Genomic DNA, 279,891 nt, shown 5'->3' with positions numbered 1-279,891 from the left:
AATCCCAGGGCTCCAGGCTAACCTTTTACTGGGAGCACAGTGGTACCCAAATTTTAGGAGGGAGGGGCGCACACCCAAGTGGGAACATGAACATTTCCTCTCGCATTTGAACTTTATCGTTTGCCCCCCCCTTGGGTCTAGGACGCGGCCAAAGTCTGCAGCGGCTTTGTGGAGCGAGGACACGGGGAAGTTCGCTTCTCCGCCGTGGCTCTCTGTCGCTGTTAAACTGTGGACCTCCGTCAGACGCCACGTATCTGCATCTGAGGCCGGGCGTTTGCACCCCCACTCTCCCATCCGGCACAATCCCAGCACCGCAACACTTCAGTGTTGGGCTTGCACACGGTATTCCCTGGCTGGGATCAATGCAGGAAAACGAGGGAATCCCAAATCCCATTGCTGTGTTCGAGTACTGGTCTCTACGCTTTTATGCTTCAATGCCCTTAAGAGTACAAATGAGTGTTGTAGTCATGACACAACCAAACTGTTTTAGATGCCTTATGCTGCTGAATAGTAGGATGGCGTTCCTACAGCCGTGTGTACTTTCAAGCTGATGTTCCTACAGCCCATGTGTACTTTGAAGCTGACGTTCCTACAGCCCATGTGTACTTTGAAGCTGATGTTCCTACAGCCCGTGTGTACTTTGAAGCTGATGTTCCTACAGCCCATGTGTACTTTGAAGCTGATGTTCCTACAGCCCGTGTGTACTTTGAAGCTGACGTTCCTACAGCCCATGTGTACTTTGAAGCTGATGGTCTTCACACAGCTTCAGCTTCAGTCGCTTCAGGGTTTGTTTTTTGAAGAATTTAAAGTGCAATGTGTTTGCTTTACTTTGCACAGTAGACTAGTGTTGTTGACATTGATCACCCACCCGTTAGCTTAGCTTAGCATAGCTGCTTTTCCTCATGCTAACCATGAGTAAGCTGTGGTAGATCATTCAACTTGTTGTGCTAAATAAACGAGTCAACGTAACATCTTTGTAGTCTCATTCAGGATCCGAGGCAAAGACCATCACGGTCACAGGTGGAACTCAGGTAGTGCTCAAAGGTGCCATGCGGTTGCAACCATTTGGCCAATGGGGGGGGGGGTACCTTTTATAGTGTACTTTCAAGCCAATGCTTCCTGTCAAGGTGTTCCTTCATGTCCCATCAATTGAAAAGATGTTTGGGGATGATGAAATCATTTTTAATGATAACACATGTTGCCATGGAGCAAAAGTTGTAATAGATGATCATTTTTTAAATGAAAATGTTTTCCAATCCATATTCATGTATTCATGCCAGACATTGTGTGATGTGACCAGACATTAGTTTGAAGGACGAGCGAACGCCAGAATCGAACATCTGCTGACCATTTTTGACCTCCATCCTTCCGGTGAGGCGTGAAATAACAGGACACTTGCTCCATTGGCCCCGCCCCCCCACGCACAGATTCCTGCGTGCGCGTCTCCGCCTCCACAAGCGCGTGTCCGCAGCGTTGTCGACTGAGGACGCGGTCAGCCTCGCGCGCGCTCCCTGCGTAGGACAACCATCATTATTTTCACGGTGCTTTCGCCTCTCATCGTCGGGGAGGAATCTCAACCACAACCGGGCGTGTGTGTATGTGAGCGTGGGAGGGAATTCCACCATTCACGCGTGGAGCAGCAGGATAACGGTGTAGTGGACACACACGCGTGGGGAGCACTGACAAGCGTCCCACTCACGGAACGGCCTGTCCGGCGATGGCGAGCCAGGCTTCGGATAGCGACGTCTGGCCTGCGTCGGTGGAGGCCGGCCACCCGGAGTCGGACGGCCACCCGGAGTCGGACGGCCACCCGGAACCGGACGGCCACCCGGAGCCGGCCCGCCACCCGGAGCCAGCCTGCCTGGAGGCACAGAAGTGGATCGAGGTAAGACGAGCCTCCACAGCCAGCGTGGATATAAATACGCCACCGTCACCTGTTGTGGTGGCCATTGGTGTGTCGGGTTACAACACTGAAAAGTTTGACCGAGGACTCGAACCGCACACGGATCCCACGCACCGCTAGAAACATCCACGCACGTAAACTGGAACGCCCACTTCATTGTTGTTGCCATGGTGATAAAACCGGGCCAACTCTCCAGCAAGAGATGCTGTATCCCACCGATGTTAGACGATGATGGGACGAGATTAGCGTGTGTGTGTAGTATAATCCTCCTGGATTGCAGTTATATATATATATAAAACAGCAGTTATGGCCTATTTTTCATAACTTTATTTCTTTATTTAACTAGCTTAGCTGCTGCTGCTAGCACGTAGCTGGGTGGTCTGTTTGGACTAGTACTCCTGCGACTAGACTACAGCCCATAATATTAAGATGAACACAAATGGTTATTTTATCAAGTCAAACAAGTAATATTTAAAGTATTTTATTGCCTAATACAAAGTTTAGTGGGCAATCTCTCCAAAGTGGAACATACTACATGCATTGGGTGTTTGCTAGCTTCACCTTTGACCTCAGCCGTGGCGGCCATCTTGGTGAGGTAGTGAGTCCAACTAGCTTGACTGTTGAAGAAGCAACCCTTTTTGTTGCCCATATATATTATTGGGATATTAATATTAATCTGAGCACGCTCAGATTAGTCATCCCATCGTTGGCATCGTGGAGACGACCACGGAGGCCAACGTCAGGCCAACATTTCTACAACTTTATTCTCCTTCGTTTAGGACTTTTTCTTGGAAATTCACCACTTTATTCAGTTCCAACTTTTTCTCATGAATTTATGACTTTTTTCTATTAAATTGATGAGTTTTTTCTCGTAATTTTACAACTTTATTCTTGTACCTTTCCAAGTTTTTTCTCTCAAATGTAGGACTTTATTGCGGTAATTGTAAGGATGTCTTTTCTTGTTTTGTCCTTCTGTTACGCCCGCCTTTTCTCTTCTACTTGTGGCGAACGACTCCTGCAAATGTTGTGTTTTTATGATTTGTCTTATGACTTTTGGCATCATCGTTAAGAAAACAGCATAAAGCACGTGTCGGCTCAGCCGTACGGGCATAAGTATTTGGACAGCGGAGTCCCAAAGCCGTAGCCTGTCTGTCCCAATACTAAAAAGCGCTTCGTCCTGCGTTGGTTTGCCAAATGTTGCTGATTTCCTGTCAGGCTGTGAAGGAAACAGCAGCGGCGTGCGTACGTGGGGTCTAAAACCAGGCGGGTGCTGCCTGTCACGTGTTTCCCTCCGGGTTGTTGAGACGCCCAGATGTCGCCCGTCGGGTGTGGCGTCTAAAACCAAGGTCGGCCGTTGCCGTGTCACGTGTTTCCCTCCGGGTTGTTGAGGCGTCCAGATGTCGCCCGTCGGCCGTGGCGTCCTGTCTGCTTCTTCTTCCTGGTGTCTGCCATGCTTCCATCTGCTGCTTGGCTTCCTAAAGGTTGGACTCCTAAAATATTTACAACACGCTCATGCATAATTTAGCCGGCCCAACAAAGGAACGAGGAGGACCGTGGGGTGGACATCCCAGAATTTGTTGCACCAAGGAAATCCAAACATGGTCATGTGACATACGGAGATCTGCTGTGTCGTGGTTTGCTGCAAGTCCAGGGGGTCCATATTCCATCTCCTGGAGAGCAGGATTGCATTCTTACGACCGAGCGTTAGGCCACGTGTTCGCCAACTTTCCAGAATCAAGTTGTATTTAGGAGGAAAAAAGTAGTACATTTCGTGAATAACGTTAGAAATTTACAAGGAAAAGTGGTCAACTTTTGAGAAAAATCCTTGGGAATTTATGAATTTGTTTCAGGAATAAAGTCGGAAATTTACTAGAACTACGCTTAGATGGAAGTGGCTGCAGGAAAAAGTGGAGAATACGCTGTGGATTGATGGAATGATGGATTGACTGATGATGATGATGATGATGATGATGGTTTCCCCTTGGCAGGCGGTGACAGGGAAGAGTTTTGGAGCCAAGGACTTCCGCGGCGCCTTGGAGAACGGCATCCTGTTATGCGAGTAAGACGTGACATCAGCGCTGTGATCCATTATGATCCTTATGATCCATGCTGGTCCCCCCCCCCCCCCCCCCCTAGGCTACTCAGTGCCATCAGACCAGGCCTGGTCAAGAAGATCAACCGACTGCCCACCCCCATAGCCGGCCTGGTAAGGACACGCCCACATCTCAGTAAACAGTCATGAGAACCAATCAGAAGTTATCAGCACTAGAAATATCATAAAGTGGGAGGGGCTGACGCCCGTCCGGGTGGGCTGCACCCCCCCCTTTCCAGTCTTCACCCCCCCACCACCACCATAAAATGGTGATTGACGGAGGAGGAATCCAAAAGAACGTAGACATTTCTACCAAGAATGGTTTGGTCCAGGAATGGATGCGTGATACATCTTTGGTGTCTTCTGCAGGACAATCTGTCCGTCTTCCTGCGGGGCTGCCAGGAGTTGGGCCTGAAGGGCTCGCAGCTCTTTGACCCGGGTGACCTGCAGGACACGTCCATGAGAGCCAACCTCAAGTAAACCAGCTGACTATTCAGGTTTTAAGGACCTTCTCTAACTGGCTTCCTCTTCCCACCAGGGACTCCGACTGCAGCCGCAAGCTGAAAAACGTGAGTCTTTTTCCCCAGGAAGCTCCCGCCCCTGGTGACCTTGTGGTGACCTTGTGGTGTCTCCCAGGTGCTGAACACCATGTTCTGGCTGGGCAAAGCCGCCAGCGGTTGCGCCTCGTACAGCGGACCAACGCTCCACCTGAAGGAGTTTGAAGGACTGCTGGCACAAATGAAGGTGGTGAGTACATGGAGGACAGAAGGAGGACAGAAGGAGGACAGATGGAGGACAGAAGGAGGACAGATGGAGGACAGATGGAGGACAGAAGGTGGACAGAAGGTGGACAGAAGGTGGACAGATGGAGGACAGATGGAGGACAGATGGAGGACAGAAGGAGGACAGAAGGAGGACAGAAGGAGGACAGAAGGAGGACAGAAGGAGGACAGATAGAGGACAGGCCAGATGGAGGACAGAAGGAGGAGAGATGGAGGACAGGACAGGACAGATGGAGGACAGAAGGAGGAGAGATGGAGGACAGGACAGGACAGATGGAGGACAGAAGGAGGAGAGATGGAGGACAGGACAGATGGAGGACAGTATCATTTTTCATAGTATCGTTTTCATAGCTCAACACTTATATAAAGACTTAGCAGTATTATGCTAGGTGTTAGCGTGTATTACCGATGTAAATATGTAGATACAATAGACGTAGGAGTACTACAGTAATATTTATGGTGTAAATGTCAACATCGGGCATCTATGGTGCTCTCCGATTGTTCCTCCAGCTGTATCCATGTTCATTCCTGACCGCATCCGTGTGCGTCCGTGCAGGACAGCGAGGAGTCGGGAGACGGTTCCCAGAAGCGCAGCGTACGAGACAGCGGCTACGACTGCTGGGACTCGGAGCGCAGCGAGTCGCTCTCACCGCCGAGGCACACGCGAGACGACTCGCTGGACAGGTCAGACATGTTGTTACCATGGCGACCCTGGACTCGGACTTGCCCTTAAGCAAGGCACGCAGAGCAACTTCATGCTCTGTCTCCTTTCTGCGGCCATTTCTATCATCCGACTGTTTGTCTGTTTTTGCCAGTCTGGACTCTTTCGGCTCTCGCTCGCAACACAGCCCTTCGCCTGACGTGGTCAACCGAGCCCACGCTGACGGTTTGTTCTTTCCCTGATTTGGAATTTCCGTTGTGTGTCGGTTTGGAAGTGCTGAGTCATCCTCCGTCAAGCAGGAAGTAAAGAACGGCTTCTGGTCTCATGCAGGACGAGGCGGCGACGTGGAGGTCGACGGCGGCAGGAAGCCGGACGTGCAGAAGGACGACATGTCGGCCAGACGGAGCGCCGGCAGCGAATCACGGAGCTCCGTTCCCTTCAACCAGTTCCTTCCCAACCGGAGCAACGCCAGCTCCTACGTGCTAACCCCGCGGCGGAAAGCGCAGGCAGAGGACGGAGAGCAGCGCAGGTAAGGACGACGCGAGGCGTTCACTGTCTCAGCTTCCCCCTGACGCTACACCGCCCCCCAAACAGTCACGCCCCTCCCGGGCTGGCCGGGGGCAAAAAGACGGTCACCTGGGCGCCGGACGACAGCGGCGGCAGGCAGACACAGGAGGAGGAGGAGCTAGCCAAGTCGGAACAGGCGAGGCTGCGGAAGTTGGAGAACGCGGGAATTCAAGTTCTGCCTGCTGCCCTTCGTTACGGAAGGTCAGAGAGGAAGTGCTTGGACCTCGGACCAGTATTTTGGTAGCCGTGCTGGTCACGAACCCCCAACTCACACCAGACGCCTGCACTGACGCCTCTAATGTGGATTCCGCTTTTAAATCGCCGAACGATACGCGTCTGGTGTGAATTTGGTGTAAACCTTGTTGGCGTCGTGCTCGCTCACTAACGGCTGTGTGAAGTCTTCCTCACTAGCGAGCGTTTGTGGAAACACTTGGAAGTTGGACCTTGGTCACTAACCAGATGCTGTGTGGATGGATGGTGGTACTAGCATAGCACCAACTATAGAGGCCTAGTCCACCAAGGAGATGCTGTGTGGATGGATGGTGGTACTAGCATAGCACCAACCATGGAAGCCTAGTCCACTAAGGAGATGCTGGGTGGATGGATGGTGGTACTAGCATAGCACCAACCATGGAAGCCTAGTCCACCAAGGAGATGCTGGGTGGATGGATGGTGGTACTAGCATAGCACCAACCATGGAAGCCTAGTCCACCAAGGAGATGTTCAGTGGATGGATGGTGGTACTAGCATAGCACCAACTATAGAGGCCTAGTCCACCAAGGAGATGCTGGGTGGATGGATGGTGGTACTAGCATAGCACCAACCATGGAAGCCTAGTCCACTAAGGAGATGTTGGGTGGATGGATGGTGGTACTAGCATAGCACCAACCATGGAAGCCTAGTCCACCAAGGAGATGCTGGGTGGATGGATGGTGGTACTAGCATAGCACCAACCATGGAAGCCTAGTCCACTAAGGAGATGCTGTGTGGATGGATGGTGGTACTAGCATAGCACCAACTATAGAGGCCTAGTCCACTAAGGAGATGCTGGGTGGATGGATGGTGGTACTAGCATAGCACCAACTATAGAGGCCTAGTCCACCAAGGAGATGCTGGGTGGATGGATGGTGGTACTAGCATAGCACCAACTATAGAGGCCTAGTCCACCAAGGAGATGCTGGGTGGATGGATGGTGGTACTAGCATAGCACCAACCATGGAAGCCTAGTCCACTAAGGAGATGTTGGGTGGATGGATGGTGGTACTAGCATAGCACCAACCATGGAAGCCTAGTCCACTAAGGAGATGCTGTGTGGATGGATGGTGGTACTAGCATAGCACCAACTATAGAGGCCTAGTCCACTAAGGAGATGCTGGGTGGATGGATGGTGGTACTAGCATAGCACCAACTATAGAGGCCTAGTCCACCAAGGAGATGCTGGGTGGATGGATGGTGGTACTAGCATAGCACCAACTATAGAGGCCTAGTCCACCAAGGAGATGCTGGGTGGATGGATGGTGGTACTAGCATAGCACCAACCATGGAAGCCTAGTCCACTAAGGAGATGTTGGGTGGATGGATGGTGGTACTAGCATAGCACCAACCATGGAAGCCTAGTCCACCAAGGAGATGCTGGGTGGATGGATGGTGGTACTAGCATAGCTCCAACTATAGAGGCCTAGTCCACTAAGGAGATGCTGGGTGGATGGATGGTGGTACTAGCATAGCACCAACCATGGAAGCCTAGTCCACCAAGGAGATGCTGGGTGGATGGATGGTGGTACTAGCATAGCACCAACCATGGAAGCCTAGTCCACCAAGGAGATGTTCAGTGGATGGATGGTGGTACTAGCATAGCACCAACCATGGAAGCCTAGTCCACCAAGGAGATGTTGGGTGGATGGATGGTGGTACTAGCATAGCACCAACCATGGAAGCCTAGTCCACTAAGGAGTGTCTACCTGAGTTCTGGATGTCCCATCGGTGTTGTGCTCGGACCTGGTTCCCCCCAGGCTGTTTTGGAAAATGGTGCTTGTGTTGTTCTCTGATCTACTTTAGCTAGGGTAACTAGCCGTGCTATGCTAGGACCGGGGTCGGCAACCCGATGTGAAAGTTTGGCATGGTTGAACAGGAGAACCCAGCGTGGATTTGAACGTTTGGGAAGCGATGCACATTCCGTTTGGTTTTGTGGGCGGACTGCGACTAACGAGCTTGTGTGTCCAACTAAATCCGTGCACGTCGCTGCCGGCCGTGGACTTCCAAGCATCTCGGAAATGACTGTTATCCCATCTGACCCGACCCAGCTCCTCCTCCTCCTCCTCCTCCTCACCTTCCCCCGCCAAGGAGCAGCCCCAGAGATCAGCGTCCCCAAATATCATCCTCCGCCGCCATAATGACTTCCTGAGCTCTCACAAAAACGCTTGGGACTCTGACGACGACGAGGAAGACGGGGCGGAGGGGCGGAAGGTTCCGGATGTTAGAAGAGACGACCTGGCGTCCCGGCGGGCTCCTCGCGGGCCCACGGCGCCCCGGGTGCCTCAGTTTGTGCCGCCGGCGTGCAGCAGCAAAGACCGGGAACGCTGGGAAGGCATCAGGCGCTCTTCCCAACAAACCAGGTCAGGACCACGGGATTCCCCACACCTCACTTTGGGAATATTGCTTGCTCCGACATGAAATACCTTTCACGTTCTCACATGACACCCCACCAAGTGTGGCACGGTGTGTGGGGGGTGGGGCAGCCCTGGGGGGTCGGTGTGTGTGTGTGTGTCTTCCCCTCCATTCCTTCCAGACTATTTCTTCTAACAATTCCTTTTTCTTCGACGGTGATTGGACAGCGAGGCGGAGCAAATCCCTGACATCATAACGTGCAAAGACTCCGCCCCTCGCCACCGGGACAAGGAGGAAGAGGAGGATGAGAGGGGGAAGGACGAGGCCGAGGAGGGAGGCGAGGGAACGGTCAAAGCCACGCCCGATAAGCTGACGGACGACCTAGCTCTTAGGCGGGTTCATGCTAGGCCACGCCCCCTTCACCGGGACGGTGGACCAATGAGCTTGGCGTCCGCCGCCATGAGCCAAGCGGACATGCGGAAGTGGGAGAGGCTGAGGATGAGTGAACACAGGTGCCCCCCCCCCCCACACACTCAATGACGCGTGTGTGTGTGTGTGTGTGTGTGTGTGCGTGTGTGCGTGCGTGTGTTCGTGTGTGCGTGTGCGTGTGTGTGTCCCATTACCAGTAGGCGTGTCTTCTTCCGATGGGGAACCCTATAGATTCTTTAAAGCTAGCCCAATCCAGTCAGGTACTCAACATAGAACCGTACATTGTAGTCTAGCCCTGGTGGCCACATTGTCCTCTATTACCAGGACATGGTCAACCTCCAACCTATTTGGATTCAGTTGATCTGTTCCAGGGTCAAACTGTGACCCTCCTAGAGGCTTTTAGCTATCAGCCAGTGAAGCGTGTAGCGCTGTTGGTTTTGGCAGCCATTTTATTTGTAGTTTTGTAGTCCTAGGCTGGGTTCTACTTCTACTACATGAGTAGCAATCCGCTGAAGAGACGGGGTGTGTTCATACTCGGTGCGGCCCCTGCTCCCCAACGGTGGGGGGCAGTGTATGGAACACGTCTACCACCGTGCTGGAATAGAAGAAGTCTGCACTCAACGTCCAACATGGCGACACTCCCGCCTTGCCCGTCTGCTCCCTGAGGAAGAGGAGTGGTGTTGCATGGATTCGCCACTCTGGTCCCAAGGTGGCCATACGGTCCTGTTTGATTCCCCAGGCCAGCACAAAAATGTCAGAGCGATGGGTGGACTACATGAAAAGGAAGGTTTGGAGAGCCAAAGAAGAAGCTGGGTGGGTGCAGGTTGTAGAAGATAGAGAAAGCCATGTGTGGTCCTAAGACAAAGGGCCCACAGTGAGCATCATAGGTCCACTTCAGAACTAGGGAAATGTCTAGAAATATGATGTTGGATCTTAGCAAGCGGCGAGTCATATCCAGCGTATGGAACTAGATCCAGATGAAGACCGCCAGTAAGGAAAATAGAGTTTTTATTAATAACCACTGGACTAATATTGATATCATATCCCATTGCTGATGCTATGTTTCCATGGCCGAGGAATGTGAATAGGAAGACTGAATTCTGTAAATCCCGCTACGGGGGAACAATGGTGGATGGCTTAGGTCTGTGCTCTCTGGTGGTTTTCCAGTCCAGCTAACTGGTTTTCTTGTATCGTTTTATTCCATCAAGAGCAGCTAAGACGGATGTTGACGGGAACGTCCTACATTCCTTTTCCTTCATCATGGCCTGCATGGAACGCTGCTTGTGTTCACATTTTTGGGGGTCTGCAACAGGAATTGGATTGACATTGAACATTTGCTTTGGTTAGAGTCGGACGTCTGGGAGGGACCAGTGGACATGAAAACACGCCCCCTAGTGGCTGCCTATTGCATCATACAGCAGCTTTAAATCTCCCTTTCTCCAGATGACTTATTCTTACCTTATTCTGTACTTCACTGCAGGCTCAATGGGAATGTGGCCGGCGATGTGTGTGTGTGTGTGTGCGTGTGCATGTGCGTGCATGTGCGAGTGTGTGTGTGTGCGTGTGTGTGAGAAGAGAGAAAAGGAGGCTATTGTGTAGTTTTTGTGTTGGGGTGCTGACGTCGTTAGCTAGCACAGAGGAGGTTTTGTTTGTGTGCCTAAAAAAGGAAGTCGCATGAAAGACTGGGATTGGCTGGCCACCAGTCCAGGGTGGACCCCGCCTCTCGCCCCAAGACAGCTGGGATAGGCTCCAGCACCCTCGCGGCCCTCGTGAGAATAAGCGTTAGAAAATGAACAAAGCCAGATCTTGTGTACTTCTTCTACTTCCTGTCTGATGTCTGAGGTCTGATGTCCATCCCTTCAGTTGTGTGGACCTGCTCATTTTGCGCTCTTGTGCGTGTGTGTGTCACATGACTACAGCGAGCCCAGCCCCGCCCCCGTGTGTCAGTCTTGCTTGGAGAAAACGTGCACAAGCTCCCCCGGCGGACGGGGTCACGGAAAATGGGTGACGTTTGGCGGCGTGACCGAGATCGGCCAAGGGGCGGAGTCGGAGTTGCCAGGGCGACTCCTCTCCAAGGCAACCGTCGCCGTGCCGACAAATGGCCTGGGCTCCCTGCTCTTGGAGCGGGAACGCAGGTAGCGAAGCAAACACAAGTACTTGTGTTCCTTAGTGCTCTTTAGCAACTTTTTATTGCGGTTGCTTTGTGCTTTTAGAAAGAAACCTGAGTTCATGATACGTTTAGGTCCTGCTGGGAAACATCCATTTTTTAATGGAGATGATGTGGAAAGACAAAGTCCACCATAGTCCACGAAGATCTTTATTATTTATGAGCTATGCTATGCTATGCTATGCTATGCTATGTTATGCTATGCTATGCTATGCTATGCTATGCTATGCTATGCTATGCTATGCTATGCTATGTTATGTTATGTTATGTTATGCTATGCTATGCTATGCTATGCTATGCTATGCTATGCTATGCTTTCAAATACCCTACTATTACAAACATAGTACACGGTAGGTGTACTGCATTTGCATCAACTGTCGGTATCAGATCGGTATCGCCGACACCAGCCCTATTTTAGAACAAAATCGGCGTGTGGTTAGCACATCACGACCAAGCTCTTCTTCTAAGCTGAAAGCAAGTCAGTCAACATCGTCGCCCCCTGGTGTTGGTGGACAAGAAGTACAGAAGGAAGCTAGAAACGGAGTTGGAGGTAAAGGGTAAAGGGTAAAGGGTAAGGTAAAGGGTAAGGTAAAGGGTAAGGTAAAGGGTAAAGGGTAAGGTAAAGGGTAAAGTAACGGGTAAGGTAAAGGGGAAGGAAAGGAATGTCGTCCCGCGTCCTTGCAGTCTTGGGTGGCCAGTCAGATCGTCATGTGATGCCTTCACAGCCTCCCTGACGGAAGCAGCCCCCACCCCCACCTTTCCCCCGGCGCTCCAGAGGCTCCTTGCTCCCCTGCTGAGCTGGACGCCTGTCCGGAGAAGAGGATGAAGGAGCAGGAGGAGGAGGAAGTGAGGACACCGGATGTTCGGAAAGATGACATGATGGTGAGAAGAACGGGAATCTTCCATAAGGAAAACACGGCGGCACCGCCTTGCATCCGCTTCCTGCCTCAGCCCGCTTCCGAGCGCTGCTCCCGGGGCGAGGGCGGCGCTGGCACCCGGGAAGTGGACCGAATGAAGAGCGGGAACATAAGGTGGGACGCTCGGACTGTGGCACCAGCTGGTGTGGCGTTGCTGGGACATCTCACGGGGTTCTTGTCACAGAGAAGCGGGAGATGAGATTCCACACGGTAGAGTGAAGCGGGAGCACGTTGACGGTGGCGACGCAAACGAGGCTCCGCCCGACTTGGTGAAGGATGACATGATGGCTCGGAGGACCGCGGCCTTCCATAAATCACACGTGGCCTTCAGCCGCTTCCTGCCGGTGCCGGGGGGGGTGAAGCGGCCGCCAAGCGAACCCGAGCGGGGAGAAAAGGGGCCCGGCGGAAGGTACGCCCTGGTGGACGCTTTGTGTTACTGCAGCTAACAACGCATGGAGGAAGCGCTAACGGCCATAGATCACAGGGACACAACATTAGGTACGCCTGCACCGTGACTGGACACCCCCACCCCCACCCCTAGTACTACTAACTTTTGGCTAATTCATCATGGAGGTTGCATGTTCTCCCCAGACGGGGCTTTTCTCCAGGTACCCCCCCCCCCCCTCACCCCCAAATTGCCCATAGGTATGAATGTGAGTGTGAATGGTTGTTTGTCTATATGTGCCCTGGGATTGGCTGGCCACCAGTCCAGGGTGGACCCCGCCCCTAGCCAGCTGGGATAGGCTCCAGCATAGCCCCACCCTGGTGAGGATAGCAGAAGGATGGATGATTGACAGCCAGCATTGTGTGGGGTCATGTAAAGGTCATGTTAAGGTGTACCTAATCTTTTGCACGGGCGTGTGTGTGGTTGGCGTTCGGGGGTCGCCATCTTGGATGTCTTTGCATCGTTTTCCGGCTCGGCTCCACAGTCTCAGCAGCGGCGTGGGTGTGGCAGCCCGACATCAGACTCCACCCCCCGAGTGCGCGGGGCCGTTGGCGGATGACAGGGAGCAAAAAGGGGACGTCCTTGAGGCGTCCTCGTCCTCGCAGGCTCGCCTCCCGCCTTGTGGGGCGGTAGAGTTAGGAAGTAAGTTGGCGAGGGCTGAGGAAAGGAGGGAGGAGGAGCCAAGAAAGACATCCTTGTGGGCGGAGGATGAAAACCTGCCGCCAATGATGTGAGATTTCAGCATCTTGTCTTTGCCCCCCCCCCCACTCTCGCCCTCGTCTTCACCCCATTTTCTTCTTCCAGGACGAGCCGACGAGTTGCTTTCAGGTCCCAAGACACCGAGTAAGTTTGCATGCTAACGCTAACATGCTAAGGCTAACAATGCAACCTTGTGTATTGTGATGGCTAACACGCTTGGCTGTAAAGATGGCTGCCGCCAACATCCTGCTTCTTTGTCTCCGTGGGGGTTCGGGCTTGTGTTGTTTGTTTCTTGGCTTCCATCATCTTGAGTGTCCGCTGGTCTTTGCTGTCCAGGAGCGTCAGCCTCAGCGACATGGCCAACGACGACCCGGCAGGACACGTGATGCAGCCGCCTAGCGTGTCGCATCACGAGCGCCCGTGCAACACCTTCCAGGAGGACGACGACCAGTGGCAAAGCGTAAGAGCCGAGCAATGCATCCGTTATCGAGATGGTTGGTTCCATACCCGACCGTGGTAATGGCACAACGTGGCATGTCTTACTTAGACATATTTACCATCCTCTTGCTATCTTGTTTACATGATTAGAGCCCTCTACACATCAAATAACACCCCTACAGTCACCTTTACACTCCAATTACCCAATAGAGTAGACATACCTCAAGACAATTCGACATAGAAAACCTGTTTACCACCTTCTCAATACGGTTTTTAACATGATTAGAGACCTCCAGACATTCAATAACACCCCTATGTTAGCTTGATTGGCCACTCCAAATTGTCCATAGGTATGAATGTGGGTGGGAATGGTTGTTTGTCTCTATGTGCCCTGGGATTGGCTGGCCACCAGTCCAGGGTACTGGCCAGTACTGACCCCTAGCGACCAGTGTGATGTACTACACATGTTTCAATGCCCACGTCTTATAGGCCAGAAAGACTTGCATATTTTGGACCGCTAAGCAGTTTGTTGGTATATTTAGTGACGCGTACGACGTGATGGTCCACTGCAGGACTTGGCCCGCTGGAAGAGCCGCCGACGCTGCGCCTCGCAGGAGCTGATCAAGAAAGAAGAAGAGAGGAAGAGGATGGAGCGAATGACGGAGGATGGGGGCGACTGCAACAAGAGGAAGAGCATCAAGACCTACAAGGAGATCCTGGAGGAGAAGTAGGCCTTGTCCCGTTTCCACTACACGCTACCTACTCAGCTCTACTCTAACCGCCAAAGGAGGCGCTAGCCGCCACGAGTCCCCAACATGTCACTGAGCCCCAGGCCGCTAATGCTAACGCTAATGCTAACGCTAATGCTAACGCTAATGCTAACGCTAATGCTAACGCTAATGCTAACGCTAATGCTAACGCTAACGCTGCATTTGGAGCCTTTTGCTTTGAGGCGAGGTGCAGCGTTCCTTTCTGGGTTGCTGTGTGAAATCAATGCCCCCAGGAAGTAGGACACGTTACCATGGATGTACCTGCTACTACACGCTCACGCTCCTTCCTGTTTGCTATGGTGATGGACAGGCTGACAGATGAGCTTAGACCAGAATCTCCATGGACTCTGATGTTTGCAGATGATTTGTAGTGAGTGGTCAGTTTGAAAATGCGTCCAAGATGAGTCCTGCCTCACACTGGAAAATCTCCATGCTTCCAGGGAGCGTCGAGAGGCGGAGCTTTGCGAGGCCTACCGCAGTGCCGCCACCCCGGAGGAGGCGGCTGTGGTTCTGCAACGCTACGCTCTCCGCTTCACCATCAGCGACGCCACGCTGGACTACCTCAAGCTCCCCAGGTCCACCTCTAACCCCGAGCCGGACCTAAAGCAGGCGGCGGAGGCGGCGGAGGCGGCGGAGGAGCCGGAATGGACGGAGCACAAACTCATGGAATGTGACGGGATGAGAAGAGCGGCTGAAAAAGCAACGCCACTTGACGCTTCCGCCGAGGCGCGGCTCCACTCTCCAGGAACCCCACTGAGGCGATCCCAAGAATCCCATCCACCTCCGAAGCGGACATCTCCAGAACCTGTCATGGCAGTGGGCGCACCACCTCGGATGGCAGAGGCGCCGTGTCCCGCCGTGACGCCCTCTCAGACGCCGCCCTCGCCTTCACGACCCGTCCCCCTGCTGGCGGCCAAGCCCTACCGCCAGCCCTGCAGCTCGCATGGAGTCAAGGTGACTGGTCCAACCGCTTCCTGTTTGCACCATGTGACCGCTTTCATTAGCGATGCTACACACCTCGCTAGCATTTAGCATTGTCGCTAGGCTAGTAAGGCAATATAGAGCAACCCTAGTCAAGGTGATGCTGACTTTGAACAAGTATGTAACCTGATGATGGTCATGGTAATGCTAATGCTAATGCTAATGGTGTTGGTAATGGTAATTGTAATTGTAATTGTAATTTTGGTTTCTTGGCTGTGACCTCATCCTTGGGGGCACCCAGATGGACGGCCTGGTTCGAGTGAACGGGGACTCTGCCGCTTCCCCGCTGCATTCGCCGTCGGAGAAGGAGGACCCCCCAGCTAACGAGGCTTCCTCCACTGCGCCTGAAAGCATCCACCAGACGCCGGACAAGTCTTCTCCTCCTCCTCCTCCCCAGACGTCCTCCTCTTCCTCCTCCACCATCAGCTCGCTGTTCAGCGGGAGGAACTGCATCACCAAGACCACCATCGTCACAGAGCTGACTCAGACCGTGGTGGAGCCACACCCCCCAGAGGACCAGGTAAGCGTCCTCACCGCAGCAACAGCGCGGGGGCCACGGCTGAGAAATCTTTGACTGGCAGGTGAACGGCATCGCCACGTGTGAGGAGGCTGCAGGAGAGCAGCAGGCCACGTCAGCATCTCTACCGTCTTCACCCACCACCAGCGTGCTGGAATCCTCTCCCGCCCTCACAGGTAGGAAGACCGGGGAGTCCAAAGGTTTATCCTGGGGCGAGGCCCCCATCGGGGAAAGTGAAAGTGAAAGTGTGTGAGGCATGGAGATGTGCTAAGAGATTGTCTTTCATCCACAGAAGAACAGGAGGAGAGCAGCGTCAGCGTGAGTACATCTCCTGGTTTCCTCCTCGTCCTTCTCCTTCCTTCCTGCTCTTCAACCCTCGTGTCCTCTACATGTCCTCACGCCTTCCCTCTTTTCTGTCCTTGTGCTATCTGTGTGTGTGGGGTCCGGTTAGATTGAGACCCCCATGTTGAACTTGGCTAAGCGTGTAAATCACTGGGTCTGGGACCCCAGTGAGGAGCGTAAACGGGTGGAAAGGTGGCAACAGGAGCAGGAGCGCCTCCTACAGGTACACGCCTTGTGTTTGCATGGTGGCTTTCTGATTCTTTACCTGCTTGGTCGGCGCACCCGCGCCGTCTAAGCATTCGTAGGCGCACCATCGAAGCATTCTTAGGCGCACCTGGACCATCTAACCATTAGTAGGCGCACCATCTAAGTATTAGTAAGCGCACCATCTAAGCATTAGTAGGCACGCCTGGACCATCTAACCATTAGTAGGCGCACCATCTAACCATTCGTAGGCGCACCATCTAAGTATCAGTAGGCACACCTGGACCATCTAACCATTGGTAGGCACACCTGGACCATCTTAGCACTTGAAGGCGCACCATCTAAGCACTAGTAGGCGCACCTGCACCATCTGCATGTTTGATCATGTTGCTTTTCTTCAGCCGCTAGGCCCGGGGTGTCCAAATTGTGGCTCGTGGCACATTCTGAAAACATCATCCTGTCCAACCATACTGGTTCTATGTGATGTACTGTATGCCATGTGTGCTGCCTATGAAAGTACTGTACGGTACTGTACTGTACGGAACTGTACCGCCATGGTGTGTAGTATGCCGTGGCGTACAAGTGTACTGTGTGTTGTGTGCATGAAAGGAGCAGTACCAGAAGGAGCAGGAGAAGCTGAAGAAGGACTGGGAGAAAGCCCAGCTGGAGGTGCAGGAGCAGGAGCGCAAACACCACGAAGAGGTACCAAGGGTGTTGGATGGGGGGGGGTGCGTGGGGCTACTAAGTGGGGCCACTAAGTGGGGCAACGGATGATTGTGACGCGCGACATGTCTCTGCAGGAGAGAAAGATCTTGGAGGAGACCGTAGCGCCTCTCAGTCCCCGCGTCCTGGTCCAGCAGCAAGCCACCCAGACGGGCCCGAGGTCCCCATCTTCACAGTTCAAGGGCGCCATCAGCAGCCTTGGTCCGCAGCAAAATGGCCACAAAGACGATCAGCATGCGTCAAAGCTGCACTTCCTGCAAGGTGAACTTCTGGCCAACTATTATATGTACTTCTAGGACTTCCACCCACTCTGTCTTTCTATTATACGTACTATTATACTACTATACTACTATACTATTATACGTACTTCTAGGACTTCTACCTAATATTTCAACTTTATGCTCCAAAAATGACATTATATTTCCTCATAATATTGTAAGTTTATTCTCCTAATATTGTAACTTCTTGTTGGAAAACCACTTTTATCTCTTAATATTTCCTATATTTCAATATTTTCACACCTTATTTTAAAATTCTTTTTCTTTTTCTCTTCATATTTTGCTTTGTTTGTGTACGACTGCTGCTGATTTTTCCATGTTAGCTGTTTGTTTAGTTGTCTTGTTAGGCTAGTGTCCCAAAATGGTGGCCCGTTCAAAAAACAGCTACAGGCCCCAAACGGCCCCAAACGGGTCGCTCTGGCGCCCCCTGGTGCACGGTATTCTCTGTCACGCTATGATCGTGTCTGACCAGCAGGCGGCGTCTGTTGCTGTCCTGCAGATTCCGTGTGTGAGAAGAAACCAGGAATATGGAAGACGGCTTCCCTGGACCGGAACACCCAGCCGGGCGTGTCGCAAGGCGTTAAACGGTGCGCCAAGGTCTCTAACGACTCGCCGTACATAAAAGTCAACGTGTTCTCTTTGTGCGGGTGCAACAGGTACGATTCCCACGAGGGCGTCGCAGGCCACCAGCAGCAGCTGCCGCCGTCACCCAGCAGGTGATAACTGTCAATCACGTGTTCCTGGGTGTACCAACGTTGGGGCGTTTTCAGGACGCTGGTGTGTGTGTGGCACAGGTGCGTTAGCGGGAAGAGGCTATGCTCCGCTTGTTCTCAGCCGCTGGGGAAAGGAGCGGCCATGATCATCGACACCCTGGGCCTGTTTTTCCACATGCGCTGTTTCAAGGTACGAGCGTTGGATGGCTTAAAAAACCACTAAAGTGGCGGCCGAGCACGCGGCGTCCGTGTGTCTCCGCAGTGTGGCCTGTGCCGGGGGCAGCTGGGGGACGCCGCAACCGGGACGGACGTAAGGATCCGCAACGAACTGCTGACTTGTCACGACTGCTACGTTGCATCACTCGGTGAGAGTAGAACAGTCTCGTATTACCTCCGCCAAGGATCTTTGTCTGTTTGTTTGTGTTCAAAATAACTTCATGTTACCGATGGATTTGGACCAAATGTTCAGGAATTGTGGGAAATGGGATATGCAAGAACAGATTGAATTTTGGGGGGTGATCCGGGTCAGGAAGGAATTTAGCCATTAGTAGACTTGTTATTCATCTTTTGGGGTATGACTGGGATACGATGAACATCCAGCAGCAACACAACATTTTAGCAGTGCGGAGGTGGCGCCATCGACTGTCGATGTCTTTTTTTCCCAACTATCCGTTTGCTCTCACAAATGGAGCAATATACAATAATAGTAATATACAACATATTTCGGCAAAGTTGATGTCAAGGAGCCTTTAAGAAACAGGTGCTTTTCAGTCCCCTGAACTTGTGTACCAAATTATAATAAGCATAATAATAATTATAATACACATAAATAGGCCAAACATTGGTGTGTTGTGGATTGGACAAGTGGATTGTTTTGTGGAACCCATTGAGCTGTGCAAGAAATTTCAAGTCAATCTGACGTAACGACAGCGCCATCATGTGGTGTATTTGTCAGGAAAATAATAATAAAATAATAATGACCTATGGACACGAATGTCCCCCGTTTGTGTGCAACAAGCGTTAGCTTGCGTCAACAAATCGTGTTTGTATGTTTTTTGCTTGCAGGCAGAGGACAGCCCACCACGCTATGATGACCTCTCATCCCTTGTCTGCGGGAATACCGGAACGCACACCTCCAGTGACATACCTGGGACCCCACCCCCCTGTATTAACCAGGAAGGAAACCAGGAAGTGCAAAATACTGGACATACGGGCGTGTTTGTATGCTGGTACAGCCGTGTAGCATGATGCGTGTTGATTAGGAATTTACAGTACAAAGACTATACACGAAGCACAATACAGGAAACAAGTACAATGATTTTATGTTTGTGGAGGAAGCTCCACCATCATGATGCCCTACCTTGTCATCCTTATCTTGGCTGTCTGCTTTGACACGTTTGCATGCATGCATATATCATACCATATCTAACTTATTGCCGTCGTCCCTCGGAGGGGATGCGTGGTTTGTGTTTGGCATCATTTCCTTTGTTACTTCTGGTCTTCTTTCCCCCTCCAAGGTGTTTGAATGCTTCAACCGGTGCCTTATGAATTGAATGCAAGCATATGCAGGAGTATTTCACACGCTCCTCTGAAGGCGTGTGAGACTTGACTTGAAGAACAGTTCCATACCAGCAAATAAAGACCAGGATCAGCCTCTCCTCGCCCCGTTCAGCTCCTCCAGCCGCTGCTTCCTGGTTATTAGCATTATGGAGTCATTCTCCCGTTTCTCTCATTTCATAGCATCCTTCACACACACCCCCCCCATCCGCTCACCTCGGTCACAAGCATCACCTCCCAAACGCCTCTTTGCTTGGTCTCATCGAGGAACGCTCTGCTCAGTCTTTTAAAGAAAATCTATGTTTGTCAATAAAATCTTCCAACGTGGCTGTTGAAATTCCCGTTATTTGTCTTTTTTATGTTATTTTATATTTTATTTATTGGTTTTCATTTCACACTACTGTACATACAAACTACTATATCATCTAAAATTGACACAAATATTGTCCATGTTGCTTCATTTGATTTGAATTTACACTTGAAATATATATGAAGCCATATATACAAAATATAAAAATATACATATATATATACACACACACACACACACAAAAAATATCACTATTCTATATAGAATTCAAATTATCTAAACATTTCAGGTAAAGTAATAATGGAATGTGCATTTTCCTGGCTTACAGTGACGATGTGATGAAGGTGTCATGTGACCTATGTGGCCCTTTTTTGTAGGGACGACCTCGTTTTAATGTAGTTGCGTATAAACTTAAATCATTAGTCATAATCATAATTAGTCAAAGTCATACATTAAAACTAATACTTCGATGGCGACCAAATCATTGTGATTGAGCTGCAATGGCAAACAGTCGACTAATTTGATGAGCTTGCTAGCAGTCAATGCTATCCAACTTCGTTTCTTCCGGCTTTTGGTCACGTGATCGTGGCACGCTCCCTTTTGGTCACGTGATCGTGTCACGCTCCGTAAGGTCTAGTTTGCCATGTAGCCAACAGCTAGCATTTCACCTGCTAAATGCTGTTTGTATAATGTCACTCCTGCTTTGAAGACATCCATTATTTCAGAACAAAATGGAATCAAAGGGAACTTTTAACACAGTATGTACCCGTCATTTTATTATTTCAAATAGTCGCCACTTCAATGTTTAGTTGTATTCGCAGCTGTGTATGTCATTCGTCAGGAAGTTAGCCAGTGTTAGCTTGTGTGTTCTGACAACAACCTTTAACAACTCGTCAAATAAGATACAATACAACGCATGGTCCGTTTGGGAGACTGTTACCTCATTCTATGTTTGTCCGTGTCCAGTGGAAGTTATTAATAACTAGACTCATTTGTGGTAACATGAATAACAGCTAACGTGAATGCAACACGACCAGTGAAGCTAACGTGAATGCAACACGACCAGTGAAGCTAACGTGAATGCAACACGACCAGTTAAGCTAACGTGAATGCAACACGACCAGTGAAGCTAACGTGAATGCAACACGACCAGTGAAGCTAACGTGAATGCAACACGGGGAACCACGCAGACCCCGCATCGAGATGTTCCACCACGGATCTCCAACATCGTCCAACTGCCGTGTTCGTGTGTTGCCAGCAGGCGGGCTCCTCTGTGGACATGACGCGCAGCGACGACGAGTCCCTGGTGGACGGACCTCTGATTTCGGCCGACGCCCTCCACTCTGCCATCAGGAGAGAGTTCCAGGGCGTCCCGACGGCCTGCCACGCCGCCTTGCTGTCCCTGTTCCACGTAGGACCCACGTACACTTGGAACATGGTTGACTCTTCTGTATCCGGTGGAGGTGTTTTCAAACGCGGCGTGTCCTCCAGGTCGTGTTCGTGGTGCTGTCGGTGTGCGTGGCGGTGCTGTGCGTGCTCAAGTCGGGCCGGGAGGATGTTTGCTCCGGCGTTTTGGGTCCGGTGCAGGGGGACAGCGTGGTGGTCTTCGGCAAGGTGGGCCTCTGGCTGCTGGTGCTCTTGTTCACCTGGTGCATGCAGCACCACCACAGCCGGGCCCGGTGCAGAGGCTACCTGAGGTTCTACAGGCAGACGCGGGGACTCGAGCACCTGCCCCTCACCGTCCACTCGGCAGGTGTGCGTGACACCGCATTGTGTCGTGATGTCCGCTAGATGGCGTCACCGTAAGGATCTTTATTTTGTGGATGTGTTTGCAGGTAATGTGATGCTGTTGGTTGTCATGGCAGCCAGACTGTCTCCCACAGTCCACACCTACCTGCTGCTCGCCATCCTGGCCTTGGAGCTTTTGGTGGCCTTGCCCTGCCTGCTCTGTTACTCAGGTAAACGGTTTTTATTGCTAACTTCATAACCAAAAATGCACCTTGCTAGGTTTTAATGTCCTGGCTACACATGCAGGGTGGGGGCCACATCTAATGTGCTTCTATGTTCAAACTATTCTCTCAGTGGAAATCTTAATCATCTCATAATCTCCATCCACACGGGCACAATATCATCATTGCTGCACATTACTTACAGACACGGACAGTATACGTACAGTGGCTGGGAGTGCTCTGCAGTCTGGTCAGGCTGTCCCAGTTGGCATGCGGTCCAGCAGGGTCCACCCCCGATTCGGCAGGTCCCTGGCATAGCCTTTTGTTGCTACCATTCATTTTTAGACTTGTTTTACGTTTCTGTGTGAGAGGCACCAATGAAGTAATGACACAACTTCACAACGGAAGAGATCATGTTCGGTGTCGTTTAAGCTATATAAATGGCCACAAGGTGGCAGGAAGTGAAAAGACATCTCGCCGTGTTGGCTAAGGAGGTTACACATTGAAGGGACATTTCAATGTGTGCACATGAACGGTTCGATTCCGAATGTGAAAATGTAAAATGTTGATGATGATACATTTGTAAAGAAATTATTTTCATGTCAAACAGGCGCTTTTGTGTCTGACTCTTGGTCTTCTCTAATGCCAGATGTTTTGGGACACACCAAAGGTTCCCAAACTGGTTCTCAACCAGAGTATTTCCCAAAGGTCTTGGGGACCATCAAGGGGTTCTCCATCCTTGGTGTTCTTTTTGTTCGGCAGTGCTTTTGGTCTTCAGGTGTTGATACAGGTCACATTTCAAAGGAACACAACTTCTTACGTTTGCCACCCCAGCCTGTTTGTCTTCAGTGTAAGACAGAAGGACCCCCCCCCCCCCCGTGCTAGCCACTCGTGCCAAGTGCGTATGTCCAACTAGCTCATGTGTCCTCATCGTCACCGTCCATCTTACCAGCATCGTGTCCATCCAAACCCCAAAGTTGAATTGAAAGCAGAAAGTGTTGGATGAGCAGCACCGGTGGTGCACACACGCACGCACGCACACACGCACACACACACACACACACACGCACACACACACACACGCACACACACACGCAACCCCCAACGCCGAGGGCAGGTTCGCATCACAATGGCCACCCTGCCCTTTTCAAAGTGGACAGCATGACAATCAAGCATTCATCTCCGTCTGCCCCCCCCCCCTTCTTATTCACTCCCTCCCTCGGCCGATCTGCTGATTTTTCACTTTAGATTCCCAACATCGTTCCAAGCCAAGTGAAGACCATGCTCGCCTTTGTCTCCTCCTCCACCTCCTGGAGGCCGAGGGAGAACACCTCAGCCCAACGTAACCCCCCCCCCCCCATCCCTTCCATCACACAAACAATTGTTCAGCTGATGCTTGTTGTTTCATCCACATGGTGTTTGTAGGTCCTGGTGTATTCCTACGGGTGTATTCCTACTATGTACTCATCCTGATACGTGGGCCTGGTGTATTCCTACTGGTGTATTCCTACTGGTGTATTCCTACCATTTACTCATCCTGATACATGGGCCTGGTGTATTCCTACTGGTGTATTCCTACTATGTACTCATCCTGATACGTGGGCCTGGTGTATTCCTACTATTTACTCATCCTGATACATGGGCCTGGTGTATTCCTACTGGTGTATTCCTACCATTTACTCATCCTGATACATGGGCCTGGTGTATTCCTACTGGTGTATTCCTACTGGTGTATTCCTACTATGTACACATCCTGATACATGGGCCTGGTGTATTCCTACTATTTACTCATCCTGATACATGGGCCTGGTGTATTCCTACTGGTGTATTCCTACTGGTGTATTCCTACTATGTACACATCCTGATACATGGGCCTGGTGTATTCCTACTATTTACTCATCCTGATACATGGGCCTGGTGTATTCCTCCTGGTGTATTCCTACTATTTACTCGTCCTGATACATCAAGTGGACGAAGCGCAGGAAAAGAATCCCATCAAGGTCCTGGAGTGTTTGGTGTTTGGTGACACCCCTAATAGCTATTTAGAAATATATATGGTTATTTTTGCTTCTGGACGCATGTATTATTATTATTAGTAGTAGTAGTAGTAGTACTAGTAGTATATTTTGATCAAGCCTTTCATATGTGTGTATTAAGGAAGAGTGTAGTTACAGATGTTCTATAGGAGGATATACATAGATAGTGAAGATGTTCTATAGGAGGATATACGTAGATAGTGAAGATGTTCTATGTTCCATAGGAGGATATACGTAGATAGTGAAGATGTTCTATAGGAGGATATACGTAGATAGTGAAGATGTTCTATGTTCTATAGGAGGATATACGTAGATAGTGAAGATGTTCTATGTTCTATAGGAGGATATACGTAGATAGTGAAGATGTTCTATGTTCTATAGGAGGATATACGTAGATAGTGAAGATGTTCTATAGGAGGATATACGTAGATAGTGAAGATGTTCTATGTTCTATAGGAGGATATACGTAGATAGTGAAGATGTTCTATAGGAGGATATACGTAGATAGTGAAGATGTTCTATGTTCTATAGGAGGATATACGTAGATAGTGAAGATGTTCTATGTTCTATAGGAGGATATACGTAGATAGTGAAGATGTTCTATGTTCTATAGGAGGATATACGTAGATAGTGAAGATGTTCTATGTTCCATAGGAGGATATACGTAGATAGTGAAGATGTTCTATAGGAGGATATACGTAGATAGTGAAGATGTTCTATGTTCTATAGGAGGATATACGTAGATAGTGAAGATGTTCTATAGGAGGATATACGTAGATAGTGAAGATGTTCTATAGGAGGATATACGTAGATAGTGAAGATGTTCTATAGGAGGATATACGTAGATAGTGAAGATGTTCTATAGGAGGATATACGTAGATAGTGAAGATGTTCTATAGGAGGATATACGTAGATAGTGAAGATGTTCTATGTTCTATAGGAGGATATACGTAGATAGAGAAGATGTTGTGTTGAAAGGAAATCCATATTAAAGGCGTGTTTGGCCGCCGAGGGGCGCAGATCGGTGGTCCAGATACCCGAAAGCCAAGCCATGGGGGTTGGGGGCATTAGGTTTGAGCCTTGCCAAAGGGTAGCCCCCCCCCCCCAACGCACATTGTCCCCGTGTTTACAGTGAGGGGGTCAACCTGTGCTGGTTCATTCCAGCGTAGACCAGTTCAGTGAACCATGATGCCTTGCAGCTCAAACCTTCCAAAAACACAATCAGCTGACACACGCACGGTCAAGGGGACGTCAGGACTTGGGGGGGGGGGCCTTGGAGCCCTCAGGTTGTCCAAGGAGCCGGCTCGTGCTCAGAATGCCTGCAGCCATCAAGTCCATACAGGAAGGCCTCGTTCTACTTCCCTTTGAAATGCGTTCTGCATGCTTGATTGGAAGTGTGTGTGTGTGTGTGTGTGTGTGTGTGTGTGTGTGTGTCTTTGAGGTGTGCGTATGTTTGTGCCTCTCATTTGAACATGAATGCTCCCATGAAGCTCTGCTCTCCAGACTTCCATGCACATCAAAGCTGCATGTTGCCTTCAAAGGCTTCACTTGTCTTACATCTCCCCCTGCACCGCATGGCCACCGCCTGCTGGAAGCGCTGCAGGCCACGTGGACGTGCACGCACACATGCATGCACACACACACACACACACACCCCTCTGCATGCCAAAGTCATGCATTGGCTGAGGAGGAAGGGGCAACATGTTTATTATTGTGTTTGGAGTTTGAACTTGTGGAGTTGGCTGGGCGGGGGTGTCAAAGTGGCATACAAACCGAGAGTGGGGGGGGTAGGCTAGGCAAGCTAATAGCTAATAGCGAGTAGATGTAGGCTAGGTGAGCTAGTAGCTAGTAGGCGCCACTGGGCCGTGCCCGTCTTGGTTTAAAGGTCCTGTTTATTTGGTTAAAGGCCGTTGGTGTATCCATACTGGAGTGTTGGTCTTTGGTAGGAAAAGGAGGAGGTGCGGAATTCCTGTCTGGAACAGTCAAGTGAATGCAGCCTGATCTGTCTGTTGGGTTAAAGGACTCACACACGCACACGCACACACACGCACACACACACACACACACACACAGCACAAGTGTTTACACGCATTGAGGGCTCCATTATGCAGGAATGCCGGGCGTTTGTTTGGATGGTGTGTGAGGGTGGCGATGCTGCCGTGGAGCACAGCAAAGATTCGTCCTCCTCCAACCTCCCTGCCACTTTCCTGTGGCTGAGGACCCCCCCAGCCCCCCCCCCCCCCCGTCCTTGGGGCAGCCGCCAGCAGTGATGTGTTGGAGCTAGCATGCTGCTGTACATTACAATAACAGTCCTGTACTCTTTAGGCGAGCCACCCACCTTTTAGCCGGTTTCACGTGCGTACTGGAATGGCAACTCCTATGCTGCAGGCGCTCCAGTAAGCTAGCGAGCTAACCAGTTAGCCTGGGATTTATTTCTTAGGAACTCAAAGCGTTGATCGTTGGTACTTTTTGATATGAAGTAGTATGCCATGACTTTATTCTTGTAATACTCCATCACATCAGGCATTGCCAGAGACAGCTATGGCCGGTGGGGACCTATGGGACCTTTGGCCTTGGACATAGCCTAAAATGTACCACTTCCACATGCAGTGGGAGGAGAACTATTTGGGGAATGCCATGGTTGAGCTTTAAGCTAACGTCTCGTCAGTGTTTTGTCACTGGCGACCACAGTACTACATTCTGTAGTACACAGTACTACATACAGCACTACTTGTGTTTTGACGTCACGTCTGAGAAATGGCGACGTAGCGAGGGACGAGCGTATCGCCGCCCGGACTTTACGGCTTGGATTGCATTGTGTGTCCCAGGGAGGAAGTACTAATACTACTCCAAATATTAGCAGTGTAGTGCCACACGTGGACCCCTGACCCGGAGTAGCCTGCAGGCCTGCCCCCCCCCCCCCCCCCCCCCCCCCCAGAGTAAAGGTGTGTGTTTAGGGCGTGAGAATTAGAGCTTTAAGTGCAGGATATGGCACCCCTAACAACCACGTGGGGGGGGGCGGTTCTAACAGCCGCTGTGTGTTTTTAGAAGGACAACTTTGGAGAAGCAGGCAACTCTCACTGCTGGGGGGTTGCCGGTTTGAAAACCTTTCCTTTTATTCCACCAGTCTCAGTCATGCGCTTCAACGCCGACCGAGCTGCGCCGGACGTCAGCCAGGAGGATCACTCGCACAACTTCAGCGTCAGCGGCCTGCCGGCGGAGACGGGCTTCAGGTAGGTGGATGCCCCCCCCCCCCATCCCCCCAACACACACACACATGATTGCGGCTATAAAAGCGTCTGGGCCGTGCTTGTTTACACAGAAGTTAACAGGGCAGCTAACAATGCTAAAGGCTGCATGGGACCGCACACATCACCACTTTTTATGGCCATCGCTGACCACTCACACCACGCACACACACACACCATGCACACGCACACACACACACACACACCATGCACACGCACACACAGGCGACTTTTAAACGCACCGTGCTTTGGCTGACTATTCCACTGACAATCCATCCACTTTCTACCGCTTATCCTCACTGGGATGGGGGGTGCTGGAGCCTATCCCAGCTGTCTTGGGGGCAGAGACTGGTGGCCTGCCAATCAAGGGCCACTTCCATCCACTTCACCAGTTTACCACCATGACGTGTCTCGTTGTGTCGGCGCCACCCTTTATCTCCTTCTCAGGGCAGCTTACGGATAAAAGAACGGCCCAAATTGTCCGTAGGTGTAAATGTGATAGGCTCCAGCACCCCCCCACCCGAGTGAGGATAAGCGGTATTTATGTATGTGTTACATTCATTGGACCAAAATGAAGGTGCCAATAATGTGTCCTGTACATCTGTAATCCTGTCATTGAGCTTCACCAAATATGTTTCTCCTTGCCGCTTTCTCATGCACCCCAAATGATGGCCGTGCCTTGCAGGGACATCTCCAGCCTGGAGGAGGTGGTGGAGAAGCAAGCGGACCTGATAGAATACCTGAAGCAGCACAACCGCTCCCTCAGCAGGAGGCTCCTCAACCTCAGCGCTCAGCACTGATGCCACGCTTTTTTAAAGACCACTTCAGGGACCGTCGGTGCGTACTGAGTACTCCCGCCTGTGATGCACATGTAAGGCTGGACGGGGGTGGAGGAGGTGGTGGAGACGCGGGTCACAGATCAGAGGTGAGGTGGGGGGGGGTGCAGAGGCCAAGCGTCCCACGGATGATGCCGCTGCTTGCCATTGGGAGAAACAAACCTAGTCCTGTTTTTTTAAAGATGTGCACCTCCAAGGAAGAGCAGACTAAAAGCGGGCACGGGAATAATGCTGGAATAATGCTGGAATAATGCTGGAATAATGCTGGAATAATGCTGACTCAGCAAAACATCCTTTTATTGCTGCCCTTTTGTGTTGGATGCTAATAAATATTTTCTGTGACGTTGGACATTGAAATAGACGCCAGCTGGTTGGGGTTAGATTTCCTATCCTGGTTTTATGGATTGATTTGTTTTTAACCACGGCTTTGACCTCAGGACCTCGGCCCCCTGTGAGCTGGTCTTCAGGCTTACTGGCTCCAAACAGGACAACTCAGCCCCGAGTTTGGACTTTCCTAGGACGGCCAGCGACTGTCCGTGTTCATCCTGTCATCAGGATCGTCATACTATCATGGATCATGGATCACCAAACATGAAGCGACGTCCCGGTCCCGGTCCCGGTGACGGTGTCCATGGTGTCTATGATGGCCAACATTCCAAGAAGTCACGGTACAGAGATGCCTTCGCTGGAAGGGAAAAGCATTTTGTGTGTTGGAGGATGCTCCGTCGCCGTCCAACAGGCCGTCCAACAGGCCGTCCAACAGGCCGTCCAACTGTCCGTCCAACTGTCCGTCCAACTGTCCGTCCAACAGGCCGTCCAACAGGCCGTCCAACAGGCCGTCCAACTGTCCGTCCAACAGGCCGTCCAACAGGCCGTCCAACAGGCCGTCCAACAGGCCGTCCAACAGGCCGTCCAACAGGCCGTCCAACAGGCCGTCCAACAGGCCGTCCAACGAGGCCGTCCCACAGCAGTCGCCAAGAGCGATGCACATTTGGACATGGCCCACAAGACTGACAGGGGAAGGCCGACCGGGCAGGACGGACCCATCTGGAGCACCAAGATCATCATCAGAGACGATGGGGTGCTTGTGAACGCCACATCGCTTTGGATATTTGGTCCTGACTTTGGAGGAAAACATGTGACTTTGTTCCATGAAAGACTTTTACTTTCATTCAGCCTGACTGTTGCTGTCGACGCCCTCCATATGCATCATACGGTATATTATTATGGAAGCTTCTATGCCTCTTATCCTCACTGGGGTGGGGGCATGCCGGAGCCTATCCCAGCTGTCTTTGGCAAACCGCCATTGAGCTTGTACGTTTGCTACGAAGATGTGCTAATTATTCTTCTTCGTTCATTCATAGTGCATTTCATCTTTTCCTCCTTGCCATGTGAGGGAACAATATCACGGCATATCTAATAACATCTCAGAAATAATGAATGATGTCATAACCTGACACACAAGATTGGGAGGAAATACACGTAAGAACTTTTTATTCAAGTATTGAGAGGTATGAATAAAGATTAGAAGTGCATAGAATACACAATAAAAACTTTACAGGAAGACAACAAGCCGCCCTCTTTTGTCATAAGTGGACTCCTCTTTCTTTTCCTTTCGCTTCTGTGGAGTTCTCATTGCTTTGGTCTTCCTGAAGGGGAAGGGGCGGGGCTGGCATCAAACCCACCAACACTCCATTGTCTCTTGTGGCATCGTGTCGTGCTACGGCCCCCCCGGCGAGGCTCTTATTCCATCCGTCCGCCCGTCCATCCGTCCGTCCATCCATCCATCCTTCCTTCCGTCCATCCATCCGTCCATCCTTCCTTCCTTCCGTCCGTCCATCCATCCTTCCTTCCGTCCATCCATCCATCCTTCCTTCCGTCCATCCATCCTTCCTTCCGTCCATCCATCCATCCTTCCTTCCGTCCATCCATCCATCCTTCCTTCCGTCCATCCATCCATCCTTCCTTCCGTCCATCCATCCATCCGTGATGTCTGGATAGCATCTTTGCTGCAAGAGAGGAAAAGGGGATCAGATTATGGACGGAGGTCACATTCAGAGTTAAACCTGCAGAGAAATGAGGGCCCCCCCAAGATTTATGTCCGAGTGGGGGGGGCGGCATCCTGGTCTGTGCAAACACGCCTCTGCCCCCAATCACGCACACCTACTTAAGCACCACCTGCTTGTGGCTTCATGCAAGATGGAAGAAGGTGTAAGAAGAAGACGTAAGAAGAAGACATAAGAAGGCGTAAGAAGACGTAAGAAGAAGACATAAGAAAACGTAAGAAGACATAAGACGACGTAAGAAGCATCTCGCCCGGCCTTACCGGCTCAGGGGAAGGGGACCCTGGAGTGGAGGGGCAGGCAGCGTCTGTGCAGGCAGAAGTGTCGGTGGTACTTTCTCCTCAGGTTCAGGAAATCTACAGGAAGGAGTGTGGAAGCGTGAATGACGTGGATAGAAATAAGTAGCCCCCCACCCACCCACCCCCACCCCCGCCTCTTCCCACCTAACACCTGATTATTTCTAAGGTCCCTAATAAATCCACTTTGTGCTTCACAGGCCGGCGGCCAAACCCAGGAAGAGCGTAAAGTGCCAGATGACTTTATGACTCCTTCCTCCCCCTCCCCCTCCCCCTCCTCGCCTTTAGGGCAAGGGGGGGCGGGGGGGCCATGCCTGGAGGCGTGTATGCTAGGCTCTTTAGATGCCACTGCTACCCCGTGTCATGTTGAAGGCTCGGCTATTAGCATAGCATCTTTAACACCCACCTTCACAAAAGCACCGCCCAGCTTCAGACAAAGGGGGGGGGGGCTGACTGGGGCCTGTGTGTGTGTGTGTGTGCACGTGTGTGATCCTCTGGCAGCCCCCCCCACCCCCCCCCCATCCTAACATGAACCTAAACACGACCTCAACCAGCAAGGTCGCATCCAAATGGAATATCACACCTGCTGAGGTCCTGCTGGCGTATCCTTAAATGAGGACTTATTTACGCATCATCAGGAGACTGAGTACAGGAGTACAGGAGTACAGGAGTACAGGAGTACAGTAGCACAGTAGTACAGGAGTACAGTAGCACAGTAGTACAGGAGTACAGTAGCACAGGAGTACAGTAGTACAGGAGTACAGTAGTACAGTAGTACAGGAGTACAGTAGTACAGTAGTACAGGCGTACAGGAGTACAGGAGTACAGGAGTACAGGAGTACAGTATGAGACTTCTCGTCCTCCCAGACAAAAAAAACTAACTTTTACCGTCATGATTTGGTTTCTGACTTTCATGAGACATCGTTTGTATTTATGGACGCTGGCAGTTGCATACAGTATGAAACCTACCAATATTATATTGTGTTTATATTGATATGCCCAAACATTCATTTAAAAAATCCTTTCCTGATTGGATGGGATCATTTTCCGGAGTCACCACAGCGGATCTTTTTGATCTGCATACTGATTTTTGGCTCGAGCCCTTTATATTCCTGACATACAGTGCTGAGTCTGTTTGTAACCGTCTAGCTATGAGAAGGGATACAAATGCTACTATGCTATTTTTAACATGCTAGCAATGCTAACATGCTAATGTTGGCATAGTAGCACCTAGCGTGATAGTGTTATGTCTTAATATGTCTACCAATGAAAAAAGCTAAAAATGCAATGTTAATGATTGCATGCTATCAATGCTAATATGCTAGTGTTAGCATGCTATCACCTAGCATAAAAGTGGTAAGCCTTTATATTAAAGTGTCTAGCTATGAAAATGGTTAAAATATATTGTTATAGTTGACATGCTAGCAATGCTAACATGCTAATGTAGACATACAGCACCTAGCATGATAGTCTTTATATGTACCTATGAAAATGGCCAAGAATGCTACTATGCTAATGTTAACATACTATCAATGCTAACGTGCCAAAATTAGCACGCTAACACTTCGTATGATAGGGCTAAGTGTTTAATAGCTTACTACAAGTCAAAGTACTAGCGTCCATATAGGGCCTTACTACAAAGATTACAGTCATCTCTCCTTTATAGCGTAGTGAGGTTGCTAGGTGGTAGCATGCTAACTGTATTTTAGCTAATTGCCTCATGTCTAAATGTAAATATAGACATGGCGTGATGTAGGGACACTATAGAGTTGCCAGGGAACTTTTGGCACAGAGTGCTATCTTGCTAGGTGCTGCCATGCTAACTGTTAGCATTTTAGCTACATTTGTCACGTATAAACGCATATCTAGACAAGGCATGAGAGTGATAACTGTTAGCATTTGACCATTTTACCTCATTTTTTCATGTCTAGATGTAAATATAGACATGGCATGATGTAGGGACATGCTAGCATTCCTTGGGCACTTTTGGTGCTGAGTGTTATCTTGTTAGGTGCTATCATGCTAAATGCTAGCATTTTAGCCATTTTCACATGCCTAAATATATATCATAATATATATATATATATATATATATATATATATATATATATATATATATAGGGACACAGGACAACTGCCTGTTGTCATCCGAGGTTTAAGTTTGTTGTTGCTGTTCGTAGCGAGCTGAGCTGTAAAAGTGTTGAAGCTAAGCGGAAGTAGCTTTTTGTTGTGTTTCCACCTGCAGAGCGAGGACCCCCTCCACGGGGAAGAAGATGCTTACCGGGGCGGGCGGAGGAGGCCGGGACCACCACGGTCGCTAGCAAGAGCAGGATGAAGGTGAGCAGGTAGAGCAGGTGGCGCAGGTTGAAGAGCCTCATGGTGCTTTTGATGATGATGATGATGATGGTGGTGGTGGGGACAGGTCTTCAACAGGAAGGGGGTCCCGTGGTTGGTCGCTGATGCTTTCTCCGGGGTAAGAATCCAGGACGGCCCCCCACCCCACCAAAGCTGTTGAGTGTCCCAGGAGCGTCCACGGTGTCCAGTGGGGATTGTCTCCGTGACTCCAGAGAGCAAAGTGACGAAGGTGACTCTTCCCCCCACCGTCTTTATATTGGCTTGGGGGGGTGGGCAGTCCTCAGCAACCCCCCACCCTCCACCCTCCACCTCAACCCCTTAAAACACACACAGGCATTGCACATATTGACCCCACATGTAGAGGGGGGGTTCAACTGACAGGAAACCCCCCCCCGACCCCTTCACTCTGTGTGTGTGTGCGTGCGTGCACACGTGCACGTCTATGAGTGATTGATATACAGTATTTGAAGAAGCTACTGCTGATTTATTTGTATGCATGTACCCCCCCCCCCCCCCCCCCCCCATCATCAGGGCCTGTGGGTGGTTTTCAAGAGGGGTGGGGGCCAAAGTGGCCTGGATGAAATGGGGAGATGTATCCAATTGCTTTGTTGTTTTGTAGTATTTGACATAGTATTTGTAACGTGTTGTGTTAACTTGTAGTAGGTTGGCTTTTTTGTGTGTATTTGGCTAGTATTTGGTATATTTTTATACAGTTGGTACTTGTAAGAGTTACATTTGTGTTGAACTTTTGGTGTAGTCGACATCCTTTATTTGATTTGATTATCTCACTTGTATGAACGTAGTTTTTGGCGTCTTCCATTTTTAGTCTGCGTCATTTTGATTTTTTTGCAGTTTTTGTGTGTAGTAGCTGTTAGCATAGCAGGTGGAAATGCAGAATGAAAATATGAAATATGAAATATGAAGCGGAGGAGCTGAAGCCATGCTGAAATGTAAATGCATGATGGATAGCTAGCATGATAAGTTTCTACTCCTGAAAATGGCTGCAACGCTCATATTAGCATGCTAACAGGACTAGCTTAAGACCATGCTTGACCAGTGGTAGCTGAGTTCCCCCCCCCCCCCATGGAAAGAGTGCTTTGGGTTAGCAAAGAAGGTTATCACGCGATGAGTAAAGTCTGTCCGTGGAGGCGGTGAGGCTTTAGCTCGGTGTCGCACGAGAGGGCCTCATTAGCGTGTCTGCTCGTGGCCGGCCGTCCCTCAGCGGGCCCGGCCGGGCCCTCCATTGAGCGGAGTCCCTGCTAATTAATGAAGACATTAAGATGAAATGTCAGCCGTTCCATGTGAATGAGGATTAAGGGAAGCAGCGGGGCGCTAATGGAGGGCGAGGGGTCCTGGCGCTTTGAACAAGCATCTGCACCCGCAGGAGAGACGCACGGCGGCCCTTCGTCCGTGCCGATCCGCGTGTTTCTCCAACTTCCACGTCTTCATGCTATTAGTGAAAATAGAGAAGAAAAGGAGTGGTGCCGGCTTTGGGACATCTGGGAAAAGAAGACCACGTCGTGGTCGTGTTTGCATATCAGCTGCCTTTGTCTTTTAAAAACGTGTATTTTGTTCATTTGAATATGCTAATGAGCGGCCATTGTCATTCAGCAGCGGCCGGTACCTCATAATGGCCGAGCGGCCGCTTCTGCTTTGGGTCTTCCCTCCGCCAATGGAAGCCCAAAGAGAAGGTAGAGGCTTGGAATATTTGCTCTTCCTGGAGGATTAGATGTCTTTGGCATGCTCAAATACTCCCCTGCAACACACACACACGCACACGCACGCACACGCACACACACACGCACACACACGCACACACACACACACCTCATGTGTGACGCTGCTAGAGGACCCACACTAACTTGCAGGCAAAGCAGATCCTTGTAATATTACATCATTCATCACGAGCAGCTTTCCTTGGAAAACAATAAATCAATGACTAAGAGGAAAAGTCATATATCATATATCATATTATATTATATCATACCATATTATATCATATCATATTATATCATATCATACCATATTATATCATATCATATCATATTATATCATATCATATTATATCATATCATATTATATCATATCATACCATATTATATCATATCATACCATATTATATCATATCATATCATATTATATCATATCATACCATATCATACCATATTATATCATATCATATCATATCATATTATGACAGCCATTTGTCACTTCCTTTGTGTTGAAGCTTTCTTCTCCACCATCTGATAAAGATCCTTCCTCTCTGATAAAACTCTGCAAGAACAGTGAGTCATAAACACCCCCCCCCAATAAAAGAGCCTGATCATGTGGTTCTAGTTGATCTCCAATAAAAACAAGCGTCAGCTTCCTGAAAGCTCTTTATTCTGTATACTTTATATACTTTACTTTTTAAACCTAAACTATTTCAGCATATATTTTAGCATATATTTCAGCATATATTTTAGCATATATTTTAGCATATATTTCAGCATATATTTCAGCATATATTTCAGCATATATTTCAGCATATATTTCAGCATATATTTCAGCATATATTTCAGCATATATTTCAGCATATATTTTAGCATATAGTTCAGCATATATCTCAGTACCAAGTCCACACCAAGTCCACTTGGATTCTTGCACCCCCAGTTGAGAAAAATCCCACTGAAGTTTACACTTTACAGTTTGTGACATTTAAAGGGGAACGCCACTTGTTGGGAATGTTGCTCATCATTCCCAATCCTTCAGTGAAACATGGACACGTCTTTCCCTTTGTGTGCCTTCCAACCCCAGAAAAGGAGTTCCTGTGAGCTAGCTAACAATTCATTGGGAATACCTAAAGCCCCCACAAAAACCCCAAAGTGCAGGAGACCTGTTCCACTCGTCTGGCCGATAAACCGAGCTAGAATGTTCTAGAAGGTTCTCCATGATGACCATGCCAACCATCCTAAACCATGCCAACCTTGCCAACCATCCTAAACCATGCCAACCTTGCCAACCATCCTAAACCTTGCCAACCATCCTAAATCATGCCAACCATCCTAAACCATGCCAACCATCCTAAACCATGCCAACCATCCTAAACCATGCCAACCATCCTAAACCATGCCAACCATCCTAAACCTTGCCAACCATCCTAAACCTTGCCAACCATCCTAAACCATGCCAACCATGCCAACCATCCTAAACCATGCCAACCATCCTAAACCTTGCCAACCATCCTAAACCATGCCAACCATCCTAAACCTTGCCAACCATCCTAAACCATGGCAACCATCCTAAACCATGCCAACCATCCTAAACCTTGCCAACCTTGCCAACCATCCTAAACCATGGCAACCATCCTAAACCATGCCAACCATCCTAAACCATGCCAACCACCCTAAACCATGCCAACCATCCTAAACCTTGCCAACCATCCTAAACCATGCCAACCATCCTAAACCATGCCAACCATGCCAACCATCCTAAACCTTGCCAACCATCCTAAACCATGCCAACCATCCTAAACCATGCCAACCATCCTAAACCTTGCCAACCATCCTAAACCATGCCAACCATCCTAAACCATGCCAACCATCCTAAACCATGCCAACCATCCTAAACCATGGCAACCATCCTAAACCATGGCAACCATCCTAAACCATGCCAACCATCCTAAACCTTGCCAACCATCCTAAACCATGCCAACCATCCTAAACCATGCCAACCATCCTAAACCTTGCCAACCATCCTAAACCATGCCAACCATCCTAAACCATGCCAACCATCCTAAACCTTGCCAACCTTGCCAACCATCCTAAACCTTGCCAACCATGCCAACCATCCTAAACCATGCCAACCATCCTAAACCATGCCAACCATCCTAAACCATGCCAACCATCCTAAACCTTGCCAACCATCCTAAACCATGCCAACCATCCTAAACCATGCCAACCATGGGCTTTGGGCATTTGGAGGGTAGCCGTGAAAGAAGTTTAAGGAGGCTGAAAACGCAGTCTTTCAGGGGGCATAAAACTGGAGGTCAGAACTGGTCAGTCTTAACGACTCCTAAGACCAGGTCTCTCCAACTGGTGATCCCAGAACCCAAAGGACACACACACACACACACACACACAGTGAAGGGAGTGGATAGAAGAATCTGGTGCCGCTGGGGTTCAGGGGTCAAGGGTCATCTCAACAGGGAGCAGCCCGACACCCCGGCCCCCCTGCCCCCCCTTGCCGTCCCAAGTCAGGATGTCACCTCAGAGGCCAAAAGTCAGCCCAACTCAGACGTGGCGGCCACTGTGGATCTCCTCACGCTTCATCATCATCATCATCATCATCATCATCATCTCTTTTCTCCTTCTAGTCAATATGAATACTTCAGTGAGATAATATGAATATATGATAATGTAATATCATAATATAACGTAATAATATGCAGCATCCATTTTATTTCATTTTTAAATCTCATTTTGAAAAGACAGCACAGGGGTGTCCAAAGTGCGGCCTGCTGCTTTTTTTGTACGCCTTGCAGCGATACATTCAAACAAAAACAGAACAAAATAGAAAAAATAGCAAAAAGACAAAAAGTAAAAAATGTTTTGGCATGTTTGTCCCGCTTTAATGTTCCAGATCACCAACCAAAGGTAAATATTAGTCCCTGACGACACAACCCACCCTCCACTCCACCCACCCACCCTCCACTCCAAACTCTGGCCACCAAAGGTCACACGCTTAGCGCCCCCTGGCGCCCCGACAAATAAACAAAAAAGGATGTCAGGATTGGATGCCAGCACATGAAGATCCGGCCTGTAGTTGCATCCACGGCCAGCAGGTGGTGTCGTTTACTCATCAAACTCCAAGAAATGAACCATCTCACCATCACCGCCAGGGTTGCTCCTTTAGGAGGAGGCACTCGCTTCATAATCATAAACATCATCAAAAAAATCATAAAAGTGCTGCAGCTTTCTTAATCGGATAAAATGGGAATTCTTATGAAGCCTGAAAACAACATTTTAGCTAGCAAGCCGACCACGTAGCCGCCTGTTGCTAGGCAGGATTCACACCATCATAATGATCACAGCAAATATTGATGTTGGTTTCCAGGCGGACATGAAATGACACAAAAACAACCTTTAGGGTGAGGACATAGTTTATTATACACGATGTAACGATGAACAACATAAATTGTACTCTATATGAAATATAAATTGTACTCTATATGAAATATAAATTGTACTCTATATGAAATAGAAATTGTACTCTGTATGAAATAGAAATCTATATCAGAAAGAAGGGCTGCCAGACGTCTTTCCCAGCAAGCTAGCGGCTAACACGGTGGAGCAGCGGGCGTCCTAGCGGGCGTCCTAGCAGGTGTCGTTCTGCAGGACGGACAGGAAGAAGGCGCACAGGTTGGCCCAGGTGCTGCTGCAGTACTCCTCCGCCCGCCTCTGGGTCTCGGGGCAGGGCGTGGATCCTATCGGGCCCAGCATCACGGAGCCGGGGCGAGTCGGTCTCGGGGGGAGATCCATCCCTCCGGACTGCGCCGCGCTGACGGAGCTTCTGATGTCCAGCTTGAAGTGGGCGTCACGGGGCGCCCCCTTGCACACGCCCGCCCTCACCAGCGCCGTCTCATCCAGGCAGACACGCCCCTTCAGCTTCTTGAAGGAGCGCCCCACCTGCTTCCAGAAGGTCCGGGGGTCGGAGCGGTAGGCGGGGCAGCTCTGCGGCCTCCCCTCGTAGGCGCACTCCATGTCGGTCACCCCGCCTTGGATGCGCGCCACCGGGTCCTCGCACTTCACCGACACCCTCACCGGGTCCGCTTGGTGTTCTGGGGCCACCCAGGTGCAGCTCATGGTGCCATGAAGTTGGAACTTCCCCCGGCCGCCCCCTGCTGAAGCCGTCCCGGAGGCCAGCACCAGGAGGGACGTGAGCAGCAGTCTTTGCAGCATCTTCGGCGTGGCGAGCAAGTAAAGGAGCGTGGAGACGATCAGGATCAGGATGTCCCGGGAAGCACCCGGAGTGTTGTGGTCCCCGTGGGGCTCACACGCCGCTTTCATAGGCCGCCACGCGACACACCCACACATGACTCACCCATGCCTTCCCCTTCCCGCCACCTCTTGTTTCCGCGTGAAAGCATGAGAGTAGGGGGTGTGGCCTTGCAGGGACATGACCAGACAAAGAACCCAGGAACGCGGGGTCCTGTGTGGGAAGCGGCTTCCTGGTGAGTCATGGCGAGGAGAGGAGACGAGACGGGAACATGCTTCTGCATGTCCATTAGCATCTTATTTATTTCACCATCACCAAGCATGACCCTAAATACCGTACACATATTGGACTTTTAGCGTAACTTTATATCACGTGAAATGTATAAATACACGTGTGTGATCTGGGGGGGGGGGGGGGGGTACAAAGACTGGCTTTAGGAACTATGCAATACAACATTGGTAGGAAATAGAATACGCATGAGGCATACTACTAATAAACGGTATATATCTACGGTAGTGTGTAGATATTGTCAATATAAAATGACAATATCTGCTCTACAATACAAAGTATTGTAGTACAATACAAGTATCACTTGTGCATTGGCGAATACAACACAATACTGCATTAACTCAAGAGAGCTTTACAAGGATTGGAGTCTCTGGAGCCATCTAGCGGTAAACCTAAGTCATTGCACTAACACCATGGACACGTGACCAGCGCGTGATCGAGAGCTTAATATGCAATTAAAGTATTAACAGAACATGTTACGACAAAACATGTTACGCCAGAACATGTTACGAACACTAAGTTACTGAGAGTAATGAAAACCAAGAAGGAAACTTTGGTGGAACTTCTACGATGTAACAGTTTTGTACTGGGTAAGAAACTCACATGTTCGTCGTGACTGCTCAAGGAGCAAGATGTGACCACAGGAAATGACACCACGAGGAGTGTTGCCAAAATAAGAGCACCGGAAACTACAGAATAAAACATGAGCAGAACGTGGCCAAAATCAAAGACTTCCCGACAACTTTATTTTCTACTCGGCTCAGCCTTAGTAAGTAGATTAGTAGTAGTTTTTATTGTTCGCCTAGCCCCGCCCACCCCTCTTGCGCCTTGCCGATTGGTGCTGCGCATGCGCACCTCTGACATCAGCGTGCCAATGTTGTAATGGACTTTACTTGGTATCTACTGATCCTACTTAAGTCATCGGGACTAAATTATAGTCATTATTCAAATGCACACTGCCTAATATAAGTAAAAACAATCATATGATGAAGATTAAAAAAAATAAATACAAGAATTGCGGTTTGTGAAAATGCAACATAACGGAGGGCTACGGGTACAATGACTACCCGCCGTGATGGCGGCCATGGCGGCCATGGCGGCCTCGTCTGGTTTCCCTTCCAATCGTGGACATGAATGAAGATATTGTTAAACACTACAAACACGCACCGACGGAGTGGACCGCCGTGACCTTCATACAGAAGCACCACTGTTCACACCACAGGGTGTCTCCAGGTGGGGGGGGGGGGGGGGTCAGGCCGGGATTGGCCGTGTAATCATCACCCACGCACCCACGCACACAGGCGTGCAGTGTTGGTGTGTTTTCTTTACTGGGCTCTCCGTGTTAACAACTTCCTGCTCGGAGCCAGACTTCCTCTTGCACCAACAAGGGCGCCTTTGAACGCACCACACGGGCAAAAACACCCAAACGCAACACTGATACCACTGAGTATTAAAATAAGCTGAGATTTTGCGAATAAAATTGTACATTTAGGATAAAAAATGGAGATGTTATGAGAATATAGTCGTACATTTGGAGGAAAAACCAGAATAAAGTTGGCCGTTTACCAGAATAATGTCACTTAAGTTAAAGTCATAACGTGATCAGAAATATGCTGTACATTCATGAGAAGAAAGTAGTTTTAAAAAGTCATCTGAAGAAAAACTTGTAGTACTACGACAATAAGGTGGCGAACTGATGATCAAATCGAACTAAATGATCAATCAGCGAGACCAAAGATGGCGGAGCAGCGTGAGAAGTGACGGTCGATGGAGATTTTCAATTTGTACAAAAGACTTTATTGACTTTTTCATGAGGAGGATGAGGATGAGGATGAGGATGAGGAGGATGAGGATATGGAGTCCACGTGAAGTCCAGGATGGACATGAAGGATTTTCCCACCTGGAACAGCAGGAAAGTCAGACGTAAAACTGGAATGAAAGGTTTCCAGTAAAAAGAAACAAACGTGGAGTCTGATGGGCGGGTGACCCAATGAAGTCTGCCTAGCAACAAGCGGCTACGGTGCACATGCTGCACACGGGTATTGTGGCGTCAAGGTGATGATGAAGGTGGTGATGAAGGTAATAACTTGGAGGGAATATTATCACTGATCATGAAAAAAGGTGAACAATGATTATATGATGATTAATGGCTAATAATAAGTTAATCTGAATACATGATTAATGGTTAGATCATAAGTTAATCTGAATACATGATTAATGGTTAGATCATGAGTTAAAATACACAATTAATGGTTAGATCATAAATGAATCAGAATACATGATTAATGGTTGGATAATAAGTTAATCGGAATACACGATTAATGGTTAGAACATAAGTTAATCAGAATACACGATTAATGGTTAGATAAAAAGTTAATCAGAATACACGATTAATGGTTAGAACATAAGTTAATCAGAATACACGATTAATGGTTAGATAAAAAGTTAATCAGAATACACGATTAATGGTTAGATAAAAAGTTAATCAGAATACATGATTAATGGTTAGATAAAAAGTTAATCAGAATACACGATTAATGGTTAGATAAAAAGTTAATCAGAATACATGATTAATGGTTAGATAAAAAGTTAATCAGAATACACGATTAATGGTCAGATAATAAGTTAATCCGAATAGGACTTCTGCTAAGCGCTAAATTGAGTGACCACCTTTGTTCAGTTGTGGAACCAGCCAAGGACGTAGGAGCAGATTCCATGGAAGCTCTTCCAGCAGTACTCGGAGGCCATGCGGGAAGCCTTGGATTGGGGCGGCTCCGTGGGCCGGGCGGTGGCCTTTGCGGGCTTGGGGGTGGTCTTCCTGGCCTGGGGGACCTTTCCCGGATGAGGCTTGACGGGTTGAGGCCTGGGCGGCTTCCGGGTGGCCTGGGCGGGCTTGGAGGCTTTGGCGGTCCTGGGCCAGGCGGACAGGAAGGTCATCTGGACTTCGTCGGGGTGTTTCCTGCACATGGGCGGCCGGTAGATCTTGGCGCCCTGACAGGCGTGGCCGAGCTTCCTGAGCTCCCACATCATCTGGGTGAAGTAGTGGCGGGGGTTGAGGGTGTAGGCGCGGCACAGGTCGGGCTTCCCCTGGAAGTCGCAGTGGTAGGAGCGCCCCGCCGCCTGGCCCTGGCCGGGACCCTTGCAGGACACCCGCAGGCGGGTGTGGTCCCCGGCCGCCGACACCGCCATGGTGCACGAGTCCTTGGACTTGGTGCTGAAGCGCACAGGCTCGTCCCAGACGCCTCCGTCAGGGTCAGGGGCCGACGCGCAAACCAAGGCCGCCATGCAGAGGAGCGGGAGGAGGAGGAGGAGGTGGTGGAGGGGCGCTCGGGCCTTCATGGCGTCGGATGATGGCGGCACGCGTGTGAGGTGTAGGCAAAGGCCCCCAAGCGTCCCAGCGGGTCTTATAAAGCACACGCTCACAAAGACGCCATTCTTCAGGTGAAGCTGGAGCTCCTCCCCCTCACACGCACACACAGCGCTAGTGTGATATGATGGGGGGGGGGGGGTAAATGAGGTTGTAAGGGGTCTGAAGGGAGGTGCCACATGAAACCACTTCAGGAATCCTGCATAGGAGATTCTTTCACTATTGATGGAGGGAACCCACATACTGGATGGGATGGTTTGGTTTGGTACGGTTTGGTACGGTTTGGTTTGGTTTGGTACGGTTTGGTACGGTTTGGTACGGTTTGGTACATGACGTATGTGTGTCACTGTGTCTTCATGATGGTATGGTCACCAGACCAGACCAGACCACAACATTGGTTTTTCTGGTAAATTCCCAACTCGTCTTCGTGTAAATGAAGGACTTTATTCTCCTAAATATGAGACTTTATTCACGCGGTATGATGAGTTTTTTTCTGGAAAAGAAGAAGAATAAAATGTAACACGATGACCTTTGGCAAAGCTAATATGACCTTCTTTCTCATACATTTACATATTTATTGTGCTAATAAAAACATATGAAAATAATGTTGTAAACTTCCTGTATGAGCTTTGGAATCGGGCAGAGGAAGTACCGGATTTATTTTTCTTCTTCTTGTTCGTTTACCACTTTTTCTTGGAAAATGGAAATTCATATTCAATTCATATTCTAACTTTTCTCTTTTCTACCACATTCATTTTGTAAAAACGTTCTTTTCTTTCTCATATTACAACTTTTAACAAAATATGTTTTCACACAGGACATTGTTTTTCCTCATCATGTTGGGATAGGCTCCAGCATAAACGCAACACCGGTGGGGATAAGCGGTGCAGAAAATGGATGGATGGATGAACAGACAGGTGGATGGATGGATGGATGGATGGATGGATGGATGGTTGATGGATGGATGGGTGGGTGGATGGATGGTTGATGGATGGATGGGTGGGTGGATGGTTGATGGATGGATGGTTGATGGATGGATGGTTGATGGATGGATGGGTGGGTGGATGGATGGTTGATGGATGGATGGGTAGATGGATGCATGGTTGGGTGGGTGGATGAATGGGTGGATGGTTGATGGATGGATGGATGGATGGATGAATGGGATGATGGATAGATGGATGGATGGTGGATGGATGGGATGATGGATGGATGGATGGATGGATGGATGGAAGAACGTTGGAATGACGTCACATTCCAGTTGTTTCTTTCTGTCTTTGTCCCAATCAACGGCAAACCCAACATGATGTGATCATCTTATGATCACGTCCTTGGTGCTAAGCTAATCTAGGCCAAGCTAAACTAAGTTATGCTAAGCTAAGCTAAGCTAAAGTGGACTTTGATATTCTTTGAATGGTATATCTGACAGCAAGATAAAAAAAGAAAGATTGTTCCACATTGGCAGACCAAAGTCTGGGCTCCCCAAGCTAATCTTCTAGAAGCTAAGTTGGTCCTCCACTGAGCCCAAAAGATGCTCTCACAGCAAAGACACGTATTCTATCTCCAAGAAGTAACACGTCCCAAATGTACATGGATGCAGTGACGTGTAGTCCATGTGATGGAAGTGATGATGATGATGATGATGATGGTTTGATGGATGGGGCTGCGTTGACAACTCCACAGCTCCACGTTGTTGCGGACTTTCTTCCCTTTTGGTAGCAGAAGCGTTCCACGGAGACGTGAAGAGGAATGGCGGAAGGATGCAGGAAATGGAGAGGCCGAGTCAGGAAGGGGCGGGCCTTCAGTTCCAGTTGTCATGTCCGCTGCGGAGACAAGGACGAGGACAAGGAAACATCTCATGAACACTCTTGGAAACCTCCACCTTCACCCAAACGTCACGTGAACGTCCGTACTTTTATTCCATCATTCCGTTTACCACGACAAGACTTTTACTCTGGAAAGTCTCACATTCTTTCATTTCCTGATTTATTATCAGAAATGTTGGACTTTTATTCTGGGAAATGTTGATGGAGATATATATATCATATATCATATATTATATATCATATATTATATATCATATATCATATATCATATATCATATATCATATATCATATATTATATATCATATATTATATATCATATATCATATATCATATATTATATATTATATATCATATATTATATATCATATATCATATATCATATATTATATATTATATATCATATATTATATATCATATATCATATATCATATATCATATATTATATATATTCCATAACATATTCCATAAAGTTCTGGCCTTCTCCTGAATTTCTGTCTTTCTTCTGGTGATTGATGACTTTTATGTTGGACTTTTTATCTCGGGAATGGAGGACGTTTTTGTCAGGAATTAATGGCGCTCCAGGCTGTCCGCCACAGATGAAGGAATGTCCGGGAAGACGCAGGTAGAGGTCCGGAGGTCTGGGAAGACCTGGTCCATCCTCCTTGGGGCGTCGTCACATCTGAGAGCGGCGGTGGAGGATGGATGAGGATGGATGAGGATGGATGAAGATGGATGAGGATGGATGAGGATGGATGAAGATGGATGAAGATGGATGAAGATGAAGATGAGAAAGGATGCTGGCCTATTCGTCTGATGACGATGCGTTCAAAGCCCCTCACATAAAAACAGCACGTCTTTTATTGCAAAGGGTTTTATTTGCGACACCCCTTGAAGGAGGGGCTGAGCCTCAGGGGAACGGGGGCAGGGTGTCATCCTCCAAAATGTCACCGACTTTCGTCGGGAATGACGGGATTCCTGCTGCACCACCAGAACCTGAAGGCCAGGAGATGATGGAAAGAAGGACATGGGTGCAGGAGGTGGGGTCCAAAGATGAGCGTGAAGATGCAAAAGGTTTGGACACGACACGCCAAAGAGACAAGAGGTCAAAGTGCAACAAGCCAGGGGTAAGTGGAGCTGCAGGACCAACATGCGTGGGAGATGGAAATGTTGCAGAAGAAAGAAGAGGAACGAGAAGACGGCTGGATTCAGTTGAATTAGACAAAGAGGCAGCAGATCAGGAGGTCCAATAGAAGAGCTGGATGACACGTACGCCACGGGGCTCCACTGGTTAATGGTCCATGGTCCACAAGCTTGTCTGTGGGAGGAAGGTGGTGGCATAGATGGCCTTCTCCACTCATGGTTGACCTGAAAAGAATGCTGCTTCTCACGATGCTGCTGGACTGAAGAACTTATTCCATGTAGCGTCTCCATCTTCCACGCGCCCGGCTAGCTCAGTCGGTAGAGCATGAGACTCTTAATCTCAGGGTCGTGGGTTCGAGCCCCACGTTGGGCGTGCCATTTTTGGGGGGCTTCCATTTGTTTAGTTTCACTAAAATGTATTTCCTTCTTACTTTTATTTCGTCTGAAGCGGACTGACTAGCTTCGGAGCTTGCGTAGCGCGGTAAATGCCACGTGATTTGATACGTCACAGCACGCATTGGCGGTAGGAAGGGACCGGCGGCTGTCATTGGCTGCTTATTTTGGCTCCGACTAACCAGCAGGCAAAGTGAACGATGTCGGCTTGGAATCAAACATTGGAGAGTTTGTTGGTGTGTTTTTAATGGCGACCTGACTTTCATTCATTGTAGCGACGGATTGCATTGACGTCTTTCTTCCACCAGATGTCGCTAATGTTGCTTTTCACTGAGGCACCAAAGCTCCGACTCTGTTGTGGTTTTAGATCAAGCTACGTCATTGTAGTCCAATACGGGGGTGTCCTCCAGGGAGCACCACACACACACACAGTATATATTTTTATATGTTATAGAAAGGTATATATTTCAAGAAAAAGATGCATCTCAGCTTTGACACGAATAAGTGGCCCCGTTTGGCGCTACCATTGTGAAAAGACGATCCAAATGTCTGCTGGACCACCTGAAGAAAGTGGCGGCCCCCGGCCCCCCCGCTGCACTCTCCTTTAGCAGCTATTCCCTGCAGCCTGCCGCATATAAGACGCTAGTCGTGTCCTTCCAGCTCTTGTATGGGACCTTATGGGACCTTATCACCAGGCTGGGCAGGAAGTGGGAATATTACACGGTAGAACTCACTCTTCAAAGACGTCCTCCGTGTCCATCCTCCTGTAGTATTTGGCCAGTTTGATGGAGAAGATGATGCTGGGGATCAGGAGGATGCTGCAGGCTCCCAGACCGAACCAGAACGTGTTCTAGAATAAGAAAAAAACGGGTCACACGCTAAATGCTCTGGATGTCATTCCATGTGTTTGGGGCTGCCGTCTTCCAAAAGACTTATGATTCTTAGGATTTGGACACAGACTACGGTGCTACTGGCTTAGCTGCTTACATAGTAGCTACTTACATATATAATTACATATATGGAAATATAAAACTATATTTACAAATAGTAAAAGAGAGTATTTTGGGTTCTTACCACCGAGTCCACGATGAAACTGCACGCTACGATCTCCATGCTGTCCACGATGTTGCTGATGGGCTTACACTGGGCCACCTCTGCTGTCAGCTGCAACCAAGCACACACAATGTCCACGCACACGTACCACACGCACGCTCGTGGCGGCCATACTTGGGAATGTCGGGATCAGTACTCACAGAGTTGTGTACCCAGTCCGTGTACTGCTTGAAGTATCCCACCAAGCTTTCAACGTAGCCTTTTGTTTCCTGAAAGTGTACAGTAGGCATAACAAGAGACAATAAGAACCTGTCTACCACCTTAGAGCCCTCTAGACATGAAATAACACCCCTATAGTCGCCTTTACGCTCCTATTACCCAATACAGTAGGCATAAGAAGAGACAATAAGAACCTGTCTACCACCTTAGAGCCCTCCAGGCATGAAATAACACCCCTATAGTCGCCTTTACGCTCCTATTACCCAATATAGTAGACATAAGAAGAGACAATAAGAACCTGTCTACCACCTTAGAGCCCTCCAGACATGAAATAACACCCCTATAGTCGCCTTTACGCTCCTATTACCCAATATAGTAGACATAAGAAGAGACAATAAGAACCTGTCTACCACCTTAGAGCCCTCCAGGCATGAAATAACACCCCTATAGTCGCCTTTACGCTCCTATTACCCAATACAGTAGACATAAGAAGAGACAATAAGAACCTGTCTACCACCTTAGAGCCCTCCAGACATGAAATAACACCCCTATAGTCGCCTTTACGCTCCTATTACCCAATACAGTAGACATAAGAAGAGACAATAAGAACCTGTCTACCACCTTAGAGCCCTCCAGACATGAAATAACACCCCTATAGTCGCCTTTACGCTCCTATTACCCAATACAGTAGACATAAGAAGAGACAATAAGAACCTGTCTACCACCTTAGAGCCCTCCAGGCATGAAATAACACCCCTATAGTCGCCTTTACGCTCCTATTACCCAATATAGTAGACATAAGAAGAGACAATAATATCCTGTCTACCAGCTTAGAGCCCTCCAGACATGAAATAACACCCCTATAGTCACCTTCTAAGCTCCTATTACCCAATACAGTAGACATAAGAAGAGACAATAAGAACCTGTCTACCACCTTAGAGCCCTGCAGGCATGAAATAACACCCCTATAGTCGCCTTTACGCTCCTATTACCCAATATAGTAGACATAAGAAGAGACAATAAGAACCTGTCTACCACCTTAGAGCCCTCCAGACATGAAATAACACCCCTATAGTCGCCTTTACGCTCCTATTACCCAATACAGTAGAAAAAATATTATATTATGTACGTATACTCCCTGCAGGAGGTACCGTACCAGCTTGACCACATGCGAGGCGTTGTGAGTGATGAGGTACTCGGACGCGTCGATAGCGCTCAGGATGTTGGTGACCTTGACCTGAGGGAGGGAGGAGGTCCTGATTGTGGGAATAAAATGGCCACCAAGTTCCCGTTGTTGTTCTGATGCTGTTTTCTCACCGGGAGGTCACTGGAGGTTCGTTGCAGCAGCTTGATGCTCTGGCTCAAGGTGCTCTGCACCGGAAGACAAACGCCGTTAGCAAACATCGCATGTCTAACGTATCGACACGTCAACACGACACCGCTAGCACTAGCACCCACGTCCACCAGCACCTTGGCCACAGACGCTTACCCTGGCACGCACGTACTTCTGGCACCACACAGCAAGGAAAGAAAGGAAAGGGGGGTCAACATGGGGCCTTCAGGCTAATCACATGACTTCATTGGTACACTAAGATGCTGTAATGCAGTCCAGTGATACCACAAGTATTAACATGCAGTACCCAGACTGTCTGTTAGCATTGTTAGCATGCTGATGTTAGCATAGTAGCATTATAGACAAGTTTAGAAATATTAACATTTGCAGATGCTTAGTGCTACCATGCTAAATGTTGCATGCTAATCTTGGTATGTTAGCATTGTTCGCATGCTAATGTTAGCATCATTGCCTTTTTTAACTGCGTACTAACATATGCAGACACTTAGTACGTAAGTATGTTAGCATTGTTCGCATGCTAATGTTAGCATAGCAGCATTTTAAAGATGTTCAGAAATATTAGCATTTGCAGATGCTTAGTGCTACCATGCTAAATGTTGCATGCTAAGCTTGGTATGTTAGCATTGTTCACATGCTAATGTTAGCATAGTAGCATTTTAGATGTTCAGAAATATTAACATTTGCATATGCTTAGCTATACCACGATAGATGTTGCATGGTCAGTATGTTAGCATTGTTGGCATGCTAATGTTAGCATAGAATACAATACATCCAGCGTCAGCTCTTTTGTTCTTATATTCCTTCCGCCACTTGCTGCTCTCCTGACATTAGCATCATTTGGCTGATTTTCACTTTCATGGAGAAAGAGAAGTTTACAATCCTAAAATGTTTTTAAACAAATGGACAAATACTTAATGTAGTAGTAGACATAGTAGTAGTAGTAGTAGAAGTCGATAGGATTTAGTAGGTTTTGTTGCTGGAAAAGAGCAACCTGCCACTCGGGGTGCTAAGTGACGTTAGATGTTGGCTTATGATGACCCTTTGTCATGGTCCACTTGGGGTCAACATTTCTAGGCCCCGGTGGCCCCGGTGGCCCCGGTGGCCCCGGTGGCCCCGGTGGCCCCGGTGGCGGGCCTGCGTTTGTGGCGTACCATGGCTTGCTCCATGGGGATGACGTGTTCCCTGTGAATCTGCCTGATGCTGCTGGCGTGACCTTTCAGGGCGTTCTCCAGAGCTCCACGGGGCTGCAAGAACAAACAAAGAACCGACAGAAGATGTTTGTAGCACATTCCAAGAAGGAAAGAGGTAGGTCTGTGCTCTTCCTTTTCCATCCTTGTCCCCAAACAGACACCCATCCCATCCCGGCGTCTTAGGATAATAACGGAGCGCTTGAACTCACCAGCTGGTCGGCCTGAGCTTCCAAGTCAGTGGAGAAGGTGAGAAGATCCACCAGTGTGACGCCCCTGTTGACCTACAAGGAAACAAACGACATTGAAGGCCTCCTTCTTTTGGGTTTTCAATGAATCCCAGTGATCAAATGAATTCATCCTGATTAATCAGCATTAGCCATCCCGCCGGTACCATCGTACGGTACCATCGTACGGTACCATCGCACGGTACCATCGTACGGTACCATCGTACGGCACCATCGTACGGTACCATCGTACGGTACCATCGTACGGTACCATCGTACGGCACCATCGTACGGCACCATCGTACGGTACCATCGTACGGTACCATCGTACGGTACCATCGTACGGTACCTCGGCCAAGTACGCATCGTAGTCGATGAGTCCGATGCCAGAGTTGGCAAAGTTGATGAGGTTGTCTCTGCCCGCCTGCTCCAGCAGCGTGATGTCCTGCAGGTCCACCTGCACGCCCTCCAGCACTTTGGCCACATCCTTGTTGTACTGGTTGAAGAGCACATACAGTACTATATATCTATGTACAAATACTTCATGGTACTACACGTATCATGTGGACACGTCTACCAGTCACACTGGACTTGCCACAGTTCTGTTGAGGAAGGAGTTCACGTTGAACATGGTCTCCAGCTGCAGGGCGTGGTACAGGCCGTTGTTCTCGTAGCACTCCCTGCACACGCACACACACGCACACACATGCACACACATGCACACGCACACACACACACACACACACACAGACTGACGGCCATATTCCCCCAAAGGCGTGTGATCTCCAGCACGTCTAGATGATAGTACTTCACCTGTACATGCTTCCCAGGGTCAGGTCAATGTTTGGGTTCTGGAACAGCATCCCAGGAAGGAAGTTCTTCTTGGCCGGATGGACCAGGAATGGCGTGTCGATGATCTAAACACACAAGGAAGCCCACGTCGGCATCTACCGGGATGGCATACGGGAAAACCCGCACGGCTGACTTTCACCCAGGCTGCACAGATACTACTCTACTGTACTACTGTACAGATACTACTCTACTGTACTACTGTACAGATACTACTCTACGTACTGTACAGATACTACTCTACTGCACAGATACTACCATACTATACTGTCCTGTACAGATACTACTCTACTGTACTGTACAGATACTACTATACTGTCCTGTACAGATACTACTCTACGTACTGTACAGATACTACTCTACTCTACTGCACAGATACTACCATACTATACTGTCCTGTACAGATACTACTCTACTGTACTGTACAGATACTACTCTACTGTACTGTACAGATACTACTCTACTGTCCTGTACAGATACTACTCTACTGTACTGTACAGATACTACCATACTGTACAGTATAGATACTACTATACCATACTGTACAATACTACTACACTATACAGATACTACTGTACTGTACAGATGGTACGGAAAGGAAAGCTGAGGTTTACTTCCAAGTACCTTGAAGAGCTGCCTATTGGCCAACGGCTCACACATCAGCTTCTCCAGGTTGCCCCCGACAACAAAGAGCGTGGTCACGATGGCCATCAGCACCCAGGAGAAGATGAAGGAGAAGCCCACCCCGCTGGAGGACACATGGAGGACATGGTGTCAATCATCGTCATAGAATAATATACACTATCATAATAATAATAATAATAATAATAATAATATCATATCGTTTCTTCCATCATGGCTGTGGAGAGAAGTTTGGGTATTTTTATCCAATCAGAGAAAAAAATGTAAAAAAATAATTAAATTATCGGGAAATTGGATTTTTGTTGAATAAAATGTACTTTATAAAAACTCAGTGTAAATAATTTCTATATTTCTATAATATTTTTTATGGACTGAATTTTAAACCCGGTTTCAGCAAACTGAATTAAAGTCCATTTGTTGGTCTCCACTGCTGCTGTGTGTTGCCAGGCAACCGCGTCAACATCGTGATGCATGAGATGCGACTTACGCCATGAGCAGGTTTCCTCCCGTGTTGGACAGGCAGCCGCGGGTGGTGGGCGTGGCCTCCTTGTCGTAGCCGCAGGCGCCGCAGAGCAGACCCAGGATGTTGAAGGCCAGGATGAGGACCACCATGCAGAGCACCGCCACGCAGCCGATCCACCTGCGGCGCACGGCGGCGTCACGGACGTGTCCCAATACTTTTGTCCACGCTAATGCCAACCTGTAGAAATCCATCTGGTCCATCTGAGGGTAATAAGACTCCATCTTCTTCTGCCCGTCGTTCAGGAAAGCCGTGAAGTTGACCAGCGACGCTTCCACCGGAAACATCTTGGCGAAGCCGTTGATGTCCGCGCCGATCTTGTCCAGCATGGCTTTGACTCCTACGGACGCACACACGCACACACACACACACGCACACACACACACACACATCATCGTCCAAGGGAACAGGAAGGATGGGAATGTGACTGCAAGGAGACGTACGGGGTAGTGCTGCGGTTCCATTCCCAAGGAAATGAAGATGAGAGAAGAAGAGAATGTCATAGGATGGCCACACACACACACACACACACACGCACACGCACACGCACACGCACACGCACACGCACACGCACACGCACACGCACACGCACACACACAGGCGTCCGTGTACCTGATAGGATATTCCTGGTCTGCTCTTTGACCAGCCTTGGCGTGTCATTGAAGGACGAGTATCCCTGAGGATGGAAGGAAGGAAAAGCAGGTTAGCAGCCATGACTTGGACTGATTTTTCAAGGCACACTGATGATTGTGTTCTAGGACTTTGTTAGAGTTCACATTCAACAAGAAGCTTAGGCCGAACTTCCTGTCCAAGCGTCAGACCCCTCAGCCTTTTTGGTTCATCCAAGGAACCATATAAGGGCGTTTCTTAGGACTTGGTGGGGGCCTCTGGGGGCCATTGGGGGCTCCTGTAGAGCAGCTACACACAAGGGCGGGTCCGTGGTTGACAGGAGGAGCCAACCATGGAACTCCAACCATCGGTTTGTCTTTGAACGTCCCACGCCAAGTGTTTGTGTTGGGGTCAGCTGACCTTTTGGACCACGTTGCTGAGGTCGGTCTTCAGGACAGTTTGGACATTCGCCAAGGCGTGGCCGACGTCCGGGAGCTGGAAAAACACAACAAACATCAACGCTGTTGAACGCCCCCCCCACGTGTGCGTGTGTGCGCGCGGCTCCTCGGAACCTTGGCGAAGTCGGCGTTGATCCCCAGCTGGAAGAGCGTGGAGCGGATGGCGTTGCAGCTGGGCGACACGGCGCCGTTGGTGCAGGCCGGGTCGGACAAGGTGTTGGACAGCGACGCCCGCTCTCCGGCCAGGCTGTCCTTCAGCTTCTCCGTGCCCTCCTGAAGGACCTGCAGCGAGGAGCTGACGCTCTCCAGGGCCTCCTTGGTCTCCCGCATGGCTGCACGCACGGGGACACACATTTCCAAGAAATATTCCATTTCAAGCCGGGAAAGCCAAGAGGAAGCTTGATGGCAACATCTCAGCCACAGAAGGAGCACCACAATCACAGCCATTCCACGGAACGCCACACGGGAAACAGCCAATCCACAACACATCTCATTTACCTTTGACCGCATTCTCAACTTTAGCTGAGAGGAGAAGAACGTGAGGTGAAGAAAAAAGAGGAAAATGAGCGTTATGGAAGCCATGTTGAATCTACATGCGTGAACCGTATCGGACCCGCAACGACAGATCTTTGGTCAGGAGGACCAGGGCAGACAGGGGCAGGAGCCACCTGCTGTGGCCCAGCAGGGTGCGCCGTATTGGGGCACAGGCTCCAGGCGGCGTCCTTCATCATGGAGCATTGGATCGTATGATGTTGCTTTAACCAAATCATCCGGTATCAGATGCTACAGATGCTAACCCGTTGGGGTGGATTATGTCATATCAAATGTCGTCATATCAAATGTCGTCATATCAAATATCGTCATACCAACGTTGGATCAAATGGGACGTGTAAAAGTTATGGAGTGTGCGTGTTACCTCCTGCCATTCGCAGGGCGCTGTCCAGGGAGGGGACCACCTCCTTCTCCAACTGGCTGTGAATCCTCCCCCCCAGCAAGGGTCCAATGTCTGACAGGGTGAAGACGGAAAAGAACGTTGATGATGATGATGATGGGAACACGGAAAAGGAAACAGGAAGTTCCAGATGAACACTTACTGTCCAGCTCAGACAGGACTTTGTTCTTGGCCGTGGTGTACTGTCCTGTCAGGTATTCGATTTGCTGCAAAGAAGCCAGGAAATGAGTCGGCGTTTTCCTCCTTTAGTGTCGGAAATGATATTTTTGGGGGGGGGTGTACATTCCGGTGATGGGGGGGGCGGCATACCGCAGGCGTGTTGTTGGCAAACATCTTCAGGTCCCTCATGTTGGTGTTGATGAAGCGCCGGGTGCTCTTGATGTGGGAGCTGATGTTGTGGTTGGCCGCGTAGGCGACCAGGACCCCCACGCTGGCACACAAAAACCACACGGGGGGGTTGATTTAGACCCGACTGGGGTTGCTGGACCCTCCATCGCCAACAGAGGGCAGCAGAACTTCAACATTCACTTTCAAGCTTAACGCTTTGCCTGACAATAAGTGGCAGGGCAGTTATGACTGAGCCCCGTGAAATCTGCCTAGCAACAGTGGCGGGGCAGTTATGACTGAGCCCCATGAATTCTGCCTAGCAACAGTGGCAGGGCAGTTATGACTGAGCCCCGTGAAATCTGCCTAGCAACAGTGGCGGGGCAGTTATGACTGAGCCCCATGAATTCTGCCTAGCAACAGTGGCGGGGCAGTTATGACTGAGCCCCGTGAAATCTGCCTAGCAACAGTGGCGGGGCAGTTATGACTGAGCCCCATGAATTCTGCCTAGCAACAGTGGCAGGGCAGTTATGACTGAGCCCCGTGAAATCTGCCTAGCAACAGTGGCGGGGCAGTTATGACTGAGCCCCGTGAAATCTGCCTAGCAACAGTGGCGGGGCAGTTATGACTGAGCCCCGTGAAATCTGCCTAGCAACAGTGGCAGGGCAGTTATGACAGAGCCCCGTTAAATCTGCCTAGCAACAGTGGCAGGGCAGTTATGACTGAGCCCCATGAATTCTGCCTAGCAACAGTGGCGGGGCAGTTATGACAGAGCCCCGTTAAATCTGCCTAGCAACAGTGGCAGGGCAGTTATGACTGAGCCCCATGAATTCTGCCTAGCAACAGTGGCGGGGCAGTTATGACTGAGCCCCATGAATTCTGCCTAGCAACAAACGGCCTATGCAAAGAACACCAAGCCATCCAAAGACGGTCCTCACGTGATGAAGATGGTGGTGGCGAGGAGCGAGGCAGTGAAGAAACCTCGCTGGCAGTCAGCGTTCTTCCTCTGCCTCTGGTGCATCTCGCCGCCGCAGTTCTCGCAGCACCGACACACGCAGAAGAACATGCCAAACACGGGCACGAGGACCACGAAGATGATGCCGATGGCCGCGCACACCAGGAACCCGGCCTCGTAGTACACCCACTGAGCAGGAGGCGGGCGACAACATCCATCAATCATCCTATCCGTACTTAGAGAAGCCAGGCGAGGTGAAGGGCTTACCTGGAGCAGGAGGACCACGTTCTCTGGCTGCGTACACACACACACACACACACACACACACACGTGAACACACACAATGGAATATTATTCCATAAACATAACCATGATGTCATTACCTTTTTCCATTCTTCTACTTTAATCCCTCCCATGTTTTGCTGAATGACTTGAACAATCAGATCTGCAAGAAAGAAAAGTTCATGGCACGTTAGAGACCGGTGGGGCAGTGCCCCGCCCCGTCACATCCGGTAGAGGCTGATTACTATTCATCGTAATCCGGTAATAAATGATACGTATACGACATCGGAAACCCGTTTAGGACCTTGTAAACACCTTTTAACATGATTAGGGCCTTCCAGACTTAAAATGTCCGCCCATGGTCACCTGTACTCTCCTATGAGCCAATGTAGTACACGTACTACCACAATACAGGGCATAAATACGAATTGTACATGTGTGTGCTGCTGTACATGTGACAGGAAGTGATGTCGGAGGGTCAGAGTTGAGTGTTAGCTTGGTGTGGGTAGCCTGTGTTAGCCTGAGTCTGGTGCTTGTGTATCTCGACCAACATTACTTTAACAGTACTGACACCTAGTGGCCAGTGTAGAAAACTACATTTCACAAGGTCTTTGAATGCGTCTTGTGAAGGCCTTATATTTCCATGTGACTTCTTTTAGTCCAATGTTCTCCAATGTTCTTAAATATGATATGAATCAATCATTCATTCCAGATTGGGCCAGAACGTTAGCGTGAAGCTAGCTAGCTGGGGGGGTTGGATGGGGAGGACTGAGCTATGTTTTAAAAATAGACACGTTTATGGACTAGGGGCTAAGGCAGATCATTCAAGTCCACCTGGGGGGGGGGGGGCACGGCTTCTTAGTTAGCATTAGCCACGGAAGGCAGCTAAGCTTAGACAGCTTAGCTGAGTGACCCAGTGGGGGGGGGGGGGGGGGGGGCAAAAGGAAAGGAGGAGTGAAGGGAAGGTGAGGGATGGAGAAGGAAGCGGCAGAATGAAGCAGGACTGGAATTCCTCACTAGATCACATCCACGTGGTACATTGGTTACTTCCTGTAAATGGACCACTTTATTCTCAAAAATGGGCGACTTTATTCTCATAAATGGCTGACTTTTGTCCTATAAATTCATGACATCATTGTCAGAAATGGGCGACTTTATTCTCATAAATGGCTGACTTTTGTCCTATAAATTTATGACATCATTGTCAGAAATGGGCGACTTTATTCTTGTACATTTATGACTTTTTGCTCATAAATTTGCAACTTTATTTTTGTGACTTTTGTAAACTTTTTTCTTGTAAACAAACAACTTTATTCATCCAAGTGAGGACTTTATTCTTTTAATATTAGGATGTGATAAATCATTTCATAACAATTGAAGACTATATTAAGAATAATACACTAGTCTGCCTGCTCACAGAGACGTTACTCAACTGCAGAGAGTACCAGGCATCTAAGCACTGATGACTCAAGATGTCCGCCTTGTTGACAACACAAACACTAAATCAAACAGACAAGTAAAGACAACACTGACCCACTTTCTGTACAACTTGTGTTTGCACAAACGTGTGTGTGTGTGTGTGTGCGTGTGTGTGTGTGCGTGCGTGTGTGTGTGTGCGTGTGTGTGTGTGTGCCATCTGCACAAGTAGCAGTAGCAGCAGGTTAGCAGCAGCCCCACCCTTGCTAATCCCCTAATCTAGCCTGTGTGTTAGCAGAGGGATAAGACGCCTCACACAGCTAAACAGCCCAAAACACAACATGCTAACATGCTAACATGCTAACCTTCCATTATGGCTGCCATCAACACATATCTCCATGTGATATTTGGTGGTAACAGCAAATAAATCATCATGTCCGCTTCCTGTTTAGGTGACAACCAAAGAAAAAGCAGCATTTGGGGGTGTGGGGGGGGGGAGGAAAAGCGTGATTGCGGACGGCGGATACGTCCGTCTCATCCCGCAGACGCCATCTTAGCTACGACACTTTGAGGCCTGGTTGGCTGTGGAAGCTAGTGCTAACGTAGCCAAACAAACCTTTGTCCGACACGAGTGAGTGAAAACAAGTTCTCTCATTCGGTGTGGATGTGGTTAGCTGGCAAACTCCGTTTGGAACCTTCCTTAAGTTTAGAATAAAGTAAATACATTGGAGGCTAACTAGGTAACTCGCTAGCTCGCTAATGGTTAAAGCCGTGGTCATCTCGTGTCCCTGCAGCGATCCCGTAGCCTGTGCATTACAGCTGAGCAGTGTGGTTTAAAAGTGACTATAGGGATGTTATTTCATGTCTAGAGGGCTCTAATCATGTTACACAGTGTATTTAGAAGGTGGTAAACAGCTTTTCTATGTCTTATTTTCTCTTATGTTTACTATGTTGGGTAATAGGAGTATAAAGGTGACTATAGGGGTGTTATTTCATGTCTAGAGAGCTCTAATCATGTTACACAGTGTATTTAAAAAGTGGTAAACAGCTTTTCTATGTCTTGTTTTCTCTTATTGTGTTTACCATATTGGGTAATAGGACTATAAAAATGATTATAGGGGTGTTATTTCATGTCTTGAGGGCTTTTTTAAATTTTTTACACATTTATTTATTTGTATTTATTTTTTTATGATTTAATTTAGTCATTTTTATTTTTAATAATCTATTTATTTATTTAAAACATTTTGAAACATTCATTCATGATTTCTTTTATTTCTTTTGTGTATATTTGTTTCTATTTTTATTTCAATCATTTTTATTTTTATATTCATTTGTTGTTTTATTTTTAAATATTTAAAGTGATTTTTTTTACACTTTTATTAAAATCCCTTTTATATTCATGTACTTTTTAAACACCTATAATGGTTTGTTCCACTTTCAACAATGTGTTACTAAAATAAATTATTCTCATATTAGTTTATGCTCATAAAAATGCCCCCCCCCCAACAGGGAACGTCAACAAGTTGGAGCCCCCCCACGCCCCCCGCCCCCACGCCCCTGCAGGGAGCATATGTTCTGCGGATTAAGGTCTTAGGCGGTGATGCAGGTGACAGAGAAAGCCTCCTCTAATCGCTGACCTGCTAATTGGTTACCCGGCCCCGCCCGAGCCCCCGCACACCAAAATGGCAGCAAACTTAAAACCCTCCGATCCGATTCTGCCAACGTGACCGCTCCTTCACAAACACGCTTCTCCTGCCGCCTGGCCCAATACGAGTATTGACGGCTGCCGATGGGCCGTCACAAGATCCCCTACGTGTGCCCGCTCACCGGGCCCCGCCCCCACGCCAAGAAGGTTTTCCTCCTCCAGATGGAATTCGATCTGTTCAGGCCGTTATTTGGGGGGCAAAATCATTTTGGGAAAATACCCGCGGCCGGCATGGAACCAGCAGCCTCCGGCCTAGAAAGGCAGCAGCTGTACCGTTACACCTGTCACATGACCCAACTTTCCAAAATGACTACTTTCATCACCGTGCCAACTCAGGTGTTATCCCTCATGCTAGTGGATACCATGGTGGATACCATGATGGATACCATGGGGGATACCATGGTGGATACCATGATGGATACCATGGTGGATACCATGGTAGATACCATGGTGGATACCATGATGGATACCATGGTGGATACCATGATGGATACCATGGTGGATACCATGGTGGATACCATGATGATACCATGATGGATACCATGGTGGATACCATGGTGGATACCATGATGGATATAACGTTGATACCATGGTGGATACCATGATGGATACCATGATGGATACCATGGTGGATACCATGGTGGATATCATGGTGGATACCATGGTGGATACCATGGGGGGATACCATGGTGGATACCATGATGGATACCATGGTAGATATAATGTTGATACCATGGTGGATACCATGGTGGATATAATGTTGATACCATGGTGGATACCATGATGGATACCATGGTGGATACCATGGTGGATATCATGGGGGGATACCATGGTGGATACCATGATGGATACCATGATGGATACCATGATGGATACCATGATGGATATAACGTTGATACCATGGTGGATACCATGGTGGATACCATGATGGATACCATGGTGGATATCATGGTGGATACCATGGTGGATACCATGGTGGATACCATGATGGATACCATGGTAGATATAATGTTGATACCATGGTGGATATAATGTTGATACCATGGTGGATACCATGATGGATACCATGGTGGATATCATGGTGGATACCATGGGGGGATACCATGGTGGATACCATGCTGTGTTTTCAATCAGGCCTCCTTCCCGTCGCTCCTTCCGCCCATAAGGAGGCCACACCTTATGGGTTCCTTCATGTTCTTCTACACTTTGGTTTCATATTCATATTTTGACACTGGTTGAATGGGGGTGGGGGTGGGGGGGTGTTGTTTGTCCATGAAGTATGGTGGCGGTTTGCCGCGTATCGATGACCTTGGTACCTGGCGGCCACTTCTAGCGAGTGTTTGCTGTCCTGTCTGCCTGTCGTGTTTACAAAGATGAATCCACTTCCTGGAGGAACGCGTCCAAAGTCCATTTGAGAGGAAATCTCACCGCATTTTCCCAATAAAAAGAGGAAGACGTTGATGAATGCATGAATTTTTCCTGTGTCCTTCCTGACATGAACCGGGACACGCTAGGCCGCCATCATAAAAATCAGACGGCGTGTGAATTGGCCACGGGGGATGATGAGCGGAGAGGAAGGCCACGTCGACAGGTTCAGGGGGCTTTTGGACTTTGCTGCTCGGTCGGGTAAGAGGTCATCGGCACAGAGGTCACAGCGGCGGCGCTCCGCCCACGAGCCGACGCAAGCGTGCGGTGCCAGCATCCGGCCAGCAGAGGCGCTCTGGAGTCCACCCACGCTCTTTGTCGTTGGGGGGGGCTTTATCTTCATAGTAGGACTTTATTCCCATATTCCCCTATTCCCATCCCACTCCAACCTTTCCCTCGGTCTTTCCCATTTCGGCTGGTTTTCCTCCACCGAGTTCAGCTTTCTTCTTTTCCATGTTCTTCCCATGAGACTATGGATTTATTCCCAGAATATTTGGACGTTATTCCCATCACACTACAACTTTTTCCACAATTTCATTTCCCAACATGACAACTTTTACGACATAAATAACACATGTAAATAACATGTACTTTATGTTTTTTACTATTTCAACTACTAAAATGATTTTTATTCCTCATATCAGAAATGATAAAAGTATTCTGGTAAAATTGGGATACTTTTTCCGGTGGGAATTCCAATGTTTGTCTCCTAATATTTGGACTTTATTCCCAAAAAATGACATCTGCTTTTCCCCATTAAGGACGTTTTTTCCTAATATTTCAGCTTTCTTCTCGTAAACTTTCTTCCTTTGATGTTTGGACTTTGGACAAGGTTTTCCTCAATTTCATTTTCCAACCTAATTGTCCACAATTCCAACAATAAATGGATCTTTTTGCTCCAATTTCAACTGTGTGCTACTAAATGAGGTTCTTTTTCCTGATGAGAAGCTGATTCTGACTGACTTGATTCTACTTCTTCTTCAGTTTCATTTGGATTTCAATTTAGATTTTGATCCAGCCAGCCAGGAGTCAACCTGCGAGTGCAGTTCTGGACTCTAACCAGCAGGGGCGCTGTTGAGTACTCTTCGGTATTTTGGGATTGGATTACAGAGCATAACCATAACCATAATAGCGATTGTTATTGAAATATGAATAAAGTGAGCATTGTCCTCCACCAGGCACGTTTCCACCGCGTGCGTGTGCGGGTGGACGTAACCAGGTGATTAGTGGGCATTATCGATCACGGAAGATGGCAGCAGGTAAGAAAAGGAAGGGAAGAGAAAAACTGACCTTTTGGGAAGAAGTTGGGCTGAACAGCGTAAAGGAAGGCGTGGACCATGTGGAAGAGGATCCCGATGGCCCCCGCTTCGTAGTACGCGTGCGTATCGTACACGGCCGCGGGGACGAAGCCGAAATCCAGCGGCTCCACCGGGGGCGGCGATCGCTGCCTGCGGGAGTCCGCTCGCTCGGCACCCGGGGACGAGGCGCCCTCCTCGGACTGCCGCTGCGGACGCTGGCCGCCGGCGGCCCCCCAGCAGAGCAGCAGCAGAACCCACCGCGTCCACAGCATGGCTCGGTGGGGGTGAGGGTGGGGGGTGAGGGCGGCGAGGAAGGTAGAGAAGGCACCTGTCCGCTCCGTCCGACAACTCGTGTAACTTTCCACCCGTGGATTCTCCTCAACTCCACTCCGATCCGGTGGGACTCTTGAGGCGCATCTTCCCCGGGGACGGCACGCGTCTGGCGGCTCGGACGAAGAGGATGTGGCCGCCCGTCACTCACCCGCCGCGGTGAGAGCTAATCCTTTATGACGGACAGGAGGAGCTTAAGGGACTAGCGTAACGTAGAAAGTTAGCAACTGTGGGGAAAAAACACGTTTACGGAAATAAACAAACAAAGCGTGTCAGAAAAGCCCATCACGTGACATTGAAAGAGCGTGTACTCGGTTTATGTGATGGCTGCTACGTGAAGGAATCCATCTATTGTGTGGGACCTGTCCTGGTATTTGTTGACGCTCCCTTGAGCCCATGGCCCTTTACCGCACACAGCAGGGGGTCCAAACTTTTACATTCAGAAAAATGAAAGGCTGCAGCATATTTCATATCGCAGAGGTGGAAAAACGTGAATATCAACTTCACTCTTTGCATCACTTTTGCTCATTAGAAACGTATTTTCTAATGAAAATTCTACTTTTTTCTCTTCATATTTTGCCTTTATTACCGTGAATTGACATCTAGTTTTTTTTACCCGCTTTCACTGCTTTTTCAATATTCTTTGACAATTTTTATCATATCATATCATATATATGTTTTGGCTGGACTTTGTTGTTGTCGTGTTTGGATGTTATTCCATCATATAACATTTTTTTCATTGTATTTTTTAATTAAAATGCGGTTATTAAAATATATTATTCTCATGAAATTTTGCATTTTTTTTTTTATTTAAAAAAAATGTGTTTTTATTTTTCTTGTAAATTTAGGTCTTAATTTTTCTTAATGTTCCTAGATGCTCTGATGGGCTTGGCAAACCACTGGAGAAAGGATGCGTTTATTTCCCAGGAATTGGTAGGGGTGCCCACCATTGGGGGACGGCTCATTTGGTGAAAAATAATTGGCTCTTAGCGGGGATTTTTTTATTTTTATTTCTTTCAATTTCTCGAGTTGAAGGTTCCATTTTCCTCCAGGTTTCAGGGTGGTCCCATATTGTTTGTCATTCTTACGATGCGGTGCGGGTCAAAGCAACTGCAGTCAATTGATAAGTTACCATGCACGGTCTACAAAGGTTCCAAAGGTTCCACTTCCTGTCTCTGTAACCATCTTTCACCCGCCATTGTCAGTAAAAAGACAGATTTTCACTAAAAAACCATGTGAAATGTAAGAAGTGTCTGTGGATTGTGCTTTAGCAAACCCAGCGCGGCTGTGACATCACAGCACTCTGCACCTTTTCTCTCTGTAGCAGACGCTTTACGCTCCACGCCACCCTTGGCGGCGGGTCCGGGAGCCGGGCGGACTCCTGGCGGTCCACCTGGCCGGCCGGGACGTCCTGTCGGAAGAGCTTCATGCCCCTGCCGGCTTCTGTCAGCAGTAATGTCAGCATAAATAGCCATTGGCTCAGCCTGGGGGGGCACGGAGCCCTGACCCATGGCTCGCTTCCGGGTCGGCGGCCCCCTCCCCACCCCTTCCCCCAGGTCCTGGCGGCGTTCAGTCGATGCGGTTGCCACAGATGGTGAAGCGGTCTATCTCCAGCAGGTCCTTTTTGGGCGTTCTACGCGCCAGCACGTCCTCGTCCAGGCCCGTGTCCATGTTGACGATTTTGACGATATCGTCCTCGTCCTCGTCAGGGGTGGTGAGGAAAATGTCCGAGTCGCTCTTGGGGAGCGTGGCCGGGGCGGGGACTTCCGGCACGTGTGCCGGTTGGGGGCTGACCGACGCCAGCGGGATTCCTCCTTTGTCTGTGCCGGCGTCTGGGGGGGGGGGTCGGGGGTTCATCGTTTAGGAACAAAATAGATTAATTTCTCCTTTTTTCAAAAAAAATCATTAAAAATGAGTTTAGAGTTTTTATAGTTTTTTTCCCTGTCTTGGAATAATAATAATAATAAATAATAAAATGACTATTGGTAATTAATGGCGGGAGCTTGTCAGTGTGTGTGCGTGAGTGCGCTACCTGTCTGGGGCGCGGCCTGGGGCGCTTTGCTGCGATTGGCCCTGGAGTTGACGCGACTGGAGACGGCGGAGGGCGGAGGGTGGAAGAGCTTCTCCTCCATGTGGGCCTCTTTGACGAAGACGCAGGAGGTGCCGAGCAGGACGATGCTGTTGAGCACCTTGAGGGTGATCAGCCTGCTCCAACGACAACGAGTCAAGCAAGGATTCTCCATTTCTATTGAAATTTGAAAAAGTGCAAGCGAGCGGCCTGCCTTCCATTTACCCAAAGTAGAAGAGCAGCACACACATGAAGGAGAGCGAGCCCTGGATCTTCACGGAGCTGCTCACCACTCGGATCAGCTGGGGAGAAGACACACATGACAGGAAATACATCACGCCATCATGTCGAGTCCGGATGACGACGATACCAACCAGGAGCGCTAGGGGAAGAGGAATGAAGCCCATTCTTCTGGAGACAGAGTCGCTGTAGTCTGTGTAGGCCTGCACACACACACACACACACACACACACACATTAATACACACATTAATACACACATTAATACACACATTAAGACACATCAGCGGTCTACGTGCTGACGTTTGTGGTGTACATTTTTCTGTCGACTGCTGACGAGGTCGAAGGCGAGGCTGGCTCGGTACTCCCCGTACACCTGAGGCGTGAAAGACACAAAGGGGAACACATCACATCTCGGCTTTTTCATGCAGCACTCGTGCAGCACTCGTGCAGCACTCGTGCAGCACTCGTGCAGCGCCAGACAGTGACGCAGCTGTCTTTATAGTCAGTGCTCTTTGACAAAACAATGGCTGTATCCGCTCCTTTTCAGCACAAATGTCTGGCTGTACACTGACTACTCTAACATGTTATTTCTATCGTGTTATCATGGAGTCTATAGCAACATAGTAGCGTGGTGATACCATGTAGTGTACATGTATATTGATAGCGCATAGTGATACCATGTAGTGTACATGTATATTGATAGCGCATAGTGATACCATGTAGTGTACATGTATATTGATAGCGCATAGTGATACCATGTAGTGTACATGTATATTGATAGCGCATAGTGATACCATGTAGTGTACATGTATATTGATAGAGCATAGTGATACCATGTAGTGTACATGTATATTGATAGCGCATAGTGATACCATGTAGTGTACATGTATATTGATAGCGCATAGTGATACCATGTAGTGTACATGTATATTGATAGCGCATAGTGATACCATGTAGTGTACATGTATATTGATAGCGCATAGTGATACCATGTAGTGTACATGTATATTGATAGCGCATAGTGATACCATGTAGTGTACATGTATATTGATAGCGCATAGTGATACCATGTAGTGTACATGTATATTGATAGCGCATAGTGATACCATGTAGTGTACATGTATATTGATAGCGCATAGTGATACCATGTAGTGTACATGTATAACAATACCAGACACCCCCGCAGGATGTTTGACGCTGCCATTGTTCCCCGGGTGTCCAAGGCAAAGACCGCCACGCCACGGCCAGACAGACCAAAGGTACTCACATCGGCGCTGATGTCGTTGAATTTGGTGATGAACGCGTGCTTGACCACGTCCACCGCCACCTCGGAGGCCATCACCATGGCGACGTCGGGAAATAGCACCCACAGGTGGTCTGAGAAGGAAGAGAAACGTAGAAGATCAAACGAGTCCCTCCTGTGGGAACGCCACCCCCGTCACGCTTGGTTGGGAACCATTGCTTTGTACACAGGGAACAGGGAACAGGAAAGCCCCCCCCCCTCCCCCAAAAAAAAGTTGGAAGTGTGGATGAAGATGACTGATTGACAGGCGCACCCCAACACCTGTGTGCTTATTGTGTATGTTTAGTTCAGAAACACAGCGGGGGTCGCCCGTGGATGTGGATTTGTGTAGGTTGCCATAGTTACCCGGGTTCCAGGAGAACTGCTCCATGTTTCTGAGGCAGACGATGAGCAGGAGGATGTAGTTGGTGAACCTCTCTTTTATGTCTGTGGGAACAAACAAACGCCATCCTGGCTTAACCTACTTAGCACATGCGGCATGCGTGTGTCACGTGCTCCTTTGCTCAGGTCCAAAACCACAATGGCCCTTCAAACATGGCTACCGAGGCTTCTCCTGAAGTAGAAGTAGTAGTAGTAGTAGTAGTAGTGAGTAGTAATAGTTGATGGTGTTCTACATCTCAAATATGTCATAACTGTTTAGGCTAATATACCATATATGGCTACATTTGGTACTAAAGTACTACTAATACTACTACTTCTGCTTTTCACAAAAAGCTGATATTTACTGCTGATTATTAAAGAACACAAAAAGGTAAAAACAAACTTTCTTCCTGATGAGAGACGATAATCTAATCTTTCTTTCGGCATGCAGCATGTCAAAATAGCCCTAGACCACAATAATCCGTGTGCCTTGAAAAATCAGTCCATATCATCGGAAGCAGACGCCAGTGGAGGCGATGTCTTTTGAAAATGTAATACTGAAAATTCACTTATCACGGTCGGGCCTGGAGACAATTAGCCGTGATAGATGAGGGACGGTCTCGCTCACCGCTGTTTGACATCTGGAAAAGGTTGTTCCTCTCAAACTTCTTGAACACGCTTCCTTTGATCTCCACAAACTGGAAGGAGACAAAAAGGGAGATGCCAGGATAAAGGTGAACGGTCTTGGTTAGCTTCCACGGTGTGGGATTAGTAAATAGTTCCAGGAAGAGACGGGAAGGCATCAGAGGGAAAAGGACGTAATACACAAGAAATTCCATCCATCCATTTTCTCTCCTGCTTATCCTCACTAGGGTGGGGGTATGCTGGAGCCTATCCCAGCTGACTTGGGGCGGGAGGCCCATGAAAACTATGAGCAGGGCAGCACACAGACATGTGCTATGCTAATATGATTTGTCATTTCAAGTTGTCATTTTTGAAACTTAGGTAGGGGAAGAGGTCACAATCCCCCCCGCCAATGTACGTGTGTATATCTCGCCGATAAGTAGTACTCACGTTGTTGGACATCATGATGGTGAGGAGAGACTTGTTGTGGGAGTTGAAGGCCACGTTGAGCGTGGTGGCCTGGACCATGATGAGGATGGCGTGGAGAACTGCAAGGGAGCACGTTAAGAGGAAAAGAAAATCCACCATCTTGGAAAGAAATGCTGACCTAAAACCACATGATGGACGAGACGATGGCACGTTTAGGGTCAGATACGGCCCTGGTGGTTGTCACCATGATGGGAAGGATAAAAAACGGTTGGAGGCGGGGCTACCAGTGAGTGGATACGCAGACAGAAGGCTAGCCGTTAGCAGGTAAGCTAGCAAGCGCGAATAGGGCCTCTTGCTGGGGTGTTTGATGGAAGTAAATGTATAGGGTGGGGCGGTGCAGGGCAGGGTGGGGCGCGCTCGCAGACGATGTCGCTCGCTGCATCACAGGGGAGGTGTAGCCTTTCGGCGGATGCTGGGGGTGTTTGGCGGATGGTGCGTGTGCGTCTACAGTATAGGGTAGGGCGGCTAATGTGGCTCACACAGGTACACTACACTAGCGTACCATCTGGTGGTTCAAATGTGAATTACATCTACCATGACAATCATTCTAATGAAAAAAATATGGATAATATCGATGATCGCCAATACTTTGTAGGCCAGTTACGATTTGCTGTGGTGACAGGCGTACTGCAGCTGAGCCAATGGAATGAAGGCGGTTCTGCGTAAGGATACAGACGTAGAGCACGGCCATGAGAAAGTGGGGGATGACGCCTATGTGCGCCCTCTTCTTCTCTTTGGGTTCCGTGGCCGTCCAGTACAGCGCGTCCAGGATGTCCTGGCCAAAAGATGAGAAGAGGCGGTCCGCTACCTGATAAAAAAAAAGAGTCATAAGAAGAGATAGACAATGAGGAGGAGGTTCACAGGTGACCAATCACAGCGTACCTCCAGCATGTTGTAGATGATGTAGAGCTTGATGACCGACTGGCCCCGGATGAGGTGGTACATCATGGCGTAGTCCACGTAGCTCATCATGGAGTAACACAGCACCATGATGAAGCCCTTCAGGACGTCGCAGACCTGTGCCGGCTGGAGCAGGCGGGTGCCTCTAAAAACACAATAAAATGAAGGGGGGCTGAGTGGCGCTCAGGTTGCAAAGACAAACGTTCTTTGATATCACCGAAGGAACTACTTTGAGAATCACATAACGATATCTACTTTCACTCATGGGTGCCATATTTTGGCCCATTGGCAAGGACCTACCCGAGGCCGCAGCACGGCAGCGTGATGAGCTGCAGCAGGGCCAGCAGCACCCGGAGGGGCAACAGAGTGAAGACGTAGAGAAAGGCATCCAGACACAGGAAGAAGCCGAAGGTCATCAACTAAGGGGACAGAGAAAGCGCAGGACAAATGTTTACGTGTGACACGTCTATGGCTGACCGCCCGTGTGATTGCGTCACCTTCTCCAGCTCCTTGGGGATGCGTAAGCAGGTGTACACTCGCTCCCGACGCTCCGTATATTTGGCCTCGTTGTGCTCCAGGAAGTAACCCCTGGTCAGCTCCGTAGTTACAAACCTGACCAGGGACAAATCTGCAGGGACCAAACAGTAGAACAGTTAGGACCACCATTGTCATCTGGGAAACTCGCATATTTTGGCCTTATTTCCCGCCACGATGCCTTTTTCATACTTTCCCATTTTTAACGCTGCTTGGTCTTCTTCTCGAAGAATAGAATATCTCTTAATTCCCCTTTTTTCACAACATTGCCTTACCGTACATATCTAGTGAACGGACACTCCTGATAAAAATGATAAATCATTGAAAAATGCACATTGTGTGATCCTTGAAAATGCAAAATGTTGGTGAAAATGTGGATTGAATATGAATTAGTGTCAGGAATTCACACCGTCGTCATCCCTGGATGGCAAAGGCAAAAAGCTTCCTCTCTTCTAAAAGGTGGGACGGTTGAGCTGCATAAGCGAGGCCTCTGGCAGCGCCATTGCTGCTGAGCTTGGATGCAATACCGCACTCATTTCAAACGGCCTTTCAACCATCAGAAAAGGCTATTCTGATGGCAGACGGCTATGTGGAGATGTTGCGGTGGGGCATTCCTCATGACTGAAGGCTCGCATCTGTGTGGACCTCAACGATTGGCCTTTAAACCCTTCCCAAAGGACTTCTTCCAGGAGAATAATCTCACTCTTTTAAACCCAATGGAGAACATTTAGGGATTGGAGGCAAGGAAGGATGGACATCAGCTCCAGAGTGGAGGCCCTCCGTGAAGCAACATTCCCACCAGCCTCCTGGAAACACTGGCATCAAACATCCCCATCAAAGAACGGCACAGCTACTCCTTTCTCGCTACTTTTTCCAGCATTGCATTTTTGTTTTAGGTGGTTAGGGTTCAGGGTTTAGGGTTTCCCCTCTATGGTCCTAGTGGTCCGGCCTATTTCATTTCATGCTTTTTTGCAAAAAAGTGCTTACTCAAAAAATGTTTAGTCTCACTCTAGTTTCTTCTTTTTGCATTTTGAAGCTCCACATAGAACCTCCTGCCAAAACGAACAGTACACAACGAATAAAAAAATGGTAAAATACTGTAGTAGTATACTATGATGAGGTGGACGAGTGCATTTGCCCATTGTTGACATAAGGGAGCATATTGTGGACATAAGGGAGCATATTGTGGACATAAGGGAGCATATTGTTGACATACTAGTTCATGCAAGTGTACCCAAGCAGCCATGCTCTGCTGTACTGTCGGTAAGAGGATGCTAACAGTCAAGAACGGCACCAGCTCCTCCAAGGAACCCGCTACCCGAGCTCTACCGTGCGGTTTCCTTCAGGAGCATCTCACTGGACCACCCCCGATAAACATATCCTAATCCCGGACAACAGCCCCTCGGCCGGCTTGCTAGCTGTCAAAGCGGGGAAGGGGAAGGGGGAAGGCTAGGGGGAAGGCTCCAGCCGCTAGCCGGACCGGCGGTCTCACCTGACAAGTTGCCGTTCTTTGCTTTGCTGTGGCCGCCGCTTTTGCTCCCCTTGCCCCCCTCGATTGTCGGTGACTTCCAGGCGGAGCGCTCCCTACCCTCCTTCTCCGTATCCTCCCCCAGACTCGTCGACTGCGAGTCCGCCATCTTTGACCGAAGGGGTTTCTGAGCCGCTGCCAGGCAGCGTGCGTCGCTGCGTGACGTCATGACGTCCGTAGTGGCTCAGCGGGGTCACCAGGGGTCGCCAGGAACTCTTGAAACTCTTGAGTTTTACTAACTTTTATCAAATGTTTTGAAATAGATCATCTAATATTTAGTTTTCTACAAATGCTAGCTTAGATAGCAGGACAGTTTATTGGAAACAATAATAATGTATGCTTTTATGCCAATTGATGTCATTTGTATTATTATATAAAATATATATAATACATTTATATTATTATATTTTTTTTTATTTATTACATATTTTTACAACATGAAATGTCCAATCAAGTTTGTGTCATGTGTCATGCTGACAGAAATTAAGCATGCTGCTATGGTTTTAATAAGGTCAGCAGTTATATGATGCACTTGGAAAGGTTATTTATTGATTTATAGCCTTCGTACGGATGCTGGGCTGAAAAAGAGGACCAGAATCAGGCAGGAAGGCAGGCAGGCAGGCAGGATTGAGTTTCTCCCAGAAAGGGATCCCTTTGACCGCCATAGATTCGGTTTCTCCTCGCCAATGACTCACAGAAGCGACGCCTCTGACTGGGATCAGCACGACGGCCATTCCCGTTCTAATTTAACTCCCACAGTAAACTCATGGTGGTGGACGGGGGCTGTGCGAGGTCGCTCCCCGGCGTCGTGATCCCTCTCCCGGGGAGACATGGCTTCGTCGTGGTAGGATGCCTTCGCTGTGGAAACGGATAAGCTTCTCGGGCGCCTCGGTGCTGTGTGTCGGCTCCGTGGCCCTGCTGCTCGTGGCCCTGTCCACGGAGCGGTGGGCCACCGGAAGCATCTTGTGCAAAACCGGGGCCGAGCTCGTCAACGCGTCCAACCCCGAGTTGGATCTGTTCACCGGAGACGTGTACTATGGTCTGTTCCGGGGAGGGAAGACGAAGAGGTGTGGACTCGGAACCAGACGCTCCAAAATCCACAGTAAGTGTTAGCAAAGGTACAGTGGATGTGACCGCAGTCCTTGCCGGATCCAGGACACATTGGTCTTCTTGTATTTCAATATAATAAGTACTCGGAGGCATCAGACACCTGGAACAATTCTACTTTTTATTCTGACAAAGGCAACTTTCATAACCACCCCAGTGAGGATGGGTGGCATGGAAAGTGAATGCATCATCTTGTCATAAAGCAAACACTGCTTTACAGTACTGCCATCTAGTGGTCATCTTCAGGTACAGCATCTTAGAGCATGCAGAGCATTTGGTGCAGTCTTTGTTTTTACGTGAGCTCAGGGGCGCTTGATTTGCTCACCCTGGTGGCACAGTATGGGTAATCTCGCCTCGGTTATCGGTACTACTTTCGATGTTATCGGATTTATCAGTATGACGTCACAATTCACTTTCACATGATTATTTCTTCTGTTTCCTGAACACTGCACAGGCTTTATAGCATCGTTATTTCAATTCTTACTACATGTGCTTGTTGACGCTTGTTGATTGTGTTTTTGTGATGTGTGTTTTTCCGTGGTTGTTCATGCAGTCTTCCCAAAGCTCGTGCGCACGTTGAACGGTGGCCTTCACGTGATGGTCATCCTCTTCCTGCTGGCGGCCGTTTGCTTCGCGCTGGTCAGCCTGTCCTTCAGCATCTACAACGCACGCAGAGTCCCCTACCAGAGCATCAAGGGTCACAAGGGACTCTACCTCTGGAACGCCATCGCTGGTGAGCGACGCTCAACTCTTTGTTTGTTTGCAAGACAACATCCGTTCATTATCGGAATGGCCATCCTCCATATTTTCTCCCCGCAGCGCTGTTCGGCACCCTGGCAGTGCTCTGCTTCCTGGCGGCCATGAGGCACCACGAGCTCACAGAGCGCGTGGCCAACTACCAGGAAAACCTCTTTGTCCTGGTCGTCCTGGACGACAGCGTGGACTGGTCCTTCTGGCTGAGCGTCGCCAGCGTCGTGACGCACATCGCTGTCTGCGGAGTGGTGGCGATGAGTCGCATCAAGCTGCCTAAGCCGGAGGTCAAGATGCCAGAGGAGCCCACCATCTCAGCTCTGGACCTGCTCTACTGACCTTTATGATGGTGCCAGTGATGTGGTCGTTCTGATTTGTTGTCATAGATGCTGCCTACATTTCCCTCTGCAAGAATGCCAAGTACTTTAGATGAGGAATCATGACAAACACTGCTGGGATTGGCTGGCCACCAGTCCAGGGTGGACCTCGCCCCAAGACAGCTGGGATAGGCTCCAGCATGCCCGCGACCCTTGTGAGGATAAGCGGTAGAAAATTGATGGATGGATGGTTTGCGTTCGCGTCGCTGCTCACACTCAGGACTGGAGTCCACTGGCGGGCGGACCGAGACCCATCTGTCAGGAGGTTTGGGCTGCCTGTGGGTTCTGGTCTTGGTTGGGTGTACTGCATCCACACGTGATTAAACAAACCGTACGAGCAGAGCCAACGGACCTGAGTCTGTTATAACCGGAGCATAAATGGCCAGAGTGAAGTAGGGTTGCCAACTTCCTGAAAAAATCATGTTTTTTGTGGGAAACCAATTTTGTACTATTTGACACAAACTTGAGTGAATTTGCTGCATGGTTTAGAATGAGTTAGCTTAATAGTGCATTTGTGTCCAACCTCCACCACTATTAAAGATACTTTGACAAAAACAAAGGAAAGGACAGCTATTTTTATTTTTTTTGTGAGACCCCTTGGGGAAACCCCTTGGAGAGACCTCTTGGAGACACACCTTGGAGAGACCCCTTGGAGAAACCCCTTGGAGAAACCCCATGGAGAGACCCCTTGGGGAAACCCCTTGGGGAAACCCCTTGGAGAGACCTCTTGGAGAGACCCCTTGGAGACACACCTTGGAGAAACCCCATGGAGAGACCCCTTGGAGAGACCCCTTGGAGAGACCCCTTGGAGAGACCCCTTGGAGAGACCCCTTGGAGAGACCCCTTGGAGAGACCCCTTGGAGAGCCCTGTGATGGCGCCACTGTCATAAGGCTGGACGAGTGGACACTTCCACAGACAACTAGTGTTTTGAGGACAAGACATTAGTGGAATAAGAATGACACCAATAGGTTCCAGCATACATCCTCGGTCCTAGTGAGGATAAGCGGTATAGAAAACGGATGGATGGACAATGACACCAATGACATTTAGCTTCCCTGCGGGACAACAACCTTCCCAGGTAGGCGTCAGGGAAGCACCACTTTTTTTCTGTTAAATTTACGACTTAATTTTTTATTGTAAATTGACATGATATATGTTGATGTTCTAACTACATACACAGTAGGTATAGAGACATTTGATTTTATCTTAATTAAGTCGTGTTTATATTATTTTGACGTAAATAATAAAATGTAAACAAAAGTAGTAGAGGTAGTCGCTAGTGGATGACGTCACAAGCAAGCGCCTCGCAGCTGGCTCCATGCTGCTGCTGTGACAACACTTGTCGACGACCTTTAACACTTTTGAGTTGCCGTCATTTGTACTTTGCTCCTCCATGATCTCCAGGTAACCATGTTACTTCTGCGGAGAGCCGTCTTTGCTGTGGTGAGGACGAAGTCCTGTCGCTCATTTTGTTCCTCAGAAAGTCTCCAGATGGACAGAAAAGTGAGTCGTAGGAGCGAACATATAAGCTAGCATGCACATTAGCATTAGCATTTCAGCCTCTGGATGCTTTGCGGTTGCTCTGCCCAAGCTAAATCGTGTTTGTTTCTATGTAGGGTTTGGTGCTGGGAGTGTTCCAGAAGAAGGGGAAGGAGGGCAGCCTTCAACTGACGGAGGCCGCAGCAGGTTTTGACCGCCAAGTGTCTGGGAAACTCTCCGAACTGCTCAAAATGTTTGTTAATGTATTCTCTTTCCTAATCATACATCGACTCTTTAAATGATCAGAAGAATGCATAAAATACTTAAATACATTTATGTAAGTAGAAAGGGATTGAAGTTGTGTTTCCCTGTACAGTGGTGCTTTGGTTAACGCAATTGACCCGCACTTAAATCAAAATGTACTCTAACCAAAGCAAAATTACCCATAGAAAGTAATGTAGTAACTTCAATTAATCAGTTCCAGACACCCAAAAATGTTAACATGGATAACACGATCTTCTGTTGCCACAGTTCCGGACCGGCTCTCCGGAAGGGCAAAAGCAGAGTCTTCTACGGAATCCACAAGGTAAGAAAATAGTAGCGTTAGAAGAAAGCCAGACTTCCAGACTCATGGCGTGTTCGCCAGGACTTCCCGTGCGTGGCTGTGGTGGGTCTGGATGACATCACAGCAGGCGTCTGCGGGGCGGAGAACTGGGACACCGCCAAGGAGAACATCCGCCAAGCCGTGTCGGGTAAGACGCTGTGCTTGTCTCACGTTGAGGATATGACGCTAACGTTTGCGACACGGTTGACGGATGCTCTTCGGTCTTTTCAGCCGGCTGTCAGGCGCTGCAGGAACTGGAGGTGACGAGTGTGGAGGTGGATGGCTGTGGCCACGCCCAGTCGGCAGCAGAGGGCGCCCTCCTGGGCTTGTTTCAGTACGACCAGCTGAAGTCCAAGAAGAAGTCCAAAGTGAGCGTGCAACCTCATGAAAGGTAGATCTGCTGTAAAATAGAATTAGGACACCTTCACCACCATCCTGACTCAAATAGTTTTCTCAACTGCAGAGAGTACCATGCGTCTGTCAGAGGGAATGCATGTACTGGGGCTGGTGGTGGGGGTTTATTTGTAGAAATACTAATAATTATTATATTAATATATACTTCCTTGTTTAACCTGAATGCCTTCAATGATTTGCTGCGATATTGGATTCAATCTTACAATATTTACATCGTGATAGGGAATACACTTTTTACCTTCATTAGAGTCCTGTAGACATGAAATAACACCCCTACAGTCACTCCTATTATTCATTGGCTTAAAAAACAAAAAAATGACCACTTTTTTCACTCTTACCATGCAGTGTTAAGGGAATGTCACGTCAGCCAATGTCTTGTGTGTGTGTGTGATTGAACTTAGTGCTGACTCGACAGCGTGGGCGAAAGGAGTCCTGTATGCAGAAGGTCAAAACCTGGCCCGCCTCCTCATGGAAGCGCCAGCCAATCACATCACACCCACTGCTTTTGCCAACACCATCCAAGAGAAGTTAGCGCAGCATGGCGACCGGGTCGTAGTGCACAAGAGGTTTGTTTATTGCTGATTTATGACTGAGATTACAGTTGCTAGGCAGATTACAGCAGCCCCATTGGCCAATAGAAACCTGCCCAGTAGGCTGTATAAACGACTGAACTGGAAAAGGCACCAAGTTCCATACCCCCCCCCACACATTGTGATTTACAGCATAAATATTTGTCCCACATTTTATCTACGTATTTAGATTCCTAGTGAAGTGTTTATGTGTCGACCCATGAAAATAGTAAAACTGCTAGCATTCGAACATTACACCTAGCATAATAGTGGCTACCTATGAAATGGATAAAAATGCTACTATGCTAATGTTAGTATGCTAACACCTAGCATGATAGTGTTACGTGTTCATACAAGTGTCTACACAGGAAAGAGCTAAAAATGCTAGTATTCTGGTGCTACCACCTAGCATGCTAGCACAATATACAGGGAAGGCTTTCCCATTTCCCACAATTCCTGAAGATTTCAACCAAATCCACTCAGAACTTTTGAAGTTATCAAAACACAACCTCAGCGCTGCACTTGGCAGAGGTCATGAAGCCTCATTTAACCACGCATCATTTCGCAATACAATCACAGCTCTGTATTAAATATGACAAAATATTACAAATATGAAATATGCATACTGGATGGTAAGAAAAAGAGCCCACACCCTACTGATGCACACGTTCAGATCCCAGGCATGGATAGAAGAGCAAGGCATGGGAGCGTTCCTCAGTGTGTCCAAGGGCTCAGAGGAGCCCCCCGTCTTCCTGGAGCTGCATTACAACGGGTCCCCCGACAGCAAGCAGGCCCCGCTGCTCCTCGTGGGCAAGGGAATCACCTTCGACAGGTAAGCGCGGCACAGCACACGCGTGTTTGCACCGTTTGCATACATTTTCTCTCTGCAGCGGTGGCATTTCTCTCAAGCCTTCCGCCTCCATGGATATGATGCGGGCCGACATGGGCGGAGCCGCCACCGTGTGCGCGTCCGTCATCACGGCGGCGTCCCTCAAACTGCCGCTCAACATCATTGGTGGGCATCTTTATTGACAGGCGCCAGGCAGTATGAGTGATAGTTGATATTGTGTGTGACGCCCACCAGGTCTGGCCCCGCTGTGTGAGAACATGCCCAGCGGAAAGGCCACCAAACCGGGTGATGTGGTCACCGCCAAGAATGGAAAAACCATCCAGGTATGTGGACCCGGCATGCGTACATTTCCATTCCTGTTCCTCTGGTGATGATGTTCCGTGTGCAGGTTGACAACACGGATGCAGAGGGAAGACTGATCCTGGCTGACGCACTTTGCTACGCACACACCTTCAACCCCAGAGCTGTCGTCAACGTGGCCACATTGACAGGTGCAATGTTTACATGTCCTTACGGAGTCGGTGCTCGGACGTCGGCGCCATTCATTTCAAGCCTTTAGAATCATTTTTGTTCGACTCCAGTTTGCCGGCTACCCCGCTAGATTGCCGACCTCCACAGAAATAACGCTCCAGATGTCTGGTGTGATACATTGTAGTTGTCTGTGAGCATGCCTTAACTTGAAATGGGTCTCCAAGGTGCAATGGATGTTGCGCTGGGATCGGCAGCGACCGGAGTCTTCACCAACTCTGATTGGCTGTGGGAGGAGCTACACAAGGTCTGCGGTAGAAACAGACACGCACTTCCCCCGGCGCTTCCCGTGTGACACACAGACTGCGTGTGTGCAGGCTAGCGTGGTGACAGGCGACCGGGTGTGGCGGATGCCCCTGTTCCAGCACTACACCAAACAGGTGACCGACTGCCAGCTGGCAGACCTCAACAACATCGGCAAGTACAGCCGGTACGTATCTGGCCACCTCTGCGATGGGCGCGGCGGAGGAAGCTTTTAATTGTCAAACGAGTTCCCTTGCAGGTCCGGCGGAGCGTGCACGGCCGCCGCCTTCCTCAAGGAGTTTGTCACGTCCCCGCATTGGGCTCACCTGGACATCGCCGGGGTGATGAGTAACAAAGATGAAGTCCCCTATCTGAGGAAGGGCATGTCTGGAAGACCCACACGTACCCTGGTGGAGTTTGCAGCCGCCTTGGCTCATCAGGGATAAATCACCAAAACACGCAACATGGCCAATTGCCTGGCAACGTCGTGGCGACATCTTGGAAGAAAAAAAGAACATAATTCAAGCCGTTTATTCAGCACTGTATGAATGATGTAGTACTAATAAATTATTACAAACTGGGGTATTGTGATACAACAATTTTGTACAAAATGTGTATACAGTAGGGCTGATTAAAAAAGTCTAATTAATTCATCATTTGCAAGTACGTGAAATATAGCCTTTCCATTGTTTTAATGTATTTTAAGAACAAAAAGATAAACAGCAGGACACAATTCTGTATTAACATTATTTATTCTGCTCCAAATGAACTGTAAAGTAGATGTTTTTGACAGGCCTAGAATCCAGATGTTATTTTATTATGCTATACTGAAATGTAGTGTTTACTTTACATTGTTTACTTTGACGCCAAACCAGACTCCTTTACTGGTTCCTCTGCGCATGCGCATTCACCAGCCAGCAAGTTGGGACTGTACGAGTAATGGCGTCGTCCATGAGCGGGATGTTCCCGGGTCAACAACCGCCCACTGCACATCCCGTGGCCGGTGCGGGTGGACCGGGCCAACCCGGATTCCCCGGTACGGCGAACCGAAGCCAGGGAAGCAACACGCTGGTAGATGAACTGGAGGCGTCCTTCGAGGTGGGATGCTAATAGGCTAACTTGCCTTAGCCGCTTATGCTAGCTGTTATGAGCATGTCTGCCTTCAGGTGACGGTGAACGTCTCTATACTTATACCATTGTGGTTACATAGCATTTACTTTGTACATATTTAAAACGTCAGTTTTAAAAGTTGTAGGTTTGGGAACTTAGTAGTAGCAGTAGCGTAGTAGTAATAGCAGTAGCGTTGCTTTCAGGTGCAAGTCAGACTGTGGAAAATAAGCGATTCCGGTGTCCTCGTTTTTTTAATGTAAATTCTTCAAATGTCATGATGCAGTAGTATTACGTAATTGCATATATGACTCTATGAAAAACAGGCCGTCATTTTGATGTTTCATTTGCTCCACATTTAATATTGGAGGTGTACCTAATGACCAAGATGACGTCTTTTCCATACATTCGTTTTTCAGGCGTGTTTTGCATCGTTGGTCAGCCAAGACTACGTCAACGGCACCGACCAGGAGGAGATCCGAACCGGTCCGTGAACACCTCTGTTTGATATTCTTCTAAGACACTGATGTGCTTGCATTTAGCATAATAAGGTTTTGTGGGTGTGGCTTACAGGTGTGGACCAGTGCATCCAAAAGTTCCTGGACGTGGCCCGGCAAACCGAGTGCTTCTTCCTGCAGAAACGGCTTCAACTCTCTGTGCAGAAACCAGAGCAGGTGGTCAAAGAGGTACCAGCGACGTGATGACGGCCATTTGCCGCCGCCAGTTTTGGTGCGGCTCTTTTGTTCACGTGACCAAAAGCGTCACCTTTCTCTCTCCAGGATGTGTCGGAGCTACGCAACGAGCTGCAGAGGAAGGAGATGCTGGTTCAGAAGCACCTGTCCAAGCTGCACCACTGGCAACAAGTGCTGGAGGACGTGAGCGGACAGCATCGCAAGCCCGCAGACCTCCCGCCTCCCGGACCGCTGGCCTTCCTGGAGCAGGCGTCGGCTAGTTTGCCTCCCGCCCCTTTGAAGCCAAACTAAGCCAGCAGAAGGTGCGCTTCGCAGTTCATCTGGAGCAAAGAACTCTGTTGACGTGGAGTTCGGGATTCGGGAGTCTTCTTGCCAGCCAAATGAGTGAGTGAATGGGAGCTTTAAAAAACCCAAAACTGGACACCTACTTTGCAATGTGCAACACCCCCACCTGCAGGACGGGAGTGGAACTGTAACCTGCACATGATTTAAGCCATCAAGTGATTCAGATGGAACTCTACTGTTTGAAGGACTATTAAAACCATGCTGAATATTTGGAAAATATTGTGATCCTTACACTGCTTTGTACCACACCTGCTGTTTTGTAGTTAATGTACATAGAGTATTTCTTAGTTGGTGGGAGTGGGGTTGGATGGAGGCCATCGATTTGCTGTGGCGACCCCTGAAGGGAAAAGCCAAAGGAGAGAAGAAGAGTATTTCTTAGCTGTGTTTTGACTGTAAAGGCAAGTTTTCAAATCCAATTCCAAATCTGGAGGTTTTAGTGGCCATCATGGTACATATATATACATATATACATATATATACATATATACCACTGGCTCACCACTACAGGTGATTAATAATTCTTCTGGCATTCGATTAAGAAGCCTCTGATGAAAGGTGGAGAAAAATATTTTTGGGCTTTTTGGGTTGTAATGTTATTCCAATTTCCCCCTCATGTACGGCGGCCGGGAAGGGTCGGCTGCAGTGCTTCCGGTCTTCCATCGCCAGGGGGCGATAGCGTTTCCTTGGCGAACATCTTGGGGGCAGCGAGGACGGTCTTTGCCGACACGTCCTTGTTGTGTGTGCGTCTAAAGCAGTAATTGGAGAAAAAAATAACATGTCGCCGTGTCCGTCCTCTCACCCAGGAGCGAGGATAGCACCACGCCGTGGACGTTAAAGTCTCCTTTCGTCCCCTCCAGCTCCCTCGGAGGGTTAGCATACAAGCTTGCTAGTAGCTCCGCTCGGGCTAGCCGGCTCTTAGCGGCAGCTGCATCCGCCCGGAGTGTCACCGCAGTCGGGCTCAGATGAGGCAGCCCGGTGGGTAGAGCCAGGCTGCCGTCGGTGTGTGTCACCGCTTCTGGACCAGCTAACCCCCCCGAAAACAAAGACAGGACGGTTGATATGGAATGGTGCATGCCGCTGGGCCAAGTTTGAATACAACCGGAATCATGGACGGTCATCCACTGTGAGTAAGAAATAATCAAATAAGCGTCCGTGTGGTGACGGATGGTGCCGCATTGGGCAGGCAACGCGGGAGGGGGTGCGAGGGGGGGGGCTCTGCTTGCATGGCATCCCGCGTTATTAGCATGTTGCCGGGATATTTGCTTGTGGAAACTGTGTAACCGGGTTTGCGTGGGTGTGTTTTTGTGCGCAACAGAAGCAACGTGATGTGTTTGAACGCAACACGTCGACACTGTGACAAGTGCTCGCTGTCACCATGCAGCCTTCACGGCTTTTTAATTGGTGCAGCCCCCCCCCCCATTCTGGCATGATGTCCCGATTGAATTTGTCATGTTTCTTTGCATTGTTCGCCATCTTTATTGCCACTTGGGGACACGCGTGCAACGTCAACACACGCGTTTGGTTTTTTGGCCACAACATTAGGTACACCCACGAGAGCCACAATCTTTGTTGTTTGTTATAAATGGAGATAGAAATGTAACAATGTGTGTTATTGTTGTACTTGGTACACTTATACACGTGTACTGCATCACGTTTTAACATTTTTAGTCAGTCAATTCAAATATTTGATTTGCTTGAGATTTAGTCTGTATTTAGCCCCCAGTTGATGGCCAGTTTTTATCTGTTAAATGTCTTTATGGTATGCATCAAGGTACAGTGGCGGAGCCCCCAGTGTTTCATTGGGGTGGCCAAAATGCGACTGTTACGCCTATAAGTTGATACCTGAAATGTGGGGTGGCCCTAGAGTCCCGTAGCTCCGCCCCGGTCTCGATACACGCCCAAATAGCGTCCAACAACCATGCACTTTAAAAAGATAGCATAGCGTTCAATGTTTACAAGCCTGCCTTGTTGGGCCACGCCTACCCGAGGTAGCGCTGTACAAATGACCATAAAAAAGAAGCACCGGTGCGCTACCAGCTTGGCTTGTACTCAATGCCCAGTACATACAAATACTACAAATACTACAACTTTGGTCTGGTGGGGAGAGTGAAGCTAAACGTAGCTATGTGTGTGTGTGTGTGTGTGTGTGTGTGTGTGTGTGACAATCCCAGGTGCACCAGACTTTGTCCACACACGCTGGACAAAGAAGACGGCGTGGAGAGACAAGGTCCAGTCACGCTCAACCCTCGCCACATGAGGAAGGCTTTCAAAGTCATGAACGAACTGCGCAGGTAAGACTGGCCTCGGCCACAAGGCAACAGGGCGGGGCCAAGCGTCGGCAGCGGTAGCGTACCGTAGCTACAGCGCTAACACGACACTCGGGCGTCTGGCCGGCAGACAAAGCGAGGCAGAGGCTCGAGTTTCCCTCACGTTTGGTGCGCCTGCTTCGCAATGTCACGTCTTTCCCCCTGGTGCTGGCAGCACTCGTGCGCCCCTTTGGTGCTCCAGTACGCTCCACTCTTGGAATACGCTACTTTTTTCTCTTTACAGTCACACTTTTTCCTCTTATTTGGACTTTATTATTTGGACTGCTTTTGTTCAATACTTTTGAACGATTTCATAATTATCATACTCTCCAAATGTGCCCCCAGCCAGAGCCTGCTGTGCGACGTGACCATAGTGGCGGAGGACGTGGAGATCGGCGCTCACAGAGTGGTCCTGGCCGCCGGGAGCCCTTACTTCCACGCCATGTTCACGGGTACCCTCCACCCCACCCCCTCTTCTCCTGTCTTTCCAAACCGGGATGGGACGTTTTGTTTGCTTGTGCGCCAGGAGAGATGGCGGAGAGCCGAGCCAAGCGAGTGAGGATAAAGGAGATGGACGGATGGACGCTGGGGCTGCTGGTGGACTACATCTACACGGCTGAGATGCAGGTCACTGAGGACAACGTGCAGGTAGGACGTGTACTCTTCTTCTTTCTCCTTTGAAAAATACAATGGATGAAATATTTGGAATTTAATGTTGAAAATTACTTTTTTCAAGAAGTTGTCATTTTTGGAAAGTTAAGTTGTGGAAAAAAACATACTGTTGCGAGACCGAAGTCAAAGATGTCTTTTTGCTAGCATAGACTTGAAATATTAGAGGAAGAGGACTTTTGGCCAAGTCACGTCACGCCGTCTCCTCACGCTTTGACTTCCTGCTTTGCCCGTCAGGCTCTGCTGCCGGCCGCGGGTCTCCTCCAGCTGAACGAGGTGAAGAAGGCCTGCTGCGACTTCCTGAGCTCTCAGCTCCACCCCTCCAACTGTCTGGGCATACGAGCCTTCGCCGACCTGCACGCCTGCTCGCAGCTCCTCACGCAGGCCAACAGCTACGCAGGTGCCCCGCCCACCCCGCCCCGCCCCGCCCCGCCCCATGACTTGAAAAGATTTACTTTGGTTTCTTTTCATAATATTATCACTTATTATAGTGTATATTAATATTACCACTACCACAAAAATAGATCTATTTGAAAACATTTCAACATAGGAAAAATATACATGTCATGTCATGATGACATAATAATCATATTATATTTAATACTTAATAATCATGAAAAAGCCAAATATGACTTGATTCCCAGAATTTTATATTCCCAAAAATGAGTTTTCTTTATTTTCAAACATTGCAACTTAAAAAAAAATATTGTTTTCTTTAATATTTGAACTCTATGCTAGTAATATTATCATTTATTGCTAGCATTATCATAATAATATTAGCATTTGGAATATCAAAATGCACATGTAATATTTATATTTATTACAAATATTGAGTTGAATGTTTGCTTCCTTTTTTTTCCCTTCCCACAGAGCAACATTTCACCGAGGTGGTGGGGAGCGAGGAGTTCCTCAATCTGGGCATGGAGCAGGTTTCCAGCCTCATCTCCAGCGACAAACTCAGCATTCCCACGGAGGAGAAGGTGGGAGCGCACGTCACGTTGTGTCACCACAAGACACGTCACAACACGCCAAGACACACGCAGCCCTGCAAAGACGCCTCACCGTGTTCCTCTGCAGGTGTTTGAATCCGTCATCGCTTGGGTCAACCACGACAAAGATGTCCGCCAGGAGCACCTGGCTCACCTGATGGAGCATGTGCGCCTGCCCCTCCTCTCCAGAGAATACCTGGTGCAGGTACGCCCCCTTTGCGGGACGGATGCTCCTTCTCTTTTCAAAGCCGTTTTCCCGCAGGACGTGGTGTGGAGGGAAAAGGTCCGTTCCGGGGTCAAACTGTGGCCGTTGTAAAGCCTTTAACTGTACAAAGCAGAGATGTACTTTTGAAACGGGGAATAGGATTATTCAAGTACAAGACGCTTTTCATCTGCTGGAAGAATGCCGGCGTCTGATTGGTTGCTGTGTCTTCCATGTGAGCGGGTGGAGGAGGAGTCTCTGATTAAGAACAGCAGCGCCTGCAAGGACTACCTGATCGAGGCCATGAAGTACCACCTGCTGCCCGCTGACCAGCGAGCGCTGATGAAGACGGCGCGTACGCGCATGAGGACCCCCGCCTGCTGTCCCAAGGTTCGATGCCAAAAATGTCCTGGATGGATGCCTGACGGGCTCGCCTAACGTCTCCCCTGCCCCAGGTGATGGTGGTGGTCGGGGGGCAAGCCCCCAAGGCCATCCGGAGTGTGGAGTGCTACGACTTTGAGGAGCAGAGGTGGTACCAGGTGGCCGAGCTCCCCACCAGGAGGTGCAGAGCAGGTAGGCGGACGAGGACGCAAACTCCTGCTTAGCATGGACGCTAAGCCTGAAATAAAGGTTGATATTTCCTCTCCAGGGGTGGTGTACGTGGGCGGATGCGTCTACGCCGTCGGGGGCTTCAACGGTTCCCTGCGCGTGCGCACGGTTGACTGCTACGACCCCATGATGGACCGCTGGACCAGCGTGAGCAGCATGCAGGACCGCCGGTCCACGCTGGGGGCCGCCGTGCTCAGCGGGCTGCTCTACGCCGTGGGGGGGTTTGACGGAAGCACAGGTGACGCCATGTTGTGTGCGTGTGCGTGTGTGTGTTATTTGTTACTCCTGGCATAGAAAAGGCATACAAAAACGGCAAAATGGCTACCAGGAAGTTAGCCAAGCGATCAGATTTGAGGGACATCAGTCTTTAAAGATGATGTCATCTTTTAGTGTCCTGCCCAGGGGCACTACAACAGCAGTGGAGGCAGCCAGGATTGAACCGTAGACCTTCCGGATTCAACCTGCTCTACCTTCCGAGCCACCGCCGTCCTAATTAACCACCGAGACGTTTGTAGCCTCGTTATTGGTTAGGATTTCTTCTTTCTCCGAATAAAAATAACGTAGGACCAAACTGAAAATTGGAGAAAAACGTAACTTCCCAAACCATCTCCATACCACAAAGGAAAACTTTGGAAATAGCTCCATCACACGTCATGGAAATATGGGCCATTATTGTATTCCAAAAATCACATACAGTTAGAAATTCCGCAGTGTTTGCATGTTTAATGCAAACGTTGACTCGTCCCACTTTGTTGGACGGTACTTGAAGGCACCATGTAAGTTTACCCACCCACACAGATAGACTACTATCCTATATTTGAAGCCTTTTTCATCCATCTTACATTTGCCCCCAAATTCGGATGCTAAGTGGGGAGCACCACGGGAAAATGTGGGGGCTTTTTGGGGGCTTTGTCTTCCCCTGACTGGTGCTGGTGGATGGGGGCTCTGGATTCATTAGGTGCTTTTCCTGTCATGGCGTTCCTGTCCTCGTTTTATCCAATACATCATAAATAAGACCAGTGCGGTGGCCATAATGTCCGTAGTTTTTTCTGATGAGGTAAATCTTTCCCGGCGGGGAGCTAGCACGCTGCTAAGCTAGCAGCATTTGATGTTATCCGTCTGCGTGTGCTGGTGTAAGTTCCCTTGGGCTCAGATGTTTGGCGTGTCTCGGCAGGGCTGGCCACGGTGGAAGCGTACAACGCCAAGACGGACGAGTGGTTCCACGTGCTGCCCATGAGCACGCGGCGTAGCAGCGTGGGAGTGGGCGTCGTGAACGGTGAGGAGCGCCATTGTTCATCGGACGACGGCAAGTTCGGGCCGCGTCCTTGAGTCTTTCCACGCGTGGTGTGTTCAGGCATCCTGTACGCGGTGGGAGGTTACGACGGCGCCACCAGGCAGTGTCTGAGCACGGTGGAGGCCTACAACCCGAAAGGCAACACGTGGAGCTACATCGCCGAGATGGGCACGCGACGCAGCGGCGCAGGTGTGTTTCGTTGAAGCGGGAAACATCCCACACGCGCTTCACGATGCTCGTGTCGTCTGCAGGCGTGGGCGTGCTGAAAGGCTTCCTCTACGCCGTGGGCGGCCACGACGGCCCGCTGGTGAGGAAAAGCTGCGAAGTGTACGACCCGACCGCCAACAGCTGGCGGCAGGTGGCCGACATGAACATGTGTCGCCGCAACGCGGGTGAGCCTCGCCGCGGCCGGGGGTGGGGTTTTACTTTGGAAGGCGGGCACTGCCACACGGTCTCGTTTCAGGCGTGTGCGCCATCAACAACCTGCTCTACGTGGTGGGCGGCGACGACGGCAGCTGCAACCTGGCCTCGGTGGAGTTCTACAACCCCAACTCGGACAAATGGACGCTGCTGCCCAGCTGCATGAGCACGGGCCGCAGTTATGCAGGTGGGCGTGGCCTCACCCACGATGATGCTGATTGATTGACGGCGGCGTGGCCTCAGTTGATTATTTGTTTAAATCCGCAGGTGTGACGGTGATCGACAAGCCCTTATGACTGCCGGCGACGTCTGCCACCGGTTAGAAGCGGAAACGCATTCCGCCGAGTTCTGATCTGGGATCTGTGGTTGTCCAACGCCTCCGTTTGGGGCGCACGGGGCGCTGACGTGCCAGACGATTGGAGTTGTTGCTAGTGATGATGATGACGACGACGGTGAAGGGTTTTTTTGCACTTACCGGGGCCGTCGGGGAGGTGGAGCCTGTGGTGTTTTAACCCGTCACGGGCGGAGCGGCGGTGCCGGCGAATCACTACTGACAGGAAGCTGGTTGAACTGCAGTAACTAAACGTGAATCGTGTTGACAACAGGAGGGGGCGGGACTAGCTGGTCTCATCGCCACGGGGGTCACCGTGTTTTTGTGTGCTTGCCTTTCAAGGTTCTCACTGCTTGCCAACGTGAGCCTGGTGTGTGTGTGTGTGCGTGTGCGTGTGCGTGTGCGTGTGTGCGTGTGTGTGTGTGTGTGCATTCTGCATGGATGCAATACATGTGGCCTCTGACCTTTTGTGTTGTTTTTACGAGAGCGCCTGAATGTGACAGGATCCCCTGGCTGCTTCCTCCCACCCGTCTCTGAGGCCTTTAGCGGCGCGATGGGGCCGCCGGGCTGGAGGTCAGCCACACCGACCAATTACAGAAGGCTTTATGTGGTGTTTGGCACCCAAGCGTATTTTCTCTGAGGGAGGAGAAGCCTTAACCAAGACGTTCCCAAACGCATGGCAGCCTATAGCGGGCTGGAGGATGTATCAGGGCTGTACTGTTAGCGGGCAGCCATGTTTGCTCTGAACATTAACGCCGCATGCTCCCCGAGCTCACCCCCATAAACTGACGTATTACGAATGTGCCATTCTCTTTATTTCAGGAAAGTGACCAAACTTCGACACTTTTTACGTTGCCCTGCTTCACGATTGCTCTTTTTGTTCTGTGGAAAACTTGCTGTCCTAGTGACTGGTGTTGCTGTGTTCTTCTTGTCGGTGTATCGAGGAATGTCCGTGTTGGCTAATGACTTTGAATATGTTTCATTACATGTTTTATATATCGTTAATAAATATGAATGATATGCTTCTTGTATTTTAAAAAGCTGTGAAATGACAAGACAAGTGATCCGTTTTTAAAACTTTGCCAAATCAGTAAACTATTTAAATGGATTGTGTTCTTTGTATAGTGTTTTTTTTAGATATGTATTTATATTTTACGTTATTTAATATGTTAAATTACATTTAGTAAAAATATATTGTATATAAAATATATAATTTATTTATCCAATATTACAAAACATCGGTCCAAAAAAAGGAGGAACCGCCCCCAGTTGTTCTGCCACGCTGGCCTCTGATTGGCTGTTGCTGTGGAGACCCCCAGTCTCACTATCGTCGCTCCATTCCTTCAGCCAATCAGAGAAGCTTCTCTCCGCCCTGACGTCAGTCTCCTCTCCCGCTGGCCAATCACGACGTCCGATGCTAGAGTACTTGACGCGCGAGGCCACGGTCAGGTCTTACACGGCCCCGAGCTCGTGCTGAGGTGAGTATTTGGTACGGCTAATATACTAACAGTTAGCTAACAAGTTAAAAAGTGTGTTTCCTATTTGAAGTCTTTAATGTGCCTCCTTAGGTGTAAACTGTACAGTATTACCACCTGTTGGTTGTACGAAAAAGCCAAAATGGCTAATAAAGGATTAAAATATGAACGTAAAAATGGCCATTCGGACATAATAAGTATTAAATAACTCGAATGGTCCAATTGAAGGTTGAGAAGCCGAGCTAAGTTGTTTGAAATTCATAGCAAGTTTTGGGTCAGCTTACATTGTGTTTGTCCAAAGTTCGAGCTGCTTTTCAGGACGCAATTTTTTGTGTCATAAAGCACGGATCCCCAACTAGGGCTACGCGTACCCCTAGAGGTACGTGACCACATTGCAGGGTGTACGTGAAAACGGAACGGTGTTTCTCCGGGGAGTCGATTAACTGCGACACAGCTGGGCCAAAATCAAAACAGTTGTGTTACACTCAACTTTTGATCAACAAATATGAGTGTGGGTATAGTATGGGGTACTTCAATGACAATTACGGTTAATACATGAAGTGAAGTATTCCTTCCCTTTTTGGTAATCTTTGTCCCGAGTGTGTCCAGAGTGAAAGAACTTATCACGGCAAGTAAACGCTGCGATAACAATGTTAGTACTATGCATGTCTGGCCAGATATCTTACTCGTGTTCTGCTGTGTACTTTACGCCGCACGCTGTTGAAAGGTTTCTAAATGGATGTGCTTAGCAGTCATCAGACCCCGGCCCCCCCTCATCCATCATGGAAGCCAACAGCACGGCGGACATCTTGAGCTCGGCCTACCTGGCAGCGGAGTACGTGGACGCCGTCCTGCCGGGGAACCCCCTGCAGCCGTCACTGAAGCACGCCTGGGCCTACATGCTGGACAACTACACCAAGTTCCAGATCGCCACCTGGGGCTCCCTGGTGGTGCACGAGCTCATCTACTTCCTCTTCTGCCTGCCCGGCTTCCTCTTCCAGTTCATGCCCTTCATGCAGAAGTACAAGATCCAGCAGGTGTGTGCACGTGAACATACGGAATGTTGCTGTTTGTGTCTCTCCGGTGCCGGGATCTCACCTGTTGGAATGTGCAGGACAAACCAGAAACGTGGGAGAACCAGTGGAGATGTTTCAAGATGTTGCTCTTCAACCATTTCTGCATCCAGCTGCCTCTCATCTGCGGCACGTACTACTTCACCGAATTCTTCAACATCCCCTACGACTGGGACTCCATGCCGCGCTGGTCAGTGTCATGAACAGACAGGCTGCTGGTTCCATTACCTGTATGTGAATGGACAGGCTGCTGGTTCCATTACCTGTATATGAATGGACAGGCTGCTGGTTCCATTACCTGTATGTGAATGGACAGGCTGCTGGTTCCATTACCTGTATATGAATGGACAGGCTGCTGGTTCCATTACCTGTATGTGAATGGACAGGCTGCTGGTTCCATTACCTGTATGTGAATGGACAGGCTGCACGTCTCATTAGCTGTATGTGAATGGACAGACTGCTGGTTCCATTACCTGTATGTGAATGGACAGGCTGCACGTCTCATTAGCTGTATGTGAATGGACAGACTGCTGGTTCCATTACCTGTATGTGAATGGACAGACTGCACGTCTCATTAGCTGTATGTGAATGGATAGACAGGTGTGTGTGTAGGTGACTTGTTACTGGTGATGCCATTAGGTGTCTACACTGTGTGCCATGAATGGATAGACAGATGTATGTATGTGAATGGACATACCGTTGTGACCATGATGTGTGTGCTTGAATGGACATACCAGTGTGACCATGATGAGTTGTGTGTACGTGAAGGGACATACAGGTGAGATTGTGATGTGTGAATGGACATACAGGTGAGACAATGATTCATGTATGTGAAAGGACATACCAGTGTGACCATGATGTGTGTGTGAATGGACATACCGGTGCCCATGATGTGAGACATGATATGATATGCGGTGTGCAGGCCGTACATCCTGGCCCAGTGTTTGGGCTGCGCGGTGGTGGAAGACACGTGGCACTACTTCCTCCATCGGCTGCTCCACCACCGCAGGATCTACAAGTACATCCACAAAGTCCACCACGAGTTCACGGTGAGTTGACCCAGCCAGCCACATGAGACACGTCAGTTCAGGTCACATCAGGTGACGGTTCCGCCTTCTCTGTTCCGCCAGGCGCCGTTCGGCATGCAGGCGGAGTACGCCCATCCCGCAGAGACGCTCATCCTCGGGGCCGGTTTCTTCATCGGCATCATGATCTTCTGCAACCACGTCTTCTTCCTGTGGGCCTGGGTGGCTTTCCGCCTGCTGGAGACCATTGACGTGCACAGGTAGGTGGGGAACAGCAAATATTCATGTGACCAGAAAGACAAGAAAACATGGCGATGAGGCGCTTCATTATGTTTAAGATTATTCTGTCTAATGCGTGGTGTTGACCACCAGGGGGCGGCAGAGAACATAGAATGCATTATTCCTTTATAGAGCGCCTAAAGAAAAACATTACATGAAAATATAGTTGTGACTTTTAACTTTTTCTATTATATTTTTAAGAATAATACATATTAGCATTACCTTCCAAACTGGGATTTGATCAAATATGATGAAGATATATTTATTGTGGAGGATTGACTCTGATTAGAAAAATGCAAGTACAGTGTTCCCTCGCTCTATTGCGCATCTACTGCGCTTCGCTCTTTGGCTGATTTCTTTGAGTGCTTTATAAATACAATTTCACACCACACAAACGCCGTTACAGGCCAAGTCTGGCCCTTGACCTATTCTGGTCTTCCTGTTGTGCTCGCAAGCAAACTAGCTAGCAGCATGAGCTGTTGCCTGCTGCCAATACCGTCGTGAAAAATAGCTGACCGTGCGACTCAGAACGCCGCATGGCCACAAGGCCTCCTCCGACAAAACCTACAACGCCGTTAAACTGGTCTGTACCCATTGGCCAGCCAGACTCCCGCACAGAAGGAAGGCAGAAACCATGTGGCCGGACCCCCGGATATGCCGATGTATGGCAAGCCAGTCGACTGGAACACTTGAATCCTTGGCTCACAGACTACGTGACGGCAGGTGCAACACGCTTCAACGAGGACACGAAAACGCCACGGTCAGTGAGTCACCAGCCAAGTAGGTTGTTTGGTAAAATTCTAAGGCAAGGTGAACTTTGAGAGTGCTTGAAGAAGAGAGAGGACCTGTTAATGCCTGTCTGAGAAAAGCCTTAAAATGTGTAATGATGGTAAACCACCACGGTTGGCTAGTTTGGGAACCTATCCCCCACAGTAACGAGGGAACACTGTACACAGGAGTAGATTGGCCAGGTGTGCCGGATGTTGTGTCCGGTGTCTGCGTGATGAAACAAGAAAAGCCGGCATCAAATGTTCTTCCTTGGTCCGCCCTCAGCGGCTACGACATCCCAATCAACCCGCTGCACCTGCTCCCGTTCTACGCCGGCTCCCGCTTCCACGACTTCCACCACATGAACTTTGTGGGCAACTACGCCTCCACCTTCACCTGGTGGGACAAGCTGCTGAAGACTGACAGCCAGTACAACAAGTATTTGCACAAGAAGGAGCAGTAAAAAAGGATCTGGAAGGAATCTGGATGGAAGGTCTTCTGTAGGCAGCAGCAGACGCCAATAAAAACCTCTATCTTCTTCTTTTGCTACTTTCTTTGGTCTTTAAGTGAAGAAGAACGCATACAAGAAACTCTATAGACTCTGCACTTTACAGCACTGGCTTTTTTTCATCGTCTACGTGGTGATCAGCCATCTTGGATTTATTTGGTGTGTTTTCATGTGGGAATAAACGTGTTTGATAAAGTCCTTGTCTTGTAGTGCTGCTGTGATTGGACAACATGCTAGCTTTTCCTCCTTCCTCCCTGCTGCAGCAGCAGCAGCTACCAGACAGGAAGAAGGCAAGCAGATGCCCATAAATGGGCATGTCATTAGGCATCTTACTATTGAGACTGACTTGTTAATTGTATATCGTTTTTTTCAGAACTTCATTACTTCAATGATGGCTGTGGTAGACTTATAAGGAAATACAAGTGACATGTACTATTGTGGCCACTAGGCGGCAGCTATGGTGTGATAGATTATTGAGACATTAGCTTACGTGACATTACCTTAACACAAGTCAGCCTTGCCATGGCCCACAAAAGTTATCCTCCCAGCCCGTGTGGAAGTGCTACGTTTACGGCTTTTTAAGTTTGGAAGATCGTTTGGAAGTCGTTACGCGTCATGATATTTTATGGCAGTCACACAACCCCCCCACCCACCATGTATATTTTTGGCAACAATGACATTTTCAAACAAATTAAAGTAGATCCATTTTCTATGCCGCTTATCCTCAGGAGGATGGGGGTATGCTGGAGCCTATCCCAGCTGACCCTGCACTGGTGGCCAGCCAATCACAGGGCACATATAGATAAACAACCATTCATACCTATGGACAATTTGGAGTGGCCAATTGAACGTAGATGTTGGTAAATATGATATGTAATAACCTACAATAGATCTTATGTACTGTACATGTTTGGTACCCAACAAAATGATTTAGTCCTAGACAGAATGTAACATATCTGTTTTCATAGGCAACCAATTTCCAGTCTTCAGTGAAGCCAACGTGGTTTTGCAAACATTAGACTAGTAAACTAGTAGACTAGTAAACTAGTAGACTAGTAAACTAGTAAACTAGTAGACTAGTAAACTAGTAGACTAGTAAACTAGTAAACTAGTAGACTAGTAATCTAGTGGACTAGTAAACCGTGTCACTGCGTGTGTACAGTATTTGAAGCGTCCTAGAGGAAGTTGCTCTTATTGTGACAGCACCCACCGGAAGCGCGACTCTCCTAGCCGAGCTTTACACTGCGCGGATTCGCCCAGGTACGCATCCCGGTTGGGAAGAGAGGACATTGAATAATCGGCGCAGGGAGAGAGAGAGAGAGAGAAGGCTTTGGCCATTTTAACAAAGCACAAACGCCTCTTTTGGTTTTCATTTCCCGTTTTTTTAACGCAGACGCCATCGCCATGAAGACGCTGCTTCTGGCCGCCCTGCTCGGGGCGGTGCTGGTGTCCGCGGCCCGGGGCGCCGACGGCGAGATGTCGTTCGAGTACCACCGCTACGACGAGCTGCGGAAGGCGCTGGTGTCCGTGTGGCTGCAGTGTCCCACCGTCACCCGCATCTACACCATCGGGGAGAGCTTCGAGGGCCGGGAGATGCTGGTCCTGGAGATGTCCGACAACCCCGGCACGCACGAACCAGGTCGGCCCGTGGATTTTTATTGACACATTGTTCAATCAAACGTGGATGGTTTCGTGCACCTTGCGTCGTGACGTGAACGCTTTTTGCGCATATTCGAGTGGATGGCGTTGGGCGGGATGGGGAGGCGGGGGCAGGTGTGTCCTGGTCCTCACCGCAGCCGGGTGGAAGGACGGAAAAGGTTTCATCCCAAAATGACAGAAAGAAGCCGAGCTGAACGTCAGCCGTGCGAAGCCGCCATTTTGCTGGTGGATGCTGGTGGATGCTGGTGGATGCTGGTGGATGCTGGTGGATGCTGGTGGATGCTGGTGGATGCTGGTGGATGCTGGTGGATGCTGGTGGATGCTGGTGGATGCTGGTGGATGCTGGTGTTGTTAGTCCCAGCCTAGCTATGTGACGGTGCCAGCTGGCTAAAGGGTTAAAACGCTGCACCAAATGTGGACGTCTGATCTGGTGGCAGATTGTTTCAAAACAAAGGACTGCACCAAATCTAAAAAAAAAATAATAATAAAGTTGTACCATTTTATTTAAACGGGTTCCGCCAAATCTAAAAGTCAAATCTATTGACCCACATTAAAAATCCCTAAATCATAATGTTGATATGAACACAGGCTACGGTTGGGGCCGAGATCTAGCTAAAACTCAACTCTGAACCCCTGATGTCACTTCCTGCCCGACACCTCCAGACGATATGCATGGGTCGTATTTATGTCTCATTTCCTCTTACTATGTCTACTATATTGGGAAATAGGGGTGAAAGGGTGACTATAGGGGTGTTATATCATGCCTAGAGGGCTCTAATTATGTTAAATAGCATATTTAGAATGTGGTACATAGGTTTTCTGTCTTATTTGTCTCATTTCCTCCTACTATCTCTACTATATTGGGTAATAGGAGAGTAAAGGTGACTATAGGGGTGTTATTTCATGTGTACAGGGCTCTAATTGTGTCAAATAGCATATTTAGAAGGTGGTAAATGGTTTTTTTTCTCTTACTTTGTTGACTATATTGGGTAATATGAGTGTCAAGGTGACTATGGGGGTGCTATTTCCAATCTAGAGGGCTCTAATCATGTTAAAGAGAATATTTAGAAAGGGGTAATATCCTCCTACTTTGTCTACTATATTGGGTAATAGGGGTGTAAGGGTTGTATAGGGGTGCTATTTCATGTCTAGAGGGCTCTAATCACGTTTAAAGGCGTATTTAGAAGGTATATTTTCTCTCTCTACAAAAATATGTCATTTCTAAATAAGGAATATGGAAATGAATGTATCACAGGCGGGTCCAGAATCAATGAACCGCGGTAAATAAGGGATTACTGTAAATAAAAAAGTGCAGTAGTGTGCATACTTGGCAGTAGTGCCCTAGTAGTACAGTCCGTGAGTCATGGGTGCATTGCCACTGATGTTTGGATAGTCCCCCCCCCCCCCCCCCCCCCCCCCCGTGAGGAATAATAAAAAAGGCAGGAGTGACATTGACGCTGCCTTCAAGGCGCCTGCGCCGCTCGGCCTTTAGGCGGTGGCGGAAATAGCAGTTGCCGTGGCAACAGATCGGCTTAGCGTGCTGAGCTCGCGCTCGGACGGCCTCCGTCTGATCGGGCGCGGCGGCCCTGAGCTGATGCATCTGTCGCTCAGCGGCCATCTGCCGCCCCGCATCGTTCAGCCATGTTTAGGCGTCTCTGGTCTGGTTGGCTCCAAAAATGGCCGCCAGTAAAAGATGAGCTTGAACCAAATCCAAAAACTAAACAATAAAAAAGGCTTTGACAATTTTTTTTGAAAAATGATTATTGTTATTTTCAAAACTTCTCCAGTCGATGAATTGCAGCAGTTGGCGGGTGCGTGTGGCTGGAGGCAACCTCCTGATGATGGATGGCAGTAGCTGCATTGGAAGCATCCAGCAGTTTTGTGTAGCTCTGCGTGCGCTTTAAAAGCCGTCTTTTATTTTGTAAGCCTGACGTGGACATATTGGAAGGGGAGGAGCACCCTACGTGAGTTTCAGTAGGTCCGTACGGACCTAGCTGGTGTCCTAGCTTACAGACCACTCGGTCCAGCGACATGCATTATATGCGGGAAAAGGTTTTTGTTTTGGCGCTGCTCTGCCAAGACGACAACCTCCACTGAGGACTATAGGGGTGTTATTTCATGGCCAGAGAGCTCTAATGATGTTTAAAAGCATGCTAAACAGGTTTGTGTACGCCCCAAGTTTAAAAATATTGCATTTATGAAGAATTTATGATATTCCATGGGCAACATCGGCTTTACAAATCAGGACTTAGACCAAAGACCTGCATGAAACATCTACACGTGCAGGCAGGAAACCAACCCTACAGCTGTGTGTGCGTGTGTGTGCGTGTGCGTGTGCGTGTGCGTGCGTGTTGTTTGCACGTGTGGTCTTGAAGCGGTTAGCAGCAGCGGAGTGTTGACGCACAGCAGGGTGTAAAAATAACCGTGTGCCAGATGTGCTGAGCTCCGCCATGTTGGAAGACCAGGCCCCGCCCACAGGCTGCATATTCAAATGAGCGTGCGTGTGGAGAGAATCCCGACTGGCAACCACAACGTGAACTTGCATCCAAAGCCATAATATTTGGACTTATTCTCTAACGTTTACATAACTCATTTTCCAAACAAGAACCTTCTTGTTCTGACTGACGCCAAGGTGATTGTGATTGACAGGAGAGCCGGAGTTCAAGTACATCGCCAACATGCACGGCAACGAGGCGGTGGGCAGGGAGCTGCTGGTCTACCTGGCCCAGTACCTGTGCAACCAGTACCAGCAGGGCAACCGGACCGTGGTGGACCTCCTGCACGACACGCGCATCCACCTCATGCCCTCCATGAACCCCGACGGCTTCGAGAAAGCCGCCTCGCAGGTGAGCTGGGGGGAGGGGGGGGGGGGACTGAGTTGGTACAACCCGCTGACGTGGCCGCCATGGTGGTTTTGTTCCGGCAGCCCGGAGAGATCAAGGACTGGTTTGTGGGCCGCACCAACGCCCAGGGGGTGGACCTGAACCGCAACTTCCCCGACCTGGACAGAATCATCTACCTCAACCAGCGGGAGGGCGGGGCCAACAACCACCTGCTGCAGAACATCAAGAAAGCTGTGGATGACAACGCCAAGGTACTACTGCCTGCACGCTACTAGTACTAGTACTAGTACTACTACTAGTACTAGCAGTGGTGCCAGCAGCAAAAGCAGCAGTACTAGCAGCAGTAGTGATGGTACTACAGGCAGCAGCAGTACCAGTTGTAGTGCTGGCAGTGGTAGTAGTAGTACTAAGAGTAGAAGTACAGCAGCAACAACAGTAGTAGTAGTAGTCCTTGGACTAGTAGTGCCAATACTAGCAGCAGCAGCAGTAGCAGTAGCAGTAATAGTGGTACTACAGGCAGGCAGTAGTAGAAGTAGCAGTAATAGTGGTACTACAGGCAGGCAGTAGTACTAGTAGTAGTCCTTGGAGTAGTAGCAGGACTGGTAGTACAAGCAATACTAGTAGTAGTAATAGTAGTAGTTGTAGTAGTCCTTGGATAGTAGTAATAGTAGTAGTAGCTGCAGCAATAGTAGTAGTAGTAGTAGTAGTAGTCATAGTAGTAGCAGGAGTAGTAGTACTGCAAGTAGTAATAGTAGTAGTAGTAGCAGGAGTAGTAGTAGCAGGAGTAGTAGTAGTAGGAGGAGTACAAGAAGTAGTCATAGTAGTAATAATAGTACTACTAGTAGTAGTAGTAGTATATAATGAAGTAGGGTAGTTGTAGTAGTAGTGCAGTAGTAGTCCTTGGAGTAGTAGTAGTAATAGTAGTAGTAGTAGTATATATAGTATAAGTAGGGATATATTGAAGGGTCTGGTGTAAGTATGAAGTATTTAGGTATCAGGATGTTTATTAGATATGAAGTATTGCTGTGATATCTGTGATGGTGGATGCAGTATTTCTTCTTATGGTTTCTACCAAACGTGTACACTACAGCTGTGTGTGTGTGTGTGTGTGTGTGTGTGTGTGTGCGTGTGCGTGTGCGTGTGCGTGTGCGTGTGTGTGTGTTGCAGCTGGCCCCCGAGACCAAGGCGGTGATCCACTGGATCATGGAGATCCCCTTCGTCCTGTCTGCTAACCTCCATGGTGGAGACGTGGTGGCCAACTACCCCTACGATGAGACCCGCACTGGTACACACACACACACACACACACACACACACACACACACCTAGTGTTCACCGTCCAGGAGGAATACCGTAACCAACCACGGTGTGTTCACCCTTCAGGCTCCGCCCACGAGTACAGCGCCAGCCCTGACGACGCCATGTTCAAGTCCCTGGCGAAGGCGTACTCCGTCTACAACCCCGTCATGTCCGACCCTCAACGAGCGCCCTGCCGCCAGAACGACGACGACTCCAGCTTCACGGACGGCATCACCAACGGGGGCGCCTGGTACAGCGTGCCGGGGGGTGAGTACTAGTACTGTGCCGGTATTGTACAAGTAGTACTGCAAACATCAGCTAGTGCTAGCTAGTGCTAGCTAGTGCTAGCTAGTGCTAATGTAGCTGAATGGATCCCCGGATGGACTGTGGCGGCGGGCCTGTGTGATGCGCACAGCGGCCGCCAGGTGGCGCCAATGCTACGGAATGCCGCCAAGGACGGTGACGTGTGTTGCGTTGCAGGGATGCAGGACTTCAACTATCTGAGCAGCAACTGCTTCGAGATCACGCTGGAGCTCAGCTGCGACAAATTCCCCGGTGAGGACTCGCTGAAGACCTACTGGGACCAGAACCGCGACTCGCTGGTCAACTACATCCAGCAGGTCGGCGCCGGGAATGCTGCCGTGTCTTTGGGAACGCTACGCTCTGTTAGCTTAACCGCGTGTGCACGTGTGTGTGTGCACGTGTGTGTGTGTGCAGGTGCATCGTGGCGTCAAGGGCTTTGTTCGAGACCTGCAGGGCAACTCCATCACCAACGCCACCATCGCTGTGGAGGGAATTGACCATGACATCACCACAGGTGACGTATTCTATCATAGTACTTGCAGTAGTACTCAGTACAACACACGCTATTTACTGCATAGTAACCACTAACCACTCGGCCCATAAGAGATTAGTTTGACATGATTATTGTTATGATGATTATTTTAGGGAGCTATTTGCTGTGACTGTCTAGTATGGAACCCGAATTCCCCAGAGGATTACTAAGTTGGATGGAATTGATAAGGTTGAAGCCATCCAGGTCAGCTTGGCTAAATGGCTCCATCTTGTGGACGGAGACGGAACTGCTGTCAAAAGCCCAAACCTTTTCCTCCCAACCTATCACCTCAAAACGCAGCTTTTGTCCCCACGGGAATTTTTCCACCTGATAATTTGACTTTATTCCTGTTATTCCTGTAACTGGAGTGCACATTTTTCCTCTAAACGAAGACACAGTCGAGACGAGCAAAGACGGGATTGTTTGGGCGTTTGGACTGACGGTGTTTTCGCTGTTTTTCTCAGCCAAAGATGGCGACTACTGGCGCCTGCTGCCTCCCGGGAACTACAAGGTGGCCGCCTCCGCCCCGGGATACCTGACCGTCATCAAGAAGGTGGCGGTCCCTCACAGCCCCGCCACCAGGGTAAGTCCGGTTCACACGTCCTCGGGATGCGTCCTCGGGACGACTGACCTCCTGGTCTTCTTTGCTCAGGTGGACTTTGAGCTGGAGTCTCTGATGGAGAGGAAGGAGGAGGAGAGGGAGGAGCTGATGGACTGGTGGAAGATGATGTCAGAGACGCTCAACTTCTAAGCACGAACCCCGCCCCCCGACCCCCGACCCCCACTTCACCCCCCCCCCACTGTCTTTTTGTGTCTTTCCTTCTCTCCTTTCCTTCTTTCCACCTCACCTCCGATATTCCGCACACTGACAGACACAGGAAGTAGTTAGTTTTTTCTTTGGTCGTGTGGGATTACCGTACCGTACTTTGTCCTTTTAATGTGACCTGTAACCATGGCGACCGCCCGTATAACCAATGAGAGGCTCCTCCTCGTCATCCTTTTGTTGCGCACGTGCACACAAGACTGAAAAGAACACGATAAGATGGGAAAATACTAGACATACATATAATAACTATAAACGTAAACACAGTAAAATAGTAATATACTATATCCTCGTGTATTAACAGCAACACACACACACACACACACACACACACACACACGCCCTGGAAGGAACTTCCTCTGCAAGGTGAAGATTCCCACGGTGCGTTTGTGTGCGTGTCCGTGTGCACCTCGGCCGTACGGAGGAGGATTACTGAATGTATCGCTGTTCAATCTTGTACTTCTAGAAGATTCTAAACAATAAAACTTCCTCTTTATGTTGCCAAACTTGGTGTGTGTGAGTGTGTGTGTGTGTGTGAGTGTGTGTTTCATCACCCAGGGGGGTCCAAAGTGCCGCCCGCTTATTGGCCCATAAAATGAATGAAGTTGTCATTTTTGGAATTTTTTTAAATGAAAAAAACAGCAGTAATTTTTACAAAAATAAGAAGTAATATAAAATATAATGGAAAAAATGAAAAATTATCAATAATTTTATGAAAATAAATTAAAATATCAAGAAAAAACTGAAAAAATAGCAATAAAATTAAAAAAAAAATTAAGTCAAAATATTAAAAAAATCAACAATCTTCCACAACAAAGTCAAAATATTAAGAAAAAAATTGACAAATTGTCAAAAATAAAGTCAAAATATTAAATGGGAAAAAATGAAGAGTAGTAGCAATTTTAGAATAAACTTTAAAGAATAAAGTTGAAATGTGAGGAGGGAAAATATTATTTTAGTAGCATCAAGTTGAAAAACATTTTTTTCAAGTCCGGATATGAAGAGAAACAAAGAAATCAACAAATCAAGTTGTCATTTTGGAATATCTCTCTTGGAATGATTCATCATTTAGTTTTTATTTGCAATAGTATGTGTAGTATATATGAAAAGTAAGACTTTGTTTTAAAGCCCCCCCCCCCCTTTTACCATGCAACGCTGAATCTGCAAATTTCAGCCGGGATGCCGACTCGGCAGATCGATAGGCCGCATAGCCTACTAGCCACACTGCTGCTACGATTAGCATATTGTCATCAATATCATTGATGGACTTTCTTTAGCCTTCAGTAAAAGACATGCTATTAAAAATGACACCCAAATATAATATCATAATATTTGATTGACACCAAGACTTGTGTCAATATCAAATCCACACAAGCGTAATGATATTGTTAATTTTCAAGTGCTTGGTATCGGACTGATACCAAAATGTGCAGTATCGCCCCACCCACCCGGGTCTGCAGTGTGATGGACAGCTGTCATGGCGGCTTACATCCTAGGGGGGGCACCAGTGAGCTGACGATCACTAATGCCTTTAAATGTCCTCCATTATCCAAAGAGCGACTTTTTCATGACGCAAAATGCCTTCTTAGAGCCAAAGGTGAAAAAATATATCTGAAATATGTCCCTCACTTGTTTGCAACACTTTAGAGAAACATATGAAGAAACTATGCGTCAGTGTTGGGTTCTTATTTTTACCAATTGTGCTAAGCTAGCATAAAATGTGAGTGTCAGTTAGCGCGGTTGCTAACCAACCACGTGACGCCTTCATGATCGAGCTCGTGACGTTGGACAAGTCATGTGACTTAATATTATTATTATTATGGTTAATTCCTTTGAATAATATCCATATGTTGTTATTTCTATTTTTAATATTATACGTGACCATTATACTTGATTGACATTTTGGGATGACTTAGCTTTTTTTAAAGCTTTTTTTCAAAGTGAATAATGTGCAGACGTATGAATATTGACCTTATTGCGGACGCTGGCCTTATGTGCAAACCACAGCACTTATACATCTGGAGTGTGTGTGTGTGTGTGTGTGTGTGATGTAAATGCGGCTGTGGTGCATTCAGGGACGCGTGGATCGATAAGGTTTCAAGTAGGACACCAACGCCTGCAGCCAGGAGTCATGTCCAAGGATCTTGTTTCGTTTTTGCCGACGAAGCGAATTTTCTCGATGACATCGACACTCAAAAGTTTAGTGTTGAGGAAGAACCGCCAAAGACGTCCGCCTGGCGCTCGTCTGTTGGACGCCGTATGACGGTAAAGCAGTGCCCGTTGGGCATGAGGGGCACTTGCTGCCGTGCCCCACTTGGTCCAGAAGATGGCACTGTGGCTTCCAAAGCACGAGCAGCCGTGTTTTTCATTTTACGTCGTCGGAGTGCCTTTATGCCGACTATCCTTGTCCTTTCTCTGGCTTTGTAGGGCAGCATAGCCTGTGTCCCAGGTTGCCGTGGAAACATCGTAGTGCATGGATCATTTAGCGGGCCGATGTGCCAGTAGTTTGGGGCCTTGAAGTAGTTTTTTTGGCTGTAGGGGCAAGTTGGGCAGTGCCCCACCTGATGCAGGACGTGGCGCTGCGTCACCTGACCTCTAAGGTACCATCAACTTATAATATTTCTATTTCCATCAGAAGCGTGTCTTTGTCTGACCATGCCGCCTCTTCTTGTCCTTTCTGTTGCTTTGTGGGGCAGCGTGGTGTCTGCCCCAGGTTGGCATGGCAACGTCGTCGTGAGAGGAATAAAAAGTGTCTTTTTGGTTTGGGCTTCCTTTAAAGTTGGAGAGTTGTCCGAGTTGTGTGTGTGACCTTGAAACAGTGAAGTGGTTTTGCTGGAGGGGCAAGTTTGGCAGTGCCCCGCCTGATCCGGGACGTGGGGGTGTGGCTAACAACGAAGTGAAGTGACTGCAAGAGTAGCACATGGAAACGTTGTCGTGAAAGGTACGAAAGGTGTTGTGTTTGATGTCTTCTGGGTTTGGGCTCTGGATGTTCTATCAAGTTGTGGTTTCATAGAAAAAGTGAGGCAAGTTGGGGCAAGTTGGGCAGTGCCCCCCCACTGACTGCAAAATGAAGAGAAAGTCGTTAGAGCGCTTTCGTGTGTTTCTGTCGTCCCTCCTGTCATTCAGAGAGAGTCTTTCTATTGGGCTGGAGGGTGTGAAATCTGCCTAGCAACAGGCGGCCACATGACCCATTGACCTTGCGGTCGGTCCAGCCTCGGCGACCTTGCCACACGTTGTCATCCAAGCGTGCATTTGTTTTCACCTCTGAGAGTGCTTCCGTGTGGTTAACTTCTTTTTCCACTTGACTGAAGGCTGGCTGGCCACAGTTTGACCCGGGAACAGACTACGCACCATGCGGCTTTCCTCGCTCTGCCGCGGCGGCTACGGTGTCGGCGTCGGCGTTTTGTGTGTGCAGGAGGGGATTTGCGGCGCTGCTGATCGAGGGCGTGCGCGCTGGCCAGCTTGTCGCTTGGACCGATTGGGTGACGTCAGGGCGCCGCTCTTACCTCCATAGCTAACCGCTCCAGGCCGGGATTAGCCGTCCCCGCTAATCCCGCCCCCCTCCGAGAACGCTGAGCGGTTGCGGCCGGTCGTGGTGCTGCTGGTGGCGGCGGTGGGGGGGGGCCAGGTGGTGGTTGAACAGCGGTACCGGTGCGATACCCCCTCCTCCGGGACGGAGTGAAGCATGATGGGGCCGCGCAGGTAAGCCGTGCGTGCGGAGGGGCGGGGGTGGGGGCAATATGGCCGTCACCTTCATTTGCATCTTGTTTTTACTGCTGCTGGCGGGAGATTATCAGTACCTGTTGACAACTTTGTGGGGGGGGGGGGGCTGCCTGATTAAAAGGACATGAAACGCCTATTTGTTTATTTAACCATTAAGAAATGTTTACAAATACAAATTATTGATTAGAAAGGTACATTCATTCCAAAAATATTGGAATGAATCAATGATTCATTGAAATAAATAGATAATAATAACTTGAATAACCCCACCCTCGGCCATCTTTGTGTGGAGTTTGCATGTTCTCCCCGTGCATGCTGGGATAGGCTCCGGCATGCCCCCACCCTAGTGAGGATAAGCGTTATAGAAGATGGATGGAAAAACACGTCCACGGGCTAAAAATGGCCCCCGGGCTGCACTTTGGATACCCCTGTCTCAGTTGCCCCCAAGTTTCCACTTTTGTCCCACTCGTGTGGATCTCCATTTTATGTCTCGGGTGTCCTCTCTGGTCTCATTGGGTCTCTTTGGATGTTTCTCTGTCACACAGAAGCAAAAATGGCGGCATAGCGCCGTTCCTGCCTCTGTTACGGCACAGGGGAGGGGGGGGGGGGGGAGAAAGAGAGAGAGAGAGAGAGAGAGAGAGAGAGAGAGAGAGAGAGAGACCCACGCGCGCTCCCATAGATGTAGAGTAGATAGAGAGAGACACGGGACAGTGGATGTTTGGTGCATTTGGCCGTGTTGCCTTCAGGGTCCCGTCTCTTCTCCTTGTTTGTCCCGCAGCCTCACCTGCGGAGCCGCAGACGGACGCTTGGCACCGGGGGGGACAGCCATGGGGGGCACACCGCGGACAGCCTTCCCCTCCACGAACCACAGCGAGTCCACTTCCACGTCCTAGAGAGGACGGGACGGGACGGGACGGGACGGCCAGAGACATTCCCGATGGAGAGCAGGACATTGTCGGCTAAAATGCGCTGGATCACTCTGCTGCTGGCCGGCTTGACTTTTTGGGACAAAGTGGTCTTGTGCGTGGACGACGACCAGGCGGACTATGACTACTACGAGGACGACAGAGTGGACACCATCGACTACAAGGACCCGTGTAAAGCCGGTCAGTCCACTTTTCCTTTCGCGCTTCGTGCACTTTGGGTCATCTGTGTGTGTGCGTGGCGATGCCACCTTACGCCGGTGTCCTCGGTATCCTCGGTATCCTCGGTATCCTCGGTATCTTCGGTATCCTCGGTGTCCTCGGTATCCTCGGTGTCCTCGGTATCCTCGGTGTCCTCGGTATCCTCGGTATCCTCGGTGTCCTCGGTGTCCTCGGTATCCTCGGTGTCCTCGGTATCCTCGGTGTCCTCGGTGTCCTCGGTGTCCTCGGTATCCTCGGTATCCTCGGTGTCCTCGGTATCCTCGGTGTCCTCTGTATCCTCGGTATCCTCGGTGTCCTCGGTGTCCTCGGTATCCTCGGTGTCCTCTGTATCCTCGGTATCCTCGGTGTCCTCGGTGTCACGCTGTCCTCTCATCTTTGCACGCTGCTTCCAACTCCTAGAATTCCCTGTAGGATCCATTCTTTATTTTCCCACAGCACTTCCTAATCCCTCCGATGCCATCTAGTGGATTCACATTCTATTCATCAAAGCCCCCAAACACATCTTCAAGGTGATGGAATTGTTCACAAAATCAAATGTGCATAAAAGCTTGCTTCCATTTAGTGTTTAATGCTTATACAAAACCCATTTTTATTTCTTTATGTCACACTACAATTTCTTTTAACGCCATTTAATGACTTTTATTTCTTTATGTCACACTACAATTTCTTTTAACACCCTTTTAGTGACTTTTATTTCTTTATGTCACACTACAATTTCTTTTAACGCCATTTAATGACTTTTATTTCTTTATGTCACACTACAATTTCTTTTAACACCCTTTTAGTGACTTTTATTTCTTTATGTCACACTACAATTTCTTTTAACACCCTTTTAGTGACTTTTATTTCTTTATGTCACACTACAATTTCTTTTAACGCCATTTAGTGACTTTTATTTCTTTATGTCACACTACAATCCATTTTAACGCCATTTAGTGACTTTTATTTCTTTATGTCACACTACAATCCATTTTAACGCCATTTAGTGACTTTTATTTCTTTATGTCACACTACAATCCCTTTTAACGCCATTTAGTGACTTTTATTTCTTTATGTCACACTACAATCCCTTTTAACGCCATTTAATGACTTTTATTTCTTTATGTCACACTACAATCCCTTTTAACGCCATTTAGTGACTTTTATTTCTTTATTTCACACTACAATCCATTTTAACTCAATTTAGTGAGTTTTTATTTGTTTATGTCACACTAGAATCCATTTTAACCCCAATTTAGTGACTTTTATTTGTTTATGTCACACTACAATCCATTTTAACGCCATTTAGTGACTTGTGCCTGTATGCACTTAGCATTAAATGTACTTATCACAGCAAAAAGGTGCTTAAAAAGAATAAAGTCCAGCTGGAAAGTGTTAATAAAGTATCTGATCAACGTCCCTTTTGCCTTCATTTCATGTTTAATGCTTCTAAAAAAGGAATATTTGTTTGTTGATAGCAGCCTACAATCCCTTTTAATGCCATTTATTGAGTTTTTTTGTTTATAGCACACAACAATCCTTTTTAATGCTAATTAATGAGTTTTATTTGTTTATGTCACACTACAATCCCTTTTAACGCCCTTTTAGTGACTTTTATTTGTTTATGTCACACTACAATCCCTTTTAACGCCCTTTAGCAAGTTGTGCCGGCATGCATTGGGATTGAAATGTACTTAGTGCGACAAAAGACTGCTTAAAAAGCATGAAAAACCAACCTTGAAAGCATTTAAAGTGTCTGATAAACGTCCCTTTTGGCTTCATTTGATGAATGCTTCTCCTTTGTAGCAGACGACAATCCCCTTTAATGCCACGTAGTCCACCAACGGAGTTGCACCTGCATCCATTTGGATTGGTATGCTTTCATCACAACTGCTGCAGAGGCTAAACATCCACCTTGAAAGTGCTTTTAAATGAAATGTGATTTTGAATGTGTTTTTGCTACAGCATCCCGTCATGCAGTGCACTGAACTTATTAGGATGCATGGAAAGATGCTGCAGCCTGGAATGTTGTATGGATGCGTGTGTGTGTGTGTGTGTGTGTGTGTGGGTGTGGGTGTGTGTGTGTGTGTCAGATGTTAAATCAACCATCAAGACAGATGAGAAACATCTGGACCGTATTCCACCAAAACATGTGGGGATGCTCTCACACACATTTAATGACAGGCTGTGGAACATCAGTGGATGCGGTCCACTTGGAAAACCTCCCCATGCACCATGTGTGTGTGTGTACGTGTGTGTGTACTTGTGTGTGTACATGTGTGTGTGCGTGTCATGAATAAGTAAAAAAAAAACCTCGGTACCTTTGTAGATCTGTCACTCCCGCTGAATTCCCGTGTGGGGGGGATTTAATCCCGTCGTGTGAGCGCCGCAACGTGGATAAAATGCAAAGATGAGGGGCGGCGACACGCTAAAAAGCAGCTGGAGACGCGAAGCAGGGCGGGGACAGGACGGGGACAGGACGGGGACAGGACGGGGACCGGGTCTCGGCGGGAATGTTTCTTCTGGTCATCCCAGCCCAAAATGTGGGGGGAGAATCTCCTTAACAAACACACATGGGAGAGGCGGAGCTTGTAAACTGTGGCTTCTCGCACTTTAGCTTAGCATGCATGCTAACATGGTGGCGGTTTTAGCAGAATTGGAGAACTGAAAGGTGAAAGAAGAGTAGTGTGAGAAAGGACGAGGAGAGTCGGCAGTCAGACAGTAAGGAAATAAAGCGTACAAACTTACGTAGGTGCCCAAAGTGCGGCCCGGGGGCCATTTGAAATACGTTGAATACAAGTTGAAATACGAACCCCAGAAATTGTACTTTAAAACTACTGTCGTTTTACTTGAATAAAACATGATTTTAGTTGCAAAGAGTTGAAATTGAAGAAGAAACAAGCCATAAAAAAGGTTGTGCTGCGGGATGATGCCTGCGATGGCGCCAGACTTTGCGTGTGAACTCTAAAGGGCGGAAGCGAAACTGAAAGGCCTTGAAAAGGTTTGAAAGTTGACATTTAAAGGAACACGGGTTCCGTTCAGGAGCTGAAGCTGGACTGAAACGCTGTGGAAATATGCTGAAACGTAGAATGAAAGTACGAGTCATTTGGTAGTGAGAGCTGAAATCGGGAATTGAACCAAGCATTTATTTGTCTGCTTGGAAGCACTCTACCAGCTATGCTATACACACCAGGGGGGGCAGGGGGGTCCTATACCTGTGGTATAGTGAAAAGTATACATACGTGCAGTATATGTACTTATACATGTGGTATAGTGAAAGGATCCATACGTGCAGTATATGTACTTATACATGTGGTCCATACGTGCAGTATATGTACTTATACATGTGGTATAGTGAAAGTATCAATACATGCAGTATATGTACTTATACATGTGGTATAGTGAAAGTATCAATACATGCAGTATATGTACTTATACATGTGGTCCATACGTGCAGTATATGTACTTATACATGTGGTATAGTGAAAGTATCAATACATGCAGTATATGTACTTATACATGTGGTATAGTGAAAGTATCAATACATGCAGTATATGTACTTATACCTGTACATGTGGAAAATGAAAGTATCCATACGTGCAGTATATGTACTTATACATGTGGTATAGTGAAAGTATCAATACGTGCAGTATATGTACTTATACATGTGGTATAGTGAAAGTATCCATACGTGCAGTATATGTACTTATACATGTGGTATAGTGAAAGTATCCATACGTGCAGTATATGTACATGCAGCAAATGTGCCAAACTTCCAGTATATGTACAAATACATGCGGTATATGTACACTTACATACAGTATGTGTACCAATACATGCAGTATATGTACAGTTATATAGAGTATGTGTACCAATACATGCAGTATATGTACAGTTATATAGAGTATATGTACCAATACATGCAGTATATGTACAGTTATATAGAGTATGTGTACCAATGCATGCAGTAGATGTACAGTTATATAGAGTATATGTACCAATACATGCAGTATATGTACAGTTATATAGAGTATGTGTACCAATACATGCAGTATATGTACAGTTATATAGAGTATGTGTACCAATACATGCAGTATATGTACAGTTATATAGAGTATGTGTACCAATACATGCAGTATATGTACAGTTATATAGAGTATATGTACCAATACATGCAGTATATGTACAGTTATATAGAGTATGTGTACCAATGCATGCAGTATATGTACAGTTATATAGAGTATGTGTACCAATACATGCAGTATATGTACAGTTACATAGATTATGTGTACCAATACATGCAGTATATGTACACATACATGCAGTAATATGTAGCAAAGCAGGATCTAGTAACGTTGGATGTTCCAAACATGGATGGTAGTATGACTGGAAGTACGAGTAATTGCACACGGTTTAAGGTGTTTTTCTGGTTGCCGTGGCGACCAAGTCTCGTAAGACACGGAGGCGCGTCTCATTCCAGGCGTGACCCTGTGGCATCGTCTGACCGCCTGGCATTCCGCCTCCTGTTTTCACTGGGAAAAAGCAACGGGAATATTTGGCTGTCTGCTTATCTCCTCCGAGTCCCGCACTGCAAGACGGGAGAACGCACACACACACGCACACACACACACACACACACACACACACACACACACTTCCAGGCCTTTGTGAAGTGATTTCCCCACGCGGACACACACACATAGCGCTCCCTCCATTCACCAGCGCTTATCTCTTCCTGGTTGTCTGCATCCTGCTGCTCAGCTGGAGATGACACACACTGACTCACACTCACCTCTCACACACACACACACACACACACACACACAACACTCCTCAGTCATTCATGCTTCCTAACAAATCAGGGCTCACACACACACACACACACACACACACACACACATGCTGGGTTTAAAGGCAAACGTGGCCGTGTTAATGTCCCAGTGAAGCTGCAGGAGGTTCTTCACGAGGGACCAGAAGGATCAAGCGCTCCTTCCAACACAATGCATGTGCACGTACACTGGACCAGTACCTGGACCAGTAGGTACCAGTAACCCCATTGAAAATAATGAATGTGGAATTAGGACACACACATGCTGCAGACGCTCCAACATCTCAACCCTTGTTGACTTCTATGAAAGGACAAAACCAACCCAGGAAAAAAGATGTTGACGACTAAATAACGCCATTTCTTCACAGATGTACAACATAAGACAATAATCATCTGCTTCCACATGTTTGCATGTGTGTAGTCGGCTAAAGGTAGTATAGACTAACAACACCAAGGGTGTCCCCAAGCCCCCCCCCCCCATCCTCGGTGATGGTGCAGTGAATGACTTAAGGGAAAAATGTGTGAAAAAGTCATTGCCCTGATTAAAACGTAACTTACCTGACAAAGTGAAAAAAGGCCCTAAGGCCATTTGTAAAGATTGGGGGGGGGACTCCAGCCAACCACAGTGAGAGCCATTATCCACAAATGACTGAAATATGGAAGAGTGGTGAACCTTCCCAGGAGTGGCCGACCAACCAAAGTAATGTGATGGTCCAACTCTGTTTTGCTGCTTCAGGTGTGCCCCCCCCCCCACTCATTTGTGGCCTGAATGGCCTTTGGAAGCCCAAAGTGGAATTTGGATGCTAACTGACTTGTTTTTTCAACATGAAGCCGTGTCCGTGGGCCATGTGTCCATTTGAAGCCCACCGCGTTCGTGACAGCAGCCCCCCCCCCCCCCCCCGCACCTCGCTACCAAGGAGGAAGGAAACAGAGAGATGTACGCATGGTGTGTGTGTGTGTGTGTGTGTGTGTGTGTGTGTGTGTGTGTGTGAGACACAACCAGCGCTCACTCATATTAAACAGGATTTTCCCGGGCAGAGTGCGGCTGCCACCGAGCTTCCGAAGTCGTCCTCGGGACTCCCGCCTCAGCACAAACACCCGGGCCCAATGTTTTGTTTTGGAAGCGTCATTGTTCGGCGGCGGGGCGGGCGAGGCGACGGGAGAGTTAGCCATGATTCAGCGCCTCCATCAGTGTCACTCACCTGCCACACTCCGCTCAATTATTCAATGCTTTCATCTCACCTGGATTTTCCCGGTTGGGGGGCGGCGGGGGAGGGGGGCAAAGTCACCTTCTGCTTGCCATCAGTTGGTGTGTTGTGGCATTGTTGGCTTGATGTGCAGTCGCACACATAAGGATACGGGTTGTCTTTTCCAGTACCTGAACACATCATTACACATCAGTACCCGTCAGTACACATCAGTACCTATCAGTACCTATCAATACCCGTCAGTACACATCAGTACCTATCAGTACCCGTCAGTACACATCAGTACCTATCAGTACACATCAGTACCCGTCAGTACCCGTCAGTACACATCAGTACCCGTCAGTACCCGTCAGTACACATCAGTACCTATCAGTACCTATCAGTACCCGTCAGTACCCGTCAGTACCCATCAGTACACATCAGTCCCCACCAAAGTGCAAATATGGAATCACGTCAGATGTGAAAATGTGAAGACTTTCAACTTTTCATTTATGATCTTATTTCATGTGTTTTTCAATATTCATTTCTAGATTTATATGCTAACTTGTTGCATTAGATCAGTGGTGTGCAAAGTGCGGCGGGGGGGTGGGGGGGCGTTTACGGCCCTCAGCTGTCTTTTTATTGGCTCTTGGTTACATTCCTAAAATACAATGAAACAACAACACGGCGGTATTGGAAATGAACGAATGTAAAAACACCCAACAACAAATGGAGAAAAAAGACGAGAAATATTCCAAAGAATAAAGACAAAATTGTCCGAAAGTCATCATGTTAAAATGAAAGTAAGTATCATAACATCATGAGAACAAAGTATACAAGGATAAAGTTGCAACATTGGTAAATATTCCAACTTCCTCTGCTGTGACCGCCGCCGCTCGCAGAGGCTTCAGTGGATCAAGCAGCTTGCACATTGATTACTTTCAGGGGGAAAATCCTCAAACGCGGCAAAAGATAAGCTCTACCATCAGCGTCCAATGCGCTATAATAATAATAATAATATTATAATACATGGAACGGCACAGGCACACATTTTGCACCGTGACCTTGTATTTTGCTTCATGTGGTGAATTTGATTCATCGCTGCTGTGCGGTGACATAAAAAAAAATGTCAGAATTAGCATGTGGCCGTGAAAGTAAATAGATGTTGATAGGGAAAGTAGGTATATTAGGTATATTATCTGTTGTAATAATCGCCCAATGTATTTTATGCTCTACGTCAGCAGGGGGCGCACTGTTCCCTGCATTACAAACATGGCTCAGAAGAGGAAGAGTTGCGATTAGCGCGTTCATTGAAAATAATCCGTAACTACTTGTCTTCACCCGCAGACAGGTAAACAGAACATATGTAAATCGGTCATTCCACGTTTATTATACATGTCAGTGTGAAATAAGTTGATATGATATGGTAAGTTGTTCAGAGGGAGAAGTTCATTAGCACCACAGTGTTAGCAAACATGGCGAGTGTTAGCAAACATGGCGAGTGCTAAATCAACTTCGCTAGCTGAGACTTAAACGGTGTTGATTTACGGCGTTAGAACGGACATGACGTTTTTATTTGCACACGTTGCTTAACTCTGAGTGGGCACTATGTGTGTAATTGAGCTATAACAATAATCGCCACTGTAAGTATCCGATTTGAGAGTTTCTTATGCTAACCTTTACCAGTGCTAAGAGCTGATATCTTACTTCCGTTTAGAGCGCTTCCAGTTGGAATCGAATTTCAGAGTAAAAGCGAACCTAATGTTTTGTGACGCGTACGTAAGGGTGGGTGGTTAAGTGGGTGATTCCCAACCAAGGAATTGAAACATTTCATTTCCAAATTGATAAGAAAATATTCTCAGTCTTCAGTGTTTTAACTTAATAGCCTTTTAACTGCATTTTGCAACAGTCTCCTCCAATGCTATGTTAATGCTATGTGCTCTACATGGGTTCTCATCTCCAGTATGTACTATATGTGTATGCATACAGTATATGTACATGCATGTGTGTTGATGTACAGTATGCGTGTCCCAGTGATTGGTGCAGTGCCCCTGCTGAAGGACAAACTGTGCGGGTCTGGTCAGCATGCTGCTGCAGGTCTACTGGGAGTTTTGTGAGATCAATAATACACTTCCTCTTGCATCTCCTCAACCTTTGTCTTAAGCCACAAGTTTGACTTTGTGCAATGTACAGTAGCGCAAATGTACAAGATGCAAACAATCAATGCCCCCCCCCCTCCAGCTGGTGGCATCTTGCGCTTGTGTCAGCTTCTTTTCTTCTGGAAAACTTTTTTCCTCCTTGAAGCTAGTTCACCTTAATTCCTCTGTCGAATGATTCGCAGCACACACAGAACCCCCATCCAGTCCATGAAACAAATCATAATAGAAAAGTCATTGTTGTCATAATTGTGTTGTGGCGTTAGCGCACAGTCACTGGTCATGATCTGGAAACCATGTGCGCTCATTGTGGTTTGATCTTCCGGGCGACAATGGCACAAAGTGGAACACAATGCCGCATTTCCCACATCGCTTGGCCTCTGTTTGCTCAGCGACCAGCCTCCTTTATGCCAATGCTGATGTTTATGGGGCCTTGAATCCCAGTGGAGGATGGCAGTGTTTGTGCTATGCTAATCACATGTTGCACCATGGAACCCGCTTATCTGGAGCTGTGGACGTAGCCAAAATTGAAACTGAAACTAACCAGTGCTTGTGTAGATTCTTATTTTCTGGTATGTTTTGGGGGGATTTGGGCTGTAGGGGGCAGTGGCGTTTGTCTGCGAGTTCGAGGTAGATGGAGAGAGAGGAAGAGCATAGCATGTGCGCTCGTCATTTTTTAGCAAAATGCTGAAATGATGTAAAATACATATAGTCATCCCTCGTCACTTTGAGGTTGGAACGTTGTACCCTCACTCTGGCAAAGCTGGCAGATTCTTGGCCTAAATGGAGCATTTTGAAGTGGCTAAATGAAGTAAAATACAAATATTAGGCAGCCAAAGACGTTGATGAAATGTCAAATTCAAAAACATGTGGCCTGGTATCGAACCATCTTAGGACCACAGTCAGAGTGGAGAGGGAAATCCAACACGACCTTCCTTCATGACTGCTCATTCAAGTGGACGCTAGCGGTGCCTTAGGATTATGTTCCCAAAATGTAAAAGTCATTGAGTCAATTGGGAGTACTGCGGTGCCTCGGTTAACATCTGCCTCGGTTAGTGTCTTTTTCAGTTAACATCCAAAAGTTTTTGTGGGTTTGCCTGCTGGTTTAGTGATGTGTATACGCCACCGTCTTGGGTGACACGCCCCAGACAAAATCTTGTGATGCTTGCACGTGATGATTTTGTGTGGACAGATGAATGGAATTGAAATTCGGTTGAAACTGAGCATTTCTGAACGCTGCATCACCAATGTGTGTGCTGCTTGCAGCTGTCTTCTGGGGCGACATTGCGTTGGACGAGGAGGACGTGCGCATGTTCCAGGTCGACAGGACGATAGACCTGTCACAGCACACGCGCACACACTCGGTGAAGGGCCACACGTCCGGTGAGTGAAGTTTTGTCTTTGCCATTTCACTGTGCAGATGCTTGGTTGTGATTGTTGACTTTGGTGTGTTGTTTGTGTCAGGTGGCCTGGACGAGCATGAAGTATTAAAGAAGAGAGGGTCGTTGTACCTGCTGCTGGAGAGGATACGGAATTTCGGTTTGGGTAAGGTGATGCTCACACGCCCACTGGTCATACAAACGGACAAGCTAATTAGCTCCACTGCAAGTGCTGCGTGTGTGCGTGTAGCCTTGTGGTTAGCATGCTGGCCACACAGTCAGGAGAGCTGCAAGACCTGGCTTTGAATCTCCCTTGGGTGTTTCTGTGTGGAGTTTGAGTGTGTGGGCACTCTAAAATTTTGAGTTATGTTATGTTGATTGGCAATAGGTATGAATGAGAGTGTGGATGCCTGTCTGTCTGTGCCCTGTGATTGGCTGGTGACCAGCCTAAGTTAGCTGGGATAGGGTCCGGCATCGGAAATTGCAGGACGTCATTACTCATTGCAACAGTCATTTTACACACCACATTGAACTCATCACACAGCAACTTAACACAGAAGTTACAGTATACCTCAGAAGGTTAAGAAAACGCCAGCATTTACGGTAACTAGATTCCTTTGTTGTTTTTTTAGACTTTCTCCCCCTGAAAAACTCCAGTAAGGGATCTGTCGGCCACAAGAGACCAAGCGTCAAGGCGGGGTATGCTGCAAAGAGTCGCTTTCCCCGAGCGGCCACATCCCGATCAGAGAGGATCTGGCCCGGGGGGGTCATTCCATACATCATCGGGGGCAACTTCACTGGTAAGCAAGCAACGTAGCGCCAGTAGAAGACAGAAGAAGAAGGTGTTGGCTGTAAAGTGTGCTGGCGTGTGTTCCAGGTAGTCAGAGGGCCATGTTCAAGCAGGCCATGCGTCACTGGGAGAAACAGACGTGTGTGACTTTCATTGAGAAGACGGATGAGGAGAGCTACATTGTGTTCACCTACCGACCCTGCGGGTGGGTTTTGCAAGAAGGCTTTGTGTGTCTGTGTGTGGTAGTGACCTTGTCACCGCGTGAGACGATACGCTCACTCAACAATGGCTCCGCTTTCCTTCCTGTCCCGCTCCTGTTTCCACATCCCGCCAATCACACGGCTACTTTCCCAGTGTTTGTATGCTTGCAGGCTTTTTGAATGCATGTCTGCGGGGGTCCACTTCATGGACCCTGTTTAACAAGAGCCTCTTTCACAAAGTCAGGTTGTAGACGCCAAAGCGGGATGCGGTCGTAACTGGGCATGCACCTTTCACACAGCGCATCACATGGCCAGATGCATGAGCATCAGTATCTTCCGATATCCAAATTCAGGTATCGGAATTGGATTAGAAGTGGGAAAAAATGTGGATGGATGTAAAATACCAAACACAAAAAGGCAGTCAGCCAATGGGAATTAAACAAAAAAAGCTAATCCTTGCAGACATATAAGCGAGTGGAGGGTGTGTGTGTGTGTGTGTGTGTGAATTGACAGTGATGATGCCCACCGTCCTGGCCGCATCAGAGATTAGACCCTTTAATCGGATGTATAAATTCCCCGCTGCTCGGGTGTGCGGGTGAGCGAGACCAAAGAAATGCAAGGAAAGGAAAGTGGCGGTTCATGAATTAGTTGTACGGATCACGCCGCACGCGTCCACTCGTTTCACGTTTGCACGCATGAATAAATGATACGTGCGCTGCAAAAAGCCCATCTCCTCCAGCCACTCCTGATACCAGCGCCCGGGATAACTTTAATCAGATTTGTTAGCCTGGCACGGATATCTCGACCAACCCGGAAAGGAGAACGTGTGTTTGTGTTTGTGTGTGTTTATACTGTATGTGTGCAAGTGTGTGCTGCCACCAGCAATATGCCAATTCTCACAGCTTATGAAACCGTGACGCTATCGGAGCGCTGTATGTAAATAAATCCCACAGCTTTCCCTCTGCTGGATGGAGTACGAGGCAGGAAATCCTGACTCTGTGTGTGTGTTGTGTGTGTGTGTGTTGACCAAAATGTGTTTATTGACTTCCCGCCAATCCTTCTTAGGTGTTGCTCCTATGTGGGTCGCCGTGGCAACGGGCCCCAGGCCATCTCCATCGGCAAGAACTGCGATAAGTTCGGCATCGTGGTGCACGAGCTGGGCCACGTTATCGGTTTTTGGCACGAGCACACGCGGCCCGATCGCGACGATCACGTGACCATCATACGGGACAACATCCAACCAGGTGAGTTTTAGCCAACACGCAGCCGGGCCTTCCTGAGGGATGGATGGACGGTTAGCCTGGAAGTACTGTAAGACAAACACATTCCACTAGGTGGCGATAAACACCCAGTCTACCCATTTAGCTCGCTACCTTAAAGCTGGAAAAACAGCTGTAATTGTAGAAGAATAGACGTGTGGTATTATGAGAACCAATAATGTTATTTTAGTAGCACAGCATTAAAAGGGAAAGGTGCGTATCACTTATTACTGCACAAAGATTGTCATGGTGCCGTCACTTGTGGTACAAAAAGATGTGTAAGTGTTTAATTCACACTGCAGCCTGCTGCTGGGGGGGGTGAATGAGGATTGTAATAACTGTCACCTCACCTGCACCCCCCTCACCCCTCTCAAGAGAATATTATTTTTATTAGGAACTCTTTTTAGTTCTTTTAGTTTGCATTTGTTTGCCTTTAAAGGGGAAGTACACTCTTTTTGGAATGTTGCCCATCATTCCCAATCCTTATGTGAGGCATGAAGACATATTTCCTTCCCTTTTCTGTGCATTCTACCACCAGAAAAGGAGTTCATCTGAGCTAGCTAACAATGCACGTCATTGGGACGTACCTATTTGGACTATGAAGCCCTCCAAACAAACCTCTACCAAGGTTCCCCTTTAAAGTAAAAGTATACTATTTGGGGAATTTTGTTCATCATTCACAATTCTTATGTGAGACGTGAACACATAGATTCTGAAGATATAAAAAAAGAGGCATCTAAGTAATGCATGCAATGGGACACACCTATTCAGCATAGAAAGGCCGCTATTAACTCATTCACTGCCAAAGACATCAATAGAGGTCTTTTGCTTTTTCCACGGGAGCTATACCTTGTGTGTGAATTTGAGGCGTGCAGGCAATATATTTGTGTATTTGTATATTTTCCTCAGACGGGCAGCAACAGCTTGGATATGAAGAAGACATCCAGCAGTGCATGTGTTGTGTGTGTCTCCCGTAGGTCAGGAGTATAACTTCCTGAAGATGGAGCCGGGGGAGGTGAATTCTCTGGGAGAGCCGTACGACTTTGACAGCATCATGCACTACGCCAGGAACACTTTCTCACGGTAAAGGTCTCAGCCCCCGACAGTGACCGCCCCCCTCACATTGTAGCCATTTCTTTGATTATCGCTCCTCAAGGGGAAGTACCATAGAAATAAAACGTGGATATCACAGTAGTCAGCATACAGCTTGGAAACTACCACTCGGCCCACCTTCTGTTTCACTACTTTGACACCCTGCCCCTCGCCCAAAGACAGCTGGGATACCCCGCCCCCCAGTGAGAATAACCGGTAGAAAATAAATGAATGTATAGCGCCGAGCTAGCTCGATGGGCCAGCGAATGTGAAACCCGGGCGATGACATGCGTTGGTATAGCTAGGCTTAGCATGTGACATGTGATGTTGTCATGTGACTGCACATTTGACAGGCTATTGTTCCTTCTCCCGATAACAAGACATGAATAAAACATCCGTTGTTTCTTCAAAGTGGTGTTTTTGCTTGCGCCGAAGGGGGATGTTCCTCGACACCATCCTTCCATCCAGGGACGAAAACGGCGTCCGGCCTGCGATTGGCCAGCGGACCAGACTCAGTAAAGGAGACATTGCACAGGCAAGGAAGCTCTATAGATGTCCAGGTACTGACATATATCAACTATGGCACGCGTGTGTGTGTGTGTGTGTGTGTGTGTAAGATGATCTCAGCGCTCTAAGATCTAGAATCCTCCTCATTTGTTTTCATCTTTTGGTGCTACTCTTTCTCTCTGCAAGACTGTGTGTGTGTGTGTGTGTGTGTGTGTGTGTGTAGTGTGTGAGAGAGAGAGATGACACACGTCACACATTGTGTTGCGGTCACTTCCTGCACACGTGTTTGGCATTCCTGTGGTCCCCAACGAGCGCGCCGACGTCATTAAGGGTAGGATTTGTCGCTGGAGTTTACAATCTCAAATGTGGTCATGCTGAACACACACACACACATTTAATATTAATATTAATATTAATATTATGTTTGTCTGCAAGCGTTGCTCATCAGTCTGTCACTAATCAGCAGAAAATGATTGACATGAAGCCACTCTGACTCATCCCTTGTATTCAAGCCCTCCACGATGGCTTCTGGGGCACCTCAGTTAACATCCACCCTTTTTGCCGTTGGCCCGCTTGTTTAGCGTCCATTTTGTTGCCTTTGCATCTTGGCACCCAAGATGACATGTTGTGATAGTCGCCATGCGTGCGGGCAGAGGTCAGCAGCCTCACAGCTCGTGGATAAAGGCAGTAGAACACAAGAGAAGTCAGTTTTAGATCCCAGGCGGAGGATGGAGAGGATGTCAGCTGTTCAAGCAGCCGTGGTACATTCATGGAATTCAAAGTAAAAAGTACTCTCTTGTGTAGTAAATATCCCAATGTCACGACGATGACACCTGGGGCTTTTCTATGGGTGCGGCTCATACAGGTACGTATATGCAAAGATCTGTTTTTCTCTTTACATTTAGTGGATGTGACTTACTGTGTATATCGGTGTGCTATATCGATTGCGGTATTTGTTGTGGCCCGCCACAGATAAATGAAAGAATGAATGGGAAAGTGATTACGACAGCAGGACCACGCACCATAATTGAACATTGCATGTGTGTTTTCCAGCGTGTGGAGAGACACTCCAGGATTCCACAGGCAACTTTTCCTCTCCTGGTTACCCCAACGGCTATCCTTCCTACACGCACTGCGTGTGGAGGATTTCAGTCACGCCTGGAGAAAAGGTGCGTGCTCACACTCCACAGCACCAACGTGCTGCTAGACCTTGGAGGTCTTCCCATGCTGGTTGCCCTTCATAGATGTCCCCCCCAATCCCCCCCCCCCAACCCCTCCAGATTGTCCTCAACTTCACCACCATGGATCTGTACAAGAGCAGCCTGTGCTGGTACGACTACATGGAGGTCCGCGATGGCTACTGGAGGAAGGCTCCTCTGCTGGGTGAGGGGCCGCAGCATTATTATTATTATTATTATTGTTATTTATTGTTATTGGGAGCAGTATTTTTAACATGTTTTTGGAATGGGGGGGGGGGGCGGAGTACCCGGAGAAAAGCCACGCATGCACGGGGAGAACATGCAAACTCCACACAGAGATGGCCGAGGGTGGAATTGAACTCGGGTCTCCTAGCTGTGTGGTCTGCACACTAACCACTCATCCACTATGCAGCCCTTGAACTATTTGTCCTTATGTTCTTATTATTGTTAAACTTTGAACATCATTTCATCCTTTTCCTTTAGCATTGGCCTCTTATTCTTTGCTGCTTTCTTCCAATCATGTCTTGAGAGATAAATCAATGGTCTTATCAAGTGTGTGTGTGTGTGCGTGTGCGTGTGTGTGTGTGTTACAGGCAGGTTTTGTGGAGACAAGCTTCCTGATGTCTTGACCTCCACTGACAGCAGAATGTGGATCGAGTTCCGTAGCAGCAGCAACTGGGTGGGGAAAGGCTTTGCTGCTGTCTATGAAGGTAACCTCCTAAGGCCGCAATCATATCCATGGTCAGATGGAGCTGGTCCACAGCGCCCGACATCACAGGATCATGGCGACCCGTCTCTGTCTGCCCTGTGCAGCCATCTGCGGCGGGGACATCGACAAGGACTCGGGGCAGATCCAGTCTCCCAATTATCCCGACGATTACCGACCCTCCAAAGAGTGCGTGTGGAGGATCACCGTGTCCGAGGGATATAACGTGGGCCTCAGCTTCCAGGCCTTCGAGGTGACGGCTTCCCTGGATCTTTGGGGTTTAGTGGGTGGGGGGTGAGTCTGCATGGGAACGTCTGGGTTACATTTGAGGCTTGGCCCACGTGATCTTTTTTCTTAACGTCCCGTATGATCTCCTGGTGTTCATCTCCCCTCCCCGGCAGATCGAGCGTCATGACAGCTGTGCCTACGACTACCTGGAGGTGCGGGACGGCCCCCTGGAGACCAGCCCTCTGATCGGCCGCTTCTGCGGCTACGACAAGCCCGAGGACGTGCGCTCCACCTCGCACACGCTGTGGATGAAGTTCGTCTCCGACGGGACGGTCAACAAGGCGGGCTTTGCCGCCAACTTTTTCAAGGGTACGCACCTCTCGGAATCAGGTTAGACGGTAACATTCGTTACCATTCGTTACCATTCGTTACCAAGCACGATGACGGCCGTTTAAAGTCCTAAAATATATGAAAAGATTATTGAGTGAATACGCAGTACCACCATTTACCATTATATTACATTATATTACCAATCCCACTTATTTATAAATATAATACCATCAACTATTTCGACTTTTCGCATATGAAATTGAACTGTGTGCTCGGGTCCGTACATTAAAATGTCCCTTCAACGTGTAACCTTGTGGCCGCTACACGCCACCATGCTTCATGACTTCCTGCTCGCCTGGAGCTTTATAAGTGGGAACATGCATGTCCAGCTCTTATCAAAGGTACTCCTGCCACCTTGTGGCCGTTTTTGCCGCTCAAAACTAACCTCAACCCCAAATATGATCTCTTCCATTGTGTCGTTGCATCATCACCTCTTTTTGCCTGATGCGCAATATAATGTCAAAGACGTATCAATAAGTCTTTGGAATCGAAATCCCACGGTTTTTTGGTTTAATGTGAGTGTCAACTTGCCCCACGTTGTTCAATGGTCTTGAACGCACCATAGAACTTTGTCCCACTTTGTGCTATGCTGCATTTGTGGCCCTTTTCTTCCACCTCATATCTGCCCCCAAATGTGGATGCCATGTGGGAATGCATCAAGGTAAGATTTGATGAGTGCTATTGTGGAGCTCGCCGTGGTGTAGTGGTTAGCATTCTGGACTTGGGAGCGTATTACTCGGGTTCAAATCTCCCCTAGTAAGCATCATGGGTATTCATCAGGCACGGAATCCGGAATACAAAGAAAAAAATCAGCTGTGGTGACTGCGTAATCAGGAAAAACCGAATGTAGGTATGTTTTGCTGATGTGTCTTGCCGTCCACATACAGGATGAGGTTGTATTTCATCGCGAGTGATGGAATATCGCCCGTGACAACCAATGAGAACTCCATGTCAGTTTGGTGAGGAGAAATCACACGCGTCTCACGCTTGTTTTCCAGAGGAGGACGAGTGTGCCAAGCCGGACAATGGCGGATGCGAGCAGAGGTGCGTCAACACTTTAGGAAGCTTCAAGTGCGCCTGCGACCCGGGCTATGAGCTAGTGCCCGACAAAAAGAGCTGTGAAGGTAACACTCGGCCGACTGATGTGCACGTTTGTGTGTGAAAGATCACAGTATTTATCACCCCAACCCTCGTGAAAAGGGAGGATGGACTGCACTGCTAAGTTTAATTTCCGTGTCTATGGTTATCGTCACATTTGTCCTCTTTGCTACCGCTAGTACCCTACTGTGGCATCAGCAAGGAAGACAGTATGAAGTTGAACTTGATCTTGTTTGCAGCGGCGTGCGGCGGCCTGCTTTCCAAACTCAACGGGACCATTAGCACCCCCGGCTGGCCCAAAGAGTACCCTCCCAACAAGAACTGCGTGTGGCATGTGGTGGCCCCCACCCAGTACCGCATCTCCATGCAGTTCGAGGCCTTTGAATTGGAGGGCAACGAGGTGAGCCGACCTCACAGGAGACCCCCGGTGGAGGCACGGCGTCATCACGGCGTCACGGCTCCCGCTCTGTCTGTGTGGTCGCCAGGTGTGTAAGTACGACTACGTGGAGGTGCGCAGCGGCCTGTCGCCGGACTCCAAGCTGCACGGGAAATACTGCGGCACCGAGGTCCCTGAAGTCATCACCTCTCAGTACAACAACATGAGGATTGAGTTCAAGTCGGACAACACCGTGTCCAAGAAGGGCTTCAAGGCGCATTTCTTCTCAGGTAACACATCATGGCTTGGTACAGTCCACCTCCCGGCCGCCATAAGTCCGTTTCCATCAAGTGCCATTCCACATTATTAAATGGAATATTTTTAAAAACCTGTTACCATAATTAGAGCCCTGTAGACATGCTATAACAGCCCTATAGTCTTATTCTCTGTTTACACCACATTGCTAATGCCCAGGCTACAGGATCGCTGAGACCGCAGACGTGGATAGACGCCCCATCCATCAACATTGCCACCATATTGGATGTGGATGTGTCAAGGTTGCGTTGCAAATACGTCAGGGCTTTTGATATGATCCCTCCAGCTCCATCTTTGTAGTCTGGGGCAGACCAGGGTGAACAGGTAGGCCACCCCAAATAAATGAGTGCATGGGAAACACCCCTCACTGTGGGGTGGCGTCTGCGGACGCCAGCTTCCTGCGTAGTTCGTCCCTGATGCAACGTACACGGAACCACACACTCCCGCCATGACCTGTGTGTTTTCATGGTAACCCAGGACCCGCCCAAGCATTTGCACCTCCTCTGGAAGCGGTCCGGTGTGGGTTCTAGCGCTTTGCCAAGCGTGGGGTGTCCCGCCCGTGCCCATGCCCTCGTGTTGGTGGTGCATGTGTTCCAAAAAGAAGAGAGTGGCTCAGCGACAAGCTTTCACCATGGCTTTCAACTGGCGACCGGCCCAAGCACCTCCCACACACACACACACACACACATCTGATCCACGTGAGCGCAAGCGTGTGTGCACGTGGACGCTGATCGCTACAATGGGGGCCGTGTGTGTCATCAGCAGCAAAGCTCCTTACCCCTTCGTACACCAGACGCGAACCGCACACGTCACGTCCGCGTAGCGTTCTACGCGCGTGGGTTTAAAAGCCGAATCCACATTAGAGGCGACAGTGCAGCGTGGCGGCCCCCCCCAGATTCATGGCTCATTGGTCATTGCTGGAATCAACTTCATTCTTTACCCCCCCCCCATTTGCCCCCCAAATGCCAGATATTTCAACTTGGTTCTTAATTTTCTTCCTGTAATGTTATGACTTTTATCCTCTAATATGATGCCTTTTTTATTTCATAACTCGGCTTTCTGTTGATGCAATAACCCTACACTGTGTTGTTTACTTGCCATCTAAACTCCTCCCCCTTCTTTACACGATGGTCTGTTCCGCTTCAAACATTTTTGTAGTCGCTTGTCGACTCCTTTCTCGGCACCGTGGTCGTCCGCGGCGTGTGTGACCCCAACACTGACGCCAGCGTCTTCCGTGTCTCCCGCCAGACAAAGACGAGTGCAGCAAGGACAACGGCGGCTGCCAGCACGAGTGCGTCAACACGGTGGGCTCGTACGTGTGCCAGTGTCGCCACGGCTTCGTGCTGCACGAGAACAAACACGACTGCAAGGAAGGTGGGTTGCACGCACACCGCCACGCCCACTGGCAGCAGCATCAGCACCACCACCATCATCACCACGGTTACCACCACAAGCACGACACGCCGCATCCACGCGGCCATTACTCTCCATACGCACACTCCCACGACAGACTGGACCTCGCCATCTGAAGAAGGCCACAGCATTAGGTACACCCGCACCGTTTCACGGCGTCCAAGACCAGATCCATTCATGCACTTCAAAAAACAATCGGAAGATGACTTCAAAGCGAAAAGAGTAGAATAGACAAATATAAATACAGTGGTACCTTGGTTAACATCCGCCCCGGTTAGTGTGTTTTTTGTTTAACATCCAATATTGACTTGGCTAGCAAGAAACTTGTCCATGGTAATTTTATGAGAATAAAGCTCTAATATTATCAGGGAACAAAATATTTTAGCCGAAGTAAGTTGAAATATTGAAGAAAAATATGTCATTTTTGGAAAATGAGTTTGTGAAAGACGTTGCAATATTTAGGGAATAAAGTCATAATCTTGAGAAGAAAATGTGCAAGAATAAAATAGAAAGTAGAAATAATATACAGAATAAACTGTACTGTATAAACTGAAAAATAATGTGGTTTTTGACGGGGAGCGGTGTAGTCAATGCGTACGGAATGGCCACACACACTTTCACATCGTAAACATCACATCGGAACATGTGTGTGTGTGTGTGTGTGTGTGTGCGTGCATGAGTTTGACCTGGCGGTCTTGTACAGTGGTGGCCATCATCGTACATTTCACCGTGATTTGATGTACCAAGTGTAGCTTTGACACTCGCTCATCATCAGCGTCTTGTACAGCATTTCTTCTTTCTCTTTCAATAAAATAAAACCTCATCTTGTTTGTCTTTGGCATACTTTCACCTTCTCATGTACCGGCAAGCACACTTTGACTTGTTTTTCTTTCTTGGTTAGCCCACGCTAGCATGCTAGGATGTTAAAACCCACACTGATGGCATCATGGTGGTTGCCATGGCAGCTGTGCATCAGCTCTTGTGTTGCGGGCAGCTATTGGATGTTAGATGTTACACCGCATACATTTTACTCACCTCCTCCCCCTTTTACGCTTCTCATCTTGGTGATAAAATGGATACAATAGATTCAAAATGTAACAAAAAAAGCTAAATATGAAGAGAATAAAGTCCTATTGTAACGTGAACATTTTTTACCAGAATAAACTCACAAATAATATCATTTTAGTAGAATAAAGTTGAAATATTCAAGAAAAACAATATTATGAAACAGTTGTCCCTTCTGGAATATGATACTGTGAAAAAAGTTGTAATATTACAGGAACAAATTCATAAATACAAGAAGAAAAGTAGAAATAGTTGGACACTTTAAAGGGGACCTATGATGCTCATTTTTCCACCCTTTGTAATGACTTGAGGAGTCCTACAGAGCGGCTACACACAATAACCAGCATCCAAAGCTTTCTACATCTTCCACAATCTGCACCTATTCCAGCTGCATTTCCTTGGCTTTCATGCTTCCTGTGAAAAGGGTCTTTTTTCATGTATTCCACCCACACGCGGCTAGCTTGATAGGACTTGATAACAAAGGTGATGGTTGATCTTTTTCAAAGATCCACTTATGTTGGGTCCCAATCCAGACTGGACAGTCCCATGTTTTTTAAAAAAAGAAGAAAAGGATAGGTAAGCTTCCCAAGTGAGTATAGCACATGCTATGCTGCGTACTGCTAGTCCACACCGACCCCAGGAAGAAGGAAACAAAAAAAGGAGACAGCATTGGCGCCGGAATGTGCCCCAGGAAGACAAACGGACACGTTGTAGCGTTTGTGAAAGCGCTATTAGCTAGGCTAAAAAGACCTGTTCATTGAACCTGCCGTGCTTTTACAAATATCTCTTTGCCAGGCGCTCGCCTTTCTCTGCTTCCTGTTCCCTTTCCATTTCCTTTGACCTCTTCCCGTGCAGCCTTGATTTTAACTTCCTCTGGGTGTGTGTGTGTGTGTGTGTGTGTGCACAGCTGAGTGCGAGCACAAGATCCACAGCCCCAGCGGGACCCTGAGCAGCCCCAACTGGCCCGACAAGTACCCCAGCCGCAAGGAGTGCACCTGGGACATCACGGCCACGCCGGGACATCGTGTGAGGATCGTAAGTGGCCTTAAAAGCCTTCCCACGCTGCACCTCCATGAACTTTTGCTACATTTTCCACCACATTTCCACTGACGGATGCATCATCGCCGCTCAATTCTGCAGGCGTGTGTTCATGCGTTAGAAAGAGGCCCTGGGCCTTCGCCATCTGTCCCCCCCCCCCCCTCCCGCCACCGCCACGTCTCGCCCTCGTGTGTGTGTGTGTGTGTGTGTGCACACATGCATACATTTATGCTAGTTAAATTCATAGCCCATTTTCTTCAGGCGGCCTGCAAATGTTCATTTGTGTTCTCTGAATTGCAAGGATGCGTGCCTGCATGGAACATTTGGGGACAGAAAAACACGGACATGAATAATCTGTCTTTAATATATGCAGTAATCTCCTGTAGTACATCATACCTCAATTTCCAAGTAGGATTCCTTATTTATAAAATCAAAATCTGTTTATGACCTTCTAAATACACTTTTTAACATGATTAGAGCCCTCCAGACATGAAATAACACCCCTACAGTCACCTTTACAGTCCTATTACCCAATATAGTAGACATAATAAGAGAAAATAAAATATATAAGACATTAAAACTTGTTTACAACCTTCTAAATACACTTTTTAACATAATTAGAGCCTTCTAGACATGAAATAACACCCCTATAGTCACCTTTACACTTCTAATACCCAATATAGTAGATGCAATAATAGAAAATAAAACATATGACATTAAAAATGTGTTTAAAACATTCTTAACATGCTTAATATTATTAAAGCCCTCTCGACATGAAACAACACCCCTATAGTCACATGACTTTAGACTCCCATTACCCAATAAGATAAGAGAATATAAGTCCTATTGACCTTGTAAGTACACGTTATCATAAGTAGAGCCCTCTAGACATGAAATAACACCCCTATAGTCACATGACTTTAGACTCCCATTACCCAATAAGATAAGAGAATATAAGTCCTATTGACCTTGTAAGTACATGTTATCATAAGTAGAGCCCTCTAGACATGAAATAACACCCCTATAGCCACCTTTACACTCCGATTATTCTTACTGCCCGCAGCTTTAAGCATAGCATGCGCTAGCAGGACATCCAGCGTCTTTGTCAGCGTCTTCCACCGCCGACAAAGGCCACTCATGAAGGATACGCTTTAGAAACAGGAGCAGCGGGAATAACGGCTCCTCATCCTCCTCTAGGCCTTCAGCGAGTTTGAGATCGAGCAGCACCAGGAGTGCGCGTACGACCACCTGGAGGCCTTCGACGGGGACGCCGACACGGCGGCCATCTTGGGTCGCTTGTGCGGCAGCAAGGTGCCGGAGCCGCTGGTCTCCACGGGGAACAGGATGTACCTCCGCTTCATCTCCGACGCCTCGGTGCAGAGGAAGGGCTTCCAGGCCTCGCACTCCACAGGTAACGCTGGATAAATGTCTCCCTCCAGTGGCGGGACCCAGCATCACAGCCCAGCCCGCTCCATTTGCCGACCATATTTGGATATTACTATTTATAGGTTGTGGCTTGGAAATGGGTGGAGCTAAAGGCATGCAGTCAAGGAGAAAAACGTTTGTCACTCATTTGCATATCATGACATCACCAGGACCGGTATTGGTCAGATCCAGATCAGCAAACCCAGCCATCACCTGGGTGAAGGTACTCCGCAGGGCTGGGCGATATCGACCAGAACTCATAGCCCGATATATTAAGGTAGAATATGGATACACCATATATGATATTCATGCCCATATTTTCTCCATAAACTGAATTTAGAAAAAGGTTTATTCAAATGTAAACAATCTTCTAGGAAAATAGCCACTGCAGTCAAATAGTATATTCTTTTTTTGAAATAATATACAAATCTAATGTTGACTCTTCGGTACAATCATGCTGCAGTCATGCTAGTCTTTCTGTAGCCGGGTTAGCGTTAGCGCGTCCGTCTCACGTTCCCCATGACCACAGACGGTAAACATGGTTGATAGCGTCTTTATACAGCAACCTCTCTACGTCCTTTTGACTCTTCATCCCGCTATGTGGCCTCTCCTCCTCCGTATCGCCCGGAGATCTCCGATCGCTCGGCGTAGCGAAGGGGTGCTCAAGGCTAATGGTTGCTCCCAAGTGTCGCTTTCAGTTGCCGTGACAAGCAAAAACAATGATATTCCATGCAGTTAGGACTCCCCAGTCTCTGCATGTCTCCGCAGAGTGCGGAGGTCGCCTGAAGGTGGACGTCCACCAGAAGAACCTGTACTCCCACGCCCAGTTTGGAGACAACAACTACCCGGGCCACAGCGAGTGCGAGTGGCTGCTGACGGCCGAGCAGGGCTACGGCATCGAGCTGAGCTTCGTCACCTTCGAGGTGGAGGAGGAGGCCGACTGCGGCTACGACTACATCGAGCTCTACAACGGCTACGACGCCGACGCTCACCGGATGGGTCGGTTCTGCGGCTCGGGGGTAAGACGGTCCTGCTGTGTGTTCCGTGTCACGCTCGTGTCGGTGTGAATGCTAGGCTACGCTAGGCTAGGCACTAGGCAAGACAAGGCTAGGCTAGCCAAGGCTAAGCACGGCAAGGATAGGCTAGGCTAGGCTAGGCAAGACAAGGCTAGGCTAACAAAGGCTAAGCAAGGCTAGGCTAGGCTAAGCATTTATTTATATATTTATATACACGAATGACATGTATTCATGTCGGTGCCCCCCACCACCACCTCCACCCCGACCCCGAAGCCGTGAACGTATAAAGGAAACACTGCTTCCTGTCTTCCAGCCCAGAGAGGGAATCTACTCTCCCAGCGAGGCCGTGCTCATCCGTTTCCATAGCGACGACACCATCAGCAAGAAGGGCTTCCACATCCGCTACTCCAGCGCCAAGTTCCAGGAGAACCTTCACGCCAGGAAATGACCGACACCCGCCACCCCACCGACCCTCCCCCCACCCGCTGCCGCCGACCTTCCACCTCAGCGAGAAGTCCCCGTCACGTGGGCGGAGTCAGGAGGGCGGATACGCTCCCTCCGTGCGGAAGGGACACTGGTGTGCCACTTTTGGACGTCCCGCGGACGGAGTCTTTTATTTTCGTGGACGTCAGAGCTCGTCTTGACGCAGGGGGGACAGGAAGGACCAACTGGATGAACTACGCAGCTTCCGGATCTTCCGGATCTTCCGGATCTTCCATCTTCTTTTTATTTCAGCTCTTCAAGGAGACATTTTTACCGCCCTGTATCCGAACTGATGATTTGTGTTTGTGTTGACGTACGTGTGTGTGTGTGTGTGTGTGTGTGTGTGTGTGTACATGTGCGTGTGCGTGTGCGTGTGTGTGCAGACAAATGACCTCCACCAAGGCAGGACAGTCTAAAACATGACAAGCACCCACATGGCATCAACGTGGCATGAGATGCGCTTCCTCTCCCGTCCTGTAGGTGGCAGTCACGCTTTCCTCCCCATGGCCCCATCTGCTAGATCTGGTGGGGCGGTGCCCCTGCTTAGCCTCGATGCATTCGGCATATCAACAGCGTCAATATGCTGGATCTGCTCCAAAAATGTTCCAGCGTCTTCCTTTCAACGTGAACGCCCGCCATCACCGCTCGTACGGGTCCCGCCCCACTTGGGTGTATTTCGGTGGCTCAGGAGGGAGAGGTTCCCATTGGTGCTAACGCTGAGTGAGGGATGGAGACCGGGCGCAGGAAGCGCCCCGTGGAACTACTTCATTGCCTTAGCGCTCCACGGACGCCGTGTCTTCTCGTCTTTTGTCTGAATGCTTTTGCCGTGGGAAAGAAAGGACAGGAAGTCACGCCGGTGTTGCATGTGCGTCCTATGACACCCATCTTAGGGTCAAACACGTTGATGTGCCCCCCCTCCCCCGCCCGTTTCCTTCCTTAATATGTGAGAGCGTTGTCAGAGATGATATCAAATGTGTGTGCAAAGTTATGTGCCAAGCCCCACATCATCCTCATCTTTTATTATTATTATTATTATGATTAGAATTCCACCCGTCTGTGTCTGTGACGCCGACATGTCCCACGCCACCTCAGCATCATTAAAGTACACACAGGTTGGAAACACGCTGTCTTTAATCCAAGGATAAGTGAGCTCCACCGGGAGGACGCCGAGGCATTCCCGGGCCAGTTGTGAGACATCATGCCTCCAGCGTGTCCAAGGTCTGCCCCGGGACCCTGGGACCCCGGGACCTCCTCCCGCCTGGCACGCCCGGAACATTTTAGTACGTTGACTATTTGGCCACCCGAGGGCGCCATGACTTGCCAAACCACAGTGGTGAGTAAGGATTCTATCCAATCATATGCTGAATGGGACAAACAAAGCTCATGATAAGAAATATGGTACATTAATATAGTTATTGTAAATATGACAGCAACAAGAGTATTGAATATTTTTGTTTCAACGTTTACAGTCATCTCCTGGAGAATGCGTCCTGTACGGGTGATAATTCACTCGGCCACTAGAGGTCGCCAAGTGAGCGTCTTACACTTCTGACGCTTTTTGGGTCCATCTACTGTTCGTCCGCAGTACTGCACCAAGGCTGCAGCTGCTCTAGCGAACTACGTTGCAGTTGGCAGCATTTGGGGCTCAAGGAAAGGCGCACTTTTTAGTTTGGGAGACATGAACACGGACGTCTTTCTCTTTTCCGTGCGTCCTAAAGACACGTTAGCTTGACGCAGAACTAGCCTGGATGTTTGCTTTTTGCAATGTTGACACAGAAAAGTGTCAGCAAATGCATCTTGCGGTCGTCCAATGACAGCCGGGATTCTCGAAGTGTCAGTGAATGCATCTCGTGGTTGTCTAGTGCCATCTAGTGCCAATGAGGATTCTCGTTGTGTCATTGAATGCATCTCGCGGTCATTAGTGACTGAGGATTCGTGGAGCGTCAGTGAATGCATCTCGCAGTAGTAAGAGTGGGGATTCTCGGAGCGTCAGCGAATGCATCTGGCGGTCGTCTATGACAGTGAGGATGAGAGGATTTGGGAAGATTTGGGAGTGTCTGTGAACGTGCCATTTTTGACAGCCGTAGTACGGGAAAGACAAACATAAGCAAAATTCCTTTTCCTTGAGCGGTACGTGAAGCATGCACGATATTCCAGGTCACAAAGGTGCCGCTGTCGTGCGATGGAGGAGTTTGAAGCCATTTTGGTCACATAGCATCTTTAATACCACCATTATAATAATTAGGATATCAAAAGTATGGAGTATACATTACATCATTTGCATTGCGGCACACAAATCGGAGCTGATTCATGTTTCATCTTTCTTCTTCTGGTCTCCACATTGTGCTGATAATACACGGGACGCCCCCCGGAGGAGGAGTGAGCCTTAATCGAGGAAGAAGAACATTTAATCGGACATGGATTCTGATGTATGTAAAAAAGTACTTGAATCCTATACTCTACGACTCCCTGATAGCAGTCACCTCAGCGGACAGACAGTCTTCCTTCCTTCCTTCCTTCCTTCCTTCTCCTTCCTTTCCTCCCAATCCTGTTGCAGTGAAGTTCTTGTTGAAGCTGTGGGAACAGTCTCTAGAAGCCATGCCTGTTTTGTTTAGTTTTCCTTTAGTAACAGTCCCGGTAAATTCCCAAGAGTGCCAAAGTGTTGCGTTCACGTGACACCAGAAACAAAATCAAGAAGAACAAAACGGGGGGAGGAAGAAAAAGAAAAAGGTGAGGCTCAACGCGGTGGAAGCTTCCATCACCTTCACGCCGCGTCGCGTCACGTCACACGCTGGTGATGGACGCCAGGCAGCCGGACGGCTTCTGGAGCTTGTCGGGCTGCGAGGCGGGCGGCTCCGGGATGGCGCGGAAGCTGAAGGGAAGCCCCATGCCGCTGGTGCCGATGGTGCCGATGTGGCCCGGGCTCAGCGCCGGGTTCTGCCGTCTGTTACTCTCCACGATGCTGGAGGTGTTGGACGCCAGGCTTTCACGCGTCCTGGAAGAGGGAAAATGTGACGATAACCATAGAGCAGGAAATGGCGCAATATTAGGGACATCACTTCGCTTCTCTAAATATCTCCATGAATGATTGTACATCGAACACGGGCCATTTCTATCACGGTTCATTTCTTTATGACCAAAAAGGCTGTTTTTTTCTTTTATTGATAAAAATGTATCAGCAAAATGCATGTGTGTGAAAAGTCAGAGTATAAAAACTAAATAAATGTGACCATTGAAAGTCTTGGTGAAATCAGACTCACCCAATTGATTGCGAATCACCAGCGAATCCTAATGAGGGGGCGTGCATTAACGAGGAAGGCGATGCCCGCCAGGTGGGCGAAACGAGTGACGTCACACGCCAACCTGGGGTCCTGAGAGCCAGGTTTACGCCTCAGAGTGTAACTTTTAATGACGCAACGTTGCCATAGTTGGACCGGTGATGGATTGGTGATGGATTGGTGACGGACTGGCGAGTTCCTGGGACACGTGCAGGCCTGAACTGTCAAGCGGTAAGTGAAACCTTGGCTTTCACTTCCTGTGTGTACATTTGTGTCATTTGTGTAGGTTTGGGTCAAACATTGTGGGTGGGGATAAGTTTTGTTAATTCCTCTTGTTGGCAGGTGGGAAGTTCGGGTGGAGATATAGTCAATATTAGGGATCGATTTATTTGAATGAAACTTTTGTAGCTACTAGCTAGCCATCGAACATTTGCTAGCATTTGCTAGCCGGCACATGCTAGCTTGTTATGACAAACGTCAAACAATAGCGACGGTCTGATCCCTCCGAAAGGATCTTACCGAGTCGTGTTGTTTTTAATGTCATGTTCTTGTCTTGGTTTCACACACCACATAATAAATAATAATAACAAATGGCATTTGATCGCTATGATGGTCCGCCGGAGGTTTGGCTCCAAAAAGTTTGCGGAGGTTCCGCTGCCCTAGGGAACACATTTACTGTAACACTGCTCGAGTAGTGGTTTTATTACGTCCTAAATGGCTCATTTACTTTTATTTTGCCCACTATATATGTTAATAAGAGTGTAAAGCCATTTAAAGCAACACCGATGAGACAATATGCAAGGCGAAAGAAGCATTGGAATTGAATGGAGTGCAGTTTTCTAGCTTGGCCGCTAGGTGTCGGTGTTGGGTGAGTCAAGCGCTACACTCCTGACTGAGGTTCCCCGGGGAACACATTTACTGTGACACTGCTCGAGCAGGGGTTTTATTTACGTTTTAAATGGCTTATTTACTTTTATTCTGTCTATGACGGGAAATACGAGTGTAAAGCCATTTAGGGAAGTACACTGTCCAGAACAACGAAAAAGGAACGTGTGTGTGGAGTCTTATTTATATCTAATGTCTCACTTTAATATCATTCTTTGTTTTATTTACTTATATTTATTTTATTCTATTGTATATTTATTTTACAAATTATTCTCTACATTATTTTTATCAACTTGATTATCTATAAACTGAATTTTAGTAACCTTTTTTATAAGCAGAATCGGAAAACACTATTTTAACAAACTGGATTTTTAAACACACATTTCGCGTGTGGGTTTTTTTTTCCAATGAAATTTTCAGCATAATTTGATGTTAAAAAAAGAACATCAGTTCAGAAAATTGCAACACATTAAACAAATGACTACTCACATATTAGTCTAAATGTGCATATTTAGGCCAATATTACTGATCCAGATGATGCATTTAAAGACATTGTGATGATGGCAGTATTCTATTGTGGTCACTGGGGGGTCAGTAATGTTACGCAGCCACTGCAGGAAGTACCATCAGGACAGTGTGAGAAAAATAACTGTAAAGAACGTGTGAGTACATCATGTCTACTATATTGGGTAATAGGTGTAAAGGTGACTATAGGGGTGTTATTTCATGTTTAGAGGGCTCTAATCATGTCAGTGAATGTAGGTCACTCAACCAAAATATGAACGCTTCCGTCTTTCATGAGATGTCAAACTTTTTGTACGCACCGAAGTCCCTCACCACCTTAAGCGTCTACTTTCGCCGCTTTCTCTTTATAGTTAAAAAATATATATATGAATAAATCATGGCTGTTTCCTGGTTGGATATGGGATATTAATAGTCCAAAATATTCATTCATTCATTCATTTCCTACTGCTTATCCTCACAAGGGTCGCGGGGGTGCTGGAGCCTATCCCAGCTGTCTTTGGGGAGAGGCGGGTGGTTATTACACAATCCTAACCGTTAGAAGAGCGTAGACTTTTGCCCGTGTGAGCTCGGCGGAGGTAATGAAGAGACGGAAGCCAGGCCCCGTGCGGACGTACCTGGGGGAGTTGAATCCGCTGTCCACCGTCACGCTGCTGCTGTCCATGCTGTCCAAGCGGCCCGAGTGCGCCGACTTCTGGCTGCCACCGTTGTCCGTCTCCTTGGGGCTGAGCAAGGTCAGGTTGGTCTCCAGTTTCCGCTGGAGGTCGTGGTCCTTCTCCCGCTCCAGAAGCCACTTTATGGTTCCCTCCTCCCCGCCGACGACGCCGCCCCCGCTATTGCAGCCGCCGCCGCCCGCTTCCCTGTGGTCCTTGTTGTCCTCGGCCTTGGCCAGCTCTTTGTGCGAGTCCTCTTCCGCCTCCTCGTCATCCTCGTCATCCGAGACGTTGTAGTAGTCGAAGGAGGCGGAGGGGACGCTCGGCTCCAAGCAGGCCTGCAGGAGCGCAGGCGACGCCGAGGAAGCGGCTGAATTGGAAGGCTGCTGGGGCTCGGGATTGTCGAGGGCCTCGGTTGATTTGCCGTGCAAGGCTTTCCGTAATGTGCCGGACTTGGCGTAGCTGCTGTCCACGTAGCCTGCGGGCAAGGCATTGTGTGGAGGTTTGAACAAAGTGTCCTTGCTGAAGATCTCCTTCCTCTTCTTGGACAGGCTGCCCCCGCCCCCGCCCCCGCCGCCGCCCCCTCCAGGGTCCACGTTGTGTTGGTGCGGCGTCAAGCGGGCGTTTTGCGCCGGCTCCGGCGTTTGGCTCGGCGTCAGTCGGATGGCGCCGCTCTGCCCCTTCGCCGCCGCCAAGTCCTCTTTGTACTCCACCTTGTGCGGAGATGTGAGGTGAGGCGTTTGGCGCTCGGCCGGGGAGCCCTTCCGGAGCCCCCCTGATGAGGTCAACGTGTCGTACTCTGATTTGGCCTGAGGCGAAGGGGCGGTTAGGATTGTTTCGTTTGACGTATTGCACTGGAAGTACTCATCCGCCGAGGGCTTCGGAGAAAGTCCCATGAGCTCGTTGTACGTCGGCAAGCTGTCTCTGCTTTTGTTCCTCTCCGCGGTACTCCGAAGCCTCGACTCGTCCACGCCCCCTTTCCCCAAATCAGGCACATTAAAATCCGAGTGGAACTTAGCAGCAGAGAACATGATCCTTGAGTAGTGGCCGGACTTCTGCGTGGCCCGCAGCGTGCCGTCGTCCGTGTAGTAGTGACCGCGCTCCTCCAGGCTGGCCTCCAAGTCGTCCGGCGGCCCGAGCGAAGGGCCTTTGAGGGCGTTGTCCATGGAGCGCGACCGCTCTTTCGCCTGATCCGAGCGGTCGTGACGCGACTTCCTGTCCTGATTGTGACTGTGACTCCTCTGCACTCTGGACTGGCACGTCCCCCGGGACGGCTCCGGGAACGGCATCTCCGTCCGCCGCTTGGCCAGCTCCCCGGACACGTCCCACTCGGGCGTGACGGGGCAGTACGACTCCGTGATGTTGGGGTTGCTGTGGACGAGGTACGTGGCGCCCCCGCTGCGCCTGCGCTCCAGGGTGTACATGGCCTCCCGAGGCGAGCGCACCAGCGAATGGCTGAAGAAGCGGTAATCCCTTTCCATGAACAACAGATCCCAGTTCGATCCCTCCGACGGCTCCCCCCTGGAGGTCCGCGGTTTGCTGTGCGAGCGGGACTTACCGTGCGGCGCCCTCCTGTGGCCCCTCCCCCTCCGGCTGCGAGCGCTGTGCTGCGCCGACGACCCCGCCTTGTGTTTCTGCGTACGCTCTTCCTCCAGCCGCTTCATCACGGCCGTGTGCCTCGCCACGTTCTCCACCGTCAGGTCGGGGTTGATCCTGCGGATGATCTCCATCTCGATCTCCCGGGGGATGGGCGTGGTGGGCAGGTCCTCGTCACGGAGCGGCCACTCCTCCGGGGGGAACTGGGCCGAAAAGGTGGCCAGCTGCCTCATCTTATCCTTCTTGAAGCTCAGACGGAAAAGCCGGAGCCCGAAGCGTTTGGATGCTTTTTCGCCGCCGGAGGTTCCCTCTTTCTTTTTGGTCAGGGTGTCCGTCTTGTAAGGAAACGACGGGACGCTTTTGCTCTTCTCCGCCGGCTCTTGGGGCGGGGCTTGCTTGACAGGGGGGGAAGTGAGAGGAGGCGGGTAGGGGTAAGACGGCGGTTCTCCTCGGTGCTGCTCCTTGGCGGACGGGGGAGGCGGCCCGCTGTTGGGGGTTTTGCTCGGTTGGGCGTCGGCCTTCTGCTCCTTGGGTGGCTTGCTTTGGAGCGCGGCGCCGTGAGGCCTGCCCGCGTCCTCGCGGCGGGAATTGTACGAGTCATTGTGGTTCTTGCGTGAAGGCCTCTCTGTCAAACAACCGGGCGTGGATGGCGTGACGTTGCCCGACTTGGGCGAAGGGCACTGCTGGGGTTGCTGCTGCTGCTGCGGGTGCTTCGGGCGCTCCTGCAGCCGGTCGTCCAGGTGGTACCACTTGTTGTTGCTCCTTATGAGGGACGGCGTGATGAAGTAGGTCTGGGGAGTGACGATGAAGTAGCCCTCCGGGGTCGGGTAGATCTTCCTCTCTCGCACCAGCATGTTCAGGGTGTGTCGCAGGACCTCCAAGCTGGGTGTCGGCACGCCTTTGGGGAGAACATAGAACATCTTGCCTGAGTTTGTTGCCGGCTATTAGACGATAATGGCGTGTGGACACTGCAGCTGTACACGGACTACTCTAAAGTACGGTATATCCAAGGTGGCTTTCTAGAAGATATACTTTCATAAAAGAGATTCATGGAAACAAGGCTGGAGTCCCCAAATGATGTCTGGATTTCCTGGTAGGACTCTACTCATTGTGCGGTTCGGACCGGTCGCCGGCACTTGGACAACCATTCACACTCACAACAAAGAGTCTCCAGCTAAGTCGGTTTACCGGACAAAACATCCAAACTGAACACAGTGATGAATCTCCCAAACGGAGATTGGAACCCAGATCTTCCAGACCTCCCGACTGTGACCTCAGCATGCTAACCGCTAGCAGACTCGCTTTCACCTTGGAGGTGCTCGTCTCCAAAAGCAGTTCGGGTCCCTGACATGATTCAATATGTTATATGTATGTATATATATATATATATATATATATATATATGTACTTATTATTTCTGGTCTCCAGAAGAACGACATGAAAGTTAAGAGTAAGTCATGTTTACATAATGTCTTCTATTCCACAAGCGACAAGGCTGTAAAGCATCATGTCTCGTATACAAACATGTTTTCACAGCCATATGTATGTTCACGTATGGGGGGGGGGGGGGCGCTGTGACAAAACATGAGCTAAGACAGGCTAAAACGAAAACCCTTCATGCTCGTTAAGAATAATTGAAGGGTAAGGAACTCCAGAGTAATTGTTTGGGGTAAACACGTTTGTTTACCTGAGTGATGGCGTCAAGTGCGGAAATGAGACTGGTCATGGCGGACGCCATCATGGCATTTCTGACAATTTCCTGTTGGCTTTCCAAAAGTGAACAATGTGGAAATAAAGCCAAACAGGAAGTAACATATTTAGGCAAAGTTGGTGAGTCATGTCGGGGAGCCTTCAAAGACCCGGAACAGAGGGCGCCGCGGGGGCCATATTGTGTGACGGGTACCTGGGAAGCTGGCAGTGAGGTGCTCCACCAGCGCCTCCTGGTTGACGGGCTTGTGTGCGGCGTTCATGGCGGAGATGGCCAGGCACAGGATCTCCCCCAGGGGGATGAACTGGGACTGGCTGATGGGCGACATGCTGATTGGGGACACGTCACCTGCGGGACACATCGGTGGGGCGGGAGTTAGGTTGGACATAGCGAAGCTATGATGTAATGGTCAAACGGCGGCAGCAGCAGCTCCAAACAAGACCCCCCCCATCCCCGTCCCCGGCGCTCTACTCTATCTCTCCCTCACTCCGAGCCCCTCGTCCCCTCGGCGGCTACCAAAGATGCTGCGGCGGCCTCAAACGTGCACAAAGGAGAGACGAGCTAGGGGACACTCGCTAACGCCGTGTCGCCTTTGTTTGCTTTGTTGGCGTGCGTGACATCACCATCGTGACATCACCATCGTGACATCACCATCGTGACATCACCATCGTGACATCACCATCGTGACATCACCACGCCGCCATCAAGGCCACAACGGACAAGACTGCAATTAGCAACCAAACAAACCTTAGAGCTTGCCCCCACCCCCCTTCCCCCAAACTGGGGTCCACCTGGGCCGGACAGTCAATGGAGCAACGCGATGACGTTATCCCTGGCGAGTAGCACGCCCCCCCCCCCCCCCGCCTCACGTGCAGGCTTTCTAGCAAACGAGGCAACAAGGAAGGTAAAAAAGGTAAAAAAAAAGGTGACTTGTTCTACGGGAGCCCCCCCGCCCCCACCCCCCCGCCCGCGTGGAAGGCTGATGATGTCATGATGGTGATGTGGCCGACACTCCAGCAAGCGTTCATTGATGCGACACCTTTTCCCAGCCCGCCGTGGGGTCGGGCGGGCGAGCGTCCCAACTCACCTGCGGCCCGAAAACCTGGCGGGGATGGCGAGAAGTGAGGAGGAGGAGGGGGAGGAAGGTGCTGCTTCTGCACACGGATGTCTTTCTCACTCCGCGAGAGATGGCGCTCCAGCGGGCGTTCACCGAGCTCTGAGCTAGGCCAGGCCCGCCGCACATTGCCGCTGCGGTTCTTCTTCATCGTGACCCCCTTTTTGGGGGGGCTCGTGGGGATACCGAGGTGGGAAGAGGGGGAGGAAGGAGGGTGGGAGAGGGGAGGGGGGTGCAGGGGGAGGTTGACCAACCTGAGGCTCAGTGCCTCCCCCGCATCCGTAAGAACGTCCTGCTAGAGCGATCACACGCCAGACATGGCAGGAAGCGGCACGCACCCTCGCACGTGTGTCTCATTCACGAGCGGGGCTCCAAACGGCGGCGCTGGTGGCGGTGCGGGCGGCTGCGTGTCATGGGCTGCTGGGCTCCCCCGAGCGTTGGGTCGGCGGTGCGGGCGGCTGCACGAGGCATCACCCCTTCACGGGACCCGGCCACCATTTGTAGCGTCCCCATTTGCATGCGCAGGGAGGCACATTACGTAGCCGCTCTGATGTGGGAGGGGGGAGCGGGTGTGGGGGGGCTAGGGGTAGAGATGAGGGAAATGGGGCATCGGAGGCAAAAATGAAGGGGGGGGGGGTGAGAGGTGCTTTTGGGGATCCTTGTTCCTTTTCCGTGGAAGGAAGGCGGGATGAAAAGCCAGGAGAGGCCCAGTCTTCCACAATGCCTCAGTTCACCGCAGGAGCGCTGGTCCCATCCTCGCAGGAAAAATAAGACAAACGCGCCCTCTTGGAGGCAGAAAAACAACACCAACAAACCCCCCCCCGAAAAATCCCAGCTCCATTCAGCCTGACGGGCGGCGAAAGCCGAGTAGTATTCCAAGCGGCGGCGACGCCACGTTCACCTCCATCTTTATCCCGTCGAGCGCCAGACCCCGTCGTCCTTTTTCCCGACAAACGGCACACCGGGAGAGGCGGGTAGGGGGGGGAGGAGGAGGAAGAGGAGGAGGAGGAGGAAGATAATGGAGAGCATAGAAGGCAAGAAATTCAAGAATAGACATCCAGCCTCGGCGGCGATCCGACGGACGCTGCTCCGGTAGCCGTAGCATCCATTCATTAACGGAGTGGGAAGAGGAGGGGTTGTGTGTGTGTGCGGGTGGGGTGGGGTAGAGGGGGTGGGGGGGAGCCAAACTCCAGTCAACGGCGAAGCTCCTCTTCCCGCCGCTAATGCTGCAGCTGCTCCCAGCACCTCCAGGAAGGGAGCGTGTGTGTGTGTGTGTGTGTGTGTGTGTGTGTGTGTGTGTGTGACTGTCTGGCTGTTGGAAATCGCGTGTGTGGTTGGGGGGGGGGGTGATATCAACTGACCTCAAAATGTATCTTCCTCCATGCTTGCTATGGAAGCAGCCATAAAATAAAGCACATGTGGCGCCAAGCATGAGAATACGACCATAGTGGGGGGGGGGGGGGTGACATTGTCACAACCAATCTGCTCCACTTCACTGACACTAAAGAAGAAAAAGATGAGGAGTATGATGGTGGTGGTGGGGGGGGCAACACCAGCAGCAGGCCAGCCATTTTATTCCTCAGTAGTGCTGCAACAGCCTTTGTTGCCATGACGACGCAAGCCGATGAGCTCATAGCTGTTACCTTCTGAGCGCTGCCCCCCCCAGCCCCCCATCCCACCCCTTAAAGTTACAGCTACCCAGGATAGAAGGAGACGCATGGGAATACTTGGTCACAAATACACAATGTGTATTTATCATTATCATCATTATCGGCCCAATATTGGCATAAAAATACATTATCAGTCAATATCAGTATCATATTTTTCCCAATCATGAACGCCTCCATGAAAAGAATGATGTATGTATAATGATGTAAGATAATATCATCTTACACATAAAAACCTGCTAGCTTCACTAGCCACTCCAAATTGTCCATAGGTATGAATGTGAGTGTGAATGGTTGTTTGTCTATATGTGCCCTGTGATTGGCTGGCCACCAGTCCAGGGTGGACCCCGCCTCTCGCCCCAAGACAGCTGGGATAGGCTCCAGCAGCGGTAGAAAATGAATGAATGTATTTTACTGCGCTTTGTTGATACTCCGTGGGGAAAATGATGATATTTATTTTAAGTGCAGACTTTGGGAAAAGGGAATGTGGGTGGAAAAACCCTCCCAGGATGCTAACGTCCCTGCTAAGTTGGCCATTTGCGCCCTCTTGTGGAACCTTCCTGACACCATGAATGTCCACCCCCCCCCCCCCCCCCCCCCAAAAAAAAAAAAAGTGGAGCACATCCTGACCGACAAGAATGCAGCGCTTCCCTCCATTCTCTGCCTGGGGTGGTGGGGGCCATACGCCCTCTTCCTTCCAGCCACTAAACCTGGGAACGCAGCAGCACTTTCTTTTCCTGAACCTAAGCTCCCACTTTTCCTCCCTGGTATTCCGTACTCCGGGCTAAAAACATTTGGCAGTCAACCCTCACATCGTTAAAGTCTGGGTGGGAGTGTTGATGATAACAATGATATCACTGTATGATACAGCCATCATATGATACCACCACCAGTGTTGCTATCATACAGCCATCATACGATACCACCATTGTTGCTATGATACAGCATCATACGATACCACCAGTGTTGCTATGATACAGCCATCATACGATACCACCATTGTTGCTATGATACAGCCATCATACGATACCACCAGTGGTGCTATGATACAGCCCTCATACGATACCACCAGTGTTGCTATGATACAGCCATCATACGATACCACCATTGTTGCTATGATACAGCCATCATACGATACCACCAGTGGTGCTATGATACAGCCATCATACGATACCACCAGTGGTGCTATGATACAGCCATCATACGATACCACCATTGTTGCTATCATACAGCATCATACGATACCACCAGTGTTGCTATGATACAGCCATCATACGATACCACCATTGTTGCTATGATACCGCCATCATACGATACCGCCATTGTTGCTATGATACCGCCATCATACGATACCGCCATTGTTGCTATGATACAGCCATCATACGATACCGCCATTGTTGCTATGATACAGCCATCATACGATACCGCCATTGTTGCTATGATACAGCCATCATACGATACCGCCATTGTTGCTATGATACAGCCATCATACGATACCGCCATTGTTGCTATGATACAGCCATCATACGATACCGCCATTGTTGCTATGATACAGCCATCATACGATACCACCATTGTTGCTATGATACAGCCATCATACGATACCGCCATTGTTGCTATGATACAGCCATCATACGATACCGCCATTGTTGCTATGATACAGCCATCATACGATACCACCATTGTTGCTATGATACAGCCATCATACGATACCACCAGTGGTGCTTATTTCTACAGCGCCAAAGGACAACAACCGTTACCTCACGGAGAACCAAGTAAAAGATAATGATATCATACTTTCCGATGGTTTTCCACCACCTCATAGCGCCATGTGCATCTTCCAAAATGACCCGCCATGACCCGTCTTTCGTAGTGGTGCACTTTGACCTGCGTGGTGCGCCTATTCCACGTCCTGGTGAGCTATTAGCTAGCAAGACAAACATTCCAGCACTTATCAGTGTTTGCTTCCGTGCTGATGCTAAAGCGTCGCCGGCGCCGCGTTCTAGCATTCCAACGTAGCGTTGGGATCACAGCAGGGCCAGGAGTAGACCAGCATCATCAAGTCAGATGGAGGAAGTCATAAACGCTCACCTGTTGCTTCTCAGCAGGTGTAGGGGTGGAGGTGGAGCTGAGGTAGGTCATTTCACAAACTTTTAAAATGATAAATGATAGTTTCAAGCAAATCACCTCAATCCAATGAATCTGTTTCAGCCCCCCCCCCCCCCCCCACGCCAAAATGAACATAAAATACAATATATTTCCTTGGCCCCATGGCGGGTTGTTTGGCAGTCACGCTCCGCCAATGCTTTGTTTGTTTAAAATGCACCTTATTTTGGGGGCGTGGGGGGTGGTGTACAATCCAGAATTTTTGCAGTATTTTGCTCAAGTTCTGCTCATGCTTGAAATATTTCATATCCTATTATTACGTAGAAATACATATTATTATATATAGTCCCTGTAAAAAGTGCATATGTGGAGCATATTTGGGTCCATGTAACAACACAATGGAGACCTTACCTAGGCCCCTGATGCAGAACCCAGCTGGGGGCTTCAGGGTCCGCCTGGTCCATCCGTTCCTGAGCGCCTGGAGGTGAACTTCTCGGCCTCGGATGAGGAGCACATGCTCGTCTATCCAGCCCAGAAAGAAGACCTCGGCCAGGGCTCGAGTGAGCGCCTGGTTCCAGAAGTGCCGCATGTTGGTGGCCTTAAAGTCCGCAAACACCTCGTAGCCTCCGCGTGGCGATGATGATGATAGTGATGATGATGATGGTGACGGTGGTAGGGGCGACTCCTCTTCCCCATCGTGTCCGCTCGCCCTCGACAGCACCACGGCCAGCGAGTGCGGGGCGATGGCTAGCCCCTTTCCCTCCATCCCTCAAGTTGCCGGAGTTCGCGCCATTGTGTCAAAACTATTCCTAAGTAGCTTAACAACAACAACAACAACAACAACAACAACAACAACAACAACAACAACAACACGCTAGTCGACACACAATCGGGTAGTTTGTCATTCCAATGGGAATCGCGAGTAGAACCGACCAGCCGAACATGGCCGAGTGTTTTGGGGTCAAACTTGCAGCAAGTGGCTCGAGCGCTGGGTGCGTTCATGAACTCCTCGGAATTCGTAACTCCATGTCCGGAAGGGCGCCGAAGCCAGCCACACAGACGGAATCTTCTAAACATAAACTCAAAAAACCGAATCTATGTACGCGGGAAAACTCTCATATTAAAGTACATGGTTGGTTCAACAACGTGTGTTCCGGTACAATATTTTTTTTAAATATTTTTGACAAAAGTCTTTATCATATCAATATTTATTTAAAAAAAACGTAAGTCTTCATTTGTCAGCATCGGACGGTGACCCAAGTAATCAAAAATAGCCTCTAAAGTAAAATCTATAGAAATACTTACGATATAGCTGTTGTTGTACGGTACAATTTGTATTAGCAAAAAGGTAGCCTGTCAACGCCCTCTAGCGCTCATTTGGAGAAGTGCCTGAACAGTTGGAGTCAAACAGCTTATATGAAAGGCAACAAGACGAGAAAAGTATTAGTTTTACTTGATTTATTTTCAAGTCATCACGTTACACTTTCACAATATCTCTTGTTTGGAAATGTTGAACATGACACAAAGACACAAGTGTAGGAAAGGAAAATCACAAACTGAATGAATGAGAGGTTGTCATCTTCCTTCATAACGGACTTGCACTTTTCACTGATTTCTGCAGGTCTTTTGCATTTGGGAGTTGCTTATGTGAGATGTGGCTCATATGGATAAATGCAGCCGGACTGGACAAGAAAGAACATTGGTGATTGCACACATGTCACTTCCCAGACCCTTTAGCAAGTCGCATGTTTTTGGTAATGCAACCACAGACATTGGATTCTTCTAAAAGATCTGAAGTGGGCATCATAGCCTGCAGTGTGAACGCAGCCTTAGTGCAAACTTTGGGGGGAATTTTGCCCTTCATACGCAATCCTTTGCACCAATAGGAATAATTGATAGGAAAGAGTTAGCATGAGGGCGCTAACAGTGACAGTAACGGGACACGCCTGTTGCAGCTCCACCATCCATGCCGTGAGGATGCAGTAATGCGTCCATCAGGATAACGTGTAATATTGCAGTATTTTGGTCCTTTTAAACATGAAGGAGCTAACCTGACTTCCATCAGCAGCAGCATAGAAAGACGCCGTCTGTTGTCGTTAGCTTAGCATGGCAGACTTCCTGAGAGCCGCCGCGACTACTTTTGGTGGTGTGAAGGTCCAGACCAGCTGGACGATGGAGGAGGTGAGCGTGAAGTATGGAGCACATGGACGACCACATGATGTCACAACCCCTCCGCCCCCCTTCCCCCCTCCCCTGGTGCAGGTCTTCAAGTTCTTATGTTGTAGAGTGTGCTTATTTGGGCAGGGTACCCTCACAGGAGAATAGTTTGGAGCTTTTTAGCACCCTGTCCCGTCTACAGAATGTGTCCCGTTAATGTGCATTGTTAGCTCCCGCATGCTAACTGCGGATTGTGGATGAAGGGCAAAATTCCAGAAGTGAATCATTCCCTGAAATGTGTCAACAAGAGCTCTGATTGTTTATCCGCCAATCAGGTGAGCTCCCTCGGTTCCGTGTGGAAGAGCAAACAACAAAGAACCAAATAATGCCACCAAACACTGTTGGGGGGCTGGGGGGGGGTCTAACGTGTCAAGGCGAGAAGTACATCTCCTTGGTCAGCATGGACACGATGCACGGGATCTGCTTCTTGGCGTCGAAGCCCGGCGCGTTGGAGATGGACTCGAACTCCGTGGCCACCTTGTGGTTGACTCTGGTCATGACGTGGTGGAGCTCCAGCTCTTTGCCGTACTTGGTCATCACCTCACACAGCGACTGGATGAACCACGAGCCCGTCATGGTGTTCCTCCAGGAGTAGTAGCCTGGAGAAGCGGGCGCCAAGGTGTCAGCGTTCGATGCCAGGACGGGCCGGCGTGTGCCGCGGCGTTACCTGGAGCTGTGGAGTAGGCGTACATGAAGTCTGCTTCCAAAGGGATCTTGGTGGTGCCGTCGTCCGCGCTGTCTGTTTCGATGCCTGCGTCCAGCTCCGTGCCTCTGCACGCCTTCGCCGTACGCATCGAAACAACAATAAGCTTCACACCAGGAACCGAATATGCTACCTGTTTGGTGAAGTGGCCACCGTACCTGGATGAAGAAGAGTTTGGGCTTCCCCACCAGAGATTTGCAGCGATCCCCCCGAAACAGCGACGTGAGGTACTTCAGCTCGATGGACCCGTCCGTTCCGAAGAAGACGCCTTCGTCTCCGTGGCTGAGGAGAACACACACCAACGACGCAAAAGCGCTGTGATCCTCCTTTGACACTGAACAGCCAGGAGGAAGTGGGAAGGAAAAATGGAGATGATTTCATAAACAAGCAGCAAGCCGAAGCTAAAACTCAACTCTGAACCCCGACATCACTTCCTGTCTGCACCACGGGAAATAATGGTAATAGGAGTGTAAAGGTGACTATAGGGGTGTTATATCATGTCTGGGGGGCTCTACTCATATTAAAAAGTGTACTTTAGAAGGTTGTACGGTTTTTGTACTGCTCCAACTACCAAAACATTCCAATTGTTAATATTGAATCGGACAGATCCAGAACCAATTCCCTTCCAAAATGGAGGTATGACCGTACACCGGTTAATTCCATATTAGTACACGCGTGTACTCACCTCCCACCAAGACGTTGGTCATCTGATCCACCGTCTGGTCGTTGTAAACTTTGACTTTATAACCCAGCTTGGCGAACACCTTCATCACGTTGGCCGCGTCCACGTCGGTGCCGTTACGTTGATTCATGCCTGCACGTAAACATTCAAAGATATTTAGACCCCCGGGTATTGCAAGGCAAGCAATGAATGAATGAATGAACAGGAACATAATTACTATAATAAGCATAACAACACGCGCTATTTTTGCCGCCGTACACCAGCTAAAACTCAGCTCTGAATCCCGGACATCACTTCCTGTCCAGGCGTCCGGAAGCAGGAGTCTTATTTATGTCCTAAATGGCTCCTTTTGTCTGGTTACGTCCTCCAAACTGGCTAATGGAAATGTAAAGGGGCTTTTTTATGCTACAAAGCGTATATGGAAGCTGGTCAACAGGTTTTATATGCTCCCACTACCAAAACATAACATTTCTAAACAACAGCGGTCGGGTCTGGAGCCAATTAACCGCGATATGCGAGGGATTCGTGTAGATGAATATTTGTAATATGAATATACAGATATAAATACCCGTCCTTCTGTCAAAGTTCTTGTTGTTGATGATGATGCATTGTCCTATGCTGGGGAACTTGAGGCTGTATCTGAAGCTGTGGGACTGAGCCTGGGCATCCACGTCCATGGAGCTGGGCGAGGAAGACTCGGGCCTGGGGACCACAATGAATAATAATGACTTAGAGGAAACATTCTAGATAAGGACTTTTAAATAAATCACTCCAGTCTCGGCACATATGCGTCTAATGCAAACAATGGGCAATGTGGCTAATTAGCAACTCACTGTTCTTGTCCGTCGCCTCGTCTTGCGTCTATGGAGTCGACTCCAACAGCAGGCCCGTTCGCGGACATAGTTTCGCTTTTGTTTATTACAATAGTAAAATTCCACACAAAAGCGGCTTTTTACACTTAGCCGTATCTAATCGCTAACCGGAGTGTTGGGGGAAGGGGAGCAAGCGACGCCTTCCTAGTAAACAAAGATAGTGACGTCATCAGAAAGAGCGCTCGTTGTAGTGTACCAGGTCTCGCCGCGTGAGCGGTGGTCGACATGCAATCCAAAGAATTGCTTTTTCCAAGTAGGAAGCAGCGCCCTCTGCTGTACGCCGATTACAGCAGGCGGTCTGGGTTCAACTACTAAGCAGGCCCGACCCTGTTTTGACACAATGATGGTTTTGACTGTTTGCTTGTGTCAACTTTGTGCTGACATGCTCACACAACATTTCGTCAGTGGGAGAAAAAAACGTTAGCATCGTCTGCATTCACACGCAAATTCTCCAGAAATTGCACACATCTGTGCTTCATCTGTGTTTTATATCTGTTTGGCGACACCTGGTGGACGCAATCATCATTGAAAGCTTTTCAACGGTTTGAGTTGGACGCCTTGGTTACCGGATACTTTCTAACAAGTACTGTGTCTGTAAGTCCTGTCCACCTGTATTTATGTCATACCTGTGTGGGTTAGCAAATGTCGTGTTTTGGACAGCAGTGTTGTTTGCTTAAGGATGCTAATTGTGATGCTAGTTGTGTTTAGCTAGGAACTTTTGCCTGGCTAATGTTACAGAATGTTGACAGTTGGAAAATCAAGTCTTCGATTAATTCAATACGATAACGCTTGACTATTTTATTATAGTTGTAATATCTAATATTAAAGACTTTAGCGTATATCTTACACCAGGAAATAGTGCCTTTGGTCCCCGTTGCTTTGATTGAATCGGGACAAAAGCTGTGATGTACCCACGGACAACCGTACTACAAACATACATCTTAGCCAAACATCGTTCCCATTCATACACCAGCGTGGGCAGCACTGGAGGCAGGATGGGTGTAGTGTCTTGCCCAAGGGCACAGCGGCAGTGACTGGGTTAGGGCCAACCTTCCAGTTTCTGGGCAACCTGCTCAACCCGAGCCAAGAGCCAAGAGCCAAGAGCCAAGTTCTAGCTCGCCCCTAAAGCCAACAAGAGCCAACAATGGCAGATAGAAAGACGTTTCAGAGCCTTGATGAGGAAGAAGCAGGTTCAGGGTAACGTGTTGGGAAGAAGCTTCATCTAGCGAGGAGATTCATTCACAAGTCATTTAATTAAAAAAAAAGGCAGCTAGAAAATGGAATTCCATACTCGCTGCACCTTGTTGTCTACACCACCTTGTTGTCTACACCCCCTTGTTGTCTACACCACCTTGTTGTCTACACCACCTTGTTGTCTACACCACCTTGTTGTCTACACCACCTTGTTGTCTACACCACCGTGATGGCTTTGACGTGGTATCGGCGTTGCATCATCCTGGATGGTCTCCCTTTTAAGGCCGACCCTTATCCTAATCACAAGAGGATGAAGAGGCTGTCCCACAACCTCCAGCAGAGGCACGAGACACCCAAAGATCCTGAGTCCTGATGCGTTTATGACCTAGTCCAACAGTTTACTCTTTTTAGGATGGTCCAAATGACTGCTATGCTAATTCTTCTAGTGTGAAGTCAGAGTATGTAGTCCATACTTGTGATATGTCCACATCTGTACATGGTACATACTTGGCCAAGTGGTTAGCGTGCAGGCCACGTAGGTAATATTCCAACCAAAAATAACACAATATTTCACTTTTATATTCTTGGTCAATGATGACTCACTTCTTTTCTCTTGTATTTTTACTTTATTCTTGGAAAATGACTGCAAATTAGTCCATTTTTGCTGTTTTTCTTGTCCAAATGTATTTTTCGACTGTGTCGGGGGCCAATAAAGACCCCCCCCCCCAAGCCAGCCAGCCAGCCAGGGGTCGTTTAAAGGCTGGATCCGGCGTTGGAATGGTATGGCGGACTAAAAGGAACGGAAGCCACCATTCTGCCGTCACCTCCAGGTGAAGGTCCTGAATGATGGGGGGCGTCACCAGCGTGTTTTGGGTGCTTGGCGCTAGAAAGCGAGAGCAGCGTTGATTGGACCTTGGCTCGTGTGCTCAGTGTTCCCGCAAAGCAGGCGGGCTTCGTCGTGGCGGCCGGAAACACACGACGCCGTCCGAGAGGGAAGTCTGCTAAAAAACAACAACGCACACAAAAAGATGGCGTCCGGGTCAACAATGTCAAAGCGTGTGACCCATCGTTACGGTGGAGGCGTCGCACCGTCTCCACGCCGTCAGAAGATGTCCGGGCACATGTCCCACACGCCCGTGTCCTTGGTCTCCCAGTAGCCCCCCTTGTAGACGTGCAGGGTCTCTCCTGACTCGTCGTCGGTCTTCTCAAACCAGAGCGCCTGGTAGCTGTCTGGGTGGGGGGCTGGGGGGGAGCAAACAAGGGAATTCGTTATTGGACGTCCCTGGAAGCTCAAAGGCCGCCGCCCTCTTGGCCAGCTCAACACCAACAGGCGTCCTCCAAAATGGCTGCATTTAGTCACCGATGCCTTTCACACAGAACCCAAAGAAGCGTGTGTTCTTCCGCTTGATGACCTGATTTCCTATAATAATAATAATAATAATAATAATAATAACTACCCCCCTCACCCCCTCACCCTTTCACACACAACACAGCAAAATGGTGTAATATTGCCACGACTGTGTACTTTCACACAGCGACAGATTAGAATAATAACAGCCAATAACAGCCAATAGCCTCTTTCACACAAAGATCAGGCAAAACCTGCCGGTGCCTTTTATACAGCAACCAAGCGTCCCACCCTAGAGCGGTATTAATCCACCTGTGTCTTTCACACAGAAGCCCGTGTAGTGGTGGAATATTGCCACAATGGTGCGCCACGGCATCCCACCAGAGATAAGAATAATAAATGGCTTTCCCAATGTCAGCGCTTGACTTGGGAAGTTTGTCCTGGCATCGCGGAGCACCCTTTCATACAGTACGCCTGGAGTCCCGCCACTGTGTGGAATGCCCTTACTGTAGATCTCCGACTGTGCCAAGCCATCCATCTGGCTACAGATCTAGTACATGCACTACGTCTATCTACTGTATGCTACTTGCTTTTGGGGGGGGCTCCACAAGAAGCTTCGCTGCCTTCCGCTGAGAAACAGAGAAACACGTTCATCAGGCGTGTTTTGGTATTTCTACAAGACTACCTACACCAGCTGGTAAGCCAAGGATACTTGCATTGGCAGGATGCGGACGCATCTCCGTGGGAGGCTGGAATGATGGAGGGAAATGGAAAAAGGCGGGAGGGACAACAGGAAAGATAAAAGTAGAGCAGGTGAGTGATTGCACACGTGAAGGCTGGCGTGTCCTGCTAAGCTATGTGCTGTACACGTCTAAAGCACCACAGTCTAAGGAGGTGTTTGGCTTCGTTATGATTAGCATACAGTATTTGGTAATCCCTCGTTTATGGCCACTAACTATATGGCGACCTGGGCCTGGCCAACCATCCGCCAAGCAGGATTCCTCATTGGTAGCAAGAGTATAGAAAACACGTTTACCACCTTCTAAGTACACCTTTTAACATTATTAGAGCCTTCCTACTTCTGTAGTCACCTTCACACTCCTACTAACCAATATAGTAGATATAATAAGAAAAATAACACCTGGCTAAAAATACCGCCTTCTAAATAGGTGTTTTTAAACATTACTAGAGGTCTCGCGACATGAAATAACACCCCTATAGTCACCTTTCTTTACACTCCTATTACCCAATATAGTAGACATAAGAGAAAATAAGACATAGAAAACCTATTTGCAACCTTCTAAATACACTTCATGAAGATAATTAGAGCCCTCTAGACATGAAATAACACCCCTATGTCTCTTATTATTTTGACTTAATTTCTGCTGTTTGTTTCTTTATGGAATACATGTTCTTGTCCTAATTATGACTTTATTCCCATAATATTATACGTTTTTCCACAACCCACCTTTCCAAAATGACAACTTTGTGTGTCTGATAGTATTCCGACTTTCCGACCAAAAAAAATGAGGTTAGTTATTGTCTTGTAACATGATAAAGTTTTTCTCTTCTGCTTTTTTTTAATTATTCAAGTTTTCCTGTTCAATGATATTTTGACATTGTGTCGCGGGCCGGGGCCTCACTTTGGACACCCGGGGCTCGATGCCACACGGCACAGGGACCAAGGGCAATCACGTGATACGTGTGATACTTGCTTTCATCAGAAAGCTGGCTGCCTTCCGTGGCGGTGTCGTCGGCATCAGCTAGAGGGTGAAAGGTGAGGAAGTGAGGACAGAGCGAGGGAAGATGGCGCATGTAGAAGACCACAAGGCGCACGAGGAGGCACGCAGAGGAGGCGAGTACTTGCTTTTTAAAGGCGAGTCGGAGGTCGGCTCCCGGGCGGAGGCTTTGCGTCGAGACAGAGACGAGCAGATAGAATGCACAAGGAGACGACAGCAGGTGAAAAATGGCGCCTCGTCTTACCTTCCTCTGGCGTGTGGACCGCCTTGACCGCCTCCCTCTCTCTCTCCCTCTCCCTCTCTCTCTCCCGCCGGGCCGTCCGCTGCTTCTCCTCCAGCCTCTGTTTCTCGGCGTTGGCCTCATCCCAGTGCCCGTCCTCCATCAGCCTTTGGTCGGGCCGCCGTCGGCTGTCGGTGGGCGCCACGCCCTCCTCGGGCTCGTTGAGCGTGAGGGCCAGCGAGGAGAAGTAGTACATGGTCTCCGCTCCCTCCCTGCGGTGAGACACCGGCTGATTATCCGACCGCGTGTCCCGCTTCAGCTTTGCCGCAAGCTAACGTACGGCAGCGGGTTCTTCCTCCAGATTTCCTTGGCTTTGAGGGTCTGGTAGACGGTTCTCTGCTTGCCCTCGCCGCCGTTCTCGCTCTTGCTGCTCTGCATGATCCTGGAGAACTCCATCTTCTCGTCCCAGGTGCCCGACAGCACGTAATGCGCCTTTCCGTCCTTGTCCGTCACCACGCCCGTCACCTAGGAGACGGAACGCAGCGTTTACGCTAGCAAGCTACTGTAGTAGTAGGAGCGACCCATAAAACTCTTCAAAGTCATTACTTGCTTACATACTACTATAAAACATTAAATATATACATATAAATATTAGAAAAGTAAGCAATATAAAATACCAAAATGTGAAAAAACACAATGTACGTATATTTATACGGCAATGTAGGCTTTTGTACATGAAAAATAGCCGTTAAGAGTGTATACAGTATCTCGACCATCCATGGTTTACTTGATGATAACCAACATCTCCTAAGTTCTCCCATCAGCAGCTTTTAGCATTCTGTGTTCCGTGTTGATTGTAGTGTTCAGGTAAGGTACTAGTAGTACTAACCAGATGTAGGAAGGAACAAGGCTGTGTTGATTGTAGTGTTCAGGTAAGGTACTAGTAGTACTAACCAGATGTAGGAAGGAACAAGGCTGTGTTGTATTGTAGTGTTCAGGTAAGGTACTAGTAGTACTAACCAGCCGTAGGAAGGAACAAGGCTGTGTTGATTGTAGTGTTCAGGTAAGGTACTAGTAGTACTAACCAGCCGTAGGAAGGAACAAGGCTGTGTTGTATTGTAGTGTTCAGGTAAGGTACTAGTAGTACTAACCAGCCGTAGGAAGGAACAAGGCTGTGTTGTATTGTTCAGGTAAGGTACTAGTAGTACTAACCAGCCGTAGGAAGGAACAAGGCTGTATTGTATTGTAGTGTTCAGGTGAGGTACTAGTAGTACTAACCAGCCGTAGGAAGGAACAAGGCTGTGTTGTATTGTTCAGGTAAGGTACTAGTAGTACTAACCAGCCGTAGGAAGGAACAAGGCTGTGTTGTATTGTTCAGGTAAGGTACTAGTAGTACTAACCAGCCATTGGAAGGAACAAGGCTGTGTTGTATTGTAGTGTTCAGGTGAGGTACTAGTAGTACTAACCATCCATAGGAAGGAACAAGGCTGTGTTGTATTGTTCAGGTGAGGTACTAGTAGTACTAACCAGCCATTGGAAGGAACAAGGCTGTGTTGTATTGTTCAGGTGAGGTACTAGTAGTACTAACCAGCCGTAGGAAGGAACAAGGCCGTGTTGTATTGTTCAGGTAAGGTACTAGTAGTACTAACCAGCCGTAGGAAGGAACAAGGCTGTGTTGTATTGTTCAGGTAAGGTACTAGTAGTACTAACCAGCCATTGGAAGGAACGAGGCCGTGTTCCGTGACGGCAGAATGAGATGGTGTGTGACTGACCTTCCGTGGCACGTCTCTGGAGAAGTAACTGTAGGGAGCGAACTTGAGGTGGCAGTGGTCCCCCGTCTTGTGGTTGGTCACGTCGATCTCCCCTGACTAGAGAGAGAAAGCAGTACTTTCTGTCACCCGGCACAGAGAGCTACGTCTTTTATCACGGTAGCTTGTACGATATGTACCTGGTCGATCCATAACTTGCCCACGATAATATTGTGTATTGTGGTGGTGACTTTCTTCCAGGAGTAATGGTTGTTGCTCTTGGCAAACGTGCAGTGGATGGAACCTAAGCAGAGATGCCATGACCGTACCAACCCGTATTCAGAAGATAAGGTATATATCTATATACTCTATATACTCACCCAGCGGCATGATGGACAAATATTTTCCCCGAAACTTGCTGGCCAAGGTGATTTCTTGTCCCAGAGTCCAGCCTTTTACAGAGAAGGCGTGGTGGGCTGCAGCGGGGGGGTGGTGGCTGACCTGACAGGTGAAACATTCATTTTTGTTGACATTTTGCTGGATTGGATTTTTCAGGGAATAATACTACATCACACTTCCGGCATCCTCTATCAAGGATTCATTATTCCTGGTTGAATATGGCCTATTGTTAGTAAAACTACACACATATTGAAGCATAAGGTGTAGCATGCTAAGATGTGTTAGCATGGGCCGTACCTGCTCACAGAGGGAGCGGTAGCCACACTCCCTCAGGCGATCCAGCTCAAAGGTTTCTCCCAGCAGAGGGTTGAAGGGTTTCCCGGTGCGGTGGACGGTGGTGGAGTAGGAGGAAACGGTGAAGGCCGCCACGTAGCACATCTGCTCCAGAGAGCTCTGGCACTTTGCCGCCTTGTCCAGCAACTCGTAGTACTCCAGGTCCTCGGACAGACGTTGCAACATGGAGAGGGGCTCGTTGAAGTTCACCTGGAGGCGAGACAGCGTGGTGCTGAAGCTCCCGCGCCTACAAGAACAGCGCAGAGGTGTCTTACGGGCATTGGGATCTTTGAGAGCTCTTTTCCAATGCAGTTCTTCATGATGCTCCACAGGTTGAGGTAATAGTTGGGCTTGTCGGGGATACGAGTCCGCCTTTGTCTGACGGGCTCCAGGGACTGCGGGGACTCCGGGCTGGAGGCCATGGACAACTCATCAAACTGATGGAGGAGAAGGAGTTACTACACCAGGAGGTACAAAAACAAAGGCTTTATTTGCTGTGGGTGGAAATTGAATGAACACACGTTGACTGACTGGTCGTCCATTCCGGTCTCGTTGCTGAATCCGCTTAGGTTGCTGCCGGATCTCCTGTGGAATGAAAACACAATGAGCTGGCGAGGTGCCTTTCAGTGTTGGGGACATGATAGGTATTTAGAAGAACAAAACAACACCCAATGGAACAACTTGTGCTCTATTAATGCAGGGATTTCATTCATGCCTACTGGTGGTGGTACAGTACATCCGTAGACACAGCTGCCCTGGGGTAGACTGATGGAAATTTGCTTGTGAATTCACACCTACGGCCTCAGTTAGAAATCCTCCAGTTTTTGTTGTTTAATGTTTAATGCTAGTGGCGACTTGTCACACTTTGTTTTGACAGTCCTCAAACGCACCATCTACCTTTCTGCCACGCTGTGCGGGTCAGACTGTGCTCTTCTTTCCCCTCATAATTGCTCCCAAATGCTGATACTACATGGTGACCTTGCTGAGTGCTAATGTGTATATCTGTTGGGCTGGTACTGGTGGTAGTACTTCATTTGCTGTCGTTCCTGTCCTAGTTGTACACAATACATCGGGTAGATGTCTATAAGGTAAGTATGCTTGCTCTTCTTCTTTTCTTTGGGCTTTTCCCTCCAAGGGTCGCCACAGCAAACCAGTCTCCTCCATCCAACCCTGTCTTCCGCACCAACTACCCTCATGTCCTCCTTCACTACATCCATAAAGCTCCTCTTTGGTCTTCCTAAACACCTCCTACCAATATAAGTGTGCTTTGCTCATGTGTTGGACATCTCTCCTGGTGCTGTTGCGACAGTAGATCCAAATAACTTGGCATCTTCAGGGCTTTGAAGCTAAAAGTACCAATGAAAATTCTCAACATTCCTGGTTCCACATCCACAGACGTCTGTGTGGGCCCACGGTGCGTCAAACACAGCAAAGTGAAAGGGAATTTCCACGAGTGTGCTAACTTTGCCAGCCCTAACGTGTATTTATTTCCTAATGATTCCGTCTGGCCCACGGTGCCTGGACAAAGATAAGTGATAATTGAGGGACCCCTTCCCTAGACTGTGACAAAGCTGTAGGAGGTGCTGTGCTTGGGACCTGTGATATTTTGGATCAGCGGGGACCGTAATGAACTCTGCCGGGTCCTCCATGGCATCGAAGAACACAATGTTGTCATCCTCGTCACTGGAATCTCCTTTCCCGGAAAGGGCGCCTGGAAAAACACAGATGGCGTTTAGACATGCGCATGAAAGGTCTTGGAGGAAATGGAGGAGAAGCGCACCTTTGCTACCTGAGGTGGGGTTGCTGTACGATGACGGGAGCACCGTTGCTCCGCGGAAAGCTCTCTCCAAGTGGTTGTGCTGCTTGGCCAGCTGCTCCAGGGTCTCCTCCAGTCTGACCCGCTGGTCCCTCTCCAGCTGCAAGGCCTTCTGCCAGCGCTTGCTGTGGTTCTGGGCCAAGGACAGGAAGTCTCTGCATGCCTTGGAGAGCGGAAAGGCCGACAGATCAGATCCTTGCATCCTTTTGTGGTTTTTGACACGAGGCGGCGACTTACATTGATCATTGCGTTGGAGGTGATTCGGAACAGCGTCGCCCGCTCCGTCACCTGTCTCATCTTCTCACCCATGTCCCCTCCGGGCTGGATCCCCTCCAGTTCTGACAAAGACCTGTTTGTGGAATCATATCATCATCAATAATGAAATATTGGGATTGATTAGGATTCTTATTTAAGTGTGATTTTCTTAAAGAGAAACCCACTTTTTTGTTTATTAAAAGTTATTGACATTCAATAAAATATAATAATAATAATAATAAAATAAATACTCATCAGAAATGATCATTAGATTCATGGAAAGATGGTCTCAAAATCATTCAATAACTTGCAGCACATTATTACTGTCCTGTTATGCTGATTGCATGTCGTTACTGTTGTGGTATGGGACGTTCTCTGCGGTCTTAGTAATATTGTTCCAGTAAAGTACTGTCAATGGAGACAAATTTCCCTCTGTGGACCAATAAATCGGATCGGCACCCGGCTAAATTGGGAATTGTAGAAGGCATACTGAGGACTCGTTACTCATGAAAAGCTGGTTTGCATGTCCACACATGAGTTTGGTGTCATGGCTGATTATGCAAATTAGACAATGATGTCATCTATCCCCCACAGCCCAACACTAAAGTGCCTTAATGTGCTCTGTGTTATAAGTTTAATTGGGAGTATTTGCTTCAGAAAACATTACATGTACTGTATACTGTATGTGTAGTGTCATTCCCATGTCAATAATAAACATTCAACCCTTAAAAATGCACTTCAATGCTAATAACGTTGGGTTAGAAAAATGAGCTCTAGTTTTTACCTTTGCAGGGCAGATCCATGCTTGACAATGAGATCGTTGCAGGTGTTGAGGTCTTCTACCTTGCTGCTGAGTGTGCGCAGCGTAGACTGGATTTCTAAGGTACGCCCGCCGCCGTGTCCTGACGTAGGGGGCGCTGAAGGACTGTCTTCACACGAGTCGTCTGCAGGGGGGGGGGGTGCATAGTGACAACTGATGCATCACCTCGTTGTATTTCCAAGCAGTGTTTTGCTAACCGGATTCGTGCCCCGTGTGGAAGGCCAGCTCCAGGGCGGTGATCCAGCGCTGGCGCTCCACCTCCGAGCTGGCCTTCAGGTGGTAGGTCTGCGCGCCCCCGTTGGAAATGACAAAATTGCACGAGTCCTCCACGACAATGTTGGCCGTGGCCAGGTTGATGGTGCCGCGGCACGTGTGGCCCATCTCTGCCTGGGTCCTGTGGGACACCACAACATGTTTAATATCTGTTGGTGTTAAAGGACTAGTGAACTTTTGGGGAATGTTGACCATCATCCCCAATCCTTTTGTGAGACATTAACACTTCAGTTACACTTCCTTTTCTGTGCATTCTAAAGATACAAAAACAGCTAAAGAGTCAGCTAACAATGCACGTATTGAGAGCTGCATGTTGACCAAGCTACAGCTACATTTTGTTATTGTTTTGACTAACTATGCTCACAGCATGGATAGAAAACCATAAAACCTTGTTGGAGTTTTAATAGCAAAATTTCTATGCAGCTAGCTCTTTTTTACTTGATTTTTGAGTTTCTTTGGTTGTTTTTTTTTCTTCAGAACACACAGAAAAGAGACAGGTGTGTGATAAAGTCTCACATAAGATTCCTTTATGTTTTGCCATATACTGCATATGTCATTGATCTTTCTGTCTACACCATGGTCATGGAGAGTATTCTTTCAAGTATTTACCCCACCTTTCATTGCTATTGTATGCCAAGCTGGCATGTTTCATCCTATAAAACACTTCCAAGCAACCGAGGCGCCTCCGAACGCCTCTTCGCGGATGCGGGATGGCCACCAAACTATTTACATGAGTATGTCACAGGAGCTGAGTGGTGTACCTGTAATAAGAGAGGAGTCCATTGCTCAGAACAAACCAGCGTCTCTGGTAACCTTTGATATAGTTGGTCCATTTGAAGAGCCAGCCCTTGTACGTGTCCCCTGGGGTGGGAGTAGGGGGTTTGGGGGGCTTGGGCTCCGATGACATCACTGCAGTCTGCCTACAGCCTGGGCGGTATAGAGAGTATTTGACTTGGGCATTTGACTTACTTCCAGTCAATATCATTATGACACATATTGGCACCGAGCTATGAGCATTCGACACACAGAAACAAACTAGCTGATCAATACACGTCATCATTCACTCCGTGGCTGAATAAATGCATTTCAAGACTGGCAATTGTCGTTTAAAACGTACCGTATATGTATTTTACGTTTTCGGATTAAACAGGCGGTGAAATGTAGCAGTCAAGTGGCGAGAGGAGCGAAACGTATGTTTAGCTAACGTTCTCGGAGCAGTTTCTGGCAGCCTTTTTTTGTTGTGTTATCAAGAGAGTTGGTGATGTTGCGATAGATAAAAAATATATATATCTCTGTTTCGTCGAGCAAAGAATTCATTGAGTTACCTGAAGGAGCAGGAAGCCAAATGAAGGCATCAAATCTCCTTAAAACTCCGCCGGTCGCCACTAAGCTTTGCTAGCTAAACAGGAAGTGGTCATCCGAGCGGACACGTCGGAGGGGACAACCACACCGGTTCGATGAACCGAGGAGGCATAATTGTTACAAATATTTTTACATTTTGGGACGGTTTTATAATCTTTCAACATCATTTAGCGTTGAAAGAGCGTTTTCCCCCTTGACTTCATTTTAGGATAGCTTTGTATTTACTTTTCCTTCCAGCATTGCTACAACTTTTATGGTCCGATGATCCCCGTGGACCGTCCAACTTGGGTTCCTCTCGCCATTCATAATGAAAACAATGCAGATTGGCTAAAACTACATGTCAAATGTAAACATACGCTAGATAGTAATATAGGTTATATTATAATAAATACTAAAGGTAGTTTAAAGACCAAATTACATCTCAAATCAAGAATGCCAAAACCAATTATATGTATTCAATATCAGATGATTTAATTTATAGGGTAATGTACATTCGATTAGTATAAAAATCAGTAACACATCAGCCATAATATTTTTCTAAATTGATGAGTTGTTTCTACTTTGGAATTAGTTAAAAAAAAAAAGGCAAACTGCTGTATTTACAATTACGATCACTTAGTAGATGAGTAACCCTGATCGAACCTTGATCCAAGGCCTTACAAAGCATAAAATGCGTCTATCAGTAATGGCTGAGTGCAAGAACAAAATCCATATGTAGATTGTAAATCCAAATGAAGAAAATCAAATGTTTGTATGGATTTATTGAATTGTTTCTATGACAACAAAGCATTTGACAGGACCTGCAGCAATCAACTTAAACACGACTGGACTCTACTTAGTAATGGTGTTTGCGTTCATGCTCTTGCCGCTGCCACTGAGTACGATGTACGGTGTTTTCTGGGACTTCTGCTTCTCCTGAAGCAGAGCCACCGTCCCCAACGGCGTGTCGCTGCTGCTCATCTTCTTCAGCAGCGCCTCCTCCTCCAGCTTTTTCATCCTCCGCTCCGTCTTCATCTTCCCCGAGCCTTTCCCGTGGAACCTGTGCGAGAGCTGCCTGAAGGCTTCTTTGGGCGTCAGCTTGCGGCCGGACTCGTCCACGTACTCGATCTTGACGTCGGGCTTGTAGCCATCTTTATCCTTGAAGTCCTGCGTGAAGCCTCTGTATTCCTCCCGCCGGCTGTACTTGTCGTCAAAGCCCATCTTGTCCTCGATGCAGTAGTTGTCGTTTGGCAGGGCGCCCTTGGTGGCTTTGACGCGGGCCACCTTCTGCACCTCCGTTTCCAGCAGTCCCTTGTTCTTGCACAGGTGCAGGGCGGCGGCCAGGCCAGAGTTGACGATGGGCTCTTCGTCCAAGATGGTGGCAGAACCTGTGGCAAAGTCAGGATGTTTCTGTTCCTCGTCCAAGTTGACGGTGCTCCACCCGATGTTGTCGTCCATGTCAGAGTTGGAGTCCCCGGCACCTTCTTTTTCCTCCTCGTGCTCAAAGTCCATAATGTCCTCTTGGTCCTCTCTGTTGCCTGACAGGCCGTATGTGGGAATATCACCCAGAGTTCTGCAAAACTCTGAGGTGGCGTTAAAAACGATGTTGCTCCTCCTCTCTGGATCATTGTCGGGGTCGTCCTTAGCGAGCCGCTTGATCTGTTCGGCGATCTTCTCCCCTGAGTCTTTGAGGAGTTGCTTCTGCTTGAGTTTCCTCTGCTTCTCCAGTTGTTTCTGGAGCTCCTGCTCGGCCTCATCCTCCTCCATGACGCTCGGCTCCGGCGGGGTGAAGTCCTCGTCGTCGCTCATCTCCATTTCTGCCGTCCTGACATCATCGGACATCTGCGCCACCTCGTGCGGCCACTTGCCGTCCTTCGTTTCATCATTGTATTCGTTCTCATCTTTGCGGCCTCGGCCACGCGTCCTGGAGCCAAAGTCGGTGTTGCGGGTGTCATCGAGGAGCAAAAAGTCTGCCACGTTGGTCTTATCCTTCTTTCGGATCTTCTTCACGCGGCGTTTGGTCTTCTTGAAGCCCACCATTTCCTGGGGGCTGTAATACTCTGACGCAATGGTGAGGGAGGGCATCTCCAAGGACTGGGCCTGACTTCTGAGGACCTCTCTCATCACCTGCAGCTCCCGCTCGCGTGTGCCGTCGGCAAAGCCCCCCGCGTTCAAACGGAAGCTCTTTTTCTTCTCGCCGTCGATCTCCTCGTCATACTTTGACAGCACAGTGCGCGACTTGAAGGTCACCATGTCTTCCACGCTCTCCTCCTCTTCGTAGGGCTTGTAGTCTGGCTTCTTCTTCTTCAGCTCCACATTCTTTTCCGCCTTCTCTCTGTCCACCAGCCCCACGTTTTCCAGCACATCCTCCTCCTCCTCCAGGACACCTTTGTCCTGCAGTGTGAGGATGACGGTTTGGCCCTCTCCGAAGGAGTCCACCTTGTGCTGTACTTTGAGACCCTTTAGATCATGGGCCGTGTAGGTGCTGTTCCTGCTTTGTCCAAACTCTTCCTCCACCAAGCTGCTCACACCAAACTCCTGATCCATCTCCTCCAGGAGTTTGGCTCTCTTCTCCGCCATCTCTTTCTCTTTTGCCGCCTTTCGGCTTTTCTCCACCCAGGCAGTCGTGTCGTCCAGCCAGTCATCCTCAGCCAAGGTCTTGACTTTCCCCAGTTTCTGGTTAAGGAGGCGCTTCTCCTTCATGGCTGCCAGTTTTTCCTTGATGTCTTTCTGCTTCTGGATGAGGGAAGGGTTGATGGTCTCGGCCACCAGTGGCTCCTCCTTGGTGCCCAGCTCCTTCTTGTCGTCATTCATCTCCAGGGGCTTCAGGCCCAGCTTGGCTCGGAGCTTGTTGGTCTCCTCGATGCTGAGGGAAGCGTCTCCACTTGCAGACTGAGCTTGCGTCTCAGTATTTCCCCCCTCATAGCCGTGGTCCACTTTCTCTTTCTTCATGCGTGGCTCCCCGGTACTCCTCTCGCCTTTGCTGCGGCTTTCACGGCCACTTCTGTCCCTGGACGCCGACCGCTTTCGCCTGTCTTTACTGTCCCGATCTCGGTCTGTGTCGCGCTCCTTGCGGCGGTGTTTCTTGTGCTCGCGACGGCGGTCCTCCACCTCCTTGTCGCGGCTCTTTTCCTTGTGTTTCTTGGACGAACCCATGTTTATTCTCTGACGTTAACGAAATACGAGCGCTTAAAGTCTATTGTATGCGGAGTGGGGGTGGGAGGCTAGCTCCGCTTTGCTAAAGTGCTAGCATACATGGTGAGCCCAATCAAAACTTTACTCACGAGGCATGCGGACTCAAAAAGAAGAGTCCGTGTCGTCAAAAAAGCGAAGCCGTGCGACAATAAGTGAGTTGTTGTGTCATTTATATCCGATTTCAAACTGTTTCCTAGCCACGCTCCGAACGAAGTACAAACGACACAATGGCGGCGTTGCTTCTTTCCCAGTAAGCACATCCGGTGGTCTCAGGTTGAGGTATTGCCACCTGCTGGTCGGCAGGAGGACTGCGTGGAAACGACGTTTGCCACCAATAGGTAATTATTACTTATATATTAATATATATGCTTTATAATAATACATCCACACACTTGTTGATAACGTAATTTGATTAGGTGTTTTCTTATGGGCTCGACTGTACCGTTGATTTACTGCCCCCTGCAGGTTGGCGGTGGTTACAGCACGAGCCCACTAAGAGTGATTGTGGTGGAAGGGAAGCCTGCCGGATTTCGCCACTAACACCTTATTTTATCACATGGATTCAGCGAGACGTCCCTGAGTGTTTTTAACAGGACAACAGAAGCTACGGTGATTATTAATTTCATTTCAAGTGAGTTATAGGCGATTTAATCGTTGCAAATATTTGCTCGCGCGTGTGACTCGCTAGCTCGCGTGTTTTGTTCGGTCGTATGTTTTATTTTCGCCAAATGAAGTACGAGGCTGCTCCCAGTCACTTGTTACGTGATGCGAGTAGGCTAATGACAAGATGCTAGCTAGCGTTAGCTAGGTTCCCGCCTCAAATGTGCCCATTTACTGTTGATTAACGCGAAAACTGAAGATAGCTAACGACATGGCCGGACTGGCTTGGTTGCCGTGGAGACTTCCGTGTGAACTGGTGCGAACAAAACACAACGAGGAAAGTCAAGATTCCACCCAAGTTTGTTGACATCCCAGCTCGCTAGCATGCTACGCTAACCGGTGCGGTGGGGCTTGGATGGAAACCCTTCCAACACTAGCTAGCTAATCCGAATTGGGGCGGGGGGGCTTTTGAACTTTGAAGTTGAACGCTCGTAGCCACTCTGATAGTTTATGTTCGGCAAGGCAGTACGATGTAAGGTGTTTTCGTGTATCGGTTTGTGACGACGAATGACGAACGTTGTGCGTTTGGACGCCGCCTCACTATAATTAATGGAATTAATGCTCACTTGGCACAAGAGAGTTTTGACTGCGAACTGAGTACGATGTAGCTCAACTTTGTACTTGCAGTCAAAGTTTCAACAGGCAGCAGGAAGAACCCCACTGGTAAAAAAAGAATGTAGACGAACGTGTTGAGTAATGTTTGTGTGCGTGTGTCGTGACTGCCATGTTTGTTTTGTTTTTGAAGCAGACTACCCGGGTAACATGGCAACCGGAGGCACTCCTTTGGACGACAGCGCGGACGAGTTGCACAACTGGACTGCAAGCAACGCCAGTCTGGAGGACAGACTCAACAACATGGTAAAAGACGCTGATCACAGGGGCAAAACCAATGTAGGTAGACATACAGCATATTTATTCTTCTTTAGCTCCTTTTTACATAGAAGTCTGGCCGTCAACTCATCCAAGTCGGGTATGCACTTGTACTTGGAAAATGCAATTTTTATGCAGCCTCTTCCTTGGCTATATTCTACCTTCAAAAGTGGGGAATGGTGCCTTTTGTGAAAGGGGAATTCTGACGGCAACTTGAATGGACGCTGTCTGACTCCTTAAGTATTTGATACGTTAAAGCAGATGTTGCTAGCGGGGTTAGCTTAGTGTAGCAGAGCATGCTGGTGCAGCTGTGTGTGTCTCAGGCTGGATGAGTGTGTTTACATCGTGTAGTGTTTTACCCCTTTAATGTAAGAGAGCGTGTCACGATTCCTGTGGAAAAAAGACAAGAGGCACGTTTATTGTTGCACCCAGCTCCTACACTCTCCATTTCATAACGTGTTTGTTCAGGCTTGGGGTGCACAGCAGCAGAAGAAGGCCAACCGATCCTCTGAGAAGAACAAAAAGAAGCTGCCGGCTGCTGTGGTGGAAAGCCGCCTGACCAATGACATTTCGCCCGACTCCACCCCTTGGAGCGGGCGCCGCAGACCCCTGCAAATGAAATATGCCGCCCAGTGGTCTGTGCCAGACCAGGCGGAACTCGACAAGATCCATCAGAGGATCAATTTCTCTGATTTGGATGAGGTAGAAAGCACAGGTTCACCGCTAGCCAGATGACACATTCTAAGTGGATATTGGGTTCTTTCCTTTCAGAGCATCGGGAGCGACTCCCAGGGCCGCGTCACCGCCGCCAACAACCAGCGACAGCTGGCGGCGGAGAGGAAGAAGCCCTACAACTTCCTGCCGCTGCACGTCAACACCAACAAGAGCAAGGAGCCGCCCCCACCCGCCTCCTCGGCCACCCCACCCACTACGGCCGTCCCCAAGGAAAGTAAGAAAGCGAGCCCGGCGGCGAGGGATGCGGTTAACCCCGCCGCCACACCTGCCAAGGAAATACCAGCGAGGCTCATGTGTGGCGGCATCGAGAGGGCTCCGGTTGCACTTGCTGACTTTGAGGGAGGGGAAGCCGGCATTGAAATTGGCCTGGTAAATTTCTCTCACACACTATTTTCAATATCTCACTTGATAATACTGATCTGATTCTGTGAAGATGTACTTTCTGAAACGGAGCATCGTCTTGGCGGGAGGAGGCGGGGCCGCTGGCATGCGCACACAGCGTGCAGAAGAGTGTAACATAGTTTAAATTAAATTGGTAGTAATGTATTTTTGTCACCTCTTACCTGCGGCTCACATTCCTGTCACACGGACGTTAATCACTGTTGGCGAAATAACACTCCACTTTGGACAACACCTGAACATGTGGTCTGACTGCATTGGATGCTTTCTGTAATTTGCTGTGTAAAGTGTAGCCTTTTCACCTCATCCATCGCTCTCATGCCACATTGGATCCACTACCGTAGGGGTGCACCCATAATGTTCTGGCCCGATCACCAATCGTTATCCCAATACTGGATACAGATTTTAACAAATAACTCGACAGGCTGCACCTTCAAGTGTTCACCCTGAAAATAACTTCATTCCCGAAGGCACTCAGAAGTAGGTTGCATGTGGCCTGTATTTAGGCCACTTTATAAATACGCTTCCCCCGGTTGCCGGGTGAGATTTGTGCACAGTCTCCGTTTCTGTCCTCGCTCTCGCCCGTCTCGCCTCTTCTGGTCTCAGCCGTCGTTTCCACACGTCGCCGCTTACCTTTGTCCTGCGCTTGTCGACCTTCCTCACCGCCCCCCTGTTTCTCGTGGCCGGCCACACAGTTGGTGAGCAAGCTGGTGCAGGTTCGCGAGTACATCAGCAAGGCCAGCTCCATGCGCGACCTGGTGGAGAAGAACGATGTTCCCGCCAACGTGGAGCGCCTTTCTCATCTCATCGAGCACCTCAAGGAGCAGGAGAAGTCCTACTTGCGCTTCCTTAAGAAGATGCTGGTGAGTCATTGTATCTTTACCTTGGTCTGTTGGTGTTCACTAAATCAGTACAGTGGACCCCCCCCCCACCCACATTCACTAGCCCGCAAATTTTTGGTCAAAAAATTACTCCTCCAAAATGTTTTTCCTGCAGACGATGCATTTAGGCCATGGGAACAGAACCCCCGTGAAAAGCGGGGATCTACTGTAATATAAGATTGTAAACATGGCTCCCACATGTGCTATTGATGCCTGACGGTCTATTGTGTCTTGAACACGCTAACCGTCGGTCACGCCTCATCTCCTGATAAAATAGGGACAGGCAGTGTAGTCCCTGGTGCATTCAGGGATGTCTCGGATCATCGGTTGTCCTCTTTACTGATGTGATAGGCTCGGGAGAACGAGGACGACGACGTTAGGACCCAGGACTCTGCAGTGGGCTCCGGGTCTTTGGTAGAGAGCACCTCACTGAACGCTGATGTGAGAACTTCAGACGCTTCGAATGCAGTGGTAGGCCTGGATATACAGTACAAAGTGGTTATTTTTGGTTATCTGTAATGTATAATATATTGTAGGGCGGCTGGCCGGAAGCAACTATGCAAGACCAGAAGGAAGAGCTGGAGAACTTCCGCAAGCAGCACGAGCTGCTGAAGAAGATGCTGGAGCAGCAGGAGCAGCTGAGGGCCCTGCAGGGCCGCCAGGAGGCGCTACTGGCCATGCAGCACAGCGCGGAGCACGCACTGGCCGTGATTGAGGACGCAGCAGGTGCACATTTCTCCCCCTTTATGTTGTGTGGCTACTGGTCCACACTGACTGCCTCGTCTGGGTGTGCAACTCCACAGTTGTCACGGAAACCACCGGCAGCGTCTCGGGCCTGAGCATCACATCGGAACTCAATGATGAGTTGAATGATTTGATCCAGCGTTACAACAACCAACTGCGGGACTCCCAGGTATGCCAGAAATGTGTGTCCCTTCATTCGTTCATTGAACTCGGGTCTCCTAGCTGTGAGGCCTGCACCGTTTAAAAAAAACAAAAAAAAACATTTTGTCCACAATCTTTTCTCTTTTGTACCTTAGGCTAATTCAGTCCCAGACAACCGTCGGCAGGCAGAGAGCCTCTCCCTCTCCAGAGAAGTGAGCTGGTCCAGGACTCCCCGGGCTTTCGGCCCCCCTCAACACAGGCCCGTCCTGCACTCGGCCTCCGGTCCTCACAATGGCCTGGACACGGGGCCGACGGCTGCCAGCATGAAACTCAGCCACCTCCAAGAGCTCCAGGACAAGAAGGAAACCATGGACAAGATCCTGCACGAGCTGCACTCGCTCAGAGACCAGACGCTCAACAACAACTACTGTAAGGATGTTTTGATCACGTCGCTTCACCCTTCAGGCTGCTTCAATGGCAGGTGCTCGCTTTTCCAGGCGGTGGCTTCCCGGCGCAGCGGAGTTTGAGTACAGGGGGATCTTCAGATTGTCCGTCTGCTGTTTGCTCAAATGGAGCCGCAGCCGCCGCTTCTTTTCATCCGTCGCTCACACAACACGATGACAGTTCCAACCCTGTGGACAAACTCAGGTGAACACACCAAAACCCCCACGCTGACCTCTATCAGCGGAAGAGGGATGTGATTTTAAATAGGGATGTCCGATATCGGCATAGAAGCCAGATATCTGTTCATATCAGAGTGTTTTTTCCCCTGATAACCATGACGGTGGTGTGAGAGTGATGCTCAGTAAGTCCACGGTAGGCATGGGTCGGTATGACATTCTGGCAGTATGGCAACCTTGTGTTGTTTTGAAATATCTTTATTGAAAAGAAAAGTTTCTTGCGAACAGTCATGTTTAACAACAAAATAGAACATGATGGAAGCAAAGCAGAAGTCATTATTTTAAAATAAATAATAACTAAAATGCAGCTTTGCCAATTTTGGCATGCTAGCAATGAATGTTAAAATGCTAATATTTTCATGCTAACACTTAACACAGTTGGCATTACGTGGTTCTATGAGTTTGTACAGAAAGTCTACTATGCTAATTGCTCTTGATGTCATACATGACTTGGATTCTGTGCCCCAACAGGAAGCTGAAGGAGGTCCACAAACGTTTGAATGAGCTTCGGGAGTTGGTGCAGTACTTCCAGCAGACCTCCGACATGATGGTGGATGCGGTCAATGAAAACGTGAAGGAGGACGATGAGGAGGAGGAGACTGAGGACGGCTCCATGCTAGAGGCCATGTTTGACTCTGAACAAGAGAATCGCCAGCCCCCCACCAACATCAGGTACGGCCTGACCTTGACAACATTTATCAGTGTATCTGTGGTGCGGGAAACCTGGGATGTTTTGCCGCGTCACTGTGCTCGGGTTTCACCACGAGAGCGGGTTGTAATTTCAGCCTTAACCGTCTCATCTTTTAATGCGCTTAGAAACCCACAGGACGGAGGGAACTGGAGCGACTTGAACCGCCGCGGGGGCTCGGGTAGCGCCACCAACGCCCCCAGCAGCAGACTCAACACCAAGTGCGAGATCAACAACCGGTCAGCGGCCAACCTCCGCAGCTTTAATGCCCCCTCAGCCATTGGTATGTCCCATCATCGCCACAGCGCACACATGTTCTAGTCATTACCTTCTAACCAGCGTGGGGCTTTTCCACTCTGCCAAAGAATGCCAGTACAACAGGGACACCCCCTACAACTGGGTCAAGGATGAGGACGGCCTCAATAATGACGGGTGTGCACAAGCTGGGCATCCAGAGGAAGAGGCGTCAGGATCTCGCTCGAGCAGCAGCCTCACCAACGGCGCTGCTTTCTCTCAAGAGGTTCACCAGCACATGGCCAAGCAGAAGCTACGCCATCTGCAGGAGCTTCTAGCCATGGTTCAGGTGGGAATCATACCTTCATTTCTTGGCAGAACATACCGCTGGAGTTTGGAACAGCATTTCTTTGTGGAATATACACAGTTTTAAAATCATTTAGAACATGTTCCCCTTCCCTGTCTCCATTGACTACTCATTGACTTTTCCGATACATGCTCTCATGTCCGTCTCCAGAAGTCCCAATAATGCCATGAAGTTGCTACTTTTAGAAGTGGAGCCAACTGGCTTCACCCTCTGGCATTTTTCTCCTTGTATGCAGAGTGATGACACAGATGCCACCACAGCAAATGAGGAGGAAGTTCTGCACCAGCAGCAGAATAACACTAGAGTCTTTGCGGGGGGGGCGCCGGCCACAGCAACCACGCAGGATCCCAGGGCATCGGATGGCGTTCTTTCCAGCAAGGCCAAGTATGACGTTATGTTTGAAGCAAAGCTCCACCAGGCGAGCTGTCGAGACGTATATTCTAGCTGTGCCGTCTGTATGCCACCAACAGGGAGAAGATATACAAAGAGAAGCTTCGTCAGCAGAAGCAGGCGCTCAAGCAGGTTCACGAGGAGAGTCGGATGCTTCGCGAAATCCAGGTCAAGATCCAGGATCTCCAGTTGACCTGCCCTGACCTGCAGGTATGCTTACAACTGGAGCCAGACCGATCGGAGACAGATGCCAATAACGATATTGGGGGCTGGAAAAAAAAGAATATGCAATAATACGGTCATTATTGGAAGCTTTAAACACACCTTGCAGTCCAGCCTACCCCGGTGGTCCCACCGTCAACAAGTGATGTGTGGCTGTTTTTACATAGAAGAGATCCGTGTTGAGCGTTCAGCTGCATGGTTGCTATACTTGGCAAGAAAGGGTGCGTGCAACACATGCCTGCAAGCTGATAAATAAATAAATAAAACACTCCATAATGCAACCCAGCAATACCCAAGACCGCATCCTGGCGAAGCACACATGGGTGTCCCAAGTAAATAAAATAAAGAAAAACCAAGCAAACGTGGAAAATGGCATAATGTAACTAAAAATAGCTAACTAAAAACAACATATTCTCACAGTCAAAACATGTTGACAATATCTTTGATCGTCAATTAACAGCTGCCTATGTCTTTATTCCCCTTGAATGAACGATGAATCGGTCAGGCTCCACTTACATGTCCATGAATACATGATTCAATGTCCTTGGAGTTTCTGCTGATTCGGTTCCAAATGTTATGTTGCCCGTTTTAGTCCTCACTGTCCAGCCAAGTGAGCGAGCAAGGCTTGCCGTGGAAGATCCCGGCTGCAGCTTCCACGCCGGGCGTCGTGCAGCCTTCCTCCTCCTCTGTGCCCAAAACTAGTCCGGCCGTGCTCAAGCCCAGCGCCCCGGAAGCCGCCGTCACCAACAACGAGGTGAGAGAGACTCACACCTCGTCTCATGATAATGCATTGGCTGTTTTTCACAATCCAAAACCGCACTTGGGTTTGCCAGCAGCTCTGGTTGGAGATGCGTCACCACCAGATGCTACGGGAAGAGCTGCGGCAGCGGCGGAAGCACCTGGAGACCCTGATGGCTGAAAATCAGAGGCGCGGCGGCCTCGCTGACTCCCAATGCAGGACCGGCGAAAAAGCCAGTTCCTCCCAGCCCGTTGGCAGTCGAGATGAAAGGTACGAATGATGCAGTTTGCAGGTTTATTTATTCTGTAAATTTATTATTGGAACAGCCAATAACCAAACTCAAATTAGATTTTTTTCCCGCAAAAGATCTCCAGGTCAGTTCCACTGAAAACAAACACAGCTAGAGTGAAGATCTTTTGTGGGGGGAAAAAATCTAATTTGAGTTTGGTTGTTTTTCATGAAATCATCCAGCCCTGGTCTCCATGAGCCTTTTAAACATGCTTGAAAACTCAGCATCATGCCTGCTGACAAAGGAACCCCCAAAATGTACTCCGAAGCACCCCTTTATAAATAACATTTCCACAATTAGCCACCAGCTGACGGACTGTTAAAGTTTGATAGGGGCGTCGTACAAGACAGCATGCACCGAAAAGTTAAGAGTCCTTCGTTGACAGCCAAGGGGAAATCAGTAAAACCGTAAAACACGATTATTGTGTAACACTGCATACATTTACAATTGTGGTTTTAGAATGATTTTCGCTAGTAGTCGTTCTATCCAACTGCTAAAAGTGTCTGATGAACTCGTTGTCTGTGTCATCAGGACAATGGCCACCTGGGGTTCCACTCCCTGCAACATGGATGTGGATGAGGATGATGATGACGACTATCACTCTGAGCACACGGTGGAGGAAGATGACAGCTCAGAACGCAGCTCTTTGGATGACAGCGACACATTCTCCCCGGGCAGGCTTCAGACCACCTACACCAAGAGGAAGAATCATGAATGGTCAGTTATTAGCGCCGTTGTTTGCTTCGTCCTTATAATTGACTTTTAATCTCCGTGTTGTCAGCAACCCGAAACCTCCGCCAGCCTTTTCCTGCAAAGCAACTGGCCCGCATCCTTCCCCTCGTGTCAAGGCAAAGACCAATCAGCAGCAGCCGCCGCCGCCACACAGAAGTTCCAACCAGTCCGCAAGCCAGCCTGCAGGTACAAGGCGTCAGGAGAATCTCTGCTGGGCCTCTGATCTCTCGGTCGCCGAGGGCTCCACCCACTGGCAGGAGCAGATCAGCCAGCTGCAGCGACAACTGGACTTCAGCACCAACATGTGTCAAACGCTGATGCAGGACCAGCAGGTGGAATTTGGGATTTTCAGACCAAAGTGGGATGAGAAACCGAACATGGGTCCTTTTGCCTCCTTTTCCTAGATGCTGTCTTACATGCTGCAAAGCCTGATGAGGGGCCCGTACAGCATGGTATCTAGCAACATGTCGTCACCGCAGGTCCACCTGGTCATGCACCAGCTTAACCAGTGTTACACGCAGCTGGCTTGGCAGCAGAACAACGTACAAAGGTATATATATAAAAAAAACATTTGCAATAACAGCCCACTGCATGATTTTTTTAGATATACGTTCTTTTAGACTGAAACAGGTGCTGAATGAGCTCCTACAACAACAACAGCAGCAGCAGCAGCAGCAGCAGGAGCCACAACAACGTTCATCCCCTGCAGCCCCAGGTTAGAGGACAAAGGGGTCATGTTTCTTTCACTTCATTATGCATAACCACCACTTCACTAATCCATCCTTCAGCCATAAATGATTGCATGAATAGATTATAGAGGCGTTCAGCAGGTTCTCTGTCCTACCAAGCTAGCGCTGCTAATGCTATTTACAGTCCGCCCATCCTTGTCTTCAGCCATGCTAAGCTACGTAACATTCACGACAGTCCTCAACGCCATCCCAGGCTGTCATGCTGTTAAAGAGACACTAAAAAAGTGATTGTGAGGAACAGCATCCTTGATGTATAGATAGATTTAGGGGAGCGTTGGTCAGTGAAGGTAACGTACAACTTGACTGAAGTCATCAAAGTCAACCTCCCAGCAAATATCCTTGCCTCTGTCACCCTGCAGGATTTCACCCCTTTCCTCTCTTCCCCATGGGCGAGTTCCCTCAGAGCGCAGCAAGTCATGCTAGCCCGGACCAGCACAAGCAGCATTTAGACCCCAACACCTCCGTGAAAACAGAGTACATGAGTTTCCCTCCTCCACTGCAGCGCTCGCCTCTAAATATGGCCACAGACGGACGGTATGCCCTTTGGTACTTGGAGCTCATTATGTGCTTTTTACAAGTACATAAATATACTGCATGTAATGTACATACATGATGCCTTCAGGCCTGCAGTGTGGCCTGACCACACCGTCCTGCGTCATCCACCTCAAACACCCCCCTCTGGACCCCCCACGCCGCCCCGCCGCTGCAGCCAGTCTCCAGTGGCGTGCGGCCTGGCCTCGGAGGGGAGCATCAGCAGCTTGCCTGATCGAGCGGATCCCACCACTGTCACAAAGACCTTCAAAACCGGACGCAAGGCCTCCGCCCAGGCCAACTTGGCCTCACGAAGCAAGACGACTCTTTCCAAGAGTCGCCGCAAGAGGGGCAAAGGACTCTGCAAAAACAACGAAGGTATTTTGCCATCAGCCCACTTTGTTGTTTGCAAACTAACTATTTTGTCTTATCATGTACTCAATATCAGGGTGCAGCCAGGAATAGCACTCATAATAAATACATAGAAACACTTCTAATCAACCCATGGGATTAGTTTTGGCCGATTTCACTGCATAACTAATGACGCCACCCGGAAGGGGGGTGTACTGAATCCAAGAGTTGCAGGAGGTGCTAACGTTTGGACCAATGAGCTCTGGGGAGTTGGTACATCAACATTCTAGTTGATGTCGGTGGCCAAGTAGTGCACAATACCAAAACACAGCATTAGCACCACCGGGAAGGGGATGGTACTCCTCTTACACCCTCATTAAAGTCTCGGGTGGCCAACGACCGGCCACATGTGCAACAAAATGGCATCAAGCAGCTCGTGTGTGTCCCACAGAACAGGAGAAACATGATGCCAATGTCTGATAATTTGTTTTGCTGTTTGGTAATGTACCGTATCAGATTGGTATCTGCAGCATAAAACCCTAATATTCACATATTTAATCAGGTCAGCAGAGCGACAGCTTCAGCAGCATCGCCGACTTTGACCAGCAGAGGGCTGTCTCGTCCCGCCACAAAGATCAGCATTTGCTGGACAAACTGACACAGGAGAAGCTGGACAGCAAGGCTAAGCTTGGGAACAAACCCAATGACCTCTCTTCTGGTAAGACAATAAGCTATCCTTGCTGTCCATCACCCCTTTTTACTTTCAAACTGAGTTTGTGCTTCATCACAATCCTAACATTTAGTTTGCACATTTGCCATTTACTTTTCTTCATTTATCCTACTGACAGCTTATGCTTGGAGAACACCCTTCCTCTCTAACAGAATTGCATGCACAGAAGCAGCAGGTAAACTCACCATGCACCTCCCTGCATCATGTTTTTTTTTGGTTCTCACCTCCCCAAGAACATCCCACACATCCCACATCCTACCTGCTTCATTGTCAACACCCTGGCTGTAACACGGGCACGGTACCAGCATATCTGTTGTCCCATCTCCAAACTCTCAGATGCAAGCAGCGACTTCTCCCTCTTTGAGGCGCTGAGGGAGACCATTTACTCCGAGGTGGCGACCCTGATATCCCAGAACGAGTCCCGGCCTCACTTTCTCATCGAGCTCTTCCACGAGCTGCAGCTGCTCAATACAGACTACCTGAGGCAGAGGGCGCTCTATTCCCTGCAGGTTGGTGTATAACTGTACAAGCTCATCTCTTACCTTTACTCTATCGTTCCATCACAGCACCCTGTGTTGCTGAAGCTAAGTAACCCACGAGGGGCTACAGAGTGCCGGTAATTCCACCAATTTGACCAATCTAAAATATGGTTGTGTGTGAGGGGCAAAAAGAGGTGATGACACAACTGCACAATAGAAGAGTTCATGTTTGGTGCAGTTTTTCTGTGTGGAGTTTGCATGTTTTCTCCGGGTACTCCGCTTTCCTCCCCCATTCCCAAAACATGTTAGCTTGATTGGCCACTCCAAATTGTCCATAGGTATGAATGTGAGTGTGAATGGTTGTTTGTCTATATGTGCCCTGGGATTGGCTGGCCACCAGTCCAGGGTGGACCCCGCCTATGAAAAAAGGCTGAGATGAGATGAGTTAATAGTGCTGATGAGTTCAAGTACACTAAGACGCATGACATCGACACCAAGGAGCAGAAGTAGGTCGGGGGTTGCCTACGGCATTGTTCTTTGAGACGTTAGATTAGGAACATTGAAGGATGCGTGTGCGGCAGGACGCCACTGAAGCCCGTCCCTGTCCCTGCAGGACCTGGTGAGCAGGCATCTGGCTGAGAAGAGTGCCTCCCAGGAGATGCCACCCCTGGGTGCAGCGTCTTGGGCTGGGGGCTCTCAGTCTGAGCTCACGCCCAGCGAAAGCCCCACCACCAGCGATGTAGTAAGAGCACACTCCCAGCATGCCCCCCCCCATTTCAATGCTTGAAACGTCTTGACTTTTTCCCATCTTGGCCTCCAGTCTCCATCCCATCTTCTCCATCTTAATTCATCTTTGATGAGTTTGTTCCTAAACTCGCTGTGCTTTCATCCTTCCCTGCCTGGTGTCGTCTCTCCACCCTCCCTTTGGGTTCTCCCTGCCCCCATCTTGGCTGGTTTCATCTTGTAAGCCGTGACCCTCCGTTGTCCGTGTGTGTCCGGGCCGCGGTGCCCTTGTTCTATGTTGAGCTAATTGGAAGCCAGGCCATTGGAGTCTGAGCAGTTCCTTTGCTGAGGAATTGACGGATGAAATGTCTGAGCTCACGTTTGAAGTGTGGCCTCGGCGTCTTCCTCTGGCGGAGCCTTCGTTTGCGCCTAATTAGACTTCACTTCGCTTTCAGGAACGTGGAATAACTGCCCCCTCCACCTCCCGCTCAGACTCCCTAAATGTGTGTTTTTTAGGAAGCGGTGGAGAAGAACGGGAAAAAGACGGACGGCGCGGAGTCTGGGGGTAATGACAGCACCGTGTCTTCCGGCCACCTGGACCCCTTTGCCAAGGACCACCTCAGTAGGTTTGAGTGAAGGAGCCTAGTGCCAGTCTCACCCAACAGCTGCTGACACCTAGTGGCCAATGTGGAATACTGCATTCACAATGGGGGACATGTTATGTTTGAAAGTAATTAGCAATGACGAGTGAATAAAAGTATTTATATCTCCCCAGCCAACACGGTCATCCACTTGGACAAAGCCTTTGCCAGGATGCGCCAATACGAGCACAAGCTGAAAGGGGACGTGAGCACCGCCGGCGACTCTGACCTCTCAAACGTCGAGGCGGCGGAGGTGGCGATGGACGGTACGCACGACTCGCCACTTCAGCATCTGTATTGGTCACCACGCTCATGTGTGCACGTGTAACCCGGCAGGAGCATCCGGCGACCTGCACTTCCCTCAGATCGACACCCAGCAGCTCAGTCAGCAAATCAAGGCCATCATGGCGGAGGTCATTCCCTTCCTCGAGGTGGGTTGGGCACAACACGCGGGCCAGACCAACCACCAATGGCGCTTACCCGCCATTCCTTTAAGTCGTCCAGTAGACCTTTGAACCCTTAGATGCACGAGTGACCGGACCCTACACTCCACTCCACCATAAGTGGCTCAAAAATGACCCATGCTAGAATCAAGGTCATCAGGTAAGTTAAAAATGTGAATGTCATGATATTAAAACATGTTTTTTAGGAATGCCTGGAATATGAAATGATGACAAATGTTCATATTTCAAGAAAACAACCTGAGCGGGTCATTTTGCCCCACTTGTGCATCTAAGGGTTAAGGGTTAGCATGTAGCCACGTGTAGGAGGCAAGGATGCAGGAAGTAGTCCTGAGAGCGTAAACGTGCATCCTGACGCAGGACAACATGGACCAGGTGTGTTCCTCGCAGCTGCTGACGTCTTTACGCCGCAAGGTTCTGGCGCTCACCCAGCAGGACGACGACAGCAAGGAGTTTGTTCGCTTCTTCCACCGACAGCTGGGGGGCATCCTGCAGGTAGGACCGCCCACACGTCGCCCCCTCCCCCTCACGGGGGCTCGCTCCCGTAGCCGACCTCTCTCTGGGCCGCCCTGCAGGATTCCCTGGACATGTTCATGGGCCAGACCCTGAAGAACTGCGGTGAGGACCTTGTGGTGGAGATCTCGGACGTCCTCTTCAACGAGCTGGCCTTCTTCAGGCTCATGCAGTTCTTGGACAACAGCATCGCCGTCTCTTCGGAAGCCAAGCAGAAAAGGAAGCGGAAGGCCGAGGCGCCTCCTTTAGAGGTCAGTCAAAAGCTTCTGGACGCTTCTAAAACCAGGATGAGCGAGCGTGTCCATGTAGGAACGTGATGCTCCTTCTGCTCCGTTAGGAGAACATGGCGGTCCAGCTCAACGCGTCATCTGCCGATGAAGACAAGGTCCGTCCATCTTCCTCACCTCTCCCTGTGTGGCAGGATAAAGACCACGGAGAGCAGGATTCTTCTCAGCAGGAGATGTTCTTGGCCGGTCACCTGACATGCCGGGACGGTGATGATGAAGATGAGGAAGAGGCTGAAAGTCGTGGGATGCCGCTGTCCATCAGTAGGACCCGGTCCAAATTCAGTGGAATATTCCAAAGCTGGTGGTCCATCTGACCGTCACTGGTTTCCTTCCTGGAGGTCTTTCCAAAGCCGAGACGCAGGCCCTGACCAACTACGGCAGCGGCGAGGACGAGGAGGAGGAGGAGGAGCCGGAGGAGTTCCAAGCGGGGCCCGTGGACGTCCAGACGTCCATGCAGGCCACGTCAGAAAGCCAGGTGGAGGACCGTGAGGTGGCTTTGGACAGACGGAGCGTTCCCTGTGTGGACGCCACGTCTGAGATGGAAAGCGACCAGAGCTCAGCAAACGGTGAGAACTTCTCACCACAGACTTTTATTCCTTACTGTCTTTGACCCCCCCCTCCCCCCTCTCACCACAGGGACCGCTGAGGAGGCCATCAGCCATCAGACTGAGGACGAACCCACGCTGGTGGAGAGTCTCAGCAAAGAGGAGGAAGACCAGCCCACGGTTGCCGCCGCTCCACCAGAGACCAGCAGGAGCTTCCCGAAGGACTCGGCCAACCCCAGCAGCCCCGACACGGACTCACCCGTCATGATCAACGTGGACGTAAGCCACTTCATGAACGCGTTCCTGCGTAATGAAGATGGCGGTCTCTGTCAAAGTGTCCATGATGGCGTCCATGACGTTGCAGGAGGCGGGCTCAGGCAGCAGCAGCCAGAGGACGTCGGACGAAGACGACTTTGTCCAAGTGGACGACCTTCCTCTGCAGCTCAGCGTCATGTGTGAGGTAACGTCCAACCCCGCCAGCTCCTATCTGACCTTCACAGCCGCCCTGATGATGGATTTGTGGCAGGAGGAGCTGCAGAAGAGGATCGTGGAGGAGCAGCAGACCAACGACTTGCGGGTGGAGCTCCTGGGCGACAACACGCAGTCTTTGCCGGGGCTGGTGGGAAACGACGAGGCTCTGAAGGAACCAGGTTGGTCTCATCCGGCTAAGACTACTACTACTACTACTACTACTCCTACTCCTAGTAATACCACTACTGATACTTTTGTTTTGCAGGAACCGCTGATGCCCAGGAAGAGTAAAAGGAAACATCGGATCTTCTCCTCATCTGGAACTTTATTTCCAAAGCTAACACTGTCGTCCTAAAACACTCTAAGTTAACTGCTAGCTGCTGTTATTCCTGTTCTTCTCACGTTCTCACTTGATCCCTTTTTGGATGCCAGCTGTGACGGGAAACTAATTGTTGACGTTTTCTACAACCTTTGCTCTTTCTTGGCTTTTATTCTCCAGGCTTCACTTTCACGTCCATCTTGTTGCAATCTTAAAACCTTTTCATTAAAATGTTTGGACTTCAACAAGGTTGATACACTTTGTCGTCCATGGGTGCTGGGTATGCTGGAGCCTAGCCCAGCTACGTGCTACATGCTACATACCATAACATGCACACTTGCATGTATACATACCATAACATACATACATACACAGCATACATTACCATACATGCCATAACATACATACATACATAATATACATACCACAACACATACATACATAACATACATACAGTAACATACACACATACCATAACATACATAACATACGCACTTCCATATATACAAACCATGCATACATACCATAACATACATACACACCATATTATACACTCTTGAATATATGCCATACCATACATTACATACACAATCTGAAAATCTGGTATGTATGTAATGGTATGTATATATATGTGTTTTATGGTATGTATGTTATGGTATGTAGTATGTAGCTGGGATAGGCTCCAGCATACCCGTAGCATAGTAGACTATCGGGTACATAGTACATAGTATATTGTCTATACCTGGCAAAAGAAAGAAAGAAAGCGATAGAAAAAAAGAGAGAACAGGTTTCTAACAGTTTTTAATGAAGCGGGGGGGGGGGTGTTGGTGTTATTTTAGGGAACCGATGTGACGTGTGCTCACTCATTGAGAACCTGGCAAGGTTGAAGTAAGAATAAGAGAAGACGAAGGTGGGGGGGCGGGGGGTGGGGTCACCAGGGCATGCAGGGGCTGGGACAGTCTCTGATGTAGGACTCCAGGGTGCCGGCGGACACCTCCATCAGCGTGGTGTACGTGGTCAGCTGGGGGGGGGGGCGAGAGACGGAAGCGTTGGAGGCAAAGAGACAGCAAGCCAAAGAAAAAGCCAACCCACCTTGTTGAGCACCGGCTTGGTGGACAGGACGTCGTAGAGCGTCTTCACCGACACGTTCTGGAAGGACACAGCAACGCATCATAAAGCCCTGACATCACATGACCACCGCGAGACCACACACGCGCTTACGGCCTGCGAGGTGGCGTTCAGGCACTTGATGGCCGGAGTCCTGCGGTCGTCCAGGAAGAGCGGATCCTTCCAGTGGTCGTAGTTGGTCTCCAGGACGTACCAGCGCCCCAACTTCAAGTCCATCCTGCAAAAAAGGCAACGCATCAAAAAGCGGACACGCGTCATGTCTGACGTCCTTTACGGTCGTCATGTGACGGCTTCTTCCGCTTCTCCTTTCTACACGCCACAACAAACATGGCCGCTTTGGACTTCTTCTTCTTTGTGGCGTCTTCATTTGACCAAAACATGAACATTTTACAACATTTTTAGGAGCGACCTGATGTAAAAGGGCACCGTGTGGGTGACCCCTGACCCCTGATGTTGACCACACATGCACACATTAAAAAGACGTTGTGATGTTCGGGGGTCCGTGAAAGCACCACGAGATCTGTCTAGTGAGGAAATGTAGCGATGACGAAGGGACTACGACCTGGTCCAAAAGGGCACCGTGTGGGTGACCCCTGACCCCTGATGTCGACCACACATTCACACATTAAAAAGACGTTGTGATGTTCGGGGTGTCCGTGAATGCACCACGAGATCTGTCTAGTGAGGAAGTGTGGCGATGACGAAGGGATTAGAGACGTGTTCGAGGGCGGCTTTCCTGATGCGTTAATGACACCAAACTGACCCGAGGGGGCGTGTAGGGGGAGAGAAAGACAAAGGGGGCGTGTCGGAGGAGAGAAAGACAAAGGGGGCGTGTAGGGGGAGAGAAAGACAAAGGGGGCGTGTCGGAGGAGAGAAAGACAAAGGGGGCGTGTAGGGGGAGAGAAAGACAAAGGGGGCGCGTAGGGGGAGAGAAAGACAAAGGGGGCGCGTAGTGGGAGAGAAAGACAAAGGGGGCGCGTAGGGGGAGAGAAAGACAAAGGGGGCGTGTAGGGGGAGAGAAAGACAAAGGGGGCGTGTCGGAGGAGAGAAAGACAAAGGGGGCGTGTAGGGGGAGAGAAAGACAAAGGGGGCGTGTAGGGGGAGAGAAAGACAAAGGGGGCGTGTCGGGGGAGAGAAAGACAAAGGGGGCGTGTCGGAGGAGAGAAAGACAAAGGGGGCGTGTCGGAGGAGAGAAAGACAAAGGGGGCGTGTAGGGGGAGAGAAAGACAAAGGGGGCGTGTCGGGGGAGAGAAAGACAAAGGGGGCGTGTAGGGGGAGAGAAAGACAAAGGGGGCGTGTAGGGGGAGAGAAAGACAAAGGGGGCGTGTAGGGGGAGAGAAAGACAAAGGGGGCGTGTCGGGGGAGAGAAAGACAAAGGGGGCGTGTCGGAGGAGAGAAAGACAAAGGGGGCGTGTAGGGGGAGAGAAAGACAAAGGGGGCGTGTAGGGGGAGAGAAAGACAAAGGGGGTGTGTCGGGGGAGAGAAAGACAAAGGGGGCGTGTAGGGGGAGAGAAAGACAAAGGGGGCGTGTAGGGGGAGAGAAAGACAAAGGGGGCGTGTAGGGGGCGTTACTCGAGGACGTCCAGGCTGATGAGTCTGGATCTGGTGATGATGCAACCTTGGCCCGTCCTGTTCCCTCCCAGGATGAAGTAGGCCGGCGCCAAGAGTTTGGTCTGAGCCAGGCGATCTTTGGCCTCCTCGTAGCTGACAGGAAGAGAGGGGGGGGGGGGGGGTCAGAGCGGCGTCACGGCGGCGGGTCACGGCGGCGGGTCACGGCGGCGGGTCACGGCGGCGGGTCACGTACGTACCTGGTTGCGTTTTCCAGCACGGAGCGAGTCAGGAAGCTCATCCAGACGCCGTCCCGCTTTCCCAGGATCCACTCCAGGATTCCTGCAGGCGGACCCAACAACATGAAAGGCCGCCGCCCCCTTGGAGGGACGCCCCCGCCCACCACCACTCACCGATGTATCCGCCGTCCAGGCTGAAGCGCTCGTTCATGGTCAGCGTGAAGGCGTTCTGGCGAAGCAGCGTCAGTCGGGATGAGGAAGGCGAGGATGAGGAGGATTGCGGTCAGACTCACCGCTTTGATGCCCGTCAGCATGCCGACGTAACCGGCGAAGTTGGTGGACTTGAAGAGCGTCTGCTTGTTCCTCCTGAAGTCCACGTTGACCACCAGCGGCTTGAGCAGCTCGCTCACCACCCACGACTTGTTCCGTGCGTCCCACCTTCCCAAAATAGGAATAGGAATATTTACATTTATCCGTAAACACAGCATGGACTGTGGAATATCATCTGGAATAAAAGCAGCAAAGACAGCAAGGATAACGTAGGAAAGTCCGGTCTCACCCCATGAAGAGTCCGAAGTCCAGGTTTCGAGCGTGCAGGAGGTTTCCTGTGAAAGCGAAGGAAGAACGCCTCATGAAGCGGCGGGCCGACGGCACGCCAGGAAGGAGCGTCCTGGCGGTTCTCACCTTTGGCGTCCTCGGCGACGACCGACGTGCAGACGGTGAACACCTCGTAGAAGATGTTGAACAGGACCACCTCGCCTGCGACACGCCACCCACGTAAAGACACAACAAGCTGTGGATTGTGGGCGTCGGCTTACCCAGAGGGATCCCGGAGGCGGCGGCGACTCCTTCCATTTCCTGGCCAAACGGGTACGGAAGCGTCTTGGCCAGAAGGGGCTGCACATCAACAACAACACTAAACATCCCGCCATCTTTCGGGGGAGACGTGCGAGCGGCTGACCAGAGTGACGTCCACCAGCTGGATCAGCTTCCCGTCCGGAACGAACGCATCGGCCAAGTCCTTGATGGCCTGGATCATGCTGACCAGCTGAAATGCAAAACAGCACACTTAAAGTCCGCTTCACCAGACCGGACCACATCCGCCTCCGTGCCGTGCCGCACCTCCGCCTTCTTCTCCGTGACCACCGCCGTCCATCTGTCCTTGGGGGGCAGGTCCAGGTCCACCGTGTACCAGCTGACTGCGCCTTTAAACCTCCAATGACAGGAGAGAACAATCATTCACTTTGGGGATTTTTACACAAATAGAAATTTTTATTTTATTAAAACTTTTTTTTTTTAATCATTAAAAATGTTTTCCCAAAAGACGAGCGTGCTGCGTTCAGGTGCGATTTCAAAGTTTGTTTCAAAGTTTGTATTCAAAGATCGTATTACGTAACTGTACCTAATGTTGTGGCCAGTGTGTGAATTGACAAGCACACAACTAACGTTTAAAAAATCTCTATCCAATATAACACGACTATAATATATAACACGAATATAATGATATTTGGTAATTAGCCTTCATATATTACACGAAGCTTTTCCTTATACGCTCGTACAGAAAGAAGCTGTGTGCAACGAGCAGCAGCTGAACGCACCACGGCTCCAGCGTTACAAAACACAAACTACGACAACGATAAGATTATGATTTGAACACATGGTTGGCACCTACGTGGGTCCACTGGGTGGGTACATTCCCGTCCTGCAGTCCTCCGTGAACTGTTCAAAATCCAAGAGTCCATCGTTTAGTGTAGTGACTTACATATTAGTTTTTCACACGACTCTTCAATAAAACAATGCACAACGACACAAACTTTACTTACCGGTGGTATGAACTGTGAAGATGTGTGTGCAAATAAAGCAGCCACAAAAAGAAAAAGAAAGCTCGCCATTATGTAGCCTTTACGCTAGCCGAACACACAATGTTTTACATTTTATTTGCGAGGGATACTTGTTTTCTTGTGACACACCGGTGACTCACACTCAATTTACGAGGGGAACCCGGAAGTAGATCAATAAATCAAACTTCCTCGACGTGAAATTAAAATATATAAACTGCGATTTGTTGGTACTAATTCGATGAAAATCATTCTTTGTTTTGCAAGTGGAGGTACCAAACTGACAGAAATGACATAGATGTGAATGTCAGCACCCCTACACACCACTACAGAAGCTAATGGTTCGCCCCCACCCGGAAGTGGAGCATTATCACGGAGGTTGTTTCAGAACCTTTAGGTTTTGTTTCACATCTACTAAAGACACTTACACAATACGTTAGCAACATATAACACACACTCATGAATGCAAAATGAGCTGTATTTCTTAATACTAATAGAAATGTTTCCATTAAACAGGAGAGGTAGGCGATAATGCAAATGTTTGTATCGGTCCGGTTCCACATACTTATACGGAAACTAATTTAACTGATACGTTTTTCAACATCATTGATCGAGTTGATAATCGACCATTTGAATTTGTTTTGATTTGTTGATTAAAGGCAGCCGACAAGTCAGCCGACAAGTCACAAGACGCCCTGGACTTTAAAACACAAAGGTCAGCATGTCAACACTTGGCATTATTCCCATTTGGAATCAGATGCTTAAACACAACACATGTTGTATTAGGGCTGTCGGATCATTAACAGTTTTCATCAAATCGATCACTTTTCAAACGTATGGATTAGGAGTAATCACCATTATGTGTGAAAATAGGCCCATTTCCCCCCATATATACTGTAGCGACCCTGACGTGTCCATGTTGACATGTTGTGTCTTGAGTGTCTGACTGTTCCGGGTGACTGTGAATGCACCAGGTGTGGGGGCGTGTCGTGTTGAGGAAGCACTGTTGTGTTGCTGGCTGTGGTTTTAGCGGCGTGGTTAAGGCCGACAGTAGCCACTATTGTTGTCCAATAAAAGCTTGTTATCGATCACAGTCGTGTCCTTTCCAACAATACGTTATGGGACATAAATATGTATATGCGTGTGTATAATCTATGTTCAGTCATAGCTGGGATGAAACATTCAGACACGTCCTACGTAGTAAAAGGTTAGAATTCTGTAACACATGACTTAGTTTGAAAAATCTTGAACGAACATAAGAACACCATGACCAGTTTATTCCAAAATAACACCACAAGACGTGGTCCATAAAAAAAATACACATTTCCACAACAAGGACTGCAAGCCTTTCACTTGCAGTATCGGTCCGCTTTCATTTTGCTCCTCCTGTAATGAAAAGCATGGTACTTTGAAGCCAAACTAATATATTATGACCCCACTGCAGAGTCCAAAGAAACACAAATATACACTACTATTATTTTGGACTCATTTATCACCCGCAAGGCATGCTGGGAAGCCCACAAGTGTACTTTCCCTACATGAAGTTACCCGGCATGCCTTGCGGGTTATCTATTAGTATGAAATAGTCCTTTTTGCGTGTATATTAGTGTGTAAATGCTTGTTAAGTGGCAGCACAGTTAAGTGCCACAAATGTACACTTTTACACGACATATGAAAGATATACATGTCTGAAATATAGAAAGCACCTGTCCAGTAACGCCTCGTGAAACTTCCCATCCAGCCTGGCTTTCTTCAGCGTGGACGTCTCGTCCTCGTTCACCCTGAGGCGGCGGTCCTGGAAACTCTGAAACTTCTTCCTGTCCCCAGTCAGTATCGGCACATAAAAAAAACACAAACAGACATTGGTGAGGCGGCTTCCTCCTCTGACAGCCAACAGCGGGTCTTCCTCTCATTCCCCACCAAAGGTTCATGCCGCCATCTACAGCTTCCATAGCGAAGGTTCAGGATTAGGATGCCGGGTGGGCCTGGATTGCCCACCCCTGCTATTAGCAGTATGAGGCTAGATGTATGAAATACTGAGCACAGTGCCATCTGCTGGATATGGTTGGGCACTGCATGACATTCTAATAATAAACATAATTATTACATCAAGTAGAGTGGCTTTTTGTGTAAAAAATTCATTCATATACTTGTTATAATTTATATCATATACATATCATTTTACTTTAAAAGATAATTTGCAGATTTTTAAATTTTTTTTAATTTATTTTTTTTATTTTAATTTCCCTTTAATTTTTTTTTATTTTTTTTTTTAAATAGTTTTTTCTCCAAAAGTAGGCCAATTCCCCCCCAGGAAAGAAATCTCATTGACCGTAACTCAATAATCCTCGATAAAACTACATGCTGGGCTAAAGTACAGCACACATGTACTGTTGTTCTTTACTTGGGTGTTTTTATGCGCCCCCCCCCACCCCCACCCCCACCCAACACGTGTTTAAAAGGCAGTGGGAAGGAAAAGAGTGTCAGCAGGCAGGACTGAGCAAACGGAGCGTGCCTAAAATGCTAAAGAGCCATCCTTTTAGATCTGTTTTGTTTTTTGCATCTCATCTGCAGGAAGTCCATGGCCGCCAAGTACTAGTTGAGTTGTCATGCATCCACCCCCCTTCTCCATGGCGACAGGATGACCCCATCGGGAGATGAAGATGGAAAGGCGGGTTTTCATCAGTAATCAGGAAGGAAGGACGGGAAGCACGTACACGTAATTGACCTCGCAGGACTTCACGTTGCCTCGGTCCTCATCTGCGATGTCATCTTTGCGCTTGACCTCCCGCTCCGCACACGACCTGATCTGCTCGCCATTCCGCACATGGACGAAGAGACGAGGGAAGATGATGTGCGTTTAATATCCGTGCCTGGCGCCCCCTTGGGGCAAATGGTGTGCAATCAAAGGATGACGTGCGGGGAAATAAAAAGCAAAACACTACCTTCACCATCTCGCCATCGCCCGCCGTTTTGCTCGTGGCCTCGATGTCGCCGCTGTCGCTGTAGGAGATGAAGCAGCTGTTTGCGGCCAGGAGAGCCATCTTTCCCTGCAAACACCATTTGGATGCTCCATTTTCTTTCCAGGGTGGGATTGAACATTCTATAAGACTTCCCTTATAAGCAACACGCTTCCAACACGAACCTAAGGAAAAGACTCACTTCTTGAAAAACGGGCTCCCACTGCTCCCTGGCGCCGATGGCGTCGGAGCGGCCCACCACCAGACCGTCTGCGTTGAGCCCCAGGTACTTGCCGTACCCGGACTTCAAGGCTATCCTGCACAGATAGCGTCGTAGACCAGCGTTGGAGCGTCAACGTCGGCAGCCACGCCTGCTTGTGTTGGCCACTCACCTGCTGTCAGAGAGCTTGACGGCTGTGAACTGTTCAGGAGGGTCGGGTCCTTCATCATCTGGGGGGGGGGAGGTCGTTAATCCTTTTTTGGAAGATTATACTTTGATCTCGCCGAGTTAGTTGGTTTAAAATATAGCCTTCACAGGAAATTTCCACTCAATGAATGTAGTATCTTTTGGCATTAGCATCATTGGCATTACTGCCACCTATAGGAGTGGAGTGGAATGCTAATAGTGGAACAATATTATTACACCATCAAAGCGGTGGGATATACTGTATTTGGGATGTATAAAACAGTGGAAACGGCGGAAGTCGCGGTAGAAAATACCCGACTCATGTACTAATAGCAGAGGAGGCATCAGCGGCGTTCAAGATCTCGCTGTAAATGATGATGATGATGATGACTTGGTTTGCTTGAGAAACGAGGAATGAGGAATAGTATCAAAAGTGGATCAGACATTTTGATGAGCCTGGTGTCATGGAAACGAGAGCATTTCTGGTGACTTAAAAATATCAAATTAGATAAGAAATTTGCCTTTATCTCTACCCCGTTTTCAAACTACAACCTTTTGTATTTTCTTGACAAAGCTCTGGTGCCTAAAGGGTTAAGTTTAGAATAAATAAATGGGAGGCTAACAAGTAAGCTTGCTGGCATGCTATGCTAAAAGTCATCCTGTCGCCTGCGAAATGTGACAAAAAAACAAAAAATAGGCAAAGTGTAGAGGTGACTATAGGGGTGTTATTTCATCTCTAGAGGGCTCTAATAATGTTGAAACCCACATGGGAGTCAAACATGTTTTCTATGCTCCAAGTACGACCATATTCCATTTATCGTCATTGAATCCGGCTTTGGAGACGTTCAGGGACCCCAATTAGCCGTGATAAAGGAGGGCCGACTGAGTAAGATGCAGGACCTGACTCGTAGTCCTTCTGTCACATTCAGGTTTTCGTGCTTTTACTGTGTACTTCCACGCTTTCCACACAGTTGAGAATGTGACTTCAAACGTTGGCTGTAGACTTTAATAAATATAATATAAAAGCTTTTATGAGGAGATGAACAGAGCATCAACTCTGCTGCGAGCGAGCGTGAACGCCGCCTGTGCGTGACCATGTGAAATATCTCATCTTCTTCCGCTTCGTGTCCTCTTTCATCTGGCAGAAATGAGCTTATGCGTCCGTGTGGAGGATAGGGGGGAACCCACCCGGGGAATTGGGGCTGCTTCAATCTCTGCAGAACGTCGGCCGTTTCAGATTAAACGTGGGCTGAATTCATTGTGGGCGTGGAGGAGCTGTTGCCGCGCTATTAAAATGAACAGCGCTCCCCGGGACGCGCCCTCGGGCGGATACGCTCCCCGTCCTTGCCCTCGACTCAACCCCTCTCAGCCGCTCCGTCTGACGCCCCCGGTCTTAGCGCAAATGCGGCCCCAAAACTACATTTTCATGAAATCTCCTTGAAGTTCCAATTCCAAAAGTGTGCTAAAAGTGACTTTTAAAATGTAGATGAGGTGAGAAGATGTTCACAAGGTGTGTGGCGTTGCATTACAATCAGGCTTTGTCCTTTCCTGCGCAGCCCTCGGGGCGCTGAAGCGCCCAATGACCTGAGGAGTGACATTATTCACAGTGTGGCACAAGCGGCGTCCCAAGACATCGGGGCTTTTATTTCATCATATAACCTCTACACCGCCGCTCTTCCCTTCCAGTAAATGACAAGCATGCGGAAGACGTGACTTGGATCTGTAAACCAAAATACACTTGAACAGATAAATAGTGAACTTTGGGTATTATAGCGTCACAGGAAGGCTTGCAGCAAACATTGTCTGCGAGCACGCACCGCTACCTTCTCAACTTGTTCTTTCTGTTTAAAAGCCAAAATATAACCCCCAAGTCATGTTGTACCAGTAATTGGACCGGGTGTCATGCTACAGATTGCATCATACATCGTCATTGGTTATGCTGCGCCCGATTTTCCACAGTGTATCAACAACACAACAACACACGTGCCATATTGTGTACTGACTACAAGATGCTCATTTTTATGTTAACCGAAAAACCCACTAACTGCGGTTCCACTGTAACCGAGTGTCCATGAATGCATCTTGCCGTCTAGTCGATGCTACTCCCGTGCTACGCCGCCAAGCTTGAGCAGGAAGGGACAGAGTGTGTGACCGGCAGGGGAAGAGATGGCGCTAACATGGTTCTGATAGGAGAATATGGCCACCGTTTGCGTGTGAGCGTTTTTCTGACCTTTGTGTGGCACGCCCACAGTAAAGAGGCCATTGTCCAGGGCGTGGATGTACGAGTTGTTGTGCATCTCTATGGCAACCATGCCGTTGATCTCTCCAAAATGGCGGACGGCCCACCAACCGCCTGGTGACATGAAATGACACGCATTAACATGCAAATCAGCACTGGAGACACAACAATTTATACGTATGAAGCAGTAATACGTAGGACTGCTCCGATTCATCGGCCACCCATTAGTATCACCTGACAAGTATGCGACGGACGTACAGCATGCCCGTCACCTGTCATTCGTCATGTGGTGGCGGCAAAAACAAATAAACATATCTGCTGTGTGGAATTATAAGCCATTTACAAGAGTGGTGTAAAGTTGGCATCCTGCAACACATATCACAGCAAAATAAACGTCACGCTTGGTGACCTGTCTTTATAATTTAATAATTACCTGTTTTTTGGGGGCCCTGAATTGGAAATGTCCTAACATCCCCCCCATACGCCCCTGGCCAATAGCACTCATCATAAATACACTGAAAAATTGATCATAAAACCCTAATCGGAGCACATGTATTAATAAGTATGAAGAACACATACCAACAACATCAAGTTTGGATTCATCATCTGCTGCTTTTCTCTTCTTATCTTTGTGCTTCTTCTTTTTCCTGTTCGTAGTACAAATGAAATAGAACATTTATATATATATACCTTTCATAACACGTTCACATTTAAACCCTAACCCACGACATTGCATGTTTACGTGTATGGATGTGTACAGTATATATTGACTCTTATGTTGTTTGGAAATGAAAATAACTTGATGTTTGCGTTTTTGTTGTTTGTCAACAAAGTTCTGGACATTGAATCAAAATTTGTGACAAAACAGACTTCACTCGAATACGCACTTCGTCAAGAATTAACGTCCCAGACAAAGTAAATTTGCCTCGAAAATCCACTCTGACGTGTTTTTCAATGTTGAAATAAAACTAAATGTAAAATAACCATCTACTCTAAGTCCGCGTGGATTTAGGAGTGTTTTTTTTTAGCTTTAATGCCGTAGTAACAAAGTGTAGCCGCTAAGGTCCGTTTGAGCTAGCAAAACAACACGACTAACTTGAATATGACAATATTAAATGTGAAATTTGGCTTTAAACTAATCATTTGTGTGCATTTGGTGTATTTTCACGACAAGAAGGCAGTGTTCGGGTACTGCAGCACCATGCTAATCTATGCGATAAACTTAGCATTAGCATTAGCACGGCTCACAAATAGACAGTTTCCAAATCGCGGTAGTAATTTCAGCTAATCCCGGTTTTATCTCCTTCGTAAGGGACAAACTCACCCTTTATTTACGCCTTTCAGAACTAGTTTGGTTGATTTGACGCTGGTATACTCCGCCATCGAGTGAATAATGTAGTTATTTATAGCTTGTTAGCGCTGCTACCTACCGGAAGCGGAAACGAATTGATACCTACGGTGGCCTCCGAGGCTCAATCTAGTTACACGTGGATATTTTTATTTTGCTACGTTTTCACTCACAACGCAATTTCATCTATGATTGAATTCACCGTAATATGACACGGGTCACAGCCAGTTCACATTATAGACTGTTAGCATTTCGGGTGAAATTTCAGGATGTACCTAAATGCACCGTGAATAGACACTACTCATCAGTCTCCCACAGGACTACAATGTATCTGTGGTGTGATGGGCGCTAGAATGTGTAGCCTACAGCATGTGGCGGGCACGCCCATGTAAGGAAGTCATCAACCGGCTCTGTGACGCCACAGAGCGCCACCCCAAACTTCTCTCAGGGCTAACTTGCTAATTATATGACACCATGGCATGTTTAACACAACAGCATTCTAATGACATTAATAGCTCAGAAGTGTGTGAAATAGACCCGATGTCTCCTTTAAGAAGCAAATGTGTGTGTGGCTTAGTGCATTCAACAAACACCACAATGGGGAACAACATGGCAGCCCAAATGTGAGCGAATTCCCAGCACCGGATAATGAGCTCCAGCATGTAGGAGCTTCATTAGCGACGCCCCGCAGGGGATTTTTATTTTCCCATTATTGCCTTCAGGTTTCTGCTCCTCAGGGAAGTGAGGAAAGAACGGTCGTTGTGTCATCGCAAGATGGCGACAGCGAGGACTGATTGACGGGAAGGTCAGCCTTCAATCTTTTTCATGGAGCTTTGGCTCGGGAAACGACCCGCCGTCTGCCCTGGTCCTGTGGAGGGCTTTGGTGCCCCCACCCACCGGGGTATTTTTGTAATTTAACCCCCCCCCCCCCAAAAAAAAAAATTGTTTACATTTTCAATTTTCTTTGGAAAAACAAAACAAAAAACAAACAAAAAACAAACAAAAAAACAACCTTAAACTGTATTATGGAAAGCAGGAAGTGAACAAATGTAACAGTTAGTGATTGTAAAAGTACCAGATGGAGGGGTAGGATTTAATAAGCTTTGCTTCTTCCTACTCCTTTTGGACATGTGGAACTGGAACTGATGAAATAAAATCATTCCCATTTTTTTCATCGACCACTTTAGAGAAATGGAGCACGGAACAGCTGTATTTCCCACCGTGCAGTGCTACATGCCGCCACCAGGTGGCAGTGTACACACACATAGGGCGGGATGGGGGGGATTATGATTTTAAAGAAGCGATAACTGAAGACTGGCTCTTAGTCTTCTGTTTTTTTAAAGACATGAATATATTCATGAGTCAGACGCGGAGAGGGGAACTCATAAGTTTGTCTCAATTGTACTTGAAAGGCATTCTTAGATTGACGGCGAGAAAGGAGATTTTGTAGTAGTACATGAACGCCGCATATGCATGTGACTTATTTGCCACATTACCGCGGCGGCATGATCACGTGGGAAAGGCTCTCGAGGCGCCGGGAGAGGTTGAATAATTGAAAAAAAGCCAAAGTCATTCTTCCATCCATAATGCAGAGACACTCCAATCCCTGCAACACTGACACGCTTGTTCATCTTTCAACGTGGGTGCACGGCTCTGTGGGTTTTTTGGGGGTGGGGTGGGGGGTGGGGGGGCTGACACTACACTGCACCCTTCTTCTTTGTCACTTGTTTGATTGAAAGATGCTAAGAAGTGGTGTGTATTTCTTCTCAGCCATCTTTCCTTCATGCCGATTCATTGCTACATTCCAGACAAGGAAGCAGCGTTCCTTCGTTAGACATGGAATATTTTGCTACCTTTACATTTTTTAGTCTCTGGAAATAGCTCATTTGTTTAAAACACATTCCATTGACCCACTTTTGTCATTTTTATACATTGAATTAGAACATATTCCCTCCTAAAACAGCATCTATCCATATTTTAATCTCTACAAATATGCATTTTCTCTCATTTTATGTCTACTATATTGCTTAATGGGAGTGTACAGGTGACTATAGGGGTGTTATTTCAAATCTAGAGGTCTCTAATCATGTTAAACAGTGTATTTAGAAGATGGTAAACAGGTTATTTTCTCTTAGTATGTCTACTATATTGGGTAATAGGAGTGTAAAGGTGACTGTGGGGTTGCTAGATCACGTGTACAGGGCTCTAATCATGTTAAAAAGTGTATTTAGAAGATGGTAAACAGGTTTTATATGTCTTATTTTCTCTTATTATGTCTATTATATTGGGTAATGGGAGTGTAAAGGTGACTATAGGGGTGTTATGTCATGTCTAGAGAGCTCTAATCATTTTCAAAAAGTGTATTTAGAAGATGGTAAACACGTTTTCTATGTCTTATTTTCTCTTATTATGTCTACTATATTGGGTAATGGGAGTGTAAAGGTGATTGTGGGGTTGCTAGTTCATGTCTATAGGGCTCTAATCATGTTAAAAAGTGTATTTAGAAGATGGTAAACACTTTCTATGTATGTTTTATTTTCTCATGTCTACTATATTGGGTATTGGGATGGTAAAAGTGATATAGGGGTGTTATTGTCAATATTTAATACATATTTAATATCCTGAGGATAAGCGTCATAGAAAATGCGTGGATGGAAATTTGTGTCTCGCTGGATGAAGCCATGCAAGTGCTCGCTATTTGTCTATCATCTCCACACTCGTGGGCACGCCTGCACGATCTGACGGGGACATCACGTCCCACATGTTGACGTTTGACCTCGTGGATGAGATGTAAACACGCAGCGGCGTCCTTTCAGCCGACAGCGAGGTGATTTCCTCTGGCATGAAGCCACTTGGGCCCCCTCCACCACATTGGAGTGCCAGGAAGGCGGCGTGATGATGCTTCGCCGCCACCGCTGTACGGCTGCTCTTACTCGTAGCAAAACGTGACAAAACAAACCTCGGCTGTCTTATTTGCTCCTGGCGGCTTGAAGGCAAACAAGCGTTGCCGCGTGTCGTTGCTTCGTGGGTGACATCAGAGAGGAGAGCGTGGAGGTTGGAGGAATCCTTCATGCAGGGGGGGCATCACGCCCCCCCCAGACAGCACCCTTCAACCTTACGCCTACTCCTAGCAAGGCGGAAACACGGCCCTGTTTGTGCCTTGGCTTGTTAGCTAGCAGTCAGCTCGCTAGAGCCAGAGAGCCAGAGACCTCCGTAGCGGCACACCGGCTGCTGGTCTGGAGACCAGCTACCGGCATATGTTGGTATGCTGGTCTGACCAGTATACATAGACCAGCTACCAGCATACATATGTTGGTATGCTGGTCTGACCAGTATAGACCAGCTACCGGCATATGTTGGTATGCTGGTCTGACCAGTATAGACCAGCTACCGGCATATGTTGGTATGCTGGTCTGACCAGTATACATAGACCAGCTACCAGCATATGTTGGTATGCTGGTCTGACCAGTATAGACCAGCTACCGGCATATGTTGGTATGCTGGTCTGACCAGTATACATAGACCAGCTACCAGCATACATATGTTGGTATGCTGGTCTGACCAGTATAGACCAGCTACCAGCATATGTTGGTATGCTGGTCTGACCAGTATAGACCAGCTACCGGCATATGTTGGTATGCTGGTCTGACCAGTATAGACCAGCTACCAGCATATGTTGGTATGCTGGTCTGACCAGTATAGACCAGCTACCGGCATATGTTGGTATGCTGGTCTGACCAGTATAGACCAGCTACCGGCATATGTTGGTATGCTGGTCTGACCAGTATAGACCAGCTACCTGCATATGTTGGTATGCTGGTCTGACCAGTATAGACCAGGTATAGGCATGTGTTGATAAGCTGGTCTGACCAGTATAGACCAGCTACCAGCATATGTAGGTATGCTGGTCCGACCGGTCTATGCTGGTTTTTCCATCACATCCATATTGTGGAAAGCCATTGATGGCGGTGTGGTCTGGGACCAATGACCGATGGCCTGGCGCCATATTTGGCTGGCGACTTCTTTCCTGCTAGCTTAATGGTCCGTCGTTAGCATCGATTAGCACCCATCAAGGCCACGTATCGTTCAACTGTGCTGCACTGCATCATCAAGTTCACAAGTTTCTCCTTTTTCTCTCCGAGTTGGAAGTCTGGCTTCCAGAATCCCCGGTCTACACCCCTCCGCCCGGCGCCCCCCAGGCCTGTTTGCGGATGCCAATTTCAGGTGTCGTCTTTGAACTCATCCCACTTCTAGATGAGTCACTTTGGATGCTTATTGGCCTGTCGCTGCCTTCCAACGGCGCTTGGCTGTTGACAGCCGTCACCAGCGCTAACATCGTGCTAAGAGCGCCCCCCACCCCCACCCCCCCACCAGGGATGCTTGGCAACACCTGTAGCCACAAAAAACCAGCTAAATGACGTGGACACGCAGCCTATATTAGGCTTTTTCAGCTGATAGCACGGAACAAAAACACAAAGAGTGACGGCATCCAAAGTCATTTTCCTCCACGGTGGCGTGGATTCAAGTGGATTCGCTTTCCCGTTTTCCCTCTCACACCTTATTTACCGTCCCAGCGCTCTCATTTGCATCGTAATGACAAGAGCCGAGCAAATGCTTTAATAGCCTCCGAGATATGCATGAGATTCCCGGGAGACTGGTGCAGACCTGTCAGGGGCGGAGTCCTCCGTCCAAAAAGATGATTTGAATACGGGAGACTTTTTCCAATGGATACGCACTGCAGGGATCCAATTGCTATTTAGCGCCCATCCGGCTTTCATATTTTTCTATCCTCAAGCGCTCCGTGTCGACGCCGGACGGGAAGACAGGTGGCGAGACGCGGACAAACACCCGAAGCAACCGGCAACATCCAGCCCACGCTCTGCCGAGGCTGCGTATCAGCTGCTCGTCTGAGTGCATAAAAGCGGGAATCATCATCGGGAATTCCAGCAGTCGGGGAAGAGGTGTGAATGAATCAAGGGAACGTGATGCTAGTTAATCCGTGCCGCAGTCGCTAATTGGATTTAGCTTTGATGTCCAGAACGAGTCGCCACGGCACACCACAGGAAAAAAGAATGGCGTGGATACGCTCCGTGGAAGCCCGCGATGCCGTTTCCCTCTGGTCCTGCAGGGGGCAGTGATGCGCTTGAAAGCCACGCAGCTTTTGTCCATTTGGTCATCTTCCCTGCTGGGAAAAAATAGACCAGCTCTTAGACCAGCTACCATTAATAATAATTCTATAATTAGCTCATTATGAGCTAATTGTGTCCTTACCGTAGTAAGATAAATGTTTATGTAAACAAGTCATATTTGGAAAATTAGCTTGGGGAGAAAGTTGCAATATTATGGGAATAACGGCCAAATATTATGGGACTAAAATATTCCAAGAAGATAATGAAGTTGATCTTGAGTCAATATCTGTAGACATATTTTGAAATATGCTTTCTTAATAAAGCTGGGCCTTCCTTGTTCCCAACGCGGCCCCCCATGGACCAAGCATACGCGCGTCTTTCCCGTGTCTTTCCAAAGTGAGTTTTCCAAAGCGCAGTCACACTTTTTGCATCCCTTTGAGCTGTGAAGTGATCATCAGCACTTTGGAAGCGTGACACTTAGCAGCCGTAAGCCTCTGGAGACCGGCGCTCCTAAAGCCGCCCGCCTCGGATTTAAGACCACCAAGTAATACGTGTGCTCGGCATTTCCCACCGAGCGGGACGTCCTTACGTAACACGCCGCTTGTCTTTTGGAAAGCCAGCCGCCTTCCTTCCCGGGATTAGCTGACCTGCTCGTGTATGTTGAAGCGGTGATTTCCCCGAGGCGTTCCGAGCCTGCCGGCGTTTGGGAAGTAAGGTAAAAGGAACTGACGGAGAGGATGACGGAAGGTCGTCTTCTCGGAGCGGGTTTGTCAGCTCGTGTAAAAAGCTGAGATTGGATGACGTCTTCAAAGCAAGGCTGCAGGGAGGGACACGAGTCCGGGGTCAAACACCCCTTCCCCACTCCTGCGACTCACCAAGGAGACTCCGGGCTTTTCCTGTCACGCAATACTAGGCTTGGCTGTCAATTCACGCGTACACGTTGTCACATACGCCGTTTACTCGACTGGAAATACGTACTGTAATCCCAAGTTGAAAAAATAAATCTGAAAAAAAAAAAGATTATGAGAAATAAAACAAAATCAAGTTGTCATTTTTGGAATATTATGTTGGAGAAGAAATTATAATAAAATTAGAATATTAGGAGAAAAAACAAGAGAAAAACAAAACCATAAAAAATGAAAAAACGGTTAGTTTTTTAATTCAAACTTCATAAAATGTTGACAGACAAACAAGATGTCATTTTTTACGTTAGGTTGTAATATGATTGTAAATATTACAAAAAGCAAATTGTTGAAGATTGTTTCAGAGGAAATACTCGGATGCAAATGTAAAAAAATAGACAACAAAAATTGTGAAGAATCGAAAGCAGGACGTCCCGGAGACGACTTCCTGTTTGTGTTTGGACTAAGTCGTATTGGTGTCGTATTTGTGGGCACGCCACACAGCGAGCCCCCGCCGAGCTCCAACGACTCCCGTTGCTCTTTCTTCCAAGAAGAAAACACAAATGGTGAGATTTTATTATCAGGCGGCGTGCAGCTGCTTCCTTTGTGGGCGTGTGGCGTGTGGCGTGTGGCGTGTGGCGTGTGGCGTGTGGCGGTGGGCCGCCGATAAGGATGATGCACAATGTTGCTTATTTTGAATCCAATGAGAGAGCTTTGCTGTACAATGTAGTATTCTTGTAGTATTCTTGGAGGCACACGTGAATTATTCATAGTATTTTTATTATTCCATACGTCAGCGCTCCGTAAAATACCTTCATACGTTTATCTCCGATGCCAGTTGACTTCCACTTCCATCCGTACGTTCATACGGGACTGGTTTGTCAAGGCGTTTGCTACCAATGTATGGAGGATGAGGATGAGGATGAGGATGAGGATGAGAATGAGAATGGAACGCCACGGATAAAGAATGAAGGAATGTCACACGTCTATTCTTGGAAAATTCCAGCTTTTTCTCGCGTAGGAATACAACTCTTTTCTCCGGAAGAGGAGTTATGACGCTCATTGTGGGCCCTTTGTACTGACTTGTGGACTCCTGTAGAGCAGCGACACACAATAAGCAGCACACAAAGCTTTCTAGATCTTCCACAATCTGCACCTATTCCAGCTGTGTTACCTTGGATTTCATTGTTCCCGGCCAAAACAGTTTTTTTAATGTATTCCGCCCACGGCCACACCTACTCCACTGTGATTGGTAGCACTCCCAAGTGCTCAGGAGGACTTCAGGAGAGCTGCCGAACCCAACTTTATAGGGGTATATCTTTTTAAAATGTCCTCTTTTAACATCCAGCCATGCGTTGGATACCCAATCCCATCCGGAAGGAGAGATGGACAGTCCCTCTGAATGCTAAGTAGCGTTAGCATTTTAGCCTTAGCTTGGGTAAATGTAATGTGGTCATGACAGGTTTTTTGCGGGACTACCAGTGTGTAAAAAACTGGGCTACTAGCAACACCGCTTCCTCTATGCTATAATGCTAACCAGACTAGCCTTTTGCTCCATGGCTTCCACGAAATAAAGACAGTCAGGACAGGAAGTAGCTGCTGGATGCCGTGGAAGGTGGAATGATAATTTGACACAAAAAGCTTCTTGGCCTCCGCTCGCCAACATGAACCAGTTCCGGGCTTGAACAGTCGCTACAAGCAACACAGCTCCGAGGGCATCCGTGTTGTTCCTGATGTAAACACATGGCGTGTGTGACATCACAGCGAGCCGTGGAAACGTCTAACTGTGGTTATTTACTTCCACACCAAACACAACCATATTTTTCTCCACAGCCACACTTTGGCCGGAGGTTTTTTGGTTTTTAGAGGCGGAGATCTGCGGGCTGGTGTGGAAGTTGGGCCAAATGGTGGAAAAACAAGTTTGCTTCATGAGATACCCGCCCACGTGGGGCCAGGGCCTAGGAGGTTATTTGGCTCTCGCTGGGAGGAAACGTTGTCGGTGATGAGAAAAAGCCATCCCAGTCTGAGGTTCAGAGCTGCAGCTTTACTGGCGGCCAAGCGTTTCTTCCCCGTCGGCAAAAGACGAGGCGCGGCATCAGCGCTAAGCTAGCTAGCCGGCTGTGCGCGCTAGCGTCATTTAAGGAGCGCAGGCGCGGATTAATGGAGCTTGACACAAAGCCTTTCGGCCGCCTCCATCCGCTTCTCCCGGGCTTGGGGATTGAGCGTGCGGGGATTGAGCGCGCGGGTTTTTCCCAGCGTGGCGCCGTGTGCCTTTTTTGCCGTCTTTCACCTTTCACTTTTCCAACTTGAACGCGCCACAGACATTCCAGACGAGTCCGGCTTGTCTTCTTGGTGCCAACATTTAATGTTTGCCTCCCATGCTACGTCTCGTTAGCGCCTTAGTGAAAACAACAGGAGGGACGCTAATTAGACATTCCTTAATTGCAGCATTCAAAGAGTTTCTGGTGCTTGCAGATGCAAACCCCCAACCCCTAAACCTAACCCCACCCCCTGATCCCCAACCCCTAACCCTAGACCATAGCCCCATCCAGACTATGAAGCTCCTCGACATGAAGGTTAGCATCCATGCCTTCCTTCCTTCCATCGGGTCTAGGAGACGAGGAGACTAGGAGCTCAGCACCTTCCTTGAGAACACGGCAGGTGTCCGTGCTTTTTTTCTGGAAGTTCTAACCGAACTGTGAAGACTTCAAAGCCAAGGTTCACGTCTGTTCTCCACCCAGGCGCTCGTGGCAGATGGCCGCCCACCTTGAGATGGCTTCAGTCGGAGGTCCTTCAGCCAAAAGCCTTGGCCGAGCACCAAGCGCTCCCTCGGTGAAGAAAGCCTGTCTTCACAGCAAAGGACCTTGAGGCGACAGGAAGTGATCCCAATTGGTCGTTTGTGTCGGCTGCCAAGACGCTTTGTTTTCCTGACCACTTGAAGGAGACGTCATCGGCTTCTTTCATGGCGGACGCAAACGCAAAAACAGCAACATTTGCTTCGTCTTCTTTGGACATTTTCATACCAGTCTGATCAATTCCTGATATATATAATAATATAACATATCATAATAATAATTAATAAATATAATATGAAATATACATTAGAGTGTGATACCCTGAGACTACAATTTCAAAAAGATTCTACTTTGTCAGTTCCTGAAACAACAACAATACCATTAAAATATGATTTTAGTGACTATATGATCCATTATGATTATTATGAAGATATGAGGATTAGTGGCCGATTACTATCACTGTCCCGCTCCCCTGAAAGACGAAGCAGAAAATATACTTAAATGAACTTTCAACTAAACGCAAACATTGCCTGAACGATCAAAACAAAAACATTCCCGTTTAAACATGACATTTTAATAAGTATATGATCATTAATGATGATGAAGATATGATGATTGGTGGTTGATTACTATCACTGTCCTTCTGATGTCCTGTGATGAGGAGCTGCTGGAAATGTGAATGTAATCAATAATATTATTATATTATTATTAATATTAATATTATTATTATAATAATATTATATATTAATATAATAAAATAAATAAAAAAATAAATAAAAATAAAATAATAAAAAATAATTATTATAATATTATTATTTATTATCAATAATAAAGTATTCATCTGTAGTAATAATAAACAACCCACTAAAAAGATGGATGGAAATTAACCTTCTGTATGTTTTCACGCCCTTAAAATGAGTCCCTGTTAGCGGTTAGCGTCGCGTCCTAGCTACAAAGGCCGCCATCTTGACTCGAGACTTGTTATACGTCTTCCTTCATCATGGATTTTTCCAATAACGAGAGTAACTGGCGGATCCTGCATCAATCCTTCAAGGTTTGCCGGCGAAGACGTCAAAGCAGGTTATTAGTCAAGGCTTTGTAGACGCAGCCCCCCCGCTGGGATTCCACGGGTGTAATAATAAGAAGAATAATAATAATAACGCTAACGACTGCAAGTCAAGTGTAACTTTCTCTTCTCACCCCAGAAGTTCAGGTTTTTGGTGTTTTTTCTTCTTGTGACAGAAGACTAAAGTTTTCTTGTCTTGATGAAGACGAGGCTGGAGCTCCTGCTAACGACCTCCCACAGGGCGGGTGCTACGTTAGAATACATATTTACACAATAATAGTAGGTCTCAGTTCAAGGTCGTTCAAGGTGAAAAGGAATATTATATTTAACATCCTCACTTTCTTCTCAAATCTTTAGTAATATTATGACTTCATTCCTGTAATAATATCACCTTCTCCCCAACCTCATCGTCCAGTTTGTTTCTCATGATATCACATCATCAAGGTCAAATGTCCTTGTCCTTGAATGCCTCACAGACACCAACTATGCCTTTTCATTGGATTGGATTGATAAAATGCTAATAATGGTGAAATAATGGCTCCACCAATCATTTCAGTGGCAGATTACTATCACTGTCCTGCTGCACCAAAACACCGAGCAGACCATTCCACCTCCTCCTTTGCAACGCATGCCTTGTTGCTCCAAATTGCAACGCACACTGGCGAGGAGTTTCTCAATTCCTCGTTTCCTTGAACACACCATCTGGCACGTGCTTGTTTGAGTCTGTCAGTATGCGTCTCGGCAACGGCTTATTTCGGGACGGCGATTGGACGCCTCTGACAAGGGAATTGTCAATTTAGACGCACCTGAGGACCACACACACACACGCACACACACGCACACACGCACACACACACACACACACACTCGTGTGACTGTGTGTGTGAGACCAAGTGAGAGAACATCAATCTGAGGCCAAATGATTTGCTGACTGGATGAAAGCCCTCCATCTGTCTGACGCCGTTTATCGAGGGAATTTAGCGCACCGCTGTCCTTGTCCGCGGCTGCAGGCGACTGCCGTGAAAACAATTACCAAGAAAATAAAGAAATAAACAAAAGAACTGCACTTTTCTACATGATTTGCCCACAAAGCCTCAGAGCGTTGGGATGGATTTTCGATGAAAAACACGGCAAAGAATGCCGACTTGGCATTCGTACGCTACGCTACCCCACGACGGGGGGTGGGGGTGGGGGTCGGGGGGGTTAAGTCCATCGTACTGGCGGACGACATGTCATTGAGTAGAAAAACACGACTCTTAAGATCCTCTCTTTACATGACCTGCTGTAAAAGTGTTGGTCAAAGATCCTCTATACGACAGGAGGGTTGTGCTGTTGTAAAGGACCTACCTCAAAAACACGCTTTTATGAACCTGTTGGCAAAAACACTAGTCGAAGATCTTCTATTGGACAAGAACAGTTTGCTGTCCTTAAGGACCTGAGTCAAAGATCCTCTATATAAGGCCCTTTTACTACAACACTACGCCGACTGCTGCTGTTCCTCCGACCGACAGCAAGCCTCCATGTCCTTGCATTCATTTCCACGGCGAGACGGGGGGGGGGCGGGGGGGGGGGGTGATGGAGTCCTCTCGCACACGCTTGTTCCATGCTACCGCATAATCGTGCGCTCTAAAATCATCATCGCCGAAACGGCAAAGCTGGCCACGCTGAGGCAGCCGCTGGCGACAGGGTCACGGGGGCCAAGCGGTGGGATGCCAAGTCCATGGGTGTTGCGTAACGTAACGTAAATATACTGGAGATAGTTCACCACCTGAATTAATGCAACGCTAGCTGGAGAGTGGGGGGGGGGCTAATTTGACTCCCGCTATGAAAAAGCCATTAGGGAAATGTGGAAAGCGTGCAGGCAAACGGAAAGATATTATATATATATTATATATATTTACACCTTTTCACGCTTGCAAAATTCAACATGTCCTGAATTACAATTTGTAAAAAAAAGTGACATGAGGTTGGAGAGAAATGAAATAAGATTATGAGCGTAAACGCTAATTAGCAAAGAGGATGAGGCGTTCATTGGAAGCAGCAATAAGTCATATTTCCTAAACGTGAAAAGTCATTACTGTAATCCCTCGCCACTTTTACAAAAATACATTCATTCATAAATCCTTGAATACAACCTAATATTCCTTACATTTGCATATTTCAGTCAACGCTATTTGCTATTTATGGCCTAAATCACGTCTTTTCTAGCATAAAAATGGACTCAAACAAATGCATGGCCTTCAGGAGATGCATTCAAATATGTAGTACTCTACACTGGCCGCCAGGGGGCAGCAGTGTTACACCCATGGGACAAGAGCCAACAGGAAGTACTGATCAGAAATAGGAAGTCATTCACACAATCATTTACACTAAATGACAGTAGTTACTGAGGAACCCGCCTACCTAACCCTAACCACTACTCTCATGACAACTCCTCATTCGCTCCTCAGTAACTACTCTAAATGTGTGCCTTAGTTCATCAGTAACTACTCTAAATGTATGTTTTTGTTCCTCAGTAACCACTCTATATGTATGCGCCTTACTCATTAGTTCCTCAGTAGCTACTCTACTTGTTAGTTTCACAGTTACTACTGATTAAGTCCCCAGTAACTACTCATTAGTTCCTCCATAACTACTCATTAGTTCCTCCATAACTACTCATTAGTTCCTCAGTAGCTACTCTACTCGTTAGTTTCTCAGTTACTACTGATTAACTACTCATTAGTTACTCGTAACTACTCATTAGTTCCTCAGTAACTACTCATTAGTTCCTCGGTAACTACTCATTAGTTCTTCAGTAACTACCCATTAGTTCCTTGTAACTACTCATTAGTTCCTCAGTAACTACTCAGCAGTTCCTCGTAAATACTCATTAGTTCCTCAGTAACTACTCATTAATTCCTCAGTAACTACTCCTAGGTTCCTCAGTAACTACTCATTAGTTCCTCGTAACTACACATTAGTTCCTCAGTTTAAGTATGACCCACTTTTATTTCAATCACTTTTTATTAGGATTTATTTGGATTTATTTTCTAAAGGAAGAAAATGAAAGCCCTGGAAACTCCAGGAGATTCCCAAGTCAACACTGGGAGCAGAGACGCTATTGGTGTTTTCCATGTCTTCCTAAGAGTTCTTCTGAGGTCTTTGTCACAAGAAGCAGACATAAATTGTTGTCAGGAGCGGCTTTGCTGGGAATGCCTTCCATAAAGGACGGCGCCGTCAAAGCAGCATGGGATGAAAACAAGGAAGTACACGACGCTAGGAAGACACGGCAAACAAACACCAGGCTGATTTCAATTGCAAAGCAAACGACGCCGGCAAGGTTGGAGTATTTTTATGCAAATCTTTCCATCTCTAACACCCTCTCCCAATCACGGAGGCTTTTATCAGCTTCTATTTTTCCCGCAGGTTGAGGTGTCAGCATTTACGCTAGCGGCAGCGGCGCAGGAATTCTAATTGAAGTCGCTAAGTGTGTTTCTCCTACAATGAAGTTCCATGCGGCAAAGCTGAAGGAGATCAGATGTTTTCCTTGGACAACCAAAAGTTCATCCCAAAACGCTCCCCATCAACTTCCTTCCTTCTGTCCTTTTCCACTAACGTTGTTGATGAAGTCTTCCATGAAGACACCTTCACTGCTGCCCTCTGACATCACATTTTCATGTCGTTTTCACCTCCAAATGCAGGCAAAACCTGTCCTACCGCATCTGACATCATCCACGGGGATCAAGTGGGCGGGGAATGCCCCCCAACACCCTTTCCCTCCCCCTCTGCGCCCCTTTGCTCAGGGGGACCATGCATCCTGATGCCCAGCGACTCAATTTCATTCAAGAAACAACCAAGTTGAACTTGCACAAGGACACAAACAAGGGACATTTTGGTTGGTTTTGGGACCCCCAAAAGAAGGGGGTATTATATTGTTGAAAAGGGGTGTCCACAATTTGTCACCCTGTGAGCTACTTTTAAAACAAATCTCAAATATCTAACTCTTACTGTCATCATAGAAAATTTAACAGTTAATGTTGGTTTTGGGGGTTTTGGGACCCCCAAAGGAAGGGGGAATTATATTGTTGAAAAGGGGAAATATCTAAATCTTACTGTCATCATGGAAAATTTAACAGTTAAAAAAAGTACAGAAAATATAAGTACACATAAAAATAAAAAAAAAACATGCAATGTACAATACAAATACTAGTTACAAAAGTATGTAAATACTCCAAAAACGATCATGAATTTTACAGAAAAAACAATGCAATTATGACACAAAAAAGGACTTGAAAACAGAAGGAAGGAAGTTCCGCTAATACTTCAAATCATCAAAATACTGCAATAAAAAGAAAGATACGTGTTCATGTCTTCCATAAGGATTACGGATGCCAACTTTTCCTTTCAGAGATTTGTTAAAAAGTCCAATATATTGTGGCTCCATGACGTCGCTTTGGTTTGAACTTGCTGTAAACTCAGACCGACGCCCCCCCCCCCCCCCCGCTTCGCTTCCCTTCCCCGTTTTTCCATGTCCGTACGCGTGTGCGTGCGTGCGTGTCGGACTGGCAACCAAGCGTCCTTCTCCCTGCGTTAGTCTGTCATTTCCTTCTCTCGGTTCCTGCAGGAGTCAGGCTGTCTGCTCCCGAAATAGACGCCACCTCAGCACAGACCGAGACTCCGCTACGGCGCTCGTTGGGGGGGGGGGGAATGACCACTGCTCGTATGGCGCCAGATGTTTGACTTCCCATCACATCCCATGCTGGTTGATGAACGAGTATGTTGCACAACACAACCATCAGCACATCAACAACAACGTTTTAAAGCGTACGCAGAGCTAGCCGCCTTTTCAGGATGCTCGTGGATTCAAATTAAAATGAATAAATTTATTTTATTTTATTTTATTTTATTTTAATTTAATTTAATTTAATTTAATTTAATTTAATTTAATTTAATTTAATTTAATTTAATTTAATTTAATTTAATTTAATTTAATTTAATTTAATTTAATTTAATATTATGAAAGACAAAAAGTGGCAAGTTTTGGAAGCTTAGACTGGGCAAAGAGTAATAATCTATCTATCACATGACCATCACATGATTTCTAATACTATCAAATACTATGAAAATACTATCGAGTATCGTGGTATCAACATTTGGGGGTCAGTCTCCACATCACGTGTCTTCACGCCGTCCACGAGGGACCCGTTAAATAATTCCGTAAATGTTCCCCATGAAAGGCTGCCAGAGTTGGACTGCCCCCGCCCCCCAAAAGGTGTCATCTCGTATTTAGGATGCGTCTCCGGCGAATGCAAACGTGACGGCGGATAAGCGAGGCCTTCATTGATGCGTTTAGAAACCCTCATCACGTGACCCAGCGTTGCTGAGACGTATCCTGTTAGGCTTCCTCCAGCGAGGTGAATCCAAAAGTTAGCATCAGCACCCACCCCCCCGCCCGCCGCCACGGCGACAGCATCCGCCCCCAGCAGCTTATCAGCCGCGACGCCGTGCTTTGCCACCCAATTAGACGCAATGTTTGGTGAAGCTGCATCTCCTTGATAAGGACCAGCTTGGAAGCACCAAGAGAAAAGAAAAAGCAAACCCCAAAAGGGAAGGTGGAATGAGGCCTGGCGAGGCCTGGCGAGGCCTGGCGAGGCATGGCGAGGCCTGGCGAAGCCTGGCGAAGCCTGGCGAAGCCTGGCGAGGCCTGGCGAAGCCCGGCGCCCCCATCGCAAATGGCGTAATACTACATACAGGAAATACGTATACGTACGTCCATCATCCATTTCCTGTGGAGGGGTCGCAGGTATGCTGGAGTCTACCCCGGTCTTTGGGCGAGATGCTTTTTTTATGCTTTTTGGCTGAAAATAAAAATAATAATGCACTCTCTCATGCACTCCGTATCATTATTAAAGCTAATACATTGTACACACACACATACATGCATAGTACATACATACATAGTATACGGTATACACACACACCCACATAGACATACTTACATACTTACTGTGAGTGTACACTGGTAAGTGTACTGTGAGTGTACACTGTGAGTGTACTGTGAGTGTAGTGTGAGTGTACTGTGAGTGTACACTGGTGAGTGTGCTAAGAGTGTATTGTGAGTGTAGTGTGAGTATACTGTGTAGTACACTGGTGAGTGTACTGTGAGTGTACACTGGTGAATGTACTAAGAGTGTATTGTGAGTGTACTGTGAGTGTACTATAAGTGTACTGTGAGTGCACTGTGAGTGTACACAGGTGAGTGTACTGTGAGTGTACTGTGAGTGTACTGTGAGTGTACTGTGAGTGTACTGTGTAGTGTACTGTGAGTGCACTGTGAGTGCACTGTGAGTGTACTGTGAGTGCACTATGAGTGCACTATGAGTGTACTGTGAGTGCACTATGAGTGCACTGTGAGTGCACTGTGAGTGCACTATGAGTGTACTGTGAGTGCACTATGAGTGTACTGTGAGTGCACTATGAGTGTACTGTGAGTGCACTGTGAGTGTACTGTGAGTGCACTGTGAGTGTACTGTGAGTGCACTATGAGTGTACTGTGAGTGCACTGTGAGTGCACTGTGAGTGCACTGTGAGTGCACGGTGAGTGCACTGTGAGTGCACTGTGAGTGCACTGTGAGTGCACTATGAGTGCACTGTGAGTGCACTGTGAGTGTACTGTGAGTGCACTATGAGTGTACTGTGAGTGCACTATGAGTGTACTGTGAATGCACTATGAGTGTACTGTGAGTGCACTATGAGTGTACTGTGAGTGCACTATGAGTGTACTGTGAGTGCACGGTGAGTGCACTGTGAGTGCACTGTGAGTGCACTGTGAGTGCACTATGAGTGCACTATGAGTGCAGGCGTGACTAGAGGAGCAGCGCCAGCGTCCATCCATTGAAAAGGAGTCAGTTTGATTCCAGTCAAATCCTATTTGGAGCTTCCCGCTGCCAGTGTGGTTGCCCCCCCCCAAGGCTTCCTGGTGGAACCAAATCGTCGCTTGAAGGTTCCTGGGACTCGATGACATTTCTGTGTCAGGTAAGGATCTCGTCATTCCTTCGGAGGTGAAAACAACGGGAACTTGAATGCGTCTCGGTCGCTCTGCTCCACAAAGCCGCTGGCGTCTGTTGACTCGGCTTTTTTCTTTTCTTCAGAGGCGTCACACTTTCAGCTTAGACATGCCAACATCATTTTTTCAAGCCGTTTTATTAAGCAGACAGCTGCGCTCGCCGTTCAGAGATCATTCCGCTTCTTTTTCCCCCTCAAGGATTTAGGATTAGAAGCTTTGGAAGCAGGAGCGCCCACAGGCTGCTCTCACGTACGCCCCGCCGCTGACGTGTGACAAAAATAGCTAAATAGCAGCTAGCCGCCTTTTTCTCGCCGTTTGTGACGGCAGGAGGCTAAGGAAGGTCAGGCGGGCTCTCCCGGGAAGAACTGCTCCCAAACGGGTGGTGGATACGGAGGAATATGAGGAATACGAGGAATATATGCATGAAAGCAGCTCGTGGTTGAGGGGGGGGGGGGGGGGGCGGTGATGTATCCTAAATGCCTCCGCCAAGGCAAATCAGCCATGACCAATAAACGGCACAGATGCTGGGAAACTTTCAGGCCACATTCGGTGAATTTGTCAGCCATGACTGTCATCAGCGATGACATGTTTCACACACACACACACGCACATACACACACATACACACACACACACACCAGTCGAGCCGCATCGTCGCTTCCCGTGCTGCCACTTTTGCCAAATAATGAATAAAAAGGTTTTTCAAGGTTAAAAGCAGCTGACGTTTCCAAAAGAACACCAGTCATGATGTGCTATATATCAGAGAGTTAAAACGAGGTGATGATGCAACTACACAGTGGAAGAGGTGATGTTTGGTGCAGATTTACACCTAAAAATGTGCTCATCCAAAAGACTAAGACACTAAACACAGCATGGCTGCCAAAAACAACATTGTTTGAGCTAACTAGAGCTAGCAAGCTAAGCTAATGACAGATGAAAAAGAAAGTCATAAGAGCTTTTCCAAAGGACGCCATCCCGCATCCTGTCCTATGCTGTCACTTCCACTTTTCCACGCTGTCAGAATCCTTTTTGTTGGCCATTGCGACGTGATTACATGTGTCCCATTATCCTCCATCAGCCTCCTCGCCGCTCATCTCCCTCTGACACGTCGCTTCCGCTACGAGTCCTCTACTTGATATTTTCATCGGGTTCCTCAAATGAAAAGCAGCCGCCGGTTCAAGCCAAGACCAAAGCGTCCCTGGCGAGTCGGCCCCCAGGTGACAGCCTCACGAACGCGTCTCGGGCAGCCAAGGCCTCCCCAATCACGTGTGTGCTCTGCTAGCATGCAACCTTCAGAAAACTCCAGGAGGAGGTCTCCTGGTACGCCGGAGATTATTGATTATCGTAGGCAACAAACAAGGTCAAAGTCTTGCATGAAAAGACACTGTGGGCTTTCACTCTCCGAGACAATTAGTGGAGGATGCGGATGGGAAGCTTGGTAGAAGACGTCATGAATCAACCTAACACGCCAAGGACACAAATGTGTCACATTGCTACGTGTGCTGTGACAACATTGGTTGTGTTGCTGCTGAGTTGTACAATGTACTTCATCACATCAGTCAGATTTTCAAACGAGCTCGCAGACATCAGGCACTAAAAACGAAAAATTTCCAATGAGCCCGCAGACATCTGGCACTGAAAACGAAGAATTTCAAACAAACCTGCAGACATCTGGCACTAAAATTCATTCGGATGCACTTTTTGTTTTTTTGAAATACAAGGTTGTGTGGACACCATTTTTTCCAGGAAATATGCGGTTTTCCAGCACCCTGCTGCGTGTGCACACGGCCTCGTGGGTCAAGGAAATGTGGCTACTAGCATCCTGATGATGAGGTGTTAGCTTGACCATCAAATGTCAGATGAAAGGTGATTGGAAAAGCCAGTGGGAGCCGCCCAGCGTGAGGCGGCGTGAGGCGGCATGCGGTGCACGGTGTGCTGACGGTGGGTCAGGACTTGAACGCGTAATAAGCGCCGGTTGCTCACGTAGCAGCAAACTGGCAGCCGTCCAGAGAGGAACAGCAGCGCCTTTCCGACGGTATCGATTTTCTGGGAAAAGGTTGACTGAGCGACTGAAAGCATCCTAGCATCCTGGCGTTCCGGGGACGGGGCCGGGGCGGCATGCTATGCGAAGACGGCGTGAGACAGCGTGAAATTTAAAAACGATGAAAAATTGAGCTTGTAACATGACGTCCGTCATGTTTGCAACTCGGAGGTTGTCACTCTACTCCCTCACCAGCCGCAGCTTGATGACCTCCTCCAAGGGGCTGTCATCAACGCAGCAAATGAATGGAAATCTTAATATGTAATAAATCTAATAAAAAATGTAATTTGTACATAGTAAATATGCTGGGAGGTACATGGTAGAGGTGGGCTGGTTGGTAGATGATGGTTGGTAGTTCAGTTGGTAGGTAGGTAGATAGACTGGTAGGTAGGTAAGTATGGTCTAGGTAAAAATATAGGCTGGTTGGTGGGTAGGTAGGTAGATACAGTATATATGTAAGTATATATGCTGGTTTGCAGCTAAACGGGTAGGTCTATAAGTTGGTAGGTACGTAGGTCGGTTGATAGGTCGATGGGTTAGTAGATACACTGGAACTAGTCGTCCAGTTGGGTACGTAGCTTGGTAGATGGGCTTGTTGGTAGATTGGTGGTCATGTAGGCAGTTGGGTTGGTTGGTTGGTAGTTCAGTTGGTAGGGAGAGAGGTAGGTTGGTTTATAAGCAAGTATGTAAGCAGGTTGGTTGGCGGATGAATATGCAGGTTGGTAGGTAGGTAGTAGGTCAGTTGCTACCTAGGTAGGTGGGTTGGTAGGTCGTTGAGATGGTTGGTAGGGAGGTTGCTTGGTAGGTAGGTAAGTATATAGGTTGGTTCATACGTACTAGGTATGGTAGGTAAGTAGGCTGGTAGGTGAGAAGGTGGGTTGGATCGGTAGGTTTGGAAAGAGAGTTGACGGGTTTGGTAGAACGTAGAAGCGTTATTTTCATGTATTTATTGAATATCCATACCTGGTCCATCAGACTGCATGCTAATATCGTTAGCATGAGCGTTTCTCCGCCACACTGCTATCTTTATTAAGTTTTCACGTCAGCGTGAAGAGAAGACACACGCTGTGTAATTACGATTGCGGCCGCTTTCCTGCGTCACGTCTTTTCATTTTCCCGCCCCTCGCTGGACAAGCACGGCTGCAACATTTCTAGCATGTAATTATGGAAGCCTTTCTTTCGCTGTACCATTAGGAATATCCTAGTTTCATCATGTGTCATTAAAATGTCATTAAAATGTCCTTAAATGCCGTGGCGCTATTTTTCTTGGCTGCCACATGCGCGTATGCATCCATATAATCCCTAATATTCCAAAAGATACGCCGGCGCTGGTACAGTATGTAGTGGAGGTGCAAAATGAAACTAAACCATTCCATTCAACAACTAAAGAGCAAACATACTAAAAAGGGTTACCATGGAAACCACCTCTGGGGCCATTTGCTTCTTTTCAACCTCGAAATTCCAAATCGCCTCATACTTCCTGACTTTCACCAAAAATTATTATCTAATGTTATCAATGAAAACACAACATCTTACACTAGCAAAGATGCTCTTTATGGTTACGCTGCTGTTTATAAGAACCTAGCACAAAAAACACCATCCAAAGATCCTCTATATGACAGGAGTGCTCTGCTGTTTATAAGGACCGAGCAAAAAAAAACACTATCCAAAGATCCTCTATATAACAGGAGCACTGCTGTTTATAAGAACCTAGCACAAAAAACACCATCCAAAGATCCTCTATATGACAGGAGCGCTGCTGTTTATAAGAACCTAGTGCAAAAAACACCATCCAAAGATCCTCTATATGACAGGAGCGCTGCTGTTTATAAGAACCTAGTGCAAAAAACACCATCCAAAGATCCTCTATATGACAGGAGCCCTGCTGTTTATAAGAACCTAGTGCAAAAAACACCATCCAAAGATCCTCTATACGACAGGAGCGCTGCTGTTTATAAGAACCTAGTGCAAAAAACACACCATCCAAAGATCCTTCATATGACAGGAGTGCTCTGCTGTTTTGAAGAACCTACCGCAGAAAAAAACCACCATCCAAAGATCCTCTATATGACAGGATTTGTTGATAAGAAGCAACTGCCAGAAACACCAGTCAAAGATTGTCTATACAACTGCTATTTTTAGGGGCATAGTGCACATACATGCAAATACGCTGGTCAAAGATCATCTACGGAACATACCAATGTGCTGTTGTCAAGGACCTTGTGTGAAAATCTGCACCCGGACTTCATCAAAGATCATCTACTGTGAATGACAGGAGCGCTCTGCTGTTTCTAAGCGCATACTACCAAAAAGGCCAGTCAAAGATCCTCTATAGGTTCCTCCTGATGTCAGGACTGGGCCTGTAGAACAACCCAGATCCGGACGTTGCAGCTTTGGGGCGGTTGTGCGCCCTAATTACCCTCAGAGTGAGCACCTCACCCCGTGTGAGAGGATCTCTGGAGGTGTGGGCTGGCTGCAGGCTTTTCTTCTCCAAACAAGACAACATTGTGTTTGTTGTTGAGGATCTATGGATCTTCATGCTGGCTTTTTAGTGCCGAAATATCATATTTTGATGATTATTATTCACATTTTGATGATTTTTATTACGATTATTATTACGTCTTCCACATTTGTCAGCATAGGCTATCATGAGTCAGCGTCTTTGGCGAAGATCATCCCTTTCCTGAAAGTTGATATGAGCTTTGGGAGCAGAAGGAAGGGTTTTAATGTCTCCCGTGATTAAGCCGTGCGAGGCGGCGGTGTCAAAGGTCACGTGCTCGGGGCCATGAGTGGAATCATCAAGATAAACGATAAGCCGCTAGAGCAGCAAGTGGACGATGGGCATATCTCCTCTCTTTTATTCCGACCAGCGTGTGATTAGGAGGATGAGCACCGTGGCCTACATTGTCTGCACACATGCCATCATGAGCCACCTTCCACCCCGCATCCTCGCCCCACGCTGACCCGCCGCTCAAAGACTTCACCACCAGGGGGGGCTGTCACGGCTGCGACGCCGTTTTCATCACTTTCAATCTAATGCTGCTCTCACTGCTACTATCATACTGTCATATCATACAGCATAGACCTATATAGCATAGACCTATAGGGCATAGACCTGTATAGCATAAACCTGTATAGCATAGACTTATACAGCATAGACCTATACAGCATAGACCTATACAGCATATACCTGTATAGCATAGACCTATAGGGCATAGACCTATAGAGCATAGACCTATGTAGCATAGACCTATGTAGCACAGACCTATATAGCATAGACCAATAGGGCATAGACCTGTATAGCATAAACCTGTATAGCATAGACCTGTATAGCATAGACTTATACAGCATAGACCTACACAGCATAGACCTATACAGCATAGACCTATACAGCATATACCTGTATAGCATAGACCTATAGAGCATAGACCTATGTAGCATAGACCTATGTAGCATAGACCTGTATAGCATAGACCTATACAGCATAGACCTATACAGCATATACCTGTATAGCATAGACCTATAGGGCATAGACCTATAGAGCATAGACCTATGTAGCATAGACCTATGTAGCACAGACCTATATAGCATAGACCAATAGGGCATAGACCTGTATAGCATAAACCTGTATAGCATAGACTTATACAGCATAGACCTACACAGCATAGACCTATACAGCATAGACCTATACAGCATATAACTGTATAGCATAGACCTATAGAGCATAGACCTATGTAGCATAGACCTATAGAGCATAGACCTGTATAGCATAGACCTATAGAACATAGACCTATAGAACATAGACCTATATAGCATAGACCTATATAGCATAGATCTATATAGCATAGACATATATAGCATAGATCTATATAGCATAGAGCTATATAGCATAGACCTATATAGCATAGACCTATAGAGCATAGACCTATGTAGCATAGACCTATGTAGCATAGACCTGTATAGCATAGACCTATAGAACATAGACTTATATAGCATACACCTACACCTAGTATACAGCATAGACCTATAGAGCATAGACCCATATAGCATAGACCCCTATAGCATAGACCTATAAAGCATAGACCTATGTAGCATAGACCTATATAGCATAGAATAGCATAGACCTATATAGCATAGTATAGCATAGACCTACATAGCAGACCTATATAGCATAGTATAGCATAGACCTACATAGCATAGACCTATATAGCATAGACCTACATAGCATAGACCTATATAGCATAGTATAGCATAGACCTACATAGCATAGACCTATATAGCATAGACCTATATAGCATAGTATAGCATAGACCTATATAGCATAGTATAGCATAGACCTATATAGCATAGTATAGCATAGATCTATACAGCATAGACCTATATAGCATAGACCTATATAGCATAGTATAGCATAGACCTATATAGCATAGTATAGCATAGACCTATATAGCATAGTATAGCATAGACCTATACAGCATAGACCTATATAGCATAGACCTATATAGCATAGTATAGCATAGACCTATACAGCATAGACCTATATAGCAGCAATATGAAAGCATTTGTCTGCAGATTTGGCTGCTTGGACAGTTTTAGTGAACTGTGAGACTTCTCAGCATTGGTGTACTGGGCTACTTGACGTGGGTAAAAGTACGGGTAATTGTGGATGAACATTCCCCATTCCCCATTCCCCATTCCCCATTCCCCATTCCCGACGCCACCGTCGCCCGGCGTGTGGTGGATGTGTAAATGATCTGGTTGACACGTTCTCTCCCGCACGCCCAAATAAGACGTGATAATAAGCGTCTTGTTCCAGCTGCTGCTTTCTCTCACGTCCCGAAATAAAAAAGAAAGACGGCATGGCGGCTACAACACGTCGGGATCGGGGCGAGCTGGGCTAACCGGGATGCTAGCAGACATCATTTGGCTCGATGGCAAGTTTTCTATGTCTTATTTTCTCTTAGTATGTCTACTATATTGGGTAATAGGAGTGTAAACGTGACTATAGGGGTGTTATTTCAGGGCTAGAGGTCTCTAATCATGTTAAAAAGTGTATTTAGAAGGCGGTAAAGATGTTTTCTATGTCTTATTTTCTCTTATTATGCCTACTATATTGGGTAATAGGAGTGTAAAGGTGACTATAGGGGTGTTATTTCAGGGCTAGAGGTCTCTAATCATGTTAAATGGTGTATTTAGAAGGTGGTAAACAGGTTTTTCATGTCTTATTTTCTCTTACTATGTCTACTATATTGGGTAATAGGAGTGAAAAGGTGACTATAGGGGTGTTATGTCATGTATAGAGCTCTCTAATCATGTTAAACAGTGTATTTAGAAGGTGGTAAACAGGTTTTCTATGTCTTATTTTCTATTAGTATGTCTACTATATTGCTCAATTGGAATATAAATGTGACTATAGGGGTGTTATTTCAGGTCTAGAGGGCTCTAATCATGTCAAACAGTGTATTTAGAAAATGGTAAACAGGTTTTCTATGTCTTATTTTCTCATATTAAGTCTACTATATTGGGTAATAGGAGTGTAAAGGTGACTATAGGGGTGTTATTTAATGTCTCGTGGTCTCTAATCATGTTAAAAAGTGTATTTAGAAGGTGGTAAACAGGTTTTCTATGTCTTATTTTCTCTTATTATGTCTACTATTATGGGTAACAGGAGTGTAAAGATGACTATAGGGGTGTTATTTGATGTCAAGCAAAATACTGCAAGTATTACATGTAATACATGTATACAATACATGTAAGTATTACATGTTACCACGAAAGATGGGTGATATAATGTCAGGTAATGTCGTTAGCTGTGTTTTGAGTCATTACTGCTGCCTTGTGACCAGAGTACTACATGTCACTTGTACGTATTTCAGTAGGTTGTGACTAACGATGGGCCATAGTCTGCCACCAAACAGCCATCATTTGTTCATTCATTCCTAAAAAAACGTGTATCCACACTGCAATGTTGCGAGGGATGAATGTGTATCATAAAGCTGAGATCGATATAACTTAGCATTTCTGTACAAAATATCAAAGTTGCATCCTTTCATTTTTCACGATGTGGCCCTCGCTGGAGGAAAAGGTTTGGACACCCCAGCTTTATATCGTCCTTCCTTCCTTAATTCCTTCAGCTTGTTTCCTCCATTCCTCTCTTTCTTCAATTTCTTCCTCTCATCCTTCGATTTTGCCCTCACACACACACACACACACACACACACGTATCCATCAGCCTCGTTATCCTCGATGACAAATCCTTCCAAACATCTCAGTTGTGACTGTTGGGCTAATTTCCGCCTCACCCTCACGCCTCGTGTTTAGAGAGTCCATTAACGATCTTTTGAGTGATGACTTTCAATGATGATCTCGTGTTGCCTTTCTTGTTCTCCTGCGCCAAAAAGCGTTTCAGCTGCCATCTTTCATCTCAACATGATTGAGCTTTTAGGAGCGTTTAGGAGTCAAACGGCGGCACTTTGGATGCCTGCGTCCATCGCTCATGGAGTCCGTCCACCACGATGGCAGCTGTCATCCGACCCAAAGTGAGTTCGAGTCCTGCCTCGAGAACCTTTCTGCTGCGAATGCATGAAAAGGACGTTCGGAATGTTGTTTAGTTGGCAAACAAAAAGCCAATTTGAATGAGATGCTTTTTCTTTTTGTTTGCTCGTGCGGACAACAAATCCCAAATGTCAGCGCTGGAAGTTTCCCCAACGTTCCGAGAACATCACCGCCTAAATTGAGCATTTTGTGAGCGCAAAACAAAAGGTCGACAGCACAATTAGAGGAAAGCGTCTCTGTGGGGTTGATACGTGTTGTCATTAACGGGGGTGGGGGGGGGGGGGGGGTGGGTGTTATTGATGCTCTTTTCTTCTCATTTTTTCATCTTTGTTATCATGGAGGTGCTTGGAAGTTGTTGGAATTCTACTTATTGTGATAAACATACACCAGGATGGAGACCACAGGCTGAATTCATTGCGACTCCTTCTTCTCTGGCCGAACTTGACAATAACGCTACACAAAGACAATAACTTTATGACAAATTAATTAGAAATTAATCATTAATAACAGGATTTACTGGCCGAGCCAACATGATCATGGATGGGTGAGTTTGTTAGCATGTGGCTTCCAGTTTATTGCCGGCCCAAGGTGACGTCACTGACGTACCCGAGTGGCCCTAGCGCCATCTGATGAAAGCCCGAAAGAGGGCGTGTCCTCGCCAGCAGAACAGCGAGTGCATGCTGACGACATTCTTGCATTTCCTCCGTCAGCGGGTTTGGTTGTCAACGTGTGAAGCAGGAGCCTCTCCCTGCAGGAGGTCGTTAGCGGGACCCCCGGACGGGGACATCAGAGGTAGCTTTGGGAGGTCCGCATCTAACAGCCTGCCAAGCCTGCACCAGCTACTCCTAACATCAGACGTGCAGAACTGCTGTGCCCAACATCTCCACGGTATGACCTTGTTGACCTTGTTGACCTTCGCCCTAACCCTTAACCACAGCATCATCTCCTTATTACCGAGGAGCAGTCCCAGTGGCAGATTACTATCACTGCCCTGCTCCACCATAGAAGGAGCAGATTATCCCCCCATAAGGAAGCCCACCCATCTGTGACATCACAAAGGAAAGCGAGCGTTCAGCGCCATCCCAAGCGTCTTCATATCCTCCCACTTTTTTACATTCTAAGCTCCTCACCGTGGAGCTGTCAAGGTCAAAGAGTCAACCTTGAAGATAGCAATCAAACTCCCAGGAAAAGGCTCTTACATCTTTTGGGATTTTTCTAATCTAAATCCCTTGGAGGTGTCTGGCCTTCTTCCTAAAAAGGAGGATGAAGACATGATATGGTCTCCGTGGGGGAACCCCATGGGCTTTAACCATTTGATGTGGACCTGAGGAACCCGCCCATTCAGCTCATTTCAGCTTGAAAGACGTCTGAAAGCGTCCAATAAAACCAAGCCCTGCCAACGACACTTGGAAAGGGAAGGTTCATGCCATGAGTAGTTATGGAAGTCATCATCTCAGCTTTTTCTCCTGGCATCAACGATGGCCATGTAGCATAGCATAGCATAGCATAGCATAGCATAGCATAGCATAGCATCGCATCGCATCGCATCGCATAGCATAGCATAGCATAGCATAGCATCGCATAGCATCGCATAGCATAGCACCAAGTGGAAAACAGGGTAATACCAATACCAATGGGAAATGGTATACTAGTACTTTTTGGAGCCGTTTATTCATTAGAGTCCACCAGATGCAGGATGGAAAGCCCTGCCAGATGCCTCCTTCACTCTGGAGGACAGGATGCAACTTTGCTGCCGATATTTTGTCCTATAAGTTATTTTTAGATGAAGTTATGGTTGTCATCGATATGAAATAATAGTATTAGAGTAATTATACAATTAGTAACGGATTCAGTCGGAGCACGATTCCCAATAAGTAGCCAATCATAGACAACCATCATGGACAACCATCATGGACAACTACAACCATCATGGACAACCAAAACCATCATGGACAACCATCATGGACAACTACAATCATCATGGACAACCATCATGGACAACCAAAACCATCATGGACAACCACAACCATCATGGACAACCACAACCATCATGGACAACCATCATGGACAACCAAAACCATCATGGACAACCATCATGGACAACTACAATCATCATGGACAACCATCATGGACAACCAAAACCATCATGGACAACCACAACCATCATGGACAACCACAACCATCATGGACAACCATCATGGACAACCAAAACCATCATGGACAACCACAACCATCATGGACAACCATCATGGACAACCAAAACCATCATGGACAACTACAACCATCATGGACAACCAAAACCATCATGGACAACTACAACCATCATGGACAACCAAAACCATCATGGACAACTACAACCATCATGGACAACCAAAACCATCATGGACAACTACAACCATCATGGACAACCAAAACCATCATGGACAACTACAACCATCATGGACAACCAAAACCATCATGGACAACTACAACCATCATGGACAACCATCATGGACAACCACAACCATCATGGACAACCACAGCCATCATGGAGAACCATCATGGACAACCACAACCATCATGGACAACCATCATGGACAACTAGAACCATCATGGACAACCACAACCATCATGGACAACCATCATGGACAACCACAACCATCATGGACAACCACAGCCATCATGGAGAACCATCATGGACAACCACAACCATCATGGACAACCACAGCCATCATGGACAACCATCATGGACAACCACAACCATCATGGACAACCACAGCCATCATGGAGAACCATCATGGACAACTACAACCATCATGGACAACCATCATGGACAACTAGAACCATCATGGACAACCACAACCATCATGGACAACCACAGCCATCATGGACAACCATCATGGACAACCACAACCATCATGGACAACCACAGCCATCATGGAGAACCATCATGGACAACCACAACCATCATGGACAACCATCATGGAGAACCATCATGGAGAACCATGCCAATCGTTTCCCCTCTGCACATAATGTCCATTCCCAAACACACACTGGGTGCACCAAGCCATTCCAGTGCTTTGATCCGTCTTATTGGCGTTGGAACGCTGAATGACGCTTCCTTTCTTCTCTATGGTTCTGAGAGACAGGCAGAGACCAAAACAGGAAGTTTCGAAGGGATTGCGCGGCGACTAATTGTCCCGGTTGCCTAATGAGGCCAGATGGCGCGGACGGAGAGAAGAAGCTCTTCATGGCGACTTCCTGCAGCACCTTCAGGCTGTTGCCGAGCTCCCCGAGAGCAAAGACGTCTGCAAGCGAGCACGGCAGGTGGATTAGCTTTAATTAGCCGGCTAATGAGGAGATCCCGCCTCTGACGCCAAGTCACGTTGCCAAACCAAGAGGAACACAGGAAGTCTTTTCTTCTGTGGGCATGGCCGCTCCCGCAGGCGGCGTCCCATTAACCTCGCCGTGCGTCGTCATGGCGTCTATTTCGCTGTAGGCTCTTTGAAACAAACATATGCCGCCGCTGCTATATTTGGCTCTTTCACCTCGCTAGTCAACCTTCAACTTGGAGATGCTGCATTGCAGCCTTCTCGCTCCACCCCACCCCGCCCCGCCTGGCCCGGCCCCACCGTTACTAACGCTCCTACACTTCATTACCTCCGCCAGGGAGCGACGCTCTCATTATGTCACTTTCTTCTTCGTGTGCAACTTCTACACTCTAGTACTTTTTAGTTGATTCTTATTTTAAACGTGCAGTACTCTGCACAATCCTGGGGCTAAAGCTGCCCTTCCACAGCAGATGGAAGGTCTGCTGGATGTGGGAATGGGCGGACAGGGAATGGTGCCGGCATTGCCTGCCTGAGCGGTAATCAACACAATCATCCATCCATCTTCTATGCCGCTTGTCCTCACTGGGGTGGGGGTATGCTGGAGCCTATCCCAGCCGTCTTTGGCTGAGGGACGGGGTAACAATCAGTCAGGCCATATCATAAATAATTAAATAAATTATTATTATTTATTAATAACTAAATAAATAAAGAAAGAAAGGTTCTAATTTTACCACAAAAAAATGTTGACTAACGTAGATTAACGTCATAATATGAGAAAAATAACATTTTAATAGCTTAAAGTTGAAATAGTTGAAAACAAAGCTCTAGGAATGTTTTCATGTAGAGAATAAAGTGAAAATATCCTGGGAATAAAGTCATAATATTATGAGAAGAACATTTACAAGGAAGAACCCTGGAAGAACCCTTGTAGGACCCTGGAAGAAACCTGGAAGCACCCTGAAAGAACTCTGGAAGAACTTTGAAAAAACTCTGTAAAATTCTTGGAAGAACTCTGGAAGAACCCTGGAAGAACCCTAGAAGAACTCTGGAAAAGCTCTGGAAGAACTATGGAAGAACTCTGGAAAAACCCTGGAAGAACCCCAGAAGAACTCTGGAAAAACCCTGGAAGAACTCCAGAAGAACTCTGGAAAAACCCTGGAAGAACCCTGGATGAACTCCGGAAGAACTCTGGAAAAGCCCTGGAAGAACCATGGAAGAACTCCAGAAGAACTCTGGAAAACTCCAAAAAAGCAAAAAGCATTTTAGCAAACGTTTACCAGGTCAGGGTGGAATGGTGGCCTCCACAATGCTAGCACACACGGTAGGCCTTGTAGACCCACCAATCATCACCCGTCCAGGATGTCCAGCCTGTGCTGGACATCCAAAGCGGTACTTTGCCGCCTTCCATTGACTCCGTGCATTTCCCGTCTTTGGTTCCCATGGAGACACAAGTGTTGACCAGGAGGAGGCGGACAAGGAGAAGAAGAAACCCTAACACACCGCTGCTGGTCTGACATTCATCCAGCACATTCCACACGGCATCTCACAGGGAAAGTATGCGTTCCCGTGCCAGACACAATAACGTTCCGGTGGTTGGCTCGGCCAAGAAGGGAAGAAAAAAGGCAAAGGGCATCCAGGACTCCACTTTTCCAAAAACAAAAGAAGAAATCCATCTCAGGAGGTCATTATGTTCCTCAGCGCCTGGCGTTCTTCTCCTCCACTCGTCTCACTTCATGCTTACACTTTTACTGCACAACACACACACACACACACACACACACACACACACGTGTCTTCCATAAGTGACTTATTAGACTTATGTACGTCTAACAACCCCAACCTTTAACCCCGGGCGCCATAAACAGTGGGGTTGCCCACAGCCATATTGGATCACGTCACCAGTCACTTCCCAGTGCATCATCAAGATGCAGTGAAAAAGTCATGGAATGGCCCCTCCCACTTTACACAACAGGAAAGGCTGTTCACACCTCAGGAGCCCCCACCCCCCCCCAAATCCAGCCAATATGAGCTCCACCCAGGACTGCAGGGCCACCATTTTCTTTGCACAGGAAGTAGATGCCTTCATATCAACAAGTGGTTTTTCATCCAAGGAAAAAGTATTTCATGAATATTCACAGCAATACTACTTTGACTTCAAGCAACGGCTCTTCAAAGTACATCTTTACACACACACACACACGCACACACACACACACACACACGCACACTAGATTGCGTATGTCTTTTAAGTGGATGTAATTTCACTCAGCATGCGGATAAGGAATTGTGCTGTTATCCATGGAAAACCATGGCAGGGGAATGCAAATGAGGGGCCATTTACAGCACATAAAAGGGGGTAGAGCTTCTGCAAAAATACTCCCATTTCCATACCTCCATACCTTCATATCTCCATATCTCCATATCTCCATATCTCCATACCTCCATATCTCCATACCTCCATATCTCCATATCTCGGCATAGTTTACATCTATCTTAGGGACGATCCACACAGAGGGGTTCAGGTCAGCTAGGACAGTTCATCCGGAAACCCAAGGATGGAGGTTTGATCCTGTCATGTCTGACTGGCATCATACGTCTCCTTCTTATTTTTATCCCCACTTCCTACTTCCTCCTTCCTTGGCTGGGCTCCTGTCCGTCTTCTTGACTCTTGGCTGAGTAATAAATCATTCAGTCCGCTTGAACGCGCTCAGGGCTCTCTCACGCGGACCCCCGTGACCCCGAAATGGAGCGAGCGCAAGCTTCGGTTCCGGTCGTTTCAACAGGACTCACATCTGCTTTGACCTTGGAAGGTCGAGCCTCGCCTTCTTTGCTTTCTGTCAAAATGGACTTGCACTCGTTTACGCCGCTCGCCGTATTCTTTCACTTATCTGCTATCGTTTCTCATATCAGCGCACTCATCCGTGGAAAAACAATGATGTTCTCATCCAAGGCGTTCCACCTGGAGCCCCCTGAAGTCACATCTTTCTTTTATGTTGCTCATCATGAGCTCACGTCTCTCCTTGCTGTGTCGCCAAAGACGCCAAAAGAGACGGTGAAGAATGCACATCCAGCCAAGATGGCGCCACATTGTTGCTAACATGGTTACACCCAAGAACTACGCTACCGGCGTAGTGACACCTTGCCTTTTCCTTTGTTGGAATTTAAAAAATCATTTCTCACTCTTTAACTTCATTATTTTTTATTATTTTTCTTGCACTTTATCAAATCTACTTGATGTTTAATGCAAGCGGCGACTCGCCCCACTTTGTTGGACGGTCCTCGAACGCACCATGTAACTTTGTCCCACACTGCTAGACTGTATTTTAACGTTTCCCCTCATATCTGCCCCCAGATGATACAAAGTGGGACTGCATCAAGGTAAGATCCGAGCAGCTAACTGATGCTAATGTGGATATTTGAAGGTCCAGGCTGGTGCTGGTGGATGGGGGTTCTTCCTGTCTTAGATTTACACAATACAGTCAATGACATCAACGTATGTGTTTTGCTGATGCGTTGAAAAGCTTGTCCGTTAGCATGCCGCTAATGCTAATTTACATGAATTCTTACGCCATTTTTACACCTTTTGACCACATTTTGACTCTTCTTGTAGCATCATTGCTCCGTTTGAATTGTATTTGTAGAAGACATCCACCGTGTTCAAGTTGCCTTTGAGCAAGGCTAATTAGCATGCGGCTCCTCCACTCACAGACAACATCTTTTCCTAATTATTAGAACCAGCAGATAAAAGGAGTTCCGGCCCTACTTTTTGACCTCGTATTTGACCCGTGCGGCTCGCTAATGAGGCGGCGTGCCGGCTTTATCTGGCCTTGAATGCATCACGGTGGCGGGAGGCCAGACCAAACAAACAGCAGCCGTCATGCTGCTACTATTATTATTATTATTATTATTATTATTATTATTATTATTATGCAGCGTCTACACAAAAGTTGCACTTGTTGTATTGGCGGGAAATCTTATTAACAGCGAGCGTGTCTGTCTTTGTTATCTCCTCATCGTGTTTGCGATCAGACGGCCAGATAATCGCCCCTCAATCCCGATGTCGCGTTGGCGATAAGATTTCCATCACAGGAAGTGACAAAAAGTCCCAAACACGCCGTCTGGTGCAGATGACGTGCAGGAGGGGAAATAAGAATACTCGCCTTTTTTTTTTTTAATTCACAGGATGCAATCTTTCTCGTCGTGGCGCCGCGCCCTCAGAGGCTCCTGGCGACGAGGAAGAAAGGATGCTTTCATCCAGGAAGGAGTTAGAACCTCGTTATGAGGACGCCTGGCAGCCGTGCTCTCTATTAAACTCGCACAAATCATTACGACTGTCATGACTTCCGAAGAAACGCGTTTCCTGGCATACGTGATGGAGGTCAATCCGTATTTCACACGCAAATCTACATCTACTACATATACTACATCTACATCTACTACATCTACTACATCTACTACATCTAGAACATCTACATCTGCTACATCTACAACATCTACTACATCTATTACATCTACATCTACTACATCTAGAACATCTACATCTGCTACATCTACTACATCTACTACATCTATTACATCTACTACATCTACTACATCTAGAACATCTACATCTGCTACATCTCCTACATCTACTACATCTAGAACATATACATCTACTACATCTACTACATCTATTACATCTACATCTACTACATCTACTACATCTATTACATCTACATCTACTACATCTACTACATCTAGAACATCTACTACATCTAGAACATCTACATCTGCTACATCTGCTACATCTACTACATCTACTACATCTATTACATCTACTACATCTAGAACATCTACATCTGCTACATCTACTACATCTACATCTACTACATCTACTACATCTAGAACATCTACATCTGCTACATCTACTACATCTACTACATCTAGAACATCTACATCTACTACATCTAGAACATCTACATCTGCTACATCTACATCTACATCTGCTACATCTACATCTGCTACATCTACTACTACACCACCCTTCTTTTGTTATAACTTTATTGGCGGTGTTGGCAAACGTGTATGCTAGCTGTTAGCATCGTGCTAACAGGCTTTTCAGAGAAAAAAGTCTCATGAAAGACATTTTACCTTTAATCCAAATACTCTTTGATACTTCAACTATCCCCCGCGTGGGCAAAAGTTTGGACCCCCCCTTCTAAGTAGGAGTGCCTAACTTCTTTTTCCACTTGTATGCCATTCTGCCTGCACGTTTTTAAAAAGAGTGTCCGATATGCGAGGAAGGAATGGGGGGGTTCTTTCCAGCGCGGGGTGGTCTCCTGGGCCAGACGCGCTCTGGCGGCTCCCACTTCCACACCAGGCGACCGCAGGAAAGGAAAATGACATCATCATTCGGGAAGGATGGCGGCGGCCAAGATGAGGGATGATCCTCTTTCCGTCTTTTACGCCAATAAGCGTTTTGACCCCCGCTCAGGCACGCGCTCCCTTCCACCAATCAAACAGCATGGCTGCCGAGCCAACCATTCTTCTTCTTCTTCATCATCATCATCATCTCATTCGCTGTCCAAGTGAGAAGAGTTTATAGAAGCAGACGCCAGGCAGGAATCGAACTAAAAACCCAACATTCTTTTGACTTACTCTTCTTCCCATTGGAAACAATGCACAGCTAATTTGTCTGTTCCAGGGTCAAACTCTGGCTATAAGAGGTTCATAAAAGTGCGGCCACCAAGCTTAGCTGCTGTTCAAGTGAAAAACTTCTCTTGGAAGTCGGAAAATTAGGAAAAACAAATTAGCTTCCTTTTCCGATAATAAAGACACTAAACAACAAACAATAAATAAAGTCATAAATGGTAAACACGGTATGCTATTAGAGGGATGCTACCTCAATGCAAGCTGGGAAATAATCATGCAGTGATGCGCTCCAGTATGCCGCATCATCGCCAGCTGACAATGGCCGCTTGTCTGCTGGTATTAGCGACGTCCTAGCTTGTCATGCGTGGGATTAGGGGATGATAGCTTCCATTTCCCAGATTAGGATTGACCGGCTTTCAAACATAACGGCCGCGTCTTCTCATCCTCGCCAAAAGCTGCCGTCTGACCCAAATTGTTTGGCTTTCTTTGCGCATGAAACGCTTCCACCATTTCCTTTCTAGCAGGAGGAAGTAGCGTGCTGCTAATGAGATTTAGCCTCATTAGCAACATCGTTAGCCAGCTAAAGAGCATTCTGATGGTGGCCTGGGATTGGCCCGTATGCCTGGTATTAACCTAAGTGTACTAACATTCAACTAAGTGCACTAACATTAACCTAAGTGTACTAACATTAACCTAAGTGTACCAACATTTACCTAAGTGTACTAACATTAACCTAAGTGTACTAACATTTACCTAAGTGTACTAACATTAACCTAAGTGCACTAACATTAACCTAAGTGCACTAACATTAACCTAAGTGCACTCACATTTACCTAAGTGTACTAACATTAACCTAAGCGCACTAACATTAACCTAAGCGCACTCACATTTACCTAAGTGTACTAATATTAACCTAAGAGTACTAACATTTACCTAAGTGTACTAACATTAACCTAAGTGCACTAACATTTACCTAAGTGTACCAACATTTACCTAAGTGTACTAACATTTACCTAAGTGTACTAACATTTACCTAAGTGTACTAACATTAACCTAACAGTACTAACATTTACCTAAGTGTACTAACATTAACCTAAGAGTACTAACATTTACCTAAGTGTACTAACATTTACCTAAGTGTACCAACATTTACCTAAGTGTACTAACATTTACCTAAGTGTTCTAACATTTACCTAAGTGTACTAACATTTACCTAAGTGTACTAACATTAACCTAACAGTACTAACATTTACCTAAGTGTACTAACATTAACCTAAGTGTACTAACATTTACCTAAGTGTACCAACATTAACCTAAGTGTACTAACATTTACCTAAGTGTTCTAACATTTACCTAAGTGTACTAACATTAACCTAAGTGCACTAACATTAACCTAAGTGCACTCACATTTACCTAAGTGTACTAACATTAACCTAAGCGCACTAACATTAACCTAAGCGCACTCACATTTACCTAAGTGTACTAATATTAACCTAAGAGTACTAACATTTACCTAAGTGTACTAACATTAACCTAAGTGCACTAACATTTACCTAAGTGTACCAACATTTACCTAAGTGTACTAACATTTACCTAAGTGTACTAACATTTACCTAAGTGTACTAACATTAACCTAACAGTACTAACATTTACCTAAGTGTACTAACATTAACCTAAGAGTACTAACATTTACCTAAGTGTACTAACATTTACCTAAGTGTACCAACATTTACCTAAGTGTACCAACATTTACCTAAGTGTTCTAACATTTACCTAAGTGTACTAACATTTACCTAAGTGTACTAACATTAACCTAACAGTACTAACATTTACCTAAGTGTACTAACATTAACCTAAGTGTACTAACATTTACCTAAGTGTACCAACATTAACCTAAGTGTACTAACATTTACCTAAGTGTTCTAACATTTACCTAAGTGTACTAACATTAACCTAACAGCACTAACATTAACCTAACAGTACTAACATTTACCTAAGTGTACTAACATTAACCTAAGTGTACTAACATTTACCTAAGTGTACCAACATTAACCTAAGTGTACTAACATTTACCTAAGTGTTCTAACATTTACCTAAGTGTACTAACATTAACCTAACAGCACTAACATTTACCTAAGTGTACTAACATTTACCTAAGTGTACTAACATTTACCTAAGTGTACCAACATTTACCCAAGTGTACTAACATTTACCTAACTGTACTAACATTTACCTAAGTGTACCAACATTTACCTAAGTGTACCAACATTTACCTAAGTGTACTAACATTTACCTAAGTGTACCAACATTTACCCAAGTGTACTAACATTTACCTAAGTGTACCAACATTTACCTAAGTGTACTAACATTTACCTAAGTGTACCACCATTTACATACTGATGACGCAGCATCAGGACCAAGTGGGGGTCCAGTGTCTTCAACACCCAAGGATGGCTTGGATTCAGCAGGTTTGGGGGCTAGTCCAAAAACAAACGGCCATGCGAGCATCCTTAGACGCCCCCCCCCCCCCCCCCCCCAATCCGTGGCTTCTTTTTCCAGGCCACGGGGTGAAATTGTCCTGCAAACACACGCACCTTAAAGGAATCCTTTAATCATGTGATACGGGGGGGAGGATTTGGGCTAAAAAGGTGCTAAAAATAAGCAGCCTCGTCATCACAAGGTGACAGGTTTCATCTCCGACTTCCTTTCTGCCCGACTTATCTGTGATGCCTCGGGGGGGGGGGGAGGGGGGACTTCTCCTGCTTACATTCAGGCCAATCACGCTGGCTCGGAATTGTTCGTTGCAGAGATCACGTATGCACGCCACACATGATCATCCATAAAGTCGGAATATTAGCAGAAGAACATTTAAGAACGTTGGAATATCTGGGACATTTTAAAAAACAGCAGCGTTAGAAAGTTAGAAGGGGGGGGGGGGGGGTCCAATGAGCGTGCACAGCTCGCATGGACGGTGGCATGGTTGTGCACATGGATTTCGGGAGTGGTAACACGCTGACTGACAAGTGCCGCCATTTTGTCTCCACATTTGTCTTCATTTTGGGTCGTTAAAACATGACATGAGGTGAGATCTATCAGTGTGGAAAAGCTTTGGGACTCCAGCCAACCACAGCGAGAGCCATTATCCACAAATGGCCAAAACACGGAACAGTGGTGAACCTTGTGTGTAATATTCCAGGGAGCTTCATTTGCTTTAACATTCATACATTCCAACGGTTTTCGGTTCAGAGTGACGTTCCTGTCAATCAAAGCGGATGCAGCGCCAACATCCGTATGAATCAGCTGATGGGAATCATCACATAGCCACTGAGGAAGACTGCAAGTGGCTTAGTCTGTAAAAAGTGTTTAAAAAAGTCGCCTTCCTGCTGCTGCTCGATTAGCGGCAGGCCATGAATGAGCCGCCACGCCAACTTAAGGCTTCCCTAATTAAATGAGGCTTAATTAGTCCAGCTGCCATCCGTGCCGACAAGATGGATGCGCGTCACGTTCCTTTTCCGCTGCTTTTAACTCGGCTCCTTGAAATGGTTCCTCTCATTACTCGGCTGGGTGGACTTGAGGGGAAGCAACGCATCCGTTTGTTTTCGTTATCAGCCATCTTTACCCCGCTCGTCACGCGGCTAACGCCACCATTTTATTTACCCCGACAGGAAAAGCAATAAGAGTTGATGATGCCACAACGCCAGACGTGGCATCTGTAAAGCTGAAGAAAAACTAAATGGTTAGTGAGCAGGCCTCACAGCTAGGAGACCCGAGTTCGATTCCCTGCTCGGGCAATATTGTGTCATAATAATATGAGAAGTTCATATTTCCTGCTGCATGAACATAAAATGACAATTTTAGACGTGTCAAAAATAGAATGTTAACAGTGGGAACTAATTCATTCCAATAATTACATGAACGTCTTTAGCATAATTAATACATGCGCATGGTGACAGGTCGGCAGCCTGAGGGCGCCCCCTCGCCCCCCCCCAAGAGTCTGCTGCTCTCTAATAGCTTTATTCTTTATAGCTGAACACAACAGCAGTGTCATCCTCATATACTCGATGCATACTCTATGCATACTATACTGTATATACTCTATGTATACTGTATATATACTGTATGTATACTGTATAGTATACTGTATGTATACATTAAGCATACTGTATATACTGTATCTCCAACTCCAACACATCTCCAGTGTGCTCATCCAGGGAAGGAGGCTTTCTCCTGGTCATTAGATGACCGTGAGATGCATTCACTGACACTGAAAATTCCAAGAGTGTTCATTATGTTTGTATGTGTGGGACAAATAAAGAGAAATTAAAAACAATAAATTGATATTTTTTTCACTGTCTACCGTGACTCTTAAGGGGTCCTTGACAGGACTCAACTTTGCTTAAATGTGTTATATTCCAGTTCCATATTCCAGTTCCATATTCCAATTCCATATTCCAGTTCAATATTCCAGTTCCATATTCCAGTTCAATATTCCAGTTCCATATTCCAGTTCAATATTCCAGTTCAATATTCCAATTCAATATTCCAGTTCCATATTACAGTTCAATATTCCAGTTCCATATTCCAATTCAATATTCCAGTTCCATATTCCAGTTCAATATTCCAGTTCCATATTCCAGTTCAATATACCAGTTCCATATACCAGTTCCATATTCCAGTTCCATATTCCAGTTGCATGTTCCAGTTCAATATTCAAGTTCAATATTCCAATACAATATTCCAGTTCAATATTCCAGTTACATATTCCAGTTACATATTTCAGTTCAATATTGCAGTTACATATACCAGTTCAATATTCCAGTTGCATATTCCAGTTCAATATTCCAATACAATATTCCAGTTACATATTCCAGTTCAATATTGCAGTTACATATACCAGTTCAATATTCCAGTTGCATATTCCAGTTCAATATTCCAATACAATATTCCAGTTACATATTCCAGTTCAATATTGCAGTTACATATACCAGTTCAATATTCCAGTTCCATATTCCAGTTCAATATTCCAGTTCCACCGTACATGCCAGCCCGGAAGTCCCCAAAGTGGGGTCCTTCCAACACCCACGCTGTCCCGGCAGCCACCCGCAAGGGTCCTGCCGGTTCTGATGAGCATGCCGCCCCGGCCATGCCCCAGGTCACTCCTCCCCAAGCCTTTGTGACTCCGGACTTTGGGACATCTGGGATCCGTCCTTAAGGGGAGGGGGTACTGTCATATACAGTCTGCCTGTTTACTTTCTCTTGAATGCCTTGGTTGTGGTTTTGGTGTGTACTGTTGTGTTTCTGTTGCATTCACTGTCCTTGCTACATGGAAATGCTAATTTGGTCTTTGATTATTGTGTTTAGCTTCTGGCGTTTGTCCTTGGAGCTCCGCATGGTCTGGATCTTTCTGTTGGTCCCCCCTCCTGCTCTACTGGCGCTATTACAACATTTTTACCTGCCCTTGGGTCCTGTCCCTGTGGGGGTGCGGCCAACCCGACACCACGCCCTGTCGTCAATCAAACTCCACAAAGCGAAGAACCAAAGATGAGAATTTAAAACGGAGGTACAAGAATCGTTTTAGCCCCCAAACGTCGTCTGTCAGCACGTTGCAGTGCATAATAATATTCATAATAATATTCATAATAATATTCATCACCTTGACAAAACACATTATCATCTTGCCTGGGGGGGTAAGGTGGTGCAGGTGTGCCTAATTCAGTGCACATGCCACGGCAGCACAAACAGCAGCTATTTGTAAAGTTCTTTGTGGCCGGTGTCGATATGCTAACGAGGCGTTACGGGGGCAGTGGAGCGTGGGGACAAACCGAGTGGGAAGACAAAGACGGCCTCATTTGGCGTAATGGTGGCCCTTTAACCACCGGGTGCTCCGGCTAGCTGCTAATAAACTGGCTACAAATCGAGTGTGACGACAAAAAGTTTCAACTTGCTGACGCTTTGTGTTCAAACACACACACACACACACACACACACATACGCACACACGTTTGCCCTAAATCACCAATATGAGCACAATTGTTGGGATCGTTGCTACGCTTTTTTTTTAAAGCAGCAACTTGAACGTTTGGATCAAATACCAACTTTCCGCCATTTGGACGTACACAGGAACACTTTTTGGAAGATGCTCGTGCTATGGCATCGACCTTGGTGGCGCCCCCCCGGCCCATTGCTAAGGTCGTTGCTAGCATCATATCATTGCTTATTCCTGGTCCCGGTGGCTATAAAATATGGCCTCTATCCTTATCCCGTGCCGGTGCTGTAGCTGTGATGCATTCACAGGAGATTGGACAGATAAGCCCCATCACCCCCCCCCCCCTTTGTGGCAGCCGTTAATAGCTTGGAGGGGGGAGGGAATGACTTGCTTTTTTAACAACAATGCTGACGAGCTGGCCTGAGAACATCCGGCACACGTCACCAAAAGTTCCAAAAGTTCCCCCTTGGTGGGATTTCAAGAGGAAAGTTGAACACGTCACGTGACAAAGGTTGTAAACAAATAGTCAAATAGAGCAGCGGTGTCCAAGTGTGGCGGGGGGGGTTCCTACAGGAAGGGTTACGGTACTGTACTGGATAGCGGTAGTGCCAAGGAGAAGCCAGGGATGGAAAAGCCTCTTCCGTGTCCCGTTTGGGAAGCCTTGGCCTTGCTGGTGAAACACGCAAGCAGACAAAAGCAGCCGGCTTTTATGGTAAAAAAAAAAAAAAATCACTCAAAAGTCCATCAATATATTCCAAATATGAATAACTACAGTATGTCAAGTGAGAGGTCAAAAGGAAAAAGTGTCAATGAAGTTCATTAAAAAAAGTATTTATATGAATAAAATCCAATTCACTTTTCCATTCCGGTATCAAAAGATCAGCTTTGATAGTTTGAACCGAAATAAAATGTTTGATTTCATGTCTTTTGCCTCGACTATCAATGGACTTTATTTTTTTGGATTGAAGTTCATCCAAGTGACTCCAGCGTGAAGTCGTCGTCCAACCACATTTTCATCACGAGTTTTAATCCCATTCATTTCCGCTGGTGTAACGCCGCCTATCATGTCAAAGAAAAAAGGATTTCTTGTGGCATTTCGTTCAATTTCTTTGAAAACAATTAACTTTTGATATGATGAAAAGGGACATTTCTGATATGGATGTATATATATATCCCAAATATGGAGCGGGTTGGAAGTGACTTGAAACCAAATGTGTTGCATTTTTTATGGAAACAATGAATTGTCATGCTGCAATTATTCCTTTATTTTATGACACACACACACACACACGCACACGCACACACACACACACACACACGGCCTAATGAGATTTTCTTCTCTTCCTGCTCCACTGGTAATTAGTTTTATTAAAGCAGAACAAAATGATGGCGTGTCAGCAAATGCAAAAGTGAATATTAATGAAAAGGCAAATGGGAATTGCTGCTTGAGCACGGAGAGTAGTACTCGCAGGGAGGAATACTTTCCTTTTGTTCATGGACAACTTGGAGGGCTCTCATAAGTTCTCGTAAGACCACAATGTGGAACAAACCCACCTGTTTGGTAGCACCAGGCCTGGATGATAACAAAGTGGAATTGAACCGGATCATTTTGCCAGCCTGGGTAAATATCACCATGTGAACGCATGTTGGTTTTCCTGGCGTCTTGAGGGTTCACTCTGTGCATTGCTTCTTTGTTGCATTGAACAACAGCATGAACGGGGTGAGCTTTTGTGTCAGTCATACAGACGCTGTGTGGGTGGGTGGGTGTAGGCGGGGCCGCTAGCATATGCACAGAGCGCAACGTAGGACAAATATAATGAGTAGATTGCAATACACAGTAATGCCTCGTTTTTCAAATCCTAACTCTTTCAATGCCAGTTCACTTGTGGTGTGCCCCAAGGCTCTGTACTAGATTCCCTGAACATCCACCAAGTTCCATTTTGGTAAAAACTGACTGTTTTTACCAATTATGAAATATTAATAATAATTATTTTTCTCACCTCTGTCGCTTGTCCTTCCTCCTGCAGAAGACGGTTCCCCCGCTTGGCCAGCCGGCGCCTAAAGGTAAAACAAAGAATGGCGTCAACATGCAAGCTGCTGTTTGTACTTTTCAGCACGAAGGGATGACGGTTCCGTTTGGGAGCGTTTAAATTGCTAGCAAACATGCTAATCAGTGAAGGCAGGTGTCCGTGAAATGCGACATGTGCTGCTGCTCAAAGCTCTCCGCCGTCGTTTGCTCAGGGACGCTGACAGACGGCAGCCATCTTGTAAATATCTTGTTTTGGTGAGAATCTGACCAAAAATATGGTGGAATGTGGCCCTTTTGTGGTCGAATCCGACCTACTCTTACTCCGAAACCTGCATATAGATGCAAATGGTAGATCTGGGGCCACATTGTAGCGTTAGAACCTCATTAAAAAGTCACTTTTGCTTCACGGGGAGGAAAACCAGCAATCAATGTGCTCATTTCTTTGGCTACACTTGTACTGCCACCGCGTCCGAGTGCAAAGACACCATGATGAATGATAGGAACTCTCCTCCCGGCCTGCCCCTGGGGCCCCCACCCCTCCGATCCGTCCGCTAATAAAAGCATTAGTCCTCCAAATGGAACACTTTACTGGGCCATCCCGCCAAAAGCACCAGCTCCAATTCAAGCCAATTAGGGAGGCCGGCGCCCCGGCCGAGGCATGACAGCCGGCTACGACCGGATCAAGCGCTTCACGCGGAAGGCCGCCCACGCTGACCTTGACGTGACGTACCTGCCAGGGAAGACGAGTGGGAGGAAGAAAGGATGCAAATCTGCCACTTGGATATTTTGTATTAAATATGCCAAGAAGTGATGCTTCATACGTTGCATCTCAGCTTTGTCATATTGCTATAAAAAATGACATTATTTTGGTAAATGTTGTAATTGTAATGTTATGACTTTACTCCCATAATATTTTGACTTTTCCAACAACCTATTATTCCAAAAATTATAATTTTATTTGGTTTTGTTAGTTTTTCATAAGATGACAGCTTTTTTTTTTTTTTGAAAGATCATATATTTTTTCTGTAATATTTCAACTCCATGACATTATTTATCATCATAACATAATGTGTTTATTCTCATGAAATTAATTTTATAATATACTTTTTTCTTGTAATATTTTGACTTTATTCCTGTAACATTTTTCCCACCCATTTCTGCTGTTTTTAATTTCCCAGCTATTTCAACTTTCTTCTTTTTTCCCGTAATACTCAAACAGTTTCCCCAATCCGATTTTCCCAAAATGACAACGATAGTCGTTGTTTTGTTTGTTTCTCAAAATGACATTATTTTATTGTTATTTAGAAAAAATGACAACCTTTTTCACAAATAATTTGACATGATGCTAATAAAATGACGATGAAGATTTTGCTAATTTTGCTAATTTCATTTTAAGGCCGAAGCTCTACATTTTTCAAACCAGACGAGGTAATATTACAACACTAAAGTAGGGACTTATGAGGATGCAGAAATCATAGAAATCATAGCTAATAACAGGAATGTATATTTTAGTATTTTTCCACGAAGACCAGATGTTGCATCCTGATTCTTAAATCACGTCAGCCCTCAGGGTCCAAACAGCAGAAGCAGGAAAAAAAAAAAAAGTGTTATTTGCTTAGAAGAGGGTGGTGGTGTGGATAAAGAATCGTGTTGTTGTTTAGCCTTTGGGCTAAATCAATGAATTTTAATAAAGCTAGCACCGGTCCAGGTCTGGTGGAGGTGCTGACCCAGGAGGACACGGCAGCACATTCCTAGTTCTTATTATTAATGGCGGCGCACGCAAAGCAAGGAGAGCTAGGAACTGATTTGGATCGCTTCTTGTTGGCCGCCGGGAAAAACATGAAAAACAAATAAGAAGCAGCTTCTTGGAGAGAGACAGAGGACCCTGAAGGACTCTGTAGGACCCTGAAGGACCCTGAAGGACCCTGAAGGACCCTGAAGGACCCTGAAGGACCCTGAAGGACTCTTTTGTCTCTTCATACGAAGCCTGGCCAAGTCGGACCCTGACACGACCTCCATATGCTCCTGTCTACAGTCCACTTCTGCAGACCTGCAACAGGCCCAACCACTTTGTGTCTTTTTGCAGCACACCATGCACACTCACACGTTATATGGGGGGGGGTTTCCCTCCTGATTTTTACCATGTGACCTTGCACGGCTCCTCGGGAGGCTTACTTGCTGCACTCTCTGAGTGTGCACGCTATAGCAGCCCCGCCTCCTGCCACAGAGACAAACAGCGACAGTGTTTGACTGACAAGAGGTCTCGTTCCGTACAAGCCATTGTTCTATGACGGGCCACGGCCATCATTTTTCCACTTTTATGACCTTTAAATGTTGGATTCTCCTTTTAAAAGATGCCGTTTCATCCAAATGAGGTTTTTAGGTTTTAGCCCCCCCCCCAACCCCCATAAGGGCTAATTTGTCCCAGCTGATATCCAGACTGACAAGCTGACAGCACACAGGAGCCCCCCCCCCCCCCCCCCCCCCCCCCATGTCTCCATCCAGCATGGCGGGAGGGATGGGCTTAATGCGGTTCTGGTAGCCACACCCCCAACCTCCAAGGTCCCGAGAGTCCTGCTCTCGCATGACGGAAATATATTCCCCAACAAAATCCCTCTTTTTGGACATTTCCCATCGCAATCAGAATTCCTTTCAGCAGCAAAGCCGCACGCTCTCATTTGTGGTTTCTTCCTTTTGGGATGGAAACATTCCGTCCTCAGGACAAGAACGTCCAAATAACAGACCAGGACTTTGGGGGAATGGCTGGAGATGTTCCCTCAATGTTCTCCTCACTTCTAGCCACGCACCTCGGATCGATAAGCACCGGAATTCTTACTAATACGGAACACGGGACTCCTTCAAAGGGGAGGGTGAATGAAAGGATGAATGGATGAAGGTCACAGCGACCTCAAGAAAGAATGAATGGATGAAGGAAGAATGGATGAAAAGAATGGATGAAAAGAATGAAAGAATGAATGGATGAAGGAAGAATGAATGAAAGAATGAATGGATGAAGGAAGAATGAATGAAAGAATGAATGGATGAAGGTCATGGCAACCTCATGAAAGAATGAATGGATGAAGGTCACAGCGACCTCATGAAAGAATGAATGGATGAAGGAAAAATGGATGAAAAGAATGAATGAATGAATGAATGGATGAAAAGAATGAAAGAATGAATGGATGAAGGAAGAATGAATGAAAGAATGAATGGATGAAGGTCATGGCAACCTCATGAAAGAATGAATGGATGAAGGTCATGGCAACCTCATGAAAGAATGAATGGATGAAGGAAGAATGGATGAAAAGAATGAATGAAAGAATGAATGAATGAATGAAAGAATGAATGGATAAAAGTCATGGCAACCTAATGAAAAAATGAATGGATGAAAAGAATGAACAAATGAAAGAATGAATAGATGAAGGTCACAGCGACCTCCACGAGACCAGGCAAGGCGACTCCACTGCTTTTAGTATCTCTGGGGACTGGGGGGGGGGAAGGAGGGGTGGGGGGGGGGGGGTTATTACAGTCTTCTAGCCCTTCTAGCACCAATTTAAAAATATCTGCCCCCTTTCCCCCACCAACATGACATCAAGCCCCCTGGGGGGTAAAAAAGCGGCCAGTTATGAGAAGAAGTCATAACGTTTTGTAGAAGAAGAAAACAAATACCATGAAGTAAACCCTCACGTCATTCACTAGCCACTGGTAAATGATCCAGGTAGAACGTACAACATGTACAGCATAAACACAACTTGTACAAGATCCTATCTTTATGTTAATAATAATTTTCTTTCCCAGGCAGTCCTTGAATGCACCATAGTCGCGGTAAGATGTGTCATGGACTACTGACAGGCAAGACAAGACATCAAGACTGCCGATGAGGGAGGAGGGGCTCCCTCCTTTAAATTGGGCTCTAAATGATAACAACAATGTTACATTACCAGAACTTGTTAGAACCCCTGGGGTCACCAAACCCCCAAAACAACCAAAAAAGTCACTTGTTTATATCCTTGTGTATATGAATGTGAGTGTGAATGGTTGTTTGTCTACATATATGTGACCTGGGATTGGCTGGCCACCAGTCCAGGGTGGACCCCGCCTCTCGCCCCGAGACAGCTGGGATAGGCTCCAGCACCCCCAGACCCTCGTGAGGACAAGTGGTAGAAAATGAATGAATGAATATCCTTGTGTCCGCTCTTATTTTGAGTGCAGGAAGTGTGTTGTGTGTGTTGATGATGTCACTCGGACTTCCCAGGCCGTCAGTGGGCATGGTAAAACACAACAGGGTGTCAACACACTCATACAGCCGCACTAGCATGCTAGCATGCTCTGCTAAAAGCCTCCATTCACTCTCTAAGAGAGGACTTTCCAAGGCTTTAGGCCGCCGTTCCGACATGTTTCGGTCGGAACTGGGCGGGTTAGTGTTTGGGATGAGATTCCACCACGATTGAGCGGTCCGTGGGGGAAGCGCTTCTCCTCCGGATGACAGCATTTCATTCCTGTGATGTCACTTTCCACGAGAAATCACTTTTTTATTGGCCAATTCCAAGATTCCAGGGAAATCATAGGGTTCTAGAATTAGGACTTGATGTGTGTCATTATAGGGCTTTTTCTTTGGGGGTGACCCAAATACTTATTATTGTGAGAGAGGAAAAAAGGTAAGAAAGCACATTGAGCAAGTTCCTTTGCTGTAAAATAGCGGCAGCCACATTAAAGGTGAATTGAGTGAAATATGAAAGGAGGGTTTAAAGCTTTTTAAAGCTTATCACGGCGACCTGGAGGCTTTTTAAATGACTACAAACGTGAGGAGTGAAAATGTGAAAGGTAATTGGAACGAGGCTTTGATGAGGCAAAGCTCTGCGGGCCTTGCTGGAGTCGGGAGGCTCCTTGAGGAGGTGGCAGGTGGAAACGGGCTCATCATGAAGCCGCACCAGGCCACGGAGGGGCCGCCGCCTGGCCGCCCCTCCGTGGCCTCCTCGCGGCGACAGCTGTCACCTTTTCTTCCGGGCTTGGGGATGCCAGGGATGAGTGGAAGTGTGGGACGTGACGGCATGGAAGGAGGAAACCAGAATAAAGCTCTGCTTGTGCTCCCACGAACCAACCAAGCCAATACCAGGACCACCAGGACCACCAGGACCATCGAGGTTACATTTTTCCCTTCAGAATAAAACTTCCTTTCTCCAGCAAATTCTGGACAAGGTCTTTGAAGATGTTTTTTTCTTCCCGGGAAAATGTTGTCTGATGGTTACTGGACGGCACTCGGCACCAGTAACAACCTTCAATTGGGTCCAGGATGGTCCGAGTCTTGACGGACAGCCACTGTGATATATGGCTGTTTTGTTTGGGTGCACCACTTGACTTTTTGTTCCGTGGGCCTCAGGATGTTTGACCAAGTTTCAAATGACCGTCTTACTGCGTCCAAACTCAGCACTGCAACTTTGTGGCATTATTGATTCGATATCACGGAACCGTACGAAGACTTTTAGACATAGACCTCCACTACTACGACTGCTACGAGTACTACTACTCAGCGTTTGAGCCCAGAGTTGAAGACAGTGGCAGCGGTTGGAGTTGAGGTCACTTCTATTTCGGGAGCAGACAGTCAGACTCCGGCAGCCGGCAAAGAAGAACAAGAAGAACATTCTTTTGGGCTTGTGAACATGAAACCGAGCAGCAACAGGAAGTCAGTCGGTGTGCGGCTGACACTCCAAATTAAAACATATCATTTACCAGCGCTGTCAGAGTCGCTACTTTGCCCTGGTGTGGACGGCAGTCTTACAGATGAAGTTGAAGTAAAGGCCAGCAGTGATGCACCTTTTACAGTCAGGAACAGATGATTGACATGGGCTAAGATCACATGCAGTATATATGAAATATGATTGACACGGGCTAATGATGAGATGAATGACATATGCTGTGCATCAGTGGAATGCTACCAAACTCAAGTCAACCTGGCTAGAAATGTTCTCTTTGGAAGTCATCCATGGTGGTTTTCACAAGCAGGAAGGACCGCTAACATCCAACGCTAACATCTAATTCTACCACTTTGTTCAAATTCGATTTTTTTTAAGTGGTCGTTTGCATTGCCACAAAAAGGCGTCCATTAAGACGCCACACGCATTTTCGTGTTTTCACAGATGTAAAGACCGCTGCAGCGTGTGTTCTAGTATTAGCGACACCACCGACTTCATTTTTGTTCCCAAACTGGGTGAAATTCCGGTTGCTATCGGCAATACCGATCCGATACTTTGTGCAAATATGCTTCATGTGTCTGCTACATTTTCTAAAGTAGTCAAGCTAATATACAACATCAGAAAATACCAAAGTACAAATATATCTGTTAGCAAAAGTACTGGTATTTGTTTGAGAATAGTAGGAATATTTTGGCATATGCTCTCCTTAGGCGAAACTTTGTGGCAATTTCAAGGATTTCGTGCAACTGGCATCAATATTTTCCGTGGGTGGACGCTTATTGCTTACACAGGTGAGTATCTTTATCCGAGTCTCCCACAGTAAACCACCTTCCCATGACGTATAGGTTGGATACTTGTTCACACGGCGGTAAATCAAATCAGATTCATATCGGGTATTCATATCAAGATCTGAGTCACATTTTAAAAATAATAATCATAGTAGTAGCACAATACTATTCCCCTATGCAGTAGGCACAATCAAATATACAAATAAAATATAGCATGTGATACTGAGTATGTCCATCCAGCTAACAGCCAATAAGCCTGAAAACAAGCTGACCTTATTTCAAAGAATGATGCTGTTGGATGGATGGATAAACGGACGGATGGTTTCGTAGCTACAGATAGCGTATGTAACCTTTACATGACCAACAACATTCTACTAAGCTCATTTCGTCAGCGTACCTGCGCTTAGATTAACCCTAAAACCGCAGCTTGGTAAATCCTCTTTGGGTCGCTCACTTGATGGATTTGTTCCTGAAGTGGAAGCCAACATGCGGTGGAAGCATCCGCTGATAGCGCTTAGGGAAGCTAATCGAGGCTGAGCCCATCACTGAGCTCCCAATCCATTTGTTTAGCGGGGTTTGCACCTGTCGCCCGCTCCTGTCGCCCGCTCCTTCCCCAATAAACACGGAATTATACCTCATCTACTGCGTCTGGAGAGGCGCAGTACTACAACTAGATGTTGTACTAACAATCTATGGGATTTGCATGAAAACTAATCCTAAATTACCATTTTACACATGTGCATACATTTGTAACTAATTCATGAAGGCCACAAACACCAGTATGCTAATAGTCATGGCTAAATGCTAACCATAGAAAATAGACCATCACTTTTGTCAAACTTTACTCTTGTTTTGGACGTTTTTAAATTGATAGTGTTTGGGCAGGTTAGCTACTAAGCTCTCATATTAGCTAGCATATTGAACTCCAGTGCTTCATAGTCATTTTTAACCTATAGCTTTTTGTCAAGTGGCCAGTGTTGTGGAGCTAGCAAGCTAAAACTAATGATTGCTAGCACATTCAACTCAGGTTGTTTTTTTCCTAAACTTAGCTACCTGTCCATTTAGCTCATTTAGGTCTTTGTTAACTTTAGCATAATTAGGGCAAAATAACAAAAAAACAGAGTACAAACGCGACTATGCTAATAGTCATGGCTAAATGCTAACCATCAAAAGAAGAAGATAACTTTTGTCAAATTTTCTTTTTCAACTGATGTTTGGTCAGGTTAGCTAGTAGGCTAGATAGCGCACTTCAGCTAGTATTTTGTTTTTTACTGTGGTCAAGTTAGCCAGTGCCATCCAGCTAGTAAGCTAATGTTAGCTAACACATTCAATTGATACTGATACTGTTTTGGATACTTAATTTGTTTTTCCTTCTGTCAGGTTATCAGCCTCCTCCAGATCCAGTTTCATCTAGCTAGCTAGCTAGCTCAGTTGTGGTATGTTGGTGTTTTACTGGCGTTGGGATTGTCTGGTGGCTGTTTTGAAACAAAATCTATTAAAAAAGACAAAAAGTTGTTTCCACGTTGGGCTTGTGATTGACGCCTTTGCAAGGAGTGTTTTGTTTGGATTAGCTAGCAGGTAATTAGGACACGTAGGATTTGGCTGTGCTCGTTCATGTCTCGAGATGTTTGAAATGACGCGCTAACGAGTAGTGGATGAGACCTTCCACGCTTGTCGACATTCCTGCTTTGAAAAGAGGAAGTAAAAGACAAACAAAGCACTCAGCGGAAGCCCATTTTCTCTTCCTGATTAGCTGGGATGCGGACCCCTGCCAGTGGCGCTTAATCAGGACTAATAAGCCCCCTAAAGCCTCGCAAACATGGTTTGCGTATATCAACATTAACGTTCACGCGTACGGGGGCTGCAGTGGGTTGATAAATAGCAATGGAAACAGGAGTTGAGAACTTTGATCCCATGATTAGAAGGGATTCTTAATTGTCGGGAGTCAAGCCGAGTTCGGAGCCGCTTTAGGGTGTCGCCGGCGTCCCGCATGTGGGCGATCAATAACAGTGGCATTGCTAAGGACGGAAATAAACTGAGGAAAGCACTAAAGCGCTTGGAGCGCTCACTGCGGGAATAGATTAGCGGCTAAACCTGTCACACTCCACCAGATTAGCAATAAATCATCCTAATCACTTCATCAACAATACCTCTTAGTTGCTTTTTACTGCCGTGCGCTGCTTTATGTTCCACCAGCAGGAGACGGGAACCTTTAAACAGGAGCTAACAGGTTTCATCTACCACTTTCATTTCGACGGGGGGAAAAAACGGAATGTTACGATAAAACACCCATGAGCATCAGCTAAAATCTGACAGATTGCGGATTGCATTCACCTTGCTTTAGTGGTAGGAATCATTTTCAGGATTTTCCTTCCTAAATGAGGGATCAGCCATTCCGGGTAAAGATATTACCTTGAATTGGTTTGGTAAGCTCATTGATCCTGGAGAAAGGGTATTTAAGGATGGTGAGAAGAGTCAAAGTGGACCCACAGACCAGCTCCAAAGACCTCCAACATGATCTTGGTGCAGATGGTGTCACTGTACATGGGGGGGTATGATAAAGAAGACAGCGTTCCAAGACAAACACTTGCTACCCACAGTAACATTTGGTGGTGGTTCCATCATGCTGTGGGGCTGTGGGCCCAGTCCAGGTACCGGACATCTTGAAGTTGAAGGTGGCGTGGATTCCAGTCGGCATCAGCAGATTGTTGCCAACGGTCTTCAAGAATCAGTGACCAAGTTGAAGTTGGCTGGATCCAACAATCCACCAAGACCATGACCCAAAACACTGCTCCAGTTCTACTAAGGCATCCATGCAGAGGAACAAGTACAACGTTATGGAATGGCCATCTCAGTCCCCAGACCTAAATATTATTGGAAATCTGTCAAACCTGACCCAACTGGAGATGTTTTGGAAAGAGGAATGGTCCAAAATACCTTCAACCAGAATCCAAGCATTTATTTTCTGCAAAAGTAGGATCTACTAAATATTATGTCATTTTTTTTTTGTTGGTCGGGCCCAAGTTTATGGACGTGCCTACTTTTGTTGATGATTGAATGATCCTATAAAGTTCATTTGACTTGTCATCCATCGCTGCGTTGGTCTGGAATGGCTGATCCCAACAACCGGTCATTTAGAAAGGAACATCTGGAACATTACCAGGGGTGCCCTAACTTTGTCATACCACTGTGAATGTACTCATAATGAAAATACAGAAGATGCTGTGAAGAAGAAGATGTTCCCAAGCTATGATGGAGGTCTAGATTTCCTTGGGAATGACAGCGGGAGTTGGATGTAAAGGGTTTGGAGTGTGGGAGACGTCGTTCTTATCAAGTCCTCCTCGCCTAGTTTGGAATTGAAAGTGAAATACGTGAGATGTCGCTGTCTCGGTTTTGATCTTTTTCCTTGCCTCCGTTGTCAAAGTGGTGCAAAGTGGATTTCTTTCATGTGCCCGGCATGTTCAAAGTATGGAAAATAAAGATCCATGGTGGCGCCTCGTGCCCGGCATCCCAATAAAAGGCAGCGACTGAAGAAGCCGGAACAAAAGACGGATGCTCACCGTGAACACACACACACACACACACACGGCGGGCCGGGAACGAGGCAAAGCGTGGCCAAGAGCCTTCTGGCAGCTCTTCCTGCCAACATGGCCGCCAAGGAGGGATGGATGAGGCGCTGCGGAGGCTCTCGGCAGGCGGAAGAGGCACAGATGCTCCAGTCGGAGTGTCGCCTTCTAAATATATTCCTAAAAGCCGGCCCTCTGAAAGCGCTGCTGTGAGTAGGCTACACGAGTGACCACGCAAAGCGAACCACGGTGCGAACCGCCCTGACCAGAGTCTTCGTTAGCGGAATGAAACCCTTGTGAAATTACAGTTTTTTCTCTAAATCTTTTTTGTCGCTATACCTGTAAAATTACTGCAGAATTTTTTAATTAGTTTTTTTTTCCATATTTTTCATATTTCTAGAAACAATAAGACTTCTGGCAATTCTTGGCAATTCTGACATGTGACCTTGAATTTTCAGCCAGGTCGTTTCTGAGTTCAACAGGAGAACAACAGCGAGGGCCCTGCGCCGACTGCAGCGTCGTGATTAGCCCGTTTCATTTATTCATAAAAAAAGGCGGCGGTTCACCGGCGTAGCCGTGCTAATCCACGGTGAAATTGCACTCTGATGGCGCTTGCCGCACGGTGGCGGGAACTCCTTCAGTCATCATAAACCTTGGAAGCGTTGCCGGGAAATGACATGGTCTTGTTCCTGTGTCATCCTCCATTTGCAATGACGCCAATTGATCGATTCCAGCCGATGTCCACTCGGGGTGGCGGCCGGCGTACGAGTATGACGAGGATTGTGCATTTTACGCTTCGTTTTCAGGAAAAAAGGAAACTGTCATTGAACTAGCCTGCATGTGAATCTACCCATTAGCATCCACGGCCGGCGTTAATCACATTTAAACAGCAGACCTTGGATAATTAGCTCTAAATGAGCGGCGGTTCACACCAGTCAAACGGCGTATGACTCCTTTAGAGGCGATTGGCTTTGACACCAATCAAATAATCCTCACTATTGGATATATGAGCACTTTAGTATGCTGCTCCCGTCTAATTAAAAGTTAAAAGGCTAAGCAAACTTACTCCAATTCCTCCTGAGGAGAATTTCAATCATGGATTTCGTCGGAGTGAGGGGGCGGCAGGGGCGGCAGGGGCGGGCGGCACCTCTTTTCATGCCAAAATGGTGAGAGCCCGTATCAAACGACAAAACAATCATCGTAGTAATAGTGATAGCGTGCCAGGGTGTCCCGTGTGGTCCCCGAGGCCCCGTACAGGCATTTAGAATGAGGGGAACTTTTGGGGGTACATAGTCACCAATGTGCCTGCAGCTTACTGCTGGGAACTTCCCGTTCATGACTAACTTCCACCGCTGGTCGGCGGTGCAACTGGGATGGCACAGTTGGCACTCGTGTCAACAGAACAGCTCAGTGATGGAAGGTTGGGACAAGTCCAAACATCTGAACTAAAAAGAAAAGCCACGCATGCACGGGGAGAACATGCAAACTCCACACAGAGATAGCCGAGGGTGGAATTGAACCCTGGTCTCCTAGCTGTGAGGTCTGCGCGCTAACCACTCGACCGCCGCTAGTCAACCTGTTGACTGAAATATGGCCGCCGCACAGACCGGTGTTGCAATGGCAGCAAAAAGCTTGGCGAATAATAAGAATGGAAGAGAAAACTGGGCTGCACGGTGGTCTGGTGGTTAGCATGTGGGCCACAGGAAGACCTAGGTTGGAATCACCAATGTTTGTTCTCCCCGTGTGTGGGGGGTTTGCTCTGGGTAGGCCGCTTTCCTCCCACCATCCAAATTCATGCATGTACATTGTACTTTGGTCACAGTTAACTCACGGTTAACTCACAGTTAATTAGTTAGTTGATTAGTTGTCAGCCAGACAAAAACACCAAGGAGGTGGCCATGTTTGGCGATCAGTACCAAACCACTCGACCGCTGTGCTTCCCCTTGCGCTAAATTCTTTTCTAAAAAAAATCGGTAAACCCACCAGTAAAAGGCCGGACAGACCCGGCTGGGTCAAGCGCCAAGGAACCGGGGTAGCGCTGTATTTTACAGACGCCAATACACATGAAGGCATCAAAGCCTAATAGCAAACGTTCTACTCCATAAGCCTGAAGACTAATTCAAGAAGCTTAAGAGTAAAAATTGTGTTTATTGATGATTACTTGGACTACGAAGTGTGCAAGCAAGGGAATTCCGTGATAGGACTTTATTCCCAGTCCCACGTCCATTTAATTGAATATGCTAATGAAGGCCCACCACGCTGGCAAACATAATGAGAAGCAAAAGAGGCCATGGAGGGACCATGGAAGCAAAGCCAAGCGCAAAGCCGTCAAGTGGAAGGCGACCGACGACGCTTCCTCCTTCATTTGGATGGTTACTGGATTCCATCAGGACGCAAATGATGTATCGATCCCGGCTGACCGAGGCCTCCGACGGCGGAATGCAAATGTGATGAGACCGGACTCAAACAGCTGCAAATGTCACACAAACGCGTCGCTCCCAAAGTCACTTCTGAAGATGCCGCGACGAACAACTGACCCACAAAGGGAGCATTTTTCCAAAGACTAAAGAAGCTAAAGAAGCCAAAAAGTATGTTTTGGTACGTTCCATGTTTATAAAGATGGCTGGCAGTGGAGGCCATGTCGTTTGAAAAATGGCCGGGACCGAATGAGATGGTTGCAAATGATGCATCACCGTCCAGCTGGCAGGAGCTTCCAGGGGGAGGAGCGTGCCACGGGTCTTGGATTGCAGCCCCCTTAAAAGGGGTGGATCTAACTGTATTACACCTTCCCAAATATCCAATTCTCCCTTTCAGACTTCAGCGACTCCTCTTGCCGACTTTCCCGTTGCTGAGTCAATCCAGTAAGCGATGTCAAACAAATGATTTCATGCTGCTAAAGAGAAACGACCACGATGACTAAGGAGGACTTAATCAGGCATGAAAGACATCGAGGAACCTTCAGCAACAGTTCTTAGAAGATTTCCATGGCTGTGTGTATATATTTCAGCTTAATAAATAATCATCATCATCATCACCATAATGAAAGGCCTGGTAAAACCTCTGCTCATGTCCCGTCAATCAAGACGGGAACGCTCACCTTCCCAGCTGCTCGGCGCTAGCGCTAAGCTGCCTGCTTGTTAATCCTCTTCTGGCACGTCGGCAGTCCGGGACATCCTGGCCTCAAGTCCCTTTTCTTGAAATTGACATGCGGGTCCATGCAAGCATGGCTGCCGTGGAGCGAGCTCGGGATGTGATGCTAAAAGTCCTCCTCCGGGCGCTAATGCCTGCTGTCAGTTGACCTCAAGCAGGGCATGCTTCCAGACTGGCGGCCATTGGAGACTCCGAGTCTGCATGCTTGTCTTTGGGATGGCGTGCAAGACATTAGAGATGACTTTCTGGCTTTCCCTCTACTTACGCTTAAGTGCGGGGAGAAGTCAAGGTTAGCTTAAACCGAGGACAAACTCAGCGCTAACGGAAGAAGACAGTGACTCACCAGGTTCCTGTTCCATTAAGTGGGTGCACAGAAGTCGTGATGAAAGTGTAAAAACCTGATCGGAATTAAACGTACGCATCAGCTCAGGTTGAGAAGGTTCCGAAGTTCATGCAGTCGGACAAAAAGGACAAACTACAATCTTTATGGACGGATTTGGAAGATATACGGAATTACCGAGCCCTTTTCTCCTTCACTACTTTGATCATGAAATCACACCTTTCATTCTGAACCCGTGGAACGAAGAGGAATAATGTCCAATGTCAGGTATGGAAAACCTTGGGAAAAAATCGCTTTGACTGATTTACCTACAGCGCTGTTCATAACTTTATCGAAAAGTCAAATCAACAGAGTTTTATTTTGTAAATCCATATCACATGATGAAAGTGGAACAGTCATCCGTCCGTTTTCTATACCGCTGATCCTCACTAGGGTGGGGGTATGCTGGAGCCTATCCCAGCTGTCTTGGGGCGAGAGGCGGAGTCCACCCTGGACTGGTGACCAGCCAATCCCAGGGCACATATAGACAAACGACCATTCACACTCACATTCATACCTATGGACAATTTGGAGTGGCCAATCAAGCTAACAAAACCCGGCTAACCATGCTAATCACTTTAGCCTTACTTACATACTTAAGAACTTCATTCATCCATTATCCGAACTTCATGAGTATGAAGTAGTAAGCTGACGATACATACAAAATATTTCCGGCGAATGCAGTATGCACCCGGGAACTTCTCGCATACTCAAAAATGGCATACTGCCAGTGTAGAAATACTGCATACTCTACAAAAGTTAGTATGAGTAGTAGGTAAGTATGCGGTCAACAAATACAATCAATCAACCTCCATGCGGCCCTGAAAGTGGAACATGGAAGTAAAATAATAATAATAATAATAATGTTTATGGCATCCGGAGGTAAACGTAGCACACGTCAACCAGACACCCGAGTTGCCGGGTCAAAAGATGGCGTGCTGCTCTCTGGTTTGCCCGTGTGAAACGCTACACCAAACATGGCCGCCATCGAGTAGTCTAAAACGTCATGTTTACTTCTTGGTAACTCTCTTATCAGAAAGAGTACACATTTTGTCAGCGCATAGGAGTACTTTGTGTGCTCAGCCGGTACCTGCTTTAGAACACAACAACACGGAACGCCGCCCCAAAGCCAAAAAGTTTTGGAATCGGCACGCAGGAAGTAGAAGCGGCGTCAGCTGGAGCAAAAAAAAAAAAAAAAAAAGCCCCCCGCAAAAGCGTGCCATCACGAAGCTTTGAGATGAAAGCGTCAGATTAGCCCGGCAGAGCTATCAGCGCAGGCTCACTCCCGGGATAATTCACGTCTAATCTACGCTCTGCAGGTGTGCACTCGGTGGCGGCGAGGCGAGCACTTTGCCAGAGATTTGCGCTTATCTTGTCAGGAGGAAAAGCAGACTGGCAAACACACCCCGCATTAAAGGGATGATTTCAATGAGGAAATGCCATCAAGGAAATATGTTTTCATTTTAACATCCCCGCGCTTGCCACTTAGCTTTAATTGGATGTCCGCAAACAGGCCAGGAGGTTTGCCGCCATCCCGATGATAAATAACAACTTTTATTTCACTTGGGAAGCTTTCTTTCCGACTGATCACAAGGAAAACTTTTGGAGGAAATGGTGGTATTTATCCTGTTGGTGTGGGGGGGGGGGTATTTGACTGGCGGGCCACAATGGATGGACTGTATGTACACATATGTATGTATGTATGTATGTATGAGGGGTGCACCATAAGTATGGGGCCAATAGCAGGGATTTATTTAATCCTATTAAAAAATAAAAATAAAAATAAAAATAAAAATAAAAATAAAAATAAAAATAAAAATAAAAATAAAAATAAAAATAAAAATAAAAATAAAAATAAAAATAAAAATAAAAATAAAAATAAATAATAACTTAGCCACCTTAAATGCCCGCGCTGCAGCATTTGAGTAGTTTTTACATATATATACATACATACATATATATACATACATACATATATACGTATATACATACATACATATATATATACATATATATTATTTTTTCCCCTATATGGTACATGCCAAAGAAAGAGGTTTGTTTCCACCTTTTTGCATTCTTTCATAATCAGCAGTGGAACATAGGTAGGTAGGTTTCAGGAAAATATCAGTTCCTGACTAAAAAAAAGGCCAAATATGTAAACAACTACATAGAATAGAACGGAATATGTCATCTAAATCTGTCTTAGGTATGGACATGATGATTAGTTGATTTAAAAGAAATCTCTAAAAGATAGTCTCTCCATCAGATTTGGCAAGAACGGAAGAAAGTTGAGTATGTAGTACAGGATTGCAGTACAGCCAGCGAGTTCTTTGAGTTGAGTGAAGTGTAATTGCTCCCTGCTTGCAGAGAGAACATTGAAATGGAGGGCCCACTGATTGAAATTCTTGCGCAGCCACAGCAAGAGTTTTCCTCTCTTTTGATTGATATCCACTCTGCTCGCGTTCAATTTGGATTGAAATCTTTTCTCCCTTTCTCATTCCCTCCCAAGCCGAATTGCTGCTGGTGTTTTATGGCATCCAGACAGTAAAAAGGCCCAAAACAAAAAGTAGTCAAATGTAGATGTATGCTGGTACCCGGTCAATGTACGACTCCACATACTACTTCCAATGCTCCACACCTGATGGGATCTACAGTGGCACAGCCCTCACGTGTCAAATATATACACACAGCCATGGAAACTAGTCAACTCGGATATCCTTCAGAGAAGTCAGTGTACAGCTTGTACGCGGTGTAGAGTCACTACCGGCTGAAAATGAGTCAACAGATGTCCGTCATTGTCTCAACATCCGCCAACACAAGCGAGTAGCAAGAAGAACACGTCTTGCATACAGTCCAGTGTAATGGTGGCAGCATGCACGAGTGCTGCCGACACAGGGGAGTTGTGGTTTAGGTGAGGCGGAAACTGTCCAAGATGACAAGTGAACCTGGCCTGAAATATCTAAACAACTATACTAACACAAGAATGTGCTCCAGAGAAATGAAAGTGTATTGCTTATGACACTGTGGGCTGACATTATTATGCCGGATATGATCATTACATGATGGAAAAATGGTCCAAAAGAGAGGAAACGGTCTCATTTGCAGGTCGGGTATTGTCCAGCAAAGTGTGCCTGGGTTACGGATCCACCAATGAACCTGTCCCAGTAAATGAAATAGAAATAACTTTCCTTTTCATGGGAGCGGGGATTGTGGCAGGCGCTAACCTCTTCACAAAACGCTTCTCTTTGTTCCGGCAGCTCCGGGTTAATTAACACATAGAGCGGGAGCCATGTTCCCCCGGCTGGAGTTCACCTGCCAAGAGGAGGTGTAGGCGGGCCGAAGCGCTGAGCACAAACAAATGTGCTCTTTGTAGCCGCCTTTTAATTGGCTCCCTCAATAGCAGAACGCGCCGAGAGCAGGTGTCACAAGCAGATGCTCGCCAGAACGCCGCGTCCTGGGCGTGGATTAAAAAAAAAACACAGGCACCTTTTCCTCGTGTTTATTTGCCACACTTTGCGCGAGGGGAGGGGGTTGGACGTCCGCAACCTCCACCTGGACTCCGCCTGATAAGCTAAATCTCTCACCTCCGAGTGCCGCCGTCATCGGGGCGGAGGAGTTGGCACGTTGGCGAGCGGCCGTGGAAGGTCTCTATCAGTCAGCAGTCACTTCTTATCTCCTCGGGCTTTGATGAGAGGAAAGGCGAAGAGGAAGCGGGCCGATAATCGCAATCTGAAGGTCAACACTCGGCGGGGATCTGATAAGGACGGAAGACGTGTGGCGTGAAAGAGACCCTGAACAGCCGAGGACAGGAATTATTACTTGGATACATGCTGGAATTCGTCTTTCCCCTTAATGGACCGCAGCTCCGCTGGTGCCGGCAGCACTCGTGCCGCTTTAGGCAAGACGCCATGTATTTGCACAACGACCCTGCGGCTACTACTGGCTTTATAGCGTGACCTCAAGCTGCACACTGACTACTCTCAGGTGTATCCTACTTGACTCTATTTCATTTTGGGTGAATTTAATTTAATTTAATTTAATTTAATTTAATTTAATTTAATTTAATTTAATTTAATTTAATTTAATTTAATTTAATTTAATTTAATTTAATTTAATTTAATTTAAAATTTCATTTCATTTCATGATACAGATTCAAACATAGGAAATTTGCTGTGCTAAGTCAAGTAGCAGCGTAGCCGCTTGAAAGGACAGCGGACCATGCAAGACGAAGGACAAAAAAGCAGGGAGGGGGCGGCGATAAAGGGAGGAACAGGCGCGTTGACATTTAAGCTAAAGCAAAAACAATTAACTGTGGACAGGAAGCAGCAGCAGTTATCTATGCTGGCTTTTTAGGAGGTTAGTGGAAGCCACAAGTGAAAAATGAGCAGGGGGAGGTGTAAAATAAAAAATAAATACAAAAAAATAAAGAGTGCTGGAGGAAATAAATGATAAGGAGGAAGGAAAGCAGGAAGGTCGAGTACACAAAAAACCAGCAGATAATTCTTATCTCTCCACGGTCAAGGGTACACTCCCGAATATGACATTGCTAATGTTTAGCGGCAACTCTTGCCTATTAAAACTTCATCCTTACAATGTACAGTGGTATGAAAAAGTTTGGGCACCCCTGATCATTTTGATGATGATGTTCCTTTATAAGTGACTGGTTGTTGGGTTCGGCCATTTTCTACCGCTTATCCTCACGAGGGTCACGGGGGGTAGGGTTAGGGTTAATGAAGCTAGCATGTTTTTGGAATGTGGGAGGAAATGGAGTACCCGGAGAAAACCCACGCATGCACTGGGAGAACATGCAAACTCCACACAAAGATGGCCAAGGGTGGAATCAAACTCGGGTTTCATAGCTGTGAGGCCTGCACACCAACCACTTGTCCACCATGCAGCCCCATTCCAGATCATAAATAAAATAACTGATGACTACACTGTATGTTGCTTATATGCACACAAGAAGGATATTACAGAAATTATTTCAGATTGAAAAGTGATTATGTAACTCACTCATAGGGTGGAAGTGGTCATGGCAATGGCAGGTTGATGGCGAGGTACTGTGGCTCACTCATTGTCATACAATAGAGCTCCCTGTGAAAGACGGAAACAAAAGATGTTCATATCCATTGGAGTGGATCACTGCAGAGAAGTATTGAGTAAAATACTACATGGCTAACAGCTAAGAAAAGGACGATACTGGCTATGACAATTATGTAAAGCGTATAGGAACAAATTGGACAGTGGGCACAAAGATACTTAGAGTACTTTAACTCTGGTGGGATGTAATTATAAGTCAAAAAATATGAAAATAGCATATCTACATGCTAAAACAAGCCCATATTGCAACATGTGTTTATGAAGCTCTGACGAAAATAAACAATGGTGGTTTAGATAAGCAACTCAATTCATCGTGGTAGTATATTATTTTCCAATACTTTAGATAACTATATTTAGTAGTAAAACAGCAAAAAGAGATCTATGATGTCAATGAATGTTGATAAACAACGGTTTATCCGCCGCATGTTAGCTAGCTCACACACCGGTTATGGCCGCCACCAGTCTCTCCTCCTCCTCCTCCTCCTCCTCCTCCTCCTCCTCCTCCTCCTCCACCATGGCAGCGGGAATCCCACTATCAGTGCCCGCCGCCGCCAAAGCCCCGGAGCCCGGAGGAAACACCGCCGTTGGCCCCCGCTGCTTTGTTTTGTTTTGTTTCCGTAATCTCACAATGATGGCTCATTATCGCGAAATGTGATTGGACGAGGGGCGGGCTCTGGAAAATGCGTGGGTGGGACGAGTGGGCCTCTATAGCCAATCATAGGGCCACATAGCCCTGGCATTCATTTGACAGACAAGCCACTGCGCCTCTAATGTGTCTGTGTGCCGAATACAATTATTTAGAAAAGTATTTGTTCAAATGAACGATTCGTAAAAAAGTCAGCATTCGTGCCGTTCCGAATACCGAACCGTTCATGCTTGGAAACCATCAAAGGAATAATTAAATACCTTCATCCGGAATCCAGAAGGAGTATCTACTAATATTGATGTCATTTACCCCTCCACAATGTGTTTTCTTGGCAATGCTAACAGTTGAGCGCTATTCCCATGATAGCGCTGGTAAAACAACAAGTTGTAAAGCTGAATCATGGCTGTCATGGCGTTGTTTGAACGTCTGCGAGGCGCAGATAAGAGAATAAAGGTATCAGGTTGGAGACTCGTTGCAATTCATTGTTTGGCTAACGTGGGACTTCCTGTGTCGGACTGATAGTGATAGCACACCTTTCTTTGGGAAAGGTACGAGGGGACGCCATGGGAACGCCTAACAATATTGTTAGCGTGACGCACCGCTAATTACACAACATGACTCACATGCAATGGGATCCAAAAGGACACTCTTGAAGTATTCCTTTGTGTACTTGGACCATGTTTTGCAGGGCATTATTGTTTATGAACAATTTAAATGGCCAACATAGCGGCGACAGAACCAATGTTGTAGTTTCGGAGGCGCAAAGATCTCAGCCAGCATGAACAGCACGCATGAGTTTGGTACGCCACGTTTATGTCACGTATACGGAACATGTGCCCCGCGTATGTTTCATGACAATACCTGAGAGAACCTTTTAAAGCGCACGCAGAGCTACATCTTTACAACACAGAGCTAATGTGTCATGATGGCGGGGAAAGCAGTTTGCTCCATGCCGCTATCCCACCATTGGTTGTGTTATGCTAACGTGATTGTTTACATATGATTGTGTTGTCTTTTCCACTTTCTCATGCACTCCAAATGATGATTAAAAGTACTAAAATGCTTTGGCTAAATACTGATTTCTTCTGGCATGGTTGGTGTGAAAAGAGAATCCGTCCTGCTAACTCGTGTGGTGTTTCTCCGCTTAACAAGTTGAAGGAAAACGCGTAGGCTAGCAAACACGAGGAGCCCAAGCCGCCTCTTTTTTTAGTGGCGCAGATGAAAGGAGGAGCTAAAGTGGCGCCATAACGTCAAGCATCAAGCTTTATTGTCATGGTGAATCACGCCGCGCTACTCCACTCCGGGTCGCCCACTCCGCTCCACCCCCGCCGCCACATCTCACTCGGATATCTGCCGCCTCTGCCTCACATGGGAAACACATCGCCTGTCTGTCCAGCCCCGCCTACCACCCCCTGAACGTATTTGGCCCCCTCTGTGGCCCCCGGGGATCCTTTCCAAACATGATAGAGTGAAGAAGGTCGCTGGAGTCCTCCTCATAGCTGGTCTCACGCTGCTCCTCTGCCTCCTCACCACTCCACTCGAGTGGATGCCTGCCAGCCAGCATCACGGCTTGCGGCTTCCCAGCATGCTTTGCGGCACTTGTTTTGGATGAAGTTGCTAAAGTTGCTGGACAAGATTTACAGTGGTCTCTGGTTCCAGACTCCACTGTGGAAAGGGAATGACTGCAAAGTCCAACTGTTCCTAGTTATGGAACAGGGAATAAAGACTATTCCGGAACATTTGTGCCGTGTTCCCATTGGGGCTCCAAAGTCGTGTTGGACTCTCAGACTTAGTTAGCCCAACAATCATGTTTTCACCTTCGAAGGAGAGAGAGGTTTGTTAGTACACAAAGATCCTCACGGGGCCGCGCACACACACACACACACACACACACACACACGCGCGCGCACACACACACACACACACACACACACAAAGCGCTGCCTCCACTGTTTCCACCGTGACTCATTCCCAATCCATCACAGTAATTGATGTCCATCTCACGCTTCAACAAAGAGGAATAGAATAAAAGCGGCCATCTTTGTGGGCCTTTTGTCCGTCCCTCCACAACATCCGTCTGTGGTCCCACTCGTCTCCTGACGTTCTCCACCATCCAATCCAAACGTATCCATCACTCGACCATCCCAGCCCACGGATGGACGGATACAATCAGGCATCACCAGTACATACTGGCTGGCACGGAGAGGATCTTTGATTGGCGTCTTGAAAAACACCAGCGTCAGACACCAGTGGCATATAGAGGATCTTTGACTCGGGTTTTTATTGTAGGTCCACAAAAACAGCAGAGATATCTCATCATATGAAGGATCTTTGATTGCAGTTTTTTGCACTTCTGTTGTATAGAGGATCTTTGACTCTGGTTTTTATTGTATGTCCTCAAAAGCAGCAGCAATATCTGCTCATATAAAGGATCTTTGACTGGAGTTTTTGCAGTAGGTCCTCAAAAACAGCAGAGATCTCCGGTCATATAAAGGATCTTTGACTAGAGTTTTTGCGGGAGGTCCTCAAAAACAGAATAGCACTCTTGTTGTATAGAGGATCTTTGATTCAGGTTTTTACTGTAGGTCCAGAAAAAAGCAGAGATATCCGGTCATATAAAGGATCTTTGACTAGAGTTTTTGCGGGAGGTCCTCAAAAACAGAATAACACTCCTGTCACATAGAGGATCTTTGACTCTGATTCTTATTGAAGGTCCTCAAAAACAGGAGAGATCTTTGGTCATATAAAGGATCTTTGACTGGAGTTTTTGTAATAGGTCCTCAAAAACAGAATAGCACTCCTGTCGTATAGAAGATCTTTGACACTGATTTTCATTGTAGGTTCTCAAAAACAGCAGAGATCTTTGGTCATATAAAGGATCTTTGACTGGAGCTTTTGTAGTAGGTCCTCAAAACCAGCAGAGCACTCCTGTCGTATAGAGGATCTTTGACCAACACTAATGTATTGCTGGTTTTGTCTTCTCCAGGATTTTGTGGGCTTTTTCTGTGATTCTTTCATCAGTGAAATCGGTGATTTGATGAATTTGTTATCAATATTTTACGTATTATTGTAACAAAAAAACACAGGATTTCAACAAATCTAAGAAAATCTGCTTTATTTGTCTTTTCCAACACGGACCGTGATGTACGTAGCTGTCAGGTCCTTTTTGAAATCCTGTCTGATGTGGTAGTTTTTCCCCCAAATTGTGATAAAGCGTCAACAAATGTCCGTGATTTTCCCTCCCGGGGAAATGTGCTGAAGAAAAAAGTCATGAATGAACAAACGTGAAGAAGAAAAAACCGAGAAGAGCATCCTAGCATCCTTGGCCCCAACGTACCATCGGTTGACTTTGCGTATTTTGGTGCCATCATGAGATGTACCATCCAAGATGGTGGTTAGCATCCAAGAAGGTGGTTAGCATCCAAGATGGTGGTTAGCATCCAAGATGGTGGTTAGCATCCAAGATGGTGGTTAGCATCCAAGAAGGTGGTTAGCATCCAAGATGGTGGTTAGCATCCAAGATGGTGGTTAGCATCCAAGATGGTGGTTAGCATCCAAGATGGCGGTTAGCATCCAAGAAGGTGGTTAGCATCCAAGATGGTGGTTAGCATCCAAGAAGGTGGTTAGCATCCAAGATGGTGGTTAGCATCCAAGATGGTGGTTAGCATCCAAGATGGTGGTTAGCATCCAAGATGGCGGTTAGCATCCAAGAAGGTGGTTAGCATCAAAGAAGGTGGTTAGCATCCAAGATGGTGGTTAGCATCCAAGATGGTGGTTAGCATCCAAGATGGTGGTTAGCATCAAAGAAGGTGGTTAGCATCCAAGATGGTGGTTAGCATCCAAGATGGTGGTTAGCATCCAAGATGGTGGTTAGCATCCAAGATGGTGGTTAGCATCCAAGAAGGTGGTTAGCATCCAAGATGGTGGTTAGCATCAAAGAAGGTGGTTAGCATCCAAGATGGTGGTTAGCATCCAAGATGGCGGTTAGCATCCAAGAAGGTGGTTAGCATCCAAGATGGTGGTTAGCATCAAAGAAGGTGGTTAGCATCCAAGAAGGTGGTTAGCATCCAAGATGGTGGTTAGCATCCAAGATGGTGGTTAGCATCCAAGATGGTGGTTAGCATCCAAGATGGTGGTTAGCATCCAAGATGGCGGTTAGCATCCAAGAAGGTGGTTAGCATCCAAGATGGCGGCTATATCGCCGATACGCTATTGTCTGGTAGAAATGGACTTTCTCATGCGCTCCATTGTGTAGAAACGTAGCGATCAATAGAAGCCAGGCGGCTCAGCACAATGTACGGATTATTCTCTCCCAGATGTGTGCGGCGTTCCTGGCTTGGGCCATTCCTGCTATTCCAGTCTAGTCCCCCCCCCCCCTGTATTCCTATTTATGCTTAGCTACATCCAGTCTATCCCAGTAATAGAATCGCCGTGATTGCAATAAAATGCGCTCCCTGCGGTCCCCCGCTTGCACCCCCCCCCCCTCACGGTCTCCTCGTGTGTGGAATCTATTTGTCTATTTCCTCATCGTTCCCGGCTCGTGGCGACACATTTGTAGCAGGATCGAATATTTTTCACTTCCTGCCAGGGGAACACGGGCCTTGCAGATTGTCCGACACGGTGGAACCTCCAACGTTGAACGCCTCTGAGGTCAGATTATTGATTTATGGATATATTCATCCACTCATCTGTTGATGTTTATCAGAACTAGCATCATTTGTGAAAGGATAGCAACGCTAGTTCCCAGTTGTTGTCCACGCATGTACGTACGCCACCAGTACGTTCAACTGGTCCAATGATCAGCGACCCACCAGTTGATAACCAGTTGAAGCACGGCTTTTTCTTTGGCTTTTTTTGCGATGAAGGAAGAATGTGAGAAGAAGAACATTGACGTACGACGTTGGCACGTCTCCTTCCATGGTGCCTTGCTTCACGTGCAGCATGAGGGTTGCACGTGTGAATCCCTCCTCCAACACCAAAGGAAGGAGTGATGAGAGGCCATCTCAGTATCTGGCAAGCGTCCACATCTTCACTAGCCGTCTAGCATGGCGTCTAGCATGGCGTTTAGCATGGTGTCTAGCATGGCGTCTAGCAGGCCGTCTAGCATGGCGTTTAGCATGGTGTCTAGCATGGCGTCTAGCATGGCGTCTAGCATGGCGTCTAGCATGGCGTCTATCATGGCGTCTAGCATGGCGTCTAGCATGGCGTCTATCATGGCGTCTATCATGGCGTCTAGCATGGCGTCTAGCATGGCGTCTAGCATGGCGTCTATCATGGCGTCTAGCATGGCGTCTATCATGGCGTCTAGCATGGCGTCTAGCATGGCGTCTAGCATGGCGTCTATCATGGCGTCTATCATGGCGTCTAGCATGGCGTCTATCATGGCGTCTATCATGGCGTCTAGCATGGCGTCTATCATGGCGTCTAGCATGGCGTCTATCATGGCGTCTAGCATGGCGTCTAGCATGGCGTCTAGCATGGCGTCTAGCATGGCGTCTATCATGGCGTCTAGCATGGCGTCTATCATGGCGTCTAGCATGGCGTCTAGCATGGCGTCTAGCATGGCGTCTAGCATGGCGTCTATCATGGCGTCTAGCATGGCGTCTAGCATGGCGTCTAGCATGGCGTCTAGCATGGCGTCTAGCATGGCGTCTATCATGGCGTCTAGCATGGCGTCTATCATGGCGTCTAGCATGGCGTCTATCATGGCATCTAGCATGGCGTCCAGCAGGTGGCCACCAACTTCCTGTATGGTTAGAAACGGACCGCTGGTCCACCTCTGAGCTCCAAACAAAGGCTGGCTTCTCCTCTAGAACAATGACATGTCCATCTGCTGTGAAGGTGTGTATGTAAGTGTGTGTGTGTAAGTGTGTGTATGTGTGTGTATGTGTGTGTGTGCCCAGCCGTTGGCACGGTTACGTAAGGGGGGGGGGGGGTGTAGTTTAGTGTAAACACATTTCCACGGTGAGAGAAGAAGAAGAGAAGTGTCAATCCGTTTGTTTTCCTGCCTCACCTTCACGGCTCATTTGCTGCTTTCCACGGGAATCGAACTACGGCAGCATAACAAAAGCTGCTCGCCTTTTCCTTTCTTCTCTGGTAAGAACACAAAGGGGGGGGGGGGGGGGGGCTCACCTTCTGGCCCCTGCAATATTTGGAGATGGTGGCCCTTCATAGTGGGTGCATTTTTGGAGACTATATATGATATATCTATATATATCTATATCTATCTATCTATGGTATATCTATATCTAGCTATGATATATTTATATCTATCTATAGTATATCTATGATATATCTATCTATGATATATCTATATCTATATCTATATCTATGGTATATCTATATCTATGTATGACATAGCTATAGATATATAATGCTAGATATAGATATCTATGATATATTTATATCTATCTATAGTATATCTATCTATCTATCTATGATATATCTATCTATGATATAGCTATCTATCTATTATATGTCTATAGCTATCTATCTTTGGTATATCTATATGTATCTATGATATATCTATCTATCTATGGTATATCTATAGCTATCTATCTATCTATGGTATATCTATATCTATCTATCTATCTATGGTATATCTATATCTATCTATCTATCTATCTATCTATGGTATATCTATATCTATCTATCTATCTATGGTATATCTATATCTATCTATCTATCTATGGTATATCTATATCTATCTATCTATCTATGGTATATCTATATCTATCTATCTATCTATGGTATATCTATATCTATCTATCTATCTATCTATCTATCTATCTATCTATCTATCTATCTATCTATCTATCTATGGTATATCTATATCTATCTATCTATCTATGGTATATCTATATCTATCTATCTATGGTATATCTATATCTATCTATGGTATATCTATATCTATCTATGGTATATCTATATCTATCTATCTATCTATGGTATATCTATATCTATCTATCTATCTATGGTATATCTATATCTATCTATCTATCTATGGTATATCTATATCTATCTATCTATCTATGGTATATCTATATCTATCTATCTATCTATGGTATATCTATATCTATCTATCTATGGTATATCTATATCTATCTATCTATCTACGATATATCTATATCTATCTATCTATGATATATCTATATCTATCTATGATTATATCTATATCTATCTATGATATATCTATCTATCTATGATATATCTATATCTATCTATCTATGGTATATCTATATCTATCTATCTATGATATATCTATATCTATCTATGATTATATCTATATCTATCTATGATATATCTATCTATGATTATATCTATATCTATCTATGATATATCTATATCTATCTATCTATGATTATATCTATATCTATCTATGATATATCTATCTATCTATGAGCATGAGCGCGGAGCCTGCATCAGCCACGCCAAGCCCTCGCCGTCCGTCTCTGCCAAGCGTATGGCGAGGGGCCGTGATGGGCTCTGGCTGAGCAGTGACTTGTGGCCCGCCTTCCCCTGACGTCCGCCACCAATTGGCTTATCTGTCAATCAACCGGACCCCATCAGTTTCAGGCGCTGTGCATTACGCGTCGTTTATCAACCTGGCCTGGGGCTGCCATTTGCCGTGATAGTCGCTCTTCCCCGCCAATCATTTGTTATCGTCATAGTGGACACCCCTCGCCGGCTCCTCGTCTCCAACTTCCTGGCGTACGGACCTGGACGTCGTTTAAAGGCCGTGCGTCCCTTGTGGGCTCAACACGGGTGTTGACAACCTTTTTCGACAAAAATTGTTCAATGCCCAATCCAGGTTGGAGGATAAGCGGTAGAAAAAGAATGAATGAATGAATGAATGGTCCCATGCTATTTAGCTTAGCATCCCTACCAAGATAGCATATATATTATAATATAAAATATAATATTCTATGCGTTGTTCTTGCCCACATAAGATACATTAATAATGCTCATGAGTTCCTCAGGGCACGGGGTCAGGCAGCGCTGATTCAAACATCAAAAGGAGCAGGTACATGCCTCCAAAGCGTCCAAACGGTGTTTGATGCCGTGCCTTGAGGCTACGAGCCGCCCGCCTCTCGCCGCTCTTCCACCCTTTAATGCTTCCTCGTGGTGAAGGCGTGCGGTTGGAAGGTGGCGTGGATGCTAAGTAGTCGTGCGCCACGCATCCTGACACGGCGAGCCCACGTCTTACAGAATACGCACACGGGCTACGCTGCCAAAATTCTGGCCTGAAGAAACTCTCAATTTGAAGGGCGACTACTTTGTTTGGAGAAGATCCAAACGCTCCGACCGCTGGAACGGAACAATCCTTCATTAGCAAGCGCAGCTCGCGACCCTAATATCCATACGCTGCATAATGGATCTATTCTCATATTGCAATATCCACAAGGATACACATCATAATCACGGTGTGGCGGGATCTGATTCTAGTAGTACTTTGTTGGTAAGAAGTACAGTCTATCTCAGCAGTGTTGGAAGGAAGTAACAAAGTTACGTCCTTTTGTATTGAATATGGCTGCAAAATAACACACCATGGGGCCAAACAAAGCTACAAGAGCCAAAGACGTTGAGAATCTCTGTATTTTCTGGACTATAAGTCGCTCCGGAGTATAAGTTGCACAAGGCAAAAAAATGCATACTTAGGTAGAAAAAAAACATACATAAGTCACACTGGAGTATAAGTCGCACAAGGCCAAAAATGCATAATTAGGTAGAAAAAAACATACATAAGTCGCACAAGGCCAAAAATGCATACTTAGGTAGAAGAAAACATAGATAAGTCACACTGGAGTATAAGTTGCACAAGACCAAAAATGCATACTTAGGTAGAAAAAAAACATACATAAGTCGCACAAGGCCAAAAATGCATACTTAGGTAGAAGAAAACATACATAAGTCACACTGGAGTATAAGTCGCACAAGGCCAAAAATGCATACTTAGGTAGAAAAAAACATACATAAGTCGCACAAGGCCAAAAATGCATACTTAGGTAGAAGAAAACATACATAAGTCACACTGGAGTATAAGTCGCACAAGGCCAAAAATGCATACTTAGGTAGAAAAAAACATACATAAGTCGCACAAGGACAAAAATGCATACTTAGGTAGAAGAAAACATAGATAAGTCACACTGGAGTATAAGTTGCACAAGACCAAAAATGCATACTTAGGTAGAAAAAAACATACATAAGTCGCACAAGGCCAAAAATGCATACTTAGGTAGAAGAAAACATACATAAGTCACACTGGAGTATAAGTCGCACAAGGCCAAAAATGCATACTTAGGTAGAAAAAAACATACATAAGTCGCACAAGGCTAAAAATATATACTTGGGTAGAAAAAAAACATACATAAGTCGCAGTGGAGTATAAGTCGCACAAGGTGAAAAATAAACATGAACATTTATAAGTGGCTTTGGAGTATAAGTGGCAGGAACAGCCAACCTAGGAAAATACGGTATTGATGTTTGTGCATGGAAAACCAAATAATTCATGAAATAAAACGTGTTCTTTAGTATATTTTTGTCTGTCTTGAGCATATGATTTGGATATGAATTAGATTGCCATCATTTCTTATGGCAGATATTGATTGGCGGTTCATTCAGTTTGCTTGTGATGGACCCTAGGAAGGGAATGCTAATGGTAAGCTACGTACGTAGCTATGGCTGTGGTAGCTCATCCTGCTTCTGTCTGAGGACTGGAGTGGAATAGCAGATGGGTGCACCGTGGGGGGTTGGGGGGGGGGGGTGATTTAATAACTAAGACATTTTGTGAGTAAAGGCCCTGACGTGTGCAGCCAGAGCATCTTTTAAAGATGCTGTAATCCACCCAGTTCACTAAGCTCCACATGCCCACTCCTAGTGTGTGTGTGTGTGTGTGTGTGTGTGTGTGTGTGTGCGTGTGTGCGTCTGCACATCTGCAGTGAACAATGGGCAGGCTCGCGTCCAAATGGAGTGCAAAGTTTCCCCAAATGTTCCAAAAACGGATGTTTCCATCTCCTGCACATCCTCGGACTTCCATGATGTACCGGCTGCAACTTTTCATCTGCGACCTTGTAACCCACGGAAGAAAAGTTATGTAACATTTGGTGTACGCTGCGTGGCGTTAATGTACACCCACGCCACAAATATAGAAAACATAAGAGCCGCAGCCAAGTAGTACAAGCCTGGAAGTAGAAAGTACAAGGAACATCACGGTACTTCCATTTCTGCAATCAGCGGCGTGCACTCTGACGGTAACCAGACAGGAGGACGGAAGACGTCACCTGATTCGGGTGCCCCAATCCGATATGTGGCCGGAAAAACTGTATGGGATTATGGGATTAGATCCTCCCGCATCCAGAATCCCCATAATTCCATCATTCCTCATTTACTACTGGATTTGTCTCTACCTTGTTGGACCGGGAAGTAGTATTACTTTATCAGCTAATAATACTTGGAGTATTATTACCTATTAATATTACTGAAGTAATATGACTGGATCAGGTCATAATACTTGAGGTTTTATTACTGAAGTTTTATCACTTATTAATATTGCTGAAGTAATATTACTTGATCAGGTAATATTACTTGAAGTTTTATTACCTATTAATATTACTGAAGTAATATTATTTGACCAAGTTTTAGTACTGAAGTTTTATTAATATTGCTGAAGTAATATTACTTGATCAAGTTTTATTACTGAAGTTTTATTACTTACTAATATTACTGAAGTAATATTACTTGATTAGGTAATATTACTTGAAGTTTTTTTACTTATTAAAATTACTGAAGTAATATTACTTGATCAGGTAATATTAATTAAAGTTTTATGACTTATTAATATTGCTGAATAATATTACCTGATCAGGTAATATTACTTGAAGTTGTATTACTTATTAATAGAAGTTTTATGACTTATTAATATTACTGAAGTAATATTACTTGATATGGTAATATTAATTGAAGTTTTATGACTTATTAATATTACTGAAGTAATAATACCTGATCAGGTAATATTACTTGAAGTTGTATTACTTATTAATAGAAGAAGTTTTATGACTTATTAATATTACTGAAGTAATATTACTTGATCAGGTAATATTACTTCATCAAGTCCTTTCTAATGTTCCACAATACAAAAGTATAAATATGAGTACACATACAGTATACAGCTGATATGTGCTGATATGGGATGGTATTGATATCAGTATGGATGATACTTGGCTGTATCAGGATACCGCTAAAGCTAAAGCTAACGCTAACGCTAGCATCCGTGGCTAAAGACAAAGTAGCTATTAAATTGAGGTCATTGGTTTAGACCCCAAGGCCTAACTGTGCCATTGGAGGCTGGACAGGTGCCCTGGCTGGGGGGGCCCTGGGGGGGCCCTGGGGGGGCCCTGGGGGGGGGGGGGGGTCACAACTTGTGGAAGGCCAAAGCCTCGTATCCGGGACTAAGCTGCTGCTTCCAAAAATAGGGAAGTCAAGGTAACCATGACTCGTCACGTCTTGCTGCTGTGGTTTAACGCCAGCCCAGGATGCAAGGACATGATGGCGGGTCTCATGAGTGAAGTCATCAATAATAATAATAATAATAATAATAATTATCATTATTATTATTAAACAATTAAATTAACCACTTGAGTTCTAATGTGTGGAATCGTTCATTAATGAGGTGTATTTGTCACGCGGGACCGGGGCGGGGCCACGGCAGCTGTGCCGGTGTCGGAGTACCCGGGAAAAGCGTGCACGTCTGGCGGCTGACCTTTGAACCTTTGAGCCGGGCAGCGGCCTGGGGGTAAATAATGGCGGCGTGGCTGTCACCTGGCTGCACTAGTTTATTTGCATGTGGGGGCTGGAGGGGGGGGACGGGAGCTCGTAAATTCACCACGGGTGGTCCGCTGCCACAAGTGAAGGGAATTTCCATTTGGCCGCCGTTCACACGAGCGTAATTAGCCAAGTGTAATAGCCGGAAAACACGGAATGTTTCCTCGTTTATTAGCAAAGGGAGGCCTTCTAGCAACCAGGAAGAGCAAACAAATAGATCCTTATTACAAATAGCTTCCTTATTACAAATAGCTTCCTTCCGCATTAAAAGCATTCAAATAGCCCACTCCCCCCCCAAACGTTAAGCATAGTCGGCTTTCTGGGGAAAAATCAACATGGATGATGGGATATTGACTTTGGTCTTCCAGCCTTAGTAGTAACTTACATCATCCTAAATCATGCTAACCACTTGGGTTGAAGGAATTCAAATAGCATTAGCAGCATGCTAATGTACATTTGTAGATTAGCACCATGCTAATGTACATTTGTGGATTAGCACCATGCTAATGTACATTTGTGGATTAGCAGCATGCTAATGTACATTTGTAGATTAGCACCATGCTAATGTACATTTGTGGATTAGCACCATGCTAATGTACATTTGTGGATTAGCAGCATGCTAATGTACATTTGTAGATTAGCACCATGCTAATGTACATTTGTGGATTAGCACCATGCTAATGTACATTTGTGGATTAGCAGCATGCTAATGTACATTTGTAGATTAGCACCATGCTAATGTACATTTGTGGATTAGCACCATGCTAATGTACATTTGTGGATTAGCAGCATGCTAATGTACATTTGTAGATTAGCACCATGCTAATGTACATTTGTGGATTAGCACCATGCTAATGTACATTTGTGGATTAGCAGCATGCTAATGTACATTTGTAGATTAGCACCATGCTAATGTACATTTGTGGATTAGCAGCATGCTAATGTACATTTGTGGATTAGCAGCATGCTAATGTACATTTGTGGGTTAGCAGCATGCTAATGTACATATTTATATTAGCAACATGCTAATGTGCATGTGTAGATTAGCAGCAGGCTAATGTACATGTGTAGATTGGCAACATGCTAATGTACACATGTAGATTAGCAGCAGGCTAATGTACATATGTAGATTAGCAACATGCTAATGTACATATTTACATTAGCAACCTGCTAATGTTTGTATGTAGATTAGCTGCATGCTAATGTACATATTTACATTAGCAACATGCTAATGTTCATATGTAGATTAGCCGCATGCTAATCTACATATGTACATTAGCATGCTAATCATTATCAGTACATCGGTACATCATTATTTATTATTATTATTATTATTATTATTTAGGAAGTGTGTAAAGCCACCAGTACGGGCCTGGACTTGGTTTTTAGAGCCCAAATAGCCACATTAGCATCGGCTAAGGTGGTCATGTTCATCAAAACAGAATATTTGACAAAGTGGCAAACAATGAGCCGAAGTGGACAGAATCCGGGACGGTCGTTTCCTTTGATGGCACCAACAAAAGGACCCGGCATGCTGGATGAACAAGAGGGAAAATTGATGGTGACATTTTGATAGCGCCGCGGCCGTTTGGCTCCCCTCGGCTACAAATGGGCGTGATCCTTCATTCATACTTGGCGTCCTTAAAAACGGAGACTTTGATGGCTTTGCTTCTTTAGATAAAACGCCATTGAGACGCCATTTTCATCAGTGATAAAAAGTAAATCAAGATTTAGTGGCGTGGCCGGCCAGCCGTTATACGATGGACATAACGGCGGCAGATGAACCCTTTTTTTCCAGGCCGCCCCGATTCCTATTCCACATAAGAGGCGCTCGGCTGGAAGATAAATGGATGGACAGCAAAAGAAGAAGGCACATAAATACCGATATGGCACCATTTTCTTCCATGCCATTGCTCAGGGGCGTCACTAGGTTCTGAGGACGGGGGGTGAGGGGGGGCTTAGCCCCCTGGACATGCACAGTATATGAATGAATGTAGTAGACATTCCAAAAATCCCCCCCCCCCCAAAAAAAAGAAAATAAAAAAAATCCAAAAAATCTAAAAAAAAATCCCCCAAAATCTATAAAAAAAACCAAAACAAAAAAACAAAAAATCCAAAAAAATAAAAAAAAAATTAAAAAATTCAAAAAACAAAAAAGGAACAAAAACCGGGATATAACTTTCCCACTTTTGGACAGATTTAGTAGAGATACTAAATAGTTTTAGGCCACCATTAAATGTACACAAGTACACACAATCTATACTGCAAAAGCGCTGCTCAAGCTCTGGAACCATTCCATCCAGCGGACAGTCATCAATGATATAATAATCATTATTATATTATTCATTAGCTTATTATTATTACTATCATCATTATTCTTCTTATGATTATTACTACTACTACTACTACTACTAGTAGTAGTAGTAGTAGTAGTAGTAGGCTAGTATTAGCCTGCTTATTGGCTTGCTTATTAGCCTGCTTTTGCTCTATTATATAAAATTTGTCAGAGATTTTTTTTTGTAAAAAAAATTAATACAAATTTTTTTTCTCTAAAAATCTATAAAAAATAACTAATTATTTAGGGGGGGCTAAAATATGCCTAATGACGCCACTGCAGTTGCTATAATCTGCAGAATCCAGTAAATACTGCTGGGCAGGAGAAAGTATCAAACTGGAAATTTCATTTTTAAACGCCGATTTTCAAACAGCTGGAAGGATGAATGGATGATTGAACGGCTGAGTTGACGGATGATTGACGGATAGACGGACGTCTTGCACTAAGTAAAGTCAAGCATCAGAACTGTCATGGCGGAACGATCATGAGATTCCTGCTTGACGCCTGCAACACAGCTGAAATCAATACTTTAGCTTCTGAATTATGCAGCGCTTTCATAATGGTAAAAATTCATAAACTCCAAATATGAATTTGATATGAGTCTGGAGTGTGTGTGTGTGAGTGTGTGTGTGTGTGTGTGTGTGTGCGGCCAAGGGCGCTCTAAAGGTGGAAGCAAATGAACGATGACGCTAATAACACGGCAGGTCACCCGCCGGTCCTGCCGGATATTTCCGCCTTATCTGATGTATTTTGGATTTTCCAATATCAGCCGTGACCGACGCGCGGTGGCGCGGTGGCTTCCCCTGTCAGCGGCACGTCGGCCGCCCGCAAGGTCATGAAATATTCACTTGATTTTGGCGGAGGCGCTGCAAGTTTCGTGGCTTCTCGGTGCGCTGAAATAAACATTATGCCTTATTAATATTTCAACTTCCACACTGATCACACCTCGTGCTTGGTGGGCGGGGCGGACATGCTGCTTTCTTCCACCGTGAGACCGTGACGACAGCGAGGCAAGACCTGGACACCCTCCCTCTGAAAGGCGGCTATTGGCAGCCCACGTGGGACCCGGGTCTTCAGCCCTTGAGGAGTTCTCAGATAAGTGGCGGCCATCAAAGAATTTGAATGTGTGGGCCTTTAACTCCGGTCAGGGATAAGTGGGCGGACGCGTCCTGAGTGGATTTTACACTTTGAGGAAGGATCCTCTGTCATGTCGCCGCCGCCGCCGCCTCCCCAAAGCAACGCCGCCATCGTCGGTTATCTGCTGGACTATCCTCACCGTAACGTTCCCTGACCCAGACGGGGAATCTCACTTCTTACTTCCGGGGGGGGGGGCACAATGACAGTAAGCGGTCTCCTGCTGAAGGTTTGCTTGATTTTAAGACCGTGTGGACACGGGTGGCGTCACGGGGCATCCATTTGAAACGCCGCAATTTGGCTTCATCCATGTCGGCCACGCTTTGTCAAATTGGAGCTTGGCCGTTTTATTACCTTTATGGAACACCGCCTGGCGCTATGCAGGTGCATGACTTACAATTCCAGGGGGGGGGGGGGGCATGGATCGCTCCCTAAAACCAAAAGGCTGGGTTCTCCATCCGGTGGAAAACGCTTCATACCAAAATGATATCAGACTAAAGCCGCCCGAAGGTTCCGGGAACGTTTTATTCTTGCCATGAAAATAATGTTTCGAATCCGGAATGGCATTTAGCACACTGTACTATGCTAGCACTATGTACACTATGTACACTACAATGTACTACTACTATGTAGTATGCTAGCACTATGTACACTACAATGTACTACTACTATGTAGTATGCTAGCACTATGTACACTATGTACACTACAATGTACTACTACTATGTAGTATGCTAGCACTATGTACACTATGTACACTACAATGTACTACTACTATGTAGTATGCTAGCACTATGTACACTATGTACACAATGTACTACTACTATGTGGTATGCTAGCACTATGTACACTACAATGTACTACTACTATGTAGTATGCTAGCACTATGTACACTATGTACACTACAATGTACTACTACTATGTAGTATGCTAGCACTATGTACACTACAATGTACTACTACTATGTAGTATGCTAGCACTATGTACACTATGTACACTACAATGTACTACTACTATGTGGTATGCTAGCACTATGTACACTACAATGTACTACTACTATGTAGTATGCTAGCACTATGTACACTACAATGTACTACTACTATGTAGTATGCTAGCACTATGTACACTACAATGTACTACTACTATGTAGTATGCTAGCACTATGTACACTACAATGTACTACTACTATGTGGTATGCTAGCACTGTGTACAGTACAATCTACTACTACTATGTGGTATGCTAGCACTATGTACACTACAATGTACTACTACTATGTGGTATGCTAGCACTGTGTACAGTACAATCTACTACTACTATGTGGTATGCTAGCACTATGTACACTACAATGTACTACTACTATGTGGTATGCTAGCACTGTGTACACTACAATGTACTACTACTATGTAGTATACTAGCACTATGTACAGTACAATGTACTACTACTATGTAGAATGCTAGCACTGTGTACAGTACAATGTGCTTGTACTATGTAGTATACTAGCACTGTGTACAGTACAATGTGCTTGTACTATGTAGTATGCTAACACTGTGTACAGTACAATGTGCTAGTACTATGTAGTATGCTAGCACTGTGTACAGTACAATGTGCTAGTACTATGTAGTATGCTAACACTATGTACAGTACAATGTACTACTACTATGTAGTATGCTAACACTGTGTACAGTACAATGTGCTAGTACTATGTAGTATGCTAGCACTATGTACAGTACAATGTGTTAGTATTATGTAGTATGCTAGCACTGTTTACAGTACAATGTGCTAGTACTATGTAGTATGCTAGCACTATGTACAGTACAATGTGTTAGTACTATGTAGTATGCTAGCACTATGTACAGTACAATGTGTTAGTACTATGTAGTATGCTAGCACTGTGTACAGTACAATGTGCTAGTACTATGTAGTATGCTAGCACTATGTACAGTACAATGTGTTAGTACTATGTAGTATGCTAGCACTGTGTACAGTACAATGTGCTAGTACTATGTAGTATGCTAGCACTATGTACAGTACAATGTGTTAGTACTATGTAGTATGCTAGCACTGTTTACAGTACAATGTGCTAGTACTATGTAGTATGCTAGCACTATGTAAGGCTCCTAAGTCAACAGACACGTTGGTATGGATACTCCAATTCCCTTGGAATCCTTTACTGAAGAGATGCTATGCTATTCCTCTTAAACACCATCCTAAAGATTCTACTACAATAGCCCCCCCCCCCCCCCCACTTGCATGTTCTGCATCCATCTGAAATATACCGGCTGGAGGAGAGGAAGATGAAACATTCGCTTAGATTCCTTCCATGACTTTTTCCTGATGCTATTTGTCGTCAGTTGGGAATTCCGTCTCCTTCCGCGATATTTGATTTGTTGCAATGCCAACCTTGGGATGGCCTTTCTCCGAGGACAAACGTTAATCATGAACTGCAGGCTCCACGGAACAATATGTCGGGATGCTTCCTTTTTTTCCATTTCCCAGGGGAGCATCCTCGGACATGATGGATTCTCTTCCCATCAGGAGAGAATATTGTCATGAAGTTTGTGGTCGGAATGGCAATAACAATGCAAACGTTATGTCATCTTCCATTATGGGGGTGTCCAAACCTTCTCCACCAGGGACCACCCAGGGACGGAGGAAGGATGCCACTTTGATATTTGCTAATTCCAACATGTTTTTTTTTATTCCGAGGAAACCTGCATCTAATTCCATTTTAAGAACAGAATGATTGGATAGAGTCTACAAAGTATTGCAGTAGACATGAATATTGCGTTGTAGAATAAAGTAGCAAATTATGTAAAAGTATCGTACCAACAGTATTCCCAAATGGGTCAAAGCATCTTGTATCTCCAAGGATGCTGGAAGACCGAGGGCCATAAGCGCCGGGTCACAGACCCAGATCGGCCATTTGTTGACGCCCGGTCTAAGGATTTATGTCTGACTCTAATCCTTCCAGGAAGCGGCTACCTAAGCAACCTCATCTCTCCGGATATCCGATCGCATGAGCTGATCCTCCACAAACGGAATTTCAACATTTTGCAGCTTTTTAGTCAGGACTTTCCGAAAAGCGTTGCACCAAACCAAACCCTAACCCAAAGGACTGAGTAAAAAGCGTCCAGGAACACTTGGTCCGGTTTCAAATCCAGTACTCCATTGCAAAAGAACGCCATCCATCACAGCCCTGTCACTCCGACAGCGGCGTTCCCAGCGTCAGCACGGAACAGCCTGTTCCCACGTGACGCTCCTATCAGGGCTCGCACAGGCCGGCAATGTTTGAACACGCTAATCCTCAACCTCGGTTTCAGCTGCACTTCAAACGGCGGCCGCTTCAACAAGCACCTCTCAAATGTTTAGCACACAAACCCGGCCGAGGCTCCGGCAGCGAGGCTCCGGCAGCGAGGCGCGACTCGCCAGACCTTCAAAGGCCGCCCGACCCGCTTGATGATAAGAAAAACCTCCTGTTTTGACACACAAAGCGGCGGAAAGCCGGAGCGCACCGAGGTCGCCGTTTCAACGGCATGCCGGGACGTGCGGAAAATCAGCCGGAAAGACGCATCGCACGAGTGAGCCGAGTCCATTTTGCCGTGACCTTCCAATCAATCCCAAAAGGACCGGCCTGACTTTCCAGCTTATCAGTGGAACTGAGTCTGTTGACCTTTCCGAACGGGTGAAAGATACGCTCAAGTAAAGTCAACCGTGCCGTGTTTGCCGCATTAAGGCGAGCCGTATCGATCCCTCTCCTCAGAGAAGGTCACGCACCTGCCAGGGCCATGGCAGTCAAATCGGCCAGCGGCGAGCACTTTGGTCACATGACATTTCATGAAAAGGGGCCCTGACAACATTTAGCAACTTTTCCCAGGAATTATTTTCGCCGTTGTTATATATTTGCAAAGACGCCATTTTTGATGATAATTGATGGCGCCGCCCATGAGGAGCTAGCTCAGCCTCATTCCGGAAGTTTTTTGTAAAAAAAAAAAAAATCTATAAAAAAATATGAAATCATTTAGGGGGGCTTAAGAACATTTTAGGGGGGCTAAAATATGCCTAATGAGGCCACTGCAATTGCTATAATCTGCAGAAAACTAGAAATTTGAAATTGTAATTTTTGGAGGTTTAGCGACCCCAGAGTGATTGACGTTTACTTTTCTGTGATTTGACAGCAACTAATCATCTCCGTGAAGTTCTCTAGTTCATCTCCTCATGTTTCTCCCTACATTTCTCCTCAAACACGGACTCAAATCCGGGCTATAATCCCCGTCAACATCGTTTGTGTAGCCTAGCGATCGTACTCCGATAGCGTCGCTGAGATGAGACTAAACAGCTAGCGCTAGCTCTTCATCGTTTACCCTTTGCTGTCCAGAACGGAACAACGTAGAAGATAATTCCAAACAATATGGATCATCTTTGTGTGCAGGAGCTCAGCTTGGACACCCTCGCTGAATCAGCAGTGAGCGAGGGTCATTAGCTAACGAGCGGCGGCGATGTTTGCTAAACGGCTAATTCGTACAATACAGACCTGATCCTGCCAATACAGTCTTGGCAAAGCAGGCCATAAAACTTTTACGGCAACGTTAGAAGCAGAGGCCACCAGTTGGGGACCGTTTGCACTTGGATGAGGCTGAGCGGGGGCGGCGGGGGGGCGGCTTTGTTCAGTCCCAAAATGCCGCTGTCAGCAGATTGTGTGGAAATGTTGACATTTCTGTGTTAGCGTGTTTGTCTCTTGGCTCGGCATGTCCTCGCGCTGAGAAAAAAAAGAAGCCAATCAAACATTGATGAATGCCAGTCTTCACCCGCCGCTCCTCATCTCTGTCCTGATTTTTGGTTCCCCAGCTCGGAGCCCCCCCCCCAGAGACAAACAGACATGGCATTTAAATTGCGTATCTTAAAGCCAAATCGTTGGCATGAAGCGTTGGGTATTTTAGACAACACGACACAGCAAGAGACTTAGTGGCTTATTACGACGACAAAGATGGTGGAGGCTCCGGCGCCGCCCCTCGCGGATTCACGGATCATATCCCGGGGGCAGATTATTTGCTGCTGATGCACTTTATTCCCCTCCGGAGACTGGGTAAAAGGAGGCGAGTCGATGCTGTGCCAACAAAAGCGGCTTCCCGACACACATCAGTTTGGAGTAAACATTGATTAAACTAACTGACGAGGCGCTGATTCAAAAACGTCTTTGGCTTTCATCGACGACGCCGTAGTTTACGGCCGCTGGAAGGGGCCATTTAGCGCCGCGCTTTATTCATTTCCCAATCGATAGGCAATTACCTAAACAACGGATCACTGATTCTTCCCAGCTGGAGCTGGTTACCGTCCGTGCAAAAAGACGTCTGCCGCCTGCAGATTCGGTTACGTCGGTGGGTTGGCGGAAGTACAGTATTGGGGGGGACAGAGGGGGTGTCCAATTTCTTCAGGGAAGAAATCCTGTTATGGAATTTTTGGACCCATTTGTCTTGAAATTTTGGTTTTTAAATCAGGAACAAACCAAAAGAAATGTCCTGTTGGCTGTTTTCCCACAGAAAGAAGGAACTCAAATTGACCATTCCTCCTGACGATGGTGATTCCCAAAGAAGGTAAAACTGGTTGGCTAAGTCCTGGTTGATGTTAAGATTATATGAAGGGATGGGCCGTACCACTGGAGGAACAGATTGTACCATTTATGTCGTAGGGACTGAAGGTACAATTCATGCAAATAGAGTTTTGGATTCTTCCTTGGCCTGTCCAACAATGTTTTGGTAGACCATGTAAAGCTACTTGGGCGCTAGCCACGGAAAATCCAAACTCTTCACTTGGAATTGTTACTATCGGGGCGGGTAAGGAGGGGGAACCCGGGGCCCGACCCGATGAAGAAATCTTTCCTTGATAATATCGACCGCTATCGACCATTCCGACCGACATCACAGGATTTCAGACAAAGGTCAAAATTAGCATCTGACAAAAACAACAAACAGGAATATTCCTGAAACTCCTACAACCTTAAAGGAAAAATGCACTTTTTAAACATTTAGATGTTTCTCCTTGCTGTGCGTTCTAAAGATATAAAGACGCAGCCAAGAATTCCCATAATGGGAAAGTGGGGGACTGGACCCACCCTAAGAGATAGAGTGGGGAGTCGGGCCATCCGGGTCCGGCTCCTAGACATGGTGGCTCGGCCATCTAGTCCTCCTTGGTGAGGTGTTCAGTCTGAGGTTATGTCTCACATGGGAATGCCTCCGTGTCCTCCCTGTGGCACGGGAAGAGGTGGAAGTCTGGACTTCCCAACTTCCATATAATGTGACCTGCATCTTTACCAAGACACATTGTTACACCATCAAAGTACGTTACAGGCGTATTGACACCTTGTCACGCCACGCCGCCTAGCGGTTAGCTTCACCTCACTCTCGCCGCCCGAGTGTCAGCTCCGCGATCACAATGCCTCAGGCCGTGTCTTGGAGTTTGGAATTGTCTTGGAATTAGCGCTAGATGTAGTCTTCTTTTCTATGTTGCTCACTTTGCATGAAGTATCTTGAAGTATCTTCTGGTACCTTCTAGTGACTCTAGGCATGGGGACTCATGGAGTCTCTGGACCAGAATGTTTGGAATTCCAAATATTTACAGTCAAGGATGAAGGGCCATGTATTTAAATAGCGGGTTCTCAAGGTCTTGCGGCATTAACCATTGACCTCGGACTGCTTTGGCAACCAGGACCCTGAGGAAATTCCTGGGGTCCAAATGGGATGGCGTCATGTCAATCAATGGACCTCTGGAGTTGACCCCAATAGGTATCCTTGGTGGAGAGACAATGTTCAGATGGAGCACCTCCCGGAGAATGATTGGACTCAAAGGTAGCCCACGGACCACCCGAATGAGACATAGTCACTGGGCGGGGGGGGGGGGGGGGGGGGCTAGCATCCTGGCACATTGATTTTGTTCACATTCCCCAATCCGTCTCTCCCTCTATCTGGTTATTACATCACTCCGTCTGCTCCAGATATTTTCCTGATAATTCAGATGGATGGCGCTCCTCTTCCCATGCGGACAGCTTCACGGGAACATCCGTCAATAGACACCCGACGAGGCGTCACCGTCTGCTTGGAGATGCTTGCTTCTCAAAATAAAGAAATTGGAGGTTTTGGAGGCTGGCTGGCTTTTTGTTCCCAGCAAAGCGGAGATTCACCAGGATACGTAGCTCCATTACGCCCGATTACTAGCACCCGCGATGCTAACGATAGAGCATGGACACGGTGCTTGGCCGTGTCTGTTTGCCGGAGGAGGTTATTATGCAAAATGCCTGTTTGCTTCTGCTCACAAGGAACATGCATCAAACAAATAACATCCCAGGAAAACTTTGCTCCTTTCAGGTTCTTTCATTCAATCCCGTCCCGGATCTGAGCTTTAGGAAGCAGCGTGCGGCCCGCTGGGCATTCCGTAAGATGTCTCAATCTGAGAGGCGATACGGCTGCTATTAGATAAGCAAATGTACATCCATAATACATGGCTGCATGCCGGAACACCAGGACTGGCTTGTTCCAGCACAAAGCATTCCCGCTTGTCTCGTAGAGGATGAAGAAATCTGGGCTCTGAAGTACTAAATGCTGTCTAGTTATTTGCAATTTCATTATTTTATTTATTTTTTTTCTCAATACAAACGTGGCCTGTACGAGACGGAAAAGCAGCATCGTTCCCGTGGGGATCCTCCGTATCGCTGTCTTAGAGGCCCGTCAATGACGACGCTTCTGTTTCTGGCTGATAAATAAAAAGGCACAAGTGTTAATCACAACGGGAATGATGTGGACTCCCCGGGTGGGAGATGAGTGATGTGTGCTGGCATGAAGTGGAGAAGTGGAGCACGGTATCATGCTAATGTGTAACAGCGTGGCCACCGCAACCACAATGGTGAGCCTCTATTACAAGGATTTGCTAATCCGGCCATGAAAATCCATGTCCAAAATGTGCCTTTGTGTATAATCCCGACACAATTTATGTGGGATTAGGCTTTAGAGCAAAAGGAGAAAATACTACATAAATGCATGGTACATCAAAAACGGAGGTAATGCTAAAAAGTTGTGCGTGCGGGGCTCAGTTTCAGCCCCCACATCATCAAACGTTGGACATGAACATGAAACGCTCATAAACGGTCATTGAACACGCGTACCAACCAACTGCTAGCATTAGCCCCTGGCTAGCGGCCCAAAAGCACTTACTATGAGGTACTATTTGTAGTACCTGGTATTCTGGGTTCTAACATGTTGTTCCTTCAAGTCATGAGTAAGGGGGGGCTGATTTTAAAGGGAATGGACGTCTCGTTGTACATCCTCGCTATATCCAGGTTCCAATCCTGATGCCTCACTGCCACCTTTTTACAAACATGGATTACTGGAGCACAGCCCTGCCAACATGCCATGGCTGAGACGGGCATGCCATGGCTGAGACGGGCATGCCATGGCTGAGACGGGCATGCCATGGCTGAGACGGGCATGCCATGGCTGAGACGGGCATGCCATGGCTGAGACGGGCATGCCATGGCTGAGACGGGCATGCCATGGCTGAGACGGGCATGCCATGGCTGAGACGGGCATGCCATGGCTGAGACGGGCATGCCATGGCTGAGACGGGCATGTCGAGAAAATGTTTACAGGAGAGCAGAGAAGCATTGTCAAGGGTGCATAACGTGCATAAAGGGTGCATAAGGGGTGCATAATGTGCATGAAGGGTGCATAAAGGGTGCATAAAGGGTGCATAAAGACTGCATAATGTGCATGAAGGGTGCATAAAGGGTGCATAATGTGCATAAAGGGTGCATAAAGGGTGCATAAAGACTGCATAATGTGCATGAAGGGTGCATAAAGGGTGCATATAGGGTGCATAAAGTGCATAAAGGGTGCATAAAGGGTGCATAAAGTGCATAAAGGGTGCATAAAGGTGCATAAAGGGTGCATAAAGGGTGCATAAAGGGTGCATAAAGGGTGCATAAAGGGTGCATAAAGGGTGCATAAAGACTGCATAATGTGCATGAAGGGTGCATAAAGGGTGCATAAAGGGTGCATAAAGGGTGCATAAAGGGTGCATAATGTGCATAAAGGGTGCATAAAGGGTGCATAAAGACTGCATAATGTGCATGAAGGGTGCATAAAGGGTACATAAAGACTGCATAATGTGCATGAAGGGTGCATAAAGGCTGCATAATGTGCATAAAGGATGCATAAAGGGTGCATGAAGGATGCATAAAGGGTGCATAAAGGGTGCATAAAGGATGCATAAAGGGAGCATAAAGGGTTCATAATGTACATAAGGGGTGCATAAAGGGTGCATGAAGGGTGCATGAAGGGTGCATGAAGGGTGCATGAAGGGTGCATGAAGGGTGCATGAAAGGTGCATGAAGGGTGCATGAAGGGTGCATGAAGGGTGCGTGATGTGTATGAAAATGCGTATAGCTTGGCAGGTCTGTGGGCGGCCATTGTTGCTTTGGTGCTAAAATGCTAGCATGATCATATTAACATGCAGAAAGGATAAGCAGGTCATCTTGCAGCTCCAAAAGAGATGAGATAAGATAAGATAAGATAAGATGCGCCTTCCTTAATCCCACAAGGGAAGCTTTCACTGTCAGGAAAACATTTGTCACCTGAGTGTTCCTTCCTGACACCCGAATGGAAGATGCTTAATCCTGGGATGGAAGCTGCAGCGCCTCTCCCCCGCTAGTGGGCTGCACGGCATACGGTCGGCAGTCGGAGTACGTCTAGCGTACTCCTTTGAAAGCCGTCATCCGCCCGAGGCAGCCTCTCCAGCATCTCCAGCCTCTCCAGCATCTCCAGCAGCCAGTCAATCAGCGCCGCCTCGTCGGCCCTCTCAGGAGGCGTCGAGGGGAAGCAAGTTTAAAAAAGACAGAGAAAAGGGGAAAGATAAGCATATGGGATTACTCTGACAGCCTCTCCCTGGTCTCGCTGTCTTCCGTGCTAAGCTAGCAGGCTCCTCGCCGTCGGTGTTTAATTTATGAATTTGAGCGCCGCATTGATCTTCTCATCTGACTTCCAGCCGCGAAGCAAACACGAGTGACTTTCAAAGTGTCACAGAGACCCCAAACAATACCCGAGTCCTCCACCGTACTTCTTTTATCCTCCTCACTCAGGAAGGAAAAGATGTTTTGGGTGTTTTAATGAATTTATTCACGGCATTCTGCCATCAATTTCAGCGCCATCTGTGTGGCGTGCTTGGTTGCTTTATAACCACGGAGCAATTTACTTCCAGATGAGCTGTGGCATGACTGTCGGTGACGCCATTAGGCTGCTAAGTCAAACACAATAATACTGCTAATACTTCACATTTGGATGACACCTTTCTGGGCGCTCAGACGCCTAAATGGGGAAAAAGGAAGTAGAAAAGTTGATAAAAAGATGGGTATGGGGCTCAGGTACAAACTGAAGAGCGGTTTTACGGCTTAGGAAGGCCTACCAGGTACCAGGTAGGACCTGGTCTGCCAGTGTTCCATGTTTGCCAAGCAGATACCGTGTGGGTGACAAACTACGGGCACTGGTGTCGCTTTTCAGGACACGCGACTTGAAAAGACTATAATAATGACAAGGGGGGGTTGCAGCATCTTGCATAGAACAACGACATGAACGGAGTGAGCCCTTTTATGCTAGCATACACACAGCATGCAGAAAGGTGGAACGTAGTAGAAATTAAATTTGTATATTTATATTTATATTGCCCCTTCCATCAGATGGAGTTGGACCATAAAGTGCAAAATAAACAGCAAAAACATAAAAAATAACATAAAATGTAAATATTAAAATGTGTCACATGCAGTTTGGAGTCTTAAGGTTTGCCTGAAACAATGTAAGTCTGTGATGGTTCCACAATTAAACCGGTGAGACGTTCCAAAGTCTGGGACCAACCACAGAAAGGGCCCATCACCCCGCTGTTGCTAATTGGACCAAGGGAGCTCCAGCAGCTGCTGTTTGAAAGCTAACATAAATAATAGGGCGTAGAAGCAGGAGTTGCCTTAAAAACCAACATTCAAGTTTAAAATCTACTACTGGAGTCATAAGAGGTTAAAACGCTGCAGTGTTATTACTTTGTGGTTGCTGCCCTCAGTCTCCTCTTGGATAAAACGGGCCTAAAACGTGAATACAGGAGACTCTTGATGTCCTCCTTTGTTTGGTGTCTCATTCTGACTGATAGCTTCAATGGAAGCACTGGGGTGGTACTACGAGTCAAGCCGAGCCAAGCCGCGCCAAGCTGAGCCAAGCCAAGCCAAGCCGAGCCGGTTCTGCAAAGTGAAAAATGCGGACACGGTTCTCTAGTTTGGGACTCTAAGGTATTCCCTGGTAGAAACATTCATCCCATCGTGTCCATTTGGTGCCGGTGTTAGCGGAAAAGAAGAAGCGTGTAGCATCCCAGCGTCGCGTGTTGTCAGACAAGAAAGGGGAGGGGTCACTCCAGTTCCCAAGGTTCGGTCTGACTTTGCATGCAAAGATAAGTGAGCTAGTGTGTGTACGCTAGTTTACTTTGCACTTACAATGCGGCAGCACGCAAGCAATGAAAAATGCAATTATGCCAACTCTCCAAACAGGTTGGCACTGTGTATCTATTTGTCATTCCTCTGGTAATTAGGGGAGCTTCCGCCGGCGAGGGGCTTTGCTATTGTAATCTCCTGCTTTGCTGCAGGCGGCAGAAGACTTTACTTTCGGAGCACAGCTGATAGTCTGGCGCTACGGGGAGGTTTTCATTCTTTATTATTTCCTATAAATGACTTGTGTTGTTTTCTTTAAAGCGTCCTCGGCGCTCGAGTGTCACGCCCAATTATCCGACACGTTGTACTTGTTCTTGTTTCTGTCAGCCAGGGTCTTCAGACGGCTTTTCAACAGGCCACTCTGGCGGGGTCAGTGTCCGCCCGCCCGCCCGGCAGGGAGGGGATATTCAATTATTCCAATGCCATCCATTTCTACGGTTAAAGGCGGCCTGCGGAGTGGGGGTCCGTACGGGGGAGGAAACAAGAGAACTACCTTGATGCAGTAGGGCTGCGGGCGGACGACAGGTCATCCATCTTTTTCCTGAGCTCCGGTTTCAAGTTGCAGGGGAAACCTGGAGGTGAAGACATTAGTCACCGTGAAAAGGCGGGATAACTCACTCAGCGTGCCGGATGATGGCAGATCCCGGGATGTCTCAATAAAGCAAAGTTTCCAGCTAACAGAGCGGCTCGGGTTGATGGCTTTTTATTTTTCTCTTCATCGCATACATGCCATAGCACAATTCACGAACCCCGGTCTTGTTTGCGTTTAACATGCGATTTGGGGGGGGGGGGGGGGGGGGACTGACAACAGGGCGACCAGATGCCGATCACTCGGGGCTGTGGCATGGCTAGCATGATGGTACAGTCATATGGAAGTGGCACCAATACAAGCTACTACGTCTGGCAACCCCCCCAGATGCCGATCACTTGGGGCTGTGGCATGGCTAGCATGATGGTACAGTCATATGGAAGTGGCACCAATACAAGCTACTACGTCTGGCAACCCCCCCAGATGCCGATCACTTGGGGCTGTGGTATGGCGAGCATGATGGTACAGTCATATGGAAGTGGCACCAATACAAGCTACTACGTCTGGCACCCCCCCCCCCCCAGATGCCAATCACTCTGGGCTGTGACATGGCTAGCATGAATAATAATAGTAAAGTCATGTGGAAGCGACACCAATACAACCTAGGTCTGGCTATCCCCCCCATCGGACTTGAACAGCTGCTTTCCGTCACGGGTCCGCATGTGGGTGTAGCATTGCGACCCCAGCATGCAGAGAGCAGGACCCCAATGCAGCTAAAACGTCTTTTAATGGATGATGCAATGCGGTAAAAAAGGACAATGTAAGGGGCACGCACCCGAACCAAATAGACATCACTCCAATGGGAAACAGGTACGAGGGATGGTAAATGCAGAGCAACAGAAAACGGAACAAAGTAACACAGGAAGTGAATACAAAATAAGGGCATGAAAGGAAACTAAATGAACTGTCATGGAGGCTAACTCATCATGACAGCTTTCTACTTGTTGATGTCCAAGCAGAAGCCGTAGTCATTCTACATTTTATCCATTTTACTGAAGATCTGTCAGACATATGTTGTTTTTCATCTTTGTTTTCCATTTTTTTTAATATGGCACACCAAAAAACAGTTTCATAGTTAAATTATTATTATTCATTAACAAAAACAGGGATTAGTATTTTATTATGTTTATCAAGTACCCGTGAATCAGTAGATCTCATGTGTTTGTGGAGTACCCATGAATCAATAGATCTCATGTGTTCGTGGAGTACCCGTGAGTCAGTAGAACTCGAGTGTTCGTGGAGTACCCATGAGTCAGTAGATCTCATGTGTTTGTGGAGTACCCATGAATCAATAGATCTCATGTGTTCGTGGAGTACCCGTGAGTCAGTAGAACTCATGTGTTTGTGGAGTACCTGTGAGTCAGTAGATCTCATGTGTTCGTGGTGTACCCATGAATCAGTAGAACTCATGTGTTCGTGGAGTACCCGTGAGTCAGTAGAACTCGAGTGTTCGTGGAGTACCCGTGAATCAGTAGAACTTGAGTGTTCATGGAGTACCCATGAATCAGTAGAACTCGAGTGTTCGTGGAGTACCCGTGAATCAGTAGAACTCGAGTGTTCATGGAGTACCCGTGAATCAGTAGAACTCGAGTGTTCATGGAGTACCCGTGAATCAGTAGAACTCGAGTGTTCGTGGAGTACCCGTGAGTTTCCATTTACACAACTAATGACACGTTCACTGGTCTCCTCTTTTAGTTTGGCTAGCCGTAGCTTGGGTAAGTCAACATCTTAACATAGACGAGTACCCCTGAGTCCTGACAACTGTTCATGAGTCGCACTTCTCTACTGTGTTGGTAGACTTGATGGAGCACAGTAAGTGAAAAAGCCCAAATGATGGCCAAGATCTACTAAAGATGTTTTTCAGGAAGAAAGGAGTCGGTCGTCAAGCGATACACCCTGAATGTAAATGTTGCAGTCTTCCGAGCTTCAAGTTAATAAAGAACTCCCGCCGCTGTGGTGGTGGTGGTGGTGGTGGTGGTGGTGGTGGTGGTGGGGGGGTTAGCTCTCTAGTGCAAAGCCTGCACTTCCATCCATAAGGTCCATAAGGCAGCAGGACGTGACCCCCAGCAGCCAGGAGTGCAAACACTCGCTGGGATCAAAGTGGCGGAGGCAGCCGCGGGCATCACCTGACCTGAATTCAATTAAAGCTTTACAGGCGGATCAGAAGGGAGGGGGGGCATGCAGTGGGGGGGGGGGGGGGGTATTGCTGGTGTTCAGCGAGAGGAAAGCTGGACTCACTACTCCACATTGTCCCCGGCAAAGCTGAGGAGGAGAGACTGAATCAAAGATAAAACATTGTGCGACCCCCCCCCCACTCCCCCGCCCCTCTTCTCTGCAGCGCTAGCTCAATAAGTGCAACGGCACACACGCACAAACACACACACAAAGCCCACAGGTCTTGTTGGTTTGCTCCGCCTGTAGGCAAATGTGACTTTAATGAGCTGGGGCTGAACGGACATGAGGAAAGAGATTCTCATGGTGGACCGCCGGCTTAAACACACCAGCTCTGGCATCTTTTGCTAGCCACTTCACAGCGTGGTGTCCAAACATGCCTGTGTGTGTGTGTCTGTGTGTGTGTGTGTGAGAGAGAGTTCCAAGCTGAATGAAGACATCGGGCCCCGCTGATGCAGCACAGCGCCTGCATTCCGGTAGAAGCGGGAGAGTTTCAGGGAGGCGTAAGACGAAGCATTCTGTGTGGGAATAAAATCCACGGCAAATGAATACTGCAGTAGGATGTTACGTGGTTCGCTTATATTTTGGATGAAATAAGACTCAACACTGAGTGGTACCTGCGTGGCAATGTTAAAGGAATCTGTCAAGTCGGGACGATTACTTGCAGGCAGGGACTGTCAGATCCTGAATGCTTTCAAGGGCACCTTGTTTTTTGATAAGTACTTTCAGCTACTTTCGTTCTGGACAATATAACGGGCTTTCTTTAAGCTTCCACCACAATTTCCCTGGAGTTCTTCAACATGATCTACAAAAATGTATGAGAAAATCAAACACATGTGGGGGGCATATTATATATTATATATAAAAAGGGTTGAAACCAGCCATGTCTGGAAATAATGCTAATGATATCAGCGTGTGTGATGACATACGTACGCCACACAGGAACAAGCCTGCTAGCTGTTAGCTTTTCTATGCCTGACTTTGCATACTACAGTGCAGTAATCCCTCGCCAATACGTGCTTCAAATTTCACTATCACGGTTTCCCCCCGAAATATCATGTCACCAGATGTGATTGAGAAGGCGACAGGAGTGGAGAATAAGCAACAATTGAATATAAATATATATTCGTGAATATAAATATTGTGTTTAATTATGAACAAAGTGTATCACCATACGCTAGCATCTTTATGTTGGCTGCCACATGGGATTCATTTGAAGGCATCACAAAGGTATCCCCCCCACACACACACACCATCATTAAAGCATGACTACTTTCATTAAAATGCTTCTTTCATACTTCCTAGCACATTTTTCCACATGTAGGGTCTTTACTGTACTATTTGGTGTACTCACCTGGTA

The 279,891-nt window shown here is 47.5% G+C and overlaps 23 protein-coding genes, 2 long non-coding RNA genes and 1 other non-coding gene across 65 annotated transcripts in view; 14 read left to right on the top strand and 12 right to left on the bottom strand.

The window, feature by feature from the left end:
- Positions 1–969, top strand: part of uchl1 (ubiquitin carboxyl-terminal esterase L1 (ubiquitin thiolesterase)) — a 4,674-nt gene extending 3,705 nt beyond the window's left edge. For all 3 annotated transcript variants that reach the window (XM_058071854.2, XM_058071862.2, XM_078793737.1), the window contains one exon: positions 142–969. In XM_058071854.2, the coding sequence (XP_057927837.2) occupies positions 142–225 (84 nt within the window). In that variant the 3' untranslated portion in view covers positions 226–969. The remainder of the gene's footprint in view (positions 1–141) is intronic.
- A 509-nt stretch (positions 970–1,478) lies between these two features.
- Positions 1,479–20,127, top strand: LOC131129096 (LIM and calponin homology domains-containing protein 1-like). 5 transcript variants are annotated; one of them, XM_078793738.1, is made up of 28 exons: positions 1,479–1,885; positions 3,892–3,962; positions 4,040–4,109; positions 4,365–4,471; positions 4,534–4,564; positions 4,632–4,742; positions 5,334–5,461; positions 5,593–5,663; positions 5,769–5,967; positions 6,033–6,206; positions 8,309–8,620; positions 8,840–9,124; positions 13,055–13,300; positions 13,375–13,413; positions 13,606–13,729; positions 14,280–14,434; positions 14,918–15,431; positions 15,700–15,978; positions 16,040–16,151; positions 16,268–16,293; positions 16,427–16,540; positions 17,131–17,223; positions 17,322–17,505; positions 17,998–18,109; positions 18,179–18,238; positions 18,317–18,425; positions 18,498–18,600; positions 19,301–20,127. In XM_078793738.1, the coding sequence occupies exons 1-28, from the start codon at positions 1,718–1,720 to the stop codon at positions 19,324–19,326; spliced, it is 4,023 nt and encodes a 1,340-aa protein (XP_078649864.1). In that variant the 5' UTR covers positions 1,479–1,717; the 3' UTR covers positions 19,327–20,127. The 5 variants fall into 5 exon arrangements, with proteins under 5 accessions (XP_078649864.1, XP_078649865.1, XP_078649866.1 ...); XM_078793739.1 differs by lacking the exons at positions 6,033–6,206; positions 8,309–8,620; XM_078793740.1 differs by lacking the exons at positions 8,309–8,620; positions 8,840–9,124; positions 13,055–13,300; positions 13,375–13,413 and adding an exon at positions 10,961–11,176.
- LOC144899846 (uncharacterized) lies at positions 11,184–13,170 on the top strand. Its single transcript, XM_078793744.1, has 2 exons — positions 11,184–12,239; positions 12,310–13,170. Exons 1-2 carry the CDS (start codon positions 12,031–12,033, stop codon positions 12,569–12,571), a joined length of 471 nt encoding a protein of 156 aa, XP_078649870.1. The 5' UTR covers positions 11,184–12,030; the 3' UTR covers positions 12,572–13,170.
- A 532-nt stretch (positions 20,128–20,659) lies between the features above and the next one.
- On the top strand, positions 20,660–32,875 carry tmem192 (transmembrane protein 192). 4 transcript variants are annotated; one of them, XM_078793736.1, is made up of 7 exons: positions 20,660–20,860; positions 21,361–21,513; positions 21,594–21,855; positions 21,938–22,060; positions 27,215–27,320; positions 28,021–28,172; positions 32,776–32,875. In XM_078793736.1, exons 1-6 carry the CDS (start codon positions 20,834–20,836, stop codon positions 28,133–28,135), a joined length of 786 nt encoding a protein of 261 aa, XP_078649862.1. In that variant the 5' UTR covers positions 20,660–20,833; the 3' UTR covers positions 28,136–28,172; positions 32,776–32,875. The 4 variants fall into 4 exon arrangements, 2 of the variants coding, with proteins under 2 accessions (XP_078649862.1, XP_078649860.1); XM_078793734.1 differs by lacking the exon at positions 32,776–32,875 and adding an exon at positions 28,609–29,342; XR_013628181.1 differs by lacking the exon at positions 32,776–32,875 and adding an exon at positions 28,354–29,342 and having other exon boundaries at positions 20,661–20,860; positions 21,364–21,513; positions 28,021–28,260.
- apela (apelin receptor early endogenous ligand) lies at positions 30,109–33,100 on the bottom strand. Its single transcript, XM_078793290.1, has 3 exons — positions 32,812–33,100; positions 30,498–30,812; positions 30,109–30,180 (listed from the first exon to the last, which is right to left on the bottom strand). The coding sequence occupies exons 1-2, from the start codon at positions 32,906–32,908 to the stop codon at positions 30,502–30,504; spliced, it is 408 nt and encodes a 135-aa protein (XP_078649416.1). The 5' UTR covers positions 32,909–33,100; the 3' UTR covers positions 30,109–30,180; positions 30,498–30,501.
- A 4,913-nt stretch (positions 33,101–38,013) lies between these two features.
- On the bottom strand, positions 38,014–39,890 carry LOC131132391 (fibroblast growth factor-binding protein 1-like). Its single transcript, XM_058077986.2, has one exon. The coding sequence runs from the start codon at positions 38,957–38,959 to the stop codon at positions 38,240–38,242; it is 720 nt and encodes a 239-aa protein (XP_057933969.2). The 5' UTR covers positions 38,960–39,890; the 3' UTR covers positions 38,014–38,239.
- A 1,071-nt stretch (positions 39,891–40,961) lies between these two features.
- fgfbp2b (fibroblast growth factor binding protein 2b) lies at positions 40,962–42,787 on the bottom strand. The gene is made up of 2 exons (XM_058080049.2): positions 41,820–42,787; positions 40,962–41,049 (listed from the first exon to the last, which is right to left on the bottom strand). The coding sequence occupies exon 1, from the start codon at positions 42,756–42,758 to the stop codon at positions 41,826–41,828; it is 933 nt and encodes a 310-aa protein (XP_057936032.2). The 5' UTR covers positions 42,759–42,787; the 3' UTR covers positions 40,962–41,049; positions 41,820–41,825.
- A 697-nt stretch (positions 42,788–43,484) lies between these two features.
- On the bottom strand, positions 43,485–61,800 carry prom1b (prominin 1 b). 11 transcript variants are annotated; one of them, XM_078793722.1, is made up of 27 exons: positions 61,341–61,797; positions 55,606–55,667; positions 55,490–55,516; positions 55,206–55,411; positions 54,253–54,373; positions 54,086–54,149; positions 53,908–53,997; positions 53,490–53,513; positions 53,106–53,323; positions 52,954–53,028; positions 52,537–52,600; positions 52,368–52,376; positions 52,105–52,264; positions 51,892–52,044; positions 51,387–51,510; positions 50,727–50,830; positions 50,509–50,593; positions 50,263–50,409; positions 49,899–49,970; positions 49,651–49,743; positions 48,635–48,652; positions 48,463–48,516; positions 48,302–48,382; positions 47,127–47,195; positions 46,948–47,037; positions 46,608–46,723; positions 43,485–44,336 (listed from the first exon to the last, which is right to left on the bottom strand). In XM_078793722.1, exons 1-27 carry the CDS (start codon positions 61,618–61,620, stop codon positions 44,315–44,317), a joined length of 2,628 nt encoding a protein of 875 aa, XP_078649848.1. In that variant the 5' UTR covers positions 61,621–61,797; the 3' UTR covers positions 43,485–44,314. The 11 variants fall into 11 exon arrangements, with proteins under 11 accessions (XP_078649848.1, XP_078649849.1, XP_078649851.1 ...); XM_078793723.1 differs by having other exon boundaries at positions 48,635–48,649; XM_078793725.1 differs by lacking the exon at positions 48,635–48,652.
- Positions 45,781–45,853, top strand: trnak-cuu (transfer RNA lysine (anticodon CUU)). The gene has a single exon. It is a non-coding gene; the product is annotated as a tRNA-Lys (tRNA).
- Positions 61,801–62,533: 733 nt separating the features above from the next.
- Positions 62,534–69,910, bottom strand: tapt1b (transmembrane anterior posterior transformation 1b). The gene is made up of 14 exons (XM_058074535.2): positions 69,691–69,910; positions 68,162–68,292; positions 67,965–68,083; positions 67,647–67,809; positions 67,437–67,572; positions 66,726–66,823; positions 66,280–66,349; positions 65,637–65,717; positions 65,256–65,365; positions 64,302–64,361; positions 64,121–64,189; positions 63,972–64,048; positions 63,711–63,883; positions 62,534–63,510 (listed from the first exon to the last, which is right to left on the bottom strand). The coding sequence occupies exons 1-14, from the start codon at positions 69,893–69,895 to the stop codon at positions 63,248–63,250; spliced, it is 1,755 nt and encodes a 584-aa protein (XP_057930518.2). The 5' UTR covers positions 69,896–69,910; the 3' UTR covers positions 62,534–63,247.
- A 414-nt stretch (positions 69,911–70,324) lies between these two features.
- clrn2 (clarin 2) lies at positions 70,325–72,524 on the top strand. The gene is made up of 3 exons (XM_058074537.2): positions 70,325–70,828; positions 71,387–71,566; positions 71,653–72,524. The coding sequence occupies exons 1-3, from the start codon at positions 70,576–70,578 to the stop codon at positions 71,919–71,921; spliced, it is 702 nt and encodes a 233-aa protein (XP_057930520.2). The 5' UTR covers positions 70,325–70,575; the 3' UTR covers positions 71,922–72,524.
- A 740-nt stretch (positions 72,525–73,264) lies between these two features.
- lap3 (leucine aminopeptidase 3) lies at positions 73,265–77,284 on the top strand. Its single transcript, XM_058074536.2, has 13 exons — positions 73,265–73,464; positions 73,578–73,693; positions 73,972–74,026; positions 74,087–74,192; positions 74,276–74,435; positions 74,860–75,024; positions 75,701–75,859; positions 75,918–76,042; positions 76,112–76,200; positions 76,266–76,368; positions 76,573–76,652; positions 76,723–76,835; positions 76,908–77,284. Exons 1-13 carry the CDS (start codon positions 73,372–73,374, stop codon positions 77,092–77,094), a joined length of 1,551 nt encoding a protein of 516 aa, XP_057930519.2. The 5' UTR covers positions 73,265–73,371; the 3' UTR covers positions 77,095–77,284.
- A 154-nt stretch (positions 77,285–77,438) lies between these two features.
- Positions 77,439–79,006, top strand: med28 (mediator complex subunit 28). Its single transcript, XM_058087362.2, has 4 exons — positions 77,439–77,746; positions 78,175–78,241; positions 78,329–78,441; positions 78,535–79,006. The coding sequence occupies exons 1-4, from the start codon at positions 77,588–77,590 to the stop codon at positions 78,736–78,738; spliced, it is 543 nt and encodes a 180-aa protein (XP_057943345.1). The 5' UTR covers positions 77,439–77,587; the 3' UTR covers positions 78,739–79,006.
- A 432-nt stretch (positions 79,007–79,438) lies between these two features.
- klhl2 (kelch-like family member 2) lies at positions 79,439–86,714 on the top strand. 2 transcript variants are annotated; one of them, XM_078793721.1, is made up of 15 exons: positions 79,439–79,915; positions 80,964–81,083; positions 81,444–81,550; positions 81,625–81,746; positions 82,005–82,167; positions 82,638–82,747; positions 82,845–82,963; positions 83,204–83,348; positions 83,414–83,531; positions 83,608–83,805; positions 84,742–84,843; positions 84,922–85,050; positions 85,113–85,253; positions 85,325–85,468; positions 85,549–86,714. In XM_078793721.1, exons 1-15 carry the CDS (start codon positions 79,857–79,859, stop codon positions 85,575–85,577), a joined length of 1,806 nt encoding a protein of 601 aa, XP_078649847.1. In that variant the 5' UTR covers positions 79,439–79,856; the 3' UTR covers positions 85,578–86,714. The 2 variants fall into 2 exon arrangements, with proteins under 2 accessions (XP_078649847.1, XP_078649846.1); XM_078793720.1 differs by having other exon boundaries at positions 79,445–79,915; positions 82,845–82,961; positions 83,199–83,348.
- A 359-nt stretch (positions 86,715–87,073) lies between these two features.
- On the top strand, positions 87,074–90,938 carry msmo1 (methylsterol monooxygenase 1). The gene is made up of 6 exons (XM_058077700.2): positions 87,074–87,090; positions 87,840–88,124; positions 88,202–88,350; positions 89,083–89,209; positions 89,291–89,445; positions 90,518–90,938. The coding sequence occupies exons 2-6, from the start codon at positions 87,870–87,872 to the stop codon at positions 90,693–90,695; spliced, it is 864 nt and encodes a 287-aa protein (XP_057933683.1). The 5' UTR covers positions 87,074–87,090; positions 87,840–87,869; the 3' UTR covers positions 90,696–90,938.
- Positions 90,939–91,950: 1,012 nt separating this feature from the next.
- Positions 91,951–98,705, top strand: cpe (carboxypeptidase E). The gene is made up of 10 exons (XM_078793719.1): positions 91,951–92,000; positions 92,134–92,379; positions 95,049–95,245; positions 95,326–95,493; positions 96,410–96,527; positions 96,626–96,808; positions 97,022–97,161; positions 97,259–97,358; positions 97,841–97,959; positions 98,029–98,705. The coding sequence occupies exons 2-10, from the start codon at positions 92,145–92,147 to the stop codon at positions 98,125–98,127; spliced, it is 1,359 nt and encodes a 452-aa protein (XP_078649845.1). The 5' UTR covers positions 91,951–92,000; positions 92,134–92,144; the 3' UTR covers positions 98,128–98,705.
- A 3,054-nt stretch (positions 98,706–101,759) lies between these two features.
- tll1 (tolloid-like 1) lies at positions 101,760–128,686 on the top strand. Of its 2 annotated transcripts, XM_058086708.2 has the most exons (22): positions 101,760–101,901; positions 102,701–103,028; positions 112,484–112,600; positions 112,682–112,762; positions 113,229–113,396; positions 113,474–113,591; positions 114,652–114,830; positions 115,823–115,928; positions 116,373–116,497; positions 117,498–117,613; positions 117,725–117,827; positions 118,237–118,353; positions 118,457–118,602; positions 118,751–118,946; positions 119,966–120,091; positions 120,305–120,465; positions 120,551–120,731; positions 122,005–122,130; positions 124,142–124,269; positions 125,470–125,683; positions 126,466–126,716; positions 127,027–128,685. In XM_058086708.2, the coding sequence occupies exons 2-22, from the start codon at positions 102,860–102,862 to the stop codon at positions 127,159–127,161; spliced, it is 3,063 nt and encodes a 1,020-aa protein (XP_057942691.2). In that variant the 5' UTR covers positions 101,760–101,901; positions 102,701–102,859; the 3' UTR covers positions 127,162–128,685. The 2 variants fall into 2 exon arrangements, with proteins under 2 accessions (XP_057942691.2, XP_078649844.1); XM_078793718.1 differs by lacking the exon at positions 101,760–101,901 and having other exon boundaries at positions 102,618–103,028; positions 127,027–128,686.
- Positions 128,687–129,397: 711 nt separating this feature from the next.
- stox2a (storkhead box 2a) lies at positions 129,398–141,524 on the bottom strand. Of its 3 annotated transcripts, none has more exons than XM_058086680.2 (4): positions 141,137–141,524; positions 136,034–136,186; positions 132,499–135,028; positions 129,398–130,191 (listed from the first exon to the last, which is right to left on the bottom strand). In XM_058086680.2, exons 1-4 carry the CDS (start codon positions 141,489–141,491, stop codon positions 129,981–129,983), a joined length of 3,249 nt encoding a protein of 1,082 aa, XP_057942663.2. In that variant the 5' UTR covers positions 141,492–141,524; the 3' UTR covers positions 129,398–129,980. The 3 variants fall into 3 exon arrangements, with proteins under 3 accessions (XP_057942663.2, XP_057942678.2, XP_078649843.1); XM_058086695.2 differs by lacking the exon at positions 141,137–141,524 and adding an exon at positions 136,926–138,109; XM_078793717.1 differs by lacking the exon at positions 141,137–141,524 and adding an exon at positions 137,291–138,109.
- A 652-nt stretch (positions 141,525–142,176) lies between these two features.
- Positions 142,177–145,362, bottom strand: casp3a (caspase 3, apoptosis-related cysteine peptidase a). Its single transcript, XM_058086784.2, has 6 exons — positions 145,161–145,362; positions 144,896–145,029; positions 144,331–144,459; positions 143,804–143,979; positions 143,610–143,721; positions 142,177–143,541 (listed from the first exon to the last, which is right to left on the bottom strand). Exons 1-6 carry the CDS (start codon positions 145,226–145,228, stop codon positions 143,312–143,314), a joined length of 849 nt encoding a protein of 282 aa, XP_057942767.2. The 5' UTR covers positions 145,229–145,362; the 3' UTR covers positions 142,177–143,311.
- Positions 145,363–146,986: 1,624 nt separating this feature from the next.
- LOC131138115 (oxysterol-binding protein 1-like) lies at positions 146,987–156,790 on the bottom strand. Of its 4 annotated transcripts, none has more exons than XM_078793715.1 (17): positions 156,670–156,790; positions 156,106–156,271; positions 155,269–155,465; positions 155,036–155,195; positions 154,234–154,345; positions 153,961–154,159; positions 153,777–153,891; positions 152,702–152,765; positions 152,456–152,617; positions 152,145–152,390; positions 151,829–151,949; positions 151,649–151,752; positions 151,473–151,568; positions 150,041–150,225; positions 149,725–149,972; positions 147,483–147,635; positions 146,987–147,394 (listed from the first exon to the last, which is right to left on the bottom strand). In XM_078793715.1, the coding sequence occupies exons 2-16, from the start codon at positions 156,249–156,251 to the stop codon at positions 147,496–147,498; spliced, it is 2,295 nt and encodes a 764-aa protein (XP_078649841.1). In that variant the 5' UTR covers positions 156,252–156,271; positions 156,670–156,790; the 3' UTR covers positions 146,987–147,394; positions 147,483–147,495. The 4 variants fall into 4 exon arrangements, with proteins under 4 accessions (XP_078649841.1, XP_078649840.1, XP_078649838.1 ...); XM_078793714.1 differs by having other exon boundaries at positions 146,987–147,391; XM_078793712.1 differs by lacking the exons at positions 146,987–147,394; positions 147,483–147,635 and adding exons at positions 147,865–149,504; positions 149,609–149,647.
- LOC131138136 (uncharacterized) lies at positions 148,240–150,584 on the top strand. The gene is made up of 3 exons (XR_013628179.1): positions 148,240–148,554; positions 149,466–149,700; positions 149,819–150,584. It is a non-coding gene; the product is annotated as an uncharacterized LOC131138136 (long non-coding RNA).
- Positions 156,791–157,452: 662 nt separating the features above from the next.
- sart1 (spliceosome associated factor 1, recruiter of U4/U6.U5 tri-snRNP) lies at positions 157,453–160,143 on the bottom strand. Its single transcript, XM_058086775.2, has one exon. It carries the CDS (start codon positions 159,839–159,841, stop codon positions 157,538–157,540), a length of 2,304 nt encoding a protein of 767 aa, XP_057942758.2. The 5' UTR covers positions 159,842–160,143; the 3' UTR covers positions 157,453–157,537.
- Positions 160,144–160,331: 188 nt separating this feature from the next.
- Positions 160,332–175,699, top strand: pcm1 (pericentriolar material 1). Of its 13 annotated transcripts, none has more exons than XM_058086657.2 (38): positions 160,332–160,489; positions 161,289–161,398; positions 161,879–162,112; positions 162,182–162,514; positions 163,240–163,407; positions 163,777–163,896; positions 163,962–164,151; positions 164,229–164,338; positions 164,466–164,739; positions 164,808–164,958; positions 165,462–165,662; positions 165,807–165,961; positions 166,044–166,261; positions 166,515–166,663; positions 166,750–166,879; positions 167,484–167,645; positions 167,728–167,900; positions 168,451–168,636; positions 168,701–168,983; positions 169,056–169,201; positions 169,272–169,366; positions 169,760–169,934; positions 170,023–170,309; positions 170,845–171,000; positions 171,131–171,187; positions 171,349–171,521; positions 172,105–172,233; positions 172,731–172,836; positions 172,990–173,121; positions 173,192–173,286; positions 173,677–173,811; positions 173,892–174,080; positions 174,167–174,377; positions 174,455–174,682; positions 174,753–174,940; positions 175,026–175,121; positions 175,188–175,311; positions 175,398–175,699. In XM_058086657.2, exons 2-38 carry the CDS (start codon positions 161,303–161,305, stop codon positions 175,421–175,423), a joined length of 6,081 nt encoding a protein of 2,026 aa, XP_057942640.2. In that variant the 5' UTR covers positions 160,332–160,489; positions 161,289–161,302; the 3' UTR covers positions 175,424–175,699. The 13 variants fall into 13 exon arrangements, with proteins under 13 accessions (XP_057942640.2, XP_057942650.2, XP_078649827.1 ...); XM_058086667.2 differs by having other exon boundaries at positions 167,725–167,900; XM_078793701.1 differs by having other exon boundaries at positions 161,289–161,431; positions 167,725–167,900.
- Positions 175,700–176,245: 546 nt separating this feature from the next.
- asah1b (N-acylsphingosine amidohydrolase (acid ceramidase) 1b) lies at positions 176,246–180,357 on the bottom strand. The gene is made up of 14 exons (XM_058076465.2): positions 180,190–180,357; positions 180,039–180,085; positions 179,489–179,579; positions 179,328–179,414; positions 179,185–179,263; positions 179,051–179,125; positions 178,926–178,971; positions 178,660–178,804; positions 178,541–178,595; positions 178,388–178,469; positions 178,152–178,283; positions 176,673–176,796; positions 176,544–176,600; positions 176,246–176,472 (listed from the first exon to the last, which is right to left on the bottom strand). The coding sequence occupies exons 1-14, from the start codon at positions 180,256–180,258 to the stop codon at positions 176,383–176,385; spliced, it is 1,179 nt and encodes a 392-aa protein (XP_057932448.2). The 5' UTR covers positions 180,259–180,357; the 3' UTR covers positions 176,246–176,382.
- An 809-nt stretch (positions 180,358–181,166) lies between these two features.
- Positions 181,167–187,262, bottom strand: frg1 (FSHD region gene 1). The gene is made up of 9 exons (XM_058076508.2): positions 187,134–187,262; positions 186,389–186,456; positions 185,801–185,923; positions 183,557–183,614; positions 183,367–183,481; positions 183,150–183,254; positions 182,922–183,013; positions 181,911–182,021; positions 181,167–181,590 (listed from the first exon to the last, which is right to left on the bottom strand). Exons 1-9 carry the CDS (start codon positions 187,190–187,192, stop codon positions 181,554–181,556), a joined length of 768 nt encoding a protein of 255 aa, XP_057932491.2. The 5' UTR covers positions 187,193–187,262; the 3' UTR covers positions 181,167–181,553.
- A 4,559-nt stretch (positions 187,263–191,821) lies between these two features.
- LOC144899844 (uncharacterized) lies at positions 191,822–248,797 on the bottom strand. 2 transcript variants are annotated; one of them, XR_013628177.1, is made up of 5 exons: positions 248,770–248,797; positions 248,240–248,320; positions 246,811–246,980; positions 229,622–229,679; positions 191,822–192,342 (listed from the first exon to the last, which is right to left on the bottom strand). It is a non-coding gene; the product is annotated as an uncharacterized LOC144899844 (long non-coding RNA). The 2 variants fall into 2 exon arrangements; XR_013628178.1 differs by having other exon boundaries at positions 191,822–192,339.
- Between the last annotated feature and the right edge of the window lie 31,094 nt (positions 248,798–279,891).

Source organism: Doryrhamphus excisus, linkage group LG9 (genome assembly GCF_037039965.1).
Source record: "Doryrhamphus excisus strain RoL-2023G ecotype Guam linkage group LG9, RoL_Dexc_Guam_v1.1, whole genome shotgun sequence".
NCBI classification, from domain to species: domain Eukaryota; kingdom Metazoa; phylum Chordata; class Actinopteri; order Syngnathiformes; family Syngnathidae; genus Doryrhamphus; species Doryrhamphus excisus.
The sequence above is the reverse complement of the archived record's forward strand: the minus strand, read 5'-3'. Positions and strand labels throughout refer to the sequence as shown.

Excerpts from the sequence above, each read along its gene's own strand:
- LOC131129096 (XM_078793738.1), top strand. The coding sequence starts at position 1,718 with ATGGCGAGCCAGGCTTCGGATAGCGACGTCTGGCCTGCGTCGGTGGAG. Across the intron at positions 4,565-4,631 it reads GCAGCCGCAAGCTGAAAAAC|GTGCTGAACACCATGTTCTG; the intron begins GTGAGTCTTTTT and ends GGTGTCTCCCAG. Across the intron at positions 14,435-14,917 it reads AAGGAGATCCTGGAGGAGAA|GGAGCGTCGAGAGGCGGAGC; the intron begins GTAGGCCTTGTC and ends CCATGCTTCCAG.
- LOC144899846 (XM_078793744.1), top strand. The coding sequence starts at position 12,031 with ATGAAGGAGCAGGAGGAGGAGGAAGTGAGGACACCGGATGTTCGGAAA. Across the intron at positions 12,240-12,309 it reads ATGAAGAGCGGGAACATAAG|AGAAGCGGGAGATGAGATTC; the intron begins GTGGGACGCTCG and ends TTCTTGTCACAG.
- tmem192 (XM_078793736.1), top strand. The coding sequence starts at position 20,834 with ATGGAATCAAAGGGAACTTTTAACACA. Across the intron at positions 20,861-21,360 it reads CAAAGGGAACTTTTAACACA|CAGGCGGGCTCCTCTGTGGA; the intron begins GTATGTACCCGT and ends GTGTGTTGCCAG. Across the intron at positions 21,856-21,937 it reads CCTCACCGTCCACTCGGCAG|GTAATGTGATGCTGTTGGTT; the intron begins GTGTGCGTGACA and ends ATGTGTTTGCAG.
- apela (XM_078793290.1), bottom strand. The coding sequence starts at position 32,908 with ATGAGGCTCTTCAACCTGCGCCACCTGCTCTACCTGCTCACCTTCATC. Across the intron at positions 30,813-32,811 it reads GGCCTCCTCCGCCCGCCCCG|GCGAGGAGGGGGAGGGGGAG; the intron begins GTAAGCATCTTC and ends CTTGCCCTAAAG.
- LOC131132391 (XM_058077986.2), bottom strand. The coding sequence starts at position 38,959 with ATGTGTGGGTGTGTCGCGTGGCGGCCTATGAAAGCGGCGTGTGAGCCC.
- fgfbp2b (XM_058080049.2), bottom strand. The coding sequence starts at position 42,758 with ATGTGGGTTCCCTCCATCAATAGTGAAAGAATCTCCTATGCAGGATTC.
- prom1b (XM_078793722.1), bottom strand. The coding sequence starts at position 61,620 with ATGCTGTGGACGCGGTGGGTTCTGCTGCTGCTCTGCTGGGGGGCCGCC. Across the intron at positions 55,517-55,605 it reads AAGTAGAAGAATGGAAAAAG|CCAGAGAACGTGGTCCTCCT; the intron begins GTAATGACATCA and ends GTGTGTACGCAG. Across the intron at positions 50,831-51,386 it reads CCAATAGGCAGCTCTTCAAG|ATCATCGACACGCCATTCCT; the intron begins GTACTTGGAAGT and ends TTGTGTGTTTAG.
- tapt1b (XM_058074535.2), bottom strand. The coding sequence starts at position 69,895 with ATGACGTCACGCAGCGACGCACGCTGCCTGGCAGCGGCTCAGAAACCC. Across the intron at positions 66,824-67,436 it reads CATGGCCGTGCTCTACGTCT|TTCTCCACGCCATCCTCATC; the intron begins GTATCCTTACGC and ends GCTCCCTTGCAG. Across the intron at positions 63,511-63,710 it reads CCAGGCCGCGCCCCAGACAG|ACGCCGGCACAGACAAAGGA; the intron begins GTAGCGCACTCA and ends CCCCCCCCCCAG.
- clrn2 (XM_058074537.2), top strand. The coding sequence starts at position 70,576 with ATGCCTTCGCTGTGGAAACGGATAAGCTTCTCGGGCGCCTCGGTGCTG. Across the intron at positions 70,829-71,386 it reads CAGACGCTCCAAAATCCACA|TCTTCCCAAAGCTCGTGCGC; the intron begins GTAAGTGTTAGC and ends TTGTTCATGCAG. Across the intron at positions 71,567-71,652 it reads CCTCTGGAACGCCATCGCTG|CGCTGTTCGGCACCCTGGCA; the intron begins GTGAGCGACGCT and ends TTCTCCCCGCAG.
- lap3 (XM_058074536.2), top strand. The coding sequence starts at position 73,372 with ATGTTACTTCTGCGGAGAGCCGTCTTTGCTGTGGTGAGGACGAAGTCC. Across the intron at positions 74,193-74,275 it reads CATCCGCCAAGCCGTGTCGG|CCGGCTGTCAGGCGCTGCAG; the intron begins GTAAGACGCTGT and ends CGGTCTTTTCAG. Across the intron at positions 76,836-76,907 it reads AACATCGGCAAGTACAGCCG|GTCCGGCGGAGCGTGCACGG; the intron begins GTACGTATCTGG and ends GTTCCCTTGCAG.
- med28 (XM_058087362.2), top strand. The coding sequence starts at position 77,588 with ATGGCGTCGTCCATGAGCGGGATGTTCCCGGGTCAACAACCGCCCACT. Across the intron at positions 77,747-78,174 it reads AACTGGAGGCGTCCTTCGAG|GCGTGTTTTGCATCGTTGGT; the intron begins GTGGGATGCTAA and ends TTCGTTTTTCAG. Across the intron at positions 78,442-78,534 it reads CAGAGCAGGTGGTCAAAGAG|GATGTGTCGGAGCTACGCAA; the intron begins GTACCAGCGACG and ends TTCTCTCTCCAG.
- klhl2 (XM_078793720.1), top strand. The coding sequence starts at position 79,857 with ATGGTGCATGCCGCTGGGCCAAGTTTGAATACAACCGGAATCATGGAC. Across the intron at positions 82,962-83,198 it reads CCAGAGAATACCTGGTGCAG|CGGGTGGAGGAGGAGTCTCT; the intron begins GTACGCCCCCTT and ends CTTCCATGTGAG. Across the intron at positions 85,051-85,112 it reads CACGCGACGCAGCGGCGCAG|GCGTGGGCGTGCTGAAAGGC; the intron begins GTGTGTTTCGTT and ends TGTCGTCTGCAG.
- msmo1 (XM_058077700.2), top strand. The coding sequence starts at position 87,870 with ATGGAAGCCAACAGCACGGCGGACATCTTGAGCTCGGCCTACCTGGCA. Across the intron at positions 88,351-89,082 it reads TGGGACTCCATGCCGCGCTG|GCCGTACATCCTGGCCCAGT; the intron begins GTCAGTGTCATG and ends TGCGGTGTGCAG. Across the intron at positions 89,210-89,290 it reads AAGTCCACCACGAGTTCACG|GCGCCGTTCGGCATGCAGGC; the intron begins GTGAGTTGACCC and ends CTGTTCCGCCAG.
- cpe (XM_078793719.1), top strand. The coding sequence starts at position 92,145 with ATGAAGACGCTGCTTCTGGCCGCCCTGCTCGGGGCGGTGCTGGTGTCC. Across the intron at positions 95,494-96,409 it reads CTGTGGATGACAACGCCAAG|CTGGCCCCCGAGACCAAGGC; the intron begins GTACTACTGCCT and ends TGTGTGTTGCAG. Across the intron at positions 96,528-96,625 it reads CTACGATGAGACCCGCACTG|GCTCCGCCCACGAGTACAGC; the intron begins GTACACACACAC and ends TTCACCCTTCAG.
- tll1 (XM_078793718.1), top strand. The coding sequence starts at position 102,860 with ATGGAGAGCAGGACATTGTCGGCTAAAATGCGCTGGATCACTCTGCTG. Across the intron at positions 116,498-117,497 it reads GAAGCTCTATAGATGTCCAG|CGTGTGGAGAGACACTCCAG; the intron begins GTACTGACATAT and ends TGTGTTTTCCAG. Across the intron at positions 125,684-126,465 it reads CCAGGCCTCGCACTCCACAG|AGTGCGGAGGTCGCCTGAAG; the intron begins GTAACGCTGGAT and ends ATGTCTCCGCAG.
- stox2a (XM_058086680.2), bottom strand. The coding sequence starts at position 141,491 with ATGGAGGGAAAGGGGCTAGCCATCGCCCCGCACTCGCTGGCCGTGGTG. Across the intron at positions 136,187-141,136 it reads GTTCTGCATCAGGGGCCTAG|GTGACGTGTCCCCAATCAGC; the intron begins GTAAGGTCTCCA and ends TGTGTCCCGCAG. Across the intron at positions 135,029-136,033 it reads CCTCACTGCCAGCTTCCCAG|GCGTGCCGACACCCAGCTTG; the intron begins GTACCCGTCACA and ends TTCTCCCCAAAG.
- casp3a (XM_058086784.2), bottom strand. The coding sequence starts at position 145,228 with ATGTCCGCGAACGGGCCTGCTGTTGGAGTCGACTCCATAGACGCAAGA. Across the intron at positions 145,030-145,160 it reads CGAGGCGACGGACAAGAACA|GCCCGAGTCTTCCTCGCCCA; the intron begins GTGAGTTGCTAA and ends TGTGGTCCCCAG. Across the intron at positions 143,542-143,609 it reads CGCCTACTCCACAGCTCCAG|GCTACTACTCCTGGAGGAAC; the intron begins GTAACGCCGCGG and ends CCGCTTCTCCAG.
- LOC131138115 (XM_078793712.1), bottom strand. The coding sequence starts at position 156,251 with ATGTCATCGGAGCCCAAGCCCCCCAAACCCCCTACTCCCACCCCAGGG. Across the intron at positions 155,196-155,268 it reads CCACACGGGGCACGAATCCG|ACGACTCGTGTGAAGACAGT; the intron begins GTTAGCAAAACA and ends CCCCCCCTGCAG. Across the intron at positions 154,346-155,035 it reads CATGGATCTGCCCTGCAAAG|GTCTTTGTCAGAACTGGAGG; the intron begins GTAAAAACTAGA and ends TTCCACAAACAG.
- sart1 (XM_058086775.2), bottom strand. The coding sequence starts at position 159,841 with ATGGGTTCGTCCAAGAAACACAAGGAAAAGAGCCGCGACAAGGAGGTG.
- pcm1 (XM_078793701.1), top strand. The coding sequence starts at position 161,303 with ATGGCAACCGGAGGCACTCCTTTGGACGACAGCGCGGACGAGTTGCAC. Across the intron at positions 162,113-162,181 it reads ATTTCTCTGATTTGGATGAG|AGCATCGGGAGCGACTCCCA; the intron begins GTAGAAAGCACA and ends CTTTCCTTTCAG. Across the intron at positions 167,901-168,450 it reads GTTGGCAGTCGAGATGAAAG|GACAATGGCCACCTGGGGTT; the intron begins GTACGAATGATG and ends CTGTGTCATCAG.
- asah1b (XM_058076465.2), bottom strand. The coding sequence starts at position 180,258 with ATGGCGAGCTTTCTTTTTCTTTTTGTGGCTGCTTTATTTGCACACACA. Across the intron at positions 178,284-178,387 it reads GTGCTGGAAAACGCAACCAG|CTACGAGGAGGCCAAAGATC; the intron begins GTACGTACGTGA and ends TCTTCCTGTCAG. Across the intron at positions 176,601-176,672 it reads TGAACGCCACCTCGCAGGCC|AACGTGTCGGTGAAGACGCT; the intron begins GTAAGCGCGTGT and ends GTGTCCTTCCAG.
- frg1 (XM_058076508.2), bottom strand. The coding sequence starts at position 187,192 with ATGGCGGAGTATACCAGCGTCAAATCAACCAAACTAGTTCTGAAAGGC. Across the intron at positions 186,457-187,133 it reads CTGAAAGGCGTAAATAAAGG|GAAAAAGAAGAAGCACAAAG; the intron begins GTGAGTTTGTCC and ends TACTACGAACAG. Across the intron at positions 183,014-183,149 it reads GCGATGGCGAGATGGTGAAG|ATCAGGTCGTGTGCGGAGCG; the intron begins GTAGTGTTTTGC and ends AATGGCGAGCAG.